Source organism: Cydia strobilella, chromosome 13 (genome assembly GCF_947568885.1).
Source record: "Cydia strobilella chromosome 13, ilCydStro3.1, whole genome shotgun sequence".
NCBI lineage: Eukaryota > Metazoa > Arthropoda > Insecta > Lepidoptera > Tortricidae > Cydia > Cydia strobilella.
In genome coordinates this window covers 14,822,605-15,110,962 of record NC_086053.1, presented here as the reverse complement: position 1 = coordinate 15,110,962, position 288,358 = coordinate 14,822,605, and the positions used below count along the sequence as shown (strand labels likewise).

General features: G+C 39.9%; 14 protein-coding genes, 4 non-coding genes and 1 pseudogene across 19 annotated transcripts in view; 11 read left to right on the top strand and 8 right to left on the bottom strand.

Moving 5' to 3' along the window:
* LOC134746396 (uncharacterized) overlaps nt 1-4,403 on the top strand; it is a 6,239-nt gene extending 1,836 nt beyond the window's left edge. Inside the window, exons 3-4 of the mRNA XM_063680764.1 lie at nt 2,955-3,172; nt 3,730-4,403. Coding sequence (XP_063536834.1) covers nt 2,955-3,172; nt 3,730-4,403 — 892 coding nt within the window. The remainder of the gene's footprint in view (nt 1-2,954; nt 3,173-3,729) is intronic.
* Nucleotides 4,404-8,379: 3,976 nt separating this feature from the next.
* On the bottom strand, nt 8,380-13,328 carry LOC134746930 (uncharacterized; annotated as a pseudogene).
* A 2,422-nt stretch (nt 13,329-15,750) lies between these two features.
* Nucleotides 15,751-24,323, bottom strand: LOC134746929 (uncharacterized). The gene is made up of 4 exons (XM_063681501.1): nt 24,206-24,323; nt 21,081-21,273; nt 18,621-18,838; nt 15,751-16,424 (listed from the first exon to the last, which is right to left on the bottom strand). Exons 1-4 carry the CDS (start codon nt 24,321-24,323, stop codon nt 15,751-15,753), a joined length of 1,203 nt encoding a protein of 400 aa, XP_063537571.1.
* A 267-nt stretch (nt 24,324-24,590) lies between these two features.
* Trnad-auc (transfer RNA aspartic acid (anticodon AUC)) lies at nt 24,591-24,663 on the top strand. The gene has a single exon. It is a non-coding gene; the product is annotated as a tRNA-Asp (tRNA).
* A 225-nt stretch (nt 24,664-24,888) lies between these two features.
* Trnad-auc (transfer RNA aspartic acid (anticodon AUC)) lies at nt 24,889-24,961 on the top strand. Its single transcript has one exon. It is a non-coding gene; the product is annotated as a tRNA-Asp (tRNA).
* A 9,321-nt stretch (nt 24,962-34,282) lies between these two features.
* LOC134746928 (uncharacterized) lies at nt 34,283-41,230 on the bottom strand. The gene is made up of 5 exons (XM_063681500.1): nt 40,854-41,230; nt 39,113-39,240; nt 37,425-37,617; nt 35,364-35,581; nt 34,283-34,956 (listed from the first exon to the last, which is right to left on the bottom strand). Exons 1-5 carry the CDS (start codon nt 41,228-41,230, stop codon nt 34,283-34,285), a joined length of 1,590 nt encoding a protein of 529 aa, XP_063537570.1.
* Nucleotides 41,231-46,202: 4,972 nt separating this feature from the next.
* On the bottom strand, nt 46,203-53,045 carry LOC134746395 (uncharacterized). The gene is made up of 4 exons (XM_063680763.1): nt 52,928-53,045; nt 49,214-49,406; nt 47,303-47,520; nt 46,203-46,876 (listed from the first exon to the last, which is right to left on the bottom strand). The coding sequence occupies exons 1-4, from the start codon at nt 53,043-53,045 to the stop codon at nt 46,203-46,205; spliced, it is 1,203 nt and encodes a 400-aa protein (XP_063536833.1).
* Nucleotides 53,046-63,071: 10,026 nt separating this feature from the next.
* LOC134746835 (uncharacterized) lies at nt 63,072-69,249 on the top strand. Its single transcript, XM_063681403.1, has 4 exons — nt 63,072-63,205; nt 66,163-66,358; nt 67,465-67,682; nt 68,556-69,249. The coding sequence occupies exons 1-4, from the start codon at nt 63,091-63,093 to the stop codon at nt 69,242-69,244; spliced, it is 1,218 nt and encodes a 405-aa protein (XP_063537473.1). The 5' UTR covers nt 63,072-63,090; the 3' UTR covers nt 69,245-69,249.
* Nucleotides 69,250-74,578: 5,329 nt separating this feature from the next.
* LOC134746927 (fatty acid synthase-like) lies at nt 74,579-111,592 on the top strand. Its single transcript, XM_063681499.1, has 36 exons — nt 74,579-74,710; nt 76,575-76,767; nt 78,597-78,714; nt 79,685-79,888; nt 80,814-80,930; nt 82,142-82,305; nt 83,723-83,865; nt 85,212-85,412; nt 86,620-86,806; nt 88,241-88,403; nt 89,161-89,330; nt 89,882-90,033; nt 91,145-91,328; nt 92,044-92,192; nt 93,084-93,265; nt 93,753-93,872; nt 94,689-94,798; nt 95,124-95,314; nt 95,756-95,913; nt 96,274-96,549; nt 97,174-97,291; nt 97,734-97,898; nt 98,642-98,748; nt 99,767-99,917; nt 100,263-100,434; nt 100,804-100,913; nt 103,692-103,836; nt 104,579-104,747; nt 105,541-105,643; nt 107,521-107,674; nt 108,448-108,598; nt 108,746-108,893; nt 109,463-109,639; nt 110,216-110,318; nt 110,485-110,687; nt 111,206-111,592. Exons 1-36 carry the CDS (start codon nt 74,579-74,581, stop codon nt 111,590-111,592), a joined length of 5,877 nt encoding a protein of 1,958 aa, XP_063537569.1.
* Nucleotides 111,593-112,208: 616 nt separating this feature from the next.
* On the top strand, nt 112,209-114,023 carry LOC134746394 (uncharacterized). The gene is made up of 2 exons (XM_063680762.1): nt 112,209-112,643; nt 113,210-114,023. The coding sequence occupies exons 1-2, from the start codon at nt 112,299-112,301 to the stop codon at nt 113,618-113,620; spliced, it is 756 nt and encodes a 251-aa protein (XP_063536832.1). The 5' UTR covers nt 112,209-112,298; the 3' UTR covers nt 113,621-114,023.
* A 1,401-nt stretch (nt 114,024-115,424) lies between these two features.
* LOC134746753 (uncharacterized) lies at nt 115,425-118,198 on the top strand. Its single transcript, XM_063681280.1, has 2 exons — nt 115,425-115,863; nt 116,703-118,198. Exons 1-2 carry the CDS (start codon nt 115,510-115,512, stop codon nt 117,090-117,092), a joined length of 744 nt encoding a protein of 247 aa, XP_063537350.1. The 5' UTR covers nt 115,425-115,509; the 3' UTR covers nt 117,093-118,198.
* A 6,267-nt stretch (nt 118,199-124,465) lies between these two features.
* On the bottom strand, nt 124,466-146,445 carry LOC134746854 (macoilin). Its single transcript, XM_063681420.1, has 14 exons — nt 146,197-146,445; nt 144,966-145,107; nt 143,202-143,328; nt 139,260-139,423; nt 136,707-136,817; nt 135,356-135,538; nt 134,447-134,534; nt 133,631-133,747; nt 133,006-133,178; nt 131,882-132,054; nt 129,580-129,696; nt 128,545-128,680; nt 127,225-127,462; nt 124,466-125,929 (listed from the first exon to the last, which is right to left on the bottom strand). The coding sequence occupies exons 1-14, from the start codon at nt 146,274-146,276 to the stop codon at nt 125,748-125,750; spliced, it is 2,031 nt and encodes a 676-aa protein (XP_063537490.1). The 5' UTR covers nt 146,277-146,445; the 3' UTR covers nt 124,466-125,747.
* Nucleotides 142,447-142,519, top strand: Trnat-agu (transfer RNA threonine (anticodon AGU)). The gene has a single exon. It is a non-coding gene; the product is annotated as a tRNA-Thr (tRNA).
* A 764-nt stretch (nt 146,446-147,209) lies between the features above and the next one.
* Nucleotides 147,210-153,473, top strand: LOC134746752 (recQ-mediated genome instability protein 1-like). The gene is made up of 7 exons (XM_063681279.1): nt 147,210-147,377; nt 147,459-147,655; nt 148,695-148,791; nt 149,651-149,763; nt 150,667-150,807; nt 151,613-152,322; nt 152,951-153,473. Exons 1-7 carry the CDS (start codon nt 147,295-147,297, stop codon nt 153,092-153,094), a joined length of 1,485 nt encoding a protein of 494 aa, XP_063537349.1. The 5' UTR covers nt 147,210-147,294; the 3' UTR covers nt 153,095-153,473.
* Nucleotides 153,474-159,366: 5,893 nt separating this feature from the next.
* Nucleotides 159,367-172,326, bottom strand: LOC134746778 (ubiquitin carboxyl-terminal hydrolase 16/45). 2 transcript variants are annotated; one of them, XM_063681314.1, is made up of 7 exons: nt 172,186-172,326; nt 171,165-172,012; nt 166,421-166,544; nt 164,924-165,074; nt 163,975-164,122; nt 162,766-162,870; nt 159,368-161,356 (listed from the first exon to the last, which is right to left on the bottom strand). In XM_063681314.1, the coding sequence occupies exons 2-7, from the start codon at nt 171,991-171,993 to the stop codon at nt 159,795-159,797; spliced, it is 2,919 nt and encodes a 972-aa protein (XP_063537384.1). In that variant the 5' UTR covers nt 171,994-172,012; nt 172,186-172,326; the 3' UTR covers nt 159,368-159,794. The 2 variants fall into 2 exon arrangements, with proteins under 2 accessions (XP_063537385.1, XP_063537384.1); XM_063681315.1 differs by lacking the exon at nt 162,766-162,870 and having other exon boundaries at nt 159,367-161,356.
* A 442-nt stretch (nt 172,327-172,768) lies between these two features.
* Nucleotides 172,769-233,854, top strand: LOC134746844 (Golgi-specific brefeldin A-resistance guanine nucleotide exchange factor 1). Its single transcript, XM_063681412.1, has 31 exons — nt 172,769-173,299; nt 177,029-177,147; nt 177,695-177,803; nt 179,057-179,218; nt 180,518-180,623; nt 181,969-182,165; nt 182,777-182,942; nt 183,203-183,371; nt 183,917-184,356; nt 184,728-184,893; nt 185,754-185,904; nt 186,928-187,121; nt 188,734-188,942; nt 189,843-189,993; nt 195,689-195,926; nt 196,480-196,628; nt 196,958-197,084; nt 198,083-198,207; nt 203,633-203,760; nt 207,601-207,823; nt 214,685-214,829; nt 219,105-219,211; nt 219,670-219,868; nt 220,344-220,465; nt 221,407-221,488; nt 222,356-222,441; nt 225,029-225,193; nt 228,412-228,579; nt 229,965-230,064; nt 230,979-231,235; nt 232,311-233,854. The coding sequence occupies exons 1-31, from the start codon at nt 172,999-173,001 to the stop codon at nt 232,902-232,904; spliced, it is 5,655 nt and encodes a 1,884-aa protein (XP_063537482.1). The 5' UTR covers nt 172,769-172,998; the 3' UTR covers nt 232,905-233,854.
* Nucleotides 174,800-176,535, bottom strand: LOC134746751 (tRNA (adenine(58)-N(1))-methyltransferase non-catalytic subunit TRM6). The gene is made up of 2 exons (XM_063681278.1): nt 175,187-176,535; nt 174,800-174,888 (listed from the first exon to the last, which is right to left on the bottom strand). The coding sequence occupies exons 1-2, from the start codon at nt 176,441-176,443 to the stop codon at nt 174,808-174,810; spliced, it is 1,338 nt and encodes a 445-aa protein (XP_063537348.1). The 5' UTR covers nt 176,444-176,535; the 3' UTR covers nt 174,800-174,807.
* On the top strand, nt 179,847-179,978 carry LOC134746963 (U11 spliceosomal RNA). The gene has a single exon (XR_010128276.1). It is a non-coding gene; the product is annotated as a U11 spliceosomal RNA (small nuclear RNA).
* Nucleotides 233,855-236,522: 2,668 nt separating the features above from the next.
* Nucleotides 236,523-271,752, bottom strand: LOC134746797 (frizzled-10-like). The gene is made up of 2 exons (XM_063681344.1): nt 271,280-271,752; nt 236,523-237,999 (listed from the first exon to the last, which is right to left on the bottom strand). Exons 1-2 carry the CDS (start codon nt 271,448-271,450, stop codon nt 236,632-236,634), a joined length of 1,539 nt encoding a protein of 512 aa, XP_063537414.1. The 5' UTR covers nt 271,451-271,752; the 3' UTR covers nt 236,523-236,631.
* Between the last annotated feature and the right edge of the window lie 16,606 nt (nt 271,753-288,358).

Genomic DNA, 288,358 nt, shown 5'->3' with positions numbered 1-288,358 from the left:
TCAAAAAAAAAGTTATGCTATGCTAATACAATGAATTAGGTTGGCTTACCGGTTCTGCTGGGATGCCTCTTGCTGGCAGAGGCCACTGCTGCTGGTGGTGGCTCCTTGCTGATTCTTTTTTAATATTGGGGAACACGTTTAATAAGGATTTTTTACTGAATATTATAATTTTATATATATGATCGTGCTGTTTTTACGAAATTCTAATGACACTAAAGACTTTTGGCATTAATTGTGTTTTGACTACCTAAGTTTTGACACCATTTTTGTGTCACCGGCCAGTAGCCGCGCTACTTCACATGATTTAGCATAGCAAGCAATTTTTAATAATAATTAAACACATTGTTTGCATCCATGGATGTAAGTAAACCTACATCTATGTTTGCATCATTGTAAGCTTGTTACTGTCGTTTGACTTTGAAAATATATAAGTGAGGTATCGTCTGCAAACAATACTATATTATCCTGTCATAGTCATAGTCATAGTTTTTTATTTGCTAGAATTATGGTACATTGTAGATTGTGGACATAAATTGGTAGTTCAACATAATTCACCACTATAGGCATGCAAAACTTTACACTATACATAGGTACATCTAGAACATTTTAATACACATAGCACATAGAAGTGTCATCTTAAGACCTATTTAAATAAGTTAAAATAGGTATTTACATTTTTTTAATGATCATATTGACATAAAACTGTAAATAAAATAAAACATGTCAAGCTTAAAGCAATTAAAATTAAAACAATTAAATATAAAATAGTAGAAAATAGTAACATACAATTATAAATAAAACCAGTAGGCAAAATACTAGAATAAAAGATGTCATATCTTTTCATCATTTATGTAGATAAGGAACAAGAAAAGCCCCAATATTGATCCTTGTAGTACGCGCGCCCATAGAGACCAATGACCCCAGTGATCGCTGTTCATTCACAACCACAACGACCGTTTTAGTTGGGGAGCCGGCGATGCTAAATGTGTACTTACTCAAGCTTCGTAGACCTATTGGAATCGAAAGTTTAGATGAAAGAAAAAAAAAAAGATTATATAAAGTTTTTTTTTCCAGTGAGCAGGAAAGCGTCTACAGATTTTTGTACAGATGTTTGATTTTTGTTACAAGTTTAATTGATTTATTACTTCTGGAAAAAACAATGGGTGCCATATGGCACCGCTAGCTGAACCAGTTATCGCCTGAATTATTTTATATTCGCAGACTTGGATAATTTTTTAGGGTTCCGTACAAAAAGGGTAAAAACGGGACCCTATTACTAAGATTCCGCTGTCTGTCTGTCTGTCTGTCTGTCCGTCTGTCACCAGGCCGTATCTCATGTTTTATCTCGTGATAGCTAGAGTTGAAATTTTCACAGATGATGTATTGAATTGAATTGAATACATTTATTTCAGATTTACATCCATATTTTGTTAGTATAACTTAAGAACTAATGTTAAATTTGTACATAATACTACAACTATATATACATAACCTATTTCCTAAATTTACGAAAACCTATAACTTGGCGAATCCAATGCGCCGGTATAGGATTCTCAATCCTCTCTATAATGACCTCCATAATGCTGTTGGTACTGCCCCTAAGCCTGCCCATCATCGAGACGATTTTCTTTCTCATAATCGCGTGAAAATCGTCTGTATGGGCCTCGGCGAACATGAGCGATGCACTGCATCATGTGGGCAGCCCCAACAACATTCTGAGTGCATTATTATATTGCACGCGCAGGGCATTAAAGGCCTTTTTCGTATACTTTACCCACAGGCTGCTCGTGTAAAAAGATTGATTGGCAGCTTTGAAAAGCACAATTTTAACCTCTCTTGAGCATCGAGCAAACCTGCGGACGAGATGTTAGACCTTACAGCCAATGCCCTGCGCTCCCGCTCTATATCTAGGTCATCATCAAGGTCTTGCGTTATAATATGACCTAGATATTTCACTTTATCCACAACAGAAAGTGTGGTTCCATGCAGTACAAGCGGGGGTACCAAGCTTGGCGTGTAACTTCCAGCCTTAAACATTAGCACCTGACTTTTCTTTGAGTTTTTCTGTTGCCGTTATAACAACAAATAGGAACTGAAAACAGAATAAAATAAATATTTAAGTGGGGCTCCCATACAACAAACGTGTTTTTTTTGCCGTTTTTTGCGTAATGGTACGGAACCCTTTGTGCGCGAGTCCGTTTCGCACTTGGCCGGTTTTTTAACAGTAATTGTACTTGAGATATTTAAATAACCCTATAATATTCTAAAAATAAAAACTAAGAAATAAGGGAAAATAAAACATAGTATATGTAACACATCTCATCTCATAAGACTGCGCCTAGCGGTGCCTATGGCATCGGCAACTTTTCTCATGCCATAATGTAATAAACTGAATATAAATAACCGTACCGTACCGTACCGGACCGTACCGTACCGTACCATAAAAATAAATGTAATAAAAGTATGAATTTTATGGCCTTCACTAAATTAAAAAGCTACATTGTTTCACTCCCTGGAGTGAGGAAAGTAGCACTTTCCTCACTCCAGGGAGTGACGAAAGTAGGCTTGTTCGAGCTGCTGAGGTGAAAACAAAATTAAAGTCCACGTGTATCATCGGATTAACCATACATACCAAATCGTAATAAAATATATTTCAGTAATATTTTAAATAAAAACGATTTTTGATTCAAAACTAAAAAAAACTTTTGTTAAGCCTCATTTTTTGGGTACCTGTGCCAGTAGCAACAATCCAAGTTGTTTAAAACATGTGGTTAAAGTAATATCTGGTACCCTTGAGCATCTAATCAAACCCAAATCTCTTTAATTTTCCGATTATTGTAACCTTAGATAGCGAAAAACTAAGCACAGGTAGGTATAGCGGTGCCGTGGTCATAATGGGTTAAGTAAGATGTGTGAAGCGCTTTAATAGTGAATATCAATGTTTTTTTTTTCAGAAATAAACTAAAAAGAATAATAGACGCGTATATTCTCTGCGACTCTAAAGTCGAACCCTACAGCAGGATGTCCAGAAACATCGAAGTGACCTTGAAGTCAGTCAAAAAAAGGGCATTATATTTTTGTATCTTCGTCCTGAGCCAAGTTGTAGTTTACCTTCTGGTTCGACCCCTGGTTATTGACAGAAATTGTATGAAAGATTATCAACTTTTATGGGGTATGTATCCTGTTTTGTAGTAATCACTACATAGTATAAAACAAAGTCGCTTCCTGCTGTCTGTCTGTCCCTATGTATGCTTAGATCTTTAAAACGTCGCAACGGATTTTGATGTGGTTTTTTATAGATAGAGTGATTCAAGAGAAAGGTTTATATGTAGGTATAATGTGTAAAGGTTTTGTGTAAATTATTTGAATTACCTGTGCGAAGCCCGGGCGGGTCGCTAGTAAAATATAATATAGAAATCGTCTAAGCTAAAAGCTGTAACAGGCGGACGTAACGGACCGCTCTGAGGCCTGTTCGCCAGAGTAAAAGGTGGTCCGCCGTAGGCACGTCCGTAAGTGCGAAAGAGAAAGAAATATTTTGACCGGACCAAGGTCGCAGTCACCGGACCGACGCCCTTCTTTTACAGCTTTAAGTTTGCATAGACTTGGAAGAACAAATTGTGGGGAACCTCTGTCGCAGGACCCTTCAGTGTAGATGCACACTTGACGTAGACGGTATATTACTAGTGGTATATAGGTAGTATTAAGTAATAGTTTTCTTTATTCTTCTAGGTCTTGATCCAATGGTCGAAACACCTAACTTCGAAATTTCAGTTTTTGTCATAACGATGACCTCGCTGGTAACTGTATTTGCATCCGTCAACATTATAGCCCTTCTCATAGTCATCGCCGGCTACTCCGAAGCCCACATGTTAGCCCTCAGCGAGGAGCTGCTGTATCTATGGGAAGACGCCGTAATCGACTATCAGATGCAGCCCTCAAAAGAGGAATCAAATCACATTATCTCAATCGACGAGTTTGTAAAACGACGTTTAGAAAACATAATTACATCTCACGTGCAAAGTATACAAATGTTCCAGCTGGTTGAAGACCTGTTTAGAACTGGAATGGCTATTCAATACATATTGCTTTCAATATCTCTCGTAGCTTGTCTGATGGGAGGCTTACAGAACACATATGCGCAAATCCCTTTTTTTTTAATGCTGGTAGGTATGGACTGTTTCACCGGTCAGAATCTGATGAACGCAAGCTGCACTTTCGAAGCTGCTGTTTATCTTTGCAAATGGGAAAAGTTTGACAGGAATAACATGAAATCTGTGCTGTTGATGCTGCGAAGCGCGCAGACAACTATGAAGTTGTCAGCGGGGGGAGTGATTTTCTTGAACTACGCGAGTTTCACTTACATTATCAAGAGTATATACTCTATGTATACCGCGTTTCAGTGAAGGGATTCAGAGACAGGGGAGACAAAACAATTGGCAATGCTTTTAGCGTTTGTTCTATTTATCATAGTAGTTTTTTTTTGTTCTAAGGTAAATTCTTAGGTTACTAACCTAACCTTAACAATTTTTTAAACCACAATCGAAAATGTAGACGAGTAAAACGAATAACGGAAATGACGACTCGACACCTACCCGCTCATATGACCCTAGTATAGAAACTACATGTCCAGGACCGGTCCTACCGTGTGAGACAACAGAGAGGAAAGAAGGACGCGGGGGACGGCTCCGCGCCAGAGCCTATACAACCACCAACACGATCGCGCGGGCGCATCCTTCGAAATATAAGTTCAGCATGTAAATTTCCAAATAAACTGTTATATTTAATCAAGAATCTGCAGTTTTCATCATCAACACTACCCAATTTGAAAACATTTGTTGTTTTGTTTGTTTGTTTGTGTGTTGTTTGTGTTTGTTGTTGGTTGTTTGTCATTTGTGGATTTGTTGTTTGTTGTTGATTTGTGTTGTTTGTGTGTGTTGTTTGTGGTTTGTTTGTGTTTTGTCTGTTTGTGTTTATCCGGCCAACGGTATTTCCAGTAGCGTAACTTTTGGGGGGGGGGGGGGGTGCAGAGGGGGCAAGTGCCCCGGGACGTTAAAATGGGAAAAAGGCTTGCCAAAGGCAGCAGGGAAACTTTTGTCGTCGTATTTACTACCACTGTGAAATGCTGATGTTAATCTGGCCCACAAGCCGATCTTTTAGGTACTATTTTTGCCTCGAACTCGCCCTTAAAAGGCGACGGTAGCGCCTGTTCAGCGTTGGAGGTGATAATGGCGTCCAAATGAAAGCAGAGAATTACAAATACTGGGTTTAATGTTGACAGAAGGCTGGCTGGAAAAGTGATCGAATCTACATACACGTAGGCGCTTATATAGTAACGTACAGCGCCACACTACGAAATTACGGATTGGTTACGAACTTACATAACATACTGACATTACTGACATACCTAACCAAGCTTAGAGAGTACAGTCGCCATCAGATATATCGGAGCGGCCGAGGTGTTCACAATATCTGAACACGCACTCTAACGCCTTGACAATAGAGGCGTGTTCAGATATTTGTGAGCACCTTGGCCGCTCCGATATATCTGATGGCGACTGTACTTATGCTAACATAAGAGTTTCGGTAGATGTCACCTTAATGAGGTTAATTACATAATATATCATTTGATATCATGGAACTGTGGTGCCACCTACCGACGATTGAGAGACTTAATCTATCTAGATAAGGTAAGTAGGTATTTGTATAGCCTAATACCTACTTATTGTACCTTCTTAAGATAGATCTTAACATTTTGCCACGCCTTGAAATAGTTAATGTTTAATGAGAATTATGAGTAACATTAGGTATTTCAAAGAATAGGCTTTATCAAAGATAGATATAACTCCGTAATAGATGGATACAGTCTAAGGAAAAAACGTGCCTAGAAAAATCACAAAAATTTGATTCTCGATCAGATGGCGCCACTAGCTTTGGCCTACTCTCGTATAGAGTGCGTTGACGGTTTCCTTTGTTATTTATAATTTTAACGCATATCAGTGAAAGAACATGGGTCAAAATCATATAAAAATAAAAAATGCAAATTAAAAAATCATTTATCCATATTTAAATACATTTTAACGTATTTTTATAAATCTTCATTTTTAGTTTCAAAGTATGTCGATAAATGGCAGTGAATTTACAGTGGTTACAAAATTTACTATGACAGTACCGCTCTATCTTATATCCTCTTCGGCTTTATTTACCTATTAGTAAGGATGGGCAGAGTTCTTTGTTATGAGTTATAGTTAGGCTAATTACTTATATTTAAATTAGAGCTGTGCCCATTCTTATAAATGAAACGACAGTAGGAAATGTTTATTTTATTTTATTGTTAGCCGCTTGGGCCGTGCGTGCTCCTCCACTTCGTGCATTCCTGCAGCGTTCCGATGTAGTCACGTGACCAGCGACGCCAGAAGTCCTGGGTGATTTGTTGCAAAAGTTGATAGTGAGTTAATCGGTTTTTCGGTACATGGTTATAATGCCTGCTGGCGCGCCCGACCGCGCGCACCAACTTACTAGCTAGAGCGCCGTTGGTTTCCGCAATCGATATTTTAAACAAGATCTCTACTGAAATAGATTTATTTAACTGTTCTCTTACTGAGTTCACGGAGGTCACTTACAAACACTTAAGAATTTAAAATAAGTAGATATTATTGTTAAGGATTTTTATTATTGTTGCTAATTATGTTAATTCTTGCTAGATTTGTATATTTGTACTTATTATTGAAGTTATTATGGAATTGCTATTAAATTAATTTTGTGTGTTTATAATGTTTATTAAATGTTTAATGTTATTTGATGTGACTAGTATGTAAGCGCTTTGGTATAACGCTGTAATGCTTATATATGCTAAATAAATGAAATGAAAAAAAAACTTCGTCAGGAAGTGAATTTGGTGATTTTCCAATTAAAAAGTGAGCAGGCGTGAGGACAGTATAGTCAGGATTTAAACTAGGTAAGGGACACAAGACACAATGGCCTAGAATTTACCATAGATTCTAATTCTACCTGATATAGGATTGATACAAATTACTCGTAAGTAAACAAAGATAACCCTAACACTCTTTTTAAATGATATTTGGTAAGTTTTATACTAGATTCTCATAGGGACCCCATATGAGGTATATAGTGTATAGAGACGGAACGAGTAGCAGTTGCTGGCTGCGCGTGCTCCTGCCGGGGGCGTGGTGCTGCGCGCGAGTCGAGTACGATCCAAGGTTGTGCCTGACGTGTATGGCAGCCTCAAAAATAAATACGCAGGGCAAAGAAAGTATTCTTAACTCCCTAAACAAATATGAAAATCCGTTCAGTAGTCTTTGAGTTTGAGTGTATACACAAACAGACAGACGCGGGGGGGGGGGGGGGGGCTTTGTTTTGTAAGGTAGGTTTGATTATAGGAGTAAACGACAGTGGGAAGTCATAATCATAGGTGTCTAGAATAATGCTGTCACTGTATTGGTATCGCTTGGTTAGAAGATTTTTTTGTACCTTAATAGCTCTATTAAACCCAGTCGTCCACTATCGTCTTAAAATCTGTTCGAAATACCTTTCAGCAATGATAAAAGCTTTATAGCTAATAAGGCCTTGCATTTCATAGTGTTTGAGATATGCCTAAAATTTAATCCGTCATAACGATGCGTACGATAGTAGATGCATTACCTAGGCACGGGACACTTGCTACCGCAGTTATGACTGCGGGATTGGCCAATTTTTCTTTGTTTTAAAATGAATGACGCCCTACATCCCATGACTGGAGCAAAAAAAACATAGTTTTAATTTGTTATTAGTTATTAATAATATTTCATTGAAACCAATTGCAGTATTTTTCATTAAATACATTGAAAACATAAAGGACGAATAGGACAACTTTTAACGCATACAGTGCCAGTGGCCAAATATATCGTAACACTTTTGTTATCATATATAAATTTAAGCATTCCACGGGCTATCCCGTACAATCAATTTTTAAATCTCCACATGATAAAATTGTGGATTTTTATTTTTATTTTCTTATTGTCTATCTATATTTATATATTTTATTTAAAAAATAATTTTCTTGTTTTTTCGATTATGTACAAAACAGAGCTGTTTCTAAGAATTTTGTTAATTTGACTAAAAACACTCACCAGTCCAAATCTGCCTTGTCCCCTGGACCCCTATATCCCTTATATATATACATTCATTAAACAATGCAGTTTAAATTTTTTTTCTTTATATAGTTATGGCATATATCTCACGAAATTTCACAATATTTCCCTTAAAATTGCCCTCTGGACAACTTATTTCACAGAATCGGAACTTTCTGGTGACCCCGTTTTACGGTACGGCCGCAGTGATGACTTGGTGAGTGATCAGCAGAGATCATGTATTGATATGAAATTAAAGAACACTCGCGCTATTTGGTGTGCGCTTAATACAAGCATAATCTACTATAATAAATGCTAATTGTTACGTCTCCCCTGTCTCTGAATCCCTTGACTGAAACGCAGCATACATAGAGTAGATACCCTTGACAATGTAAGTGAAACTCGCGTAGGTCAAGAAAGCCACTCCCCTCGCTGACAACTTTATATTTTTCTGCGCGATTCGCAGCATCAACAGCACAGATTTCATGTTATTCCTGTCAAACTTTTCCCATTTGCAACGATAAACAGCAGCTTCGAAAGTGCAGCTTGCGTCCAACAGATTCTGACCGGTGAAACAGTTCATGCCTGCCAGCATTAAAACAAAAGGGATATGCGCATATGTGTTCTGTAAGCCTGCCATCAGAAATGCTACGAGAGATATTGAAATCAATATGAATTGAATAGCAATTCCATTTCTAAACACGTGGTCAACCAGCTGGAACATTTGTATACTTTGCGCGTGATATTTAATTATGTTTTCTAAACGTCGTTTTACAAACTCGTCGATTGAGATAATGTGATTTGATTCCTTTTTTGAGGGCTGCATCTGATAGTCTATTTCGGCGTCTTCCCATAGATACAGCAGCTCCTCGCTGAGGGCTAACATGTGGGCTTCGGAGTAGCCGGCGATGACTATGAGAAGGACTATAATGCTGACGGGTGCAAATACAGTTACCGGCGCGGTCATCGTTATGACAAAAACTGAAATTTCGAAGTTAGGTGTTTCGACCATTGGATCAAGACCTAGAAGAATAAAAACAAAACCATTACTTATTAATATTAATACCACTAGTAATATACCGTCTACGTCAAGTGTGCATCTGCACCGAAGGGGCTTGCGACAAAAGTTCCAGCGCTGCTATATGTATATAAACGTTAAATTCCTATGAAAATATGGTGTTTATAGTGGCACTGGCACCACAATTTGTCGCTTCCAACTTTATGCAAACTTATAGCTGCAACAGACGGGCGTACCGGACCGCGACCTTGGTCCGGTCAAAATATATCTTTCTCTTATTCGCACTTATAACTACGACCTAAACGGACGTACCTGCGGCGGACCACCTTCCACTCTGGCGAACAGGCCTCAGCCCGTACCAAGGTCGCGGTCCGGTACGCCCGCCTGTTGCAGCTTTCAGCTTAGACTATCTCTATATTATATTTAATTACTACAAAACAAAACAGTGAACATACCCCACAGAAGTTGATAATCTTTCATAGAATTTCTGTCAATAACCAGGGGTCGAACCAGAAGGTAAACTACAACTTGGCTCACGACGAAGATACAAAAATATAATGCCCTTTTTTTGACTGACTTCAAGGTCACTTCGATGTTTCTGGACATCCTGCTGTAGGGTTCGACGTTAGAGTCGCAGAGAATATACGCGTCTATAATTCTTTTTAGTTTATTTCTGAAAAAGAAATTGAGATTCACTAAAGCGCATCACACATCTTACTTAATTCAGAATCAAATCCTAGGTATAACCGCGTTTATTAAGTATCTGACTGCACTAACTAGGAACAATTTTTATAGTATCGTAGTTAGGATGCCAGTTACTACGACTGAATTAAGAGCCCATCAACGTGCTCACTAGCGCCACTGCTAAATAATTGTAAATTCAAAAAAGGGGGCAGTACTGTACTGTATTTTGTATTTATGTACCTTTGAATACCTACATTATAGTAGTTTTTACGTTGCTGGATTTGTCGATCTATGACCTCAAAACAAAAATGGCCGTTTTAACTTTGGATGCATAAATTGATGAAACCAGTAACGTAAAAACTATTATATTATTTGATTTAATAAAGGCTTTTATATCAATTAATGTCGAAAAAAACTAATGACCTCTGAAAAGTCTGTCTAATCTGTCCATGCTGTCAAATCCTTACTAAAATTGTAGCGCCTGACTTAGTACTTATATTTAACAATATTATTGACTGCGGCGAGTTTCCATCTAATGAAACATAGTAAAATAACTTTTTTATTTAAATCGGGTAACAACTCTGGCGCTACTAACTTAAGACCCATATTCTGTGCTGCTAACTTAAGACCTACATTCAGATTTGTTTTTGAAAAAAAAAATCTTTTTCACAATGAGTACGATATTTTAACGCAGTACACGTGTTATCGTCATAATTTCATAGAATTTTGACGTTTAAGATAACACTTGCACTGCATATGCTATCAATGTCACTGCAGGCTTTTCTTGGTCTAACTCTAAAGTCTAAGCAGATTGTGGATTTGGTAATTTTAATCCAAATTAATGCTATACCTAATTGTGCTATTTCTGAATCTGACAACTGCTTGTAAGCATTTCCTTAATCTGACGGTTACAATGTGAAAATCGGGCGTCGAACTTGTGGTCGTCAGAATAAAGAATTGCGTACAAATTAGTATAATATTAAATTAAACCCTTAACTTGAACCAAATCGACTAAATCCACAATCTACTTTACGATATTTTAACCCTCCACCAACCGCCCCAAAAAAACATCTGTAGACGCTTTCCTGCTCGCTGGAAAAAAAAACTTTATATAATCTTTTTTTCTTCTTTTCCTCTAAACTTTCGATTCCAATAGGTCTACGACGCTTGAGTAACTAGTGTAACTACACATTTAGCATCGCCGGCTCCCCAACTAAAAGGGTCGATCTGAATGGACAGCGATCACCGGGGTCGTTGGTCTCTATGGGTGTACCACAGGGATCAATATTGGGGCTTTTCCTATTCCTTATCTACATAATTAAATGACTTGCCATTTCTTGGAAAGATATAAGTACCATGATAATACAGTATTGTTTGCAGACGAAAACTAACTTTTTTTCAAAGTTAAAAGACAGCAACAAGCTTACAATGATGTAAACAATGTGTTTAATTACTTGCTATGCTAAACTTGCTTGCTATGCTAAATTATGTGATGTACCTGGCGCAGCTACTGTTACGCAAAACTCTGCGTAGGGGGCACCACTACCACAATCTGAGGGTCTACCTCGTAACAAGAACATTGAACTTTTGTTATCTAACATCTCTGTCACTCTTGCATATTCGAGCCGTAAAGAGGCAGATAGATTTCGGATTCGCGTTTCCCGGTTGGTCCTCTGTAAACAAACCGCCTTGATGCATCAATGTGATATTTTATTATCTCTGAAAACTTGTCAAAAACCTGCTAAAGGTACAGTATGTATAAGTTACTCTATGGTCACATGGTTTACTAAAAAGGCTAGAGCTGCACTCTGGTGGCAGAACATTGCAGTAATATTCCCTACTCGTATACTTACTTATTCCAATACATGTACAAAAAGTTGGTGACGGACATCGTAGTGGTAACCAGTTGAGAGAATGATATGGTTTTCTTCAACAGTTCTTCTTCTACGTCCCGAAAGAAGATAAACCAGATAACAGATATCATGAAAGCGTAGAAGTAGCAGGATAGAGATACCAGTGTCAATACGTAGAAGATAAATGATATTTCTGGAAAAGAAAAGTAAATAATTATAACTGACTAGCATCTGCCCACGACTTCCCCGACTCGCAGACGCGTGTATTGATGATGATCATTAATGAAAACTAACCTATGTCCTTTCCTCAAACTATCTACATATTAACTTAACAAATTTCATCTGAATCGATTCAGCGTTTTAAGCGTGAAGAGGTAACAGACAGTTACTTTCGCATTTATAATATTATTATGTAGTATATTAGACCGCGGGCCAGGCGCAAAGTTCGTTGGTCATCGCATCGCGGGAGATAACTCGTAAAGTGGTTAAGGGCGATGTGTAATGAACCCTCGTGGGCGTCAGCACCCGCTCCGTTGGTGGGTTGAGGAATGGCGACGTTAAATAAATTTTGTCCTCGCATACCGATTGAAACTGTTATTTGTTAGTTTTCGTTTTATATTCTTGAAAACAATATAAAACGAAAGTTAGACAATCGGCCAGCATCAGCACCATGCTGAAGTGAACATTCCCTTGTTCACTTAGCACACTTGTATATACTACTTTCGTATTCTTACATTAACAGTAGATTTTTATGTTGATTACGACGTTTAAAGGAAACTAATATTAACACTCATCAATAAGTAGTCATGAATTATCTACCACAGATAAAACTAAGTAAATAAATTCTTTTTGTAGCTTGTTAAAGATGCTAGCTTGATGAAAAACTTGGAGGTGTCGCTGACTTGAATGTACTTAAAAAAAATTTTTTTTAGGTTTTTTTTTTGTACAGCAATAGGTATATCAGCAATTGACGACATATACTTGTATTTACTATATGCACCATATACTTGACACACGTCAAAATCGGCAAGCTAGAACAAAAAATATATAAGAAAGATCATATTTCGTTTTTTACAAGAACATTACCCCAACGCACCCTAATCCTTAAATGGAACGTTTTTTAGGGTCCTGTTTTTAGCCTTTTGGTACGGAACCCTAAAAAATGTTCCATTTACGGATTAGGGTGCGTTGGGGTAAGATTAAACGGGTTTTTCATGAGGGGTAAGACAAAAAATCGTGCTGAAGCATTACGGGCGACTTTTCATCAACCCGCATGAAAAACCCGTTCAATCTTACCCCAACGCACCCTATAGAATTTAATAAAATATATTTTGTGGAAATGTATTTTGAAGCTTTAAGTATTTGAAATACTAATTAGGTACATGTTAGTGAAGTATTTGAAATACCAAATACAAAATACTTTTCCAAGTAGTATTTGAAATATAAATACAAAATACGTATTTGTATTTCAAATACTGACCAACATACTTCATACATACTACAGTATATGAATGACTCATAATACTAACGTTTGGTATTCCGGCTGTCGATGTCCAGCGTCAGTATACGCAGCAGCGTGGATACATTCCCTAAAAGCGTCGGAAAGTCATGGCGGTCCAACCCAAACTGCCGCAGCTCTTCCAACATTGCAAACTTGCTGTAGTAAATATGTATTAAATAAATAAATATTTGGGGACAGTTTTATACGGACCGAGCTAGCCCCAAATAAAGAAGGCTTGTAGGTATTGTGGGTACTAGGCGACTATACACATACATAGGTAGAGTTAGACAAAGCTAAGTGGCAGCGATTTTGATAGTCCAGAGCACGTTACACCTGAACGAAGATATATATTTTAATTAATATTGAATTACTAAAAAGTAGAAGTTTTTGGACTAAGTATACATACTGTTAGAAGTATTAGAACAAGTAAAATTATTTACAGAAAATACTTTAATTTGTTTTTATTTTAAGTAGAAACTACTATATAAATTATAAACTGAAATAAATGTCATATACTAAGAAAAAATTACCAAGGCCTCCAGTGCCCCAGGCTGGAATCGAACCAGCGTCCTCTGCTGTCGCGGCAGGTGCCTGTGCCATTCGGCACTGGAGGCCTTGGTCATTTTTTCTTAGTATATGACATTTATTTCAGTTTATAAGTATACATAGATAGGTTGTTTTACGGTAGCGAATTTAAACGTCTTACAATCCGAAAAAGGCCACTGTAATTTAAAGTTGAATGATTCTGAAAATCAGCAGAAGCATCAGCTATTAGCGCGTTGTGTCATAGTCTAAAGCTGATGCCCATGGAATATTGCCCATACACCCTGAGCGCGTGCATTTTGTGAACATGTAAAGATGATAATTTACGAGTGACGAGTAAAGGTTTTTCTTATACACAAACGGCTTAGACTTACTTTAAAAACATGTTAAGTATAATTCAGGTTATTTAATCCGGTATACATTAATTTAAAGAGATCAAAAGGGAACAAGCTGACATGGAGTCCGAACGCGGAACTTCCCTGAACTGAAAACTAATAATTACGAATTGGGTATTCATGTTTAATTAATAATTAATAAGGCTAAGCTTCAGCGGAAAGACGCCGTTTAATTTTACATTAAAGTTAATTCTTAAAGGCATGTTTTTAATTGATTATCAAACGACTAGTCCGTGGTGCACACGACAAAAAAGTGCGATTTACGGCAAATAATGATGTTGGAATTTCCTTTTGCACAGTTGACTCACAGATGAATTTTTGATGCAAAATTTTGCTAAGTGGTCAACTTTGTTATCATTTTCGTGTAACTTAAGGATGTTAAATTCATTTCTGATATTAATTTTATATGGTTTCATATAAATATATTGGAAAATTCAAATAAAGATTATTTGCCAGGTATTAACTTTTTTTTAATAATAATAATTTTTTCTTATTTTAATATACACACTAAAAATAAAAATTTCGTTAAAATTCGTTATAAAAAGTATAGACATGGCATATTTATTTTAAAAATGTGCACAAGTCTTTATAAGCGGGAGTACGCCACATACCGGTCTTTCTTTTCTGCACCAACGACGTGGAGCTAGTAAAGGTTATAAGGAAGCATCTTGTCCAAACTGTACATTTTAGATTTCTGTGCATTTTTATTATTAATTATTGTGATTAGTAGTACTAAGGATCATAACATAATAACATAATAGTGAAAATTAAAATAAATAAATCGATTTGTTCTTATTATTTTTATTTAAATTCTGGCCATCGCTAAAACTACTATGATAAACAGAACAAACGCTTAAGAGTCCCTGGCAAGCGCGGCCGAATTGTACCTTCCAATACAAACGCAGTTCCGCTCTCATTTTAAAACTACGTGTTGGATTGTAATGAAACTTCTCACTTCTCCCACTCATCTCGCGCGCACGGTGAACAAGGCAGGTGCAGCGGCTGAAAGTGCTGCTAGGTTCAAGCATAGCAAGTACGCGAACCTTGAACAGGTGTATGATTTTGTCCCGGTTGCCGTCGAGACGGCTGGACCTTGGTGTGCCGAGGCCAAAGCCTTTATTAAGGATATAGGGCGACGCTTAAGAGAAAGGGGCGGCGACCCTCGCTCTGGTTCTTTCCTCGTCCAAAAGATATCCCTGGCCATTCAGCGAGGTAATGCCGCCAGTATTTTTGGCACATTTGGTCCGGGGGATAATCAGAGTGGGGGGTAATATTGTATTTGTTATAATTTAGTTTTACTTTTTTGCATGAAACTTTGCACATACAATGACATGAGGAATATCTAGGTCTGTAAATAGTTTAAATAGCTCCAGTTTATAATACAAACGAAATAGAGCAATAACAAGTTTTGTGTGAAAAACTTAATTCGCTGTGTTTTTTTAACTATGGTATCTGAAGCTATATAAACTAATTTCAGACATATACCTTATTCTATTGTAAGTACAAAATTTCAGAGCAATCTAGCTAGTCGTTTTAAAATGAGAGCGGAACTACGTTTGTATGGAGAACCGAGCTTACCGGTGCCCCTTAAAACATTGCCAATAGTTACGTCTCCCCTGTCTGAATCCCTTTACTGAAACGCAGTATACATAGAGTAGATACTCCTGACAATGTAAGTGAAACTCGCGAAGGTCAAGAAAGCCACACCCCCCGCTGACAACTTTATGTTTTTCTGAGCGATTCGCAGCATAAACAGCACAGATTTCATGTTATTCCTGTCAAACTTTTCCCATTTGCAACGATAAACAGCAGCTTCGAAAGTGCAGCTTGCGTCCATCAGATTCTGACCCGTGAAACAGTTCATGCCTACCAGCATTAAAATAAAAGGGATTTGCACATATGTGTTCTGTAAGCCTGCCATCAGACAAGCTACGATGGATATTGAAAATAATATGAATTGAATAGCAATTCCATTTCTAAACACGTCATCAACCAGCTGGAACATTTGTATACTTTGTACGTGAGATTTAATTATGTTTTCTAAACGTCGTTTTACAAACTCGTCGATTGAGATAATGTGATTTGATTCCTTCTTTGAGGGCTGCATCTGATAGTCGATTACTGCGTCTTCCCATAGATACAGCAGCTCCTCGCTGAGGGCTAACATGTGAGCTTCGGAGTAGCCGGCGATGACTATGAGAAGGACTATAATGTTGACGGGTGTAAATACAATTATCGGCACGGTCATCGTTATGACAAAAACTGAAATTTCGAAGTTAGGTGTTTCGACCATTGGATCAAGACCTAGAAGAATAAAAACAAAAACATTACTTAATACTAATACCACTAGTAATATACCGTCTACGTCAAGTGTGCATCTGCACCGAAGGGGCTTGCGACAGAGGTTCCAGCGCTTCTATATGTATATTAATTAATTAATTAAATCATTTATTCTCATGTAACTGTGACACATACATTTTGTTAGTAAAAAACAGTTTCAAAAGGGTTAGTACCTAAGCCTAATAACAATTATACCTATACCTAAACCTACACACTTAACCTACACGTTACCACTGTATGGAGCCCATTGGGGAATGTAGCCCCGCACAGTGTAGCATTAGCGGACAATCAGGCTTATCCGCTATCATTCTTAAGATGATGTTGGGATTGTCCCGCACCCGGCGCACCAGGGATGCGGCGCGTCTGCGCAAGGTCGTCTGAAAACAATCAACGCGCGCCTCCGCAAACATTCCTGATGCGCTACAGAAGCGAGGCAGTCCCACAATCACCCGGAACGCGTTAAATTATATTGGACACGGAGAGCCTCATGGGCCTATGGGGGCTGCGAATACCGAACCCAAAGGCTGCATGTATACAGGGAAGTACAGAACGCTCTAAAGAGATCTTTACCCCCCGGAGCAGCCCGCAAACCTTCGAGCTATCATATTCGCCCGCACCGACAGGGCCCTCCAATCCCGTTCAATATCCATATCGTCCTTGAGGTCGGCCGCAACAACATGACCTAGATATTTAAATTGGTTTACTCGGCCCATCCGACTACCATTGAGATAGATTGCGGGAAACTCCGAAGACCTGTTGCGGCCGCACTCAAAGACTACACACTGGCTCTTCTTCTCATTATATTTGAGCCCGTGACACATCGCATAATCCTCACATACCTCCAGCAACCTACGCATGCCAGAGACCGAGGCGCTCAGAAGCACCATGTCGTCTGCGTAACTGATGTTATTTACACAGACTCCGTCTATATGGCATCCGACATGGATGCTGCTGAGCTCCTCGATGAGTTCGTTCACATACAGGTTGAAGAGCGTTGGTGAGCTCAAACCCCCCTGCCTCACCCCACACTCCAACCTGTACTCGTCCGACAACGCATTTACCCATCTAACGCAGTTGACCTGGTTTCCATACTAGTACCTAAATATACGTACCGTTTCCGGTGGTATACTGGTTTTCCTTAATTTTTCCCATAGTATGTCATAGGAAACCAGGTCAAATGCCCTAGAAAGGTCCAGGAAACATGCAATCACCGGGGTCTTACTCTTGGTATAATACTTGACAGTATGCTTCAGACACAGTATTGCAGATTCTGTAGACAAGCGCGGTCGAAAGCAAAATTGGTTGTCATGCAGTTTTATATGCTCACTTAGCTGCGAATTAAGCACACTGTCAAATATTTTGGCTATAATCGTCGCCAGCGATATCGGTCGGTAATTATTTTTGTCAGCCAGGTCCCCAGTTTTGTTTTTAACTACAGGAACGACGATAGTACGCAACATATCATTAGGCAGATATGAATGTCTCACGCACAGTGTAAAAAACATTTCCAATACCCTAGATATGTGAGGACCAGCGTTTTGAAAGTGCTCGATACTGAGCCCGTCATGACCCGGGGATTTGCCTCTGGACATTGATTTAATGACTCTATCAATATCCTTGGCCGTAAACCCTGAGCCTGGTTTTTCATTGGCGGTCTCAGTCACAAGCCCCTCCATCAGCGATGGACCTAAGGGAGATTTTAAAAATAAATAATCTTTAAACAGGTTCGCGATACTTTTGGGCTCACTGACGCCATCAACACTAACCGGGTGACCAGCCATAGGCTTCCTTTTGCCTGTGGACCTCCAGAAACCACGGAAATCCTTTTTAGAGTGATGAGAGGTGATTTTGTCCAGTTTAATTTGGTTTTGATGATTTTGACACCATTTTAACTTAGTTTATTTTATATAAACGTTATATTCCTATGAAAATATGGTGTTATAGCGGCGCCACAATTTGTCACTTCCAAGTATGCAAACTTAAAGTTGTAACAGACGGGCGTACCGGATCGAGACCTTCGTCCGGTCAAAATATCCCTTTCTCTTTCGCAGTTATAGCTGCGTCCGGACCAAGGTCGCGGTCCGGTACGCCCGGCTGTTACAGCTTTTAGCTTAGACGATCTCTATATTACATTTTATTACTACAAAATAGTAAACATACCCCACAAAATTTGATAATCTTTCATAGAACTTCTGTCAACAACCAAGGGTCGAACCGTAAGGTAAACTACAACTTGGCTCATGATGAAGATACAAAAAATTAATGCCCTTTTTTTGACTGACTTCAAGGTCACTTCGATGTTTCTGGACATCCTGCTGTAGGGCTCGACGTTAGAGTCGCAGAGAATATACGCGTCTATAATTAATCTTAGTTTATTTCTGAAAAAAAAAACATCGAGATTCACTAAAGCGCTTCACACATCTTACTTAATTCAGAATCAAATAAATATAACCGCATTTATTAAGTGTCTGACTGCACTAATTAGGAACAATTTTTAGTGTCCTAGCTAGAATGCCAGTTAGGAGGATTGAATTAAGTACCTCAGTAGGCCGAGCACATGATTGGCGCGACAGTATCTCGCCGCGAGATAGACTACCCGTCGTCTACTAACTGTATGAATTAAAGGGGAACAGGTAGTCTATGTCGCGGCGAGATACTCTTGCGCCAATCATGTGCTAGCCCGGCTGATGTAAATAAAGCTTTTAAATCAATTACCTACTGTCAAAAAAACTAATGACCTCTGAAAAGTCTCTGTCCTTGCTGTCAAATCTTAAGTAAAATTGTACCCTGACTTGGTAGTTATATTTTACAATAGTGTTGACTGCGGCGAGTTTTCTAATCTAATGAAACATAGTAAAATAACTGCTTAATTTAAATCGGGTAGCAGCTCGGGCCCCATCGATATCTATCCTATATTAGTAATAGTAAATTTGCTATAAGTACGATATTTTAACGTCAATAATTTAATGCATATGAAGCAAATTGGTTTTACACGGGGTCGCTCGACAACCAGTGCTAGTATTGAACTAATTAAGCATATTTCCGATGCCTGGGATTAGTTACGGGATGGTTTAGGTATCTTCTGTGTTTTTTCTAATGCCTTCGACTGCGTTTATCATGAAACATGAATCAGAAAACTACACTATTTTAGAGTTAGAGGCTCGGCACTGAATTTACTTAAGTCCTACTTACATAGTAGAATATAAATGGTCGATGTAAATGAACACCGATCACCGGGGTCATTGGTCTCAATGGGCATACCACAGTGATCAATTATATTGGGGTTTTTCCAAGTTCCTTATCTACATAAATGACTTGCCATTCCATAGAAAGATATACCATGACATAGTATTGTTTACAGACGACGGTTCCCTATTGTGTTGCAGAAAGGTTTTTGACATATTTTTGTATTGCATAATGTTACTTGGCAGAAATATCGTTTGGCAGTTCTCATACTGCTTCTCGCTTAATATTACTTTGCAGAATTTACTTTTGCATAATATTATTTGGCAGAAAACCCTAACCTGGGTTAGGTTAGAAAATTCTGCCAAATTAATGTTATGCGAAATGACTTTTATGGCAAGTATATATTTATGTGAAAGTATCATTCGACTAAAAGTTTTCTGCGATACGTGTTATGCGAAGTGTATTTCTGACAAATAATATTCTGCCAGATGAGGGGAACCCACAGACTCCCCCTCACTTATTTTCAAAGTCAAACAACAGCAACAAACTTACAATGATGATTGTAAACAATGTGTTTAACTAGTATTCAAACTTGCTTGCTATACTATAACTTGCTATAACTCATGTGAAGTAGCGCGGCTACTGGCCGATGACACAAAAAAGGTGTCAAAAGACAATAAATGCCAAAAGTCTTTAGTGTCATTAGAATCTCGTAAAAAAACAGCACGATCGACTTTCGAATGATCCACGGAACACGGCGGATCGTGCTCCAAACATTTTTAATTATTTTTTGCATTCTGCTGTTTAATGTATAATTTTGATAGGACATTATGTAGTTAATGGCAAGCGCAATGGGTGCAGTTAATGAAGAATTCTTCTGGAAATGCGAATAACTAATTCTTTGGACATCATTCGGCGGTTCGTTGCTTCGGCCGCCAATCATGCTTTGTACTGCTGCTCCAGCTATCCTACAGTGCATCGTGAAGGCCTCGGCGGATGACGGAATATCGACGTCTTACTGGTATACTTATATATCTAATACACGACGTTGGCAAAGTGCCCTGATAGCAGAGAAGCCACTGTTACGAATAAATAAAAAACAGCACGATCATATAAATAAAATTATAATATTCAGAAAAACTTCTTATTAAAAGTGTTCCCCAATATTAAAAAAGAAACAGCAAGGAACCACCACCACCACCAGCAAGAGGACACCCAGCAGAACCGGTAAGCTAACCTAATTCATTTGTGTTAGCATAGCATAACTTATTTTCTCATACAGTCCACACCCCGGCTTTATGCCACACAATGCTATTTCTAAAGTAGGTAGTAAATTGGTTCAATGTTACTAATTTATTTTTGAATGAGAAAAATACTAAATGCATTAAGTTTGTCATTGTGAAGGATGAGGAATAATTCTCTGTCAATACTTACTTATTCCAATACATGTGAAAAAAGTTGGTGACGGACACCGTACTCGTAACCATTTGAGCGAATGCTATGGTTTTCTTCAACTGTTCTTCTTCTACGTCCCGAAAGAAGATATACCAGATGACAGATATTATGAAAGCGTAGAAGTTGCAGGATAGAGATACCAGTGTCAATACGTAGAAGATAATTGATATTCCTGGAAAAGAAAAGTAAATAATTATAACTCACTAGCATCTGCTCACGACTTCCCCGGCTCGCACACGCGTGTATTGATGATATATTGATATATATATTGATATATTGATATATATTGACATATATTGATATATATTGATATATATATATATATATATATATATATATATATATATATATATTGATATATTGATGATGATCATTAATAATCATTAATAAAAACTATGTCCTTCCCTGGGCCTCAAACTATCTCCATATTTACTTACCAAATTTCATCTGAATCGGTTCAGCGGTTTAAGCGTGAAGAGGTAACAAACAGACAATTACTTTCGCATTTATAATATTATATGTAGTATATTAGACTGCGGGCCAGGCGCAAAGTTCGTTGGTCATCGCATCCCGGGCGATAACTCGTAAAGTGATTAAGGGCGATGTGTAATGAACCCTCGTGGGCGTCAGCAACCGCTCCGTTGGTGGGTTGAGGCAGCCGCCCCGAACACGTTAAATAAATTTAATCCTCGCATCCCGATTAAAAAACTTTGTTATTTGTTAGTTTTCGTTTTATATTCTACTTTATTTTATGTAATTAATCGAATATTAATTTGTGTATTTTCCAATATTTTCTAGGTATATTCTGCTGGTGCTCTTGGTATATATATATTCTTTAATATACTTATGTATTCTGTCTCTAGATTTTGACCCTGTAAAGTTGTCCAAATACTTTCATGAGAAACAATATCGAATGCTTTTTGGTAATCGATGAACGCAATATATAATGGTCGTCGAAATTCTTGGTATTTCTCAATGATTTCTTCTAAGGTGTGTATGTGATCTATGGTCGAGAAACCCTTTCTGAAGCCGGCTTGTTCAATAGATTGTTTCTTTTCTAGTGTCTCTTAATTTTTGATTAATGATTGTAGAGAAGAGTTTGTATGTTGCTGCTGGTAGTAGACTTATGGGTCTGTAATTGCTGATTTCTTTGGTCTCCTTTTTTATATAGTAAAATAATATCAGATTCTGATCATTGTGACGGTGTTTCATATGTCTCTAGTATTTTGTTAAACAGACTTAGTAGTGGTGCCGCTAAAATATCTTGGGCTGACTTTATAGCCTCATTTGTAACATTGTCAGCTCTTGGACTTTTATTCTGATTTCAATTTGTGAATAGCATCTATAATTATTTAATAGTTTATTAGCGCTACATTTGGTTTGGTCTATTTTTTTATGACATTATTGTGGCTCGGGAATTCTATTTCTTGCACTTTGTTTGCGGCGCAAGCATATGAAGTTCGGTAGAAGTCTGTTGCAATATTAATATCTCGCTGCAGTCATATTTTGTCTCCTTTTGAGCCTTTAAACCCTTAATATATGTATTTTTTTATCTTAGTTCTTTGTACCTTTTTTTAAGCTTCCTTTCAGTTCTTAATGCTTTTCTATTGTTGTAGTTCTATGTTTCTGATAGTCCAATTTAATGTACTTACTTGTTAGTTTATATAATGCTTTTAGCTCCTTTTTCATTGCCCGAGTTTTGTTAGTAGTTTTTTGTAGTTTTTGTTTTATTTTCATCAGGTTTCTTGTGTGGTTAGTAGTCGGATAATTTGCTTTGGAATCGCTTTGTAGACTGGTTTGGATTGAGTGTATTAGTTTGTCATGTAAAGATTGCACCGTGTCTTTTTGTTTACTCTCTAGTCCCTACTAGTTATGTTTTTCCAAGTTTTTTTTATAAACTAGTCATTCTTCTTCGTAAGTGTAATGAAAACAATTTCATTGGCTGGATATAATTAATTGTATCTCGGCTGGAGCGAAGCAGCACAAGCTGGTATGTTATGGAAGTCCTAATATCGATACAAATCCTAATAGCATTCAAGGACGCTTAGTTCTTTTCCTTTATCATTAAAAATCTGAAATTCTTATACCACCATTGTACAGGTTGATTCATGAGACGTGAGCAGGACTATTCCCGCACACTCAGTAACTGTTGATTGATCGATCACCGTCGTATTTAGTTGAAACATACTACTTTTTCCGTTTTTTTTTTTAACTTTTTGGTGAGGATAAATTTCATTCTCTACAATCATGGTTACCCTACATACCTAATTAATAAACATAAAACCTCTTTAACCGTTATGACAGTATTTTAGTTATACGAGTTTTCAGAAGTAACCAGACTGATGAAAGTTATGAAGTGATGACACTCAATTTGACACAGAGTATCGTCGTATGTCATAAATAAATTATAAAAATTTTTTTCAACACTACTAAAAATTAACGTTAGTCTTACTAATAGATACTGATACGAAACAGTTGCTTGTAATTTACGAAATGCGCAGTCTTGATCCCGCTCACGTCTTCTGAATCACTCTGTACAAGTCATATGTTAAAATCAGCAGAGACGATACATTGTCATCATTCTTGTTATAAATTCTACTGTAACGTTGTAATCGTAGGGTAATTTTAACTAAAAAAAATTTTTCCAGTCCCCGGTGTAAGTAGCAGGATTCTGGGTAGCCATAATCGCATTGTATATTCCCGCATTCACTATATTTATAAAAAACGTTCCATTTTAGGATTATAGAATTCTAAATACATGCGAGTGAAGTATTTAAAATACCAAATACAAAATACTTTTCCAAGTAATATTTGAAATACAAATACAAAATACGTATTAGATTAGCGAGGGCGCGGCGTGTCACGCGAGTCACGCCGCGCCCTCGACCAGTGAAGAAGTGTCGTGTCTCCGTGAAGACGGTCCTCGTAAATTGGACCGAAACATGTCGAGCTATTCGAATTAATAATACGTGAGTGATCCAGTTTAAAATAATCTAATATGTTTGAGTCTCACGGGAGTTTTATAGACAAAATACGTATTTTTATTTCATATACATGTAATTGAAATACTGCCCAACCCTGGCCATAATACTCATAATACTAACGTTTGGTATTCCGGCTGTCGATGTTCAGCGTCAGCATACGCAGCAGCGTGGATACATTATCCAAAAGCGTCGGAAAGTCATGGCGGTCCAACCCGAACTGCCGCAGCTCTTCCAACATTGCAAACTTGCTGTAGTAAATATGTATTAAATAAATAAATATTTGGGGACAGTTTTACACGGACCGAGCTAGCCCCAAATAAAGAAAGCTTGTAGGTATTGTGGGTACTAGGCGACTATATACATATATACATTAATTTAGAACTGGTGAATTTCCAGTATGACTTGGAACTCCGGTGGCCGTTTAAGAAGTGTAACACTCTTACGGTAGATGTCGCTAGGGTCCCCTGGACCCATATAGTGGGAAGATTTGCTGACTGTGGATGAGGTCTTGGTGGCTCAGTTGGCAGAGCGCTGGAGTATCGATCCAGAGGCCGTGAGTTCAAGTCTCACCCAAGGCAGTAATTTTTCCACTTTTAAATTTATTCTAAGCTTAATAGCATCGATCGCAGACGTTTCTGCTTGTTAAAAATTAATTTAGAATGGGTAGCACATCGTAACTGGTGAATTTCCAATATGACTTGGAACTCCGGTGGCCGTTTAAGAAGTGTAACACTCTTACGGTAGATGTCGCTAGGGTCCCCTGGACCCATATAGTGGGAAGATTTGCTGCTGACTATGGATGAGTCTTGGTGGCTCAGTTGGCAGAGCGCTGGAGTATCGATCCAGAGGCCGTGAGTTCAAGTCTCACCCAAGGCAGTAATTTTTCCACTTTTAAATTTATTCTAAGCTTAATAGCATCGATCGCAGACGTTTCTGCTTGTTAAAAATTAATTTGTATACATATACATGTATCTATTTAGGTATTTAGGTAGAGTTAGACAAAGCTAAGTTGGCAGGATTTTGATAGCCCGGACCATGTTACACCTGAACGAAGATATATTTTAGTTAATATTGATATTGAACTATTAAAAATTTTAAACGTCTTACAATCTGAAACTCAGTCTTTGTCTCATAGTCTAAAGCCGATGCCCATGGAATATATTTTGCGGACAAGTAAAGATGATGATTGATGACGAGTGAAGGTTTTTGCTATGACGCGTGTTTAAGGGAATTAGCAACTATCCAGTCTGTTATTTCTTATACAAACGGCTTAGACTTACTTTAAAAACAATATGTTAAGTATAATCCAGGTTATTTATCCCGGTATACATTAATTTAAAGAGGTCAAAAAGAAACAAGCTCACATGGAGTCCGAACGCGGAACTTCCTTGAACTGAAGACTAATACTTACGAATTGGGTCTTGATGTTTAATTAATAATTAATAAGCCTGGCTAAGCTTTAGCGGAAATAAGCCACACGTTTTAAATTAACGTTAATTCTAAAAGGCATGTTTTAATTAATCATCAAACGACGTTATGATCCTCTAAATAGGCGAGGTTGCTTATTAAATTTAATGACGTTTAATTATGTATTTCTACAAAAAATCCTTATCGTCATATCTTGTTGCATTAAAACACGTTTGATTAAGTTATAGGTATGTAATAAGGTAATCACAACAAAGGAATCTAGATTTCTTACAATTATTTGTCGCATCCCTTTGATCAACATCTTCAGACACAGATAAATTGCGAAATGTTTATAATTTTTTTGCGTACTTTAGTTGATCTCATTGATATCGTGATAGTTATTTAAAAAAGATCATGAATAACAAGTTATCTGTATTTCTGTATCTTTCATTTTGCCGAATGTATTAAGGTATTTCAAACGTCCCCACATAGTGTTTCAATTGAAACACCTATGGGGTCAATTGAACCACACTTCCACATTCTTTTTAATTTTCTATCATTACGTAACCATGGGCGATAGGCTTTACAAACACATTTTATGTAAAAACTAAAGAAATTACCTTTAATAATACAGGCACCATTCCCTGCTAATTGTTAAAATAAATTAGTTACTGGCGGTAAAAACGTAGTGTTTCAAACGGCCCCCGGGACTACCCTACTCGTACGTATTATCGGATGTCAGCTTTAACCTTGCGCATGGCTTGAAAATGTTATGTTTGTGTTGAGACCTAAGGTCTGTTTTTTTTATTCTTTAGACTAAAATGACGTTTCATGTGTAAGACATGACATTTCTTAGTACCATAAAAACATAACATTTTATATATTCGCGATTCATGTCAATATCCCTATTGTAGAGTTTACTGTTACGCACTAATATCTTTTGAAAAAGTGTATTTATCAAAAACATACTAAGCACTCTAAGTAGTTAATCTTTATTTTCATAATTATGTACCTATTTAACTTGCGCGTGGCGGCAATACATGTTGCATATTATCGATAACGTAATATCGACAAAATGACACCACTCGGTCATAACGCCCAACATTCCTAACATTCCTCAACCGTGCACGGAATTTGCGCGCGGGCAGTACGTCCCAGGTAGCAAAATGACGTCAAATGACGTCAAATGACGTCATTTTGCTACCTGGGGTTATAGTTTAGTTCGCAACTAGTTATCTTTTGCAGTTCGATTTGAGAAACCAATTGTCATTTCACGCTTCAATTATTGTGACGTTTTGGGATATCCATTGAATGTCTAAGTAATCTCTTAAGCAAATGTTAAAGAGATCGTTCAAGAGGACATTCGGAATCGCAGAAAATGTCAATTAAATTTAACATGACTTTCTTAAATATCTCGTTATCGCTTCTGTTTCATATCTAGTGGATACCTAGTTGATTCTAGATCATTGATCGAATTTAGACCTGTACCGCTGGCTATATTTTGACCCCTAGGTTATAAAAATATTAAAGTCAATTCTGTTTTCGCTTATGAATACTTTGTTAAGATGTAAATCTTACATTTTGTTTTGTGTCATATATATAATTTGCTTTTCTAGTAATTTGTTATTTTGTGGTAATTATTTTTTATTTTGAATTATCTTGGAGAAAAAAATATTCGAGAGAAAACATGTAACTGTGTTGCATTTAGGATAGTGTTTTTAGTGTGAAAACATAGTTTGTGTCAATTACGTCCACTGCAATCTGATACTATGTCATAATATTCTAAATGACACAAAAAAAAATTAGAGTTAAAAAAAATTACTTAGGTCGAATTTAATCGTTTAAATAGGTCCATTAAATGATTTTGTGTCTTATTAAGGCATAGCTTCATAAAATATTTGATGATTTTGTTGTAACAGGCTGTCACCGTTACAAAAGAATATTAAAGATATTAGAGTTTACATCTTATTAATTTGAAATGCGGGATAAATAAGATGTATGAATTTGTGTCACTTGCATCCACTGCATAAACAAATATTACAAAAATATTATTTGCGTTCAAACGAAGCTAGCGGGCGGTCTGAATGGGCAACGGAGGCCGTGCAGGGTGGGGCCGCGGCGTGACCTTGCCGTACGCAACGCATGTTTACTTCGCCTGTGCGCCAAATTAACGCAACTTATTCAAAGAAGTTACGCAAACAACACAACAACAAGCAACAAGCAAGCAAAGAATGCGTCGAATTATCTTTTACCTATTTAAATCTCATAGATATTGTACAATGTCACCATTATGCAAAAGAACTGTAAGTACATGTTTGATTTGCGAGCGAGCTGGCAACATTGCGCAGGGAAATCTTAAAAATATCGCGTTTACGTGAACGCCACATACATTTGTGACAGTGATAGGGAAAAGGTACCACTAAAGTAAAATTTGGTTATAAATACCGAGACTTTCTTTCATTCTTTGATAAAAAAAATTGCTATTTATGCAACAAGTGCGGAAATCATCTTTACGCACGTGTATCATACAATGTTTTACTATGCATTGTGCGAGTAAATAAAAAAACATGTCATGGCAAATAAGTTTAATTATTAAAAAGGAGTGTTTTAAATAGACACGAGTTGCGAATTACCTATTCGCACGTGTATCGTACGTTTTACAGTACATATGGCCCTTTAAACTTTCGACATATGCACGGTAAGTGCTCTTTTCCGCACTAGTGCGAGAAAGTAGCACCATATGTACTGTAAAAAAAATTTGAAAACAAAAAGCACTAGTGCGGAAAAGCAGTACTTTCCGCACGACATGGCTCCGTAGGAAACGCACTTTTCGAGCACATGCATTGTAAAAAAATATATAGGACTGTATCTCCTAAACCATGCGTCGTAGCGCAAAAATAATAAAATTTTCGTTCCCCTTTATGTAACCCAAAAGTAATACATGAAAAATACAATGAAAAAAAAAAAGAAACAAAATCTTTATAGGGCTGTATTAGCTGTATCTCCTATATCGTGCATCGTAGCGCAAAAATAATCAAATTTTCGCTTCCCTTTAAGAAGCCCCTAATTAAGATTTAAAAACGCAAAAAAGAAAAAAAAAGAGGAAAAAATCTTTATAGGGCTGCATCTCCTAAACCGTGCATCGTAACACAAAAATAATCAAATTTTCGTTCCCCTTAAGAAATCCTTAATTAAAACTTTAAAAAAAACCAGGAAAAAAAGTTTATAGAGCTATTATTGCTATATATATAGATATAATATCTCCTAAACCGTGCTTGGTGGCGCAAAAATAATAAAAATTTCGTTCCCCTTTATGAAGCCCCAAAGTAATATACTAAAAACACAATGAAAAAAAAGAAACAAAATAACAAAAAAACTTTATAGGGCTGTATCTCCTACACCGTGCATCGTAGCGCAAAAATAATTAAAAAAAATCCCTTTAAGAAACCCCTAATTAAGATTGAAAAACGCAAAAAAGAAAGTGGAAAAAAAATCATTTTAGGGCTGTATCTCCTAAACCGTGCGTCGTAGCGCAAAAATAATAAAATTTTCGTTCCCCTTTACGGAACCCCAAAGTAATATACAAAAAACACAATGAAAAAAAAAACAACAAAAAAAATCTTTATAGGGCTGCATCTCCTAAACCGTGCATCGTAGCGCAAAAATAATCAATTTTTCGTTCCCCTTTAAGGATCCCTTAATTAATACTTAAAAAAAAAACAAAAAAAAACAGGAAAAAATCTTTATAGAGCTATATCTCCTAAACCGTGCGTGGTAGCGCAAAAAGAACAAAATTTTCGTTCCCCTTTACGGAACCCCAAAATAATATACAAAAAACACAATAAAAAAAAAAAACAACAAAAAAAATCTTTATAGGGCTGCATCTCCTAAACCGTGCATCGTAGCACAAAAATAATCAAATTTTCGTTCCCCTTTAAGAAACCCTTAATTAAAACTTTAAAAAAAACCAGGAAAAAAAACTTTATAGAGCTATTATAGCTATATATAATATATATATAGATATAATATCTCCTAAACCGTGCGTGGTGGCGCAAAAATAATAAAATTTCGTTCCCCTTTATGCAACCCATAATTTATATTTAAAAAAAAAACGCAAAATTTAAAAAAAAAAACTTTATAGGGCTGTATCTCTTAAACCATGCGTCGTAGCGCAAAAATAATTTAAAAAAAACCCCTTTAAGAAACCCGTAATTAATACTTAAAAAAAAAAACAAAAAAAACCAGGAAAAAAAACTTTATAGAGCTGTATCTCCTAAACCGTGCGTGGTACCGCAAAAACAATAAAATTTTCGTTCCCCTTTATGCAACCCATAATTTATATTTAAAAAAAAACGCAAAATTTAAAAAAAAAATCTTTATAGGGCTGTATCTCCTAAACCATGCATCGTAGCACAAAAATAATCAAATTTTCGTTCCCCTTTATGAAGCCCCTAAATAATATACAAAAACACAAGAAAAAGAAAGAAAAAAATAATAACAAAAAAACTTTATAGGGCTGTATCTCCTAAACCGTGCATCGTAGCGCAAAAATAATCAATATCCGTTCCCCTTTAAGAAGCCCCTAATTAAGATTTAAAAACGCAAAAAAGAAAATGAGAAAAAAATCATTTTAGGGCTGTATCTCCTAAACCGTGCGTCGTAGCGCAAAAATAATAAAATTTTCGTTCCCTTTTATGAAACCCCAAAGTAATAACAAAAAACGCAATGATAAAAAAAAAGAAAAAAAAAACAACAAAAAAAACTTTAGGGATGTATCTCCTAAACCGTGCATGGTAGCGAAAAATAATCAAATTTTCGTTCCCCTTAAGAAGCCCTTAATTAAGATTTAGAAACGTAAAAAAGAAAAAGAAAAAAATCTATATAGGGCTGTATCTCCTAAACCGTGCGTCGTAGCGCAAAAATAATCAACTTTTCGGTCCCCTTTATGTAACCATTAATTTATACAAAAAAAAACGCAAAAAAAAAAGAGTTTTTTTATAGGGCTTGATCTCCTAAACCATGCGTCGTAGCGCAAAAATAATTAAATTTTCGTTCCCCTTTATGAAACCCCAAAGTAATATACAAAAAACACAATGTAAAAAAGAAAAAAACAATAAAAAAAACTTTATAGGGCTGTATCTCCTAAACCGTGCGTCGTAGCGCAAAAATAATCAAATTTTCTTTCCTCTTTATTCAACCCTTAATTTATATTTAAAAAAAAACGCTTTCACTAAACTGCTGTAACTCGGAAACTTAGAATCCACAAAGGGGACTTTACTAAATTATGACACATATTAAAGCCTGACCAGTAATATATGATCATTGTCAAGAGGGCGCTGTTCATTCTCATGTATAGGGTGACAGTTCAGTATAGTATGAAAAAATATTGTATTTAATGAACATCATCATCAATGTAATTAATGTTGCTTGCCACGCTTAAACATAACAAAAATCACAATAAATTGCGTCTTAAAATAAACTTAAAAAGTCTACTAAAAATCGAAACAAAAGTAATTTTTAAGTCGCTGTTGTGACATTCTCAATCAAAAGGTAGGTACCACTTTGTCGTTTACCATAAAGACGAAATTTGATTATATCTTTATACAAATAACCTGTCAGAGAAAGTGGTACCTTTTCATTAGGAACGTCACAAATGTTGGTCAGTATGAGGAGTGCAGCCTACAGTTTATTTTTAATTATATTTATATACCTACTACGGTAAGATTGATAAGGCAATGTAATTATGCCTCCGAATGAAATAAATACACTGTATCGCAAAACTAAGTGGCGAGACAGCTCATAATGCCATCTCTTGGTTGGTCTTAACAAGGGTAAAGGAGATAGTATTAAGATCTCAGTCGCCAGCTGATATTGCGGCAAGTATAATAAGCACCCCACCCGCGTAGGTACCCTTCCCCGCGCACGCCCTTCTTGTTCAATTGAGTTTTATTTTGCCAGATAGTAAAAAAACCGTGGATCAAAATGACCCAAATTATGAATGATGTCTCAATGTGGTATTATAATATTGTAGACGTAAACTTAATAACATGAATTTTTTTTTGTGGCAGATACAGGGTGTTAATTAGAAAAAAATTTTTTTTAAATAAAAGCGGTGGATGAATTTGACACAGATTTGTTTGAATAACATATAACAATGTTCTGTAAAGTACAACACTTCACTTACCGACTCTAATATTTTTTTAGGCGTTTTAGGATCAATATTAGGTATTTATTAAATGCCATTATACCCGTGGATGAAAATGACACAAAATGCGTGTGTACGTCGGAAGCCACTTTGCCTTTACAGGGAAACAAAGAATTTCGTCTCGAATATTTTTTTTACAGAATGCTGATTGAAAAAAGAAATACCTAAATTTCTACCTAAGCAAATACCTAGGATGACACAAAATATTATTTTTAGGTTTAGTATATGGTCTGGAAACTATATATAAAAAATAAGCAACATTAATATTCTTATAACCTCAGAAGTTATTGGTACAGGTCTAATTGGCTCGCGGCGCGATTCGAGAAATGAATTAGAGATTCACTAGATATGAAATAGTAAAGATATGTGACGTCCCACGGGTAAAGGTACCTTATGGAGATTGGCACTTACGCTATTATTAACACCGCTCCAATTAATATTAGATGGCGCTTACGTCGCATAGCGCTGAAATAATTTTCGACTTGCGACGCTATGCGACGTAAGCGCCAGCCGCCCTAAGGTACCTTTTGCCTTGGAATATTTGGAATGTCACATATCTTTATTAATTCATATCATAGGGAATCTCTAATTCATTTCCCAAATCGCGCCGACAGTTCGAATCTATGTGGATAAATAAGTATACTGTAATACACTTATGTTACCGTGAAATGATGTGCCTCGATATATTTTGCCACTTTAGCCACTTTGCCCGTCACTGTCTTATTTTCTTTGGTCCTGCAATGTCAGTTTACATTTTGTACTAACTTGAGAAAGAGCCCTTGAGGTCTACTTCAAATCAAAAATCAAAATAAAATATTTTATTGCATGGTTATAGGTTTACAAAGGTCTTAGGTAATAACAGGTTCATGTTCGCCATGTCCTGCCTTACGAAGGCGTACAATATTTAGCTATGTCTTATAACTAATTATAAATAAAATCTTTTATTGATATCTCTAGTTAAAATATTTGTTAACCTTTAATATAGATTTTAGTTTTTTTTATTCTTTGATAATAATAATATTTATTACTCAAACACAAAAACATAAATTTGAAATTAAGCATTCCTTATGTCCAGTTTGAATAACTAACTTACATACAATCTACTTCCAATATACAGCATATTACTACTCACTTTTAATCACAAAATTGTATTGAATACTTGCAGAATTAATACCTTGAAATCACCCAAATTTATCCCAAAAGCACTAACTATGGTTTAAAACTAACTTAAATATCTTGGTTCTAGATAGATAGATAGGTAGATAGATAAACCATTTATTCGTTTGCCACAATACACACATATTAAAAACAAAAGAAACAGAAGAGATACAAAAAAGCAACATTAAGATAAAAAACAGAACTTAAAAAAAATAAAACAAAAGGATTCTGGCTCAGTTATACACTCCGCTCTTTCGAGCGAAGCACTGGTAATTCTGAATTAACCCAGGTCACTAACAGACTATCAATGTAGAAATTATAATGTTATAATAGTTATGAGGTAATGAATAATTGGCCTATTGCCATTATAATGTCTGAATAGAATAGATGTGTCGTAGGGATGTAAAGGTGTGGTGAGTGTTGGTGCGTATGTGTAGTATTAACAAATACAGCAGTAGTGAACGTTCTACCATATAATGAGATATTCATGCTTAAACAGACTACATCCGGTAATCTGCAACCAACTACCCGTACTGAATTCCTAAGTTTTGTTTATTTAAAAGGTGTTTTTTGAAATGAAACTTGAATGATTTTTTTTGTTTTAAGGCATCTTAATGGTGGGGGGATATTATTTCAACACTTAGTTGCAAGATACCGGAAGCAGCCAGTAAAAGCGACAGTTTTGTGCGGGTGTGTTTCTAAAAGGCAACGCCTGGTGGATCTGGTACCGTGTCTTTTGTGAAGGGAGGAAATGTGTGTTTTGAGTGCAGATATTCAGGTTTTTTTTATCATTCATCAAACAAAAGACTTGAAAGGTGTAGATGTCTGCGAGACGACATATTGAGTATATTTAAATGTGGCTCTAGTGTGGTTCTAGTGTGACTACTATTTGAATGTCGCAGTTCTAAGATAAAATAGTTTCATAAATGGGAGAAAAAAACTCAGACAACACCACAGAAGATTGGTACTTACCGAATAGTCTACTATCTATACATAATAAGGTATGGACCATAGTTGTAGCACCTAGACTGACTAGACTATAGTTGGGTGGTTTTACGGTATTTCAATTTAGACATTTTGAGTTCTGGTGCCGGAATGTTCTCGAAGCAGAATGTGATGTATCAACAGCACATTCCTAATTTAATAGCTAATACAGGCTGTTAGCTACCCTAACAGTATTTATACGTCATAATGACGTCGCTGACGTCACTTTGCTACCTGGGTAAGGCCGCTATACATACATATTTACACGAACCCACAATGGTTCCATAATATTTAAATGTTTTTAGGGTTCCGTACCCAAAGGGTAAAAACGGGACCCTATTACTAAGACTCCGCTGTCCGTCTGTCCGTCTGTTCGTAAGTCTGTCCGTCTGTCTGCCTGTCACCTTCGGGCGCGAGTCCGACTCGCACTTGGCCGGTATTTTTCACTTAAACGCAGTATACATAGAGTAGATACTTTTGACAATGTAAGTGAAACTCGCGTAGGTCAAGAAAACCACTCCCCTCGCTGACAACTTCATATTTTTCTGCGCGATTCGCAGGATCAACAGCACAGATTTCATGTTATTCCTGTCAAACTTTTCCCATTTGCAACGATAGACAGCAGCTTCGAAAGTGCAGCTTGCGTCCATCAGATTCTGACCGGTGAAACAGTTCATGCCTATAATCATTAAAATAAAAGGGATTTGCGCATATGTGTTCTGTAAGCCTGCCATCAGACAAGATACGAGAGCTATTGAAAATAATATGAATTGAATAGCAATTCCATTTCTAAACACGTCTTCAACCAGCTGGAACATATGGATACTTTGCGCGTGAGATTTAATTATGTTTTCTAAACGTCGTTTTACAAACTCGTCGATGGAGATAATGTGATTTGATTCCTTTATTGGGGGCTGCATCTGATAGTCGATTACGGCGTCTTCCCATAGACACAGCAGCTCCTCGCTGAGGGCTAACATGTGGGCTTCGGAGTAGCCGGCGATGACTATGAGAAGGACTATAGTGTTGATGGGTACAAATACAATTACCGGCACGGTCATCGTTATGACAAAAACTGAAATTTCGAAGTTAGGTGTTTCGACCATTGGATCAAGACCTAGAAGAATAAAAACAAAATCATTACTTATTAATATTAATACCACTAGTAATATACCGTGTACGTCAAGTGTGCATCTGCACCGAAGGGGCTTGCGACAGAGGTTCCAGCGCTGCTATACTTAAACGTTTAATTCCTATGAAAATATGGTGTTATAGTGGCGCCACAATTTGTCACTTGCAAGTTTATGCAAACTTAAAGCTGTAACAGACGGGCGTACCGGATAGCGACCTTCGTCCGGTCAAAATATCTCTTTCTCTTTCGCACTTATAGCTGCGTTCTTAACGGACGTACCTACGGCGGACCACCTTCCACTCTGGCGAACAGGCCTAAGACCGGACAAAGGTCGCAGTCCGGTACGTTCGCCTGTTTAACTTTTAGCTTAGAAGATCTCTATGTGAACATACCCCATAAAAGTTGATAATCCTTCATAGAACTTCTCTCAACAACCAGGGGTCGAACCATAAGGTAAACTACAGCTTCGCTCACGACGAAGATCCAAAAAAAGAATGCCCTTTTTTTGACTGACTTTAAGGTCACTTTCATGTTTCTGGACATCCTGCTGTTGGGTTCTACTTTAGAGTCGCAGAGAATATACGCGTCTATAATTCTTTTTAGTTTATTTCTGGAAAAAAATATATTTTTAGATTCACTAAAGCGCTTCATACATCTACTTAATTCAGAATCAAATCTACCTAGGATAACCGCGTTTATTAAGTGTTTGACTACACTAACTACAACGTTTTTAGTATCGTCGTTGGGATGCCAGTTAGGACGACTGAATTAAGTACCGTAAACCGGTACTTTGATCAATTTTAGAGTTTGGACAGCATCTTTTGACGATTCTTATACGCAAAAATATGAACTTAAAACATAAATCGTTTTTTTCTCTTCTTTCAGCCTGCCAAATGAAAAAAATTTGACTTTGAGACTGCCAGATCAAAGATATTTAGAATGGGGTTACTTTGAAACCACTAATTTTTTTACTGACAATCTAATGTAAACCCGCTAAAAAGCCCCTAAAGAATAAAAAAAATCGGATGTGTTTTTTAAGTTATATATCTTTTTAAGGCGTACTTTGATACCATACTACATGCCACAAATTAATTACTTTAAGCGCTGTTTACTATAAATAGCGTAGGAAATTTACTTATCATCGCACTTATCAACTGATTTTTGAATTGCAAGCTTTTCCGTTTCAGTAAATGTGGTCTGTGCACCCGGCACGTATATAAGAATAAGAATAAGTAAATTTATTTAAAAGAAAAAACCTTAATAACATTAGATATTATCCTGTGGCCCCACACTAGGCTATGCCTGTCACGTGGTAGCCAGATTCGCAATGCGGATGCGCATGAAGGGCAACATATCAAATATAGTTTGTCAAAGGACTGTCACATTTCAAACATAGACAGAGAGAATCATACTATCTTTGTCTTACACTAGTACTAGCACCCAAAAGAAAAGGATGAGTATAGTTTTTTTTTGTTCTTATTTACTTATTTACTGCCAATTTAGTTTGACCAACTATACCCGGGTATTTGATATGTTGCCCTTTATACTTATTGTATAATGTTCTATAAGAAATCGTGTCTTGCGATGCGGCACGAATAGATTTTGTGCCGGCATGTCCCGCTACACTGTCTGCTATTTAATCATCTAAATCTAATAATAGTAATAGATGATTTTACTTTATGCTCTAGAACATAATAAACAACTTTATGTTGTCTACGCACGACTTAAATTTGAACTTTACGAGCATGAGAAGTGAAAAATTATAATATTCAGTAAAAAAATCTTTATTAAAAGTTACAGCAAGGAACCACTACCATCAGAGGCCTCTGCCAGCAAGAGGACATGCACCCAACGGAACCGGTAAGCCAACCTAATTCATTTGTGTTAGCATAGCATAACTTATTTTACAGTACATATGGTGCTACTTTCTCGCACTAGTGCGTAAAAGAGCACTTTTCGTGCATATGTCGAAAGTTTAAAGGGCCATATTATGTACTGTAAAACGTTGTACGATACACGTGCGAATAGGTAATTCGCAACTCGTGTCGAAATAACTATTCTCATACAGTCGACTCCCCGGCTTTACGCCACACAATGTTATTATACTTATTTACGATACAAGTGCGGAAAAGAGGAAATTCGAAACGAGTGGCGATAAATTAAAACACGACCGCAGGGAGTGTTTTAAATCGACACGAGTTGCGAATTACCTATTCGCACGTGTATCGTACAACGTTTTACAGTACATATGGCCCTTTAAACTTTCGACATATGCACGAAAAGTGCTATTTGACGCACTAGTGCGAGAAAGTAGCACCATGTGTACTGTAAAATTTATAAAGTAGGTAGTAAATTGGTTCAATGTTAATAATTTATTGTTAAATGAGAAAAATACTAAATGTATTAAGTTTGTCATTGTGAAGGATGACAAATAATTCTCTGTCAATACTTACTTATTCCAATACATGTACAAAAAGATGGCGAGGGACACCGTACTGATAACCAGTTGACAGAATGCTATGCTTTTCTTCAACAATTGTTCTTCTACATCCCGAAAGAAGATAAACCGTATAATAGATATTATTAAAGCGTAGAAGTAGCAGGATAGAGATACCAGCATCAACACGTAGAAGATAAATGATATTCCTGGAAAAGAAAAGTAAATAATTACAACTGACTAGCATCTGCCCACGACTTCCCCGACTCACAGACGCGTGTATTGATGATGATCATTAATGAAAACTACCCTATGTCCTTCCCCGGACCTCAAACCATCTCCAAATTTACTTACCAAATTTTATCTAATTCGGTTCAGCGGTTTTTTTTTTATGTGATAGCAAACGAGCAGACGAGCCGCCTGATGGGAAGCAGTCATCGTCGCCCATGGACGTAAGCAACATCACAGGAGCCACTTAAGCATTGCCGACCCGGTTTAAGCGTGAAGAGGTAACAGACAGACAGAGTTACTTTTGCATTTATAATATTATTTGTAGTATATTAGACCGCGGGCCAGGCGCAAAGTTCGTTGGTCATCGCATCCCGGGCGATAACTCGTAAAGTGGTTAAGGGCGATGTGTAATGAACCCTCGTGGGTGTCAGCAGCCTCTCCGTTGGTGGGTTGAGGAATGACAGCCATGCTAGCTTTGGTGAAAAACTTGGAGGTGTCGCTGACGTGAAAGTACTTACTTAAAAAAATTGAAAAAAAAAATAGTTTTTTTTTACAGCACTATATCCTAGTTAAAGTTAATATCTTCACCTAAATATTAGTTCAAATGATATGTTCTGTTACTATTTATAAAACCTTAATAGTTAGTAGCGGGGTCTTCTGTCACAAGTATTTACAATACTTACAAGGAGATTCCAAGCATATCTAAATTGTGAATTGTGGAATGTTGTAACCAAATAAACAATTTTTTCATTTTCATCCTATAATTGATCTTTATGTTAGGTTACCACCGGGTTGATGATGAAAACTAATACTTGTACCAATATTTTAACTTTATTCGTTCGCTACCAACATAATAACAACCAATTTACAATAAATATTCCAAAACGTCTACACTGTAACTCGTCTGTACACGAACTGCCCCTTGTCACAGTGTACCCACCTTTTAATAACAATTCAAGATGGCGGGAACCAGTGACAAGTAAGGGTCAACTGATACTCTTTTTTAAGCTAAACGTAAAAGTAAAAATGATCAAACTATAAGCTATTAATAAATAATGATCCTTACAAACAGTGCTGCTAAAATTTACTTTACTATATCCACAATATACGTGACGCTCGTCAAAATCGGCTGGCTTTTTTTTTTGTTTATTTTTTGTACAAAAAAACCATAAAGTTTGGGGGGTTTAAATTTTGCACACTTGTTACTAATAGAAAGCCACATCATCAAAAAAATACAAGCCAAAACTCGCTGGGGGCATTCACTTAGCTTATCATGACATGGCCAAAAATATATCCCGGTCAATACTACCTATATAAGTCTAATGGCCAAAAAGTTAAAAAATTGTTAAAAATGAGGTTGTTTCACTTGAATGCGATGGTGAACGATCAACATTTAATGTGTATAGGTCTAAACCTAACCTAACACACACAGCACAGGGCACAGGGCAGGGGGTAGTCACTCATAATACTAACGTTTGGTATTCCGGCTGTCGATGTTCAGCGTCAACATACGCAGCAGCGTGGATACATTATCCAAAAGCGTCGGAAAGTCATGGCGGTCCAACCCAAACTGCCGCAGCTCTTCCAACATTGCAAACTTGCTGTAGTAAATATGTATTAAATAAACAAATATTTGGGGACAGTTTTACACGGACCGACGTAGCCCCAAATAAAGAAGGCTTGTATGTATTGTGGGTACTATACACATACATAGGTAGAGTTAGACAAAGCTAAGTTGGATAGCCCAGACCATGTTACACATGAACGAAGATATATTTTAGTTAATATTGACCTACTTAAACGTAGAAGCTTTTGGACTAAGTATGTACATGGGTCTCTATTGTTTCCCATAAAGTTTTAAGTCATAATGTTTGTCCACATTTTCGTTAGTCATAATTTGGTTTTTCTCAAAAACGCGTAACTTTTTAGGATTGCCATAAAACAAACCTAATCTAACCTAACCTCTCTATAGGATAACCTTATGAAAATCCTGAAAATTAACGATTTCAGAATTATGACTAATGATAATCTGACAATCAGTAGATACATTATGACTTTCAATAATTATGTCCAACTCGACGCGGCGAATGATGATTCCTATGACAGTTCATTTTTGTATGGAATAACTGTCAATGTCAAATGTTTTTGGACTTCTTTTGGTATTTTGACACATTTTTATATTTAGAAGTGTAACAATTAAGTAATAAAATGACGGTAAAAACCTCTTTCTTCAATTATTTTTTAAATAAAGTCTATCCAAAAGCGAATTGGCGGATAGGAATCATCATTCGCCGCGTCGATTATAAATTTGAATGATTTTGAAAATCAGCTAAAGCAGCTATTAGCGCGTTGTCTCATAGTAGTCATAGTCTAAAGCTGATGCCCATGGAATATATCCCGTACGCCCTGAGCGTGCATTTTGTGGACAAGTAAATATGATAATTTACGAGTGACGAGTAAAGGTTTCGGCTATGCCGCGTGTTTAGGGGTATTAGCAACTATCCAGTCTGTTATTTCTTATACAAACGGCTTAGACTTACTTTAAAAACAATATGTTAAGTATAATCCAGTTTATTTATCTCGGTATACATTAATTTAAAGAGACCAAAAGGAAACAAGCTCACATGCATGGAGTCCGACCGCGGAACTTTCTTGAACTGAAGACTAATACTTACGAATTGGGTATTCATATTTAATTAATAATTTAATAATTAATAAGCCTGGCTAAGCTTTAGCGGAAAGACGCCGCACGTTTAAAATTAAAGTTAATTCTAAAAGGCATGTTTTTAATTGATCATCAAACAACGTTATGATCCTCTGAATAGGCGAGGTTGCTTATTAAATTTAATGACGTTTAAAGTAGTCTTGTTTCAAATACAATTTTCATCACACTTGCTGGAAAAAGATCTTATTTCATGCAGGTGTACTGAAGGTCAAAGGGTTTCCGCGGGAGTTATGGATTTTTGATAATTAATTTATTGCGTCAACACACATTTATAAGTACAATACATAATAAAAAAAAATCAAAACTTAAAACTAATTATTACTAATTAAACCTAGACAAGCTAAAACTAAAACAATACTTCTGTCCCCCGCTTCCGGGAAACTCCCCAAAATGCTGGCGGCATTCCCCCTCTGAATCGCCAGGCCCAGCCTCTGCGCAAAGAAGGAGCCCGCCCTATGGTCGCCTGAGACGCCTACTAGTCGAACCTACCGACCTACCTCTTTAACAAACTTTTTAGTGTAGGTTGACCACGGACCCAACGTTTCCACTGCAAGCGCCGCAAAATCGTGTTCGTTCGTTAAGAACGCATATTTGCGGCGCTTCAGTGTCTGTGCCTGGTCCGTGGCCGTCCCCGGCTTCCGAGCAGACCCCTCCACGTGGGACGGGGCCAGCGTGTCGACGCAGGTAGCGTCCCACGCCAAGGGGCGACCCAGGCTCCATAGCACGAGAGTGCAGCCGTCAGGTCTCTTGCCGTCAGCCGCCGAGAGGCCCGACGGCTCCAATGTCGCGGGAAGACCGGCGGTGCTGAGGGCGCGGCGGATTAAATAATTCAGGGTAGAATGCCTGTAGAAACGACCAGCGCTCATCCTGCAGTGCAGGCAGTGGTTATGGATTTGTAAAAATTATAATTGTGTGGTTTTAGGAAACCACGATGCAAGTGAAACTTTTTTCAGATTGTAGGCATTTATTTGAAATTTTTCGAAAAATTATATATTTTAGTGAATATTATATAGAAAAGGTTTTAAAGAGTGAACAAAAACATAATAGTAAGTATTTTTATTGCTTTCAATTTGGTATACAAAGATAGTAACTAATTAGAGCAGGTGTAAGTACCAAGTAGGTTGAATCAACCGCTTGCAGCTTCTTGCTCGATATATGCATTTTTTTTGCAAATATTAGGTATCACATTAGGAGAATTTCAGGTAATATCGCCACGCCACGCTCTGTAGCTCCGTACACAGTTTGCTCCGGAAATTCTTTAAAATTAAGACATGATTAATGATGTTATGATTCGGGTCCATCTTATAGCTGAAGAATTTCAGGCATAGCTCTTATCTCTTGCATAAGTAGGTACCTCCATAGATGTGCTCTAGTTTCTCCCACGTGCCTTTAGCGGAATCAAATCGCACTATTTTCTGCAGAATGTTATCGGACATGGTTTTCGTGAACAAAATTAAAATTGCCTTGAGCACTACTAAAATTTTAAGCTTCCAGGTGTTTTAATATTGGGATGCTAATTTCCCTATTTGAATCATTCTCATGTTTAATGCTTGCTCCATTTTTATTTGGTTACACTTTAAATTAATAGATAAAAAAAGCTTATATATATTGTTTACGACATTTACTTTTGCGTGACAGTAAACAATAGTTGAGTTGCTAGGTTACAACTGCCAGTATGAATATTTGCTATTCATAGTAGAATCCAAGTAGAATCTAATGCCAGCACCACACTTCGCTGTATTTGGCAAATATTCGTGTTGCATCCCTTTTGTTTTGTATGTCAAAGGAAAGAGATGCAACATGAATATTTTCCAAATAAGGCGAAGTGTGGTGCCAGCATGAGTAGCGAATGTTCTTTAACCTTTTCGACGCCGTGTCAAACACAAAAGCTGTCACTGGGACGCCACGTCACCGAAGTGTCAAAACTGAAATTGAACTTTATGCACATGCACGTAGGTCTATGTTGCTCTGTGGACTTTGACCGATTAATCCGTCTTTGGCGTTGGACCTGCGGTGCCATAGACATAGTATAGTAGTTATAGACATGAAACCTAGCGACCAGGGGTAAGAGAAAGACATATTCATGTATTGACAGGTTAATGTATGGCAGCATAATCCTTTGTCTCTTTCACTTATAAATTTCGGTATTTTGCCATCGCCTCCTACCTATGCTGCCATAACCCGACCATGAAAAAAAACCCGGTCGGTGATAAGGACAAAGCATGGCACTATTTTCTGTTTCCTCTTATAGGAATCGCAATAAGACTATCTTTCTCTATCAAAGAGTGTCTTCTAGATAAACATTATGGAAGGTAGAGGTAATAAACATAAAGAATAATGACAAAAGACTGAACTTTAATTATATTTCTCTTTATGTATGTATTTTGACTGATTCTATATGAATTTGACAGAAGCCCTACGTATTTTTAAGGTTAATAAGGTCTAATGTCCTTCAAATTGTTTATGAAATTACAAGCAACTATCAGCCTTAATGAATTAAGTATGGGATCCGTGATGTTCGAAGACAAAAAGTCGTATGCTTATTTTAAATACTATGAACTCTAAGTACTAGGAATAAAGTAGAATTTACTAATGCTGTAACGCGACATGCTAGACAGCCCAAAAAATTTGAAGCGATAGAATAAATATCACTTTAAAAAAAGCTTTTATTTTCATTATGTCACTAATAGGGGATATTGCTGCAATGTTCTGCCACCAGAGTGCAGTACTAGCCTTTTTAGTAAACCATAGAGTAACTTATACATACTGTACCTCTACTGTACCTTTAACAGGTTTTTGACATGTTTTCAGAGATAATAAAATATGACAGATATGACATTGATGTTTCAAGGTTTCAAGGCGGTTTTGTTTATGGATGGTATAGAAAGGATGCCAATCTCTTACGGCAGAATTGTTGCAAAAGTGACCGCTTTCAGCTTTAAATAATAGTTCCTAATCTCTCCGGTGGCGCTAGTTAGGCTCTAGGACATGAGTATAACATGAACCATATAAGGCAACAAATAACCCGACCAAATTACGTAGGTTGTTTTTGGTAGTATTTCGGTGTATGGTGGCGCCGCCTAATTACTGTTTTTGATGGACACTTTTCATACATAGAGATTTGGCTCCTTTATATAGTCTCCATGGTTTTGTTTACCTACAGAGGACCTACCGGGAAACGCGAATCCGAAATTTCACTATCTGCCTCTTTATCGCTCGAATATGCAAGAGTGACAGGAGATGTTAGATAACGAAATTTCGATTTTCTTGTTTCGCGATAGACCCTCAGATTGTGGTAGTGGCGCCACCTACGCAGTTTCGCGTAATATTCCCTATTCATACGAAACAAGTATGTACCACCACTGGAGGGCTTCGTCACTTTTTCTTTAATATATGACATCTATTACAATTTTTAATTTATATATAGTAGTGTGACTACTTAAAAAAACACAAATCAAAATATTTAATAAAATAATTTGATTTGTTCCGAAACTTGTTCAAGTATGTATACCATTTCTTAATTTGTAAACGTAGATCAAGTGAGCGCTTTTGATGTGGATGTAATTGTATAGGGAGCGTGCATAAACTGTAGGGGGCAGCACAGGAGACGTCAGATTTTTGGCGCGAGGCGTAAATGTGTAGTTTATGCTTCCAAAGTAGCTCACAAGATGGCAGCACTTGCTTTGGCGTGAAGTGTCAATGTACATGTGATGTACATGTTTATGGTTCCGATTCAGGCCACAAGATGGCAGAACCTCCAACGCGCACGGTCCCTATTAGTTTAGTTTTCATTAAATTAATAATTAAATTATGATCATTAAACCAGTAAATTGCAAGATTTAATGCGTGTTTGAGTGTGTCATTACGTTTATCATTTGTACTCGCGTAAGTTACTAACGTGAGTAAAACTTACAAGTGTAAATCCGGCCTTAAATAGAAGGGAGATATATCGTCGGCAAATAATCTACACCCAAGGACACTTCCCTGTGTTATGGAACCAACTATGTTTCTTTTTGCCGAGTAAACAGATTCGTGTTCATTAGTGTTCTTATAGTGTTCAATTACTACTTTTTTGGTACGATGTGATGAGCTAGGTAAGACCGGAACCAATCATAAACGACGCCTCTAATTCCTAGTCCGTATATACATTTTATTTAAGAGGATGTCGTAGGAAACTCGGTCGTATGCTTTGCTTAGATCTAGGAGTAAGCCTTAAAAAAATACTACAAAATATACAGCAAACTACTGAAAAAAGTGTAAATTTGTCAAAAGTATATTTTGTGGATCGCTTTTTCCTAAAATCCGTACTGGCTATCGTCTAGTAACTGATAAGAATCAAATAATTTACAGATCCGATTACACATTACACAAAAACTTTCGATATCGCCGGCAAGAATGCTATTGGGCGGTAATTAGTAATATCTTCAGGCTCTCCACCTTTGTGAGTAGGTTTTATTAGTGCAGTTTTTACCTTATCAGGGAAGGTGCCCCGGTTAAACGATTGATTTATTAATGTTTATAAAAGTCGGGTCAGTTTTTCTGGCACTGTGAGGGTATAGGAGCTGATTGATTATACCCTCTGAAATATATTACTGTTATTAAGTATTTGAATGAGAGAAACTATATGTACAATTGCTTTCATGTGAAAGGGGGTCAACTACTTTTAGGGGTGTACCGGGTGTATGTAGAGAAAATGCGCATAGCGATTTTATTAAGTACTTTTATTATCGCAAATGTGATTTGGTATGGCGTGTTCCTAAGAAAATCTATAAGGCATTAGTTAAGTAAAGGTGAATTATTAGAACTTGAATATCACTGCGGAAATACAAATATGAAATGCAAACTATGCCTTCTATTGTTTAAAACATAATCAGTATTCGATGAAGTCTTTATACAATAACAGCTAACGCACATACCCTTCTGGGAAAAACAATATCTGTAATTTACCTATCCGTCGAACCAGGGAAAACCTTGATCCGACCCTTAACCTAAATTGTAATTTCTAGATACATCGTTGCTTATACGTTGCAGGTTGTCTAACAATAAATAAGTATAACAATTTACTCATAATTATAAAAAATTCTAAGACAGTGTATACAGGTCAATTAGGGCTAACTGTTTAACTTACACATGTTAGGTATAATTCACATGGCAAGAATAACACCGTATCAATAATTTCTATTGACAATTTTATTAATTCACATCCATTACCTACAGGAATTCGAATCATTGAGTCTATAAATGTGTTTAACCATATTTATCAGCAATAACGAGGGTCGAACTCATTATATATAGTTGCTTAACAATCTCGGCGCAGGATGTATGTTATTCAAAATAGGACATACAAGGATAAATGAGCCGACGAGGACATCTAAATAACTAGATTAATTCATTAATTAGTCTAGTTACTACATGGTTCTCTAGATTCGTCACAACAATGAATTCAGGTAATCGAGCAAGGTTTGAACTTGCTCAGGACAAAAGTTTGCCATTTCTTAAAAATACAACATGGGAAACTATTTTGACAAATCTCATGAAATAACGTTATATCTAACCCTAGGTTACTTAACTGGATTATATCGCCAATACGGGAACTACGGACTTTAGTACGTTTGTAACATTAGATAACACTTAGGCGATATTTAATCGCCTGGACTAATTTAATCAACCGCCTTCCTTCTCGAAGTTTAGAATCTAAATGTAAATCTTTCCATCCCCACGCGAATCACACTATTACACTCTTAACTTCTCTACTTAAGTAACCATAATTACTATGATAATAGGACAAACGCTTAAAGCATTGCCAATTGTTACGTCTCCCCCTGTCTCTGAATCCCTTTACTGAAACGCAGCATACATGGAGTAGATACCCTTGATAATGTAAGTAAAACTCGCGTAGGTCAAGAAAGCCACTCCCCTCGCTGACAACATCATATTTTTCTGCGCGCTTCGCAGCATCAACAGCACTGATTTCCTGTTACTACTGTCAAACTTTTCCCATTTGCAACGATAAACAGCAGCTTCGAAAGTGCAGCTTGCGTCCAACAGATTTTGACCCGTGATACAGTTCATGCCTACCAGCATTAAAATAAAAGGGATTTGCGCATATGTGTTATTTAAGCCTCCCAACAGACAAGCTACGAGAGATATAGAAAAGAATATGAATTGAATAGCAATTCCATTTCTAAACACGTAGTCAACCATCTGGAACATTTGTATACTTTGCGCGTGAGATTTAATTATGTTTTCTAAACGTCGTTTTACAAACTCGTCGATGGAGATAATGTTATTTAATTCCATTTTTGAGGGCTGCATCTGATAGTCGATTACTGCGTCTTCCCATAGATACAGCAGCTCCTCGCTGAGGGCTAACATGTGAGCTTCGGAGTAGCCGGCGATGACTATGAGAAGGATTATAATGTTGACGGGTGCAAATACAATTACCGGCACGGTCATCGTTATAACAAAAACTGAAATTTCGAAGTTAGGTGTTTCGACCATTGGATCAAGACCTAGAAGAATAAAAACAAAAACATTACTTAATACTAATACCACTAGTAATATACCGTCTACGTCAAGTGTGCATCTGCACCGAAGGGGCTTGCGACAGAGGTTCCAGCGCTGCTATACTTAAACGTTAAATTCCTAGGAAAATATGGTGTTATAGTGGCGCCACAGTTTGTCACTTCCTAGTTTATGCAAACTTAAATGTGTAACAGACGGGCGTACCGGATCGCGACCTTCGTCAGGTCAAAATATCTCTTTCTCGTTCGCACTTATAGCTGCGTCCTTAACGGACGTAGCTACGGCGGACCACCTTCCACACTGGTGAACAGGCCTCAGACCGGACCAAGGTCGCGGTCCGGTACGCCCGCCTGTTACAGCTTTAGCTTAGACGATCTCTGTTATATTTTATTACTACAAAACAGTGAACATACCCCACAAAATTGAATAATCTTTCATAGAACTTCTGTCAACAACTAGGGGTCGAATCGTAAGGTAAACTCCAATTTGGCTCACGACGAAGATAAAAAAAATTATTGCCCTTTTTTTGACTGACTTCAAGGTCACTTCGATATTTCTGGACATCCTGCTGTAGGGCTCAACGTTAGAGTCGCAGAGAATATACGCATCTACAATTCTTTTTAGTTTATTTCTGAAAAAAAAGGATGTTTTGATTCACTAAAGCGCTTCACACATCTTACTTAATCCAGAATCAAATCCTAGGTATAACCGCGTTATAAAGTGTCTGATTGCACTAACTAGGAACAATATTTTTAGTATCGTAGTTAGGATGCCAGTTAGGACGACTGATGAACTGAGGTGTATTTGAACATGTTTGTACCTGAGATGTAATAAAGGCGTTTAAATCAATTGACTCTGAAAAGCCTGTCCATGTTGTCAAATCCTTAGTAAAATTGTAGCGCCTGACTTGGTATGGTACTTGACTGCGGCGAGTTTCCTGATCTAATATGTATATGAAACATAATAAAATAACTCCTTAATTTAAATCGGGTCGGGTTGCAACTCAGGCCCTTCTAACTGTAGACCGATATTTTGCGCTACCTACATTCAGCATTTTTTTTTAAACATATGTGCTTTCTCAATTAGTACTATATTTTAACGTCAATAATTTAATGCATATTACCTAAGCAATTTGGTTTTACACGGGGTCGCTCGACAACCAGTGCTGGTGTTGAGCTAATTAAGCATATTTTCGATACCTGGGAGTTGTGACGGGGATGCTTTAGGTATCTTCTGTGATTTTTCTAATGCCTTCGACTGCGTTTATCATTAAACATTAATCAGAAAACTACACTATATTATGGAGTTAGAACTGAAGTCCTACTTACATGGTAGAATACAAATAGTCGATGTGAATGGACAGCGATCACCGGGGTCATTGGTCTCTATGGGTGTACCACAGGGATCAACCCTATAGTAGAGTAGCTAGAGAACTAACAGTAAGTAAGTAGGGCTTTATACACAAATTACACAATAACAGTAGGCATAAAATATTGCACAAAATCTATAAGCGGGTGGAACAATCCCTTTGCAGAAACTCGTTAGTACTATAGCATGCTAACTCAATGAGCATGTTTTTAAGCAGTTAGCATTGCATAATAACTTATTTTTTCATACAGTCCACTTCCCGGCTTTCCGCCACACAATGCTATATAGTGCAGCCACCGCGCGCACTGGCCGGTTGTAAAAAAAACAGGCCATTCGCCCCACCCGTCTTTTGTTTTTTCTCATAAATTTTCTGCTAGAATTTTGTTGCAAATACTACAACTGATTGTATTTATTTATTGTGACTCAATGCTTATGATTTGTGTTAACAGTATTAACGAGGGCTGCGTCTAATGCAGGTAAAATTTGTATAATTGTATAAATAGTGTTAAGTTTATGTTTAAATTAAACCTAATCCAAGTCTTATTTGTACGTCACTGGTTCTTGTAACTGATTGAGGCTTGGGTTAGGTTCCAACCCAACGCACGATTGTTGCAGCCCTTTCTTTTGGTTTAAAACTGAAGACGCATTATTGAAGCTTATTTTCTGGATATTCGCTCCTGAAGTTTTTATCTGCTTGCGCCTGGTGAGCCCGCGTAGCCCGCAGTAGTACTTACCCGCTGCCGGAATTCATCGTTCGACTCGAAAATTTGAATTCGAAAACGTTAAGGCCAGTGACGATATTTCATTGGTTTTGACTCGTGTACTGACAGAATTAGTTTAATTTAGTACATATTTTTACTATTATATTGTTTCACTATAAGAACCTAGTTTTCATTTTCTACCGCTCTAGTTAGCCAGCTACAGAGGATGTGGAATAACTCTCTGTCAATACTTACTTATTCAAATACATGTGCAAAAAGTTGGTGACGGACCCCGTACTGGTAACCATTTGAGCGAATGCTATGATTTTCTGCAACAGTTCTTCTTCTACGTCCCGAAAGAAGACATACCAGATAACAGATATTATGAACGCGTAGAAGTTGCAGGATAGAGATACCAGCATCAACAAGTAGAAGATAAATGATATTCCTGGAAAAGAAAAGTAAATAATTATAACTGACTAGCATCTGCCCACGACTTCCCCCACTCGCAGACGCGTGTATTGATGATGATCATTAATAAAAACTACCCTATGTCCTTCCCCGGGCCTCAAACTATCTCTATATTTATCTTATCTTATCTTATAGTTTCGGGGGCCCTTTCGGATACACTTCGACCCATAGGGATCTTTTGTGCAGTTACCCCCTAGAAAAGATCCGTCCGCTACTCAAGAGCCTTCCCCACCATCTCCATATGCCGGATGATGGACCTTATGGGTAGCTTTTTGAATTCCTTTGGTACCAGGTAGCCTGTTCCAAAGTCCTTCATTCTTTGTCTGGCGAGGGCGTGACATTCACACATAAGGTGTTCTATTGTCTCTTCCTCTTCGCCACACATACGACAATCGGTGTTGTCAGCGTGCCCCATCTTGGCCAGGATTCCCTTGACCCCGTAATGGCCAGTAAACACCCCCGTTATTATTTGGAGTTGCCGTTTGCTAAGTTTCCAAAGCTTTTTGCTCCAACCAGAGTCTACCCCTTGTATAAAGAGCTTTGAGTGCTTTAGACCCGTCAGACTGTCCCATTCTTCCTGGTGTTTGGTCTTAGTAAGGTCTTTGATAGCCGTTGTGATGGTTCCCTGTGAGAGCCCCACGAATGGTTCCGGACCTATAAGGTTGTTTGCAGATCCGGCTCTGGCAAGTTCATCTGCATTTTCATTGCCCATGAATCCCTCGTGCCCTGGGATCCACACCAGTTGCACTTTGTTTTGCCTTCCAAGCTTGTTCAGAGCTTGGATGCCATTGTATACCAGTCTAGAGTCCACTCTAGGCGCCTTAAGCGCTTTGAGTGCAGCTTGGCTGTCGCTGAGAATATAGATATTCTTTCCTTGGGTTTGCCTAACTATATTCTCATGTGCACAGGCAATTATAGCGTATGTCTCGGCTTGGAAGACAGTGGCGTAATTGCCCATGCTTATGCTACTACTAAAGTCATTTGCATAAATGCCTGCCCCAGTACCAGAATCTGTCTTGGACCCGTCTGTGTACCATATGATGTCATTTTCATCAGACATTGGTGCTTCAAGACCTTCGGTCCATTCAGCCCTTGTTGGAACTTTAACATTAAAATTCTTACGGAACACAAACTTGGGTTGCATCTTATCGCAGCCCATATTCGTAATCCTTTTCATGAAATTGTCACATTCCATGTTTGTGTGTTTAGTCTTTGGCTTGTTATCGCTCCAGAGGCCTGTCAAAGCCAGCCTGTGTAACGAGTTCCGCGCCTCAGATTGTATCACTAGGTGCAGCGGCGGGAGGTCTAGTAGTACCTCCATCGCCGCTGTTGGCGTCGTTCTAAACGCGCCAGTAATAGCCATGCACGCCGTTCTTTGTATTTTCGTAAGGGCGTCCCTGCATGTGCTCTTTAGTGTCCTTGGCCACCATGCCAGGCATCCGTACAGAATGATAGGTCTTACCATCATGGTATAGATCCATCTCAGTACCTTTGGGTTTAAACCCCACGTTTTGCCATATGCCGTTCTACACATTCCAAACACCCTCAGTGCCTTAGTTATGGTAGTTTCGACATGCTTTTTCCAGTTCAGTTCTTTATCTAGTGTTAAACCTAGATATTTCACTTCATCGGACATTTCCAGAACCCTTCCATAAAGCTTCAGCTGTTTCATGCCGTTAAGGGTCTTTTTCCTGGTAAACGGTACTACTACTGTTTTGCCAGGATTGATGGAGAGCTGATGATGGTTGCACCACCTCTCCACTTGCTTCAGTGCTGTATTCATGATTTCCGATACCGTTCCCGGGAATTTCCCGTTTACAAGAATCACTAAATCATCTGCATACCCTACCGTGTATATTGGGCCTTTGTTTAGTTCTTCCAGCAGTGAGTTCACTACCAGGCTCCAGAGAGTCGGTGAAAGAATCCCCCCCTGTGGGCAACCCTTCGTGGCCGTGGCTAATATTTCATCTCCCATGAGGGTGGACTTTATTAGTCGGCTATTTAGCATAGTACCAATCCATCTACAGATTGTCGGTTCTATGCCATGTTTAGATGCTGCAGTGCTGATTGCCTGATACGTGGTGCGGTCAAATGCCCCCTCCACGTCTAGAAAAGTGGCTAGGCATAGTTCCTTGTTCTCTATCGCCTGCTCTGCTTTGGTTGTCACCAGGTGCAGTGCCGTTTCAGTTGATTTACCCATTGCAATTGGTGCAGTGGATGTCTCTTAAGAGGACCATCCCTTATATCTCTATATTTACTTACCAAATTTCATTTGAATCGGTTCAGCGGTTTAATCATGAAGAGGTAACAAACAGACAGAGTTACTTTCGCATTTATGTAATATATTAGACGGCGAGCCAGGCGCAAAGTTCGTTGGTTATCGCATCCCGGGCGATAATTCGTAAAGTGGCCCCTCGTAGCCCTCGTGGGCGTCGTCAGTTGCTCGGTTGGGAAATTGAGGAATGGCGACGTTAAATAAATTTAGTCCTCGCATCCCGATTGAAACTATCCTATACAAAGAATTATATCCAGCCAATGAAAATTGTATCTCGGCTGGAGCGGAGCACAAGCTGGTACACATGTTATGAAAATAACGTCCTAATATCAATCTAAAACCTAATAGCGTTCAAGGACGCTTAGTTCTTTTCCCTTATCATAAAAAAACTGGAATTCTAATACCACTATTATATAGATGTCATATGTTAGAATCAGCAAAGACGATACATTGTCATCATTCTTGTTATAAATTCTACTGTAACGTTGAAATGAAATGAAATGAAATGAAATATATTTATTTGCATTAAGTGTGGTAACATTCATGGTCATAATATGTAAAATTAGATCACACACTTAGCTAATAATAAGCATGCAAAAACTTTTTTTTTTATGCCTTAACTATACAGACTAACAACTATAGGTATTTAAAATATTTACAAACATGCCATGATTTAAAAATTAAGTTAATACAACATTATATTACAAATTTCAAACATATTGTTCATGATAAATGCTAAATAAATAAATAAGGACAACACATTTTATTCATCGTTATAAGATTCTATAAATTCATTCATTGTATAAAAACATTTTTCTTTCAACCATTTAAATAGATGCCGCCTAAAATGGGTTATCGATGGTTGTTGTCTTATTTCGAGAGGTAAATTGTTAAATATTTTTATTGACATAGAGTGACAATTTTTCCGTTGTAATCGTAAGGTAATTTATAAACAACTATAGTTTTTTTTTTTTTAGTTCCGGATGGAGCAGGATTCTGGTAGCCATACCATTGTATATTCCCTCATCCACTATATTTATTAAAAACGTTTCATTTTAGGATTATAGAATTTAATAAAATATATTTTTTGGAAATGTATTTTGAAGCTTTAAGTATTTGAAATACTAAATGTGTGAAGTATTTGAAATACAAATACGAGATACGTATTTGTATTTCAAATACATGTAATTGAAATACTGTCCAACCCTGGTAATAATACTAACGTTTGGTATTCCGGCTGTCGATGTTCAGCGTCAACATACGCAGCAGCGTGGATACATTCCCCAAAAGCGTCGGAAAGTCATGGCGGTCCAACCCGAACTGCCGCAGCTCTTCCAACATTACAAGCTTGCTGTAGTAAATATTAAATAAATATTTAGGGACAGTTTTACACAGACCGACCTAGCCCCAAATAAAGAAAGCTTGTAGGTATTGTGGGTATTAGGCGACGATACACATACATAGGTAGAGTTAAACAAAGCTAAGTTGGCAGGAATTTTGGTAGCCCAGACCACGTTACACCTGAACGAAGATATATTTTAGTTAATATTAAACTACTTAAACGTAGAGGCTTTTGGACTAAGTATACATATAGCACAATCGGATTAAGTCTAACCTCGAAATCCTTCCAAAAATATGAAATTTGGTATGTATGTTAATTAAAGGTCTCTTTTTCATGTCCACACTATTTGACAATTGGGGACCTCGAGGAATCGCAGCCATCTTGGAAAATGTGTACCATCCTGGAGAAATTTGCGTTTTACTCTAAATATACGTTAAACTCCAATTTAGAATTTTTTGAGCTCGGCTGTATTTCTGCACAAGAGACACAAGCAATCCTCAAAACTATCAAGTCGAAAGCCGTCGGTGACGATAACCTCAGTGTAGATATGCTCATGCTCGCGGCGGATTTCATCTCTCCTATCATTTCCAACATTATAAATTTTTCCCTATCCACGGGCACGTTTCCGGCTTCCTGGAAGTGTGCCCATGTCACCCCTCTACCGAAAACCTCCATTCCTGCTTCTTTCTCCCAATATCGTCCTATTTCCATTCTTCCTGTAGTATCAAAAATTATTGAACATTATGTTAATCGCCGTCTCCTATCCTATCTTAATAGAAATTTGTTATTTAACTCATTCCAATCTGGATTCCGCCCCGGGCACAGCACAGTCACCGCTTTAGTTAAAGTCACCGACGACATCCGGTTTAATATAGAGTGCAAAATGCTAACTGTCCTTGTTCTTCTCGACTTCAGTAGTGCCTTTAACACAGTGGACTTTGACATCCTTCTGGGCACACTCAGCAGTCTTAACATATCCCAAACCACTTTATCCTGGTTTCGTAGCTACCTTACTGGCAGACGCCAGCGTGTCAGAGTCGACGACAAGCTGTCCGACTGGTGTGAGCTTTCCGCTGGCGTCCCGCAAGGAGGAGTACTTTCGCCACTTCTTTTTTCTATTTTCATTAATGGTATCACGAAAGCACTTACGTCATCATACCATCTTTACGCGGACGACCTACAGATTTATGCAGCGGCTAATATAGATGATCTTGCTTCAATGATTACTCAAATCAATTCTGATTTAGAGTCCATACGGGATTGGGCGTGCAAATTCGGTTTGAAGATTAATGCCCAGAAGTCGCAGGCAATTGTCATTGGTGGCCCTTACTATGTAGCTAAGCTCTCAGACATGGTGATACCTGACATTTTTTTTGATGGGACTAAAATCCCCTTTTCCTCTACTGTCCGAAATTTGGGTGTCATCATGGACCAGACGCTTTCCTGGGAACCCCACGTGGCTGAGGTGAGTAAAAAAATTTTTGGTTCCCTACACTCTCTTCGACGACTTCAGAATTTCCTCCCTCTTCGTACCAAACTGACTCTTGCCCGCTCTCTCTTGCTCCCTCTACTAGACTATGGTGACATTGCGTTCTTGGATCTTAATGAGGAATTGCTGAATAAACTTGAGCGCTTACAAAATGTCTGTATCAGGTATGTGTATGGCCTCCGTAAATACGACCACATTTCTAATTTTCGTAAGCAGCTCGGGTGGTTACCGATCCGCCAGCGCAGGGATGTGCATGTTCTGTCGTTGCTTTTCAACATACTCTTCAACCCCTGTTCCCCATCTTACCTAACCGAGAGATTTAAGGGCTGGCTGATCTGGCTGAAGGAAGTGATCACCGCTTACGTTCTAGTGCTAATCTTACGCTTGCTATCCCTTCGAATAAGTCTCGAACGTACGCAAATTCATTCACAGTGCGCGCGGTGAAGTTGTGGAACGAGTTGCCCCTGTCGCTCAAACGGTCCCGGTCTGTAGCATCACTCAAAGTTAATCTGAAAAAGCTTTGGCTTTCCCACGAACTGTGATTTGGTTGAGTGCTAATATATATATATATTATTTATATATTATATATATATATATATATTTATTTAATATTTATTTAGTACTATATATTTATGTATGCTAGTACATATTTATTTTATTGCATAATGCAATTGATGTATTTTAGTTATTCGTAGACGTTAATATTGTAGTTTTCCTTCTTAAATATTATTGTACGTTCTGTAAGTTTGTCTATCTATCTAATTCGAATTTTCCACTCATTTACTCTAAGGTTAGCTGGAAGAAATCCCTTATAGGGATAAGCTCGCCTTTGTACCTAAATTTATATGAATTTCATGTTATCAATTTTTGTTTTGTACAATAAAGTGATTTACTACTACTACTACTACTATACGTTCTCTATGAAAATATGGTGTAAGAAATATGGCTCAGAATTCAAAAGGTAATACTTATCATCTCCTACTAAAATTTTATTTTAAGACGGGTCAGAGAAAAATACTTGTATAATTTTTTTACCAATTTTTGGAACACAAATACATTATCTATTTATAATTGTGTGGAAACTTGTAAGCTTCTGAGCCCTATATCTAGAAAAAGGCTTCGTTTTTGGGACATTGTGGTGTATACTACCTTTTTAGTGTGAAATTTAATAAGCTTTCGTTTTGCCATACACAGTATTCACATTAAACCCAGATATTCCGAGAAAAAAAGAAAAAAAGCCATACTTTTCAAGATGGCGTTTTATCCCCGTGGTCCCCGAAGCTCCAATTTTATGACACAGGGATCCCTGAAATTGTATGTAAGACCTAAAATCTGTTTTTGCAGTTACATTTTTAAGTCATAAATTTATTTTTCCTCGATTTATTCTAGTAAGTTTGTATTGCATAGCACTCGTGTACCAATTATGGATCTACTGATGTCTATTTCATTGAAATCCACTCAATAGTTTAGGCGCTAGAAGTAAAAATATGATTTAATATTCGGCATCTTCTCAAGGCGGCTGTACTGATTTTTCTTTAATAAAACAAGTGTAAACAGGTTGTGAAGGGCAAGAGGAATCTACGGATACGTCATTTAAAAAAATCCGTCCAGTATCCTGAGCTACAGGGTGTACTGATTATCAGTATTTATACCCATAACTCTACTTTCTGTTTAAGTCGCAGTCGAGTAAAATGTTGATATTGGGGTATAACGTGTACAAATGTATAGACAAAAGTGGAATTCCTATTCCTACAAGTTTCCTATTAAGAGAATATCCCCTGAAAGGGTATAAGCGCTAAATCTGGATTCAGCTATTATTTTCTATAATAAGATGTATTTTTTCCGCAAAGATATCTAGAACTTTTTTGTGTAGAATTTAATAAGCTTTAATGTTGACTTACACCATATTTTCATAGAGAACGTATATTTAGAGTAAAACGCAAATTTCTCCAGGATGGTACACATTTTCCAAGATGGCTGCGATTCCTCGAGGTCCTCAAATGTCAAATAGTGTGGATATGAAAAAGAGACCTTTAATTAACATACATACCAAATTTCATATCTTTGGAAGGATTTCGAGGTTAGACTTAATCCGATTGTGCTAATAGATGGGTGGTTTTACGGTAGCAAATTTAAACGTCTTACAATCCGAAAAAGGCCACTGTAATTTAAAGTTTAATGATTTTAAAAATCAGTAAGAGCATTAACTATTAGCGAGTTGTCTCGTAGTCTAAAGCTGATACCAATGGAATTTAAAGAGATCAAAAGGAAACAAGCTCACATGGAGTCCGAACGCGGAACTTCCTTGAACTGAAGACTAATACTTACGAATTGGATGTTCATGTTTAATTAATAATTAATAAGCCTGGCTAAGCTTCAGCCCCACGTTCCAAGTTCAACGCCGCACATTTAAAATGAAAGTTAATTCTAAAAGGCATGTTTTTAATTGTTCATCAAACGACGTTATGATCCTCTGAATAGGCGAGGTTGCTTATTAAATGTAATGACGTATAAAGTAGTCTAATTTGTAATAAAAATTTCATAACACTAGCTCGAAAAAGATCTAATTTCATGCAGGTGTACTGAAGGACAAAGGCCTAACTATATTGTTGTGGATTTGTGAAAAAAAAGCTTTTATTTTAATTATGTCACTAATTCATACGGACCAAATATGTATACCGTATACCATTTCCTTCCTATAGTTTGTCAAAGGACTGGCTCCCAAGTACTACCACCAAAGAAAAAAGGATGAGTATAATAAAGCCAAAGATAGATATAACTCCGTAATAGATGGTCGTGAACAGTCTAAGGAAAAAACGTGCCTCGAAAATCACGAAAATTTGATTCTCGATCTGATGGCGCCACTACCTTTGGCCTACTCTCGTATAGAGGGCGTTGACGGTTTCGTTTGTTATTTAACAATTTTAACGCATATCAGTGAAAGAACATGGGTCAAAATCATAAAAATAATTATTGCAAATAAAAAAAATCATTTATCCATATTTAAATACATTTTATCGTATTTTTATAAATTCTCATTTTTAGTTTTAAAGTGTGTCGATAGATGGCAGTGAATTTACTGTGGTTACAAAATTTACTATGACAGTACCGCTCTATACAATAGTATATAATAGATATATAATAGTATATAATATACAATAGGATAATATAATAATATCCTCTTTGGTAAAGCCAAAACGTAAGCGCAAAACTGTAGAAATTTTACAGGTGTTAGTGAAATATCAAAAACTTCAAATTTTCTCTTAAATTTATTTATTATTTATTATTATTCGGAGATCCAACAGCTGTTAACATGTCTATAGGTTTTATAAATGTCTCATGATTGTTGCCGTTACCATATGTTTTTTATCTATTTATTTAGTGAAGCACAAAGCGCCATTCCGCAGTTGGACACACAATTTCACGGGCGACCGAGCGCCGGAGATGGCCACTTACCGAACCATTGTGCGCTGCTAATAGGGTTAAAAATTTAAATGGGGCAAAGAAACCCGCGGTTGGCTACCACTGCTCCCGGCTCTCTTGATGTACGATTGCGGTTCTTTCAGCTATCAATTAAATAACCCTTAAACACCCCTATAATGGAACAGGCACCAGAAATGGGATAGTATAGACACATCCTGTAAAATAAGTATTTTTCATTTCTCATGCTTTGAAAGAGGGTCATTGTTGTTCTAAAAGGTGTGCAGAAAATGATATGTGTCTGCACTAGACCATTTTACGTTCGAAGTACGATTTGTTTATTTTTTTACGATAAGCAATTGAAATTTGAGTTTAAATGGTATACAATTTCCATTATGTTTTTTGACTCCCCATTCCATAAATAACGATACTTTTGCCTGATTTGTTAATTGAAAGTACCCTCAAGAAATACTATAAAAATTTATATATATAATTTCCTCGTATTCGAAATGAAAAGTAGAGTGTTTAACTCGGGTGAAAGGCATCATTTCTGCCTCGGACTATTGGCGCTCTTACTGCGTTCGAGCGCCAAAATACTTCGGCACGAATGAGTGCCTTTCATCCCTTGGTAAACAATTTACTATATCATCAGTTTTTAAACACTGGCAACATTGTACCATAAACAAGAGCCATAGAGCTGCTTAAGTTTGATGTTTCATTGATTTTTCTTTGTTTTAAAATTAATGGCGCCATACATCCCATGACTGGAGCAAAAACCATAGTTTTTTAGGGTTCCGTAGTAAACTAGGAACCCTTATAGTTTCGCCATGTCCGTCTGTCTGTCTGTCCGTCAGAGGCTTTGCTCCGTGATCGTTAGTGCTAGAAAGCTGCAATTTGGCATGGATAGTCGTACAATAAAATCAAAAAAAAAAACTTACAGGTACCGCCCCTACACGTTAAGTGGGGGTGTAATTTGTTTGTTTTCGCTTCAACCCTACAGTGTGGGGTATTGTTGGATAGGTCTTTCAAAACGAATAGGTGTCTTCAACAAACATTTTTTGATAAAGTGAATATTATCGGAAATAATCGCTAAGAAAAAAAAAATGTTTCCCCCTCTAACTTTTGAACCATGGGTCCAAAATTATTAAAAAAATCGTAGATATAGAGCTTAGGCAAGACATGAAATGAAAATTATAGCAAACATGATCAGTTTAGCCGTTTTTGAGTTATCGCAAAAGTCTCCCCTTCATAGTAAAAAGACGTACAGCACAGCCAGTTACAGTACGTTACGAGTATTACGACATTAAGTGGGTTTTTAAAGTTATTTGGCATTATTCATGTAAATAAAGTCAAATGTAAGATAATAATTGCTTATATTGTTATTTAATTTCTTTAAAACAGTTTCATTGGCTGAAATGAGTATATATTGAGTAATGCCGTTGACTATTGGCAGTTTTCTGAGAACGAAAATTAAAAAGCAAGAGGAACTCCCGCTGATTTTCATACTTTAATTAACAAATAATTTTAAAATTACGATTCCAGAGGCTTAGTTTACAATTTATTATAGGTTTAACTAACATAGGATTAAGGGAATGTACACTAACACTATGGACCTGGGGCCCGTTTCCCAAAAGCTTGTAACTTGTAATACAAGCGGATGTTACTTAATCTTTTTTTTTACGTGCAGATACGTCTCCATGTTAAAAATAAAAAAATCTTCTCTAATGTTAGAAATTCGGATGTTACTTTTTGACAACTTTTGTTAGAAAGGAACTTCCACTTGTATTACAAGTTACAAGAAACGGACCCCTGGTTTGAAATAAAATATTGATTGATTGATTAATAATCTTCAAAATAACAGCTGAAAGAGGACATGCAAAATACCTACTTAATTTACTTTTTTCGATTTGGTAAATAAACCCATAATAAACGGCTGCAAATTATTTATTCACTGGTGTAATTTCATAATTACTGTCGCGGCAGCAGGCGCTACAGAACTGTTACATAATGAAGTAGTTACGGAATAGTGTACACATTTTTTGTCGTAAATAATAAATGATAATTACCGGCTATGTATTTTGATTGCCAATCGTAGGCGAGTCGAACGCTCAAAAAAACTAGTAATTAAAAACAGGCCTAGTGCGAGTCGGACTCGCCCACCAAGGGTTCCGTACAAAATTTAACTTTTTTTTATTTATTATTTTATTTTGAGGTTTCAGATTTTTCCCTGTAGTTGTTGTGTAAGACGATGTTACTTGCCAAATTTCATTGTTCTAGGTCAACGGAGAGTACCCTGTAAATTTTAATTCCCTTGAGCGAAATATACGTTTTTTGCGACATAAACGGCCTTTTTTTACATTCTTCATTCAACTTATAAGTTTGATTTTTCACAGCTTTAAGGAGCTGTAGACCTGAGTATATGGTTATAAGTTATAATTTCAACTTTCAACTCGATACCTTCACGCGTTCTCGAGATAAAGAATCTTGACAGACAGACGGACGGACGGACAACAGTGATCCTATAAATTTGAATAGGCAATTAAAAAAAAAAATGTTTGTTTGCTGCCGTAGGTGTTCAATGGGCAGTTTAAAATAAATACCAGATTTATGAGCAATAAAATAATTGCTTACAAGCTATGGGAATATTTTGACGTAGGAATGGGGTAGGTAATCAGGTATAATATGTCATAAGCGTCAATTATTTACTTTTGCAATAAATGTCTCACTCCTAGTTCCATTCCAATTTGGTATTTTATTCCCCGCTCTTTATTAGCTAATAAAAAAATGGGAAAAGTTCCCATATTCATAACTGGGGCCCATTTCTCGAACGGTATTAGTCTAGTATTATTAGTGTGTTGCCATAGTAACCCATACAACTTGACACTACGTGGACTAATATTATTAGTCTAATACCGTTTGAGAAATGGGCCCCAGGTCAACTAACCCATTTAGCGCTACAATCTCGACACTTGTCATTTTGCCTCTGCGAATCATTTTCGATACAAACCGAGAAACCCATATTATCGGCTAATACGATGTAGTGCTACGAGCGTAGCTTAGCGGTGACTGTGTTAATTAATACCGTCATTGTCATTATAACCTAGTCGTAATTCGTATTCGTATTCGTATTATTCTTATTTCGTAAGCTACGAAATGAGAATAATTCGTCAGGTGACAACCAAAACAAAAACTCGTAATGGGGTTGGCCGGTCGAAATATTTAGCAGATGGCGCCAGCATAGCTTGCCCTGGATGCCAGCCCTTTACGTCAAATCTCATAGAAAAAGGGGCAAGCTATGATGGCGCCATCTCTGCAAACCTTTGATAGTTGCCAACCCCATTAAACAAAAATCAATCTTGGTATATTATGGCTTTGTAATTGAATGAATGAATGAATGAATGAATGATTGTTTATTTGCAATGAATGAATGAAATTATTTAATCCAGAAGATATTTCCATATGGGGTTAAAACATTTAAAATTATCGCAATGATCGTTTATTGTGGTAGTATTAATTAATAGTATAATAGTGTGTTTTGGTTGTCACCTGACGATTTCTTGATTCGTAACTAGTTACGAAACAATTGTAAACTTTAGACCAATTTCACTAACCAGCTACATACCTACATGAAAACGGATACCAATGTAGTATATCCAAAATTTCATTTTATTCAAAATCTTTTTTTGCTGTTGTTGTCTGTACATGTTCGTACTTGTGTTGTGATCGTCACGAATAAATATATTTTATCCTATCTTTTATCTAAAATTCCGCTTTCAGCTCTCATCTCGTCCACGTCCTTTGGTCATCGCGACAATCAAATGGGTATAAATGCACAATCACGGCTGCAAACCGAGACACATCGTTAAACGACATCGATCTAATTGGCCTGCCCGTCTCATTGCAGTTCAGTGCAAGCGTCCAAGTCAATTCGCTTGGTAAATCTAGCCATTTACTTCTTGCCCAATGTTCTTAATAAATAACTCTTTCGCTATAAATCCGCTACCAAAAGGTCTGGAAGATATCACTATTAGGTGATATAATCGCCCATTGTGCTAACTATAGGTACTTTTAAGATATATTAATAGGCAACGGAACAATACAGAATGATTTTTTTTCGCGATTTCGGAGTTAGCCCTATACTAAAAGTTGTTAAGTATGACCCATATTCAGTATTCATCCCTCAGAGTATGGTCAGATAGTGGTCAGATATAACAAAATCGCCCTGTGTAATTGAGGTGTGCAATAAATATACGTATTATTATTATTGGTGTTATATTTAAAAACACTGATTTAAACTTTCACGATTTTTACTCATTATTATTTACAACGACGGGACTTAATCGCGTAAAATAAGTATTAGATTTACCTCCGACGTTTCGAGGACGGCGGGGTTGTCGGAGGTAAATTTAATACTTATTTTACGCGATTAAGTCCCGTCGTTGTTATATTTATTTTATAGAAATCCCTAGACCGGAAAAGCGATTATATTAAGAACATTGCCTTAATAAGGCTACAATAATTAGGCATAAAAATGCCAAATGTTGCCAAATCAATGTTGGCGGACGTAGTTTAGCGAAAAGGATCCATCCTTTAAAATTTGTCATTTAAATTAATGACTTCTTTTCCACAGAATGTTAAAATTCAATTGAAAGTTTTTTTGTGGATTTTCTTTAAATTACGTCTCTTTAAAACTACAATGAAATTGCGATTGCAGCAGCGTTACTGCTGTAGCGTTGCAGCAGCAGGACACCGGTGATGTCACTATCAATTTCCTTATAAATTGCGTTTGGAACGTTAGTCACTTATTTTGTCAAGGAGATTCACAGTGCCTTCGCGCGTTCTACGCTACAACAACTCTGCTACTCGTACAGTCGTATCCCTTATATATTGACATAAGGTCAATGTGGAGAAGACCGTCATAGGACAAGAACTCTCGTTCTCGTAGCTACGTAGTTCGCTCAGACGCAGTCAGAAAAAAGTTTCAGTCCTTCTGCTCTACCGACTCTTCTGGAAATGGAGTTTGGTGTACAAACTCAGAGTTAGAAGCAACGAAAGAGCTTGTAAACGGTAAGAACCTGATAGACGGTCTTACCCGCATTGATCTTATTTGTTATGTCGACAGAGGCTCCGACAGCATGATGGAGACGTTAGATAAGTTCGGCCTCGCGCACTGCGACCTGCCGACCATGATGTGGAACGTCGCTGTGATGCTGCGAGTCGTGGCGGTGAAGATCGAGAGCAGCGCCAAATGTAAGATTGATTACAGTATATCACAACAGAGGCATTTGCCTTGTTGTGGGACGCGTTGGACAAGTTTGGCCTCGAGTACTGCGATCTACCGACCATGATGTGGAATGTCGCGGTGATGCTGCGAGTGATGGCGGTGAAGATTGAGGGCGGCGCCAAATGTAAGATTACAGTATATCACCTACGCCTATGCCTTGTTGTGGGACGCGTTGGATAAGTTCAGCCTTGCGCACAGCGGCGTGCTGACCATGATGTGGAATGTCGCTGTGACGCTGCGAGTGCTGGCGGTGAAGATCGAGGGCAGCGCCAAATGCAAGATTACAGTATTTCACAACAGCGGCCTATGTGTTGTTGTGGGACGCGTTGGATAAGTTCGGCCTCGCGCACTGCGGCGTGCCGACCATGATGTGGAATCGACATTCCCGGGCGGCGCCAAACGTATAAGCGCCCCCAACTTAAGTACTCATATCGCCATACTAGCTCTATTGAAAATGTAACATGCATGCAGAATGCATCGATAATCGGGAGTGATCTAAGGAATTATTCGGATTAATCCCCATCGCTTTACTCATCAGCATTTCCAATTTCACCATTTAGATGATTAACAGTCCTCAACTGTGCGTTTCTCCAGAATCATCCTGACTTACACAGCTTACCTAAACTGTGGAATTAACTGTCGCCCGCGGTAGGTATTTCCGGACCGATACGACTAATATTGTGCAGACGCACAGGTGCTTCAGTTTGAAGCTAGGCGGCGCACAGAACTCGACGCTAAGCGCTACTAGCTAAAGACCACCTGTGGTCATACTTTATGTCGGAGGGATTCTGACTTGCAGCGAGTGTGGTCGCACATTTGCTGCGAAAATTCGCTATTTCAGTCACCTGAGAGTGCACCAGCGACGCTCTCAGCGGTAGAATGCAGTCGCTGTGGCCGAAATCGGCTAGGAGATGATGATGATGACAATCAGGCGATTCGTCTGCTCGTTTGCCTATACCTACCGAGTACCGATATCATAAAAAAACCGGCCAAGTGCAAGTCGGACTCGCGTTCCAAGGGTTCCGTATTTTACACAATGTAAACAATGTATTTTTATGTGAAACGTGAGTGTGAATTGTCTTTAAAAAACCCGTAGGGGTCGGATCAAAAACTAAGTAATTAAGTCCGACTCACGCTTGACTGCAATTTCTAATAGATTTTCCTGTAATCTATAGGTAAAGAAATATTTTGTTAATTTTTTTTCAAAATTTTATACCCAGTAGTTTCGGAGATAAAGGGGGAATGGTCTTTTTTTGCCTATTTTCTTGAATAACTTCTAAATTATTTATCCTAAAATTGTGAAAAAAATATATTTGAGATTCTTACAATGAGCTCTTTCATTTGATATATAACAAGATATAGTTTGAAAAACATTATTTTTTAATTTTCTCATTTACCCCCCAAAAGTGGCCCCCATGTTTAAAATTCATTTGTTTGCGTTACATGTCCGTCTTTGGGTCATAAACTTACATATGTATACCAAATTTCAACTTAATTAAACTAATATTATATTAGAACTAATAAAAAACTACCACACTAATCGTTTCACAGCAGTTAAGGTCGATAACACATATAGTAACTTAATTCCCACAGAAAGAGGCACCGCACAGGGGTCGATTTTCTCAACAACCGAATACCTACTGTACGTAAATGACATGTGCAATATATTTCCTGACGGCTCTGTGTACCAATTCGCAGATGACACTTGCCTCTTGGCCGCCCATTCAGATATAAAATTAGCAGAAAAAATCCTACAAAACAACTTCAACCTATTATGTGCCTGGGCCCACGACGTAGGATTAGTTATTAACTACGACAAAACAAAAGTTATGTATATCCACTCCGCTTACAAAAAATGCCAAATAAAACCTAGGATCATAGCACACAAACACCAGTGCCTACACCGCGTTACAGCGAGCACATGTGATTGCGAACCCCTGGAGCAAGTAGACAAACATACATACCTTGGCCCAAAAATAGATAATACATTTAACTGGGGCCCTCACATTAATTATGTATGTAATAAACTGAGATCCATATTGTCCAATTTATCCCTTTTAAAATATAAAATACCTTTTAGTACCCGTAGAATGCTATACCTGTCACTAGCCGAATCGATAATTAGTTACAGCTTAAGTAGTTACGGCAGAACTTATAAAACTTACCTGGATAATGTATACAAACTACAACTAAGCCTGATAAAAACAATTGTACCTAACTCGATAAGGAAAATGTATAGAAATGACGAATCGAAGCTATTTGAGTACTGTAAAATAATTAATGTCTATGATAAGTTTAAAATGATGCTAGTATGTGATGAAATCGCTAACTTACCTAACCTTAAAAATAGATCTAGGTCACAAAAACTAAGAAATATCAATATACCAAAGTATGTATTACCGCCTTACAAGAATACCTATGGGAAAAGAACCTGGCAATTTCTGTTACCCGATACTCTAAATTCATGGCCTAATGATGTTAACCAAAATATACTTAATAACACACATAAGACTAAAATAATTTTAAAAAACATGTTGTTATCAAGTACAGGTGCGCGCCCGAGTTGTTTATCAACATCTCGGGCAAACTACTCGTAAATGCTGATTGCTTAACTTACCAGTATTTCCTTAATATTAAATTTAGATTTTAGATAGATACCTAACCGGAATGTAAACGAGCGACAATGGCGGCAGATAAACCGTACGCGGTTTTCGTTCGCTGTTTCCAATATTTGTACATAGTATTTTAAGATTGTTTTTGGATAAATAAAAAAAAAAATTGGTCTAGTAGTTTCGGAGAAAATAGGCTGTGACAGACGGACACAGACAGACGGACAGACAGACAGACAGACGCACGAGTGATCCTATAAGGGTTCTATTTTTTCCTTGTGAGGTACGGAACCCTAAAAATGTATTTTTTCTAGCAATCCCGATCTTCTTCTATATTCTGGCGACGGTATTCATAGTGTTATACTTCTTCAACTATTACGCGTCCATGCTCGTCTTCATGTTCGTGGGCTGCCGGGAGACGGGCGACATCCTGGCCGGCATCATGGTGCTGTCCGTCAGCATGAACAGCTTGATTGGCATCAACAAGCTGATGTGCATGTACATACATCAGTAAGTACTAGTAGTACTGGAAACTGTAAAGCCCAATGATAAAATAGACAATAAGTAGTTATTTGTGCAACAAGAGAGGAAAGTTGGTTTTTCTTGCGAGTGTTTATTTTGAGTCCCGAGAAAGCGAAAGATTCTAAGGTAGAATCTTGAGCGTAGCGAGGGACTCAAAAACACGAGATGTAAAATAACTTTGCTCTCGTGTTGCACACATAATTTTTCACCTCAGTAGTGAGAACATATTAAAGGTTAAAATGTATTTCGAATTACACAGAATAAACAGAAAAAAAAGTATTATAATATGTACGATACGATAAGATACGATACGATACGATACGATACGATACGAGACGAGACGAGACGAAACGAGACGAGACCGTACCGTACCGTACCGTACCGTACCATAAAAAAAATGTAATAAAAGTATGATGAATGCCTTCACTAAATTAAAAAGCTACATTGTTTCACTCCCTGGAGTGAGGAAAGTCGCACTTTCCTCACTCCAGGGAGTGACGAAAGTAGGCTTGTTCGAGCTGCTGAGGTGAAAAAAGCATAGCAAACATTGTTTTTATTAATATCTCGATTTCTAGACATGGTTAATTGCTGTATTAAGTACATTTTTTTATAAACCTACAGCCTTAATACGGATATGAACCAAGGCCGGACCTTAATCCTCTCAACAGCATAGATCAACCAATTTTAGAACGAGCTAGTACTACTTTGCACAAATCGATGGAGAATATAATATAACACAACACTAATAAAAGTTGCTTCTCAAACCCGAATGGTTAAAAATATAAATATGATTCAATCAAGGAAAATAGTGTAGAATCAAACTTCAAACTGTTTCGATTTAACTCCGTTTTATTGTTTTTACTAATTAAATTAATGTATCTTGTTAACAATCACAAATCGTATTCCCTCCAGAAAACATATCTGACAGTTCTCCCTAATAAAAACTAAGAATAGTCATAAACACAACAACCAGAGATTATAAAGCCGGGTGCATGCTACATGGTATAAGGCCACATACAGGATATCCACTACAATCACTACTGTGATGCTTACAATAGATATAGGATTCCTTATTCCAACCCAAAACTTTTCAGGGACAAAGTGCAATCATTAGTGACTGACTACATAGCCTATGACCGCATGCCCCTTTGGCCAGGCACCACTGCCCTAATGGCCGACCTCATGAGGAGTGTTAGGAAGAGAATGATATTGTTCTGGACTGTCACGATGGGCAACGTTTTCATCTTTAATTTGCAGCCACTTGTGAAGTTGTCGAGCCTTAATAATTTGTATGACAAACATGTGGTGTACGGTAAGAAATCATCAACAAAATTATCTGTCACTCTTATCATCCTCACTGCCAGTACCGTTATTATTTCCAGCAGGTATCAATGTCATCATCGTGGTAGGCAAAAGTTACATTAGATATACTTATCTGTTATATTTACATTCTTTATCACAGAAAATATGAATACCTATACACATAGGTATTGTATCATTTACGTGTCCTTTATTACCCTTATTAAAGATGAATGCAACTAAATGAAAGTCTTAAGCTAATGTTAGGTGTTTCTGTGTCGAAGATCACAAACTTCACTCATATTTGTTATTTGTCATCAAATAATTTCTATCAAAATATCAGCTTTTCTTCTGGGGCTATATATATGGTCTACCACGTGATTTATCAGTAGAAGGTGGCCAAGTTTTGGGATTAAATTAGTGTTAGGTATTTAACAGTATATAAATCAGCTTCATGTAGCTAAACATTCAACCAGGTAGCGTAAAAAGTAATTATGGTTAGCTAGACCATTATTAGTATTAATTACTTCTTAGCAAACCTACCTACCTACCTACCCCCTAACCCTACCTACCCTACCCCTACCTACCTACTACCTATTAAGAATGGGAGACGATCGGGCTGCCAAAAGGGCGTACTTGGGAAGACCGACTGGTGGCCGCCCGGTAGGTCGGCCCAGATACCGCTGGGGAGACAGTGTAGAGGCGGATCTGCGCCAGCTTCAAGCCGATAATTGGCAGGAAACGGCGCAGGATCGGGAAAAGTGGAGTGCTCTCGTTTCGGAGGCCAAGACCCTCTTTGGGTCGTTGAGCCATGTTAGTTAGTTACTTCTTACCAACCTCAGTTAAACGGTAGACCTTCGAGTACAAAATCTGTTCTTGTTTACAGGTTTGAAATTTATCCTGGGCATAACAAACTACCCGATCACTATAGTCATCATAGTTATCTCTACTTTCTTCATCGGCTACATAACCTCAAGCATCGGCGGTCTCCTCATCGTAACCACTGGTTATAGTGAAGTAAGATTGCTGGCTCTCAGCCAAGAGATGCGAAATCTCTGGAGCGATGCGCATAAACACTACAGTGAGAATTTTGAAGGGGATAGTGAAGATAAAAAAGCAGCAAAATTGAATAATTATGTTAAATATCGTTTGCAAGTCATAGTTAAAAGCCACGCGACTAATATTGATCTTATAAAGAAGCTTGAAGTTATTTTCCGTAATGCGATTGCAGTAGAATTTATTTTGCTTACGGCAGGCCTTAGTATCGATCTCCTAGCAGGTTTAGAAGTCACTTATTTAATCGTACCTTTTTCAATGATGCAAGTCGGTATGGACTGCTATTTGGGGCAAAAGTTGATGGATGCTTGCAAATGTTTCGAGGACGCTATCTATGATAGTAAGTGGGAGAATTTCGATGTTAAAAATAGAAAGACGGTGATGTTGATGGTGAGGATGTCACAGAGAACGCTCTCGTTATCGGCTGGTGGTGTGGCCACGCTCAGTTTCGAGTGTTTAATGGTCATATATAAAACTGTGTATTCCGCTTATACAGCTTTACGATCAACGATGGAGTAAATGAAAAGTAAAAGTAGAAGTTAACGAAATTAAATAGAAAAAATATAGTTATAGTTATAGGTTAGTAATGTTATTTCATATAAGTATTTATTTTTGTTAAAACGAAAAAAGCCACTGTTAAGTCAAATAGAAAATAAACGCTTAGATTTAAATATCAGTTTTTTGTTCAATATATTTTTAAGTATAGTTGCCTACATACACATTATGAGCTAGGATTGAGCAAATAAAAAAAGTTTTACAAATTTATTTTACTTTTTAAAAGTGGAAAAATTCCTGCCTTGGGTGAGACTTGAACTCACGACCTCTGGGTCGATACTCCAGCGCCCTGCCAACTGAGCCACCAAGGTCTCATTCATAAACAGCGAATCTTTCCACCATATGAGTCTGGGGACCCTAGCGACATCTACCGGAAGACCGTTAGACTCATTTTACTTGAAGGAAACATTATTTTATTTCTTTAAATAAACAGAGCTGCATTCACAGTTTTTTTTTTAATTCCGAACCGACTAAGAATTTAAAAAACTTGCTATTTTATTCCACTAGTCTAGTCGATACAGTTAGTGTTATGTTAAAATGTCTTCAATAAATATTAGGTCTTTCATTCGTCTGTCGTACAAAATACAAAATATCCATAAAATCGCATATTTAGTATTTTTAGAATTTTTATTCGGTTCGATTCCCGGACGAGGGAAGCGAATTTAAAAAAGTCTGTGAATGCAGATATTTCTTTCTAAAAATAAAACAGCTAACTTAAGGTTTTGAGGTACTTTCCCTCCAGGGCCCATAAATTTTTTCCACACTGTCTGTCTGTCTGTTAAGACCCTTTATCTCGGGAACGCGTGTAGGTATCGACTATATACCCGGGTCTACGGTCCCATAAAGCTATGAAACAATCAAACTTGTAAGTTAACTTAAAAAAAGATGCGGCCGTGTATGTCGCAAAAAACGTATATTCCGACACTCTCAAGGGAAAAAATAGGATACTTCCCGTTGACCTAGAACTATGTGGCAATTAATATCGTCTTACACTACAAGTACAGGGAAAGATCTCAAAACTATACATTTGTAAATAAAATAAGAAATAGCTTAAAATTGTACGGAACCCTGGTGGGCGAGTCCGGCTCGCACTTGTCCGGCTTTTTTAAATTTTGTAAAGTATACGTAAACTTATTCCAAATCGTAACACATTAGCACACAATAAACTCAGACAGAGAGCGTCAGGATATAGGGAGCTCCAAATTGATATGTGACAATTATTTTTATTTTATTTTATTTATTGACCCTTATTATAAGACCTACAACTAGGTAATAAATCAACATATATATCTTTTCCCCTCGCTAGCTCGGAAAGTTGTCTTTTATCCTTCAAAACAAGCGGGGAAAAACGCGTTTTATCCACTAGTGGGGAAAGTAATTTGACCTTGGACGGAGCGTGTTTAAGTAGCTTGACAGATAACAAAACGTAAAACGCTCATGATAATGGTTCGTTCGATATTAAATATCATTAAATAAATGGTTTGAGAATCTAATAAAAAATATCAAATTTAGCTTTATTTAATGATTTTAAGTCATAAACCTTAAAATTCCATAAGAAACGTTTGTTTTTTTATAATGATGTTAAATATGATTCTGAAAGCACAAGTTGAGTCGATGAAATTTCAAAACGCATCGTTGACATTTTATACGTCAGAAATGTCAACATTGTCAACAAGTCTTTTACTTAAAAACTTTTCTCACCGACTCGCGTAAAAATACACACCTTCCAGAGTTTTCTGTTATAATATCGTAGAAAAATGAGTGATTCCAGTGATGAAGATGATCTAACGCCTGTGGATGTTGCACTTTCCTCGCTATAGTGAGGGGAAAAGTTTTGTGTTACACACGGGTGCAAATGTATTTTACTTCTCGTGTGTTTAAACACTCGCGGGTAAAATACAACTTTGCACCCTTGTATAACAAATAACTATTTTAAGACTTTATTTCGGACATCAAACATCCATAAATGATTAGTTAGTTACAATAGTATACCATAGATTCCTAGTCCGTACATCCCTAGTGAAGCCATTTCAAGTGCGATGTCACGTCACACTCGTGTCATCATATTCGAACGGCCCTCGCAGTACTCAGTCAAATCATTTTGTGTACACCTCTCGTTTAAAAATTTGAAACTACACAAAGAAAAGGAAAGGAAAGATGGTTGTATGTGCAGTGAATGGGTGTAACGTGGGTGTAACGCATCATATAATAAAAACAAACCGCCTGATATTACATTTCACGCAGTGAAAGTATCGAGTTTAATGTGATATTTTTACGTAATTGTAAGTCGTGAAGACTTAGCCGAGAATTAGCCGTATGGGGACTATCTGTCTATGCGTAATTAGTCTAAATCGAGGTTTAGACCAGCAAAAACTTGCATGCAATTTTCATAACATTGCGGTATCTGATCAACCTTTTGAATACAGTTTACTTTAGTAGTCGGCAATGTAACTTAAATTGCATGCAAGTTCTTGCTAGTCTAAACCTCGCTTAACACATTCACTGCCCCCAACGCACATGTGCGTTCACCGTCATACAAGTTTGTTCCTAGGCCACGCCCCTGGCAGTGAATGCGTTAAGCTTATCACTATATTATAATATGCCAGATAAAAAGTGACAATTACTAATCAAAACAAGTTTACTTCATAAATATAGTGGCAGGTGATTGATAACCAAAGAGGAAAGTGTTCATTTGAAATTCTTTAAACTTCTTTGTTAATTAATATGTTAGGATAACCATGTGAAGCCTAAAAAACCTTGATTATTTTAAAAGCATGATACTTAATTGAGGGGCTTTGTTATTGAGGGGGAAGATGTGTGTAAAACATTGATTTTGTATTACTAATTTAAAGTCATCCTGTATATGAAATGAGTTAATTTATGTTAATATGTATTTAATTTCGTCAACATTAACAGACTTTTCGTTTTAACTATTTATAAGTGAGTATATGAATAAAGTATATTGGAATCTTTAATCTTGAGTTTCAAGTGCGGTAACTATTTATTAACCGTATAGGTAGCTGTTACCGTAAAACCCTATTTTAAGTGAAAACGCGTTTATCCTAGCAAAGACATAACTCCGTTTAAGATGAATACAGTCTAAGGCGAAAACGTGCCTCGGAAATCAAGAAAATTTGATTCTTGCACAGATTGCGCTACCACCAATACCAACCTTTGGCCTATTCTCGGCTAGATGGCGTTGACGATTTCTTTTGTTGTTTAACAATTTTAACACATATCAGTGAAAGAACATGGGTCAAAATCATATAAAAATAATAAATACAGATAAAAAAATCATTTATCCCTATATATATTCATTTTTTTATATTTTTAGTTTTAGTTTTAATCGTGTGTAATGGCAGTAAATTTACTGTGACTACAAAATTGACTATGACAATACCCCTCTATCCTATATATTCTCTTTGATCCTAGTTAACATATTTAGTTGTTTATTGTTTTCCCTAGTTAAAACTAGTTTTCCGTATCGCCTCAGTGAAAACGCGTTTTCAGTAGTTTAAACTAGTTTTCGCAAAGTGCCTTGGTAAAAATCAGTTTCCACTAATTAATCAAGATTAAATCCAGTTTAAACTAGTTTTGACTAGGGAAAACGCGATTTCACTAGTTAAAACTAGTTTTCACGGTATTGAACGATAAGTGTGACGACGTGCGAAGCAAGGAGGAACGATTTAGGTTGACTGAGACTAAACACACTAAACAGCGCGAAGCAACATAATAGCTATTTATGCATCAAGTGCGGAAATCATCTTTACGCACGTGTATCATACAATGTTTTACCATGCATTGTGCGAGTAAATAAATAACATATCATGGCAAATAAGTTTAATTATTAAAAAATTGAATACAAAAAGCACTAGTGCGGAAAAGTAGTACTTTCCGCATGATATGGCTCCGTAGGAAACGCACTTTTCGAGCACATGCATTGTAAAGTATTTTATTATGTTAACTATGAAAAAAATTTTTTGTTTTTTATGTTACGTACATCGTCTTGTAAATCCTAGTTTACACTGAAATAAAGTTGTTTAAAACTAGTTTTCCCCAAGGCACTGCGAAAGGACTGAAAAATTCCAGTTAAAACTTGTTTTTACCAAGGCCTTAGTTTCAAGTAGAACGCGTTTTCACTAAGGGGAAAACTAGTAGTATCTAGGGAATACGCGTTTTCACTAATAACAAGTTTTTACGGTAACATAGCTTTCTTTTAACCTTTCATTTGTAAACGTACCTAATATACATACCCTTACCTAATATAAATATAATTATGTATGTAAATCCAGAGGGCGGGAGTTCAAGCCTCATCCGAGGCAGTAATTTTTCCACTTTTAAATTTGTTGTAAGTTAAATACTTATATGAAGTTAGACATTTCGAGTCAGTATTTAAAAGTCCGTCTTTGACATTGGCCGTGTCTATTATTTACTCTAAGTAAGCCTAAATTTATTACAGTGTAAGTGAGTCGGGATTTAGGGTTCCGTAGTCACTAGGAATCATTATAGTTTCGCCATGTCCGTCGGTCTGTGTGTCCGAGGCTTTGCTCCGTGATCGTTAGTGCTAGAAAGCTGAAATTTGGCATGGATATATATATATAAATCAACCATTATTTTACTCTCCCATACAAAATGTATTTTTTTTGCTTTAACTCAATGGTGCGGGATATCTTATATAGGTCTTTCAAAATGCATGGGTCTCCAATAACCATTTTTTGATAAAGTTATTATTTTCGGAAATAATCGCTCCGAAAGAAAAAAATGTGTGTCGTGTCCCCCCCTCTAACTTTTGAACCATTGGTCCAAAGAATATGAAAAAAATCGTAAAACAGAAGCTTAATCAATACTTGCAATGAAAACTATAGCGAATATAATAGGTCCAGCCGTTTTTGAGTTATTGCAAAAAGTCTTCTCTTAGTAAAAAGACGTACAAAACGCTGCGAAAGTATACTCCCCTTTTCCTTCTAATGTACATGACGTAATGTACTTACTAATAGCCCCCGTTTAGCCTATTTTGACAGAATGGTAACTACGGAACCCTACACTGAGCATGGCCTGACATCCCGACATGCTCTTGACCAATTTTTTATAATAGCCTATATTGTGTCCTGCTGCTGGGCAAAGGCCTCCCCTCTCCCCTGTCTTTCGCCACTCGTCACGGCTTTGTGCATGCTCCCGCCAGTCGCTACAAAAATAATCCAGGTCGTCTCGCCATCTCCTTTTTGGCCTGCCTTTTTAATATATTATTTATTTCTATTAAAGACATTTTTTATTTGTATTTTTAGCAACCAAGCCACAATGGTGATGTCGCAACCGATCAATCTCAATGGAAGTTGCACGCCGGGCAAGAGCGTTGTCATCTCGGGCGTGTCCGGCTCCTTCCCGCGGGCGCGTCACGTCAAAGAATTATCAGACATCTTGTACAACAAGGTTAGTCATGTTTTAGATCCGAAAGTGCCCAGCCTCAGGCATCTCAGTCTCCTACCCACGCACGCATCACGGGAAAAGAGCTCGCAGAAATCCTGTGGACAAGGAAAGCTAAAGGTGCCATTTTGGATGTGACGTCAGCATGTAACGTCGCTATCGCTTAAAAGAGTTAGAAGCCGTGGAAAACAAGGAACTTGCGATTTTGTCGGTGAAATATTGCGTTTATGCAAGGGCCTGACACTTTGATAGAGAAAGATAGTCTTATTGCGGTTCCTATAAGAGGAAAGAGAAAATAGTGCCATGCTTTTTCCTTATCACCGACCGGGTGGCATCATAGGTAGGAGGCGATGGCGATATACCGAAATTTATAAGAGTGAAAGAGATAAAATCCTATGCTGCCCAAATTTTTTATGAATATTCTTTCTCTTACCCCCGGTCGCTCGGTGGCGCGTCTATAACTACTTATATTGTTGCCATACAATTTTTTTTTAAATAAAATATAAGGAATCGAATGGTACCATTATTTTTTTCCTATTTGGAAGAAAAAAAATTTTTTTAAACTGATCTTGTATTTATTTATTAAACCCATATATTTTTTAAGTTTCCAATTTATTGTGATAAATTGCTCATTTTCTATCTATTTAACTAGATTTAGTTATAAAATTCAACGTGCGGAAAATTGACAGAATCCATTTATTTAAAAAAACTGTACTGAACTGAGTCTGTGATTGTCTACGTACAGTCGCCATCAGATATATCGGAGCGGCCGAGGTGTACTCAAAAGTATCTGAACACGCACTCTAGCGCCTTGACAATAGAGGCGTGTTCAGATATTTGTGAGCACCTCGGCTGCCCCGATATATCTGATGGCGACTGTACACCGCGTACCCAATAAGGTCTTATAATATTTTCGGAGACCATTAAGTTTCTAATTATACAGTTAATTTATATTTTTAAGTATACGCTTTCACTTAGTTTCACTGAATTAGCATTATACTTGCCTGCATCAAAGGACTAAACCACAGATCATATAATACTAGTACAGACACCCAATCCCATACTAAAAAAGCGCACCGTCCTAAGTAGCATGTACTTGTAGGCTATTTTTTTAGTTATTTGTTATACAAGGGTACAAAGTTGTATTTTACCCGCGAGTGTGGAATTGAAACACGAGCAAGCGAAAGGATTCTATAGTTGAACCACGAGCGAAGCGAGTGGTTCTAAAAGAGAATCCTGAGCGTAGCGAGTGTTTTAACACACGAGAAGTAAAATACATTTGCACCCGTGTGTAACACAAAACTTTTCCCCTCACTATAGCGAGGAAAGTGCAACATCCACAGGCGTTAGATCATCTTCATCAACTGGAATCACTCATTTTTTTACGATATTATAACAAAAAACTCTCGAAATTCTGTACTTTTACGTGAGAAGTTTTAAAGCAAAATTTTTGTTGTCAATGTTGACATTTCTGACGTATGAAATGTCAATGATGCGTTTTGAAATTGCATCGACTTAACTTGTGCGTTCAGAATGATATTTAACATAATTATTAAAAAACAAACGTTTATTGTGGAATTTTAAGGTTTATGACTTAAGATCATTAAATAAAGCTAAATCTGGTATTTTTTATTAGATTTTCAAATCATTTATCTAATGATAATTAATATCGAACGAACCATTATTATGAGCGTTTTACGTTTTGTTATCTGTCAAGCTACTTAAACACGCTCCATCCAAGGTCAAATTACTTTCCCCACTAGTGGATTAAAAATGCGTTTTTCCCCGCTTGTTTTAAAGGATAAAAGACGGCTTTCCGAGCTAGTGAGGGGAAAAAACTATTACGAACTAAACATATTTCGTCTATTAGGAGAACCCGATCTCACACAACGAGCTCCGTTGGGACTACAACCACCCCGAAGTACCGCAGCACGTAGGTCTGATCCCAGACTTGGACAAGTTTGACGCCCAGTTCTTCAAGGTGTCGTACCGTCTCGGGGTCAACATGGACCCTATGTCGAGGACAATACTTGAACATACTTACCAGGCTATTTACGACGCAGGTATGATTGTAAAGGATGACTCACGCTAGAGGAGGGTCCAGGCCGAGGCTTGTACTTCAGTATATTAAGTGATGTTTTCTATAGAAAACTAAAGTGTCTTGGCCCGGATCCGGACCGTTGGGTCATCCTATATTGTATGAGAAATATTTATACTTATAGTTTGTCAAAGGACTGTCTTATTTCAAACATAGACAGCGAGAATCATACTATCTCTGTCTGTGTACTAGCACCCAAAAGAAAATGATCAGCTTCTCTCCCTATACCAAGCACAGGTACGCTCGTGCATGGAATACTGCTCCCACCTATGGGACGGTTCTGCCAAATATCAGCTGGCGGCCCTGGACTCAGTAGAGCGCCGGGCTCATAGACTCTTTGGCGATGATCCATCGGTCAAGTCAAGGATACAGAGCCTTGAGCATCGCCGTCGAGTCGCTTGCCTATCGGTGTTCTATCGGATACATTTCGGGGAGTGCGCACAGGAACTGCACGACCTGATCCCACCTTCCCCTTTCCATCATCGGACATCCAGGCGCGGGGAGCGTATGCACCCGTTCGTGGTCCACATTCCATTCGTTCGGACGAAACGTTTTGCCTCCTCCTTTTTGGTACGGACGGCTAAGGAATGGAATGCGCTCCCGCCATCTGTATTCCCTGATCAATATGACCTCGGTCTCTTTAAAACAAGAGTGAATAGGCTGTTACTGAACCGGTGAGCTCCATCTTAGGCCCTGTCTTCACTTTCCATCAGGTGTGACTAGGGCCAATCGCCGATCAGTTTATAATAAAAAAAAGTATAGTTATTTTTATTCTTATTTACTGACAATATGGTTTGATTATCTATACATACATATAAGTACGGACGCTAGAGAGAAACCCATGAGAAACCCAAAGGCATTCCTGAAGCAAAACTAAGTAAAAATAAAAACCGGCCAAGTGCGAGTCGGACTCGCATTCCAAGGGTTCCGTACATTACACAATTTAAATAATGTATTTTATGTGAAACGTGAGCGAAATGTCTTTAAAAAACCCGTAGGGGTCGGATCAAAAACTAAGTAATTAAATTCGACTCACGCTTGACTGCAATTTCTAATAGGTTTTCCTGTAATCTATAGGTAAAGATCTATTTTATGTATTTTTTTCAAAATTTTAGACCGTTTCGGAGATAAAGGGGGGAATGGTTATTTTTTGCCTATTTTCTTGAATAGCTTCTAAATTGTTTATTCTAAAATTATAAAAAAATAATATTTGAGATTCTCACAATGAGCTCTTTCATTTGATATATAACACGATATAGTTTGAAAAACTTTATTTTTTAATTTTCTCATTAACCCCCCTCAAAAAGTGGCCCCCATGTTTAAAATTCATTTGTTTACGTTACATGTCCGTCTTTGGATCACAAACTTACATATGTACCTATACCAAATTTCAACTTAATTGGTCCAGTAGTTTCGTAGAAAATATGCTGTGACAGACGGACAGACAGACAGACACACGAGTGATCCTATAAGGGTTCCGTTTTTTCCTTTTGAGGTACGGAACCCTAATAGTATGAATTTAGGTTGATAAAAAAACTCATTTTTATAAATGCTATTAAAAAAAGAATTTCCGAACAGACAAGGTCAAATGCGTAAGGTATTGTCCTAATGTAAAAAGGAAAACCTTTTCGCAGTTTTTCGTGTATTAAAACGTAATATTATCTCTTTGCGTGGTGGCCGCCATTTTCCACATTTCTGCCAAATGTACAAAATGGAGGCCGCCAGAGTAGTAATTTTTTTCACTGTCCCGCATCGGGAGTCACACAAAGGGATATCTTTTGTTTGATTTAACAGGTGTTAATCCTCAACAATTGTCTGGCAAAAAAATCGGCGTTTACATCGGTAGCTGTTTGTCTGAAACCGAGAAAATTGGACTGTACACCTACGGAAAAACTGGACTTGGTATTGTTGGGTAATATTATTTTATACTTATTCTCAGACAGTGTTTCTGAAATGGATACTTAGGTAAACTATAATAACTCTCGCTAGTCGGTCCGGGGCCAGGAAGAGGCGTCCGATACTTCGTTTTCTATAGAAAGCTTCACATGATCATCCATCATAGAAAACGAAGTTTCGGAAGCTTCGGCTTGGACCTGGACCGTTTTAGTGAGAGTAATTTTGTAAAGTAATCCTCTACTCTTTGCAGCATGTGTAAAATTACAACCCCCGTTCCATTCCATTGTTTTACTTATATTGTTCCGTGTATGGTAACAACCACACCCACTACCGCTCAAAAGTATTTAGGCAACCGCAATTTTCACCATACAATTGTATACAAAAATTATTTTCAAAATCATACTGTTCTATCGCAGGCAAATGATTCTCTTACATGTTGGATTGAATTTTTATTTAGGTAAAAGTATTTAGCCTCAAATTGTTGCCAAAGACATCCTTTAAAATTTCGAGTTTACTTAGTTCGTACAAAATTAAACGATTTTGTACTGGAAAACGATTTATGGATTTTTTACGCTTGCCATTTGGTAAATAGGCAATGTACACGAATATTCTGCACATCATTTTGAAGCTCGATATGTCTGTTAAATTAAAAAAGTAAACTGCACAAAAAACTGTTACCCGACTGCGACTTAGCGGTATAATTCTGAAAGCCGATTTTGTATACAATTATATGGAAAAAATTACGAGTGCCTAAATAGTTGTGAGCGGTAGTGTATGTATAATAATTATAATAATCACTTCTGCACACTCCACGAGCGTTTCAACGCCAAAAACAAAAAACTTATATTTGGAGCCGATACGGCTGTACAAGACTTAGCCCTTTTCTTCCGCTCAGCTGCTTTCGCACCCGGTAAGATGGAGACGGTATTATATTTTATATGATAAGACATTATTACACTGTTTTGTAAAAAAAATATATCGACCAGGTGCAACAAATCAATGTTCGCCAATCGGATCTCGTACTGGCTGAATATCAAAGGGCCGTCTCAAGCCATCGACGGCGGGTGCTGCAGCTCGGCCGTCGCGTTGGAGCAAGCCTGTCAAGCGATGGCCCACGGGGCCTGCGATGGGGCCATTGTTGGTGGATGCAACCTGTGCTTGCATCCGCAGACTTCTGTGCACTTTGGCAGGTAAAAAAAATTTGCTCTTATCATAGTAACTTATATGCAATATCAATAAACTTACCTAGGGTACTTGACTAATAGACAGTCAAATCAGTTTCTTTTTTCGAACTGTCAAACCGATTTTTTACTATGGAATTTATATGAAATACTAGCATGTGACGTCACGGTCAAGTTACGTTAGGCGTTGGGAGGACTTTGCAGTTAAGAGATCGGAATGGCGCAATAAGGTAAGAGAAGGTGTAGCTACTTTCGAAGAAGCTCGACTTAAACACCGACCAAAAGCGCCGTTAACGGAAGTCTAGACCTAAGCCGTCCTACGCATACACTTATAACGAACAAGGGAAGCTTTATACCTACAGTGCGACCGGATATTTAAGGGCGTTCCATCGGTTTGCCGCTGTCTCTGTCATATTTCGCAAGAAAGAACGGGAAAGATCATGCGCGCCAAGTGTCCATTTTGATCGAATTTTGTCGATTTTTATTTAATTTAAAAACTTTACCCTACAATATCGAAATTACTACGCCTATGAAATTACTATTTAAGTTAGGATTGTTTTTTCTTCTTTTTTTGTTTATAGTATCACATAATAAATAATCGAGTAAAGTTGGATTAAAATTCCGAGTTAGAGGTTACTTTGGGAATTAATTGTATCGAGCGAAGTGTCATAACTCGTGTATCGGAAGCTATGATATTAAAGATAATATAGTCAAGAACTACATATATTTTTTCCACGTCTACGAATATCAACGCCTCTTAGAAAAACATGATCATATAAGGAGATTTTTCGCCTTCTGGCTCAGGGAACCGCCTTAAGACAAAGTTTAGTTTTGCGAGCCATATACGTGCTCATCAGAGGAAATTGTAAAGGTCGCCGTTGTCGGACACGATATGGAGGACTATATACTGATTTTTGTTGTGTTTTTTTTACAGAAATATAAAATTATGCAAAGATGGTAAAACAAAATCGTACGACAAAGCAGCGGACGGGTGCGTCAAATCTGAAGCCATTAACGTTCTGTTTTTACAGAGAGCTGAAGACGCTTTAAGGTAAAATTATTATTTTTCAAACATTACGCATATCATTTTATTTTTAACGCTGATGCGTCGATGGACGCAGCTCCATGTCTCGCGCTTCACGTGGGTATAGTCTGCATCTTTTCAAATTACTTTTTCGTCTAAGACGGTAATCTGTTAAACAAAAGCCTTTGTTCCTTTTGGGTGTCCCGTTGTGTACCATTGAGTCTGAGCGCGTACTATGGCGCGTGCCATTGTCAGAGTACCGTCTTAGAGGAAAAAGTCATTTGAAAAGATGCAGACTATTTAGTCTGCATCTTCTGAAATGATTTTTACGTCTAACGGGCCAATTCTAACAATGATCTAGATATCAACTAGATATCCACTAATAGATATGAAACAGTAACGATAACGAGATATTTAAGAAAGTCATGTCAAATTTGACATTTCCGCGATTCCGAATGTCCTCTTGAGCGATGTCTTTAAGATTTTCTTAAGATATTACTTAGACGTCCAATGGATATCTAATGGATATCCCAAAACGTCACAATAATTGTAGCGTGAAATGACAATTGGTTTCTCGAATCGAACTGCAAAAGATAACTAGTTGAGAACTAAACTATAACGTATCTATTAGATCTCGTATTGTTTTCGTATCTAGTAATTATCACGTTGTTCGAATTGACCGGTAAGACCCTAATCTGTTAAACAAAAGCCATTGTTTCTTTTATGTGAGCGGTCGGCCATTGTGTTCCATTGTTAGACACAATGGCACGCGCCGTGGCACGTGCCCATAGGCAATGGCACACAATGGCCGACGTATCGTTTTCCGTTTCACGAACGAAACGACGTCGGTGCCGACGCTTGGCCACGATCGTAAGGCCCGACGCGACGGCAGGATAAGTGTTATAAGCGCTTAGCTAGGCGTCTTTGAAAGGAGTTCTGTTTCTGCATAGGATAGGTGTATTATTCTTTAATAACAGTTCTATAAAAAATAAAAAAATAAAAAAAGTTTATTTAACAAAAAATTATACATTGTTTTATTAACCTATGATCTCCACACTAGGCTAGGCCTGTCTTGTGGAGTCAGTTGAGACAATTCCAATTTTTAATTAACATCTTCCTACGCTGAAGTTTTGACATTGTGCTAATACTAGGTGATACATATAGCTTAAAGTATTATATAAAAATAAAAACTTAATCTATACAAGATAAATCACAATTTCTTCAATAACACATTCTAGAATTTACGCCGAAGTCGTATCCGCCAAGACAGCATATTCATCTCTGGACAATACTGGCACTTTCAAGCGGACACCCGATGAAATAACAAGATTTTTAAAGGAGTTTTATGATGGAGTAAAAGTATCGCCTCGGGATGTCGACTACGTCGAAGGTTTTGGTGCAGGTAAATGTGCCTAAATATATCTTTAATCTAGTTCCTACGCCAATTCTCGTAATTAGTTGCCAAGCGGACCCCAGGCTCCTATGAGCCGTGGCAAAAAGCCAGGATAACGCGAGGAAGAAGATGATGATATCTTTATAATTTAATAAATGTTTTAAATTATTAAATAAATAATATGATTGAAATATCATTTTAATCTCGGTGTACGTTCGAATTTTCCTGATAGTCTAATCCTACTTATCATACATGCGTTCATGTTTTAATGTCATGAACGCATCATTTGTAAATTAAATTGCTTCACGTCACATTGCAGTTTAAATACTTACACGTGGGCACATTTTTACATATTAACATTAATTAAAATTAAGCTTAGAATAAATATAAAAGTGGAAAAATACTGCCTTGGGTGAGACTTGAACTGACGGCCTCTGAATTAAAATTTATAATTATGTACCTATTTAATTCATGTTATGTAAAAATATGCCTAGCGAATTAATCGGTTTAGGTTTTGGTCGCGTGGTACGGTCGGTGCCCCAACTTAAGTAACCAAGTTGCCACAATTGTTGTTTGCGACAATTTCATTTTAGGTGCTTACATTTTAATTAGATTAGTTTTTTTAATGTAATTTAAATGTCTGTGTCTCACGAAAGTTTTGTTATTAAGAAGAAAAGAGAAACATGCATGCATGCTACGTTGGTCATTACACACGAGGCGATATTGTGCGCGCAAGCTAGCGATTGCGCAATAAGAAAGCCGATGTGTGTAATGACCAATACACACGCGTTTTATACGACATTTTTCAACACAGTTGAGAGGAAAAAAACTTTCATATTAATCAAATTTTAATTGTTAAAACAGTTAGTAAAAGTCTAAAATCTGCTGTCATACTGCGTGCCACCTCTCTCGCGGGCCCCGCCAGTCCGGGTTGTAAAATCTACTCGACAAATTTAAGAAGGCTCCGTTTCCATACATATTATTAGCAATCAGTTACCTTCTTAATAAGAGTCGGATTAACATTCATTACCTAACAAGTACTATAACATAATGAAAAAGCACGCGTGTAGGACTATGAGCCTAAAAGCGGTACAATAACTTGCATGTTACGAGCAAGTGTGTTGAAAAGTACATTACGATACAAATGCGAAAAGTAGGAAATTCGCAACGAATGGCGGCACCTACATTAAAATTTAAAATTAAAACACGACCGAAGGGAGTGTTTTAAATCGACACGAGTTGCGAATTAACTATTCGCACATGTATCGTACAACGTTTTACAGTACATATGGCCCTTTAAATTTTCGTCGTAGGCACTTAAGTGCTAATTGCCGCACTAGTGCAAATTATGTTTTGTTTTGTTTATTATTACCTACCAAAGTAAGCTTTTTCAACCCACTGATGTTAAACTGTTTATTACTTTTAGCTGACTTGGAAACCGACGAGGCAGAACTGGTGGCGATAGATAATGTATTTAGCCCGGGTCGCACCGAGCCCCTTTACGTCGGCAGCGTCATGTCAAACGTGGGCTATTGTGAGTCCGCGTCGGGTGTAGCGGCCATTACTAAGGTTAGAAACTAAGGGGTTATCAATTAATTACACCACACGTTTAGGGGGGGGGGAGTCAAGAAAATGTGACATGTTGTCACAAGGGGGAGGGGGGAGTCACAAACTTTGTGACGTCACATTAAGTTATTTAAATTATTTTATTCGCTGTATAGTTAAATAACAAGTTTTTGGAACGATAATCGTTTAATTTTCTTTCCTAATCTGTTTTGGGTTATGAAATTATTAATATTTCTTTTGTCAAAAATATTTTGATAAAATATTAATAATACTTATTTCGATTTGCCGATTTCATTGAAAAAATGTGACGTCACACCAGGGGGGAGGGGTTTGCCAAATGTGACCAAGTGTGACAAGAAGGGGGGAGGAGTTAAAAAACCTCGAAATTCGTGTGACGTAATTAATGGATGAACACATAGCTTTTTTCAAACTAAGCAAAGGTTGTAGTATGGAAAAGAAGTATATCTTAAAATTAAAAATCTTACAGGTACAAACTTTTATTTCATGCCGTGTTTACTGTGGGCAAGTGTGGGAAGAATCTTGGAAGCAAAATGTAGCCATCAGTACCCGATGTTTGATTGGTTTATGTAAATTCTAAATAAAAATGGCTGACATTTCCATTTTGGCATATACGAGTATACCTCTGTCTGAAAGCGTTATCCAATGAAATGGAGAAAAAAGACTGGTGAACAAAAGATTATGCATTAATCATCGGAACTCCATTATAAAAAATACTTTTTTCTACTACTTATTTGTAGATGCTATTAAATGACTGCCAGTGATATCGAAAAGAAATGCGGCACGCGGGGCCCCGGCGCATCATGGGATCCTAACAGGAGTGGTTTTAGGGATTTTCACACAATATTATACAACAGTTTTTTTTATTCTGACTTTTAGGTATATCTACAAACCAATATTTATTTTGATTTTATTTATAATTTTAGGTGTTTGGTGCTGTCATTAATTTGTAGAGTTAGTTCTATTTTGTGTTATTATTATAGTATCCCGTGCATTTGCCCTCGGAAAGCAACATTTGCGGAAGTGGAGCTGTTGATAAACATTATAAAATGGGTGGCCATCTAGTAGTTCTTTTTAGGGTTCCGTAGTCAATTAGAAACCCTTCTAGTTTCGCCATGCCAAAGCGCTGCGAAGGTACTCCTTTATGCTTATAATGTACATGATACTTACGTACTAATAGCCCCCGTTTAGGTTATTCTGACAGACTGGTAACTACAGAACCCTACACTGAGCATGGCCCGCCATGCTCTTGGCCGATTCTGTTAATAATTATTGTATTGGCCAGGGCATTTTTTCTTTTTATTTTCATAATTTTGAACACTATTTTGCAGGTTCTTCTAGGCTTCCACACTGGTGTTCTAGCAGGTAACCTCCACTACACGCAGCCGCGGGATGATGTAGAAGCGTTGCGTGCCGGCCGGCTTAAGATCCTGAGCGACCACAAGCCCGCAGGCCTCTACGTCGCCGTCAACGGTTTGTCGGTGACTGGCGTCAGCTCACACGTGCTTCTACGAGGATATTACTGCGCTAAGGTATAACCACTAAGCGAACAATACACACAAACAAGCGTGAGTAGGTAATGAGATCGCATCAATATCAAAACCATAACAGATTTTAAAATCTGAATATTTCTTTATTTCTTGGCTAAATTCTGTAATATAACATTTAGTACTTTCGCGTTTTGAACACATATTAAATCACACCTACACAAACAAATACACTTAAAACACACTTGTCGTCGGGTAGTCACACAAATCTCTGTTTTGAAATATTTTGCTGGGACGTCAGTTAGCCGCGACCACGACCAGTCGCAATCGTAAATAAAGGTAACAAAATGAATTCGCGATAGACCCGATTGTAAATGTGATTTGATATAAATTCTGTAACTTATCTAAAGGATTCAGTTTCACGACTTATATCTGGAGCTCAAAAACAATACAAAAGGTAATCACGGTCCATATCCCGGTCAATAAGGAGTTACAGAATTTAGCCAAGATAACAATCGTACATCGACATTATCGACAAACGCTAATCGAAAAGAAAAGACGTGTCGGGATGACAGATGCAAGTTGCAACAACACGTGATCATTGCCATACATTATTTCGATTGGCGTTTTCTATCGACGCGTCTCGCTTAGATAGGCCCCCAGGGTGCGTAGACAAGATGCCAGGTAGTTATCTCTCTCTATCACTCTTCCATATTCAACGACGACGACGACAACAACGAAGAAGAAGAAGAAGAAGACGTCGACGACACAACAACACAACACTCACTCGGATGACGCCTACACAGGCACGAAGCACACGCCAGCCTAAGCTGCCGGTCGCCTTCACTGCGGCCCCGAAACCTGGCCCCGCTCAAACGGTATCACCAGGCTAGGGGTTGCGGGGTTGGATAACGGCCGGTAGCGATAAAGCTGGCTTACACCGGATCGCACAGTCGTCCTCAAATCGACGACGGAAGACCGCCCCACGAAGATGGGGCGCGAAATGGATACAGTCTCCGCAACAGGGATGTTGAAGAGACCCCTCACACCCCCCCAAAGGGGTATCGAGAAGATACAACTAACTAACTCTTCCATATTTATGCGACAGGGACAGTCGCGTTTCGTTCGCCACGGAGCGTTAACGATTGGCATCTTGTCTACGCACCCGTGTGTCCACTAAGCAAACAGGAACCGTTTCGATTTATATAAAGAAATATCGTATATATATTTATTTATTTGTGTATATTTACAGGACCTGTCCAAATATCGGAGCTCTATTCCACGATTGGTTTTGATTTCGGCTCGTACGGATTCTGCTGTACAAAATATAATCAATGATTTGAAGTCACGGCCTATAGATGCTGAAGAGTTGGCGTTGATTCAGAATATACACTCATCGAAAATAAATGGCCATTTGGGCAAAGGATTTGCTGTCTTAGGTAAGTTATTTTTTTGGCATAGTAGTAGTAGTAGTAAATCACTTTTTTGTACAAAAAAATATGGTTAACATCAGTGGCGTAACTAGGGGGGGGGCTAGTTACGCCACTGATGTTAACCATATTTTTTACTCTGCCCCCCGGCAGAGGGGGCAAGTGCCCCGGGCGCCATCCAAGGGGGGGCGCCAAAATGGGCAAAAGGCAGCAGCAGGGAAACTTTCGTCAGCCATATCCTCTAGCTACGCCCCTGTTTAACATGCATTACATGCAATTGTGCATGTATAAACAGTATTAAAATATTATATGATCAAATTAGTATTCAAGGATTACAATTAAAGGGCTGGGCAAAAATTATCTATTTACGAATAACCGGGAAGATAACTAAATCATCTTATATTTGAAATAACTGAATAATCCGTCATTTGTTATTTTGAATTTATCTAGATCAGTTGTATTTTTATCTAGATAAATTAGTTGGGATTTTAAACAAGACAGTAGTACAGTCATGTAGAACTAGAAGTGGTCGGGCATGAAATTGCAATAATAATTTTCTGATTTTATAAGCAATGTACGTGTCATTCTATACATATAAATTTATTATTATAAGCTTACTTCAATACCTAACAAACGAGGTCAGTTATCTTCATCTAGATAATTTATCGAAATAAAAAAGTTGTTAACGCACTATTTGTGATTGAATTTATCTTCGAATAAATTTATTTTAAACGATTTTATTTGAAATAATTATCTAGATAAGAAATTATCTAAATAACGCCCAACTCTGGTCTCACTTGTATTCTTTCATAATTTTATATTGCAACCACGGTACAGTATAGATGTCAATTATAATATATACAATCTCTTTATAAATCTTATTATATATCTTTGTTTTCTTAATTTAAAATTGTGCGGGGTGGCCTTAAGTTGAGATAAATAAAATGTACCTAGCTACGGTTAAAAAGATTTTAAAAAGGCACCTCAACTTTCAATTGATCTTAAAATTCTTCGCTTGTTTTACTCTGGCCTCCACCAATGAACAGTTGCCAGTTACCACACGTCCAGATAAGAAGAGATGGATATACAAAAAACCGGACAAGTACGAGTCGGACTCGTAATCCGAGGGTTCCGAACAAATTTAACTTATTTTATATTTAATATTTACAAAATTGTAGTTTACATGTTTTTTTCTGTACTTGGAGTATAAGACGATATTACTTGCCAAATTTCGTAGTTCTAAGTCAACGGGAAGTACCCTTTAAATTTTGCTTCCGGAGAGTGTCGAAATATAGGTTTTTTCAGCATAAACGGCCGTATCTTTTTTAAGTTAACTTAGAAGACTTAGAAGGATGCTAGAATTGTATGTGGGCGGCTCGAGGTTAGGTAGCCTGCTTATCATCATTGTGTGCATAGACTTTCTAATAAATGATTGTTTTCCAGATACAGACAAAGAATCTAAAACTATGAGCTTGTGTGAACGAGCTGCATACTTCGACGGCGGCTCTCGACCGCTGTGGTTCGTGTACAGCGGTATGGGTTCGCAGTGGACCGGCATGGGCGCGCAGCTCATGCGTATACCTATCTTCGCTGCTGCAATTGAACGGTAGGCCTATTACGCAGCGTCTTTATTATCATCTAGCCTATTTCGGCCACAGCGACTGCGTTTTACCGCTGAGAGCGTCGCTGGTGCGCTCTCAGGTGACTGACATAGATAATTTTTGCAGCGAATGTGCGACCACACTCGCTGCAGGTCAACACCCCTTCGACATAATTGTATGGCCACAGGTGGTCTGGCCTTTAGCTCGTCGCGCTTAGCTCCGAGTTCTGTGCGCCGCCTAGCTTTTCAAACTGACGCAGCTGCGTCTGCACAATATGCCTCCAACGTGGACTGTCACTGGCTATAGGCACTCCCATGTCGTTGGCTCTATATGAGCGCCAGCGCAGCAGCGCAGCGTCTTACGTAAATAAACGAACAATTCGCGAACGCGAAGCGAAGCAGGCCCACGGCGTTCGCGTTCGCAACGAGATCGCCCACGTAGGACCACTTCTATAGGTATCAAAGGATTGATTCACCCCGCACCGCACCGCATCGCTTCACTTCGCGTTCGCGTGTTGTTCGCCTACGTAGTACGCTGCGTAAGTTTATAGATACAGAATTATAGACGAGGATATCAATTACGCGCGTTCATTTCACTCTGACTTTTCCGAACAATTAATGCGAGCCCACGAGCGAGACGTCCGCACAAAATAACAGCTAACTGATATGATTCAAATATCGGTTTAATGTCAGGTGCACCTGACCAAATATAACTCTTCTACACTAACTCTTTGCAACTACTAACTTGTATTATGTTGGACAGCTGTCAACGAGCACTGGAACCGAAAGGCATCGATATTGTACACATCATAACGTCGCCAGATGAATCGATCTACAATAACATTCTTCATTCATTCGTGGGTATTGCTGCCGTCCAAATTGGCCTGACTGATATTCTCTTGCAACTGGGATTGGTTCCGGATAAGATTATAGGTAATATTAGGAAACAAATTTAATAATTTTATGTAAATATTTATTTGGTGACCGAAGAGCTGGCGGCTTCCTCGCACAACGTATCAGCATTGCGATACAGCGAGGAAATGCCGCCAGCATCCTTGGTACAATGCCTCAAGGGCCTATTTTAGATTTAAGCTAGTTATTAATTTCGTTTACGTAGTACCACTGTATATATCTTGTATGCAAATAAAGAGGTTGATATTTATTTTAAGAAGAAAGTAAGTAGGTATACAGTTAGGTGCAAAACTGTCCGAATAAGTAGCATCTTAGTAAAATGTGGAGAAAATGATATCGATCAAAAGTATACGTACCTACATGATTAATACAAAATAGTACTCCTTGGAACTCCTTTTTTTAAACAAAATAGGTCATAAAATCCGCTGCCGTAGAGCCGGCACGTTCCTTGCTCAACGGCTTGATATAGCAAATCAAAATGAAACAATTGGCTCATGAAGGTTATATATTATGTTTACGTACCAGCCTTGTGGCCCTTGTAGGCCTCAGAGGATAAAATGACAACATTTCAGGCCACAGCGTGGGTGAGCTGGGATGCGCCTACGCAGATGGCTGCTTAACGGCCGAGGAGATGATTCTATCTGCTTACAGCCGAGGTCTCGTCTCCATCCAAACACCCTTCATACGGGGCGCTATGGCCGCCGTTGGTATCGGGTTTGAACAGGTAAGTACAGTCAAGTTCACGAAAACATCCTTACAAGCCAACGTACCAAGGACACTGACAATAACGTGGTGTATAATCGCAATCCGTCCCTGTCCTTATCTGGTTCGTGCATAATTTTAAATGGCACCTGAGCGCGGGCTAGTCTAACGCTAAAAAAACTAGTGTAAGCGCGCTCTCCGATAGCACGCCTCTGTTACGCATGTTGATGACACATTTTAGACTGGTTCTGTAGCGTTCGACTTGCCGGCACTCAGTAACCGCAAAGACCACACAGCTATGGAATATGTTTTCCCATTAGTTCATTTTAAACCTTATTGAAATCTTCATAGAGTGGTAATTCAATAACCGGTTAAAACGGCCCTGCCATTTTTTTATGCTAGTAAGTAGCACTTGCGTTTTCACTTAACAATAGACAAAGGATAAGCCGAAAGGGGACTGTTTGAAATCTAAACACTATTTGAACTTCGACCGTACCAGTACGCAGACGGCCTAAGAGATGATCTTGAGTACATACAGCCAAGGTCTCGTCTCGATACAGACTCCCATTTCAATCTAGGTCCCTCGAGAACCTTTAGAGCGAGTGGCGCCACGCATAATCATCCCATTGAAAACTTGCTCACCTATTAATAACTAGCTTTTGCCCCCGACTTCGTCTGCATGAAGTTAGTAATTTAAATAGCTTATTTTTTACCAATCTGCTTGTTATCGATTTCCCACACAAACTCCCACCCCCTTTTTACCCCCTTAGAGGATGATTTCGGGGATAAAAATACCCTACGTCCTTCCCCGGGACTCCAACTATCTCTAATACCAAATTTCAACTAAATCGGTTCAGCGGTTTAAGCGTGAAGAGGTAACAGACAGACAGACAGACACACGTATAGTATGGATATAAGCAATACAATACTCGTACAAGCACATTTTAACAATCTTTGATGACGTTAACAAACGGTCAGTTGCAACTTCGTCCGAAAACAAAACATGAGTTATGTATTTGATGCATGAGTTATGTATTTGTATATGTCAGAGTTTTCCATAAGTTTTCTATTTCAAATCCAACGTACCTTTAATACCTACTGTCAAATTAATTAAGGAATCTCTCACCCGTTAGGTCTCTACGATGTGCCCACCAGAGATCGAAGTGGCCTGCCACAACTCGCCAGATTCCTGCACGCTCTCCGGCCCCGCGGATGCTATGACCCAATTCGTCGCACAGTTGACCGCTGACGGAATTTTCGCGAAGGAGGTCCCTTGCTCTAACATCGCGTATCATTCTCGATACATCGCCGAAGCGGGTAACTATAGTGCATTTAACTCTAAGGCCTTGGTCTGACGAGATGACGAGGTCAACCTGCAATCAAGGCCTAATGAAGAATCTTATTTTTATGGGAAATAATTGTAGCCCAAAGTAACACCTTCCGACTATAATGGTGCCCACCGTACATAACAGCCGTAACAGGCATTGGAAGACCAGTTCGAAGTTTTGTTGAACTTACTAACATTATATGGATCAAAATGATGCGAAATAAATAATTGAAGTTGAAAGTTATTCATCAGCAATATTATTAACTAGCGACCCGCCCCGGCTTCGCACGGGTGCCATGCTGATGTATTATACATATAAACCTTCCTCAGGAATCACTCTATTAAAAAAACCGCAAAATCCGTTGCGTAGTTTTAAAGATCTAAGCATACATAGGTATAGACATCCATCCAGACAGCAGGAAGCGACTTTGTTGTATACTATGTATAATATGTGTTTGTTGTATACTAGCGAACCACCCTGGATTCACACGGGTAGTAAAGCGTAATCGAATCAGTTTTGGTGCGGCACCTAGGCTAGCCCGCTTGAATTTTTCGCGCGAAAGTTTACATTTACGATAACTTTGAGAAGTTAGGGCGTATAGATCTTGGCTCTACATGAGATCTTATAACTTTTTGACAGTGCGAACCTTATGGTCTTATCTTGGCAACATTTTACATGAAAATGTTTTTGGTTTAATATTACAGGACCAGGACTTCTAAAATACTTGAAAGAAGTAATCAAAACTCCGAGACTCCGCAGCGAGCGTTGGGTGTCAACCTCGGTACCGCAGGAGAGATGGGGCGAAGAGATGGCAAAGTATTCTTCGGCTGAGTACCATACTAACAATCTTCTGGTAAATACTATTTATAGTACGGGTACCCCTGCGATTACTGATTGGATGCCATTATGAATGTTAGATGACAAATTCAATGGAGTAGCCTAGTTATTTATTTATTTAATTTTTCTAAAACCTTTTAATTTTTCACTTAAAGTCCAGTTCGTAATCATTCTCTACGTTTACTGAAATTTTAGAGGATAGTTACGACCACTTTTCAAACCAAAAGTAGTCTTTATTTTCCTCCTTGCTTACGTAGCTGTAAACATAGGTACAGTCAAGTGTCAAAATATGGATGCACTCATCATACTCAAAAATATGTCCTATAGCTCTTATGTCAGCGAATTATAGAACTATGGGACATATTTTTGAGTAAGTTGTATGCACCCATATTTTTACACTTGACTGTACATAAAATTACGCAATAAAATTTAGTATAATTTTAATATTCAGAGAGGAGAGTGGGTAGGTACTACGTTTTTATTGGAGAAGCGGTTACGTGACTTCATCCCCTTTCGTCTTATACCTCGGCCAGACTATGCTCATCGCTCTGCTGCCCGCGCTGCCGCGATGTTGCCCGCTCCGGCCACACACTGCCCTACTCGCGCGATTAATCGCGACGCTCCATACTTCTATTGCCGGTCCTTTGACTCGCGCCAAAAAATCGACAAAATAGGGAGCGTTGGGCATGACGGGCGGGATGACGAGTAGCGCAGCCACACTACTACTTCCCTCGCTACTTCCCATGCCACTTGTCGAGTATGTGGCCGAGGTATTAAAATATCACTGTCGCATGGTCACTGCTCTAGTGCTACGTGATGTACTTACCTAGCTGGTCCATGTTTATAGGAAGAAATATTGATACCATACCCATGATACCCACAACTTAGAGGTCTTCGGTTGTTTCAGAACTCGGTGCTCTTCGAAGAGACATCGCAGCTGATCCCTCGCGACGCGGTGCTGGTGGAAGTGGCACCGCACGGGCTGCTGCAGGCCATTCTCAAGCGCGCCATGCCGAGCTGCACACACGTGCCCCTCACGCGGCGCAAGCATCCTGACAACGCGCGCATGCTACTCGAAGCAATAGGACAGTAAGTTGGAGAATGAAAAAAATCCGCTTTTGAAAAATCCTTACTTCTAAATTAAATTGATTTATACGACAATTTAATTACATATTCACAAAATATAGAGTCAACCCAAGAAAAGTGTGCAGAGATTTTGACAGCACACGCAGTGCAGATGTTATTTTAAACGTCAAAGTTCTATGAAATTATGACGTATTAATAACACTGGCACTGCGTGTTCTGTCAAAATCTCTGCAGACTTTTATTGGTCTAACTCTAGTATATATATTGTGTATTTGTATAGGACGGTAAACAAGATTTTATGAACAAGTGTTAAATTAAACCCAAAGCCGAAGGCGAGGTTTGTGAGGCAGCAAATAGTCCCTATTTTAATGTCCGAAATGGTCTTATTACCTTAACAATTTATAATGATCTCAGCAGAACTTTATTAATAAGGTAATAAGACCGTTTGGACATTTTCTCGTTTGATTGTGTGTATGGTTATATTTTTCAGGTTATTCATGGAAGGATATTATCCTGACATACGTCACTTGTATCCAAAAGTGGAGTTTCCCGTCTCCACGGGCACTCCTCACCTGTCTCCTTTAGTGGAATGGGTTCACCAGGAGAAATGGTAAGAAGACAACTGATTAAGAGGAGGCATAATAGGCTAATCAAATTAGATAAATAGGTAAATAAATATTAGAGATGTTAAAATGTGATTTACCTTACAAGTTCTTATTCTTAATAACGACCCACACAAATTGTATGATACAAAATCTTGCATGTCAGCATGTCGCGGGCGACTTCCAGCGCCGATCTTCCGATAGTTCCACCAGTGGCGTAGCTAGGCGTGGGCGAAGAGGGCCCTCGGCCACGGCCTCGCGCCCGAAGGGGACTCGCGCGAGGCCCCTTCGGGCACATTAAAAGAAAAGGGCCTCGCAGTGCAGATGCAACTTCGCCTAGTGCTAGATTAGTTCACGTTACGCCACTGAGTTCCACCGATACGAAGTTATTCGAGATAATTTTGGACCATATAGTTTAGGGAGCTTTTAGCTTTTGAACTATAATTAAGTGGTTATACGGTATTAATGTAAACTTTGTACTACTCAAGTGATAAATAAAGTAAAACTAATGGTAGTGAGTGAGTGAATAGTAAGTGAAGGGTACACGGAAAGAACGTGTCTAGTCACTTTAGTAACATTTTGAGTAATCGCGGTTTTATAATTTGGAACCATGTCAGAATGTATGGTAATTCCGAGACCAGGTCTTTATTAACTAAAAAATTTGTGTTACATATATTATACAGTGGTAGCAAAACACATAACTAATAGTTCATTAGGAGCTCTACGTTTTGAGATGAAAATCTCATTTTCCGAAAAAAGTGACTAGACATGTTCTTTCCATGTTCCTTCAAGTATAAGTACCTAATTCGCTTTTCAATTTTTAGGGATTTGGCGCAGTATGCCAGTGCAGTGAGGACGTCGGCAGCAACTTGCACTTTCAAGATAACCCTACATGATGACGAGTACGCTTATCTGCGCGGACATCGGGTAGGAGGTAAATATTACTTATTTTATAAGAAAACTAGCCTCCGTCCGCGACGCGACCGAGTAGAAGTTGTTTTCACTCCCACAGTGGTCGAATAAAAAAAACCTTTTCTTATTGAAGCTACAAGTTAGATTGTGCACTGTGCAGGTCTTTAAGGGCCACTTGGGCGTTCCAGGGTTAGCCAACTAACTCCGAGTTAACCGTTTAACCCTGTATAACTAAAGAATGGTTAAACGTATTTCAAGACTAATTCTTCATTAGCACACTTTAATGCATGAGCAAAAAAAGAAAAAAAATTCTCCAGATTGAATAAAAAAAACTGAACGTTTGACAGGAAAAACGGTATTCCCGTTCGCCGCTGCGCTAGTATGCGCATGGGATACACTGGCAATGGTGGCGGGCGTTCCTCGTCGAGTGACGTCCATCACATTCAACCAAGTGGAACTTTACTCGCAGCCTATACTGCACGACTCGCGACTGCTGCGTCTCACCGTCTCACTGCATCGTGGGACCGGCCGTTTTGAGGTGATCTTCCCTACTATACTAGTATAGTTATTCGCCCCAAACTGAGAACTAGCGGTTCGCCAAAACTATATTATAGTCTGCATCTTCAAATGACTTTTTCCTCTAAGACGGTAATCTGTTAAACAAAAGGCTTTGTTCCTTTTGTGTGTGCCGTAGCACGCGCTCAAACTCAATGATGCACAATGGGCGACCGCACACCCAAAAGGAACAAAGGCTTTTGTTTAACAGATTACCGTCTTAGAAAAAAAAGTCATTTGAAAAGATGCAGACTATTCTGCCGACTGCATTACTGCCGCAAATGTCAAAAATCCATTGACATTTGAGACAGTAATGTAGTCTGAAACACGCGAAACCCTTCGGCCAAAAGGCGCACTCGATGGTTATTATTTTTGTGATTTATTTTTCTAATAATCAGATAATACTCGTACATTTTTTTATTAGATTGACGACGGTATCACAAAAGTGGCTTCAGGTTATATCACGTTGAAGAAATCTGCTCCATCAAGCATTACTGATAGTGAAGAAGATTCAAAGGAAGACATTAAATTTGGAAAGAAGGAAATTTATCAAATTTTGAATGAGAAAGGTCACATGTACCGGTGAGTTCTTTAGTGTACCTAAACTTAGTATATTTTAAGTAATGCGACAAATACGAAAAGCAAGTTAGTATTTTTACGTACAATATTATATTACGTATTTACTTCGCGATTGGCGTTAGCAATTGCACCCCGGATTTATTTATTTATTTATTTAAGCCTTTGTTTTTCCTTAAATATTCCTTTTGTATTTTACTATATTGACGACCCCTGTCGGGTATAGGCCTCCATGTCTTTCCACCTTTCTCGGTCTTTTGCCTTGATTAGCCAATTTTCTCCAGCTGTAGCTATGATGTCCTTGGACCACCTTGTTATTTCCTTTTGCCATGGGCACCCCGGATTTACCTTTACGTTAATCCACAGGGACGAATTTCAAGGCATACGCGAAGCAAACGCATCCATCACGGACGGTCTCGTGACCTGGACGGGGCGTTGGGAATCATTTCTCGACACAATTCTCCAGTTTAACGCGCTTCAGGAGTACGCGCTCCAGGACTACGCGCTCAGCCACGACGCACGCGACGAGCGCGTACAGCCGTCCTTTATACGCGAGATCAGTATCAACACAGACCTCGCTAAAACAGTACAAGTGGACACTGATTTAAAGGTTACAATTAATAGGATACATGACTATACGAGGTAAATAAACAAGTATTATAGTAATTATAATCACAAAACTTTCGTGCGTGATTATAATACCATTGCATATAGACTCCTCCTAAACATAAGAATACTTATAAATTGTAATTGAATTATTTTTCTTTGTATCCGACGATCGCTATAGGACAAGTAATTGCTTAATTGTATTCTCTTACATTAACAACGAACATTGTATTGCGAAATAAATAAACTAAACTAAACTAAACTAAAACGGGTCACTTCATATTAAAAATGACCAAAAAACTTACTCGCATTAGTATCACTATATATTCTCATTTTCTATTGGTGTGTTCAAAGCGTACCTTTGAATGTGCGCGGCGCGTAATCGTGAACCTTATCGATGCACGCGTATTGGCACCGAATAAATGTGATGTTTTCAACTAAACGTACCACATTGTCGGTTGTCCATATGGTTGATTTCAAATTGAAGCTTTATGGAAATAGCGCCTTTTTGACAACCGACAATAAGTACCCTTATGTTTGAAAATTACACAAAGTATAGTAACGCGCCAGTTGACGTGTTTGTCTGTAAAAGGGTTAAATTTATCGTTTTTTCCGTAGGCAATCAAATTAAATAGTATTAATTAATTCTAATGCTTGCAGATGTGGCGCTGTTACGTTTAAAGGCATCAAGTTTAATCGCATTGCCAAATCGGGCCAACGTTCTCTTGTGTTCGATACAAAGTTAGAGCCGAGGTTACGAGTCGGAAGTGAATTAAATGTAAGTCTTTAAGTATATAAATAAAATTATCACAATATATGACTATCAATACACAATGTATAATTATAGCTTGACAAATTCGTACCTACGTGACACTCCCGCCGTGGTCCGCGGTTGACGGGGGACAGCGGGGACGAAAGACTGACGCCCCCGCTGCCCTACCTAAGCAAAGTTAATATTATACGATAGGTCCTCCTAGGCGATGATAAGTATACACGTAATTATTTATAGGGTACTTAAATATATATACATACATAGAAAACATCACTAATTTGGGAAAAAAATTTTCGTACTCATCACATAAAAGACAAATTCTCCTACCAGAATTAAAACCCAGGACAACTGGCGTACCTACTAGTTAATGTATTCTGAGCAGGTTCCGACACGCACTTGGCCGACTTCTATTAATGATTGTTATGTAAAATTACGATGTTACATTCAGGGTGCAGAAACTGTAAACGGAAAAGTGCTGGAAAATGGGAAAGCGCTGAAAAATGGAAACAATTCGGAGAATGGGAATTTCTTGGGACATGGAGACGTTGAAAATTTCCATTCTTTGCAATTTGTGGACGCTGCCGCGTTACAAGATGACAGCATCTCAGTAAAGGTTAGAAAGACCTAAGTATATCAATTTACTTTTTTTTATACTGCGTCAGTTGGGCTTTGCTCTAGATCTGGAATGACATCCGCTGTGCCGTGCCCTACCACACAAAGCGAGATAACATTCACAGTGCCCACATCTCTTTTGGACGTAGCTTAAGGACATACCTGGGTTCGGGTACTGAATAATGACACCCACAACGCACTAGAGCTCAAAAATGACTCCACGGTTATTGTACCGCGACCAATTTTGATTTTAGCAACTGCGGACGTGATATGTGTCAGATAAGAGTTAGTTAAGGTGGTTAAGGATGACTCACGCTAGACCGGGCCGTGCCCGGACCGAGGCGTCCGACACGTCATTTTTTATGACGGCTGATCGGTCATCACGTGGTGCTTTCCATTAGAAACCGAAGCGCCGGAAGCTCCGGCCCGGCCCCGGCACCCCGTGAGTCAGCCTTTATATGGACTGTTTTTCGAAGTCAAATATATGTATTGAGAGCTTCCTCTATAATCGTTATCCTAGTTCACAATCGTACTATGTAATAACGACAAAAAATTGTTCTAATTAGTACCATAGTGCACAGACAAAAAGTTGTTATTACAACCAAATTATCCGCGTTATTAGTACGACTGAATTAGGTTATCGATATGTGGCTTTCCATCAGAGAAGGGTCCTGAAACATGAAGCATAAGGACCCTTTTCTGACCCTTTTCTGATGGAAAACCACATGTTGCTTACTGATACAGGTGCACTTCGCTGGTCTGAACACTAGAGATCTTCAAACAAAAGGACTGCTTAAAGATAATACCAGTGAAGTTGGTTATGGAATGGATTTCAGTGGAATCGACAAAAAGTAAGTGCTCAAGATACCTAAAGGAAGCTCATTAATATAAAATATATATATATTGCGCGTTGTAATATATAGATCCTTCTGAAAGACGGCACACCGCTTGCGTGACGTGTCCGTGCACGGTTACAAATTTTAGCGCACACGCACGTTCGATGTTTGCCTCTCTTTCTAACAAATACAGTTGCACTTGAAGCTTTCTAAGACTCGACCCATATAAAATGTAACGTATGTATGTACGTATGTATTCAGCCTACAAATGTCTTACTGCTGGGCAAAGGATCTCATCTCATTGGGCTAAAGCACGGCTAAAGTCCCCACGCTGACCGAATGCGAATTGGGGACTTCACATACAACTTTTTTATTTCTTCGCGAATGTATGATTTCCTTACGATATTTTCTTCCACCAAAAAGCTAGTGACAAAAGTTTAGTATCAAATGGTATTACGTATATTGTTCCGAAACTCATTATTACGAGCCAGGATTTGAACCCACCAACCCCAAATTGAAAGTCGAACGTTGAATCCACTTCGGCACCACCATGCCTATATAAATCTAGCTTTTGCCCGGTCTGCGTGGACTTAGTAACCGCAGCTAAAGTAATAATAGCGCCTGGATAAAGTCTAATGGCAATCATTCAATTTGAGCATAATATATATGCTTAATTGCTTACACAAATTGTCAGGCACTTCATTAATTTTCTCAATTTCACCCCGCTTTTGACCCTCTCAAAGGATGATTTTCGGGATAAAAACAATCCTATGTCCTTCTTCGGGACTCAAACTATCTGTATGCCAAATTTCAACTAAATCGGTTCAGCGGTTTAACCGTGTAAGGTAACACACAGACAGACAGACACAGACTTTCTCATTTATAATATTACTAGCTTTTGCCCGCGACTTCGTCTGCGTGGAATTAGTAATTTGGGTACCTTAATTCTTAAACAAATCTGCTTTTTAATCCAGACAGACAGACAGACTTTCGCATTTATAATATTAGTATGGAAGTATGGATAACATTTCAGCGGGTCTCGAGTGATGGGCCTGCTTCCCGGCGGCGCGTCGCGCCCGTCAGTGCGCGTACGGCGGGAGCTCCTATGGCCGGTGCCGGCGCACTGGAGTCTCGAGGACGCCGCCACCGTGCCATTTGCCTACGCACACGCGCTCTACTGCCTCGTGAGTCTAGCTTTACCGCCTTTACCTAACAATATCAATATCTTTCAGTCGAAGTTGTAAACTGGTTTACATTGTCATTATTATTTTGAACTGGCGACCCGCCCCGGCTTCGCACGGGTGCAATGCTGTTGTATTATACATAATAAACCTTCCTCTTGAATCTCTCTATCTATTTAAAAAAAACCGCATCAATATCCGTTGCGTATTTTTAAAGATCTAAGCATACATAGGGACAGATAGACAGCAGGAAGCGACTTTGTTTTATACTACCTACCTATGTAGTGATGTGTCATAGCCACAATAGTTAACATTAACAGTGATATCCATTATCCACCATGTATATAGGCCATCAGAACGCCGCTGGCGCCGCAGTCGACGGTGCTGGTCGGGCGCGGCGGGGGCGCCACAGGGCTCGCCATCATAGCGCTGGCGCTGCACTGCAACTGCCGCTTGTTTGTCGTCGTCGGCGGTGTCGACAAAAAGCGGGTTTTGCTGAAAATATTCCCGAAACTTAACGGTTAGTTACAATACAAATCCTCTATATTACACCTCAAAATAAATTTACAAGGGTTCTTGTGAACGTTTTTTTTTCAGCCGTTGTAAAAAATACCTAATTTGTCTGTTTACGTACTTATTTATATAGGTCATAAATATACAAAAAATGCTTAAAAATATTTGTGGCGTTACCCACTATTAAACATTAACAGAATTTTTAAAATTAAATGGTAGCTCATTATTGGGGTCACCTCGATTTCTGTATGACCACTTTTACAAGCTTACTTATTTGCAAACCACTTTTCAATCACAATTGCTATCCGATTTGGCTATAACGTGTGTCAATTATCTCTGCAGTTAACTATTTACTAATATAATTATGTTATTTCAGCTGATGACATCATATGCTGCCGAAACGACAACTTTGTGGAGCGTGTGATGCCAGCTACCAATGGACGAGGTTGTGACTATGTCATATGTGGGAGAGGGGATTACAAGGATGTGAGTTAAGGGCATGTTTATGTTTACAATGTTTACATTAAGGTTACATTCGGATGGCGACTGGAGATGCGCGGCCACTTTTTTCAATAATCCATCAACTTTTTTGTTATTTTTACTCAAAATCACGAGGACTATCGATTTAAAAAGAAAAAAAATGTGTTCCCAAAAAATTTCAGTTTTGTAACGCATTTTGTATAGACCGTTACAAAACTGACACCCAAAATTTGTATGAAAAACTGGGGACACTTTTTTTCTTTGTCTTATTCAAAGTAACTTCTCAGTGTCTTTACTAGTTTTAAGGCCCGATTTACACATTGATTAGTGTTAAGTACCTACGCGATCATACATCTAAAGGACCTATCGCGAAACACGCATATTCAAGCGATAGAGACTATATAGAGGCATAAGTATAACGAAATTTCGATTTTCGTGTTTCGCGGTAGGCCCTCTGCTGCTTGTGTTTAGCAAATGTACCAAGTCGCACTTTACACTAATCAATGTGTGATTCGGGCCTATCTAATGCCACTCTTTTATGTCCTAAGTCCCAGAAGTTTTAGTTTTATTTTTCGATTTGGAACCGTGACTAATAAAAAAAACCGGACAAGTGCGAGTCGGACTCGCGCACCGAGGGTTCCGTACTTTTTAGTATTTGTTGTTATATCGGCAACAGAAATACATCATGTGTGAAAATTTAAACTGCCTAGCTATCACGGTCCATGAGATACAGCCATGACAGACGGACAGACGGACAGCGGAGTCTTAGTAATAGGGTCCCGTTTTTACCCTTTGGGTACGGAATCCTAAAAAATTGGAATTAAGGCCTCTATACGGACACGAAGATATATTATGATAAACATAATATGTGAATTTTGTTTAATTAACAGCCGAAGGTGTTTTGTAGAAATTTAATTTTACCTATTAATTATTCCATATTCTATTTTACTGTTTTTTGTCTTAGGCCTATTTAAACTGCTCTGCACAGCTCGGATGCACTCTGGACATTCATCGAGTGAATTTAAACGAAAACTACTCGTTCAAGATGTACGCCTTGACCCGTGAAAGATCTTACTTCTCCGTTGATTTTTCTGGTCTTTTTGAGCATAATGAGATAGAAACTTTCAAGGTTGGTAAACTCGAATCTCTAGACCTACTTTACTGAGTTCTAAAAAATAGAAAAGCATACACCCTCACGTCTGTCACTGCAATCCAAGAGTGACTGATTGATCACTATACATACAAACATTATCTACATAATTCGACCACAATCAACCATTCTATAGCCCAGTCCAGACGAGACAATTTTTCGCCAATCTGATTGAATTGTCCGATCAAATCAGGCCGTGCAGACAATTTGGCTCGCCGATTTCGACCGCTAAATATGACCAATTTTTACCGATAAAATGGTGGTGCGGACGCAAGAATACCAATTTGTGACGCTAGTATTTTCGTTCGGGGGCATTTTTTTAACTTTGAGGGCTCAAATATCACCATAATCTGAAATTTGGTGATTAAAATGGAGATTGACGCCAATTTCATTTATGATCAAATCAAATCGGTCGATTTGATGATCTCGTCTGAACTCCACTAACCGGTTGGTGATTAAATTGGAGATTGACGCCAATTTCGAGGCAACTTGTGACGTATTTTCTTTTGGGGGCATTTTTTTTACTTTGAGGGCTCAAATATCACCATAAATCTGATGGTGATTAAATTGGAGATTGGCGCCAATTTCATTTATGATCAAATCCAATCGGTCGAATTGATCATCCCGTCTGGACTCCACTTATAACGGGAGAGATAGAAAAAAGGTAATTTTTATCAAGAGGTTTATATTAAACTTGACGTTTTCGGCAGTAAGGCGGCAGCTTTACTGCAGCAGTATTGCAGCAGGACATTGCTGCCGATTCTGTTGCTGCTGCAAATGTGAAAATTGATATGGCCGCCCGGAGTTTTCACATTTGCATTACTGTAGCAGTAAAGCTGGTGCAGTCTAAATCCGAACAGTACATTAACTCTGCACAAACTTGTAATGACAAAGTGTTTCTACACAAGTCAACTACCTACGAAAATATGACGTTTATTGATTTATGGTGCCATTATAATATTTTCAGTTCGAATTCAATACAAAATTAGCTTAAACTGACCCTTACAGGCCAATTCGAACGTACACTGACATCAAACCGATATTAGAATGACATTGGAATCATATCAGTTAGCTGTCATTCGTGAGGGCGTCTCGCTCGCACTAATAATTGTGCGGATAAGTCTGAGCGAAATGAACGCGCGAATAACAAATATCGGTTTGATGAGTGCACGTTCGAATTGGCCTGTTAACTAACTACCTATCACTTAAACCTAGTTTGGACTATGCTAGTAATTTAGTCGAGTGGCGAGTATTTCGATAAATATAAAATGGAGCCACTCGAGTAATTCACTGACTAATCTACTCGACTACATTTTTGGTGTTCAGTCACGTAATACTCGCCAATCGACTAAATTACTAACGTAGCCCGAACTAGGCTTAAGTGGCGAGTCAGATCGTAATGCCATTTCTTTCACTCTTGGTTGGTCTTAATAAGGGTAAAGGAGATACCATTATGATCTCAGTCGCCAGTTGGTATTGCGGCAAGTATAACGTACTCCGAACTAGGCTTTGCACCTTGACGTCGCATTTGCCACAAATGATATTCGGCAGCGGTTAGCTTATTTACTTACTTACTTTACGACTTTAAACTTGAATGGTTTCTGCTTTACAGTACGGTTTATTTTCCAAAATAGAAAATCCAATACATGTTGGCGGAAGGCATCAGGGGCGGCTGGGTGCGTCCGCTGCCGCGCGTAACTTACGCCGCTCACGAGCCGGCGCGCGCGCTGCGTATGCTCGCGAGCGGCGCGCGAGGCCGCGTGCTCCTGCGCGTGCACGGTACGGTGTCTCCTTATTTGTGTCGTTTTTCGGTTTTTCGTACAAAGATACAAGCAATTTTCGTCCTTCTGGTAAGTGACAATGTGGTATCTTTTGATTGAAAACGTCACATTTTATGTTTTGTTTAAAGATCCGACGTGACAATTTTTCAAACAATCTGATATAATTGTCAATTTAATTGTGTGCGGACGCAAAAATGAAATTTGCTTGCCGATCCCACTTGATTCTATTGAAGATTGTGACCAATCAAATCACTGCCTAGTATCGTAAAGTCGGGTTAATTTAACCTAGCAAATGGTAACTTTGGCCTGCATGAAAACCAAAAACTAATAAATAATATAAAAACCTTAACCTTCTGCAACTGAGGTAGGTTTTAAGGGTTCCGTACTTCAAAAGGAAAAAAAACGGAACCCTTATAGGATCACCTTGTTGTCCGTCCGACCGCCGTCTATCGGGCACGTCCGTCCGTCCATCCGTCTCCCTGCCAAGACTCTTTATCTCGGGAACACGTGGAGGTATCGAGTTGAAATTAAAACCATACACTTACTCAGGTCTACAGTCCCTTGTAGCTGTGAAAAAAATCAAACTTCTAGATTAACGTAAAAAAACCGGCCAAGTGCGAGTCGAACTCTCGCACCGAAGGTTCCGTACTTTTTAGTATTTGTTGTTATAGCGGCAACAGTATTTACTGCCTATGTGCTAGGTGTGTATGTGTAATCTATTTTGCCCTAACGTGTACCAGACATCGAGGCGCAGCCTGAGGCCAGCCTGCGTTGCGGAGGATGTCAGCTACTGGTGTCCGACGATGAAGGCTTAGCCCTGCGCCTCGCCGGGCGCCTTCTGCGACGCGGTGCGCGCGCGCTCCACTTCCACCTGCCCCGCTACTCGTATCGCCTCAACCTTGCTATGCAGTATGTACAACGTGATTCACTAAAATTTTGTAAATCAATTTGCCAGTGAAATATAAACCTCTAGTGCTGGAAGTTAGTTATATTGCTTTGTGTAAAAATTGAACGTAACATAACAATTGCAACTATATTCTGATTGAAAATGAAAATATCATCAAACTCAATAAGTACTATAGGTAGGATCGTAAGCCTTACAAATGGGGGGATATTCCTGGGCTTTCTCGGCTCCGTTCGGCTCAGCATTGCTCCGAGCAATTATTAGGGTTGACACAATGCGACGTCCCTTTGCGTGCACGACCACAGATAAGATGACTTGAATTTTGACAACCCTAAATAGCCGAAAGGGATAGTGCCATACATAAGAAAGGGACAGCGTGATTCATCCCTGAATCGCTGTCAAACTTCGGTTTTGTAGTAAGTGTCCTTTCTGTACGGTAGTACTATTATATTATTATGTGGCCTTACGAGGTTATTAGGAGACAACTCGACCTCCGCTGTTGTGGGGTCTTATATCTGAACGGAAATAGGAACAGATTTTTATTATCGGCCATGCTTTATTTTTAGGCAAACACCGAGAAACAATAATTGATAATTTTTCGATAGAACGATATACATAAACTAACTGTGGTTTTTCCCTTATTTAGGTACATATACAATAACTGTACAGTTGAAATCTATACATGGTAATAAAGCAGTATATTATAATTTCCCATTTCTTTTATAATGTCCAAAAAAATCTAATCCCTAAGAGCGTTGCATCTGTATCAATGTTAATTTATATATTTATCGTCTACAGATGCTGGCGAAAGGCAGGCGTAAATGTTGTAACATCGTCAGAAGACCTGGCACAGAAGGAGTGTGCATCAAATCTGCTGAAACAAAGCTTAACCTTGGGTCCGGTAGAGGGCGTGTTTGTTGTGTTGACCAAACAGACTCACCGATCACAATGCATTTACAACTCCCTATTGGCTGTGTTGGACGCAAAAACTAGACAACATTGTCCATATTTGAAGTAAGTTATGTTATTTTGATTTTTATTTATACACGCAAAAGCTCTTTATTTTAAGATGTGCACTCGAACTGCCTCTTTAGGTGCTCTTTAGTATCCAACATATGTACAAAAAGCTATGCTAACTTATTTGAAATGGCACGGATACTGGCCGGCGACACAAAAAGTTAAACTAAAAAGTAAAACTGCCAAAAACATTAGCGTCACAAGATTCAGCACAATTTTTAGTTCTCAGTAAAAACATAGTGTATCCCAAAATTACGGAAGAAATAGTAAGAAACGCGCCACCAGCGGAAGCCTCTGCAAGCTGAGAACCCGCAGTAGCACCGGTGAGCCAAATTATTTCCTTTCAATTAGCATAGCAGTCAACTCCGGCTTTACGCCACATTTCTTGGTCCTTCGAACCGGATTTAAATTTTTCCAAATTTTGAACGTTAACTATCCCCATACTTTCAGTTCCGTCGTGTGTCATAAAATAAACTCGGCCCACCTGCACATTTTAATTACTAAAATGTTTTATTCTTCGTAATCGTAATCAATATAAGGAAAATGTTGGTGGACTGACAGTACTCACTATGTTTTTAGGTACTTTGCAGTGATTGGTGTTAATACATCTCTAGGAGAGGAATTCTGTGTCTCACGGGCAGGAGATGGATTACCAGCGACCATGCTTTCCGTATCGATGAACAAAAAGGTATATTCTACGTCCCGTCTACAAAAACGATCACACACACAGCACACACTTGACTAGGGTGTGAGCAATTCTAAGCTCAGCTCTCGAGTTGTGTATGTGTTCGTATCGCGTGTGAATTCGAGTGTTAGGAAATCATAGTTTTGCAGTGTTCGGCCTCAGTGGCCAGCGTCAAACGTACAGCGGTGCGTTCGGCGGGGCGTGCAGCGTGGCGTCGAGCTTCTGCGGAAATTGGGCAGCGTGCAATGAGGCCACTCGCATACGTTTACATTTGTTTCAAGTTCATGTTGTACATACAATAAAATAACAAATACAATTTCTCTAATATGAGCTAGAGGGCAGCAGAGCAGAGCTAGCAGGGAAGAAAAAACCCCTTTTTCGAATGGGTGATGTGGAAACGTAGGCATATTTCGACACTCACAGGGAATCAAAATTTATAGGGCTCTTCCCGTTGACCTAGAACTATAAAATTTGGCAAGTAAAATCGTCTTACACTACAAGTACAGGGAAAATTCTGAAAACTATAAATTTGTAAAAATTAAAAATAAGCACACACTGCTCGCCTTTAGTTGGTCAAAGGCGACTATAGCCTTTCAAAAAGATAACATAAAATAAATACACCAGATAATTTGGAACAGGTTAGACGTTAGCCTCGTAAGCTGAAGACGCGGGTTCGATTACCGACTCAACTGTATACTGCGCGCAGTTTGACATTAGATATCTATAGATGGCCAGATGATTGAAGTTTTTATCGGGTGGCATTAAATTTGATGCCGGCTGTACACACTCGTCGAGACACCCCGAGGAGACAGGCCGAGAACGAGTGTGCACATGCTGCTCCCTTCTCGTCTTGCTCTTATTCGTCTCGTCTCGCCGTTCTCCGATTGGGTCGGAGGCAAGACTCTTGGCGAGAGGCTCTCAACGAGTGTATACAGCCGTCATTACATGGACGCCGCACCGCATGCCCTGCCCTACTTGTCTCCCCGCTTAAGCGTCCACTCAGATTCCACAGTTAGCGGCTTGATGGCCGTTGAGGTATTTTGTATTGTATTTTACACTATCAAGATTTATTACAGGATCAAGTTGACATTACGGAGATATTGCCAGCGAGTTACGACGACATAGTTGATGCAACGGAGCAGGCTTTGCAGTCACAGAAGCCTGTTGTATTTGCTCGTTACTCTCCGGAGCGCCAAGACTCCCTGTTACAACAAATAGAAGAAATTGCTGGTGAGTAAAGACAGTCAATAGTTTTCTTTACAAGGTACCATTTTTGTTTAACTCCACGTGCTTATATTAATACCCGAGCAAGTGATAAATTCCAGAATTGTCTTAATTTTTTGTGTTCAAGACTAACTTTGCTAGTTTGCTACCGAGTAAAACAAATTTTTCACCACATCAACGAAAGAAGAATACTGACTGTAAAACATTACAAATGAAATCCAAATGAATGCTATTAAATATGTGTAGGTATTATTCAAAAATCCCTTTTAAAATCATCCCTTAACCCTTAAATGCTTGATTTTTTATTTTTGGTTGAAAAAAATGTTTTTATTTAGTTAGTTAAGCTTTTTTCTGATGAATTTGTGAGCTGTCCAATGCTTTGTATACATTTGGCAACAATATGCATTTAAGGGTTAAGAGTACTTAGGTACTCTTACATCACGTCACAAGCCAACATGAAGAAACAACTTAAAATTTGTATAAAATTACATACTTACTTTCAATAAAATTTAATAATCATTTATTTCAAAGAACAAAAATATATTCATAAAATGCCACTCTTGTTTTTTTTATTATATAGGAGGCAAAAGAGCAGACGAATCTCCTGATGATAAGCGATTACCATCGCCAATGGACGTCCGCAACACCAGAGGAGTTGTAAGTGCGTTGCCGGCCTTTAAGATGGGAGTACGCTCTTTTCTTGACGGGTTGAAGGTCGTCGTCAACTATAAAACTTAACTTAACTCGTGAAAAAACTTGACGCACAAAATATTTTTCAGGTATCATCATATCAGAGAATACAATCGACGGGCAAACATTGCTAGATTTGGGCTTAGCCGTTGATAAAGTGCGAGTGTTATGGTCATACTTAAAAGACAAGCTAAATATTACCATCTCTGAAGAAGACATATCATTGCTGACTGTCAGAAAGTAAGTGGCTAGGTTATTTCTATGATTTATCATTACATATTGCTTCCACGATTTGACCCACACATAACCAGTCCCTTAAAAAAATATAAATTATAAATGTAGTACGGAAAAGTGGCATGAACTGACGCCTAAACGTTTCTCTTTAAGGATACGAGAAATTGAGAGAAATTTCAAGGAATCAGATCTCGCATGTGTACAAGGCTTGAGTGTTTTCTTCCCGTTCGTTGATTCTGACGAGCTGTATGCCACGATAGACGACGTAATGATGCCTACCCTTACGCAGAGCAGCGATATGGTTCGTAGAGATTTGAATTTAATCTAAATAAGGCCCCATATTAGCAAAGTGTACCGTTTAACCTTTTAAACGCCATATAACTTGCCTCGTGCACTGGCCTCGAGCTTTCTTCTTTTTCTTCTTTTTCTAGGGGCTATGTAAGGCTCCAGAGCCTATGTATCACTGCGACCATCTCTGATCTATTGTGATCGCCACCTACTACAACTCTCGATCCAAACCTGCAACTTTAAACAGCTGCAGGATCTTTTTGGTATCGAGAGACTTTAACTCCTCCGGGCGCAATATATGTCCTCGAGCTTTAGATTATTGCATAAGTTATGTTAGGAGACGTGGAAGTTAAACTTTGCCTATTTCTTAAAGAGCTTGAGGCCGATTGACAAAATAATATTAATATGTATATAAATAATTCACTCGTAGATAAAAATGTACCACAACAGACTTTTAACGTTCTTTCTTCAGGAGCTTCAGGTTTACTTACTTTTACAGTAAATGCTTGATGGTTTGATCTAAGAAATCCCTGTTTAAAATTGTATATGTGAATATAAGTAATGTACCTACCTAATATTTAGCGAGACGACGAGTTCGATGCATCGGTAGCTTGTCTATACATAGTACCAGGACTACAAGGCCTTCACCAGCGGTACAGCACACTATGCGAGCGCCTACAACTAGCGGCCGTCGTGCTGCAGCCCGGACTCGACGGGCCTAATGAGTCTCTACAGGAAACCACGGCGAGATATGTCAAGGTATGTTATAACGTTAACAGACGGTACCAGACCACGATCTTGATCCGGTTAGCTTATCTCTTTCTCGTTGTTACTCATAGCAGTCATAGCTGCGTCCTTGAAAGACGTACTGCGAACCATCTTCTACTCGATCGAACAGGCCTCGAACCGTACCAAGCAGTTCGTGAGTTCGCGGTCCGGTACGCCCGTCTGTTAGTACTTTTAACCGGACACAAAGCCGGTAGTAATATTAGTTATTCTGTGACAAAGCAAAGGCCTTCGAAGATAGGCCGCCGTGTCGCCTAAAAAAATAACGTGGTTCTATATACCTACGGGACTTAGGATTGAAAGAAAAAAATGATATTTGAATATGCTGAGAAAAATGAACGTGCAGAAACGCATTAAAAGCCTGAATCATTAATCGTGTAGGTACGAAAAAAGTAGAGAAATCCCCGAACATATTGAAAAATTATTGGGAAGGGTATTGGGTAGTGCATCCATAATTCCACACAATCATTTTTGGAGCAAATATGATAAAAAAAATACCGTGCAAGCCACGTGACGGGCTATAAATAATATATATCACATTTCTTTCAGACATTCCTAAAGAAAAAAGCCGCCACAAATCAATTTTACTTGTTGGGTCACGAGATAGGGGTACTGTCAGCACTGGAGATGGCTGCCGCACTAGAAGATCTCGGTAAAACATTTTATTTCTTTAGTTGGATGCATGGTTTTACGGTACCTATCGTAATTATTTTATAGGTCAAGCCGTTTCTCTAAAAATCGAACAGAAGCCTAGAGTTGACTAGACGCTTACGCTCGCTAGTGTGATGTGAAGTCTCTCTAAATGTTTCTGATTCTAGGCATGACAGGCACAGTGTTCTGCCTGGGCGGCGGTCCAGACGAGTTCGTGGCCGAGCTGGAGCGGCAGCTGCGCGTAGCATGCAGCGACGACAAGGAGGCGACACTGCAGGAGGAAGTAGCGCGACATATGTGCGCGCTCATGGGCGTCGCGTCGCCGCAGCTCGACGACGCGTTGCGCGACGCGCAAACGTGGCCACTGAAGGTATACCTATACATAATGTAGTGTGGGGAAAACTAGTGATCTGCCCACGAAAATTAAACGAGAGAGCCGAACGTTTGTCTGTGGCCTTCAGATTAAAAAGTATAGAAACCTCTACATCAGCCCTTCTCAAAGCCTCTATTAGGGCTACGCGAGAATACTTATAATAATAAGAAAAAAAACAGCTCAGGTATATCTGGTAGTCCTCAGTGAAGAACGATTTTTTTCCCATCAAATATCGCTTCGCATCGAATTTCGCTTTCCAAAAGGGTTCCGTCACCAAAAAGTTTGAGAACTGCTGCTCTACATAGTAGGTAGTATAAATATAATGTTACACAATAACATTTAATACCTTGGAAGAGTACGCGTGCTAACATAATAAATTACGTTCAATTCATTTGTTTTAAGATACCTACCTAGATGTATTAAATTGCGTAGTACGCAAACTTATTAAACATACTTTTTTGAAGTATAACAGTGATATCATTCTTTGCTTACAAAAAATATTTTTCATTTACAAGGTGGAAGCAAGCGTGCGCGCGCTACGCGGGCGCGTAACTTACTCCATGCAGTATGCGCGATTGCTCATAGAGGCAGCATACGCGCGCGTGACTGTAGCGCTGCGACGCGCGCCGCCCGCGCCCCGCGCGCTGCGCTCGCGCGTGGTGCTGCTCCGCTCGCCCGGCGCCGGCGCCGGCGCGCCGTCCGCGCTGAGCCTGCAGCGCTACTCGAGGGAGCCTCTGGTTGTGCACGATCTGTGCGCGCCATTACCTCACGCGGCGGACGACCTCCGTGCCGCCGCCATTATCAACCGCTATCTTGACGAAGAAACGAAGCAATACTTCGTTAACAAAAATCTCTGTCACACGTATTTGCTAAATCGTGATTGTTTCTTTGAAGCGAACTAAGTATTCTTGTTAATTGTGTGTCTACGGATTCTTATTGTTCTCTTGTATGACAATAGAATTGTTTATTTGATATGTATAAATAAAATAAAATAAAATAAAAATCGTTTAATTCAGATCATAGATCTATAACGGTATTAGTATATAAATCTTAAAAACTATGTTATCTAGGTAGGTACTAAAGAAAGTACTTAATAACAAAACAACACAAGAACTAAGAACTAGGTTTTAAAAATCTAAAAGCTAGGTATAAGATATAGACGCGGCCACTACGAGACCAGGAGCGCAGGTTGCCATGCTCTCTCATGACGCCCAACATTCCTAACATTCTGACAGTAGGTCTCTCCACGGTCTCTCAGCAGATTGGTGATTAAGACTGATAGCTGATAGATAACGCAAGTCTGAAGGCCTCTACTCACCGTGCAACAAATCGCATGCGATTTTAGATATAGTTTGGCAAGCCATTTCCGTCAGTAGAAGAAGGCGCCAAATTAAAACAAATAGGCACGAAGGGTTCACTTCTTTTTCTACTGACAAAGTGGGTTTACCAGAGTATACATTGTAATCAAAAGCGGACTGATTATTGGGCGTGCAGCATTTGGCCAAATTTCACAACTGTCAAGTGTCTAAAAATATCAATATGTCCTATAGTCCTGTATAGTAAAATAACTTGTTTACTTATAATTTCCTACAATTTAAACAAGATAAAATGAGGTGGAGTGAAGCAATCACTCTAGAGTTCGTGAAAATATACATAAAACACGAATGCCTGTGGAACCCCGCGCACACTGGTTATAAATTAAAATATCAACGAGAAGAAGCTTACAGCAGTATTCAATCAGATTTTAAAGCGGCCACAGGTAAATCACTAAGTATTCCCGAGATAAAAATAAAGATAAAGAATTTAAGAACAACCTACTGTCAGCAAGTGCAGAAAATATTGCAGAAGTCGAGTCCAGATGCCATATACGAGCCGTCTTTAGTTTGGTTTCATGAGATGGATCAATGTTTGAAACACGTACCAACTAACAGACATTCTACGTCGTACATCAATGTAAGTACTGTTGTATTTTCTTGGTCATTTCATATCCATAATACTAAAAAACCTTAGCCTAGAGATTCAATGAAGTATAACACGGATATGGATACAATTTTCAATTTAAGCATGAGACCTCCTAGGGCTGATAGACATTAGACAGTTTAATTTTGAACTTCATACATATTGGCTATGTACATATAGTATCATTCCACGAAATACTCTACTCTTGTCCCGTAAAAACACGAATTATCTGAAGATTTGCAGATAAGCCAGTTTTTTTTAGATAAAATGTAGGTAATAAACGAAATAAAATGTGTTTTTACAGGAAAAGCTCATGAAATGTATAGGGGTATAGGGGATACTGAATCTATAATGTATAATCTTACTTGGCAATGCGGCTAGCCTGCTGGGCACACTGCCCATCGGCAGTGACTTGGGGGATATTTTTTATTTATATTTTATTTGTAGTTTACATTATTATTTGTCAGTTTATTTATAGTTTACTATTATGTGCTGTGTAATCTCAACCTGTTTCAATTAAATAATTTTTTGGACATCTGACTTTGTTTATTTATTTTCAGACCCATGAAACTCCAGAGGTTGACTCTTCCTGCCAATTGTGGGTGGACCAGGATCTACGGAATGAGAATACTGAAGATTCCAACCCGGACCCCCTCGTGGCCCATACTGATGACGAGTATGACTCCAACCAACTCGAAGACACAGAAAATATTAAAAAAGAAAGGCGCATATTACCATTACCACCCTTCAAGAAAATTAAAAAGAAAAAACTCAAGCATAGAGCTAACAATTACTATTCAGAGTCTATGGACATTACAAATCAGCTAAAAGAGGATGAATTTGATATTTATGGGAAATACATAGCATCACAATTGAGGAAGATGGATGAAAGAAATTCCTTGAAACTGAAACTGCAGATTCACAGTCTTGTCAGTGAGGCTAGGATGTCTGATTTATTAAGTAATAACTAATGGGGTTGGCAACTGTTAAAGGTTTGCAGAGATGGCGCCATCATAGCTTGCCCCTTTTTCTATGAGATTTGGCTTAAAGGGTTGGCATCCAGGGCATTAAAAAAACAAAAATTTTACTCAATTCTAGGGATTGACAGGGCAAGCTATGCTGGCGCCATCGGTCCATCCAATATAGTATGCAGCTATACAGTGCGCTCTAGCCTTTATAGATTTTAATCAATATGTGATTTCTAATCTACACAGGCTCAGAAAGTGTTAAAGATCATGAGCTCCTAAGTTTTTACTTTAGTATTAGTAGAAAGCTATTTTAGAAAATGTGCAATGAACAGATCTCTATTCCCTTTCATTAGGACTTATATTTAAAGTGTTATTTTTTTAAGCAGTGATAAAGTTATTTTTAGTATATTGTGGAGGACAAAAGTTAATTTTAATTTTAAATTTCTTCAAAGTATTTAGTGCCAAAACGAACAACAAAATTAGCTCCTGTAATATAGAGAAGAGGATGATGCTGAACACCATCAACAACAGTCGGGGAAAAATGAATGGACATTTGATATGGCACGATAACTCCTTTCAAACCATCATAGAAGGCAAGATAAAAGGAAAAAGAGGCAGGGACAGACCAGACGTAGCCTAAACGTTCATGAGTACCTAGACCAAATAACAGAAAAAGCTGATATGTTGTGTCATATCAAGAGGTCAAGAATATGGCATACGAGAGGGAGAAATGGAAAATACTCCACTCACAAGAGGACACCTCTTAAAATGATGAAGTTATTCCTGTAATTTGGAATGTTGAACCAAAGATTAAATTCATGATTTGTTTTATAATAATAATAAAACATGATTATTAGTATAATATCTCCTTGTTAATTTTTTATTTACAAATACAATATCAGCTAAATCAGCTCCCATCCCATTCCCATCTGGAGCCAATCTGAAAATGCAAATTGCAGTATTTTATTTGATCATTATCAGTCATCATGATGACTGATAATGTGAACCATGGTTCACATTGATGCAATATCAGAAAAATAAATGTCGCTTTGTAAAAGCTTCCTAAATGTACCAAATTTTATTAAAATATCCTTATAGTGTCCTTGTAGTCATATAGACAGACAGATACGTCGAAAGTATATGGATTCCGTTTTTGTAGTTTGTACCATTTTGGCTACGGAACCCTAAAAACACAAACCAAACCCCCTAAACGATATATATAGCTGGTCAAACAAATCTGTCAGTAGAAAAAGGCGGCAAATTGAAAAAAATGTAAGCGCGAAGCATAGATCAGCTAAACGCGTGCCCCGTGAGGGACAAAACATACGCAATGCGACAATATGATTGGTCGAGAAGATTTGTAGCCCACCATAAACCATACTAAATTTACGGTGGGGAATAAAAAAAAATGTGAGACTGTGACAAGGACAAACAGCGCTTTCTCTGCTATTCCTACTGAAAGATACATAAGACTATCCCGTTCGGTCATTTCCCCCCGCCCCTCATGACCGATCCAGTTATACTAGATTCATGGCGCGAAGAGATGTCGTCCCATAGAAGATTCAATTTTGGCACCTTTTTCTGCTGACAAGATTTGCTTGACCAACTACAGTAACGTGTATAGCCGGCATTCAATCATCATAAACAAAAGAAATCATTGTTTATGGTTGGACACGTTTAGGTTGAAGATATTTTTGTAGTTTTCTACGAATCCGACATAGCAATTTGGACTTTATAAATATATTAATTAAGTTGCATATTTTAAATAGAAAAATAACCCAATACATACAATCTTATCGTACTGTCATTGTCAAACAACAAATGCCGTGCTAGGGCGACGTTAGTTTATTTATTTAATAAACATTGAAAAACAACAAACAATATAAACAAACATGAGATGGAGCGAAAAAGAAACGTGTACTTTTGTCAAATTGTACCTGGAGAATGAAGCACTCTGGAATCCTAGAGTTCCCGAGTACAAATCCAAACCAGATAGGCACAAAGCTTATACTAAAATTATAGGTGAATTCCGAGCTGCTACGGGCATGCCTTTGACGGAACCTGAAGTGAGAACGAAGATTAAGAACTTAAGGTCCACCTACATCCAGGAGGTCAATAAAATACGTAAACGTTCTAGCCCGGACTCTGTTTTCAAGCCTTCGATTAAATGGTTCTATGCTTGGCATAAACGTTTTAGCAAGACGCTTAGAAGAGGTCTGGACGTTATGGACGATACGTTTTTTGATGTAAGTACCTACGCTGTTTCATCTTTAAACTATGTAATCCACATAATCTGGAAAGGATCTTTATGTTTCTTGCTGTGGGTTTTTAAGTGACAACAAATTTTCTTTTTGCATTAGCAATAACAGGCTAGAGATTGATTTTCTATGCCATTTCTTCTTCAATTGATAATTTTGCTCATTACAACAGCGAGCTCGCAGAAGCTCATTGAGCATGAATTTGTTCATTATTAATATCAGTAATAATTTGCTTTTAGTAAAGTGATAGCTGGACTTTACAAGCCACAATGGATTGCCGGGTGTTCACTAAAGATGAACTGATCAAATATGTGATTTAAAGTATCTGTGTGTTTGTCAAAATATTCAAAATGCTTACACATACATATATTGAAATAAGTTATTGATATGCCAGAATATTCCCATATAATATATATGTAATTTGTTTACTTTATATCTGGTAAGCAATATAAAACAGTAAATAGAAAGTCCATGCATAGTTCTCGATCAGCAACACAGGCTTCGTCAAGTGGACACAAAAGCAAATCAGCTACAGGCTTCGTCATCTACTTACAAATGATGTAATCCGCAACAGGCTTTGCTTTATCTTTATCTTAATTCTTGTGATATATACTTACCATATCTTATCCATCCACTTGACAATGATATCCAAAAATGTAATAAATAAATAAATAAAATTCTTTATTTAAGACCATCGGGGATCATTGGGTTAGTAATTACCTTAAATTTAAATAATCTTATCTAAGTGTTAGAACTATATACATAACTATCCTTAATAACTATACTATAACTAATGATTAAATGTGATTTTTTATTAATTTTTATAGCATGAAGAACAAATTGATGAATCATATCAAAAAATATGGGTTAGTCCAGACGAAGTCAATGATAACTCAAACTCGGACCCCTTCGAGTCCGAGCAAGATAACTTCCTTCTAGTCCTCAAACCTGAGCCCGAGGAAGACATAAAGCAAGAAGCGTCACAGAGCTCATACAAACTAAAGAAGAAAAAATTTAAACATCGCCACAGTACCGACAACTCGGACAGATCATATAGAAATAGCATAGACAATGAGGCCAAAGAGGATGAGTTTGATATTTATGGGAAATTCATAGCGTCACAGTTGAGGAAAATGAATTTGCAGAAAGCGCTACGATTGCAACTGGAGATTCAGAGTTTAGTGAGCGAGGCTAGGATTTCAGATATGGAACATTGAATTAAATAGAAATTTGTTTTTATTATTTATTTATTTTAAACTTTATTGCACATAAAAAGTGTACAACAGGCGGAATTAATGCCATTATCGGCATTCTCTACCAGTCAACCATAGGGGTAAACAGAAAAGCGGGTTTTTAGCATGTTCACTGCGGGAATGGAGTGTTAAGCTAACTATTTTTGTTATATTTCTATGCATAGTCTGTCTAAGATGACTCTGCACCGACTTTAACCTTTTCGCCGCCATTGACTTGATATAAAGTCAGTACATTTCGTGCCCTACACGCCAGAATACGGATTATCTACGTGCAATTTTTGACATGGTGGCGATGACGTGTCCGGGAAAAGGTTAATACAACAAAGTGTACATGTGTGATTAATTTGATTATAAACATCATTTTCTTAGAAATTTTACATTAATAATGATATTACAAATGCCATGCAGAGTTAACTTGATCCGACTCTCATTGTTTCCAAAGAAACGATAATAATAGGTTACATTGTTAGCAATAATCAGTCAATAAATAAAGAAGAAATGTTAACCCTTTATCATTTTGTCAATCAGTGATCTTTAGATAAAATAAAGGTGTATTTTTGTTTTTTGCAAACATGTAAAAAAATACTTCAATGTATGTCAATTCATATTGAATAATTTTTAATTTATCATATTGAATAATGGAGATAAAAAAATTACAAAATCTGACATTACATTTTGAGTTTCCTCTCCTTTCTCTTTCCTCAAAAGAGAGGTAGTTTTTGTAAAAGTAATTTCTGATAATTTTCACAAAAGGACCAGTGTTCAAGTACAAGAATAAAATAGAACTCAAGATAATGGGGTTGGCTTGGCTTGGCCTGTCGAAGTATTTGCAGATGGCGCCAGCAGCGTAGGGTTTCACCTGTCAATCCTAGGAATAGTTTTTTTTTATAGTCTGGATAATGGATGCTAGCCCTTTAAGCCAAATCTCATAAAACAAAACAAGAGACAGGTGCTGGCGCGTTCTACAACCTTTGACAGTTGCCAACTCCATTGATTTGTGTAAATTGTATACTTACTGATTTGTGTTGTGTTGTGAGGGGAAATAAATATAAGAGAAAGTCATGTAGCAAGTCTGATCTTTTATTGCTTTTACAGCCTCTGTTTATAATATAAACAAACATCGCTTACGTTTCACTAGTGAAAATTCAGATTTTCCAGAATGTACCAATTATAGTACCCTCCAATTCTCACATTTGCCCTAGAAATTTATGACAAAGTACACAGATGTCTGCTGCAGATTGGTTTCAGTACGAGAGTCCATGTCAATTATTATCTATACCTAACTAAATTAAGTACTTTAAATTACACAAATTACGTGTTCAGAAAAAAAAAACAAAGTATGGCCTTTACGGCTATGGTTTAAAAAAACTAACCATCTTAAAACTTAGGTTATAAATAACGTTAAAGGAGGATTTACACCAACTGATCTAGTACTACATTGGACAACTTATAGTATAGTGTAAACCGACGTTTAACAGAGACTAGAGAAGACCACAATCTTTATTTCAACAATCTCAAAAAAATACTAACAACATTTCATTTACAATCCGATTGAGTCCGATGTGCGTTTGTCGTAGGGTAGACCTGATGATTGGCACGTTCAACCCTGAAGTGGGGAAGTCTTGACAGTCTTGTCAAAACTGAATGACAATAAACTGTTAAAGCCTGACCAGGAATATATGATCACGCGCCATGTTGCGGAATTTCACTGAAACTAATTTTTTCATACTATACTGAACTGTCACTCTATACATGAGAATAACAGCGCTCTTGATAATGATCATATATTTCTGGTCAGGCTTTATATTGGGTGCCAATCAATGGGTGTTTTACCTTATTAATACAGTGATGCTAATTGATTGTGACTCGCTTGTTTTTGCTCTCCTGGCTAACAGTACCCAATAAGGGCCACCACACTAGCGTCGGCGTCTAGTCAGCGCTATGGAAAATGGCGTTGCTGTATAGTTGCGCCAACGTTGCGTCGAGCAGCAGCCATAGAGTGTGGAGACGCTAGTGTGGGGTGGTTCTAAAGGTGCACCCATACCGCAACTTTTGTGGCTACAGATAGTTTACCTAATGTAGCATTAACACTTGAAACTTTGTTCTACAAAAAGTGACTCCGTTATAGATGCACCCTAACAATACATGTTATATAAGAGACACTGCTTTACAATATGACATCCAAGCAATTGTGTTACTCTTCATTAAAGTCCATGATCACGATATCATTAAAAAAAACTTAAGATAAACCAAAACTATGATTTCATAACAGTGCATCAGAGAACACTTTCATAAAATCATAATTTAACTAACATTTCACAATGTTTCTCACAGAAATATATCGTATGTTTCCAAAACGAGCAAAAACAAGCAACCAAACGGGGTAATAAAAAAACATTGGCACTTATGAACAACATTTAAACTCACACTTCACTGAGTATCAAACCGTACACTTACACTAATGCCATCAAGTCAATGTGTGGAAGCGACACCAAAGTCACGTCGTCCAAAAAAAAGGAAGGAGCATATATGTAAGGACAAATACGAGATGATAGTCTTCCCAACAAAACATTTTATATATTATTTTATAGCCGGTCTTACCCAAATTTACTTCATTGGTTTAAATTTCGATATTATTGTAAGGTCTAAAAGTTATATCATAGCATAATGCGTTAAGGGTAGTGAGAATCGTTAATCATAAACGCGAATGGAAAATTTAAAAATGAATCGGAATGTCATATGTGAACGGAAAGTCACATTTCCATACATTTTTTGCTTTTCAATTGACGTTGACAATTAACATCAACACATTATCAAGTGCTTCTCAAAAACAATTGTATGGGCTTTACCCAAGTATTCGAAAAAAGAAGGCGGCAGCGAGAAGATTAACATTTTTACGCAAACTGTCACGATCTCTGGCTAAGTACAGGTCAAATTAGACCGTTAAAAAAAAACCACATTCCTTGCGGAAAGTTCAGTGTTCTGGGTATGTGTAACGGTAACCTTTATTTCACTAAACTTTGGTGTTGTTTCCACACATTTCAACCCCGCTTGAAACCTTAAACTATTACTACAACGACCAATGCTATCTTTCCGGAAAAAGGCGAAACTTAAATGCATCGTTTGTACATAAATTTGTGGAAGTATCAGGGAAGCATATGACGCAAGCGCGTTCAAACGATCATTACATTGAAATTCAACAATTTTTAAGTTGTCAACTCACTTTTAAAGAAAATTACGAATGTTGTAGCCGAATTAATACATTCGGCCCTTTTAATCGAAGTAAGTGCGAGATGAATGACTTAAAAGGCTTATATTGTAGGCCGCAGTTTAGTCATATGTGAGCCAAATCTTGCCTTACTGAAAGTATAATATATATAGGTCTCATACATTTGGTTATACATGTAAATTCACCCAAAGCTGGTATGAATACCTAATTAAGGTTGCACTATGACATTGATTGCCCTTATGATCCATCAAGTCCAGTTTTGGTGAGCCATATGGCTACCCTACTTACGAGTATGAAAATGCTTTCCGTAAGAGTGGGACGCATGTATCTACTAGAAAAAGAGAGACTCCAGCGTACAGTTTTGAGCGTCCGCGTCTAGTCAGCGCTTAGAAAATGGCGTTGCCGACGCTCGGGAGACGCTAGTGTGGGGGTCTCTCTATGGGGTGTACATTACTTTCCTAAATCTGGCTTGACAGTGAGTTGACATTTAACTTTCACGACACAGTTGTCAAACAATGTAAAATATTTGACAGAAAACATCAACAATTAGTTGTACCGTTTTTGAACACATAAGGATATTAGGTACATTTAGATGTGTGTAAATTAAAAAACGATTTCAACTTAAAACAAAATTACGTTAAGCGATGATTTTCTAATGAATTTTACAGATAATAGCTCTAACATTTTCTTCTAAAAATACTGAGAAATATGTGATTTTATGGTCTATAATGTCTATATCAGTAACTTTGCTCGCAGTGTAAAAATGCGTATACTAGGGCCTATTAGTTATTCTGTGCTAGGGCAATATTCCCTATTACAATGTAGCTTAGGGTCTTTTCACATTGTAGCATGCAGTATAGTCGTTAGCTTACAAGCTGGCCCCTAAGGGATAACTCTGTCTATCTATTGTAAGTGAAACCGCACGTGCCACTTCAAACAGAAAAATAATTTGCGATTTCTTGTGTGGTCCTCTACGGTTACTGCGTGCCGACGAGTCGCACGCTATAGAACCAGTCTAAATTATGTCATCGAGATGTGTAACAAAGGCGCGTTATCGGAGAGCGCACTTACACTGGTTTTTGAGCGTTGAACTAGCCCGCGCTCAGGTGCCAATTAGAATTATACCCCAATGACTGCCCCTTTTGTTAGGTAGTACGTGCGGTTTTACTTAGCAATAGCAAAGGATTAGCCGTTCGGGGCCAGCTTAAAATCGAACGACTATACCTAACTACTTGATTTTGAACAACTGGGACTCACTATCACTTGAGAAATAACTCTTTTGCCGTCCCATTTAGAAAATTAAATACATATTGCCGTCCCGTTCGTTAAACTTAAAAATATCTTTTATTTAGTTTACATCTATTTCTCGACTAGCTCCTTCAGCTATTTTTATGACAAGAAAGGACAAAGAATGGCTTTATATAATTCTTATTGTTTGTGTTATTTGGTGTCTAACTATACCTACATATGATATGAAATGTAATGACAATGTTAGAGCTGCCGTCTGCAAAAGTTATATGAAATTGCGGCGTGAACCGCATAACAAGGGTCAGTCGTGTCGTGGTATCCTACAACTAAAGTCGAATTCTAACATGATACGGATTATAAGGTGGAATAAATTCAACTGGTCATACGAATCTGCATCATAATAGTAGTTTATGTGACTGCTATATAATTAAAGGTATTAAAATACGAGTGTGAGTTTATGAAACGAACAGAAAGCGAGTTTCATAAAAACATCACACGAGTGTTTTAATGCCTAATTATGTACAGTTACGTACACTGCGAACTAGGTAGAATAATATTATTTGCGCCCTTCCCAGGTCAGAAGGTAGCATTTGGTTGCTTGGTAATACAGTGTTTCTGGCATAAGTGCAATTATAAACTACTACCTTTTGCCCGCGACTTCTTCTGCGTGGAGTTAGTAATTTGGGTAACTTATTTTTTATCCAATCTGCGTTTTATCGATTCCCCATACAAACTTCCACCCCCCTTTTCACCCCCTTAAAGGATGACTTCTGGGATAAAAACTACCCTATGTCCTTGCCCGGGACTCAAAACTATCTTTATACCAAATTTCAACTAAATTGGTTCAGCGGTTTAAGCGTGAAGAGGTAACAGACAGACAGACACACTTTCGCATTTATAATATTATAGTATAATATTATAGTATGGAAAAACATAATTATTATGGCAAGTTATAGCGTATGACCAATTGCGTTTCTACCCCTGATAACCCCAAACAACGTCACAATGTATTCACTATTCTAAACGTCAATAAAAACTACACAAGAAGGGAGACTCGAATCAGATCTCGTTTGTACAATTTATCACATACATTTAAAGAACACGCCCACTGCAGCAAATACTGTCTGTTAAATTATGCATTTAGAGATCAAAAGTATACCAATAGAGCAATACGGTTCTAAAATTAGATTTACGTCGCTCCGGGCGGCAAAGGTACCAAAGGCTTCTACAGACCTTACAATAAATGGCATGCGATTTTAGATAATTGCTGGCTGAGTTGGACGAATTCAATCGATCGACCGAATGCCGCAATTGCAAATCGCATGCGTTATCGGTGACGTGTGTAGAGGCCAATAAGCTGAGAACTGGTTATCGAAACGCATTTCTGTGTACCATAGATAATAAACTTTTTTTTTATCTTAGACCTGCGTTTCGATCACAAGACAGCTTTATGAATCCAAATATTTCATTGATGAAAAAATAAACGCTCTGTTATCGTATCGACATACACGGTTACAAAACTAACATACTTACTCGTATTTTTTTCAGTTAGATCCGGTTGTACCGATGTTTGTATGGACATTTTCAAACTGAATACGTAAATTACTAATAAATTAAGAAAAAATATCGAAAAGGTTAATTAAATAAGAGAACAAAAAAATGAGATCACAAAACGCCCATACAAAAACCAGCGATTTACAATGCCAGCGTAATGTTGAAAGCTTGGTATCTAGACATAAATAATTATGAAAGCGCTATTCTTTATGGCATAATTGGCATAACCTTGTCTTCATCCACACTATTTCATCCTTGTAAATGTAATTTTAACTCAATTCTAACCTTCAAATTTTTTGCCTACACGGATTCTCTTAAAATTTGGCATTGTCTTAAATAGCAAGACCAAAACAATGCTATATGTTGGATTATTTGCTATTTCAATGACAAATAATTGCAACAGGCTTAATTTCTTTCAAAATTAGATAATAATTAATAGTTTTAGTATGTGAATGATCGAAACTGACATTGAAACAACAGTTAAGTGCGTGTTGTAATGTATAGATACTTATGAGAGACGGCACATCGCTTGCGTGACGTGTGCGTGCACGGCACCAACATTTTAGCGCACGCGCGCGTCCACGCATAAGCATCCGGTGTGCTCTGGCCTTTATACCCTAAAGAATAGTTCTGCATACCAAGATACTTGTCTTACAATAGACCCTTTACAGAATGGATTTCTAGTCACGCTAGATGCAAACTATGTCTATCGAGAATAAAAATAGTTTGCGTTCAATAGCTATTTATGCAACAAGTGCGGAAATCATCTTTACGCACGTGTATCATACAATGTTTCACTATGTATTGTGCGAGTAAATAAAAAAACATATCATGGCAAATAAGTTTAATTATTAAAAAATTTGAAAAAAAGTGCTCTTTTCCGCACTAGTGCGAGAAAGTAGCGCCATATGTACTGTAAAAAAAAATTGAAAACAAAAAGCACTAGTGCGGAAAAGTAGTACTTTCCGCATGATATGGCTCCGTAGGAAACGCACTTTTCGAGCACATGCATTGTAAAAATAATTATAAATGTGTTCCTTTAAATGCCAGAAAAATGCTTGTTAAAATGGAGGTTTAAATATGACGAAATCAGTCTATTGTATTGGTGATTAAAGAAAGAATATGACGAACGCAAATATTTTTACCGTCAATAGTATGAAAGAGCTAACCAATGAACTTGGCAGGCGTATTTTGTGAGGAAAAAATATGATTATGATGTTAACCTTTGGGATCATCCATTAATTACGTAACACGTTTAGGGGGAGGAGGTGGTTCAGAAAATGTGACACGGGAGAGGGGGTCACAAATTTTGTGACGTCACTTTAACTTCACTTGTAGCCAAAAATTGTTTTGATTTTTTAGTATTCGCGGTACAAATAAATAGGCTAGTTTTTGAAAAGATAATATATCGTTTTTATTTGTAAAATTTTATTCCTAATCGGTTTCGTGTCATAATATTGCTATTTTTAAAAATATTTATCTTAAAATACTTCATTCGATTTGCTGATTTCGTTGAAAACAAAATTGCCAAATATGTGACGTCACACCAGGGGGGAGGGGGCTGCCAAATGTGACCAGGTGTGACAAGAAGGCGGGGAGGGGTCAAAAAATCACGAAATTCGTGTGATGTTATTTATGGATGACCCCATTTCGACGCCGTGTCAAACACAAAAGCTGTCACTCGGACTGCCCCTAAAACGCTAAGGTAATTTACCGACTTATGTTTAGCTCTTTATATCTTAATCAATGAGGTCCTTACTCTTAACAATAATTCTCCCTTCCACTATATGTAGGACATAAATTAGAAGCTTCAGATCCATTAATATTTGGACTTTTGGATTTCAGATGGATTTTTCTAATTTATACCCTTGACATTTGTGTAGTTTTGTAACTTGAAATTAGACCAAAAAATGTACCTAGTGACGTCATGTGTCATAGGGCAAAGGAAACAAAAAACTACGCACCTGCTATAGCATTCGTGTCCGCGAATGTGTTAACCGAAAGATTTTTACATAAAAGGATACCTGCCCTAGTATGGATGCAAAAAATGAACTTAAAACCATCAAATCAATGGGTCAAAATTCATAAGAGATTAATGGTTAATAATTTTTTTTGTTAAAAATTTCACTTGGTACAAGCTTTTATTGCTGACTGTACTTTTCTTACCACAGGCAACTAATTCATCGAGAGAATTTTGAAAACCCCAAACACAATTAGGTATTGTTGTTTTATCACAGAGTTCCTATGGCCACCTCCCGTCTCCATCATCAGATCAGCTCGATGGTACCATGATATTGCATTGTCACCCGACTTACATATGTATGCAAATTTTCAGCTTCATCGGAAAACCGGGAAGCAAGTCAAATTTAACTTGCAAGATTTGACCCGTACAAACATAGCTACATTGCAAGTTAAATAAAAGCTTTTAAAAACTAATAAATACACTAAGTTCAGATAATGTTTTGACAAATTAGAACGCCGGAGCGCGGAGAAATATCTCGAAAAAAAAAATGCGAAATGTTTGTCCAACTTCATACTGGGGAGAATTATTACCAAACCTTTCATCATTGAGTCCAGTCCAGTCCAGTTTAGGCATCCGAGCACAGCTGCTTGGGCGTGTACACGGACGCGTTGGGGTCGAGCGGGGAGCCGTCCGTGAGGCGCAGCTTGCTGACGCCGGCGCCCGCGGCCTGCACAAACTCGGTGGGCATCACGGCGAGCATTTGAGCTTTCAGTTCTTCGATTTCTTTTTCTTGGCGCGATATTAAGCCTGGAAGACAATTTTGTGATTAGCCGGGGTTGGGGTAGCCGCAAAATTGCACAGCCACTTAAATAAATTCAAATGTGTCCATACAATTTTGCAGATAGCTGTACTTCGGGGCTAAAATGCATTTTACATAGTTTTCACAGCCTTCTTTAGATTCTATTGCCGGATTTGCATGAACTTTAGGTGACAGCATAGAAGCAAAGTCTCGTTGCGCCACCACTGCTTTAATAGACAGTAGATCTAGATCTCATCCGAACGAGATAGTGATAAAAATGTCATGCTGGTGCTCTTGGACTTTTCAAGAGCATTTTATACAATACTACGCTTTTGTCCCATTTTGTCCAAACTGAGTTACGCTGATGCCGTCTTTGGGGGGTGTATGCTGGCGCGTACCTCAGTATTGCTTTTTGGAGTAATTCGCGATAAACTATCGCCTTATTTATTTGAAAAACTTAAGTTCTCGAAGGGTCATATATGTGGTGCTCTCAGATTTATCGGTACGCAACTCGTTTTTCGTAGCAGCTTCCGATATGCTGCAACGAAGTGTTGGAACAATTTACCGCCACCAATCAGAAATTTCAAATCCAATGTCAATGTTAAGTTTTCGACCTAAGGTCTATATATGGCATAAGGTATGATGGCAGTCTCCAACGCGGACAAATAATAAATATCTTTAGATTTAAAGAAATGTAAATGTAGCTAACATAGATTTTGTCGTAACTGTACAGCAATGTTGCGGTCTGCTATTTTTAGTTCATGATATTTTCTGAATTCTTTAGCTAATCAAATCTCAGAAAGCTCGATTTAATATAGGGGAAGTGTGCCAGAATGCTGCCTTGGTTTTCAGGCAGAATTCAATCTATATTCCCCATTGTAATATTTTAGACATTAATAATCAGCATGACATGATTGGCGCGACAGTATCTCGCGGCGAGATAAGACTACCCGTCTCTTTCTAACTATATTAATTAAAGAGGGACGGGCGAGCGCATACTCGTTTATTCATGTAAGTTCTGTAGCTAATGGAGTCCCGAAATTTTCAATCTTATTTCAACGATACACGCACTGATAGAACGCCAACGGAGTTGGTGTCATTTTCAGATATAATCACTACATACCCTCCTGTATATGCATGTGGCGCTTAGCATCGCAGAGCGGAGGCGTGAGCGGACGCGACAGAAGCATCACCCGGGGCCTGCAGTAGGTCAAGCTTGACCCTGGCCGCGCGCTATTTCAAGAAAGCTGACAAAGTCACTACCATTGTCAGATATGCCCAAGTTAGTATAATCGCTACATACCCTCCTGTATATGCATGTGTCGCTTAGCGTCGCCCAGCGCCTGCAACAGATCCAGCTTGACCCTCGTCTCGGCGCTGAGCGCGCGCTGCAAGTGCGTCGAGCGCTCGGACAGCGCGGCACAGGCGGCGGCGAGGCGCGCGCCGCCTTCAGGAGCGGAGGCGGGGGCGGGGGCGGGCGCGGACGCGGACGCGGACGCGGACGCGGGCGGCGCCGGCGAGCGGGACTCGAGGGCCCGGGCCTGGAAAACAAATTCCAATTCCAAATTATTTATTTGTTAAACATAGGTATGTACAACAGGTCTTAAATGTATAATATAGTATCAGTATGGTCGCCACACCACACAAATAGCTAGTCTTAATAAAATATACATAACACAACTAATTAAAAGTAAATGAAATTTCCCGAGTCAGACAAAAAAAATCTTGAATAGAATAGTATGCTTTACTTACTAGGAAATCATACAACATTTTTTTAAATTTCTTTAAATCATCAAAATAATAGGCTAGATGACAAATTTTCATTAATAGTACTAATCGATCAGGTGTGTTTTTAGGATCAAATGTCTAAATAAAATTGTATTAAAGCAATACAAAAGTCAGAAATGATAGTCAAAGTCCGACAGTCGTGCCTCACTCGCGAAACGCTCCTAACAAAACGATAAGTGAACGTACCGTCAGTCACTGAGAGCCCGTTTTGAATGTACGGTGTATAGACAAATAAAGAAAATTGCGTTTTTGTCGGTGGAATATTGCGTTTATATGTATAGTTGCTACACAATCTTTTTTTCGATAAAATGTAAGGAATCGAATGGTTACATCTTAATATTGTCTTCGGTTACCGCGATAGTTACTCATGAAATAAAACTATGAAAACGGATTATATCGCGTATATTGAATTTATAATACATCCCGACGTTTCGAACTCTTTACAGCGTTCGTGGTCAACGGGTGGTTACATCTTCTCAAATGATTTTTTCGCCAAAGACCCTAATCTGTTAAACAAAAGCTTATGTTCCTTTTGTGCGTGCGCGTTCCCATTGTTGGTGAGCGCATGCCACTCGCTGATACACAATGGTCACGCGCTCACCAACAATGGACACGCGTATTAAATATATTAATAACGGGTCACTCACGTATTTTAAGTCGAAAACGCTTTATTAATATGTTTAATATGTCTGTGTCTCACGGAAGTTTTGTTATTAAAATGGACACGCGCACGCACAAAAAGAACAAAGGCTTTGTTTAACAGATTAGAGTATTTGGCGAACAAATCATTTGATAAGATGCAGACTATACTGTTACTGTTAGACAGAGAGAGCACCTGGTCTGTGGCGTGTTGTCTCGCTCTCGCAAGCTCGCGGCGGAGCGCCGAGGCTTCAGCCTCTCCACAACGAACAGCCGCGCGGCACCACTCGTTGTCGCAGCCCGACTGATTGTTGTTGTTGCTTGTACTGTTGCTGCAATATAAACACGTATGTTGGCGAACTAATAATAAACATACAAGGTTTCATTGCTCCCCGCAGGGAGTATAACGACGAGTGAAACTCATAAAGTCATTCTGCGGCATATAATCACATACTTGTTTTGGTTTGAGTTAAAAAAAGTGGTCGCTGTCTTGATCATTTTGATTTTTGGCCCAATCGTGCTAAATATCACTAGGGATGAACCAAAAAGTTTCATCTGATTTGTCTAAACGATTCTCGAGTGAGACGTGAGCGCATCAGTGACATTTTTAGGTGGGTTCACACGGACCAGGTGGCATGCGTAAACGCATTTCCCCAACGTTAAAAAAAAAGGTGGGTTCACACTAAACGATCTATCTTGCCCGGAAATCCTGCTCTCCACGTTTCTCTATTAATCTTCTGGCGCTTTATTTCATGCATGGTGTAAAATAATTTATTTTAAATAGTCAAATACCCTATTCTGTACATGTGGTATGTGAGGTATAGTTACTAGAGATGCAACGGATAGTTGTTTGGCCGGATACCGGATGTTCGGCCTGACCATCGGCCGAATATTTGGTATCCGGCCGCCGAATATTCGGCTGGCGGAACTATACCTACATTTTTCCTACGGTTTTTCATGTGCGCATTGTGCAGGTTTTGACCTGTTCGCGCGGACTCATTTCTAGGTTCGAAATGAGTGCGCGTGCGAGCGGAATGTTTAATTTTTTTTTATAAGAAAAGAGTACGATTATTACCGTGAGTGTTTCTTAAATCCAATTTGTCCGAATTCAAGCAGTTATTATCCGGTATCCGGCCGGATAGTAAGTCACTATTAGGTATCCGGCCGAATATTAAAATAAGGGCCGGATACCGGATAGTAACCGAATATCCGGTGCATCTGTGATAGTTACTGTTGTGGTTGTCGCTTGGCCCGCTGCAGCTGGTGCTCGGCGGCGGTGCGCGCGCGCCGCTCCTCGCCGAGCCGTCGCTCGAGAGTTGCTCGCTCGTGCGTGCGCCACGTCGCTATTCTGAAACGAATGTCATTATCATCATTTCGGCCTAGAGATGGGCGAAATGTGTCAGTAAAAAGAAAAGAGTGATATATATCTTTCTCTCACTGGGATATATATCACTCTTTTATATCTTTATATCCGTATGCATCACTGCTCCCGCTCGCAACTGTATCGGCACTTGCTCACTTTACGTCATGTTATGACTGTTATGAGTGAGAGAGAGGACACTAGAATAGTTATTATACCGTGGCGAGATTGTTTCTTTCATTTTGTATATTGGATGTCTTGGATGATTGTATCATGATGGATATAGATCGATTCATTCACGAAGGCGCTTGCTTTGGTTCGTATTGTCATGCTCATGCTATTACTTTAGGTTTGACAAATCTGCGCGTCGTGAATTGCGCTATCTATAACCTTGACCTTGCATTTAAAAATATATTGACGTTATTGAATTTTAATATTTTTGCGTAATAAAATACCTTATTGCGGTTTGTTTACATTTTATTAAATACCTAAAGGAATACACTCAAGTCCCGTCGAAACGAACGAGGTCAAAGCAAAGCGAACGATTTGCAAAATTTTGGAAATCGCAAATACGTTTTGTGTAAATCCTTAAACTTACCAAAATATGACCTAAATTAGTTTGCATATGCATAGTTCAATTCTAACTTTGTAGGAACAAAACGCAGCTAGTGTATAATAACAACGAAAATAATCATGCTAGGTCCAAACAACTAAGCTTTAAAACTTTAAGCAATAGAACTGAATTTGACTCATCACATCATTGCAATTTACTTCGGTTGACCGACGGCGCGGCGTCGACGCGCGGCCGAGACAAAGAGACAATAGACATCGCTTATCTTATCTATCTATTCACTTTAGTAAATCCTTGCCGCGGGTGCGACGGTGCGAGTGTACGGATATATTGGGATATACTGATATATTCGGATTCGTAAAGACAAGAAGAGTGATTCATGAAAAGAGAAAGATATATATCCTTTATATCTATATCCCCTGAGCTACCCATCTCTATTTCGGCCGAAAGACGTCCACTGCTGGACAAAGACTCAAGGATCTCCACAAGGAACGGTCATTCGCTGCTCTCAACCAACGCACCCCGGTTTCATTACGCAAAAAACGAAAAAAAAACACGTTCGTTGTATGAGAGCCCCACTTAAATATTTATTTTATTCTGTTTTTAGTATTTGTTGTTATAGCGGCAATAGAAATATATCATCTGTGAAAATTTCAACTGCCTAGCTATCACGGTTCATGAGATACAGCCTGGTGACAGACAGACGGACAGTGGAGTCTTAGTAATAGGGTCCCGTTTTTACCTTTTGGACTAGATAGAATTTACAATACGTATGGTCAAAGATAGATATAACTCCATAATCTAAGGAAAAAACGTGCCTCGAAAATCAAGAAAATTTGATTCTCGTTCAGAGGGCGCTACTAGTTTTGGCCTACAGTCGTATAGATGGCGTTGACGGTTTCGTTTGTTATTTAACAATTTAAAGTATATCAGTGAAAGAACATGTGTCAAAATCATAAAAATAATTAATGCAAATAAAAAAAATCATTTATCCATATTTAAATACATTTTATCGTATTTTTATAAATCTTCATTTTTAGTTTTAAAGTGTGTTGACAGATGGCAGTGAATTTACTGGGGTTACAAAATTTACTATGACAGTACCGCTCTAGTATAAGTTACTCTATGGTATGGTACAAGATGATTTCAGTATTAGTATTCAGTCGAAGACACGACATGCAAAAAATACGATTTGATAATTTTAACATAAAATAAAAGTACAATATAGAAAGAATTATGTCAGGAATAAAAACAGTGGGTACATTTTTCAGTAAAAAAAAAATCATCCACTAATAAAAATTTGAATTTTGGGTACGGAACCACCCACTTGACGCCCATACACGCTTGTAGTGACAACTGCGGCGCCGCCCGCAAATTTATACTGTAAGAGTAAGGCCTGAGTGGACGCTCGAGTTGAGCGTGCAGCGGGGCGGGGCGTGCGGCGTGCATGTTAAACAAATGCAAACGTATAGGAGCGGCCTCAGTGCACGCTGCTCAAATCACTTGTGAGCCCGACGCCACGCTGCACGCCCCGACGAACGCTCCGCTTCGAGCGTCCACTCAGGCCTTACACTAAGATGGCCGTTAAATGGAAAAACTCACTTATGTTGCAACGCTTGATGCTGTTGCTTAAGCTGTGTATGTTCGGTGCGACGTTGCCGCTCCGCGGCGGCGGCGGCGGCCAGCGCGCGCCGCGCTTCCGCCTCGTTGTTGCGCGACGTTGCCAGCTCGGCTTTCAGTCGCTTTATCTCTTCGGCGTATTCGCGAGCTTCGCGCTGTGGAAATGGACGGACTTATGACGTTATTCATAGGCCAGGATTACACTTGTAAGTTTTACTTACGTAAGTAGGGACAAAGCTATTTGCTAGAATGAGATAACGATATTCATATCTCATTCTGTAGTATAGCTGTGTCCCTACTTACGTAAGTAAAACTTACAAGTGTAATCCTGGCCATAAATGTGTTACTGGCCTGAATTAGCTATGAATCGTTTGTCTTTATCTGTCATTTTGACTTTTACATTTTTAAAAAAGGGATAAAACATAATTTAACTAAAGTAAAATTTTATGAATTGAATTAGAATTTGCCGATGTACTTTAGAAAATAGAGCAGGGAAACGATAACAGTAAATAACTTTGTCACACAATATTTATATGATGTAATCAATAAGAAAAAAATATTACAAAGGTCGAGAAAATTGCCAGCAAATTTGTATGAATACCCATTGCCGGCTCGTTTCATTAACATGAAATTATGCAGCCTAATTATTATGAGTAGAAGAGAATAGCTGAACAGACGAAAGTAATTCGAAGACGCTTCGCTTATGCTTCGCGCTTGCTCGGCCAATAAGACTCACCAAAGATAGATATAACTCCGTAATAGATGGATACAGTCTAAGGAAAAAACGTGCCTCGAAAATCACGAAAATTTGATTCTCGATCAGATGGCGCCACTAGTTTTGGCCTACTCTCGTATAGAGGGCGTTGACGGTTTCATTTGTTATTTATACTTTTATCGCATATCAGTGAAAGAACATGGGTCAAAATCATAAAAATAATTAATGCAAATAAAAAAATCATTTATCCATATTTAAATACATTTTATCGTATTTTTATAAATCTTCATGTTTAGTTTTAAAGTGTGTCGACAGATGGCAGTGAATTTACTGGGGTTACAAAATTTACTATGACAGTACCGCTCTAGTATAAGTTACTCTATGGACTCACCAATTCGCGTTCTCGCTCTCTCTCCCTCTCGCGTTCCTTGTCCCGCTCTCTCGTCTCTCTCTCCCGCTCCTTTTCTAGTGCCTTCTCTTTCTCCTTGTTGCTATTGCACTCCTTGTTACTTCTCGTTTCTTTTGTACTTTCTACTTCTTTTTCTTTAACTATTTGTTCTTTTACTGTAACAAAGTTATCAGAATTAGTTTGTGGAAACACCGGACAAGTGCGAGTCGGACTCGCGCACGAAGGGTTCCGTACCATTACGCAAAAAAAACGGCAAAAATATCACGTTTGTTGTATGGGGATGGGCCACTTAAATATTTATTTTATTCTGTTTTTAGTATTTGTTGTTATACCGGCAACAGAAATAGATCATCTGTGAAAACTTCAACTGTCTAGCTATCACGGTTCATGGGATACAGCCTGGTGACAGACAGACAGACGGACAGAGGAGTCTTAGTAATAGGGTCCCGTTTTTACCCTTTGGGTACGGAACTCTAATAAAGGGAGTCTCTTAAAACCATTTTAGCGTAGCAGCAAGGGATCTGGTAGCTGACCTCAGTGCCCCGTTTAAAAATTTGCACTCTGTAGGTATATACAAGGTTTAAATATTGAGTGATAATCAACTTACTCTGTTCTGTACTCTTATGACTATCGCTGCTATCCTTATCCTTATTTCTACTCCTTTTCTTTTCTTCTTTTAATGTACTGGCCTCTTTCTTTTCACACTTCGACGGTTTTGTACCACCTGAAAAGAATTATATTGTGTACTAGTTGTAACAAAGTTCTTAAAATTCAAGGCTCAAAGTTACTAAAGTTATCGATACCCAGCACACAACATGTCCGGTTTTTCAACCGGCACTATAACCCGGTCATCGTAAGTGTAGTGTGGTGACAGATTGACAAACTCATTGTACAAAACGTTAAAGTTTAGTTTACACAGTATTAGTAAACATCGTGAAAGTTTAAATCAATGTAACGCCCGGAACCCGGTATATAACCCGGAAATCACCCTTTGACATGTGTCGTTCACGAGTGAGTGATTTAAATGAACTCACTCACTCTTCAACTCACTGATGATTTAACTCGCTCAGTAACTCATCTATCTCAGTGTTCCTTGCTCGCTCTTTCCCACTCATGATTCGAATGAGCCGGCCAAACGTGACGAGCCAGTGAGACGATGCGAATAGGTTTTTGAGCGGTTCGGAAGAATTCGGAGGGTGTCGGGTAAACATGGCGGGATAGTATCGCGTGATTCGCCATCTTTGTCGCACTTATGGCTGTGTGTAACTGATTGATTGACATCTCTCTCTACTCACTCGTGAACAATATAGTCTACAGATCCACTGAGCGAAATGAGTGATATATATCACCGCGAGCGAAAGATATGAATGAATCTTTTCAACTCAGTGAAGCGTTTTTGGAGAAAATAGCAAATAAGAAATACCTTTACTGTGGTCGTCGTCGATACCAGCTTGCCCGTTGCTGAGCGCGTGCGCGCGCCCGTTGGCCGTGGGCTTCTCTAGCTTATCTAACTGTACAAACAAAATACACAACATTAGTACACTTCAGATTGTATAATAATAGGTTTATTTTCATATTAGTAATGCATCGTCAGCTGGCTGGCTGGTCAGAGCAATGTCTTTTGTCTGCGCGACTATTTGATTTATTAAGAGACCCCGGCAAGCTCGGCCGTATTGCACCTTCCCATACGAACGTAGTTCCGCTCTCATTTTAAAACTACGTGTTGAATTGTAATGAAACTTTGCACATACAATGACATGAGGTATATCAAGGTCTGAAATTTGTTTATATAGCTCCAGTTTTAAACAAACGAAATAGAGCAAAAACAAGTTTTGTATGAAAAACTGAAATTTGCTGTATTTTTTTAACTGTGGTATCTGAAGCCTAGGTACATAAATTAATTACAGACATAGATATACCTTATCCTATTGTAAGTACAAAGTTTCAGAGTAATCTGGTTAGTCGTTTTAAAATGAGAGCGGAACTACGTTTGTACGGGGAACCGAGCTCGCCGGAGACCCTTAAGTAATTATTTCGGGGTAGGATCGCGAAAAAAGTTGTCCCATAGAAAAGAGATCGAAATAGATACCCGTAATGTTGTTATTCATTAACCCTTACCTTACTCCTTTTTCTATAACTACCATTGTACCTAGCTTTAAGTGTTTAGTGAGTAAGTTCTTTTTTGTAACTGAGGTGGCGCTGTTTGTAGAAGGTCTTTACAATAAATGTCTTTTCTTTCTTTCTTCTTTCTTTAATGTACGAACCCCCCATTTTTTTTTTACGATTTGACGTTGGTCTCATAATGAAAGTTTAGTTTCACAAGCCTTCCTACCTTGGCATGCAGCGCGGGGTCGGCGGTGCCGTTCGGCTGTCGCTTCTTGAGCGAGCCGTTGAGGTGCCGCGCGTCCGTCGCCGTCGACGGGGTGGGCGCCCCCGCCCCCGCCCCCGCACCCGCACCCGCCCCCGCCCCCGGCGCCGCACACTCCGCCGGCGCACCGTCTTTCGACGGCTGGTTCTAAGGAATGAAAATGAAAATGAATGAAAAATGAAAATGAAAGTTGCAGTCTAGTCATGTTTGTTCATAAGTATATGAGAAATAAAATGGAATAAAAATAGAAAAAGGGCTATTTTAACTTAATAAACCCATAGACTAGTTCGAATAAGTGTTGTACGTATGCAAATTCATTCACAGTGCGGGCGGTGAAGTTGTGGAACGAGTTGCCCTTGTCGCTCAAACAGTCCCGGTCTGTAGCATCACTCAAAGTTAATCCGAAAAAGCTTTGGCTTTCCCACGAAGTGTGATTTGGTTGAGTACTAATCTTTTTATTACTATGTTTTTTTTGCACTTGATAAATATATTTAATATTTATTTAGTACTATATATTTACGTATGCTAGTATTTATTTTATTGTATAATGCTATTGATGTATTTTAGTTATTCGTAGACGTTAATATTGTAGTTTTCCTTTTTAAATATTATTGTACATTCTGTAAGTTTGTCTATCTATCTAATTTGAATTTTCCACTCATTAACTCTAAGGTCAGTTGGAACAGATCCCTTATAGGGATAAGTTCGCCTTTGTACCTAAATTTATATGAATTTAATGTTAACATTTTTTTTTTTACAAAAAAGTGATTTAGAATAGAATAGAACATTTTTATTCAACATCACATGAAATGGCAGAGTTAACAGATAGCGTAGTACATTTTTTACAGATAAACCTTAAATTTAGACTTACAAAACTAAGAAATTGAGTTGCACATCAAAGAGAAATATTCATGCGTGTTAAATAGGAGCTTGCCTCAGCATAATGTTGCAGTGTATTTACTACAACGCTGGTTTTCAAGCAGACCCTTGATACACTATCCCTTACTCGCTGTTAGTCGAAAACTAAATGGCTTAGAATTATGTTAACATGTATGTATGAGTGTAAACTATGTTTTAGAAATTGGACAGAACAATTGCTGGTATAGTGTGTAAGCAGAATTTAATAGTTACATATGTATTAAAGGAAGTATATAAGCTTATGATAGATAGATATGAGTGCAAAAATACTTAATATAGATAAGAATAAATAAAGACATAAGGTGCATAGATATAATCATTTTAAATATGACGGCGTGGGTCTAGTACCAAGAGGTAGCGAGTTTTGTATTGCTACTACTACTACTACTAGTCTAACCTGCTCCAAAGCACTTTCAGGGAGCGCGTCCCTCATGAGCTGGAAGTAGAACTCATTCTCCTGCCGAACCTGCCGCTGCCTCCGCAGCCGCAGCCTTCGCTGTATGTGCGCCTAGAAAAGATATGTTACAATCCAATGTCAGTAACGATTCAATCTACCAACTAACAAACATAAACTGAAATAGATGTCATAGATTAAAGAAAAAGTGACGAAGCTCTCCAGTGGTGAAGGCCGGATTCGAACCGTCTTTAGCAATCCGGGCTAACGCCTTGAACCCCTAGGCCAATGCATGTACAACCAGCCTTAAAGTTTATAGTCTATGATGGTTCATTATTTTTAGTATGTGGGTATTTTTGCATTTTGTAGTTTTCCTCAGTCACCCGTTGACCACGAACGCTGTAAAGAGTTCAAAACGTCGGGATGTATTATAAATTCAATATACGCGATATAATCCGTTTTCATAGTTTTATTTCATGAGTAACTATCGCGGTAACCGAAGACAATATTAATAAATGTCTTAAACAAGTTTTACACAATAGTCCCGACTTTTATTATTATTTATTATATTGTAGAATACATTCTAAAAGCGACAATTGTGTAAAAGACTGAACTGTTTGGGGCATTTCAGAAAACAATCTGATCAGAATATGTTCAAGCATATTCAAGCCATTTAAACCAAATTTTTGTCGTGTACAGAACAGAAGGCATCAACTTTTTAAAAACTTCATTATTGCTGCTGTTTGACCGCTCCACTCTGTTTGTCAGCATGTTGTCAAGATCAGACCGGCTCACGGGCATAATCCAATAAGGATCACTTCCAAATTTGGCAAAATAACACAGCCAACCTTGACGCCCGCTCCGAGCGTGACGGCGGGGTAGCCCACGCAGTGCGCCGCGAGCGGCCGCGTCAGCTCCATGCTGACTGTCCGCTCCCGGAGCGACTCTACGTACACTAGTCATAGCCAACCTTGACGCCCGCTCCGAGCGTGACGGCGGGGTAGCCCACGCAGTGCGCCGCGAGCGGCCGCGTCAGCTCCATGCTGACTGTCCGCTCCCGGAGCGACTCTACGTACACTAGTCATAGCCAACCTTGACGCCCGCTCCGAGCGTGACGGCGGGGTAGCCCACGCAGTGCGCCGCGAGCGGCCGCGTCAGCTCCATGCTGACTGTCCGCTCCCGGAGCGACTCTACGTACACTAGTCATAGCCAACCTTGACGCCCGCTCCGAGCGTGACGGCGGGGTAGCCCACGCAGTGCGCCGCGAGCGGCCGCGTCAGCTCCATGCTGACTGTCCGCTCCCGGAGCGACTCTACGTACACTGGTCATAGCCAACCTTGACGCCCGCTCCGAGCGTGACGGCGGGGTAGCCCACGCAGTGCGCCGCGAGCGGCCGCGTCAGCTCCATGCTGACTGTCCGCTCCCGGAGCGACTCTACGTACACTAGTCATAGCCAACCTTGACGCCCGCTCCGAGCGTGACGGCGGGGTAGCCCACGCAGTGCGCCGCGAGCGGCCGCGTCAGCTCCATGCTGACTGTCCGCTCCCGGAGCGACTCTACGTACACTGGTCATAGCCAACCTTGACGCCCGCTCCGAGCGTGACGGCGGGGTAGCCCACGCAGTGCGCCGCGAGCGGCCGCGTCAGCTCCATGCTGACTGTCCGCTCCCGGAGCGACTCTACGTACACTAGTCATAGCCAACCTTGACGCCCGCTCCGAGCGTGACGGCGGGGTAGCCCACGCAGTGCGCCGCGAGCGGCCGCGTCAGCTCCATGCTGACTGTCCGCTCCCGGAGCGACTCTACGTACACTGGTCATAGCCAACCTTGACGCCCGCTCCGAGCGTGACGGCGGGGTAGCCCACGCAGTGCGCCGCGAGCGGCCGCGTCAGCTCCATGCTGACTGTCCGCTCCCGGAGCGACTCTACGTACACTAGTCATAGCCAACCTTGACGCTCGCCCCGAGCGTGACGGCGGGGTAGCCCACGCAGTGCGCCGCGAGCGGCTGCGTCAGCTCCATGCTGACTGTCCGCTCCCGGAGCGACTCTACGTACACTGGTCATAGCCAACCTTGACGCCCGCTCCGAGCGTGACGGCGGGGTAGCCCACGCAGTGCGCCGCGAGCGGCCGCGTCAGCTCCATGCTGACTGTCCGCTCCCGGAGCGACTCTACGTACACTAGTCATAGCCAACCTTGACGCTCGCCCCGAGCGTGACGGCGGGGTAGCCCACGCAGTGCGCCGCGAGCGGCCGCGTCAGCTCCATGCTGACTGTCCGCTCCCGGAGCGACTCTACGTACACTAGTCATAGCCAACCTTGACGCTCGCCCCGAGCGTGACGGCGGGGTAGCCCACGCAGTGCGCCGCGAGCGGCCGCGTCAGCTCCATGCTGACTGTCCGCTCCCGGAGCGACTCTACGTACACTAGTCATAGTCAACCTTGACGCCCGCTCCGAGCGTGACGGCGGGGTAGCCCACGCAGTGCGCCGCGAGCGGCCGCGTCAGTTCCATGCTGACTGTCCGCTCCCGGAGCGACTCTACGTACACTAGTCATAGCCAACCTTGACGCTCGCCCCGAGCGTGACGGCGGGGTAGCCCACGCAGTGCGCCGCGAGCGGCCGCGTCAGCTCCATGCTGACTGTCCGCTCCGACCGGAGCGCCCCTTCTACGTACACTAGGAAGCAGCACACCACTACTGTGGGCAGGCATATGCCTTTTTCTGCAACTGTAACAATAATAAGAGTTTAAGTTTGATTAAGGCCGTTCCATCGGTTTGCCGCTGTCACTGTCACATTTCGTAAGAAAGAACGGGAAAAATCATGCGCGCCAAGTGTCAATTTTGATCAAATTTTGTCGATTTTTATTTATTTTAAAAACGTTACCTTACAATATAGAAATTCGAAAGCTTTGAAATTACTATGAAAATGAAAATGAAAAATGAAAAATGATTTATTGGGGACACAACAGGTTTTAACTAGGATCGAAACAAGAACCTTCTTTTAAGTAAAAAGATACTTGTGCCAGAAGGCTCCGCTCTTCCATTAAGTACAAGGTTTACCAAAATTATCTTAAATTAAATTAAATTATCTTAAATCTTAAGCTTATACTTATTATAAGGTAAGATAGGTACATTAGGTACTTTAGATTAGAAACTAAGTTTAATTTAATACATATTATATTATATTACCATGAATTTCTATTTCTATTTAACATGCTTGTGCTTGTGCATGCGTGCGTGTGTGTGTGTGTGTGTGTGTGTGTGTGTGTGTGTCTACATGTGGTATCTATTTTAAACTTTTAAATTACATTATTGCAAAATGGATTCAATTTCTACGTATGTCAACTTTTTTAGATATTCAATAACGATTTTTTTACAGTCATATAGTTGCTGTGGGTAAATGTCAAGTTGCTCGTTAATGGTGTTATATAGTTTAGCAGATTGATAGTAGAACTGTCTTTTGGCAAATTTTGAGTTTGTTAGAGGCACTGGTGCAGCTTTGCGCTTTCTCCTGCGAGTTACACTACTAGTGTTGTACTTTATTGTTGTGTGTAGTTTTGTGACACATCCTAGAACATAGAGCTTTCTTACAGATAATAAACTAGATTCTTCACTATTTAAGGTAAGATTGTTTTTTCTTCTTTTTTTGTTTATAGTATCACATAAATAACCGAGTAAAGTTGGATTAAAAGTCAGAGTTAGAGGTTACTTTGGGAATTAATTGTATCGAGCGAAGTGTCATAATTCGTGTATCGGTAGCTATGATATTAAAGTTAATAACTACATATATTTTTTTCACGTCTATGAATATCAACGCCTCTTAGAAAAACATGATCATATAAGGAGATTTTTCGCCTTCTGGCTCAGGGAACCGCCTTAATAATTGTTGATTTTTGATCCATTGCTGCACCATTATCGTCTCATAATACAAGGTGGGGCCCTTCTCATAACGACCCGAACTTTAACCATAGGTTACACTAATTGGAATGAAAAAGTTAAAGCTTCGTCACACTGTAGCGTGGCGGTAGCGGGTCGTTAGCGCCCGCAGCAGTATGATGAAGCCTTTATACTTCTTATAAACAAAAAACGCTTGGATGTAGGTAGGTCCTAGATATTTCTAATTTTCTAAGGCCTGATTGCCTCCTACGCTGAAGTCGGTCGCTGACGTCGGTCGAGCGTACCGTCGGAAGAAAAATCTGCCGCTGACGTCAGCGTCGCTGTGCCCCCCGCACAGCGACGCCGACGTCCGCGGCAGATTTATCTGCCATAGAACATTGTGTTAGTACGTACGACGTCAGTGACCGACGTCAGCGACCGATGTCAGCGTAGGAGGAAATCAAACCTAAAAGTTAGTTGTCAATTTTTATAAAAATAGCTCGTTCTAGGGTAGAATGTATAAAAAGTTACTAAACGAAATTGAAATCTTGTTCCAGAAAGACCTAAATACCGATAATACGTAGTTGAAAAATACGTAGGTATTAGCTAATTTTTATTTATTTAATATTTCAGCCTATATACGTCCCACGGCTGGGCACAGGCCTCCTTCTCATGCACGAGAGAGATTGGGCTATAGTCCCCACACTAGCCCAATGCGGGTTGGGGACTTCACATACACCTTCTAATTTCTTCGCGGATGTATGCAGGTTTCCTCACGATGTTTTCCTTCACCGAAAAGCTAGTGGTATATATCAAAAGATATTCCGTACATAAGTTCCGAAAAACTCATTCGTACAAACGAGGATTTGAATCCGCGACCTCCGGATTGAAAGTCGGACGTTTCGTACCATAACGCAAAAAACGGCAGAAAAATCACGTTTGTTGTATGGGAGCCCCACTTAACTATTTATTTTATTCTGTTTTTAGTATTTGTTGGTATAGCTGCATCATCTGTGAAAATTTCAACTCAAACTAAAACTGAAAATTTCAAACAACAACAACGGACAGACAGACAGACAGACAGCGGAGTCTTAGTAATAGGGTCCCGTTTTTACCCTTTGGGTACGGAACCCTAAATAATTAAAATAGTTCTAGATCCCAAATGATAAGACTAGACAAAGAGTGATCAATATCAGATACAGTAAAAGCCTAAGTCATGTCCATTCCAAACAATAGCATTATTGTTTCCAATTCCCACGTGTTTACTCAAAAAACAAACACAATGCCAAGGATTTTCACATTTAACACGAAATCTAGAAATAGATACGTAAAAGCTGTAAATTTTATATGTAACTGCTCGTAAACAGTTTTGACTTATGATGTAATGGCACTGTTTTGCTTTAGTTGTCTGGACAAATAAGCTTGGCATATAAATTAGAGAATAATAAACTGAGATTTATGTTTGACTAGCGACCCGCCCCGGCTTCGCACGGTACACAAAACCTTAACAAATTATACACGTAAACCCTCAAAAATCACCCTATTGATAGGTGGTAATCGCATAAAAATCCGTTCAATAGTTTTCGGGTTTATCGCGAACATAGGACAGATAGAGGACTCACTCGGTCGGGGACTTTGTTTTTGTTTGTGTAGTGATGGCAAAAACTTAACCAAGTCACATTGTACAAATAAATTAAGTGGAAAATTTCACTGTCTTGGGTGGGACTTGAACCCACGACCACTGGATCACTAGTACAGTGCTCTACCATCTGAGCCTTCAAGACCGTACCCAACGCAACGAATTCTCATGGTAGATGTCGATAGAGCCTCCCTATGGCTAATATATGGTGGAAATATTCGCTGCATTGGGTACGGTCTTGGTGGCTCAGATGGTAGAGCACTGTACTAGTGATACAGTGGTCGTGGGTTCAAGTCCCACCCAAGACAGTGAATTTTTCCACTTTTAATTTATTTCTAAGCTTAATAGCATCGCTCGCAGACGCTTCTGCTTTGTTACAAAATTATTTCACATTTTACAAGTTGCATGCCTAAAACACTATACTTCCAGAGCTCCTGAGGATGACCAATTTTCAATTTCCTTCTACTCTGCACCATGGGCCCCTATAGCTATTAACTAAAAATTTAGAAAATATTACGAGTAGGTATATAATGCGTAAAAGTAAAATAAGTACTTTAGTGTAGCTGTGAATCAAATTCCATTCACCAATATAAAAATTGGAAGTAGTTTAGCAAAAAGAATCCATCCTCAAACATTTGGCATAAAAATTAAAAAAAATTACATATTTTTGTGGTTTGTATTCTTTTCCCTAAAATATGGCCTTCAAATAATATATAAAATATTTTTTTCATATAATAATTTTATTTTATTTTTTAAATTATTTGTTTTTTTTTTTGCTTTTATCTTTATTTATAATTAACATGTAACACTAACATAGCCTTTTAAGTTTGTACTACAACTAACATTTTTTTATGGACACAATGTCTGAAATAAACAATTTTTAATTTTAATTTTTTAATTTTAATTTAATATAGACTTTGAAATGATGTTATCTTTGGCAAATACAGCATTATACACTATCCACAATTAAAATATAAAAATAGCACTTACATGAATACCAGACATATTGCACCCACACATATGTGCTTGCCGCGAAGAATATATACTGCAGCGGTATGAAGAAGAAACATATCATGTCAGACGTGAGCGCAATGCAGATGAAGAATACTGAGAATGCCTGAAACAATGTATGTACATTTTGTTGTATATGTATGCAACTACCCATGCATGTGTGTGTGTGTGGCTGCGCCCACGACCCATCTCTTACGTCAATAAAGTAGTGTGCTATAAACCAACGCTCGTGTCACTCGTCTCCTCGGCCGTATATATATATATATCACATTTTAATCAGGGTTCGTAATTATCCAGATAATTATAGTCTTTGATAATTATTGCGATAATTATCCGATAAATATCAATAATCCGTTAAATATCGGATAATTATCCCAAATATGGATGGTGCTATATTTATTTTCTTTGAATTCTTTAGTAAACTTTAAAATCTCGTCTTAAGAATCCTCGTTAATTTTAGGTTATTATCAAATCGATAATTATCAGGCATAAAAATCACGATAATTATAGCGATAATTATCAAGATAACTATCATTGATAATTATCCTTTCGGACCCTGACTTTAATTGTTAACGTATTCTTCTCTTATTTATTTATTTTATCAAACAAGTTAAACAGTATGACAGTAAAATACCAAACCACTGCTAACTTACACGGAAAATACAAAAAGAATGAAACAATATACAATTGTACAACCCCTAACGGTTTTCCGAAAAATCCCTTGAGGTATATCCCTGTATTTGAGACGTGCCTCTCACGAGGTATCACGGCCCGCGTGCGTTTGCCTCGAACGAGGCGCGTCTGTACAGACCGACCTACTTCGTTTCCACCAGAGGCGTGCGAGAATGCGTAGCAAGGGATGTGTTTGATATGAACGAATAGAATCACTTCATTTGTTTTCCTCGCTCAGCGCGTAGTGATTCTATTGGTTCTTAACAATCCCTCGCAACACATCCTCGCACATATGTGGTGGAAACACAGCCTTATATGATCGCACCACATTAATTCATTACCAATCATCAAACCATTACAAACTAACATTGAAATAATTCGATAGTCTAGCTCTAGCTAGTCTATTTTAAATTGTTACCCATAAGTTTTAGAAGGTGGATAATAATATCTATGCTTTTCAGTTTAAAATGCCAGGCTGAATTCTTTTGGATATCAATTATCCCAGAATCGCAACATTGCATGATGTTTATATTTTATTATACACAGATGCAATTGCAGAGAGAGCTTAAAATAAGCTAAATTAACTGTTTTTTATACCACAGAAACTAAAGTCCAAGTTCAATTGCCCAGTCTACTACCAAAATCTGCTCAATCAAATAGTCATTTTTATAGTTTTTTTTATGGGAGAGGATCGTGCCGTGAAAAGAGCGTATTTGGGACAAACAAATGGGAGACGCCCGATTGGACGCCCTAGGTACCGCTGGAATGACGTAGTTGCTCAAGAACTACTCAACCTCGGACATGGCGACTGGAGAGACATTATCACAAGCCCGAGAGGCATGGCGTGATCTGGTGTCGGAGGCCAGGACTCACTTTGGGTAGTTGCATCTCCGTAGAAGTAGTATACAAAATCAGCTAGTAAATTGAGCAATGAAACTGTCATATTAGTATCTGTTATTTAGTTCAGACTTTTGATTTTAAGAGACCTAGATCAGATAGATTTCATCAAGGAACCCACAAGGAACCTAAGTATAACTTATAGTTTATATCTTGAAATAAACTTGCACTTACAAGTCCCTGGTACTTGAATGAGTCATAAACAGATCGGAGCATCATCCAGAACGGCCAGAGGAATTCGAATCTGAACTCCAGCATGTAATCTGCCAGCACAACTGTGGCCCACAGCATCACGAACTTCAGATACAGGAGCGAGCTGAAAACATAGGTGATTTTAGTTTATCTATGTCAATGAATATCCGCAGAGCACGGGTGGAACCTGGAAGCACCTGGAGTATTTATAAACAACAGTTCTTCATTGACTATGTTATTAAAGTCCCAAAGAGTTGGTTTGAGTATTAAATTAATACACCACTGTTCTGTTTCTTCATGTTATTAACCTATCATCAGCTTGGTAGGGGTTAAAAGCTTTAGGAACATGCACTGGTACAGGCAAGTGTTTCTGTTGTGTTTATTGATTTTGCAATGTAAAATTATGATATGTTACTACATAGAGAAAGAAAAAAAAATAACCGGCAAGTGCGAGTCGGACTCGTGCAAATTTCTGTCACGGTTTATGAGATACAGCCCGGTGAAAGACGGACAGACAGACAGATGGACGAACGGCGGAGTCTTAGTAATAGGGTCCCGTTTTTACCCTTTGGGTATGGAACCCTAAAAACGGAAATAAGAGTTGAGACACCATATTCAGACACAGCCAAAGCCTTGTGTAGAGGAGCTTTTAATAGATATAAGTAAATGGAGAATTTCGGGAGAGGCCTATAATTTAAAATGCTGAAATGAGGTTGATATCACCAAACACTCAGAAAGCACACCTGATAGCAAACAAATGTAAGGGCCTTCTAATGGTAACATAGTCTGTAGGGCATGCCACAGGTGCTAGATACCTGTTACGATTAATAACAGTTTAAGGAATAAATTAAATTGGCTCACCGTAACCATAGTGCATTCTACCTTACTACAAGAAACAACACTACATAACTACAGATGTAGTAAGAGCTGCAACAACATAAAACAAATGTGGGAAACACGCCGCACATTTGTGCAACCACTTTTGCCGGGTAGAAACCGACAAAAAAACACAAATAAAACTCATTTCTTTCGCTTTTTTGTTGAGTTGACGTTACCACGACCCAAAGACAGATGGTTCTCTCTACCCACACTAAATTTATATTTCATGCGTTCCTCACTTATTTCATCACTGAATATGAAGCTGCTTTAAAATTATTTCTACGAAAGACAGTCCTAAAGCCCTGAAAAACAGCTAGAATCCACATCCACTCACTTTCCGTACATTCCTTCGGTGATTTTTGTGCGCTTTAAAGGGCGCCGCAATTTGCCACTTTCGGCATTCCGCCTCTTCATATTTTTTCCTCCACTGTGTAAATCACTAATACAGGCTCCCGAGACACAACACTTATTTATACAGAATCATTTGAAACAACAATGTTCCTCAAAATAATGCCTTTTGTTGTCAATCTTTTGGCCTATCGAGAATTTACGAGGGAGATGGATGAAATATCGGATCGGCAAGCTCTTTCCTGCGTTCGCTCATAATTAATGTTGCCATGCTTTGTTATTGTTAAACATCTTAATAAACCGAAATAAATAAAAAAGCATCTGTAAATAATTTGTTTATTATTAAAAAAATAAGAATTATAAGTTTATCTACTTTATTTTTTCATTATTTCTTATAAGTTGTGAATTCAATTAGAAATTAAAATTATACTTGAAGTTTTTTCTCCTAGCAATACACTTTATAAATCTACCATAGACATAGTATAGTACTTATAGACATGAAACCGAGCGACCAGGGGTAAGAGAAAGACATATTCATGTATTGACAGGTTAATGTATGGCAGCATAATCCTTTTTCCCTTTCACTCTTATAAATTTCGGTATTTCGCCATCGCCTCCTACCTATGCTGCCATAACCCGACCATGAAAAAAAACCCGGTCGGTGATAAGGACAAATTAAAAAAATTAAAAAAATTAAAATTCATTTAATTCGAGTATCTGATGTGACTCATAAGTACATTATACAAACATTAAACAAAGCATGGCACTTTTTCTCTTTCCTCTTACAGGAATCGCAATAAGACAAATAAGACTAAGACTATCTTTCTCTATCAAAGAGTGTCAGGCCATTATACTACTCTTTGGTCAGGCCCTTGTAAATCTACCCAGTCAACAAAAAAGTTGATTTCATTAGGAACGTGTTAAAATTTGACTTAAACATACTGCTTTTTTTAACTGTGTAATGTCATTGTCAAATCTGACATATCATATGATATGAATTCGTAAATAGAGGGAGTGCACGAGATGAGAATATTAATGTATTTTTATATTTACAAATAAATAATATGTACATTTTTGTTTTAAAATGTCATCAAATAATTTAGTAAATTCCGTACGGAATTTCTTAGCATCTAATTTTATGCGTGTGGAAGATGAATGGTTGACCGGGTAAACTTTCCATAAAACCCAAACATATCATTGTTTATTATACTTTTAGTAAAAAAAAATTGATTAAAATGTTTATTACAGATGTGTTGAGTATTTGACTGAGGATGGCAGCAACAATTACAGCGAGTCGGATTTACAGAATCTGGCTAAAGAACAATGGCTCCTAAACGATCTAAATGAGATATGCCCGGGGTCTTTGCCTGCTAATTTGAAGAGTCAGCAGAAAACCGTGCTAAACGGGAGGTTCGCTTTGCAAATCAACGCAGCTGTGGATATAGGTAACATACCTTCTATCGGCCGTGTATTCAAAAAAAATGACAAACAGAACTACAATAGAAGTCCTTGAACCTTTTCCACTTCTGTATTTAGTGAAGTAGTATTTAATAACCATTGTTGACAGTTACCTGACTAGGTATTTGAAAACCTTATTGCAACAAGGTAAATCTACCCATGGTCAGTTAACACTAATTATTAAAGAAATTAAGTACCTAATCAACCTAATGCAAAGAAAGAAAATGTTTGTCTGTCTGTGTGTATGTGTGGGCATGGTGTAGTATGTAAGGCTACAGAGATTGTTGGCATGTAAGTGATTAGGTGACCTGCAGCAACATCTCAGTTTGACTGTAGACCTTTCAACCAGTTCTGAATTACGAATTTTGCTTCAAGGGAAGACTTTTTAGATATGTTGCAGGCCTTTACTACTGTATTGTAAACTAGCTTTTGCCCGTGACTTTGTCTGCATGGAGTTAGTAATTTGGGTAGCTTATTTTTTATCCAATCTGCTTTTTTTTTCGATTTCCCACACAAACTTTCACCCTCCCTTTTCACCCCCTTAAAGGATGACTTTTGGGATAAAAACTACCCTATGTCCTTCTCTGGAACTCAAACTATCTCTATACCAAATTTAAACTAAATACGTTCAGCGGTTCAAGCGTGAAGAGGTAACAGACAGACACACTTCCGCATTTATAATATTTGTATAGATATACGGATGCAGGGAGTTAGGAAAACGCCTCGCCAATGTGATTTTTGTGATGGGAGCAGGTATTTTAAAGATTCGATTACGGATAACAGCATTATATTCTTCCGAATTTATAGTTTTTTGATGCACGTGATTAAGAACCTCTGTGTCTTTTTAAAGGATGACCTTGGAAACCACCGGGGCTTCCCAAGCATGACCTTCACCTCTTTCTAGTGATAAAGTTGATTTGACATTAATTAGCAACCATATCCAGGTTTTATGAGAATTTTAAGTAACATTACCGCTGATGCTTCCTTATCAGTCCATTTTAAAAGAAAACATCTTTATGATTTCAGGCACACCAGCATATCAGCAGTATATGAAACTCCAGAAAGTTAACACAGAAAACCTGGAAGCCACTACAAAGTTTGAAGATAAAGTGCCAAACCATAGGTAAGTACTAACATAGAGTAACTTATACTAGAGCATTACTGTCATAGTAAATTTTGTAACCCCAGTAAATTCACTGCCATCTGTCGACACACTTTAAAACTAAAAATAAATATTTATAAAAATACGATAAAATGTATTTAAATATGGATAAATGATTTTTTTTTATTTGCATTAATTATTTTTATGATTTTGACCCATGTTCTTTCACTGATATGCGGTAAAATTGTTAAATAACAAACGAAACCGTCAACGCTATCTATATGACAGTAAGCCAAAGCTAGTAGCGCCCTCTGAACGAGAATCAAATTTTCTTGATTTTCGAGGCACGTTTTTTCCTTAGACTGTATCCATCTATTACGGAGTTATATCTATCTTTGGTACTAAGTAGGTTATAAATAAGTAGTCATGTATAACATTTTAAAACAAAAAAAAATATTTTATTTATTTTATTTGTTAGGAAAACTTACAGTTAGCACTAGCTAGTCAGCTAGAGTTGCAAGTTAGGGGTTTACATGTTTTAATAGGTTAATTTTTTTTTTCCTTTTTAGGGTTCTGTACCCAATGGGTATAAACGGTACCCTATTACTAAAACTCCTCTGTCCGTCTGTCTGTCTGTTACCAGGCTGTATAGCTCATGAATCGTCATAGCTAGACAGTTGAAATTTTCACAAATGATGTATTTCTGTTGCCGCTATAACAAATATTAAAAAGTACGGAACCCTCGGTGGGCGAGTCCGATTCGCACTTGTCCTGTTTTTTCGTTTTAATTAGACTAAAGTACAATTTATTTTATTTTACATGAAATACGCTTGTATTTTTGATTTTTCTGAAAATAAACATTTATGTGTTCCTGTTTCAGAATGATAAAGTTGTATCTCACTGATGGTGTACAAGAAATATCAGCCATAGAATACAGGCCAATGAGGAACCTCAGTTGTGATATCACACCAGGATGTAAAGCTCTCATTAAAGGTAAGTTCAAAAAATAGGTAGTCAAAGAAATAACGAACACAATGTACCTACTTGTAACCAAGCTTCACATTACCAGGCGTGACTCACTCCGCAATTTCGTCGCGCCGCTACAAGTACATGCGGCCGCCCCCAGTTCTGAGGTCTAGCCATAGTAATTGCCGCGCACCGCTACGGAACGGACGCCTGTTCGCGCTTGCGCCACCTAGCGGTCATAGCTGTCGTAATAGACGCGTTTTGTCACAGATTAATAAATAGTTACTACGGTTTTGTTAGAGAGTGAATCTTCTGTACTATTATTTATTCTGTGACATTACACAAAAACTGTTATTCGTTACAAATAGGTACTTTATTCTTCACTTTAGGCATTATTAAACTACCACTGATTCGTAAAGAAAAAAAACTTCAGCCCAAGACTACATACTGGCGCAAAAACAGTGCCATAATATTTGGAAACAATAAGGCTAATTCCGAAGGTCGGATACTTTCGCAAATCAGAAATCACCCATAAAATTATTTTCTGAATAAAGGCCTGTAAGTACCAGATATTCAATGATGATTCGGAAGGGTCTCTATTGTTTCCCATATAGTTTTAGGTCATAATGTATTGTTTGTCCATGTGTAAGTCATAATTTGGTTTTTCTCAGAAACTCGTAACTTTTCAGGATTGCCATAAAACAACCTAACAACCTATCTATAGGATAACCTGAGGAAAATCCTGAAAAGTTAACGGTTTCAGAATTATGACTAATGATAATATGACACTCGTTACATTATGGCTTTCAATAATTATGTCAAACAAAGGGACCCCGATTCGGGTTTTTGGGCAGACACTCACGGCGCGGCGGTATATTATGCGCCCGGCAATACACACCCCATTAAGAATGTGGATACCGGTATTTCCAGGTCCAATAGAATGCCGGCGCGGTGTGCTGTTGCTCACGGAGAGCTCGATAGAACTGCTCGGAGGTGAAGTGCAGGAGATCGCCGTCTCCAACTCCGTGGCTGGTTTGCTGTCCAGCAAACTTGGATTGCCAATGACTCAAGGTACAATATACAGGGTGGCTAAAAAATAAATGCATTCCCGTTGCCATGGAGGTTATGGGATTATACTGAGCAACGTTTACTATGGGCACAGAATAAGTAATAGTATTATCATACAGAACGGCCACGCACCGCCCCGCCCCGACTCGAATCACCTCGCCCCGCGACAGCAGATTGACGGCCGTTTGCCGGCCGCTCAGTACTATTTTTAAGCAACTTACTCACACTATGACGCATGCCGCGTGTACAGACGTGCCGTTCAGACATAGAAACGCAAGTGATTTTTGATGTATAGCGTGTCCGCCCTGCTATAGGATCAACCACGAAATCGCGAAATTTTTTTTTACCCTCCCATAGAAAATGGACCAGCAAAATTTTTTTCGCGATTTCGGGATTGGTCCCATAGTAAAAGGTGCTCAGTATAATCCCAAAACCTGCCTGGCAACGGGAATGCACTTATTTTTTAGCTTTTAAAAACACTGACAAAAAAGTCAATAATTATGATTGGGGTGATTTTTACACAGCAAGTGGGATGACATGGCGTGTGATGGTCATGATGTCAGTAGTCAGGCGTCCATATTTTTTCTAAACTACAATTTTCCGTTAGCACCCTCTTAAAATAACTAAATCAATTTAGCTTCAAATAGAAGAAAGAAAGAAGAAAGAAAATACATTTATTTGACGCCACAACATAGTACATAAAAAAAAAAGGATGCAGACAAAAAAACATTTGGACGCCAAAAAGGATCCCCACTCAGCAGTGCCGCGGCAAACCGTGGCAAATAGTGACCTTTATCCCGTTTTTCAGGCACCGCTGCAGATCTGAACACAGCGGTTCACCGCCACGCCGACGTGCCCCCGCCCCCGCCCCCTCCCCCGCCCCCTACCCCGCCCCACCCCGACATGCCGCCTCCAGCCCGCGACCAACGCTTCGACCAAACGTTCGACCCGCCCCGACCCGTAGCCATCGTCACCAGCGTCCAGCAAGCCAACTTTGCCGACGATGACATCGACATAGACCAACTAGCAGATATAGAAGCACAATTAACTAATAAACGATCACTACCTGACGATAGAAGCAAACCTGAGAAAAAATTAAAAATAGACCCTATCGACACTATAAATAGGGTCGAGGATTACCCAGACGACAACGATTTATTCGCCGAAGATGAGGACTATTTGAGAGAGTTAGAATCTAAATTTGATACGGATTCAGGTCCTGTCCAGATCTCGTCTGAACCATTTACGTATCTAAAACTGATAAACGAGATGAGAGAAATAGAGAAAGCCGGGAGAGTGTTCAGAGTGAAAGCACAGATAATGAAATTGTTGTCGAAATTGTCTGTGGGTAAAGAAGGGTGGAGTCTTAGGTGCACTATTGTCGATGGTACGGGGAGTTTAGAAGTGGACTTTACTAATAATGTTTTGTCTAAGTTGGTAGGGTATACGCCGCAGGAGATGAATCAGTTGAAGAAACAGATGGCGACGAATCCGCAGCTAAAAGAGAAAGCTGTCATGGTAAATTTTAGTTTTATCGCCCGTTTTGCTAAACCTTGTAGCTTCATCCGTACCATTAGTACCACATTTTGTACTGCTTGAACTACTTTTCCTGTTTTTAAAGTAAATGAAGTATGTTAACTCTTTTCCAGGCGTACGATTTATCGACGACATACGCGCTAATAAAAGTTCAACTTTAGCATTCCGATTTAAGGTTCAAATTAGATTGCACTTTCGGTAAATGTTCAAAGTTCAAAATGAATTATCAAACCTTATATAAATTTGGATTTTTGAGAAAAACCTTGTAGATTGGTACGGTCTAGAAAAGGGTTAAGGGGCTCCCAATGACCTTCGATCTGAATCCCTTAGTTTTGTAATGTTTTTTGTAGCTTATCATTTAAAGCGCAATAGTATCCCATATTTAAATGTAGTAAATGCAAATGCTGGAGTATCGACTCAAGACTTGTCAAAAATCAATGAAAACCGCGGGGAGCACTTAAAAAAAAATGTTAATACTTTTTTAACAGAGGCCGTGAGTTCAAGTCTCACCCAAGGCAGTAATTTTTCCACTTTTATTCTAAGCTTAATAGCATCGTTCGCAGACGTTTCTGCTTGTTAAAAATTAATGTTAATATTTATTTGTTCACAGGCTCTCCAAAAGGCCAAGGAAGCGCTTCAGGTGTTATACTGTATTATAGAGTTAACTATGCTGGAAGTGCCCAAAATAACGTGCCTTACACCATTCGATGGATCACACTTGGACTTGCTGAAGAAAAGGAAGACTAACTTATAGCATACAAGGGGTAGAAATAGAAATTACCGATCCTGACCGAATTTTAGTCATTGCGTTTTTTTTGTAGATGATTTTGTCGCTCTATTGTGTGACTGGCCGCCGCCAGTCACACAATAGAGCACTGGGACAAATGGGAATGGTTCATATAAACGCATCTATTCCCATCAGAGCCCGGCGGGGACAAATGGGAATACACCCACAACCGAAGTTTGAACCAACGATTTTTGACCACCTCACACATGAAAGCAAAATCGAGAAATGAATACGACCGACATACTTTTTTGAGAATGTACCTATTACTTCTTTCTTTACATAAATGGATAAAACTTTATTTAAATAGTATTTTGGGCAAAAAATACAACAAATTAGACTACCTCTATTTAAGTCTTCCTTTATTGTCAATTGTCAAATGAAACAACCTCGACGTTTTAAAATCATATTTTATTTTAATACACATATTAACGCAATAATATGTTTGGAGTTCAATATATAAAATTTATCAAATAATATATAAATCAACATAGACAACTAACTTCGCAGGAAACCTGGCAAATGCATACTTAAAATGGGCTAAGCTTACCCGGCTGCCCCAAAAAAAGAGGGTTATGTGTTACACGTAACATTCTAAATAATAAAGTGACTGTGGATGAAATATGTGTGGAGTCATTAACTTTCGTTTTGTCACTGTCAATATTTAAAAATAGTTAAAGCGCCATCTACATATATTTCAAAGAAACTTTAATTTACAACTAATTATCTAGTACGTTGTAGTAGTTTTTACTTTACAAAAGTCACTATATTACTTAAAAATGTACGATATAATATGGTAGAACAAAATTGTCTAGTTACATAATGTCGTGACATTACTTTAGATTCTAAAATAATGTCTTTATTTTAGATTCTAAAATGAAATTCTAGGATTATCCAATCGACTAGGTCTAGAACTTAACTATAATGTCAATCTGAAATTTTGCAGATTTAGAATAATTAGGGTATCCCTAGGTAGACCAATATTTGGAGGACTTCGTATAAATATCCTTTTTATACTACGTCGGTGGCAAACAAGCATACGGCCCGCCTGATGTTAAGCATTCTCCGTAACCTGTGTACGCCTGCAACTCCAGAGGAACACGACTGTATAGTACCGCGTTAGTGCATACTAAGATATATTTGAGCACCTTGTATAATACATCTGTTGGGTAGTACACTGCAAAATGGTGAAAACAGAATTATAGCAACCATCTTAAAGAATTCAAGCTTATTGGAATATTAATAGGTAAATCATAAAATAGTAAAACAATTCTCATGGAATCCTACTAAACCTAAACTATGGGGTTAATATAACTCCACGATTGGTAGTTTTTGGACTAAAACAGTATTCTTTTGAAATGCGAATTTATTTAACTCGGTAGTAAAATTGATTCGGACGGCACTTGCAATCCCCGCTATGCTCGGGTTTCGATTATCTGCCCTCGCCCTAAAATTAGCTTCCTTGTGACACGATTAGATTTAATAAAATGCATGATAATGATGAGAGCGTCAACAAAACAATCAAGTGATTAAGAAATATTATCAATTATCAAAAAAGTTCAAAAAAATCAAATTATTTTATGAAATATTTTGATTTGTGTTGGTCACTATTACTATAGTGTATGATATCTATTTCAGTTTATTATCAAAAAAGTTATCAATTGTAGAAGAAACGTAAAGCTTAAGAAAAAATCGTGACACCGAATTTAACAGCTATAATAGATAATAACTACTGTACTTGTTGATGTGTTCCGGGATGTTATACTTGACTTCCTTTTTAATAATATTGTCTTCGGTTACCGCGATAGTTACTCATGAAATAAAACTATGAAAACGGATTATATCGCGTATATTGAATTTATAATACATCCCGACGTTTCGAACCCTTTACAGCGTTCGTGGTCAACGGGTGACTGACGGGTCCTTTTTAATGTTAGGTATACTATCCTTGAACACCAAAGTGCGAAGCGCATGGTGGGGGTAAGTAAAGCGATCGCAGCGCATGCGGTGGTAAAAATGCGTCATTGGCTCGTTATTATCTCTCATTATCGCTCACCATTTTGAGCATGAGATGCCGGCCGTCGTCTCCGGACGCCCCGTGGCTCCGTAGAAGTAGCTCATTGGACATTTCATAGCGGATAGGCGGAGGTCCTTCAGGAGATCTGCCTTTGTCCGCCAGCCATTAAGTTTTGGTTGAAAGAAAAGTCTTATTGCCGAACTTGTGACAAATATCTCACTCGTGCTTGATTGAGTCCTTGGTGTGTGTGGTGTGAGCATGTGTACGGCGAGTAGAGACTTGACTTTTGTGCTGAACTACACCATGTTTTATGGCCACTGAAATGTCAAACGTTTGCCAACCAGAACAGTGGAGCGACACTCCTTTCGGGCATTCTCGGCTCCGTTCGGCTCAGCATTGCTCCGAGCAATTATTAGGGTTGACACAACTTGACGTCCTTTTGCGTACACGACCACAGATAAGATAATGACTTGAATAGGTTAGATGACAAATTTTTATTAATGGTATCAATCGATCAGGTTTATTTTTAGGATCAAATGTCTATATGGGACCCATTGCATTAAAGCAATACAAAAGTCAGAAATGATCGTCAAAGCCCGACAGTCGTACTTCACTCGCGAAACGCTTCTAACAAAACGATAAGTGAACGTGACGTCAAGTTCACTGAGAGCCCATTTTGAATGTATGGACAAAATAAGAAAATTGCGTTTTTGTCGGTGAAATATTGCGTTTATGTATATAGTTGCTGTACAATATTTTTTTGGATAAAACGTAAGGAATCGAATGGTAGCCTTACTTTTTTCCTTTTTGGAAGTTGAAAAATTACTTATTATGACAATCCAAAAAGCCGAAAGGGCTATCCCTTATGTCATACATTAGAAAGGGACAGCATGATTTGTCCCTGAATCGCTGTCAAACTTCGGTTTTGTAGGAAGTTTATTATGTGACCAGAGTTATCACATAAAAACCCGTACAGCGATGTTTACTTCGAGGCACCATTTTTTCTTAAGACTTTACACTTTTCTTCTACTATAATAACTCTTAGGTTTAGATTTACCGATACCGATGTTTTGTCAGCTTTAAATGAGAACAACTTATCAAATACATTAAAACTGGTCACTCATGTATTTAAAGTCGAAGTCTCCGTCGGTAGCCAACGCTTGCTCCCGCTGAAGCTCCTCGTTATGGAGCGAAACATGCCGATCAATTTTCGACTTAAAACGTTAGTGACTTTTTAATATATTTAATATGAGAACGACTTAGCAGTAAAATGTTATTCGACATCACATTACAATAAATAACTATGCTAATTTCATTACTACGAATGGCATTTACCGATATTGTACCAGATTTATACAGACTTGACACTTCAGTGGAAGACTATGCAGAATATAGGATGCACCCTATATACCTATACAGGGTGATTTAGGAGACGTGAACAGAAACAAAATTGTTAACTTGAAAAATCATGGTCACCATATCACTTTTGAAACATACAGTATCAGAGAAAGTTAATTATAGTATGGTGACATTGGTGACCAAATTTTATAAGGGTTATCCAACTATTACTGTTGTTATTTTGTCCCGTCAGCTAGGGGACAATATTAGCAAGGGGTCCCTTTGTTTGACATAATTATTGAAAGTCATAATGTAATGCTTGTCAGATTATCATTAGTCATAATTCTGAAGCCGTTTACTTGTCAGGATTTTCGTAAGGTTATCGTATAGATAGGTTAGGTTTGTTTTATGGCAATCCTGATGTAACGCGTTTCTGAGAAAAACCAAATTATGACTAACGAAAATGCGGACAAACAATACATTATGACTTAAAACTTTATGGGAAACAATAGGAGACCCTATTAGCAAAGATTGTTAGAAAAGTGGCTGCAACACATGCTCGGTAGATGACAAAATGGGAAGGGCTATGTTTAAATACCACAAAAATGCATCTTTAATTAACTTAAATGCCATAAAACCCAGGTTATAAAAGTGACCCAGGAGAACGTAACCATGGCAACGAGTAAAAAAGTTGATTAACCCTATGATGCTCTCCTGACCGATTTCGGCCACAGCGACTGTGTGCTCTGGAGTAGGCAATTTTTAATTCGCGTTATTAGCGTGTAGCTGATCCGCTCTCTGGTGCGCCCTTAGGTGGCTCACGTACCCTATCTTCTTGCTAAATACTTGAGCACATTTTGGGCACGTCAGCGCACCACCTACATAGTTGTAGCAAATCGAGGTTGGCGGCCGAGCCTTAAGCTCATCTCGTTTCCTGTCGAGCTCACTGCGATTTTACCAAGCTAGAACCTTTATATCAACACGGCTAAGTTACCCTTCTGGGTTGTTTTTATTCTGATCACGTCTGCCAAATCACCCTATAGTCTTTCGCTCCCGAGGTAACAGGGCCACAAAACAACAAATGACAAACATAAATACAGAAAAGAATAAATACGTTAAAAAATCGAATGTCTCGTAACATTTAAAACTTAGCGAGTACCGCTATGTAAAGTTCAAGAGTAAAATAACTTTTAAGAAGAAAGACGACTTAATATTACGTCTTATTCGTCACACGAGCCTGCCAAAATGCCGCTCCCATACAATCAAAGTTACGCTCTCATTTTAATACGTCATGCTTAAATTATATGAAACTTGGCAAGAACATTCAAGTAACATTTATATATAGCTGGTACCTACTTTTCTAAAATGGTTATACAAAAAAAACAGCGAGTAAGTCTTTTGTATGTAGGTAAAACTCCTGCCAATACATTGATTGAGTAAGATGCGTAAAATGTAAGACAATGAGGGCTAACGCGTATGAATTCGCCGCTAGGGGCGCTAGTGTAGATGGTGGTCTTTTCCATAGTTCGAAATGTCAAATGTCACTTGTCACTTCAATGACTGACAGCTGTTCTTTAGTCTTTTGGACCACCATCAACAGAGGCGCCAACTGGTGAGCAAAAAAACGATAGCCCTCATTTCGTGCTTCGAATTTGACAGGTAAAAGAGATGGCGCTATACAGCTCCATATATTATGCGGTAACATGCACTGATTGTCAAAAGTTGACGTTTGACAGCGCAGTACAGCGCCATCTGTTTAGGATGTCAAAATAAGGGGCACGTTTTTTTCTCAGAATTTACCTCTCTATTGCAATCAATTCTCTTTGCTCCTGCTTTAATTTCTTTATATTAAAATTACTAGCAACGAAAACTAATTACCAGACAGATATATGTTACTTTAATATTCATGTTCATAAGATATAGGATATAATATTGTTTTTCTTTATGTTATTCTCGAACTCCCCATCGGCACACAAACCTCCATAAGGTTTTGCCTACGATGGGTCTTGTAATGATCTAAAACACTGTAATTTGCTTCCTTATTCAATAAATTAAAAAAAAAAATGTAAATTTGAATTCAGAATGTCGTTTTAAAATGAGCGTAACATCTAATGTATCCTCGTAAGACCCACCAAAGTTTTTCAATTTTTATTTGAACCTTATTCTATAAGTAAATTGGAACGAATTTCGTTTGTTTTACAGCACAGTGAAACAAAAGAAATGCTACTCTATTTGTTTCATCAAAAGGTTCAAATTAGATTGCAATGAATATGTACATTAAGCCTCACGAGGGTATTGCAGCGGCTAGGGCCGTGTTACTTATGCGAGTAACTATATATATAGCAGTACATCAATGCACCAATCAGTACCATAATTCATTCTTATCAATTCCTTAGTTTACATCGACGTATATTAACATTATCATCTGCAATGACTAAGATTCGAAATGTACCGTCGGAAAGTTTCAAAAATTGCGAAATTTCCACATTGAAAAATTTCGGAAACTTATGTTTGTATGGGGATCGAAATTTACCGTTTTACAAAATGAAACTTTTCTTAACTTTCTGTAAAAATTTCCTGAAATTTCCGGGAACTTTTGAAACTTACCGCATCTAGCTATATGTAAAGAGTCGTATTAATAAAATGCACAGATACCACACAAGTTATAACCCATTCAGCGCTATGACTCTAGTGGTTTGCCTCTATGAAGTATTTTCAATACGGCAATGACCGTTTTAGCAATGAATGTGTTAAGAAGAGTAAGCAAATGTCCTAAAACCTTCGATTTCGAGGGCCTAAATGGGCCTACTGATTATCAGTCCGCCGGACAATATCAGCCTGTCAGTTAGAACAAAAATTTGAGTTCCGAACAACTGACAGGCCGATATCATCCGGCGGACTGGTAATCAGTGGGCCCCTTTTGAGATCAGGACAGTTGCCTCCTATACTGTCGAGATCTCTAAAATTTAATATTAATAATTTGAATAAGTGACATAATAATTAAATCTTTTATATGAGAAATTATATACATTAAGTTCAAACTAAAGAGCGGTCGAAACTGGACCTCAAAATCAAAGAGGAACGCAGCTTACTTTTCCTCTTAACTAGAGTGTGATATCAGTTAACGGTCTATTAATACGAGCATAAATGTGTACATAATTGAGGCGTAGAGCCGTAAAAAATACAAAATATAGCGTTTTGGGGCGAGTATTACTTGTCCCAAGGATACAATAAACAAATCAGAGTAACACGGATCACCATGGTAACCAACTAGGAAAAGGACAAGCTATATACAGCACGCTGGTTAAATTAGGCTTATAGGATCCTCTCGTAGAAGAGTAGATAGGCCTGCGCTCGTAATACTTTGTCCTCGCTGATTTCTGATACCATGCTATCAGAAACGTAGTACCATTTGCCAGGCGGAGAGTCAGGCATTGGTGCTCCTTCACCGGACTCGTATCCGGAGAGTTCGGACTCTGAATCAGCTTCTGGTGCTTCTTGGACTTCAGCGGCAGGAGGTGCTACATTAGCGCTTTTAGGTAGGAAGCCCCAACGAGGATGATCGCGTCGTAATGGCGCCCGAACCTTCACATATGCCACGTAATGCCCACCGTGCATGCCTCCGGAGTGCTCAACGACTCCATATAGAGAGTATAGAACTTGTTCTTGTGTCCGGTTGATACCGGGCTGCTTGCGAAGCTTGTCCATAGCGCAGAACGGTGCTAAGTCCAAGATGGCCGGGAAGTCTACATGCTTTGACATTTTCCTGAACATACAGCGAGGTCCGAGTTGGAAACGCTTCAAATGTAGAATGAGGATAGCGGGAGCACTGGCCACTAAGAAGCGTTTAGTAGCATTTGTGTAGACTGTTTTTCCTCCTTCCTGGCCTTCCCGCTTAGTACAAGTGTCGCATCCAACTTTGTTGTTCCCAGTGAGCAGTTCCAAAGCTGTGAACTGGCTGAGGCAGGAGGCGACGCTGCATTCGTCCTCGTCGCACACATGGCGGGTCGAATTGCGGGAGTAGGATAGGAAATCCATTAGGCCTTTGTCGTCAGCGCCTCCCAGCGTCGGCCGCGGTAACGGCGCGGGCAAAGCTGGGGCCGGAGGGACTATTAGACTCTTCTCTTCCATATCTAGTTTGAGCTTATCAAGTTTGTTCGTAACTTCGACATGGTTTGTCAGTTCTGTTTCTGCTGGTTTCGCATCAGGCGGGGACTCATAACTGCTGTCTCCGCTCTGTTCTAGCAACTGCCTTGAACCAGCTACACTGATCCCTCTAGATACAACTTTGTTGGTATACTCTGGAGCGAAAGCAATCCTGGATACAGGTCTCTCCGGTTCCATTCCCGGACTTGGTTCTGTCAGCTCCAAATTGATCTCGCTTGAGAGTGAACTGGGACTACCAAGTTCCTTATTATCAGTTGGAGAGTATACATGGTCAACCGTCTCTGTAGAGTTATGCTTAGTGGCTTCGGGGCTCGCTACTCCAGAGTCAGGATTGGATAGGTTCTCAAATGGTGCAAGAGGCTTGTATTCAAGAGGGACAGCCATTGTCGATGTGGATGAGTCAACATACTCTTTCCCGTTCTCTTCTGGAGTTTCCTTTTCGGCTAAATGCACCGGGCTGGTCCGGATGGAATCTGAGCTTATAACTTTCTCCGAATTATATCCGGACTCCATATTGAGGTAATGGGCAAAGTTGGCAGCGGTGTGGGCGATGGCCTGGGTTCCGACGGAGGTGCTGTGCGTGTCCGCTCGCCTCGGGGCATCTTCTAGGTTGTCTTCTACATCGGCGTCTGATTGTTCAGAAGAAGACTTGCCGTCTTCTTTTTTAGAGTTCGCGTCGGTAGTAGCTTCTTCCTTTGACGTGGAATTACCTGGAAGTAGAGAAGTTGGTGAGAAATGTTACCCTTTTAGCTTTATTTCTAAGCTGTGAATGATATAAGTAGGTAAATATGAATAATAAATCACCTTTTAGATAATAAATACATATGTGAAGCAGACATAAATAAGTACACGGCAGTATTACAATAAATGAAGAGAGTATGGTCGCCTCGATCCCTAGTGGGGCCAGCGGGTACGGGACCCGCATTGCACGGCTCCACATACGTCGTCGTGGGGGGATCAAGCGTTTCTGATCCCCTCCATTGCGCGGGTGTCCTGGCATCAAGCCGGGGGGCGCCATGGTGGAGTGAAGTGTACTCGATCCCATCATGGCGCTCTTGCAAACGGCAGAGGGAAACGCCGGAGTGGGTTTAGTGGGTAGGGCCAAGTTCTCCCTCCCCTCTCGACAGCTGAGAGGGGACAGGAGCGGCGAGTCCCACACCCCCCCCCCCCCCCCCTCAATGGTCTTCCCGCGCTCGGGGGGACGGTGCGTAAATGCATTTCCCACTCCGAAAAAAAAAAGTACTACAATAGATAGATAATTATTGTTTAACCTGATACTGTTAACCTTTGATAAATACAGACGCAGTGAAAATAAATAATGACAGTTATACACTACACTACAGAGAAGAGTTGGTTTACAGGACAGCATGTTGATGAGCCTATATTTGTACTGTCCGCGCGCCAATTCCGTGCATTCGGAAGTCGAGGAAGTGGGGGGGTGTGCGCCGCGTACGTACAAAATGACACCAGTCACCATCAATCACTCTGTCATGACGCCCAACATTCCTAACATTCCTCAGCCGTGCACGGAATTCGCGCGCGGACAGTAGATACAAATTAGGATACTAACAATAATGGGACATGTCCCAATGCCTGCTGCGACCGGTTCACGGGTGTAGTAGGGGTATTGTTACGCATGTGAACGGGTTCCCGCAGGCGTTCTACGTGACATTAAAGCTCTCCGTAGGGCCTCTACGTGTTAGATCTATATCCCCACGCAAGCCTATCAAAAGACCGGGATTTATAGGCCCGTGAAATCCAAAATGGGACATATTATTTCAAGTTGTAAACACAACTTCTTTTAATTGGTAAGTTATTATGTTATAGCTACTCACAAACCCTCTATTATAATGAGAAAAAAAGTGTCCCAAGATATTTATTACATTCAGTTCATTTTCAATAAACGTAAGACGGTACAGAATGGAAGGAACAATAAACGTATGGAAATTTTGGGACACCTCTTTCTCCTATTAGGATCGAATAAGCTCGCGATTCTAAGTAGAATAACATAAAAATATCCAAAAGTGGAGTTATAACTTTAAACAAGTGTGTTATACTTATAGCAGTTATAAGTATGAGAATCAGCAGTATGGTAAGCGTCGTAAGCCATGCTATGCACCTTTGTTCTTGCGCGCCGCTTTCCTCGCCGCGATACGCTCCTTTTTGAGCTGGTGCTTTGAGGGTTTATTCTCTTCCTGAGTGTTGTACTGATTGTACATCTCCTCTGAAAATATGGGGTTTAGTCAGTAACACACAAATGCGATTAGGGGCAAGCTGGTATGTTAGTACTCAATTAGCGTTGAAAAAATCGGGAAAATTTCAAAACGGCTCGTTTTTTTCAAGTTTCTTTCGAAAAAAAACAATGTATTTTTCAATATATTTAATTAGGAATTTAAACAGGTAGGTTAATGTGGTACGTCCCACAATAAAAAAGGAAAAATATATTAACATTTAGGTAGGTTAAGGTTGCATGTCTAATGTGTTTGTTTATGGCATTGACACTGTCGTAACTCATCAGTGGCATTGTGTGTGACGTATTTAATTTTTCTGAATGGAACTGGAAAAAAACCGAAAAAAAAAACGAAATTTTGTAAAATTCCCGAAATAAACATTTGATTTTTTCCGGAATTTTCATCCCTATACTCAATACACATAGGGAATGTCTATTTTTTATCAACTAGTTTGATTTTCTTGCAAACAACATCTAATTTCTGCACCTTAATATATATTTCTTTAAGAATTTGGGGCAATTTGTAGTAATACAGCTGTGATAATTCAAACTAAAAATCTAAAAATTTGGTCACAGCTATATCAGTTAATATTTCTCAAATAAAATCCACGCTTCACAAATTTAAGGTCACAAAAACATGGGTTCAAAAAAAAACCATCAGCCTGACCAGTATTTTACTGGAACTTATTAGAAAATATGTCTACGGATACGTTTAATTACTACATTCACTCATTTCACATTGCGTTGCTGAACTTGTCAGATTGTGATCGTATAAATGTTCTCATAATCGCAGAACATTTGACGCTCGGCAATAATTAGGAGAGACTTATCTTACGAGTATGTCTTTCCATCGTTCGTCGGGTAAGATCTACACATACCTTGAAAAGCCAGATACAGCAAGTAAAAGTAACTGCTGCGTTTAACTTTATCAAAGCAGAGGCGATCCATCGACCACGTTGCACTTCAAACATATGTTCTATAGTGAGTAAGACGGACATTTCCCATTGTTGAACCGTCTGGAGGCGTCGGCAGCCTCACATGGCGACCCTGCCCCGCTATGCCGAGCTCGCGTCACGTGTGCTGGTGGCGTTACCGTACCGTTGGGAGTCCTCCTGCGAGCGACCGCCGGCGGCTGCGGGCGACACGCGGCGACGGGCAGCGACAGGTCCAGGAAGTACTCCGCGCGGTCCGAGTGGTTGAAGCACTCCTGGCACTCCAGCGTCGACACGAGGAAGCCGCGGAACACCTGCGTCGCGTCGAAAATAAATTACCGTAAAAAAATATCAATACATAGTACATTGATTGATATGCACGTATCAGCTATTTTAAACTGCCTGTGCATTCGTATATAATATAATAGTATAAAACAAAATCGCTTTCCGCTGTCTGTCAGTCTGTCCCTATGTATGATTAGATTTTAATGCGGTTTTTTTAACAGATAGAGTGACTCAATAGGAAGGTTTATTGTATAATTTGTAAGGTTTTGTGTAAATTTGTTGAACTACCCGTGCGAAGCCGGGGCGGGTCGCTAGTAAATTATAAATACAGAATTGAGTGTGATAGATTTCAGAAAAAAAAAACTTAATTGTTCTTTAACAGGCCATAGAAAAAACAACGGAATGGTTGAAAACCTCTTTTCCTTAATCTCGGCAAATCGATGCGATGCGGCTAACGCGCTCTGCATACCGTGGATTCGCTGACGTTAATCTGACATGTAAATCGGACGTAACGACCTGCTGCAGTCGCCGTCAGATATCGGAGCGGCCAGTGATCAAAAATATCTGAACACGCATTTTAATGCCTTGACGAGGCGTGTTCAAATATTTGTGGGCGTTAGCCGCTCCAATATACCTGATGGTGGCTCGTAAAATTATTTTTTTACGTTTAGTAACGAAACTAAGAGTTTTTAACATCTAATAACCTGGCAATTCTTATTCGAGAAGTAGTACAAATAGTAATAGTTTTCTCGATTTCATTTCTTGTTCGACCTTTATTGTTCGAGTAAATTTTGTAGCAACCCGTAGAACAAATCAACATGTTCACTAACCTGTTCAGGCCTCAGCATGGTGTCAGAAGCCTGCTGGCCGTAGAACTTGACCTTCTGCTTGACCTCACCGTCCACCTTGGACGGGTCAACCTTGGAGTTCATGCCCAGGCTGTTGAGAATCACAGACTGGTAGCGCCTTAGGTCCTCCGATCTAGAAGTTAGTAGAACAATTGATTGAATAAGTCATTGGTATATTAGGATTTCTAATCCTTTGTGTGCCTTACGTCCCTAATGAGGGATACAAGGACACCATTATTCATTCATTCATCTTGTTAGTTCCTATGGTAAATTTACATACACGCTTGACAAGTCTCGACAAGCGTGTGGGGGGGGGGGTGGGGGTGGGTGTCTGGCTTGGCTTACGTGATCGAAACTATCGTGAGACATAGGTACTAACATTAAGCTAATTTTACGATTTCAGTCACAAGAAGACCTAGGCTCTCCGAAACATGTCGCGCGAGTGACTAAAAATACGTGAGTGAAACCGCGAAATTAGCTTAACACGTTCGCAAATGGTAAGTGACGTCATGTGTCATAGGCCAAAGGAAACAAAAGACTACGCGAATGCTATAGCATTCGTGTCCGCGAATGTGTTAAAGTGGCTTGCGTGAGTTTGAAAGCTTGTTGCCGATCCGGGCCAGTGTCGGTTTTTGAACACAGATCAAAGGAATACAATACAACCTGTCCAGAATACAATAACGCACTTGCAAGCGTCTAAATGGCATTCATGCGTTTATACAGGCTTGGAGCTTGTCGACGTTTGCCAAGTGTCGGCAAGCGTATAAATGTAGCATTACAAATGTGTCGCTTAACTTCAAACTCGGGTAAATCCCCCGACCCTGTCAGCAAATATCTACCCTAATCGAATTTAAACATGCAGCCAGCATGGAATCCTGTAATCCAGGGACGAAACTCCGGTGCGTGTTGTGACAGTGCAGTGGACATAGTGAGTTCGTGTTGTTAATCGCTACAAGTGTTGGGTGACCCAAACCCGCCATCGCGCCCGCCTACAACAACAGCGCAAGAGGGAGCTCAACCGGTTATACCATCGCGCGATGCTATCCGTCGTGACCGCTACTCACTCAGGCACTGTTAGTGCTTGAAAATGGAGACCTAGGCTCTCCGAAACATGTCGCGCGAGTGACTAAATACACGTGAGTGAAACCGCTAAGTTAGTTAAGTAAAATATCTACCCTATTACGTTTTCTTAATACCGTAATCGCATAATCTGACAGATGCATTTTTTTTTAATTTATTTAATCCATAAAAACGAGATTACAGAATAATAAAAACACTTATCTGCCAAACTGTAGAACAGTTTGTTAGCAGAAAACTAAATCTACTGTCCTCTATACTAGTATTATAAATATGAATACTTTTAAGTGCCTCTTAAACTACATACATATTATGCTAACCGCATACATATTATGCTATATTGAACCTTAACTTACCCGAGTTTGAAGTTAAGCGACTCAAATAATAATCTTTGTGACTTACCTGACAGCCTCTAGAAGATGCCTCAGCAGCTCATGTGCGTCATGCTGGTCGCCGCCTCCGAACTGAGGCAGTTTGTTCACCAGTGCTGAGAGCAGTTTGCGGGGGTTGTACACGCCACCTTCTCCTGAAAACAAAAAAATATATTTGATGAACGATAAAGAATATCTTCTGACCGTGACTTCGCCTGAGTGGAATGATGATTGATAAAAACTATCCTATGTCCTGTCCCAGGCTTCAAACTATCTTCATACCTTTCATCTAAATTGCTTCAGTTGTATAAGCGTGCGGAGGTAACCGAGTGAGAGTTACTTTCGCATTTATAATATTAGTAGGGATTGTATTGTAATATCAAACTTTTTTTAGTTTTCATAACCAGAATCATTAGCACTTTATATGCAGACAAAAAATGTCCTATATCTCAAATTATTCTATGGACTTATTTTTGTTTGTATGAACGTGACGCATCAGAAGATCAGAACTCAATTTTCTGAACAAAAAATGACCCACATTTTTTGCTAAATTGATACAGCTATTCTGATTTGTAGAAAAAGATAAGTTCAGAAAAACTGTTCTATCTGAAGATGTAAGTAATTCATGTTTTGCAATTTCTATGCAACTTGCAGATTGAAGTAGGTATCCAATACTAGACAATCACACTGTTCCGTTCAAAAAAATATATAGATTATTGTAAACACTGACCAAAACCATATATACATTCAGCAAAACTTTAGCATAGCTATATGTAGGGATGAAAATTCCGGAAAAAATCAAATGTTTTTTTTCGGGAATTTTTCAAAATTTCGTTCTGTTCGGTTTTTTTTTCCAGTTATATTCAGAAAAATTAAATACGTCACACACAATGCCACTGATGAGTGATGACAGTGTCAATGCCATAAACAAACACATTAGACATGCAACCTTAACCTACCTGTTTAAATTCCTAATTAAGTACATTGAAAAATACATTGTTTTTTTCGAGAGAACCTTGGAAAAACGAGCCGTTTTGAAATTTTCGCGTTATTTTCCCGGTTTTTTCAATGCATACATATAGCTAATGTATAAAAATGTATGCAGGTGTGCTAAGCTCCCTGACTATATCCTGAAGCTGCCTAGTACTATGTTTGTTATGTATCTTCGTTTACACAGCTTTTCCCCATCAGTGATAAACAAATTTTGTGAAACAGACTCACATCTGTTTTCAATTAACAAAGTTGACGTAGTGTTATTGTATTTACTATGAACAGATAAGGTGGTCAATTTAATCTTGATAACAAACAAAACATGCCATTGAAATAGATTAAACTGAAATGCATTTTTACAAACATACTCCGAAAAAATTAAATTACAAGTTCTAAATTAGGCACTCCATATGGTAGAATGTATTTTAGTACAGACAATTGAGTTCCGAACGGAAGCATCTAGCTCATACAAAAACCGGCCGAGTGCGAGTCGGACTCGCGCACCGAGGGTTTCGTACTTTTTAGTACTTGTTGTTATAGCGGCAACAGAAATACATCATCTGTGAAAATTTCAACTGACAGCGGAGTATTAGTAATAGGGTCCCGTTTTTACCCTTTGGGTACGGAACCCTAATAAATGGACCAGTCACGAGAACATGGAGCACATCATCCAGCGGTGCCCGCTCCGCGCATACTCGGATAGTCCGGATACTCCGGATGATCTACTAAGACTCGACGCCCGATGCTGTGCAGTGGTTGCAATGCTTGGATGTTGTCTTATAAAAATATTGTGTATAGTTTTGCATATTTGACTATATCGCCATAAGAATAAATAAATATGGTAATATTTAGATCTATTCAAAAATATAACCTATAGGGGTCTAAAACCAAGCATACATGCCACTGTAATTTCAGTGCTCTTATCAGTAATTTATGACTATGAGTATGCTTAAGCATAACAATTAGTAACATAAAAAGTTAGAGTGTGTTATTATCTGCTAAATAAGGCAATTATTTTATCATTAAGGTCAATGTAATGCCTATATGTATAGCATTATCACCTTCGAGTATTAATATCACTGCTATATGGGCTGTATGTTGTCAAGGCAGTCCTATGCCTTTCTTTGTAAAAGTAATTTATTTAAGCCTTTGTAGGGCACTAGCTTCTGCCTGCAATTGTCAGTGTGGAATGATGGTGATGATTGATTCCGGGGGACGGCACGGTGGAATGGTCTGCGACCGCGTGGCGTCCCCCAACAACGGTAGAGCGGGCAATGCCGCAGGGGATGTTAGTGGGTATTCTCTTAGAAGGAGTTAAGTTATGTTAATTAATTGTATAAACTCATTCGAGTCTGGGTTACCTACGAGACAGGCTAAGCGTAGTTTAGGAACCAGAGTAACCTGACTAGTATATTTCTATGCCAGGTACATTTTGTCAACTGTGTTTAATTAGGTTAATCTTAATGTAAATGTAAATATTTTAAATATTTTTGTGTACCTACAATATAATTTTTGAAGTTTGAAGTTACGGAAGGAGCGAGTCCCACATACCACCCCCCAATGGGCTTCCCTAACCCGGGGGTGAGATGCGTAAATGCATTTACCCCTGCGTCAAAACAAAAAATTGGTGATAATTAATAAAAACAGGACAAGTGCGAGTCGGACTCGCGCACGAAGGGTTCCGTACCATTACGCAAAAAACGGCAAAAAAATCACGTTTGTTGTATGGGAGCCCCAATTAGATAATTATATTATTCTGTTTTTAGCATTTGTTGTTATAGCGGCAACAGAAATACAACATCTGTGAAAAATTTCAACTTTCTAGCTATCACGGTTCATGAGATGAGACAGCCTGGTGAAAGACGGACAGCGAAGTCTTAGTAATAGGGTTTTTAACCTTTGGGTACGGAACCCTAAAAAGGAACATAGGATACAATGGGTGTTGCAATGAACTACTTTAACAACCAATTTTGAAATCTCCACAATTCAAGCCTCATTGCCATACAACAAACATGATTTTTTTTTGCCGTTTTTTGCGTAATGGTACTGCACTTCGTGCGCGAGTCCGACTCGCACTTGGCCGGTTTTTGTTGATTGCCAAATTTCTATTATTAAAAAGCTGAACTAAGCTGATTAAATATCGTCCAAACTAAAATTTACACATTTATAATATTAGTACACTTCCTGGCTTGATTCCAGAACAAAAGAGGTACCAAGACAGATACTCTTATCAATGAATATGTCTAATGACACATAGACATGTGCGTATATAAGACGTGTTTAAGACAAAGGAACTCAAACTGGGTCATTACTAAACTAATTATAATGAGTATCGTGTTACAAGCAGAGTTGCCATGAACTGTTGAATTAGAAATCATGTGTGTTATTAAACTTCAATTTAAAGTGAAGAATGTGATGTTAAAATACTGTATTTTAACATTGAATATTCTGTATGTTAGTTGTTTCTTGCATCTTCTCTACTTTGACTTTTTAGGGTTCCATACCCAAAGGGTAAAAACGGGACCCTATTACTAAGACTCCGCTGTTCGTCTGTCTGTCACCAGGCTGTATCTCATGAACTGTGATAGCTAGACAGTTGAAAATTTCACAGATGATGTATTTCTGTTGCCGCTATAACAACAAATACTAAAAACAGAATAATATAAATATTTAAATGGGGCTCCCATACAACAAACGTGATTTTTTTGCTGTTTTTTCCGTAATGGAACGGAACCCTTCGTGCGCGAGTCCAACTCGTACTTGGCCGGTTTATTATTTATATATACTACTAGCTTTTGCCCGTGACTTTGTCTGCATAGAGTCAGTAATTTGGGTAGCTTATTTTTTAACCAATCTGCTTTTTTATCGATTTCCCATACTCCACCCCCCTTTTCACCCTCTTATAGGATGATTTCTAGGATAAAAACTACCCTATGTCCTTCCCTGGGACTCAAACTATCTCTATAACAAATTTCAACTAAATCGGTTCAGCAGTTTAAGCGTGAAGAGGTAACAGACAGACACACTTTCCCATTTATAATATTAGTATGAATGTTGGTGGCAAACAAGCATACAGCTGGCCTGATGGTAAGATGTCACCATAGCCTATGGACGCTTGCAACTCCAGGGGTGTTACATGCGTGTTACAAATGCATTATTACTACCTCTACTTATTCTATGTATGATGGCATTGATGGCACTATGAATTAAGGTAAAGTATCAGTATTTATTTGGTGCTGTTTCTATTATCTGCCAATTTCAATGATCCATTATCAAAACAACACAGTTGCTTTGATAATGGATCTTGTTCTATAATACAAATTGTACTTATTTTTTTGTTCTATACAAAAAAGGGTAATACTGAAAAGAGCTAATAAAGCTGGTTAGTTTTTTTTATTAGTTTGTTGTCAAAATGAATCTGACAATAAAGCATTTAGTATGTTCTTAGTTTCTTGGGTTGAACCCAAGAATTCTATAAGAATAATCCAATACTTTGTTAAATTCTCATTAGTGCCTAGTCATTGGAGTGGTCTGATTTTCTTAGATCGAAGTCCTATTAGAATAGACATTCTTTGTTAAAGTAACCTCGTAAGGCCCAAAGCCCCTATTTTATAGAAGATTAGGGTGACTCGTTTGTTTTAGAAAACAATAAAACAAAAGAAATGAGACTTAATTCAATTATTTCAGTTAGTGTAAGGTTCAAATTAGATTGAAACAGAGTGTACATTGGATCTTACGAGGACATATATGATCCTTAAAGAATTATAATTAAAATAATTTCATACCTGATTGCACGTCTGACAAAGTCTCCGCCAATGTCCTAGTCAATGGTCCCCACTCGGACAACTGTCCTGTGATAGGGGGCAGCTCAATCTCCTTCTCCTCCCCATCCTGCTTCATGCTCATCTTCCCCCCCGGCAACGTGAACTGTTCCCCGGTCGCCGACATCTCTTGTAAGACTGGGAGCAGGTACGGCGTTTGCACTAAACACTGCATGACCGAGTTAAAGAAACAGGTATTTCCTAAGTTAGAGAGACCTCTCACTCGCTGTGAGGTAAAACCCATGGCTTTGTCTTTGCCTTTGAAAGTATAATCAGTTTTTATTATTGTCTCTGGCGGCGGCAGTTCTATTGGCGGCAAGGATTTCGTACTGCCACCAGATAGGGCCTGCTTTTTAAGATACTCAATACATTCATGTAACTTTTTCGAGCTAGTGGCTGTAACCTCATCATTGCAATTGTAACAGTAGATGGCCCATGTCGTGGTGTTGGCAGTTAGCGCGTGGGAGTCCGAGTGCGGGCGGTTGAAGTGGTTCAAAGCGTGCTGGTTGAGAGCGCGGCCGCAGAGCTGCGAGCCACATCTTAAGCACATCCACAGAGAAAGATCCTCCACAAAATCTGGGTCAGACACCTCCGTCTTCGTACTCTTTAAACACTCCGCGCACTCCTTCTCGAAGCCTCCGATCTTCAGTGCCTTCTTCAGCCGAGTCAGGTCGACGGCTTTCGCGACGTGAGGACATGCGGACTTGACATTTTCGTCGCACGACTCCGTCGATTCGTCCCCGTTCTCCCCTGGGTCGCCTTGTCTCTTTTTCCACTTAATCGTTTTTCCCATAACTAGGCCAGAAGACTGCCTGTAACACGTAACCAGATACGTTTATAGAATATCCGCATGGATACAAAAAGAGAAAAATGACAAATCTGTGTCGATAGCCATTGCACGCGTGACAACGCACTATCTTCCCGAAAGTTAATTTATAGCAGCACTGATGCCAAATGTATATTAATACAAACGTTCAACACTTACAGTTACATGTGAAGAAAGGTTTTTAGACTTAATGCGTCGAAACTCCAGTTAAGTTCCGATCTTTCTAAATTTTGTCAAAAGAAAAGTAAACCACGACCGTCAGACATCTTAACAATGTCACCAACATAATGCAATTATAAAAAAAGTTTAGTTAAGAGGAAGTTAATCTTATTGCTTGAAGTGCTCGCATTGGATTTTAGGCTATAATTTAAAACGATTTCTTAAAAAATTTTTAGATCAAAATTAGTATATCAAGAAAAATAAATCTAGATGAGTTGATTTTACTATCATAAATATAGTTGGTCAAGCAAATCTTGTCAGTAAATAAGCACAAAAAAAACTGTACTCATCCTTTTCTTTTGGGTGCTCGTACTAGTGTAAGACAAAGATAGTATGATTCTCTCTGTGTATGTTTGAAATGAGACAGTCCTTTGACAAACTATAATTAAAACTCATAGACAAAGAATAATCGTATTTTATCGATTAAACGACTATCGATTGGCTAAAAAACCTAGTATCTATGTTGCAAAACGTCATTCTTTGCCACGACCACGACCTCTAGCGGGCAGTAGTAGCACTAAATTTATGAAACGTCAACATGATCGTGATGGAATTTGTTAATCAAATTGAAATATTCCACTAAATTGTGTATTATAAATGTTAATAAGTGTTTGTTTAATCAAAAATTACACAAGTGAGTTGTATCAGTACAAGAAGTGCAGTGCAAATATGTAGTTAAGCTGACGATCCCGCGCAGCAACGTAGTTTTCTAAGTGTTGATAGTTCTCAGCTGTACTTGAAGTAAAAGGCAGAATGTCGCTCCCTGGAAATGGAATCTTCGTGGTGCAGGGGGAGATGGCGATGCTGGTCACGGCGATGCGGCGGAGCACTCGCTGGGGCTCGCATTCCTTCCCTAATGAGGAATACGACGTCCTTATGCGTACCTTTCAAGATCTCAAAACTATACTGAACCAAGTGGATGACCTGAGATTGCTGGACCCTCCGACGTATCTGGGCCCGTTTCTAGAAGTTATTAGAAGCAAAGAGACAACAGGCCCTGTGACTAGCCTTGCTCTGTCTGCTATAAACAAGTTTTTATCATATGGATTGATAGGTAAGGAAATTTACATTTTTTTTTTCTTTATACTGATATAATCCTCTGTAAAGCAGCTTATTCAGAAAGTCTTGAATACACTTTTTTTTTATTAGCCTACTTTGTTGTCCCACCGCTGGGCAAAGGCCTCCCCTTGTTTTCTGCTCGACCCCGTCTGTCCTATCGGCAATTTCCCACCATTTACCATTTGGGGTACAATGCGTCCAAGTCGTCCCGCCATCTCTTTTTTGATCTGCCTGAACCCCGCCTGCACCATCTACTGAATACTCTTATTGTATATTTTACATTTCAGCCATAAAAATAAATGTGAAATGATTTTTCTATACTCAGTGATCTTTCCTTCGCAATAACACTATAATGAATAAATGTATTGGTTTTTAGAAAGCAGAATAAATAAATTAAATAAATAAATAAAAATAGTTTATTTACCAAAAATAATACATATTGTTTTAATTATGGCCTCCACACTAGGCTAGGCTAGGCTGGGCCTGTCTTGTGGAGTCAGTTGAAACAATTCCAATTTTTAATTAACATCTTCCTACGCTGAAGTTTTGGCATTGTACTAAGACTACTAAGTAATACATATAGCTTACAGTATTAAATAAAAATAAAAGCTTAATCTATACAAGATAAATCACAATTTAGATTTAGTAAAGAAATTACATCAAGGCATATTATTACTATTTAATTGTAAACAGCAGGTGTGTGTGTGTGTGTGTTGTGTTTAACATGAATGGTATCAAGTTTATCTTCTTATCTTTACTGTGTACTTAAATTCGAGTGCTAGCTAGCTGTTTTGACTATTCTATTATGAAATGTGGCAAAACACCTTCCTTTTAACCTTTCATATGTGTGTGTATTTAATTCTCTAGTAAATTTTGTTTCTCATGCACAACAGTTATAAATAGTTTTAAACTAAGATTACATGTCCGGTCTATCAATTGTATAAAAGTATATTTAACAATAATGGCAATCGGAGAAATAAGAGCCTTTATCAGGCAATCTTAAAACTGCTCTATTTATACAATAACAGCTAAACCACAGCTAAACCCTATCTACTAGTAATCACCTAATCTAGCGTTCCTTATCTGAATCAGTGCATTTGAATAAAAAACTACAATTGACATTAAAATAACCATCAATTAGTTTAATGGCATGAAGTGGTGCAAAATAAGGTCTTGTATTGGAGGACCAGATTTTTTTTGAGTTACGGAGGCAGTGAAGTATCAATTTAGCTTAATAGGTTCTGATAGTAAAAGTATTTATTAATACACCTACATAATATGTGAAAGATTTATGTTTGTTCTTATTAAATCAAAAGTTTTCAAGGCAAAATAGTTGCGCTGGAAAAAGACATAGAATATTTTTTAAACCAGAATTCAACACGTAAAGGGATGCAATAGGGATTGCAAAATAGTATGAAAGTAGTGAGGGTTTAATTTCTATACAGACAAAGTTTTAGGAAGAGGCTAGTGTTAAATAAAACTAATAAATAGCCATATTTGACTTTATTTCAAAACATAGCCGGTCAACAGGAATCCACTGGCTCCATTCATCATCACCTCAGGGTGTGTCCGATCTGGCAGAACCTAAAAATAGAAATACATTTTTAACTAAAAATCTTTGAGACCTAGATATCAATAGTTCAGCTTAACTAACTCTGCAAGAAGTGACAGAGTGTACAGTTGAATTCATAATATGCATTGGATTAATTTATAAACTTGACTATACAATCAAATTGAATATGATTTAATTTGATTGAAAATATGATTTCACTAGTTAAATTTTTTACTAATTTTCAGTTTATAATCTCACATTAAAAATATTTACTTTCTTTATAGGAACTAGAAACTTGAATACTAAATCTTTAAATTAAATGATATATACCTGATAATTCCTCATCCAATTACAAGTTACTTTGAGTGCAGCAACATTGCTTCTTATCTTCAAATTCATGTACATCTTCTGCAAGGGCTCCGCCACTGTATAATAAATTGCAAATGGCCGCCCTGGCTTCACAAACTGCATCAGTTCATCAAATAAATTCTGTGGGTCCTCTTTACAAGCAATGACTAAAGAATCCACTTTGCCTTTTAGCAATTCAGCTGCAGTAATGTTTTCAAAATGCCATTTAGGTTTTTTAAACTCTTTGGGCTTGCCATCATTTTCTTTTGTTTTTGAATTATCAACTGCCTTTTCCTCTGTATCTGGTTTAGTTTCTGTATTCTCTTCTAAATTTTCTTCAAGCTTAGGTATTTTACTTTGAATTACAGGACTCTCAGCCTTCCTTTTCATGGTGTTATGGTCAGTTTTCTCATTTGTGTCATGTATGTCACAACCTTGGTAATACTGTCTTAATACAGAGTAAATATTAACAGAGACACATCTGCTTGATTGTTCCTCTTTGTAATTCATAGCTAGTAATGCTTGTTTCTGTGACATGTTGCCTGGATGCATATGTATTAGCTTTCCATCATTAGATTCGCCTATAGCACTCAATAATGCAGCAGCTAGCAAACCATTTGACCCGGAATCATATAAAAGATGGACTCCTTCCGATTGTATGTTGACAGCTGTAATAATTTGTGATAATGTATCAATCCGGATATTTTGTATTTTTCCTGGCTCCAATTTGTACATAATCTCTGAAATCATGCGCAGATTCGGCTTAAGGATTTGAACGTATTCAAAATACTTCTTCTCCTTTTTCCTTAAATATTTTTCTTGAGAAAACTCAGTTTTATTTGAAAAAGTGTTTGAATTTGATATTAAAGTTTCTACAATGTCTGATGCCTTTTTAGCGTCGTTTCTCAGCTCCTCAATTTCGGAATAAGATAGTTTTTGCGATTGTCCGTCATCAATAATGTTTCTGTTGTCCGTGCCTGATGTTTTGACGTCAATTTCGTCTTTTAAATCGCCAGCCTCTTCTGTTAACTGTACAGAGAATTCCTTAGTCCTTTTTCCACCTTTTGGGATAAGTTTAAACACAGAATGGAACCGGCAGCCTTCTATACCAGTTAGATTAACGCTGTCCCGTCCAATGTTGATACATGAGTCCGGTTTATTGAATTTGTGTAGCTTCCTATAATTTTGCTTCTGTATAACTATGTACTCCCCCACACGTATCGTGTTGTCTGGCGTCATTTTATTATTAAATTAACTAAAATTTTATAAAGTTAATACTTGCTATTAATACAATAAAAGTATATCGTGAACTAGTAGCACGTCACGTCACTCAATTAACATAACCTCAAAATCTAAACGTCACTGTGCCGCGCCGTTTGAGCTACGTTTTAAGACGTGTATATTGGAATTTACACAAATCGGTTAAATTAATTAATAAAGTTGGTCAAGCAAATCTTGTCAGTAGAAAAAGGCGCTAAATTCAAATTTTCTATAGGACGATATCCCTTCGCGCCTACATTTTTTTATTTTTGCCGCCTTTTTCTATTGACAAGATTTGCTTGACCAACTATATCTTTCAATTACTTCAAAATTATATTCTTGTATATATTGAATTATTAAAAAACTCGTTAATACATTGTAAGTAATATACGAGGTTGCTATAACTATCATCTATATCGGTGCAGATGGCGACACTGCTGCTTGTCTAAACGAATAGCGCAGTAGCGCCATCTGTACGCTAATAAAAATGTGCAGTTTTTGATTCCCTTTTGTATCTTTTTATTCTACACATTACACCACACCACATTACATTTTTAATTTCAGATCCGACGCATCCCAGTGTGCCAGCCACCGTGGAAGACATCGCTGACGCGGTTACACACGCACGGTTTGTCGGCACAGACCATTCGTCCGACGGTGTTGTGCTTATGAAAATATTACAGGTAACACTACAATAATCACCATCTTTTGATCGTTAGTCTTGATCTTGACTTCTTGATTCTTTTACTGGACAAAAGCCTCCCCCAATGACCTCCAAAACAAAACAAGTACAGGAGCCCCCTTTTTACTATCGTGAATGTGAAGTTTATGTTTTTAATTTGACGACCGGTCTGGCCTAGTGGGTAGTGACCCGGCCTGTGAAGCCAATGGTTCTAGGTTCGAATCCCGGTAAGGGCATTTATTTGTGTGATGAGCACAGATATTTGTTCATGAGTCATGGGTGTTTTCTATGTATTTAAGTATTTATATATTATATATATCGTTGTCTGAGTGTGAGTACCCATAACACAAGCCTCCTTGGGCTTACCGTGGGACTTAGTTAATCTGTGTAAGAATGTCCTATAATATTTATTTAATTAATTTTGGCCACAAGCCACAAGGCAGACCCGCCAACGCGCAATGACCTAACTTCTTACAATTTAAGCATTTTAAGCTTATTTTCTACCAGACTATGATAAGTCTACTAAAAACTGTAATTATGTTTTCCAGGTTTTGCGCACACTAATGCTGAGTCCGGAAGGCGCCATGCTGACAGATGACAGTGTATGCGAGATCATGCTGAGCTGTTTCCGCATCTGCTTCGAAACCAGACTCACAGGTAACAGACTGCTAGAAAGTACTAGTAGTCAATATATTATTACTGATATCCAGAATTAGGAAGATTAAAATGATAGTATGAGATTATAATTTTTTAAATAGGTATATTTGTGTAAAAATATGACTGAAAATATAATAATATGGTGGCACATAAATAAAGTGTCTTAGGTTGATATTCCACCTTCTCACTCTCTTAATAAGAAAAATGGGAGACGCAATACACATTGGACAAATAAATTGGATAGGTGGATTAGGTGGAATACCCTTATTCTGGATATGAGTAAAGAAATTTAACCTCTTGAGTGCTGGGTTTTTTTAGGGTTCCGTACCCAAAGGGTAAAAACGGGACCCTATTACTAAGACTCCGCTGTCCGTCTGTCTGTCTGTCACCAGGCTGAATCTCATGAACCGTGATAGCTAGACAGTTGAAATTTTCACAGATGATGTATTTCTGTTGCCGCTATAACAACAAATACTAAAAACAGAATAATATAAATATTTAAATAGGGCTCCCATACAACAAACGTGATTTTTTTTTCCTGTTTTTTTCCGTAATGGTACGGAACCCTTCGTGGGCGAGTCCGACTCGCACTTGGCCGGTTTTTTTATTTTTAATAGTTTCCTCGTACGCGGATCCTAGTTCGATACGAGGGCTTAATATGATATAAAATTAAAAACTAGATGTCGCTAGTAGTCGACACACTTCGACAACGCTATTAACGATTCCTAACAAACAATTAAACTGTTGGTTACTTGCAATTGCATGCAAAAAATACGCAAGTAAGTATTGTGAGGTGTGGCGTCCATTGAGACAAGTTGTTGGTTGGAAGTATAGTTTAATTAATGAAATATGAGCCTTAACCTACGGAATATCTATAGATACAGTATGAAGGTGTGTGTAACGTACGTAGCGCACACTACAGTATAACGGGTTAGCACTAATTTATTTTTTTATGGATGGTATAGAAAGGATGCCAATCTCTTATGGCAGACTTGTTGCAAAAGTGACCGCTTTCAGCTTTAAATAATAGTTCCTAATCTCTCCAGTGGCGCTAGTTAGGCTCTGGGACATGAGTATAACATGAACCATATAAGGCAACAAATAACCCGACCAAATTACGTAGGTTGATTTTGGTAGTATTTCGGTGTATGGTGGCGCCGCCTAATTACTGTTTTTTGATGGACACTTTTCATACATAGAGATTTGGCTCCTTTATATAGTCTCCATGATTTTTTGTTAATTTATGTTTGCAGAGCTCCTCCGCCGCAACGCGGAGCAATGTCTCCGCGACATGACGCAGCTCATCTTCATGCGGCTGCCGCAGTTCCCCGCCGAAGACAATGCCGCTTTTGCAGCTGCCGCACTCTCGCTAAATAAGAGAGACAAGCCTAAGAAGAAGATTACTTCGGCTAATAGTAAGTTTCTGACGAGCCGTTTGACTTCTTTTTCTTTTTTTATATGGCTATCCCCTTTTGTGGGTTTTGGCAGGAGGGATTTTGCCAATGACGACGATAAGAATGTTCGGTGAATAATTTTGATGTTTGAATTTTAATTTCCTGGCCGCTTAGCCAACGTGCCAATCGTTAACGCTCCGTAGCGTATCATAGTCGTCTCCCTCTATCATTCTTCCATATTAGTGCGACAATGACAGTTGCGTTTCGTTCGCTACGGAGCGTAAACGATTGCACGTTGGCTACGCACTCTGGAATCAACCTATCTGGAATATCCAACAAAAAACGCCACCACCATCGTATGAATTGACATGTATCCATTTGTGTAAGATTCATTCAAACGCTTTTTTAACGCGCGTTGTAAAAGCGTTCGTGCTTATGAGGCCTACCGCCATCTGTATTTTACAACTGGCAATCATTTTCCTTATTAAAACCTTGTTCACAATCCGATATTGAAAATCGAACAAGACCAACTTAACTTGAAACTAGTCCCAACATTTCCCGCTAGATGTCGCTATACCCACTGCTGCCTCACGCTATCGTTAGTTTCCCGTGGCTTCTATAAGAGTAATGTGACCCGGCCGCCATGTTTAAAAAGGGTGTTTGCCGCTTTGATGGCACGTCGGCCGGCGACGGTCGGCGGAGTATGGTTATCAAGACATACTCAACATGTAATTTTTTTAACGGTGAGGCAGTTGGCTACCCCATATGTACCGGCGCCTCCTCTGTTTATTATTTAAGTTTATTATAGACATGAGTATGAGTAGTTCGCGAATGACACTTGACGGATCCAAATGAAGTACTTCACTTGATGTCACTCGTTCATTCACTAGTTCAGTTCGGACTCATTTAGTTTAGTTCTTTACTTCAGTTCAGTTTAAAAACCTTTTCATTTACTGGCTCATTCGCTTAGAGAGCGACAAGGACGCTAATTTATTTGAGTGATTCATATTGAATGAATTCATCTATCAAATTCTTCATTCAACTCAATATATGAGTATATAAAATCTCTGCAGACATTTCTTGGTCTAACCTCATAAGGCCCACCGTCCTTCCCGTAGTACTAATTACTTCAATATGAATTACAATCATTTTCAATTAGAACAGAGTTGAAGTTTCAATCGGAAAAGAATTTTAATCACATTTTCTTCCCTGTTTCTTCTTGTACGGTACCTTAAGATGCTATTAGGCAATGAACAACCACTCTAATTCGCTTGACATTTTATCTATTCAGCTGTTATTTACCTACATTTTTTTTCTCAGGTACTAACTCACTGGAAAGGAAGTCTTCAATGACAGAACCTACTAGCCCGACTATTGACCCAGAAACGGACGCGGAAGCTAAAAAGGCTGACAGTCTGCGAAATAGGTACGTATTATTTATATATATATATTTTTTTTAATTTTTTTTTTCAAAAAAGTATAACACATTTTAAACTTATACAAGTTTCGCCAAACTTGCGTTTAACGGCGAAATGGTGCACTCATTTTCAATGTTAGTACCTTAATCTAAATTTAATGATTAACTTATATTACTAAGGTTAATACTTTTATATTACATTAACAAAGTGTAAGTTGTAGGTATATATGTTGTTGTTATTCTTTAAGAATTTATTTGTAGTTTTACATGTATGTAAAATGTATGATTTTGGTGCAATAAAGGATATTTATTTATATACAATATTTACCTATCTTATATATTTAGTCATGCGTTGTACCCAATAGCAACTTCTTAATTTTTGATTTAAAGATGTTTTTACTAGCACACTCGTCTTCTATTGATAAATTGTTCATTATTCGCGGTGTGATATACTTGCGTGAATTTGAATTTGTTGGATCTACCTTTTTTCAACCACGAAGGGCTCAGTGGTATAAGTGTTTCCTATCTGTGACGGCAAAGTCCTACAAAAATAAGGTAATATAGATTGTTTTAGCTATTTTGGATGGAAATCTTTTCATTCAATAGTATGTCTGGGTTTATTCGATTTTCTTTAAGCAATAAACTATCAAAGTGTCATGTCTTATTTTAATGATTTTTAAATATAAACAAACTGTAATGAGGAATTTCGATCACCTGTATCTTAATAGGTACTATTTTTTTTGTAAAATTCATGGTTAACTTTAACATAGGATAGCGTCAGGGGTTTTCATTCCCAATCTATTTCAGTCCGCGGCGCACTTCAAAATTTAAAATGTACAGTCTGGCAAAAAAGAGTAGAAATTAAAAAGTGGCAACACTGTAGTGTCGTCCCGTTTTTCTTAGATTGATTTGAAAGGGACGACAATACAGTTTTGCCACTTTTTAATTTCTACTCTTTTTTGCCAGACTGTAATCTCGGTGCCTATTAGAAATAGATTCGAAGTACATGGTGAGGATGATTGCCTCACGTCGCCCCACTTTACTTAGGAACCCCTGGCGTATATATTTCATTTTTGAAAACTTCATTAGGCGCGACTAGAGGGTAACACAGATTTTTTTCTGACGGAAGTAACGCCCAGTAGTGGCACTCGCACAATAGGACACACGTCAAAGTGCCAACATAGCGATAAAAGTCAAAGAAGTTTTACTTCAATCGCGCGTAAAGATTACACGCACACACTTTTTTTTGTAAAGTTTGTTTTGTAGACTTGTTTGCTGTACAAATATGAACTGACTTCTTGAACACCTCACTGTGCTTAATAGTCTAAAATACTGACCATTTTTTTTCTTACAGCCAAGACAAAAACCTAATAAACGAAGCGGAAATAACAATAGAGCCTGTGGAATCGATCAAGAGCCCTAAGAAACATACACGCCACTCCTCTATGGATCTGGCGACCACAGATAATTCGTCTATAGCCCAACTTGTGGAGAAGTGTGTCAATGCTGATGAGACAGAGACAGAGAGACCGGTGGAGGAACCTGCAGAAGGTAAGAGGAAGAAATAATAGTTATTTGTTTAGATTTCACACACACGCACACAAATCTGTAAGCCTAAGGGCTTCCGTTCATGCTTAGGAAACATTCACAATAGCATCAATAAATATAAAAATAAATTGACATGGCAACATTAAATCCCGGCAATCTGATATGTCAGACAAACTCCTAGCTTTTTTTTTCTATGATATCGGAGGTACGAGTAACAAACAATACTTGGGAGAATAATTTACATTCAATATTCTTAAAAAATAACAGACAAACCACATGCCATTATACACATTTAAAGATATATAACTTAGCCTACAAGATCCAGGAATAAATATATTTTTAATTAAGTACGTTCGGTAGTAACAGTTTAGGGTGGTATTCCGTCTGTCCAATATCTTTGTCCAATGTGTATTTACGTCTCACATTTTGCTTAGTGAAAGAGTGAGACGCAATGCACATTGAACCAAAAAATTGGACTGGTGGTATACAAACCTTAGACACTGATTGTAAAATAAAAAGGGTGGATGAAAGATCACTATCGATTCCCGATTTCCCACATATGTCAGTGTGAGATAGCTAGGGATGGGAATTTAATTTCCATATTTTTTCTACAGTCCTACCCCCAGAGTCAGACCCCGACGGCACAACTACTTCTAAACCAGCCGAAGAATCAGAAAAACTGGAAGAATACGTGAACCACCGAGGAATACGATTCACGCAGCAAGACGAGGCTCTAGACCTACAGCCTTATGGGCTAGCTTGCGTTCGAGAGGTTTTTAGGTACGTAATAGTAGTAGAAAAGAGTTATTAATTGTTGGCCCACTGTCCTACCAATAGTACAAATTAGGGATGCAACAAATACGAACACTAATATTCGTATTCGTTGAATATCAGCATTTTTAAGAATCGTTGCATCATTCATTATGAATTTAAAACATGAAGGTCGTTTTCTGGTTAACAAATTTATAAGCTTTGGTTTGAGAAGTTAAACTTTTATTTCTTATGTATGTTATCTACTGACACTCATTGATGTTCCCCAGGTTCATAATATCCCTATGCAACCCCCTGGACACCCAAAATACGTCCGGTATGGTTCACCTTGGGCTTAGTCTAGCTGGCACAGCTTTAGAGGTGGGCGCTGACCAGTTGGCTCGGTACCCTTCGCTTTTGTACTTGGTGAAGGATCCACTCTGTAGGAATCTGCTTAGTGTAAGTATGACTGATCATGACAATCCTATAAACTACTCCGATCGAAAGCCAAAATGATATTATTATGGAATTTGATTTTCCTCTAAAATGGTGCGACACCATGTTTTGTACTTTTTTTAGGGTTCCGTACCCAAAGGGTAAAAACGGGTCCTGTTACTAAGACTCCTCTGTCCGTCTGTCTGTCACCAGGCTGTATCTCATCAACCGTGATAGCTAGACGGTTGAAATTTTTACAGATGATGTATTTCTGTTGCCGCTATAAAAACAAATACTAAAAAGTACGAAACCCTCGGTGGGCGAGTCCGACTCGCACTTGTCCGATTTTTCTATATTTCAATTTTATTTAGTTCTCTTTCGAATTCCACTTTAGAGAGTTTGTTCAACAGCATGTTCTATTCTAAAAAAAAAACACAAAGCTCTAAATCTAATAACCGTCTTCGCCGCTACTCCGTGTGATTTTGTTTGTATTCTAATTAATGTTGAATTGTAATAAAATGTCTTAGAATATATTCTTAAATTAAAAACTCCCCTTTCTATTTTTACAGTTGCTGAGCACAGAACGGATATCTATATTCGCCTTGGACCTCCAAATAACCTTCCTACTCTTCGAGGCCCTTCGATTCCACCTCAAATTCCAAATGGAGGCCTTCTTCAAAAAAGTCATAGAAATTGTCTCAATGGACGTCTCTAAAGCGAACTACGAACTTAAAGAAATACAGCATCTGACCTTAGAAAGCTTAGCACAGATATTCAGAATACCAGGAATTTGTAACGAGTTATATTTAAACTATGACTGCGATATATACTGTATGAATGTGTTTGAAGAAATGACTAAATTATTATCAAAGAATGTTGTATCGGCAACGGCTTATAATATACATACGTTGTCTTTGGAGGCGCTGATGACTATAATAGAAGCTATTGAAATGAGTAATCCGAAGGAGAGTGAGACGGAAGTTGTGGTTGAAGAGGAGGAAAAAGAAAGGTATAGTTTTTTTAGTTTTGTGGACAAAAGTAATAAATAGAGACGAACAGTTAATGGTCAACTTTTTCGAGTCTTGAATTTAGAATCATTTATTTGTATTTATCTTTAAAAAATGCAGAATCCTAGCTCGTTTTATGAGAATTTCAGTAATGGCCCAGTGTACTATATAAAGGACATATTTTTTTTGAGATTGTACATGTATTATAAGAATTAGGACTTATAACCCAGTGTCCTAGATGAAGGACATAATTATAAATTCATTATGCAAATTTATTGTTTAAATTTATTTATAGCACCAAGATTCCTTGTGCAGTTGATTTAACTAATTACGGCTACAATTGTTACCAAATAAAATTTTATATATCTTACAGGAAATGCGGTCACGTTAGCTTAGAATTAGGCGGTATGGAGGACTCCGCGAGTGACGTAACTCATGACATAAGTCAGTATTTCGGCTGCGGTCGGACCGAGCGGCATAAGATAGTGTCAGATGTGCCTTCAGAAGCTGAGTTGGACAACATTAGGAATATGAAAAAGGTAACTGCAATTTTGTTCATGTAAAATTTTCTTGAAGTCCATATAAAATCTAAATTAATCCATATAATAACAAGTTTACACTGGTTTTTTAAATAGATCTAAATTCCATGTAAATAACTTTTATTAGAAATTGTCAAACTTTAAATGCAGGGTTCGATTCTACTCGCAAAACTGAGCTACTGTTATCATGTCACGAATCCCGAAATCGCTATATTTTTTTATCTCGTCCATAAAACATAGACATTTGATCAACCAAAATGTGTGAAACGGCCAATATTTTTTTTTTCGCGATTCCGGGGTTGGTACCATAATAAAAATAACTCAGTTTTGCGATAGCTCAGTTATATCTTAAACATATTTGGCTAATCAATCTTAAGGTTAGGTAAGTAAGGTCAACACATCTCAAGAATATGGATTGCATGTTAAAAACAAGTCAAATCAACTTCCATTTATCCTATATCATCTATACCATCTACAAAAACAAGGACTCATTTAGATATCAATTATTTTATCTTATCGGTGAAGTTCCCATTTTTAGGGTTCCGTACCCAAAGGGTAAAAACGGGGCCCTATTACTAAGACTCCGCTGTCCGCCCGTCTCTCTGTTTGTCTGTTCGTCTGTCACCAGCCTGTATCTCATGAACCATGATAGCTAGACAGTTGAAATTTTCACAGATGATGTATTTCTATTGCCGCTATAACAAAAAATACTAAAACAGAATAAAATAAATATTTAAGTGGGGCCCCCATACAACAAACGTGATTTTTTTGCGTAATGGTACGGAACCCTTCGTGCGCGAGTCCGACTCGCACTTGGCCGGTTTTTAAATATCTCGCCAATAATGTTTTTTTCTATCCAGTGGGTGACGCAAGGCACGGAACTCTTCAACCAGAAACCAGAGCGAGGCATCGAATATTTACAAGAACACGGAGTCCTGAAAACACCCCTGGAGCCTGAAGAAGTAGCGCTTTTCCTAAGAGAAAACCCGGATTTGGATAAGAAAATGATTGGTAAGGGAAAAAAATGTGCTGTAACTGAGTTTTCAAGCGCTTATACTTAACAATCCAGTCACCACTAAAGGGGCCTATCAGTCCGCCGGACGATATCGGCCTGTCAGTTGTTCGGAACTTTCAAATTTTTGTTCTAACTGACAGGCCGATATCGTCCGGCGGACTGATAGTTAGTGGGCCTTAACGTATGACACTGCTCAGTGCGTGACGACTTGTATCCACTGACATTTTTTTCGTACCTGATTAAGCTATATACATGCATGTCAAGTCTAAAGACCTTTTACAGTACATATGGTGCTACTTTCTCGCACTAGTGCGTAAAAGAGCACTTTTCGTGCATATGTCGAAAGTTTAAAGGGCCATATGTACTGTAAAACGTCGTTGTTTTATAAGACTGTTTGTTTCTTAATAAATAATAATAATAGATGAAGCTAGAACCGAATAAGTTGAATAACCTTTTTTTAAAATGTATATCTTTGACTTTATGTCATCTACTTGGCTTAGGCCCGTAGCTGGCATTAACTACCAGCTTATGCTGAGATATAAAAAATGAAAATAATAATAATAATAAAATATCGAAAAATGTATTTATATATGGATAAATGATTTTTTTTATTTGCAATACTTGCATTAATTATTTTTATATTATTTTGACCCATGTTCTTCCACTGATATGCGTTAAAATAGTTAAATAATAAAAAAACCGTTAACGCCATCTATACGAGAGTAGGCCAAAGGTAGTGGCGCCATCTGATCGAGAATAAAATCGTCTTGATTTTTCGAGGCACGTTTTTTCCTTAGCCTCTATCCATCTATTACAGAGTATCTTTGTCCATATATAATATATACATTGTTTGATATTTGTATACTCGTACATTTTTATTTTTATTTTTAATCGTGTGTTAATAGATGTCAGTAAATTTACTGTGACTACAAAATTTACGATGACAGTAACCCTCTATTCTATATATTCTCTTTGGTAGTGTGGCATAAAAAGCTTATTTTAACAATTTTATTCTAAAGGTGAATACATCTGCAAGCGTTCATCCCGCGACGAGGATGACGGCTACAGTGTCCTCGGAGCCTTCGCATGCAGCTTCGACTACTCCGGGCTCCGCATCGACCAGGCGCTCCGGCTGTACCTGGAGACCTTCCGTCTGCCGGGGGAGGCGCCGCTAATCTTTCTGGTTATGGAGCGCTTCGCTGAACGCTGGCATGTGAGTTGTTGACGCAATCGATCGCTAGATGGCGCTGTGCCGGTTGATGCGGTTTCTACATCGCGCTAACGGTGTGTCGTCGTGGAATCCTTAAGTAATTGGAGACCTTCCGTTTGCCGGGGGAACCTTAGGGTGGATTGCAATTGCACCAAACCGTCTGTCTGAGTCAACGGTAAAGCGTTCGCAAAATTTTATTGTATGTAGGCTTGTGCCTGCTCGGTCACTACAGAGAGCGCTCCGCTCTCGGTCAATCGGTCAAACGAACTAGTTCGGTCTTTTAGTTCCTTTAGTTCAGTTCGGTTGTTGAGAGCCGGGAATTGGATTTTTTCCAATATTTAGTAACTGAATACAATTTAACTTGTACAATACGATTTGTCGATATCAAACATTAAAACACCTTAACAATACAAAAAAAAAACAAATATCAGATTTATGAAAAATATTTGATTTTCCTTCGTATTTTACGGGCTTAGGAGTGTCACGTCGTTCATTCATCTCGTTCACACTCGTGCCAGGGACAGTGCCAACCGTTTCGTTCCATCCATTTACCGTTTCACTTCACTCAGTCAAGCGCTCTCTACTCCCACTGAACTAAAGGACCTAAAGACCGATTAAGAGCGTGTAAAAAGATTTAGTTCCTTTCGGTCCTTCACGGGATTTCATTCTTAACAGTTCTTAGTTCATGACCGACTCAAGCCTAATTGTATGGGAATTTTCAATTTTTCATAGTAAACAGTAAACCGCTGAGTGACGTTGATCAGTCTGTCAAGTGTAGTTGGTGGCTTGGTGCAACTGGCCCTTAGCAAAGATAGATATAACTCCGTAATAGATGGATACAGTCTTAGGAAAAAACGTGCCTCGAAAAGCACGAAAATTTGATTCTCGATAAGATGGCGCCACTAGTTTTGGCCTACTCTCGTATAGAGGGCGTTGACTGTTTCGTTTGTTATTTATTTATAATTTTAACGCATACCAGTGAAAGAACATGGTCCCAAATCATATAAAAATAATTAATGCAAATAAAAAATTCATTTTAACGTATTTTTATAAATCTTCATTTTTAGTTTTAAAGTATGTCGATAGATGGCAGTGAATTAACAGTGGTTACAAAATTTACTATGACAGTACCGCTCTATCTTATTATATCCTCATTATAATCCTCATTGGTCATATTAAATTTTGTAGCCACAGTAAATTTACTGCCATCTATCGACACACGATTAAAACTAAAAATAAAAATATCAAAAAATGTATTTATATATGGATAAATGATTTTTTTTATTTGCAATACTTGCATTAATTATTTTTATGATTTTTACCCATGTTCTTTCACTGATATGCGTTAAAATTGTTAAATAACAAACGAAACCGTCAACGCCATCTATACGACAGTAGGCCAAAGCTAGTAACGCCCTCTGAACGAGAATCAAATTTTCTTGATTTTCGAGGCACGTTTTTTCCTTAGACTGTATCCATCTATTACGGAGTTATATCTATCTTTGCCCTTAGTCATGGAGCGCTTCGCTGAACACTGGTTTTGTGCGTGTTGCAATTCGTCGGTAGATGGCGCTGTGCAAGCTGACCCGATTTCTACATCTCGTTTTCTCCCCAGACCACAAACGGCGAGCCATTCGCCAACACCGACGCAGCCTTCCGCCTAGCCTACGCCGTCATTATGCTCAACATGGACCAACACAACCATAACGCCAAGAAACTCAACGTACCCATGACCGTTGAGGATTTCGTCAAGAACCTAAGAGGCTGTAACGGTACTGGGGACTTCGACCAGTCTATGCTTGAAGCCATTTTTCATTCTATCAAGTAAGTTGTCTGACATGACATCTTTAGGTGATTTATTAATTTTTTATTTTTATTTTTATTTCATACATGGAAAACCAACAGCTATAAACATTTTTAAAGCTACAATAGAATTACAGAGCCAATTACAGGTTCTCACTTATAAAAATTAAATATACAAAAATCAAATATAACTAAAATTCAGTTCAACACACAAGTACCGACAGCACAAGCCAAGGTTAGTGTGTACTGCCAGCTGCAAAACCGCATAGACACAACAGGAATGGAATTCATTCAGAAAGTAACCATCCACTTCAACCGCTGACTGCACAAAACTTTAAAGATTAAACAAAAAAAATAAAAAAAAATAAATAAAAAAAAAAAACAAAAAGCAAATACACCTATAAAGGACAACTTTAGTAAGCCGAGCCCGAACCTGCGCTAGAAGTATCACCCATATAAAATGCAATTAATTTCTTTCTTATTACAGATATGCTATCATTGAATATATCGAAGTCTAAATTAAGCAAAACTTTATTTAAAGTCTTGCCTGCCCTGCACAAAAAACTGTTTTTTCTATATTTAATATATATATTATATTAATAAGTGTATAGAGGTAGACCAAGATAATTCTGCAACCATTTTGATAGCATACGCAGTTCAAGTGTTATTTTAAAAGTCAAACTTCTATAATATCTCTATCTTCCATAGTTTTGAAGAACACAACATGTTTTGGTGATGAGCTCTCGGCTTGGTCTCCTGGCCCTAGTTGCCTATGTTTTGGTCGCCGAGAGACCAAATCGCCGGCGACTAGTCGACAGTGCGTTACGGTTCTAACGATTGAATATTAGGCCCCCGGAGGGCCCAAAATTTCTGTCATTATGTGTACCTACGAAATAAGTGAAAATGTGGTATTTTAACCAGGAACGAAGAAATGGTGATGCCAGCGGAACGCGTCGGTCCCGTCCGCGACGCGTATCTCTGGCGCGTGCTACAGCGCCGCGGCAACACGCCCGCCGGCCGCTACCGCGCCGGACACACCGCGAGGCTGCTGCCCGTCGCCGCGCCTCCACAGGTGTGTCCCACAGACTACACAGACATACAGCGCCGCGGCAACACGCCCGCCGGCCGCTACCGCGCCGGACACACCGCGAGGCTGCTGCCCGTCGCCGCGCCTCCACAGGTGTGTCCCACAGACTACACAGACATACAGCGCCGCGGCAACACGCCCGCCGGCCGCTACCGCGCCGGACACACCGCGAGGCTGCTGCCCGTCGCCGCGCCTCCACAGGTGTGTCCCACAGACTACACAGACATACAGCGCCGCGGCAACACGCCCGCCGGCCGCTACCGCGCCGGACACACCGCGAGGCTGCTGCCCGTCGCCGCGCCTCCACAGGTGTGTCCCACAGACTACACAGACATACAGCGCCGCGGCAACACGCCCGCCGGCCGCTACCGCGCCGGACACACCGCGAGGCTGCTGCCCGTCGCCGCGCCTCCACAGGTGTGTCCCACAGACTACACAGACATACAGCGCCGCGGCAACACGCCCGCCGGCCGCTACCGCGCCGGACACACCGCGAGGCTGCTGCCCGTCGCCGCGCCTCCACAGGTGTGTCCCACAGACTACACAGACATACAGCGCCGCGGCAACACGCCCGCCGGCCGCTACCGCGCCGGACACACCGCGAGGCTGCTGCCCGTCGCCGCGCCTCCACAGGTGTGTCCCACAGACTACACAGACATACAGCGCCGCGGCAACACGCCCGCCGGCCGCTACCGCGCCGGACACACCGCGAGGCTGCTGCCCGTCGCCGCGCCTCCACAGGTGTGTCCCACAGACTACACAGACATACAGCGCCGCGGCAACACGCCCGCCGGCCGCTACCGCGCCGGACACACCGCGAGGCTGCTGCCCGTCGCCGCGCCTCCACAGGTGTGTCCCACAGACTACACAGACATACAGCGCCGCGGCAACACGCCCGCCGGCCGCTACCGCGCCGGACACACCGCGAGGCTGCTGCCCGTCGCCGCGCCTCCACAGGTGTGTCCCACAGACTACACAGACATACAGCGCCGCGGCAACACGCCCGCCGGCCGCTACCGCGCCGGACACACCGCGAGGCTGCTGCCCGTCGCCGCGCCTCCACAGGTGTGTCCCACAGACTACACAGACATACAGCGCCGCGGCAACACGCCCGCCGGCCGCTACCGCGCCGGACACACCGCGAGGCTGCTGCCCGTCGCCGCGCCTCCACAGGTGTGTCCCACAGACTACACAGACATACAGCGCCGCGGCAACACGCCCGCCGGCCGCTACCGCGCCGGACACACCGCGAGGCTGCTGCCCGTCGCCGCGCCTCCACAGGTGTGTCCCACAGACTACACAGACATACAGCGCCGCGGCAACACGCCCGCCGGCCGCTACCGCGCCGGACACACCGCGAGGCTGCTGCCCGTCGCCGCGCCTCCACAGGTGTGTCCCACAGACTACACAGACATACAGCGCCGCGGCAACACGCCCGCCGGCCGCTACCGCGCCGGACACACCGCGAGGCTGCTGCCCGTCGCCGCGCCTCCACAGGTGTGTCCCACAGACTACACAGACATACAGCGCCGCGGCAACACGCCCGCCGGCCGCTACCGCGCCGGACACACCGCGAGGCTGCTGCCCGTCGCCGCGCCTCCACAGGTGTGTCCCACAGACTACACAGACATACAGCGCCGCGGCAACACGCCCGCCGGCCGCTACCGCGCCGGACACACCGCGAGGCTGCTGCCCGTCGCCGCGCCTCCACAGGTGTGTCCCACAGACTACACAGACATACAGCGCCGCGGCAACACGCCCGCCGGCCGCTACCGCGCCGGACACACCGCGAGGCTGCTGCCCGTCGCCGCGCCTCCACAGGTGTGTCCCACAGACTACACAGACATACAGCGCCGCGGCAACACGCCCGCCGGCCGCTACCGCGCCGGACACACCGCGAGGCTGCTGCCCGTCGCCGCGCCTCCACAGGTGTGTCCCACAGACTACACAGACATACAGCGCCGCGGCAACACGCCCGCCGGCCGCTACCGCGCCGGACACACCGCGAGGCTGCTGCCCGTCGCCGCGCCTCCACAGGTGTGTCCCACAGACTACACAGACATACAGCGCCGCGGCAACACGCCCGCCGGCCGCTACCGCGCCGGACACACCGCGAGGCTGCTGCCCGTCGCCGCGCCTCCACAGGTGTGTCCCACAGACTACACAGACATACAGCGCCGCGGCAACACGCCCGCCGGCCGCTACCGCGCCGGACACACCGCGAGGCTGCTGCCCGTCGCCGCGCCTCCACAGGTGTGTCCCACAGACTACACAGACATACAGCGCCGCGGCAACACGCCCGCCGGCCGCTACCGCGCCGGACACACCGCGAGGCTGCTGCCCGTCGCCGCGCCTCCACAGGTGTGTCCCACAGACTACACAGACATACAGCGCCGCGGCAACACGCCCGCCGGCCGCTACCGCGCCGGACACACCGCGAGGCTGCTGCCCGTCGCCGCGCCTCCACAGGTGTGTCCCACAGACTACACAGACATACAGCGCCGCGGCAACACGCCCGCCGGCCGCTACCGCGCCGGACACACCGCGAGGCTGCTGCCCGTCGCCGCGCCTCCACAGGTGTGTCCCACAGACTACACAGACATACAGCGCCGCGGCAACACGCCCGCCGGCCGCTACCGCGCCGGACACACCGCGAGGCTGCTGCCCGTCGCCGCGCCTCCACAGGTGTGTCCCACAGACTACACAGACATACAGCGCCGCGGCAACACGCCCGCCGGCCGCTACCGCGCCGGACACACCGCGAGGCTGCTGCCCGTCGCCGCGCCTCCACAGGTGTGTCCCACAGACTACACAGACATACAGCGCCGCGGCAACACGCCCGCCGGCCGCTACCGCGCCGGACACACCGCGAGGCTGCTGCCCGTCGCCGCGCCTCCACAGGTGTGTCCCACAGACTACACAGACATACAGCGCCGCGGCAACACGCCCGCCGGCCGCTACCGCGCCGGACACACCGCGAGGCTGCTGCCCGTCGCCGCGCCTCCACAGGTGTGTCCCACAGACTACACAGACATACAGCGCCGCGGCAACACGCCCGCCGGCCGCTACCGCGCCGGACACACCGCGAGGCTGCTGCCCGTCGCCGCGCCTCCACAGGTGTGTCCCACAGACTACACAGACATACAGCGCCGCGGCAACACGCCCGCCGGCCGCTACCGCGCCGGACACACCGCGAGGCTGCTGCCCGTCGCCGCGCCTCCACAGGTGTGTCCCACAGACTACACAGACATACAGCGCCGCGGCAACACGCCCGCCGGCCGCTACCGCGCCGGACACACCGCGAGGCTGCTGCCCGTCGCCGCGCCTCCACAGGTGTGTCCCACAGACTACACAGACATACAGCGCCGCGGCAACACGCCCGCCGGCCGCTACCGCGCCGGACACACCGCGAGGCTGCTGCCCGTCGCCGCGCCTCCACAGGTGTGTCCCACAGACTACACAGACATACAGCGCCGCGGCAACACGCCCGCCGGCCGCTACCGCGCCGGACACACCGCGAGGCTGCTGCCCGTCGCCGCGCCTCCACAGGTGTGTCCCACAGACTACACAGACATACAGCGCCGCGGCAACACGCCCGCCGGCCGCTACCGCGCCGGACACACCGCGAGGCTGCTGCCCGTCGCCGCGCCTCCACAGGTGTGTCCCACAGACTACACAGACATACAGCGCCGCGGCAACACGCCCGCCGGCCGCTACCGCGCCGGACACACCGCGAGGCTGCTGCCCGTCGCCGCGCCTCCACAGGTGTGTCCCACAGACTACACAGACATACAGCGCCGCGGCAACACGCCCGCCGGCCGCTACCGCGCCGGACACACCGCGAGGCTGCTGCCCGTCGCCGCGCCTCCACAGGTGTGTCCCACAGACTACACAGACATACAGCGCCGCGGCAACACGCCCGCCGGCCGCTACCGCGCCGGACACACCGCGAGGCTGCTGCCCGTCGCCGCGCCTCCACAGGTGTGTCCCACAGACTACACAGACATACAGCGCCGCGGCAACACGCCCGCCGGCCGCTACCGCGCCGGACACACCGCGAGGCTGCTGCCCGTCGCCGCGCCTCCACAGGTGTGTCCCACAGACTACACAGACATACAGCGCCGCGGCAACACGCCCGCCGGCCGCTACCGCGCCGGACACACCGCGAGGCTGCTGCCCGTCGCCGCGCCTCCACAGGTGTGTCCCACAGACTACACAGACATACAGCGCCGCGGCAACACGCCCGCCGGCCGCTACCGCGCCGGACACACCGCGAGGCTGCTGCCCGTCGCCGCGCCTCCACAGGTGTGTCCCACAGACTACACAGACATACAGCGCCGCGGCAACACGCCCGCCGGCCGCTACCGCGCCGGACACACCGCGAGGCTGCTGCCCGTCGCCGCGCCTCCACAGGTGTGTCCCACAGACTACACAGACATACAGCGCCGCGGCAACACGCCCGCCGGCCGCTACCGCGCCGGACACACCGCGAGGCTGCTGCCCGTCGCCGCGCCTCCACAGGTGTGTCCCACAGACTACACAGACATACAGCGCCGCGGCAACACGCCCGCCGGCCGCTACCGCGCCGGACACACCGCGAGGCTGCTGCCCGTCGCCGCGCCTCCACAGGTGTGTCCCACAGACTACACAGACATACAGCGCCGCGGCAACACGCCCGCCGGCCGCTACCGCGCCGGACACACCGCGAGGCTGCTGCCCGTCGCCGCGCCTCCACAGGTGTGTCCCACAGACTACACAGACATACAGCGCCGCGGCAACACGCCCGCCGGCCGCTACCGCGCCGGACACACCGCGAGGCTGCTGCCCGTCGCCGCGCCTCCACAGGTGTGTCCCACAGACTACACAGACATACAGCGCCGCGGCAACACGCCCGCCGGCCGCTACCGCGCCGGACACACCGCGAGGCTGCTGCCCGTCGCCGCGCCTCCACAGGTGTGTCCCACAGACTACACAGACATACAGCGCCGCGGCAACACGCCCGCCGGCCGCTACCGCGCCGGACACACCGCGAGGCTGCTGCCCGTCGCCGCGCCTCCACAGGTGTGTCCCACAGACTACACAGACATACAGCGCCGCGGCAACACGCCCGCCGGCCGCTACCGCGCCGGACACACCGCGAGGCTGCTGCCCGTCGCCGCGCCTCCACAGGTGTGTCCCACAGACTACACAGACATACAGCGCCGCGGCAACACGCCCGCCGGCCGCTACCGCGCCGGACACACCGCGAGGCTGCTGCCCGTCGCCGCGCCTCCACAGGTGTGTCCCACAGACTACACAGACATACAGCGCCGCGGCAACACGCCCGCCGGCCGCTACCGCGCCGGACACACCGCGAGGCTGCTGCCCGTCGCCGCGCCTCCACAGGTGTGTCCCACAGACTACACAGACATACAGCGCCGCGGCAACACGCCCGCCGGCCGCTACCGCGCCGGACACACCGCGAGGCTGCTGCCTGCCTGCACAGACATTGTGTACAGATGGTAATGCCAGCGGAACGCGTCGGTCCCGTCCGCGACGCGTATCTCTGAACGAACACACAAATAAATGCCCAAGATTTCAAGATTCGAACCCGGGACTTCCTACTTCGTAGGCAGGGCCACTACTGACTAAACTAGGAGGCCGTGTTAAGGAAATGTTCTAACCGTGAAATTATTTTCAGATAACTGCGCTCTCAGCGGCCTTCGAGCGCTCATCGCCCCCATCCACCGACGACATCCTAAAAAACAACCTGCAGAACGCCGCCATACTAGCGCTGTGCGGCATCGAGCGCTGCGCGGCGCTGCTGTCGCGCCTGCCGCCGGGGCCGCCCACGCTGACGCTGGACACGTTGTTGCTGACGCTGTGCAAATTCACCGCGCTGCTGCCGCCGCAGCCGCAGATGCATCATCAGGCTATAGGTGACTACAACAGGGGAAAGTAGACACACACACGAGGAGGGAGCAAAAACTAGGGCCCACACACACACACAAACAGATAGACTCACTGCAAGGAGGGATAGAGCAAAACTAGTGTCTACACGAGAATATAACCATCCATGCCCGAGTGGCAGAGCCACCAGTTAATTAGAGAGAGGGAGACGGAGTCAATCGCAGGTGTTGATCATCAAGCTCAATCAATTTTCCGTATTTAATTGGAGCGATAGTTTTTTTTGCACTTTTACAGTGTCAATTTGAATATTCTTGCTGATAAAATTATAAAAAAAATTGTACATATGTCAACAGTCGGTAACATTGCCTAACTAAACTAGGGTACGGGTAGCCAATATTGTATATGCACACACAGTCGTCATCAGATATATCGGAGCGGCCGAGGTGCTCAAAAATATCCGAACACGCACTCTAGCGCCTTGACAATAGAGGCGTGTTCAGACTATTAAAGAAAACTTGACAAACTTGAAATTTTTTTTATGAACCAATTTAAAAAAAAATCTACTTATGTTTTTTTTTACAGGAGTAACACTAGGCCAATCAACCAAAGCCCAACTAGCGTTACGCCGCGCATGCGCCGTGGCCGCTCGCCACGCCGACTGCATCCGTGACGCGTGGCGACATCTGTTGGAGATCGTGCACACTTTGTATCTTGGCAGACTTTTACCTAAGGTAATTTACTTAGCTTCGTTAGCTGGATGAATCAACTTTTTCTTGTCACTCGTTGCCATGGTTACGTTCTCCTGGGTCACTTAAAACCCCGATTTTATGGTGATTAAAATAACCAAACATTTTTGTGGTAGATATAAGGCCTTTCCACTGAGCTACCGCTAATAAGCACGTTTGTGGATCGTTATACATCATTCCGTCTAACAAACTGTGCTAATATTGTCCCCTGGCTGACGGGACACATTAACAACAAAAAATAGTTGATTCATAGACTTCACGAACCCCATGGCTTCGCAAAAACTGAATAAATTTAATTGACCTTTTTGTTTCAGAGCCTAGTAGAAGCGGAGGACTACCTGTCATCCACTGGCACTGTATCGCTCATCCGTGACATCAACAGAGGCTCAGAAGCTGGATTACTCTCTAGTATATATTCCTACATAGCACTTGGAGAAACAGGTTGGTTGTGAAGTAGGTACATTATTGTCAAAAAAAAAATTACCACCGGTTTCAACCTGATCAATGTGCATTTTCCTTAAACTTCATATTATAAAAAGAATCCTATATCATGTTCTAAATTGAATATTTTGTCAAACATGCAATGAAATGTCGTCATTACAGACTTCAAAGTATCACGTTTCGGGCGGAGCAACTCGAGAGAACTGTAAAGGACTTTCATACAAAATTGAAGGCCTAGGCCGGAAAGTTTTTTTTTTTTTTAACTTTAATGTAAACATGGCGTCTGTGTTCATGAACAGGCTAAACAGCAGATATTTTTTTATTATCTTTATAGGGCTATCTCCTAAACCGTGCGTCGTAGCGCAAAAATAATCAAATTTTCGTTCCCCTTAATACTTCACGTACTGAATAACTTATCACATTAGGACATGAAACAATCATCATCATCATCTTAATATTTGTATTATTATTTCATTGCATGTTTGAGTAAATCACTATAAATACCTTGATGTGAAAAGGGGTTGCCGGCCTCATAACTATTCGACCTCACGACGTTCGGCCGTCTATTCTATTCGGCCGGCAACCCCTTACTTGGCGGACTCTTTAGTAATGTACTATTGTAATAGCATAGAGTGACTTATGCTAGAGCGGTACTGTCATAGTAAATTTTGTAACCCCAGTAAATTCACTGCCATCTGTCGACACACTTTAAAACTAAAAATGAAGATTTATAAAAATACGATAAAATGTATTTAAATATGGATAAATGATTTTTTTTATTTTCATTAATTATTTTTATGATTTTGACCCATGTTCTTTCACTGATATGCGTTAAAATTGTTAAATAACAAACGAAACCGTCAACGCCGTCTATACGACAGTAGGCCAAAGCTAGTAGCGCCCTCTGAACGAGAATCAAATTTTCTTGATTTTCGAGGCACGTTTTTTCCTTAGACTGTATCCATCTATTACGGAGTTATATCTATCTTTGATAATAGGTATGCGCGCCCCCACGGCACATGAGAAGACGCTAATAGATGCAGCAACGGAGTGTGTGGAGAAATGCAATCTTCCCGGCCTGCTCATAGCGGAGACCAAGTTCCTGCAGCTAGAAAGTTTGCAGGTAACCTTGAAAGCGTTTTTCTTGACCTACTTCAAGATTTCCAAGATTTTTGTATTTCGATTTTCGTGGTTCTCAATTCGTCGGGATTTTCATTTTAGGGTTCCGTACCTCGAAAGGAAAAAACGGAACCCTTATAGGATCACTTTGTTGTCCGTCCGTTCGTCTGTCTGTCAAGACCCTTTATCTTTACGCGTGGAGGTATCGAGTTGAAATTAAAACCATATACTTAGGTCTACAGCCCCTTGAGGCTGCGAAAAAATCAAACTCCTAAGTTTTTTTTTTATTATAAACTGATCGGCGATTGGCCCTACTCACACCTGATGGAAAGTGAAGACAGGGCCTAAGATGGAGCTCACCGGTTCAGTAACAGCCTATTCACTCTTGTTTTAAAGAGACCGAGTTAAGGTGGTTCGACTAGGTTACCCAAAGCTTAAACCCCGCTAGATGGCGTCACTTTCGCAAATTTTCAGGTTTTATTTTTTTGTGGAATAGTGTTGGTATCTGTATACTTAAAAGTATGTTTAGCGCACTCTTTACATAAATATTGAACTATTATAATAAACATTGAATACTTCATTAGTGCAAAAAACACTTTTAAAGTCGACAGAGTGTTTCTGTCATGCTATTTCCTACTATTACTCACACATGCAAACAGTGTTTCCGTGATGCTTGTAGTAGACAATTTCATGCAGTGTAAGTATGCTGCAATGGCGTTGCGGTATGTTCGTGGAAATACGTGCAAGAGGATTCGGGTTCGAGACTGGTACGACCACGGAGTAGGATGGAGATGGCAAGTGGGCGTTCCCGTCTATCCGACAGTTAGTAGCGACCGACTCACTTTATGCACAGACTATGCTCAGTTGTTGTGTAAACTTCATGCTCGAATGACATTCACGTCGTACGTACGCTCGTCTAACAAAAATTGATAATTAAATTTAAAATGCCGTATTGTGCAGTATTAAGCTGCAGAAATCACAGCGGTTTAAAAAATCTTTCACGTGGAGGTATTTCCTATCACCGGTGGTTATTTATTTAAATATAATCCGATAAATACGAAAAATCTGTTTCTATTGCATTATTTACGAATGTTCGTTAAGTAAATCTATATTTTATCAGTTAGAACTTAGAGTTCACAATCCTTTGTCACTATTCTTTACGTTTATCTGGAATATTCGCTATCCTAAATGTCAAATAACTTCGCTACTCAGATGCTGCGCAATGTCGATATTTATATCGATAAAGTTAAAGTTACGATATTTCAAGTTTGATGTTTGGTAGTTCGGTAATAAATTATTATTTTAGACACGTTTCTAATTATTATTTGGGATAATCAATGTCTTAGTAAATATGGCAGCTCTGGTCATCAAGCACTAAGTTAACCCTTAAATGCATGATTTTTTGTATAACTTTTTAATCAATTGAAATAGATGTGTCATGTTGTATAGATTGAGGGAAAAATAAAGAAAAAAATCATAGTATTAAATATTATGTATTAAATATATGATGCATATATACATCATTATGCATTTAAGGGTTAAGTCGGGGTCATTTCATGGCAACCTTTCAAACCTTCGTATTCCTTTACATACGTTTTTGTTTTTTACACCCATCATATTTTCATCTTTAATATAATTAGACTAGGTACTTAATGCACTTATGCGTACAATGCATGCAATGTGCCATGAATAAACGTTTTATATTTTCTATTTCTTTATTATTAATTATTGTAGGTTACCACAAGATGCCGATATTAAAAATAAATGGGTCAATGCTACTGGGCAAGAAAATTAGTTTCCGCAAAAATATAGCACCATTTGCTAGGAGCATTTCTTAGAGAAAGATTTCTGGGGATAAAATTGCCATACATCTCATCTAGCGTCCACACGCCTAAAACTTAGTTACTAATTTAGTAATTATTAGTGACATTCGGGCTCACTTAATTAATAAAAAGTGTTCCGTACCACGCAAACTAGCGTGAAATATTGGAATTTTGCCGCCCCCCTTCCTGATTTGATAGGTCACAATCTTACAATCAAATCAAGTGGGATCGATGAGCCAGTTTCATGTATGCTTTCACACCATACAATTAATTTGACAATTTAATCAGGTTGTCCCGTCTAGATTGGCCTTAAATGCTGCTACAAGTAAATATATTGTTAAAGACGAATACTTACCTATGTAAGTAATTGCAGATTTGTGATCACAAAATAACAGCAATACCGAGTTAATAGACCTTTAAAGAACTATGATTTTATCTGTTTGACTTTAAGATATATTTAATGTTCACATTAACAACCTAGTTGGTCAATTAATAAGAAACAAATTTCTAGTTAGATATTTGTTGTACTGTACTACATATTATTTTTCATACAATCACGATTATCACTACCTATATTATAATCATAAATAAAGTATCATCTAAATGTGTTAAAACATACGGTAATGAAATATCAATACCTAACTGAACACACAAATATCGATAAAACACTCCGATTACACTGTCCCCTCCCTATATCGTCGAATGGAAAGAAGTTCCAACGGTTAGCTACTCGCAGGCGTGTAGAGGTCTCGAAAACACCAGTGTAACGTGACCGTGAGATCCGTAACAAACCATGCGTAATTAGACCTTACTTATACTGGTTTTTTAGCCCTTTTCTCGCCTGTAATAAGTAAGTGATTTTAAAATTATATAAAATAACGCCATCTGGTGTTGAGTAGTTGTATTAGGTGAACGTTGAGCGAGCTTTTGTGAGATGAATGAGATAATGAAAGAGTCGTATGTCATATAGCTTTGACATTATAATTTAAACCGTCACTCATGTAGCCTACAGTTGATATTCGTTCGAGAAATGTCCACCGGTAATAACTTTTTGGTATGGAAAGTTGCTACGAATCAGAGCAATTTTGTAAGTGTGTGACGTATTTTAACGTGGCTATGATTGTGTGAGTTTAGCGACACTGGTTTTCATACTAAATAGGAGTCATTTCACATCCACTAGTTTATTAATTCGTGGGTACGACAGGGGTACTTTTTTTGTCCTTTTTGTGTTATCTTATGTTTCTTATACCTTTTATTCTTCGAATTCTTGTCCGATTCCGATATAACCGAAATATATTTCAGTGATATCGGAAACGGCTCTAACGATTTCGATAAAATTTGCTGTAAGGGGTTCGATCTAGCTAGGTCCTATCTCTGGGAAAACGAGCATTTTTGAGTTTTTACTTATGTTTTCTTTTTCTCCCAGATATTCAGTATTATTAATAAATTAGTTTATAACGTTTTATAAAAATATGTGACGTTTTGAACTAAAAGGTACCACATTGTCGGTTGTCGATTAGGTTGATTTCAATTTGAAGCTTTATGGAAATATGACAACAATAAGTAGGTACCCGTTTGGTTGAAAACGCCACATATATTGAAAACCTGACTTTCACAAATCTCACCTTTTTGGGTTCTTCCAACTCAGAAAGGATGGAGAATACTGACGATTCTTAGTAGCACTAGCCCAAGGAAGTCCAGGTTTGTAAGTGTTAGGTATCAGTTTTTTTTTAAAGGGCTAAATATAGTTCTACAAGTAAAGCAATCCCTTACTGCCCAGCCTCTATAGTATTTTTCAAACTGGAAGGGTACGATGATAGATTTCATCTCCATACAATTTATAACCTAATAATGCCAAATGTTGCAAAATTATATTGAATTGAGATCTATCATCGTACCCTTGCAGTTTGAAATAGTTATTTACGATACAAGTGCGGAAAAAAGAAAATTCGCAACTCGTGTCGATTAAAACACTTCCTTCGGTCGTGTTTCAATTTATCGCCACTCGTTGCCAATTTCCTACTTTTCGCACTTGTATCGTAATGTACTAATAATAAAGTAGTAATTGTAAAATAAAATTAAAACTTTTTTTATATTTTTTTTTTGGATTCAAGTAGGTACAGTGAGTAACAACATTGCATGGCCTTCTAATTATAACTATTATAGAAAACGGGATATTTATCATGTTTATTTATATTATTTATTTCTCGATATTTTGGCCGGTCTTGCAAGACCAGTCGTTGTGGAGATCCCTGGGGAGGCCTATGTCCAGCAGTGGATGTCTTGTTGGTGTAGATGGATTCACACAACAAATGAAATAACATTTTTTCATATTTGTTATCCGTAGTTGTCCCTGTACCTGAAAGAAAAATAATATCATGATAGCACAAAATCTCTAATGTTATAGGAAGAAAGATGATGCAACAATATGGATTCTAATAAAGTTATCATTTACTTACCTAGTAATAATTGTGTTTTTCATTCATAGACAAAATTCCATAATTTTCATCCCCAGGAAATGTTTTATTTTACTTTATTGCAGTGAGGATGTCCTGATTTTTTCTGGCTAATGAAGGAAAACATTTTATTTCCAAGAATGCCTCTTCATTTTGCACAATACCTAAAAAAAAACCTAGAGTTAGTGACACATTGACTATTCGGCAACCAAAACAGTAATAATTACATTATATAGGTATTGTTCACTGCTTATATCTACCATTACGGAAGAAGTGAGAATTATTTTCTAAAAAGATCGGCACGAGAAAATTACAATGTACAATGAAGGAATGAAACTGTACCTACCTTACGAAACTTCACCATCATGAATTCCGCTTCAATTGAGTCTGAATTTTTCTGGATTTTCGCGGACCAGAACACCGATGATTTTTGTAACTTGATTTAGACGTTGCTATCATTTTCAATTTATACAAACAAATTGACACAATAAACATGACCCTATGTGTCAGTGTCAACACTGTCAAATAAAAATGCACTAAACATGACGGCACTGCAAATCCTGCCAGGTCGGCCAGGCAACGTCGCCAACGTCATAGAGTGGCAACGCCGCACGCAACGTATTTGTACACGACATTTGTGACACACACATACGTAAAATTGATGAAAAAATTACGTTGATTTATGTATGATTTCTGTATGAAACAAAGTTTTTCTATTAATTTAGCGCAAACGAATATTCGAAAGTAGATAAATGAGCAAATATTTGTGTAGTAATAGTGTGTAGTGCCTTAATTAAAGCAGATTGAATTTTGTATGAAAATCGAACCACCTTAACTTAAATAAAAGATACGGCCGTTTATGCCGCAAAAGACGTATATTTCGACACTCTAGGGAATCAAAATTTATAAAGTACTTCCCGTTGATAACTATAAAATTTGGCAAATAATATCGTCTTGGAAAAATTTAGTTTTTTATGTATGTTCTCCGATGTCTCGAAGATAGGTAATAACAATTTACATTAACTCGTGCATTAGCTTCAGAAAACATCATTAGGTAGTTGACATGCTGATAAAGATCAGAAAATGATGGCGTAATATTTTGTTAAATGGTCTTTTTGTAGATTTTATTTGAACAATGACATGTTGACAGGAATTGATTCACGCCATGGTGACAGTGGGCGCTCCGCCGGATGCTGAGGCTCTGCAAGCAAACCCGCAGGCCGAAGATGTAGCCGTTTTCTTCTTGGAGTTATTAGGACACACACTTATACAGAATAGGTAAGTACTAACAATGGCAGTTTGTTAAATAAAAGCCATTATTTATTTTGTGCGAGCGCGTGGCCTTTGTGCCTGAGGCTCACACACAATGGCCACGCGCTCACACAAAAGAAATAATGGCTTTTGTTTAACAGAATGGCATTGTTAGTACAGGTAAGTGAACGAGCTCAGTAGAGAAGATTTTATCTATAACTACAGTCTGGCAAAAAAAAATAGAAATTAAAAAGTGGCAACACTGTATTGTCGTCCCGTTTTTCTTAGATCGATTTGAAAGGGACGACACTACAGTGTTGCCACTTTTTAATTTCTACTCTTTTTTGCCCGATTGTAGGTCAACTATCAAACATATAGGTATTATAGAAATATTAAAATGTAAATAGTACGTCTAAATGCATTATTAAGTTTACTGTGGAACTATGTCTATTTTTGTCTCAAAATATTTTTGGTTTTAAATTCTATTAGATTACAAAGAACATAAACTTTTAGGCTATGGTCTAACCCTCTTATTCATAAAACTTTACGGGCCTGATTTAGTTAATTTATGTTTTATCCCTTTCTTACAAATACATAAGTCAAAATGACAGATAAAGACAAACGATTCATAGCTAATTCAACGCGTTTATGAATAACGCCAAAAGACTTTAAGATTGCATATAGATAACTAAACAATAAATAAACAATTAGATAGATGAAATAAACAATTTCTACAATCAACTTCTGCAAGCTTACGTGCACTGTCAAGAGCGTCAAGGCCTACGACTTATATTGGGTGATTTCAACGCGCGCGTCGGACAGCGTCGTACAGGCGAAGAAAAAATACTAGGAAATTTTTGCTATGGAAAAAGAGACAAAAGAGGCCAAACTCTACTAAATTTTTGCCAGTAAAACAATTTAATCATTGCAAACGGCCTATTTAAAAAGAAAACCAAGAACCTCTGGACATGGCTATCTCCAAAAAATAAAAAAAGTCAAATAGATTACATACTAACTAATAATAAAAATAAAATCGCCAACATCGAGGTACTCAATAATATTCCGTTTTCCAGCGACCATCGCATGATAAGGAGTACGGTTTTGCTATCTAAAGCGACCAAGAGTAGAGCCAAGTTCAAAAACAAAACAACCAAGCTAAATTCACCAGAACAAACCGAACAATTCCTAGCTAACCTATATGAACAACTCGAAAACCTGAAAATATGGAACACCGAGGATATAGAGCTCTATTATAAGGCAATAAAAAACTCTATAACAGGAAGCTTGAAAAACATAGACGATAAAGCTCTGCATAAACATTATACGATCTCAGATGACATAAAACGCCTAATAGAAAGACGATATGAATTGACAAGTAAGGATAAAATTACAAAAGAAGAAAAGATAGAGCGCTGTTATCTGTACAAACAAAATGATTTTTTTTATTTGCATTAATTATTTTTATGATTTTGACCCATGTTCTTTCACTGATATGCGTTAAAATTGTTAAATAACAAACGAAACCGTCAACGCCATCTATACGACTGTAGGCCAAAACTAGTAGCGCCCTCTGAACGAGAATCAAATTTTCTTGATTTTCGAGGCACGTTTTTTCCTTAGACTGTATCCATCTATTACGGAGTTATATCTATCTTTGATATTACTAGTGTGTTGCCATGGTAACCCATACGATTTGACAGTTCGTGGACAAATATTATTAGTCATAATTAGTCTAATATCGTTCGAGAAATAGCCCCCGGTGGTATATGGATTATAGCGTCAATCGTGAAAGCCAAAGCGAAACAATGGATGGTTTTAATCCAAAAACATCCACTGGAGATCTTTGCTATATTTTGAGGTGATGAGGTAATGTGTCCTCTTTCAAAAAAGGAAAATGTATAAAGTATATTTACGTAATTGCAGCTGCGAGTCTTGGGACAGGTATGCAAATGATTATAAAATAAATAAATAAAAATAAAAATCATTTAATTCGGACGATAGTACAATCCATATTTTGTTAGTTACAATTATACTTAAATTACTATGTTAGTACCTAAACTAAGATGTTGGGAGGTCCAGTGCCTAATAAGTGCACTGTCCCATCTCCCTGCCACGACGGCCAGGAGACTGTGGCGGCTGTCGCGCACCCTTCGGAGCGTCGCGGCGCAGCGCTTGCGCAGCGTCGCGTGGAAACCATCCACATGCGCGTCGGCGAACATGCCCGACGCGCTGCAGAATCGCGGCAGCCGCAACAGTACCCTGAACGCGTCGTTGTACTGTACACGCATGGCATTCATAGGACGCTGCGTGTACCTCGTCCAGAGGCTGCAGGCGTACAGCGAAGTACAGTACGCTCGAAAAAGTGTTATTTTAACTTGCGCTGTACACCCGCTGAACCTACGGGCGATCATATTAGCCCTAATAGCTAATGCCCTACGTTCGCGTTCAATGTCCGCGTCGTCACGCAAATCGTCGGTGATCAAGTGCCCAAGATATTTGAATGAATATACCCTCCTCAGCTGCTCGCCATTCAAACGAATGGGTGGGACGTATGATGGGCACCTGCTCCCCGCCTTGAAAACCATGTACTCACTTTTCGCGACATTATATCGTAAGTTATGTTTTTGGGCATAAGACTCGCACTTCTCAATTAGTATTCTTATACCACCGACCGATGAGCTCAGCAGTACCATGTCATCGGCATAACTTATGTTATTAAAGCACACCCTATCTACATGACAACCGACATGAGTACTGCTGAGCTCACCGATCAGGGCATCCATATACAGATTGAACAGCTTGGGGGAGGTCAACCCCCCCTGCCTTACCCCGCACTCGAGTCCGTACTCGTCGGACATCACGTCACCCCAACGCACACTATTCCTCTGGCCAGAGTACCAACACCTAAATATGCGTGTGAGTTCTCGAGGAAATTGCACTTCGTCAAGTTTTTTCCATGTAAAAAAAAAAGTTATCTTTTTTTTAATAATGTCACTTGTTCAACTGTCATGTCGATTTGATCTAAACTTGTATTTTGCTAGATATATAAAATTCTAGATTATCTTATAGATCTTGATACTGTTCCACTTCGCAAACAGTTATAGGTTACATTCGAAAAGTCATTACATAAATTATTTACCATATTCTCGCGTAACGAATAACTTAAAATCCTTTTGACTCGGCAGGGTCGCCATGTGATGTGGGACGTTAATTAAGACAACCAATTGGGTTTTAGCGTTTATATAATACTAGGCTACGTAGGGGGCGTTCAAATACGACGTAACGCAATTGGGGGGAGGGTTAGAGGGGGGGGGTCTTGTAACACGTTACGATGCGTTACAGGGGCGGGAGGGGGGTTTGGAACAAGGCGTTACGTAACATATTTTTTAAATAAATATCATTATAATCACGCCTATTTCCCGGAGGGGTAGGCTGAGACCACGGATTTCCACTTGCTACGATCCTGACATACCTCTTTCGATTCCTTTACTTTCATGCTATAACATTCCTAATACACGGTCTCTCATTCTCTCTCCCTCTCTCTCTTCAATTTTATGATTATACTTTCCTAAACATAATTGTGACTTTTAGGTAAAAATGGTCACTGGTGTTACGTAACTTTTAGGTAGGGGGAGGGGGGGTACAGGAAAACGTTACGACGCGTTACACGGGGGGAGGGGGGTCAAAAATCTTCGAAAATTGCGATGGGTTAAGAGTGAGACCTATAAAACCATGGTTGCAATAAATAAATATGAAATATGTGTGCGTGGCTTGGCGCACACTACAGATCCTTATTTTTTTTTTATGGGAGAATAAAGGTTAAATTTTTGTCTAGTGTCCCGTAACACTGTAATATTGATCCCGCAGGGACCGCGCCCTCGAAGTATGGGGCTCGGCGTCCTCCCACTTCACCGTCGTGCTGGCGTGGGCGGCCCGCCGGCCGGCGCCCACGCCGCGCCGCGTGCTCACCACGCTGCTGCGCACCTGCGCGCGCCTCATGCGCTCCGAGCTGTGCTGCGCGCGCGCACTCCGGCACCTGCACACGCTGTTCCAGCTGCCGCATACCACCTTCACGACACACGCTACCGTGGTGAGTATATACTGATGCTATATGCTTGCAACTCTGGGCCACTCGCCGCGTGCTCACCACGCTGCTGCGCACCTGCGCGCGCCTCATGCGCTCCGAGCTGTGCTGCGCGCGCGCACTCCGGCACCTGCACACGCTGTTCCAGCTGCCGCATACCACCTTCACGACACACGCTACCGTGGTGAGTATATACTGATGCTATATGCTTGCAACTCTGGGCCACTCGCCGCGTGCTCACCACGCTGCTGCGCACCTGCGCGCGCCTCATGCGCTCCGAGCTGTGCTGCGCGCGCGCACTCCGGCACCTGCACACGCTGTTCCAGCTGCCGCATACCACCTTCACGACACACGCTACCGTGGTGAGTATATACTGATGCTATATGCTTGCAACTCTGGGCCACTCGCCGCGTGCTCACCACGCTGCTGCGCACCTGCGCGCGCCTCATGCGCTCCGAGCTGTGCTGCGCGCGCGCACTCCGGCACCTGCACACGCTGTTCCAGCTGCCGCATACCACCTTCACGACACACGCTACCGTGGTGAGTATATACTGATGCTATATGCTTGCAACTCTGGGCCACTCGCCGCGTGCTCACCACGCTGCTGCGCACCTGCGCGCGCCTCATGCGCTCCGAGCTGTGCTGCGCGCGCGCACTCCGGCACCTGCACACGCTGTTCCAGCTGCCGCATACCACCTTCACGACACACGCTACCGTGGTGAGTATATACTGATGCTATATGCTTGCAACTCTGGGCCACTCGCCGCGTGCTCACCACGCTGCTGCGCACCTGCGCGCGCCTCATGCGCTCCGAGCTGTGCTGCGCGCGCGCACTCCGGCACCTGCACACGCTGTTCCAGCTGCCGCATACCACCTTCACGACACACGCTACCGTGGTGAGTATATACTGATGCTATATGCTTGCAACTCTGGGCCACTCGCCGCGTGCTCACCACGCTGCTGCGCACCTGCGCGCGCCTCATGCGCTCCGAGCTGTGCTGCGCGCGCGCACTCCGGCACCTGCACACGCTGTTCCAGCTGCCGCATACCACCTTCACGACACACGCTACCGTGGTGAGTATATACTGATGCTATATGCTTGCAACTCTGGGCCACTCGCCGCGTGCTCACCACGCTGCTGCGCACCTGCGCGCGCCTCATGCGCTCCGAGCTGTGCTGCGCGCGCGCACTCCGGCACCTGCACACGCTGTTCCAGCTGCCGCATACCACCTTCACGACACACGCTACCGTGGTGAGTATATACTGATGCTATATGCTTGCAACTCTGGGCCACTCGCCGCGTGCTCACCACGCTGCTGCGCACCTGCGCGCGCCTCATGCGCTCCGAGCTGTGCTGCGCGCGCGCACTCCGGCACCTGCACACGCTGTTCCAGCTGCCGCATACCACCTTCACGACACACGCTACCGTGGTGAGTATATACTGATGCTATATGCTTGCAACTCTGGGCCACTCGCCGCGTGCTCACCACGCTGCTGCGCACCTGCGCGCGCCTCATGCGCTCCGAGCTGTGCTGCGCGCGCGCACTCCGGCACCTGCACACGCTGTTCCAGCTGCCGCATACCACCTTCACGACACACGCTACCGTGGTGAGTATATACTGATGCTATATGCTTGCAACTCTGGGCCACTCGCCGCGTGCTCACCACGCTGCTGCGCACCTGCGCGCGCCTCATGCGCTCCGAGCTGTGCTGCGCGCGCGCACTCCGGCACCTGCACACGCTGTTCCAGCTGCCGCATACCACCTTCACGACACACGCTACCGTGGTGAGTATATACTGATGCTATATGCTTGCAACTCTGGGCCACTCGCCGCGTGCTCACCACGCTGCTGCGCACCTGCGCGCGCCTCATGCGCTCCGAGCTGTGCTGCGCGCGCGCACTCCGGCACCTGCACACGCTGTTCCAGCTGCCGCATACCACCTTCACGACACACGCTACCGTGGTGAGTATATACTGATGCTATATGCTTGCAACTCTGGGCCACTCGCCGCGTGCTCACCACGCTGCTGCGCACCTGCGCGCGCCTCATGCGCTCCGAGCTGTGCTGCGCGCGCGCACTCCGGCACCTGCACACGCTGTTCCAGCTGCCGCATACCACCTTCACGACACACGCTACCGTGGTGAGTATATACTGATGCTATATGCTTGCAACTCTGGGCCACTCGCCGCGTGCTCACCACGCTGCTGCGCACCTGCGCGCGCCTCATGCGCTCCGAGCTGTGCTGCGCGCGCGCACTCCGGCACCTGCACACGCTGTTCCAGCTGCCGCATACCACCTTCACGACACACGCTACCGTGGTGAGTATATACTGATGCTATATGCTTGCAACTCTGGGCCACTCGCCGCGTGCTCACCACGCTGCTGCGCACCTGCGCGCGCCTCATGCGCTCCGAGCTGTGCTGCGCGCGCGCACTCCGGCACCTGCACACGCTGTTCCAGCTGCCGCATACCACCTTCACGACACACGCTACCGTGGTGAGTATATACTGATGCTATATGCTTGCAACTCTGGGCCACTCGCCGCGTGCTCACCACGCTGCTGCGCACCTGCGCGCGCCTCATGCGCTCCGAGCTGTGCTGCGCGCGCGCACTCCGGCACCTGCACACGCTGTTCCAGCTGCCGCATACCACCTTCACGACACACGCTACCGTGGTGAGTATATACTGATGCTATATGCTTGCAACTCTGGGCCACTCGCCGCGTGCTCACCACGCTGCTGCGCACCTGCGCGCGCCTCATGCGCTCCGAGCTGTGCTGCGCGCGCGCACTCCGGCACCTGCACACGCTGTTCCAGCTGCCGCATACCACCTTCACGACACACGCTACCGTGGTGAGTATATACTGATGCTATATGCTTGCAACTCTGGGCCACTCGCCGCGTGCTCACCACGCTGCTGCGCACCTGCGCGCGCCTCATGCGCTCCGAGCTGTGCTGCGCGCGCGCACTCCGGCACCTGCACACGCTGTTCCAGCTGCCGCATACCACCTTCACGACACACGCTACCGTGGTGAGTATATACTGATGCTATATGCTTGCAACTCTGGGCCACTCGCCGCGTGCTCACCACGCTGCTGCGCACCTGCGCGCGCCTCATGCGCTCCGAGCTGTGCTGCGCGCGCGCACTCCGGCACCTGCACACGCTGTTCCAGCTGCCGCATACCACCTTCACGACACACGCTACCGTGGTGAGTATATACTGATGCTATATGCTTGCAACTCTGGGCCACTCGCCGCGTGCTCACCACGCTGCTGCGCACCTGCGCGCGCCTCATGCGCTCCGAGCTGTGCTGCGCGCGCGCACTCCGGCACCTGCACACGCTGTTCCAGCTGCCGCATACCACCTTCACGACACACGCTACCGTGGTGAGTATATACTGATGCTATATGCTTGCAACTCTGGGCCACTCGCCGCGTGCTCACCACGCTGCTGCGCACCTGCGCGCGCCTCATGCGCTCCGAGCTGTGCTGCGCGCGCGCACTCCGGCACCTGCACACGCTGTTCCAGCTGCCGCATACCACCTTCACGACACACGCTACCGTGGTGAGTATATACTGATGCTATATGCTTGCAACTCTGGGCCACTCGCCGCGTGCTCACCACGCTGCTGCGCACCTGCGCGCGCCTCATGCGCTCCGAGCTGTGCTGCGCGCGCGCACTCCGGCACCTGCACACGCTGTTCCAGCTGCCGCATACCACCTTCACGACACACGCTACCGTGGTGAGTATATACTGATGCTATATGCTTGCAACTCTGGGCCACTCGCCGCGTGCTCACCACGCTGCTGCGCACCTGCGCGCGCCTCATGCGCTCCGAGCTGTGCTGCGCGCGCGCACTCCGGCACCTGCACACGCTGTTCCAGCTGCCGCATACCACCTTCACGACACACGCTACCGTGGTGAGTATATACTGATGCTATATGCTTGCAACTCTGGGCCACTCGCCGCGTGCTCACCACGCTGCTGCGCACCTGCGCGCGCCTCATGCGCTCCGAGCTGTGCTGCGCGCGCGCACTCCGGCACCTGCACACGCTGTTCCAGCTGCCGCATACCACCTTCACGACACACGCTACCGTGGTGAGTATATACTGATGCTATATGCTTGCAACTCTGGGCCACTCGCCGCGTGCTCACCACGCTGCTGCGCACCTGCGCGCGCCTCATGCGCTCCGAGCTGTGCTGCGCGCGCGCACTCCGGCACCTGCACACGCTGTTCCAGCTGCCGCATACCACCTTCACGACACACGCTACCGTGGTGAGTATATACTGATGCTATATGCTTGCAACTCTGGGCCACTCGCCGCGTGCTCACCACGCTGCTGCGCACCTGCGCGCGCCTCATGCGCTCCGAGCTGTGCTGCGCGCGCGCACTCCGGCACCTGCACACGCTGTTCCAGCTGCCGCATACCACCTTCACGACACACGCTACCGTGGTGAGTATATACTGATGCTATATGCTTGCAACTCTGGGCCACTCGCCGCGTGCTCACCACGCTGCTGCGCACCTGCGCGCGCCTCATGCGCTCCGAGCTGTGCTGCGCGCGCGCACTCCGGCACCTGCACACGCTGTTCCAGCTGCCGCATACCACCTTCACGACACACGCTACCGTGGTGAGTATATACTGATGCTATATGCTTGCAACTCTGGGCCACTCGCCGCGTGCTCACCACGCTGCTGCGCACCTGCGCGCGCCTCATGCGCTCCGAGCTGTGCTGCGCGCGCGCACTCCGGCACCTGCACACGCTGTTCCAGCTGCCGCATACCACCTTCACGACACACGCTACCGTGGTGAGTATATACTGATGCTATATGCTTGCAACTCTGGGCCACTCGCCGCGTGCTCACCACGCTGCTGCGCACCTGCGCGCGCCTCATGCGCTCCGAGCTGTGCTGCGCGCGCGCACTCCGGCACCTGCACACGCTGTTCCAGCTGCCGCATACCACCTTCACGACACACGCTACCGTGGTGAGTATATACTCAAACATACAAAGGTCGGCAACGCGCATGTAACATCTGCTTACCATCAGGCGGCCGCATGCTTGCTTGTGTGTGTGTGTGTGTGTGTGTGTGTGTGTGTGTGTGTGTGTGTGTGTGTGTGCGTGTGTGTGTGTGTGCATGTGTGTGTGCATATGTGTTTATATAATAACCGTAGTGATTTAAATATTTTGAAATATGTCTAACGATAGTTTAATTTTGATTGATATGAATATGTTTGAAAAAGTTGTTTTTTTATTTTTATTTTATTATTGTTGCAATATTTAAGATACGTGATATATTAGGTTTTCAGTTTCCTTGTAACTTAGGTTAATGAACCATTCTAAGTGTTTTCTTAAAATTATACGATTGCAGTGAATAAATCGAGATAATATTATTTATATTATTATACAAGTAGGCAGAATGGTAAACAAATTACCTTTTGGCGAAAAGAGACTTTGTGTTAGAGAGGACAACTACTTTATCTTTTCTTCTTTGTGTTGACGTAGGTGGTTTATAGGTTAGAGTCCTATGTAACTTTAAGGTCGTGTTCAAAATATATAATTTTCTTACGCTAAGCAGTTTACACTCGTTGTATAGTTCATCTGTTGGGTATCTATATGATTTAGAGAACATAACTTTAAGTAAACATCTTTGTCCCCTTTCGGTATCAATAAACTTAGATTTATTTGCTCCACCCCAAACTGGAATACAGTATGTCATGACAGATTGAGCTAACGTAATATATAGTTGTTTTAATAGATTTTTAGTGGTAATGTGCTTTAATATTTTAAAAATCCATATTAACTTTCTGATTCTATTATTAATGTACTCAATATGATTGTGCCATGATAGTCGCTGGTCGACAATTATCCCAAGGTGAAAGCAACCTTAGCAATTTTCTTACAATTGCAGTTTGATAAATCTATTTGACGACAATCATGTATTCTTAAACTTAAAGTAGGAGGTGGTTGTGTACTTTTGTATTTTGTGAAGCAAATATAGTTTGTCTTGGCCACATTAAGTGTGAGAAGGTTTAAATTTAGCCACAAAGAGATTTCTTGGAGTCCTTTTTCCGCCTGACTAAACACAGCTTCCCATGTACTGTCACTAAAAATAACAACAGTATCGTCCGCGTAGGAAAAAATCGCGCACCCATCTAGGATTAGATCAGTAAGGTCATTTATTTTTATAAATGCCATTGATTTTTATTTAACCTGTAATAAGTTCCATGTAGGAATTTTTATTAATTTTTGTATTCATAATTTATATAGTTTGAACACCGGAAAAAATAAAAATACTTTTGTAAACCTTCACATTATTCTATAAAAAAAATATTTAAAATGTTGAAAATTTTTGAGCAGTTCAAACGCTCATAATTTTTGTCGCGAATTCGACAGAGCGTGATGACGTCACACGTTGGACGGTCCAACTGACGTTTGCTACTTATGACACTTATGTGAACTAATCTGTCGAACGCGTGACGTCATGCGACTTTTCGCGCGTTTCCCTCACCTAGCTTTTCGCGGGCAAATTTTTGAATAATTTAATAACAGAAATGCATATGAAGGGTACACGGAAAGAACATGTCTAGTCACTTTAGTAACATTTTGAGTAATCGCGGTTTTAAAATCATGAAGTAAGATATGAAGTAAGTAAGGAATCATGTGTAAATGTATGGTAACTCCGTGACCAGGTCTTATTTAACAAAAAAGAATTTGTGTTACATATATTATTGGTAGCAAAAGATATTACTAATAGTTCATTAAGAGCTCTACATTTTGGAATAAAAATCTCATTTTCCGAAAAAAATGAAAAAATATTTCGTTCAAGTATAAACTTTATGAATGAGGCCAATATATTTGCAGATATCCTGCGGCCTGTACGAGCTGGTCAAAACGTCCGCCCAAAACGTCCACACTGCAGAAGAATGGGAGATTGTGTTCTCTCTCCTCTGTGCCGCCGGTGCTGGCGCTTGGCCCGCGCACATAGCCCCTTCTGCTAATAACACTGGTAAATATCATACTTAATTTATATATAATTTACGTATATATAGTTGATCAGTCCAAACTGTCATAAAAACAAAAAAAAACTATACTCATCCTTTTCTTTTGGGTGCTAGTACTAGTGTAAGACAAAGATAGTATGATTCTCTCTGTCTATGTTTGAAATGAAACATATGTTTGTTTGTGTTTGTTTATTTTTATGTTTATATATATATATATATATATATATATATATATATATATATATATTTTTTTTTTTTATTCATTAAATATATACAACAAACTTTTCACTATTTCTAATTATACATTTTAATTTAAGCCAGCATTTAAAGACATAGTGTGCAGTAACAGCCCAAAAAGACCGGGGCCTGTGCTAGGGCTAGTTACAATATATGTGACACAATTTTTAGAGAGCGATCGGATTTTGGATAAACAATTTTCTTATAATATAAAGTTTACTTAATTCAATTAAAAAAAGCTTAATTAAAATAAACATGCATTACTGGTATTTTTTATTTTTATGTACGTATTTAATATACGTATATTGGGTTTTTATAATTATGTAAGTAGCTATATATATTATTTGCTATCTAATATAGAATAGAATAGAATAGAGGATGCTTTATTCAAAAACGCTTAATTTAAAACTTAACTAATAACACTGACATAGATTGCTGGTTATAAAGCGTTCCTGAAATGGTCTCCACTCAGCTTCATGTTAAGAAACCTATAGGCCCCCGACGCTGGTCTTCCGTGGAAACCCTTCCGAGAGAGCGCAACAAATACAACTTAAATATAATTACAACAGCTATACGAATCAAATATAAAATAAATAAGTAAATATATAGGTATAATACTACAGCTATACAAATTAAATATAATTTTAGTTGAATTATTATAACTATTGATCCACATTAAAATATAAAAACTATTGACCAGTACAGTAGCAGTCATACTTCTTTTATTTGTACAATTAGATCCACTTAGAAGCCAGAAACACATAAGTACACAAAAAGAATTAGCACAGACTTAACAACGATTTTTCTGTACACTTAAAATGTATTTTTTGTAATTCACTTTGAACGAATTTACTGACAATGAGTTCCTAAGAGGAGGCGGTATATTATTCCAGCATTTCGTGGCAGTGTATTTAAAGCTGCCGCGAAATGCTGCGGTGCTGTGCCGTGGACAAAGCAAACGAGTAGCTCCCCTAATATGCCTTTGTGAAAAAGTTAATTTTTCGAATAGATATTGTGGCGTCATTGTCCTTACAATACCAAAAAGCAAACAGGCGAGATGCGTTGCACGTCGCGACTCCATATTCATTAACCCGCTATTATTTAGGTAAGGAGTAACATGGCTTCGAGGTGGAATGTAAAAACAAAAACGTGCACATGCATTTTGCACACGCTGTATTAGCTTTTTGGTTTTTGACAACAGACAGCCACCTATAACAGTATCGGCATAATTGAGTTTTGACAATATCAAAGATTCACACAGAGATATTCTGACTTCAGTACTCAAATACCTACGCACATTATATAATATTTTGAGTCTATAAAAACATACTCGAGAGGTCTCTACTACATGGTTGTGAAATCTGAGGTTACCGTCCATCAGGACACCCAAGTTCCTTACTTCTGCTACCTGCTCAATACATTGACCGCCGACTTCAATCGTGGGGTTGAAGTTTAAAATCTTGCGCCTCTGTTTCTCAGTACCCAATATTAGAAATTTGGACTTTTGTGGGTTTAAAACTAGGCTATTTTTGTTGGACCACTGGGTTATGCGATCTAAATCATCATTAATTTTATTTATTGCACATGACATTTCATTTGGTTTACAAGATAAGTACAACTGTATATCGTCAGCATACATGTGATAAGCACAGTTCTGAATACTTTTCACAATATCCGCGCTGTACAAAATATACAGAATCGGACCCAAAATCGAACCCTGGGGCACGCCACGGGAGACAAGAGAGGCATCAGAAAGCTGACAGTTACCTTTTTCATCAACTAATTGTACCCTTTGCCGGCGACCACTCAAATAGCTAGAGAACCACTTCAAAGACGAACTATGAAATCCATAATAGGCGAGCTTAGAAAGAAGTAAATTATGATCTATAGTATCAAAAGCACGGGAGAAGTCAAGCAATACCATAATTGATCCGTTTCCTGCATCAATATCTGTCAAAATGTCATCAATGACGTCTAGCAAGGCAGTTGACGTACTACGCCCAGCCCTAAAACCGGATTGCTTTGATGGCAGGATACCGTTAGCTTCAAGAAATTCAGTCACTTGTTGGCTTACCACTTTCTCGATAACTTTCGATAAGAAGGGCAGAATGCTGATAGGTCGGAGATCTCTGTATTCAACAGGATTACTGATTTTAGGGATAGGTTTGATAAGAGCCTCCTTCCAGGCTTCAGGAAACAGTCCTGATTGAATTGATTGATTTATAATAGCAGTGATCACCCTTAAAGTTCGTGGAAGCGTTAAAACAAGCATATCCCGCGTGATACCGTCAGACCCCTGAGAATTAGACGAGAAATTCAAAATAATTTTAGCGACTGTATTTTCATCGACTGGTTTCAAATTGAAAGTAGCGGAGTTAAAACGATTATGTTCAAAAAACGTGAGGTCAGATATTGTAACACTTGTTTTAGGAGTATTAAGAAAATGTTTATTAATTAAGTTAGGATCATTGAGGTGACAAGGTAGGCTAGAGTGTTTATTTTTAAAGTCAACTATACTGTGTTTGACGTTTTTCCATAGTTTACGAGAGTTTTTATAGTGTGCATTAACATTGCAGTTGAAATATGCTTGTTTCTCAGTAAACATTGCTTGGTTAACAATACTTTTCAAATTCTTGTAATACAGCTTATGTGAATCAAGTCCACTTTTCCGACTTCTATCATATGCTTCATCTCTTAGTTTTATCATGTCTTTGACTGTTGAAGTCACCCAAGGATAGCTTTTATTTTTTATATAGGTCTTTTTAACAGGAGCATACAAATCAAATATATGTTTGAGGCAGGTATTAAAACATTCCAGAGACTCATTGACATTTCCACACAGAAACCGTTCCCAAACAGTTGACTCAACGTGCGCATTAAAATCGTTGATAGGGAGGTATTTAATACACATACATACATATATATTATATGGAAAAATAGAGAAATATGACACAGAGTTACGTAGCAATCCATTCACTGAGGAAATATTTTTGTGTAGAAGTCTTTAAATTCAGTAAAAGAAAAACTTAGGAGAAACACTTTAGTTTTCTTATTTAGCATACTTATGTAACTTTGATTATTTTGAGTAGACACGCTTGAATAGCTAGGTTGTATTATGTCCTGTAGGTCACCTGGTAATTTGTCAAAAAGCCTAGTTCCAACATATGAGTAGTGTTTCCTAGCTGCAGCACTGTTCGTAATCGGTATCTTATATTTGCTTCTGGTGTTTCGAAGGTTTGCCGGGTTAACATTTAATACCATGTCATCTATATGTCTACTAATATATATTATTACTTGCCAGATGTATAGTTGCCTTGGTGCTAACACTTTACTTAACCTATAAATTGCTTCAGTAGAAAAACGCCTTGGTTTTCTTTTAATAATTTTTAGGATCAGTTTCTGTGCAATCTCAATGTTTGCTATATTTTTTGCGGTACAGGCACCCCACGCTATGATTCCATACAATAGTATAGTCTGGGTTAAGGCAAAATACACAGTTTCAAGTGTTCTCTGGTCAATTATATTTCGAAGTTCTAGAAATATATACGCGGTTTGTCTAATTTTATTAGCAATATGTTTGCAATGTAGATCCCATTTTAAATTCTCATCGATTTCAACACCTAGGTATTTTGTTGAGTGTACCTGTTCTATTGTAGTGCATTTACAGGCAATGTCGGGAGTAGGACGACATTTATGAATTTTCAAGCTGATGTTTTGCTTAGGTTGTCCTGTCTTAGTTAGCGAGAAACAAATGTAGTTGGTTTTTGATTTTCTTTGTTGTTTTTATACTTTTGTATGTTATAGTTTCTCACGAATATATGCGATGATTTCTGATTTCTGAAACAGTCCTTTGACAAACTTTTAGGATAGTTTTTGCTCGTAATATTTCTTTCTTGCTGTGCATGCTTGCTTTGGATGGCATTCTTATGCAATACCTACCACTCATGTACTCTTTGTAACTATGTTGAATGTTGTCTGTTTAGTGTGCCTTTTAAATAAAATAAAAATAAAACTATAGTAAACTAACATAAATTCTTTTGCAGCTTCGAGTCGATCTGAAGGCTCCGAGGAAGAGGGAGAGAGACGGCCTACATCGGCCTCGTCTGACAGCGAATTGTCTCAATCGCCACGCGCTCACGGATGGATATTGGTGAATATTTTTGTCCATTTATAGTACACCCCCTTTAGCATAAAAAAAAGCTTTATGACTAAAGCTAAGTATGGTTCATTTTACTCGTATTGTTTTCTTTTATAATTAAACTAGCTTTTGCCCGCGACTTCGACTGCGTGGACTTAATAACCGCAGCTAGAGTAAGAATAGCGCCTGGATAAAGTGTAATAGCAATCATGCAATTTGAGCATATGCTTAATTTCTTATGGACACAAATTATCAGGCACTTTATTAATTATTTAAATTCCACCCCGCTTTCGACCCTCTTAAGGGATGATTTTCGGGATAAAAACTATCCTATGTCTTTCTCCGGGACTCAAACTATCTCTATGCCAAATTTCAACTAAATAGGTTCAGCGGTTTAAACGTGAAGAGGTAACACACAGACAGACTTTCGCATTTATAATATTAGTATGGATTATCTTATGTTTTGACAGGTGAAAAACGAAACTACCACCCCCGACACAGACTTCGACACAGAGCAGCTAACATTCCTCCCGTACAAGCGCGCCGCGCTGGCGCGTTGTTGCGAGGCGCTCGCCCTCGTGGTGCGCGACGTGGCGCATGTGACACCCCACAACTGCCGCGCCGCCGTGCGCGCTGTCAGGATATTCGCGCACGCCACTTTAACTAGAGGTAAATGTGGCACATACAACTGGCGCATTGAGTACCACCAAAGGGTTTTCGGATTGACGCCATGGCCATTAGTAAAAAAAAAGTAAAGTTGTAGTAAGTAAAGTTGGTTAAATGCGTCAAAAATTAACATTGTACAGTCGCCATCAGATATATTGGAGCGGCCGAGGGCCTCAAAAATATCTGAACACGCACCTAGCGCCATGACAATAGAGGCGTGTTCAGATATTTGTGAGCACCTCGGGCGCTCCGATATATCTGATGGCGACTTTACATACATTTCTTTTTTTTTTTTTTATTGTTATTCTTATGACTATGTTGTGTCCAATAAAGAGCTTACCACTACTACTACATTAGACAATTAAGTTACCACAAAACATAATAGTATGGCGCCGTAAGAGGCCATTTAGAAGTATAATTAACTAAAATTAACTAAAGACCAGAATATAATTAACTAAAATGATATTTTTGTTATTAGCTAAAAAGCAGAAGGCCCGCGAAGGCCTAAAGCGACCTAGCTCCGCGCGCCGAGGAAGTTACGAACATAGCAGCGAAGAAGAGGACGACACACAGGACCAATACCACATGGTCAGTTTGCAGGTATGCATTATTCGCTTTAGACAGACGGTATTCACTAAAAAAATCGACGAAAACCACCAGCTGCAAATATAAGTGTGTCATTTAGCGCATACTTAGGGTTTTACGAAGACAGTGGCGATGAAAATGACACTCAGGACCACCATATGATCAATCTGCAGGTAAACATTATAAAAATAAAAATATAATATTTATAAAAATATTGGCTTTTGCCCGCGACTTCGTCTGCGTGGAGTTAGTCTGCTTTTTATCGATTCCTCATACAAACGTCTACCCCCCCTTTTCACCCCCTTTAAGTATGACTTCTGGGATAAAAACTACACTATGTCCTTCCCCGGGACTAAAACTATCTCTATACCAAATTTCGACTAAATTGGTTCAGCGGTTTAAGCGTGAAGAGGTAACAGACAGACAGACACACTTTCGCATTTATAATTTTAGTATGGATTGGTAACGTAGAAACTTCCTTTTGCCGTTGTTGGTGTTTATTGACAGACTACCAGCTGTAAACATAAGTTTACCATCAAAAAAAATGCTTCTAAGCGACGAGCAACAATCCCTCAACTGATGACCTCTCTCTATAATTTGCAAATTATTCCACAATATACAGGTTGAAATTTTTACTACCGTTCATACTCTACGTAGTGATTTTATAGGTCACACTGAACAACTTTTATTATGGGACCAATGCTGAAATCGCAAAAAAAATTTTTGGCTGTCCCATAGAAACCAGCGGCATCACATCAGCCGTAATGTATGAAACAGCAAAATTTCTTTTCGCGATTTCGGCATTGGTCCCATAATAAAAGTCCAGTATGACCTATAAAATCACTGCGTAGAGTAATTCAACTCGAACGTTGCTTATTTTTTATTCTTTCACAGAAACAGTATTTGTTTACTAATGTTGCTATTTGAATGTGCAGTAACCTGTGATGCTGTTTCAGCTTTTAGACCTAATGCACACGCTACACAGTCGTACAGCGCAAATATTCAAGTGGTGGCGAGACGAGGCCGACCAGGAGCAAGGTAACGTAGGATTTACAACCCTAATTCTTAGTTACAGTCTACATTTGAAAAAACCTCCAATAACACTAAGAATTGAAATAAACTGAAATAAAGACACTCTTCTTCTACCTAGCGTTATCCCGGCCTTTGCCAGGGTCCGCTTTCCTACTTGCCTTTCTCCACTTTGCTCGATCCTGGGCGTCCTCTCGCGTAAGCCCGTTTGCGCTCATATCCGCTTTTACGACATCGAGCCGTCAATATGCCGTCAATAACGTTACAAATTTTATTGTCTATGTCTTAAATCTTGTGCATTGTGTATTCTACTTACTTACTTCCGATGGCGCTACAACCCTCCTCTACTATCTTCCTCCAGTTGTCGCGATCCTTGGCAACCTTTCCCCAGTTGGTATATTTCCTCATTTTCCTAAAATCTTCTTCCACGCAGTCCACCCATCTTTTCTTAGGCTTACCACTAGGTCTTTTCTGGTGTGGCGTCCACCTTGTCATAATTTTTGGAGCTCTCGAATCGGGCATTCTTTCGAGGTGACCCGCCCATCTCAGCCGCTGGGATTTGCAGAAACTAACAATGTTCTCCCGTTTGATCAGAGTGTACAGGCTTTGGAGCCTATGTTAAAATGACATTGATAAGTGCGTGTGGTAAATTTTGCGCGTCTATATCAGTAGGCGCTCACAGTGCTTGGAACATTTTTAAATGTCATCGTTCACTTCTAATTCGATCTCTGTACAAGCCACACCTTTTTTTTTATTAAAGTAATTTGCATGTATTTGGGCATTTGATTTACACCATCATGTCCTCTAAAGATATGACATGTGGTGGCCCATGAGGGGACGACGGCTTTGTGTATTCTATTAAAAACTATTTTTTAGGTGCTGAGGAATACGACCTATGGGAAGTGGCGTGGAAGCCTTTGTTGCAAGGCATAGCCGAATTTTGTACAGACAGAAGGAAACAAGTAAGTTTACATGGCTTACATTAAAAATCGTGGAAACCATTTGGATTAAACAACTGAGTGAATTGCAAAAAAAGTGTACTTTCCAGAATCAGAAATGTCCTCAACATTAAAATATCTGTAAAAACCATATTACTTGGCTATCGGCATGGTATTTGCGGATTCCTGAATTAGACGCCACTTTTTTTTATTTATTTTTTTATTTAGGAAACAAACAGTCACATACAGATAAGTTTAATGAATGAATGAATGAAATTATTTAATCCAGAAAATATTTCCATATGAGTTTAAAACATTTAAAACAAATTACATAATAATATATGATTAAATTAAATTAAGATTAAGACGTACACAAACACAAAAAAATAATTATAACTTCAAATAAGGACCTGCGTCTCGGGTAACTCCGACCCCGATTCAGGCTTGTGGTAGACCCCTCCAGCGCTCGTGCAGCGGACTGGCGTCCCACTCTCTGACCGCTGACAGCAGCGTGTTGGAGGAGACGTAGATCGCCTTTCTCTTTCTGGCGGTGGCGCTCCTCGCGCGCAGCAGCGCGGCCCGGCCCGGCGCGCGCCCCTCCGCGAACATGGCGCTCGCGCTGCACCAGGGCGTTTAATTAGACCTATAGTCCCATTAAATATAACATACTAATATTGAAAACAAATAGAACTTGTTCGGCACTGCCTATAAATAGGAAGAAACTTTACACGCGGTGAAACATATTGCGGCGTCGATTATGGCTTCCTTTGTGTCTTTGTGTGACATAACACAAAAAAAATCACATACATTTTCTTCATTTTTAGGGTTTCGTAGCCAAATGGCAAAAACGGAACCCTTATAGATTCGTCATGTCTCTGTCTGTCTGTCTGTCTGTCCGTCCGTATGTCACAGCCACTTTTCTCTGAAACTATAAGAACTATACTCAAATAATAAATCAAAGAAAAAAAAAGAACGTAATAACACCGGTATTTTTTGTATGAAGAAAAAACCGGTTCCGAGCCATGTTAAGAAATACATTTTCGAATGTACCCGAGTATTATAAAGAGAAATTCGAAAATAGAAAATAAAAAAATAAAATAATATCCGACGTAAAAATAGTTGTAGGTATATTCTTAACTTGCTTGAGAATAAAGTTATTAAGTGTGGTTTCGATTCGGTACTTTAGTGCGTCCCACTCTCTCATTGAGCAAAATGTGAGACACAATACACATTGGACAAAGAAATTGGACAGGTCCTCCATCCTTAAGTATCCGGACCTAATCGGAATATTTTGAATTTTTTTGCTACATTTTATGCCTCCTCTACACTATCGGCGATGATCGTTGATAGTATCATCGGCAAGATCATCGTGCAAACATCCTCATAAACGCCTGTACAACGCAACCACCCGCCGGCGATTCCCTTTGATGTGTGCCCAAAAACCGACAACTCACGGGTCGCAGGCGATGATAGACGATGACTGGCGAGCACTGCCTAGTATGCCCTCTACACTATCGTGCCCGACAGTCATAGAGTAGAGGAGCTTTTAAAAACAGTTTTTCATCACACTTGCTCGAAAAAGATCTTATTTCATGCAGGTGTACTGAAGGACAAAGGCCTATATTGTTCCCGCAGGAGTAATAGATTCTGAAAAAAAAAGCTATAACTTTTTTATTGTCATTGTATTATGTCACTATTGTCACTAATTCATACGAACCAAGTAGGTATAAATAATGAGTTTTACTTTATAAATAATGACGTTTGTAAATAATATTTTTTTGTTTATGCTTTAAAATATTTTTCAACACACTTGCTCAAAACGACGTTTTTATTCCACCGATTTTTGGCTCATAATCCCAGATATTAAACACGCTAGCTCTTTCAGTGTATTATTCCAATCGTGCTTTTTCATTATATTATCCGACTGAGTTAAGAAGCTAACTGATTGCTAATAATATGCATGGAAAGGGAGCCTTCTTTAATTGGTCGGACTGGCGGGCACGGGCGCGCCCGACCGCCTGCGCAGTGCGCGGCCCGGCCGGCCCGCCCGCCGCGCCGCCCGCGGCCGGGGAGAGCGAGGGCCGGCCGGCAGTACGAGTATGACAGATGAAACACACAATACTAACTGTTTTAACTATTACAATTTGATTAATATGAAAGTTTCTTTTTTTTCTCGCAAGTGTGTTGAAAAACGTCGTATGAAACGCGTGTGCATTGGTCATTACACACATCGGCTTTCTTATTGCGCAGCGCTTACAGCTCGCGCGCACAATATCGCCTCGTGTGTATTGACCAACTTAGCACACTTGTATCATAATGTACTATAATTTATTAATTTAATAGCCGTTTCATATATTTTTACACAATTTTCAATTGTGGCTGAATGCCGATGGGTCTGTGTCTTCGATGCCTAAACGGCCAAAAAATTTCAAAATGGCGGACGAATGTTTGAGATGTCGCCGTATTTAATGATTTCGCTTAAAATTTAGTTTTTTCTTCGCAAGTGTGATGAAAAACATTGTGTGTAACTCCGAGGGTAAGTATATTGTTACTCGAGTGAGTGTTATATTTGACTTACCCCCCACGTTGCACAATGTTGTATTTGTGTCAGGTGGCGAACAGCGCTATAGCGTACCTCCAGCGAGCGCTGCTAGCGCCCGGCCTGCACGCGCTGGGCGGCGCGCGCTGGGAGGCGTGCTTCGCCGCGGTGCTGTTCCCGCTGCTGGCCGCGGTGGCGCCCCAGCACGCCAGCCGCGCCAACACTATACTGTGCAAGGTACGGGACATGTTGTTCCAGTCCGTGGTGTACTATCTAGAGGTATAGCGTACCTCCAGCGAGCGCTGCTAGCGCCCGGCCTGCACGCGCTGGGCGGCGCGCGCTGGGAGGCGTGCTTCGCCGCGGTGCTGTTCCCGCTGCTGGCCGCGGTGGCGCCCCAGCACGCCAGCCGCGCCAACACTATACTGTGCAAGGTACGGGACATGTTGTTCCAGTCCGTGGTGTACTATCTAGAGGTATAGCGTACCTCCAGCGAGCGCTGCTAGCGCCCGGCCTGCACGCGCTGGGCGGCGCGCGCTGGGAGGCGTGCTTCGCCGCGGTGCTGTTCCCGCTGCTGGCCGCGGTGGCGCCCCAGCACGCCAGCCGCGCCAACACTATACTGTGCAAGGTACGGGACATGTTGTTCCAGTCCGTGGTGTACTATCTAGAGGTATAGCGTACCTCCAGCGAGCGCTGCTAGCGCCCGGCCTGCACGCGCTGGGCGGCGCGCGCTGGGAGGCGTGCTTCGCCGCGGTGCTGTTCCCGCTGCTGGCCGCGGTGGCGCCCCAGCACGCCAGCCGCGCCAACACTATACTGTGCAAGGTACGGGACATGTTGTTCCAGTCCGTGGTGTACTATCTAGAGGTATAGCGTACCTCCAGCGAGCGCTGCTAGCGCCCGGCCTGCACGCGCTGGGCGGCGCGCGCTGGGAGGCGTGCTTCGCCGCGGTGCTGTTCCCGCTGCTGGCCGCGGTGGCGCCCCAGCACGCCAGCCGCGCCAACACTATACTGTGCAAGGTACGGGACATGTTGTTCCAGTCCGTGGTGTACTATCTAGAGGTATAGCGTACCTCCAGCGAGCGCTGCTAGCGCCCGGCCTGCACGCGCTGGGCGGCGCGCGCTGGGAGGCGTGCTTCGCCGCGGTGCTGTTCCCGCTGCTGGCCGCGGTGGCGCCCCAGCACGCCAGCCGCGCCAACACTATACTGTGCAAGGTACGGGACATGTTGTTCCAGTCCGTGGTGTACTATCTAGAGGTATAGCGTACCTCCAGCGAGCGCTGCTAGCGCCCGGCCTGCACGCGCTGGGCGGCGCGCGCTGGGAGGCGTGCTTCGCCGCGGTGCTGTTCCCGCTGCTGGCCGCGGTGGCGCCCCAGCACGCCAGCCGCGCCAACACTATACTGTGCAAGGTACGGGACATGTTGTTCCAGTCCGTGGTGTACTATCTAGAGGTATAGCGTACCTCCAGCGAGCGCTGCTAGCGCCCGGCCTGCACGCGCTGGGCGGCGCGCGCTGGGAGGCGTGCTTCGCCGCGGTGCTGTTCCCGCTGCTGGCCGCGGTGGCGCCCCAGCACGCCAGCCGCGCCAACACTATACTGTGCAAGGTACGGGACATGTTGTTCCAGTCCGTGGTGTACTATCTAGAGGTATAGCGTACCTCCAGCGAGCGCTGCTAGCGCCCGGCCTGCACGCGCTGGGCGGCGCGCGCTGGGAGGCGTGCTTCGCCGCGGTGCTGTTCCCGCTGCTGGCCGCGGTGGCGCCCCAGCACGCCAGCCGCGCCAACACTATACTGTGCAAGGTACGGGACATGTTGTTCCAGTCCGTGGTGTACTATCTAGAGGTGTAGCGTACCTCCAGCGAGCGCTGCTAGCGCCCGGCCTGCACGCGCTGGGCGGCGCGCGCTGGGAGGCGTGCTTCGCCGCGGTGCTGTTCCCGCTGCTGGCCGCGGTGGCGCCCCAGCACGCCAGCCGCGCCAACACTATACTGTGCAAGGTACGGGACATGTTGTTCCAGTCCGTGGTGTACTATCTAGAGGTATAGCGTACCTCCAGCGAGCGCTGCTAGCGCCCGGCCTGCACGCGCTGGGCGGCGCGCGCTGGGAGGCGTGCTTCGCCGCGGTGCTGTTCCCGCTGCTGGCCGCGGTGGCGCCCCAGCACGCCAGCCGCGCCAACACTATACTGTGCAAGGTACGGGACATGTTGTTCCAGTCCGTGGTGTACTATCTAGAGGTATAGCGTACCTCCAGCGAGCGCTGCTAGCGCCCGGCCTGCACGCGCTGGGCGGCGCGCGCTGGGAGGCGTGCTTCGCCGCGGTGCTGTTCCCGCTGCTGGCCGCGGTGGCGCCCCAGCACGCCAGCCGCGCCAACACTATACTGTGCAAGGTACGGGACATGTTGTTCCAGTCCGTGGTGTACTATCTAGAGGTATAGCGTACCTCCAGCGAGCGCTGCTAGCGCCCGGCCTGCACGCGCTGGGCGGCGCGCGCTGGGAGGCGTGCTTCGCCGCGGTGCTGTTCCCGCTGCTGGCCGCGGTGGCGCCCCAGCACGCCAGCCGCGCCAACACTATACTGTGCAAGGTACGGGACATGTTGTTCCAGTCCGTGGTGTACTATCTAGAGGTATAGCGTACCTCCAGCGAGCGCTGCTAGCGCCCGGCCTGCACGCGCTGGGCGGCGCGCGCTGGGAGGCGTGCTTCGCCGCGGTGCTGTTCCCGCTGCTGGCCGCGGTGGCGCCCCAGCACGCCAGCCGCGCCAACACTATACTGTGCAAGGTACGGGACATGTTGTTCCAGTCCGTGGTGTACTATCTAGAGGTGTAGCGTACCTCCAGCGAGCGCTGCTAGCGCCCGGCCTGCACGCGCTGGGCGGCGCGGGCTGGGAGTCCGTAGTGTACATTCATATAAAAAGGTTTGCCAAATATCACGCTAGATGGCGCTGTACTGAGAACGACGATTCCTACATCGCGCTAACGAAATTTTTATTGCGATTGTATATAAGAATTGGGGAACTTTTGCTTATAATTATTAAAACATAAAATAGTTATTTTTGACTCGTTCTTAGAAATTCCAGTAAGAATAAAAAAAAGGGGTATTACAGTATAATCTAGGGTAAACTGTTTTTCATGTAAAAAAACTAAAAATACGGTAATAGCGCTGGAATTGTCCGGCCAACTGTTTTAAAAAAATCATAATCGTAAAAGGTATGCTTGAGCGAAACGTAACATAAGATGCGGCCGTCCATGATAAACAATTACGTGTTTACGTATCTTTGCACCGACCCAATTCATTTCTAAGTTAATTTTCCGAAGGATGTTCATGGGCGCTCGACGTAACGCTACACGCTCCGCTGAATACCGTAACCCTAAGGGTTTAAAAGTACATACATATTTCCAAATTATTTATTTTAAATTATATGAAAATTTTTAAATGAGAACTTTTAATTTTAATTTATTCTCTTTTATATTTCAGGTGTTCCTGCACCACCTCTCCGCCTTATCACCACGACCAACATTCGGCGCGCTCTGGCTCCGCATAGTGTCCGTACAGCGGACCCTAATATCGACCCCCTTGGACCCCCTCACCGAAGCGGCGCTCGAGTCCCTCAAAAACATGATACTGGTCATGCACTCAGTGCGGGTGAGACAGATAGTGCAGTTATCCCGCTTTGCCATCTTTTATTGACATATTATGTGATGCTCATGTTACTTTATGGCAAATAAATTAAACTGAAACCGAAACATAGTGTACGTACAGCGAGCGCTTTCAGTGTAGAATGAACACCCTTAGCCATTTTCTCTTTCTGAATCTAAACTAAGTTATAATCTAATAGAGCGTTTCTTTTTTTTACCATTTTTTTATGTGACCTTTTTTGGCACTTTTGTGCTATTTCTAGTCAGGATCACGAGCCCTTTTCATCCTTATAGGAGAAAAAAAAGTGTCCCAAAATTTCCATACATTTTTCACTTGCCTTTTTGTTACCGCCAGTCAAAGTATATGGAAATGATAACACAATAGGAAAAAAACTTGGAACATTTTCTTATCCCATTAGGATCTAAATAGCTCATGATTCTGAGTAGAAATAACACAAAAGTTGCCAAAAAATTGATATAAAAAAATTGCAAAAAAATAAAGAAACGCTCAAGAAACAGCCTACCGCGATAATTAACATTTGAAATATCTTTATCACACTCTTTTCCTTATTTGAAAGAGAGAGATGCAAATAGATGAATGAACGAACGTAGTATTCCACGGTAGGCCCTTTGTTTTGACTGTAGAAAAAGGCGTATAATTCAAAACTTACCAAAGTTACCTTCCAGACTATATTTCTGAACGGGACCTAGAAATATTTATCACTAGCGACCCGCCCCGGCTTCGCACGGGTAGTTCAACAAATTTACACAAAACCTTTACAAATTATACATATAAACCTTCCTCTTGAATCACTCTATCTATTAAAAAACCGCATCAAAATCCGTTGCGTAGTTTTAAAGCTCTAAGCATACATAGACGGACAGATAGTGGAAAACGACTTTTCATTTCTCATGCTCTGAAAGAGGGTCATTGTTGTTCTAAAAGGTGCGCAGAAAATGATACGTGTCTGCACTAGAGCATTTTACGTTCGAAGTACGACTTTTTTAATTTTTTTACGATACGCAATTGAAATTTGAGTTTAAATGGATTTGTAATAAATTTTTCATTTTGATATTTGACTCTCCATTCCATAAATAACGATACTTTTGTCTGAATTGTTAATTGAAAGTACCCTCAAGAAATACTATAAAAATGTATACTTAGTCATGTTTTAAAAAAAATACATGCATTTTACTTTCCTCGTATTCGAAATGAAAAGTAGAGTGTTTAACTCGGGTGAAAGGCATCATTTCTGCCTCGGACTATTGGCGCTCTCACTGCATTCGAGCGCCAAAATACCTCGGCAGAAATGAGTGCCTTTCGTCCCTTGGTTAACAATCTACTATTGTTTTATACTATGTAGTGATTAAAGTTCATTTTTATTTGCACAGATATTTACAACCACGGACGGCTACAACGACCTGTGGTACATCACGTGGGAGAAAATAGGAGAATTCCTGCCTAACCTGAAAGACGAGCTTTTCCCGGAAGGTATATATCATTAATCATCAGAAAAAGACTGACCGACGACCGGTCTGGCCTAGTGGGTAGTGAAGCCGATGGTCCTGGGCTCGAATCCCGGTAAGGGCATTTATTTTGTGTGATAAGCTCAGATATTTGTTCCTGAGTCATGGGTGTTTTCTATGTATTTAAATAATTATATATTATATATATCGTTGTCTGAGTACCTATAACACAAGCCTCCTTGGGCTTACCGTGGGACAGTCAAATCTGTGTAAGAATGTCCTATAATATTTATATATTGGAACGCGAGTCCGACTCGCAATTTGCCGGTTTTTTGACAACAATACGGTTGCCAAAAATTTACTTACCAAACTTTGGGGATTTTTTCTAGGGACTTCAGCAGCGATCGTGATTTTTTTACTTTCACTCGAAAATAATCACGAACATAGGTTTTTAACGCACTTTAAAAATTTGTAACAATTTATGCACAGAACTAAAAATATGAAAAATGCGCAATTTTATTTTTGAGCGAGCACAGCAATTACTTTTTATTTTTTTTAAACTTACAACAAATTAAATTTCATAAACATGATATCCGCGGGCCCGAGCACGCACATCCATCTCGCTTACGCTCAGTGAGTGTGAAGGGGACCACTGACTATCAGTCCGCCGGACGATATCGGCCTGTCAGTTAGAACAAAAATTTGACACTTCCAAACAACTGACAGGCCGATATCGTCCGGCGGACTGATAGTCAGTGGGCTCCTTGAGATAATAAAACGAACCTACGGGGCCTTAACTCGACTGTTTTGTGTCGTTTAAACTGCAAAAATTATAAATACAATAATTATAAAGCACGCAGGGCACGTGGGTTTGTATAGAGACTATCGATCGGAAAAACTAGCTACGCAATACTTACTCGCCATTTTTTTTTCTTACAGCAAAAGACACCAAACCTACACAACTTCCTCCCTCCTCTCCCACCATCCCCCAAAACCCGCTCCAAACCCCATCCCCGACTCAATCGCCAACGCTCCAGTCTTCATCACCCACTCTCCAGTCTTCGGCATTGAACGGGGCTCCACAACTGGTCGCGCCGGTACCGGTGATGCCAGTCAGTGGCATGGTACCTATAAGGAACCCGCTGTATGATCAGACTGGTCTCAGCGCTTCGGTGTTATTACAGCCTTTGAATGAGGTAAGTTAATTTGAAACACAATAACAAAGCCTATATACAAACCTATACTATATATCTTTAGGTATTTAAATAAAAGTAAACAAAATCTACCCTCAAATGGCTCCTTAAGCCAGCTGAGGGTAGTTGAAAACATATATTACATGATCAAATAATGTAGGTTAAATAAAGTCAGGTCGTTCAGTGACAGATCCAAGGGGTTTTGTATTTGGTTGGTTAACCAATAAATGTTATAACTACCCGAAAATGTACAAATTATTTGTTTACTTTTATTTAAATACCTAAAGATACAGAGTATAGTTTAATAGTTCTTTAAAAAAACCGACCAAGTGCGAGTCGGACTCGCGCACCGAGGGTTCCGTACTTTTTAGTATTTGTTGTTATAGCGGCAACAGAATAACATCATCTGTGAAAATTTCAACTGTCTAGCTATCACGGTTCATGAGATACAGCCTGGTGACAGACAGACAGACTGACTGCGGAGTCTTAGTAATAGGGTCCCGTTTTTACCCTTTGGATACGGAACCCTAAAAAGAAGAACTGTGACCTTGAAAGTAGGCGAGTAAAGGGATACTGTAATATATGGAAAAGCCATCACCCCAAACCCTACCAATCGTCAACGTTTCAGTTTTCGTCACCTTCGGTCACCACAACTGGCTGCGCTGGTACCAAATAAGAAACTTGTATTATCTCGTCCTTTCTGCTTAGTGTCGGTTAAAAATATGTTCTACGTAGACCACAAAACGAATTATAGGGTTACTGTATTTAAAATAAATTATTTCACACCATGCATGAAATAAAGCACCAGATAATTATTAGAAAAACATAGATAGCAGTTATTTTCAAAAACAATTTATATTTAATCAATTGGATTGAAGTATAAAAAGTGGGCGAGTTGACCGTGACGTCATGTTTCATATAAATGCCATATTAGCAAATCGTTTTGACAGTTCTAGAAAAGAAACCGATTTAACTAGTAGGACTATTGTCACCTCACTTATTAAAATCGACTCAGTAGCTTTGTCGTTACTTAGCTTGTAATGCATACTTTTTTTAAATAAACTTTCTTCTTCTCCAGATGGTCTCCACACCGATAGGAATATCCCTTCAGTCACAAATACCAACTCTCTACCGCGCCCCCGAGCAAATACCACAACCACAAGCGGTACCACAACAGGTACCAGTTCAGCAAGTACTCCATTCGGTACCATTAACACAAGTTTTGTCACACCCGATACCACCGGTACCACTGCCTCAACCACCACCCCAACCGGTACCGGTACCACAACAAGTACCCTCCAATCCGGTACCACCTCAAGTACAAACTCCAAATGACCCAAAACCATCCATAATCGACTTAAACTACGACATAATCGAAGTATCCAAATTAAAACAGAGCGAACTATTCGCCGAATACATGACCAACCCTTACAACGACACCACAATATCCCCTAAAGAGGCAACTATATACGACCCTGAGGATCCAAAACCGCTCTTAGACAAGAAATCACTAAGCGCAAATGCGACCCCTATGCATGTAAAGAATAAAGCTCAATTTGGCTCAACAGACAATGTGACAGAGAGTTTTAATTTCACGAGTTACTTCGGTTCTGTGAATGAGTTGGTAACGCCGGGGTCCGAGGTGTTTGACAGTTTGACTGGAGACGGATAGCTCGAGGACTTTGGGACTTGGTTGTAAATAGCTCAGAGCTCAGTTTATGCCATTTTCGATTTAGTATGTTCGGTTTATGGTCTATTTTTGTTTGGCGATTTAAATTATGTTTTGACTAGTCTGTATTACAATTGTTTTGTGCAATAACTTCTTGGAAAATAACTTGACAAGTATAACAATGGATTCACATTTTGTGTAAATTATCTATTTATTATTGATTTGTATTCATGTTTGGAACCTAGATTAACAATGCACTAAAGTCATAATTTATAATGACTTAAAAACATGTTTTTTAAAAATAATAATAAAAAAATACGAGAGCTCTGTTATTAGTTAATGACTAAACTCGAGGCATGACTTTTGTAAACCGTAATCATGATGTAAATAAAATGGAATCCGAATTTTGTTATTTATGTAATAAAGTTAGTTTTGGTTGCTGTTGACTTGTTTCTGTAAAATATTATTTAATTTGGATGAAACTGCTAAGTGTGGTTTAATATTCGACCTCACCTAATGGTAATAAAGTCTTTATTTGTTGATGAGTTTACAAAAGTTGTGCTTCCTAGCAATATCTAATCGTTATTAGAATAGTTGGGTACTTGTGACTCCGGCCTAGCATAAATCTATGTATTTACATTTCTTTATAATATTTACATTCCAAGTACTGTTTTTATTTTGTTTTATTATTTATTTAAAGCTATTAGAACTAGAAAAATACCTAAAACGATAGCCGTAACGTCATTGTATATGTATAGTCAAGTGTTTTTGTGAAAAATTAATTGTATCAACTTAAGCGGCAATGTTTTAAGGTGCATTTCCATACTTGGGCTGATTTATATTTTGTTGGAGTTTTTTCCCGTCACATATATGTGCCGTTTTCAACCAAAAGGGGAACTTATTGTCGGTTTTAATATGATTATTTTCAAGCTTTAATTTGAAATCAACCTTATCGACAACCGACAATGTGGTACCTTTTAGTTGAGAACGTCACATACTTCCAATTTGGTCAGTTTGAAGTTCCTCACTGGGTGGAATAAATTCAAAATCCCAAAATGGACAAGAAATATGTGTGTAATTTTCTGCAGAGTTCCTAAAATACCATACGTATTGGGTAACATTGCGCTTATAGATAGGTATTGTACAGAATAGGGAACCTCTATTATATCCACCAAATAGGGAATATTATGCAAAACTCTGCGTAGAGGGCGCTACTAAATGCATCACTGTCATATTAAACATAAAAACTGTTTTATAGTATTCTAAGTCTACTATGTCAATGGTTTAAGGTTTGTGTTAGTGCTGCCTCTGGCGGCAGAACATATTACTCCCTATTGTCTTGAATTTTGACGAAAAACAATACAACACAATAAAATCGGCCCATTTTACGGTAGATAACAGTCGCATGTAGTATAGAGATCTGAGATACAGAATTACGTTACCAATACCATGTTATGAAGTTATTTGTGTCGTTTTCAAGCAAAAGGTACCACATTGTAGCTTGCCATAAGGACGCTCTGACAGGTTTTTTCGTCCTTATAGTAAGCGACAATGTGGTACCTTTTAATTGAAAACGTCACATTTTATATATTTTCCATACAAACCAGTAACATCAGCTAATAGCGACATCTGCCGTCGAACGTGGAATGCACCTTTATGTTAACATCAAACAGCCGAAGGGGAGCGTCTTACTAAAGACAAAGCAATTTGAACCTTTCAGTACAGTAGTTACATTTTATATTTAAATGGCAGCGCTAACGCGCCGTGTGCTCAATACCATTGTAATATGGAATAACTACTGTATATAAGGTTCAAATTCCTTTCATCATCATCATCATCATCATCATGTCAGCCGATAGACGTCCACTGCTGGACATAGGCCTCCCCCAAGGCTCGCCACTCCGACCGATCCTGTGCCGCTCGCAACCACCGAATTCCCGCGACCTTCACCAGGTCGTCGCTCCATCTCGTTGGAGGCCTACCGGCAGTTCGTCTAATTCCTTTAGTTCTAGTAAAATGCGCCCCAACTCGTCATTTGATGTAAATAGTACGGTCGAATGATTTAAATTCCCTACCATTTCGTAGTTTTCGTACCTTGTCATAGTGACAATCAATATGAAAGTCGCTAGGAAACTCATACTATTGTCACTATGACAAGGTACGAAATGGTACTGAAATTAAATTTCTTGACCGTACAGTTGATTGGATAGCTCACTTAGCGCCACTTGCAACATCCCACTAACCCGGGGTTAACCGGTTAAACCGTTACCAGTGTCAAATTGTACTGTTAACCATAGTAACGCCAGGTTTAACCGGTTAACCCCGGGTTAGTGGGATGGTGCAAGTGGCCCTTATACAACTATTAGTCAACGTATATAGGATTTCTAGTATTAATGTTTTACCGTTTTCAGTACCAGGGTCTTTTCAGGATGTAAATTGTAATTAATCGTTTCGTTTTGTATAGAGAGCTATATATACCTATCGATGTAATATATGTTTAACAATTTATTAATAAAAGTGTTTAACAATTTTATTCTGTTGTATTTTTGATAGATAACTCCCATCTTAAAGTCCTCTGGTGTTGCGGGTGTCTATGGGCGATGGTAATCGCTTACCATCAGGCGTTTCGTCTGCTCAGTTGCATCCTTTATCATAAAAACCGGCCAAGTGCGAGTCGGACTCGCGTTCCAAGGGTTCCGTACATTACACAATTTATAACAATGTATTTTTTTATGTGAAACGTGAGTTTTTAAAAACCCATAGGGTGGGATAAAAAACTAGTAATTAAGTCCGACTCACGCTTGACTGCACATTTCTAATAGGTTTTCCTGTCATCTATAGGTTTTTCAAAATTTTAGACCCAGTAGTTTCAGAGATAAAGGGGGGGGGGAATGGTCGTTTTTTTAGATATTTCCTAAAATAACTTCTAAACTATTTATTTAAAAATTACAAAAAATATACATTTGAGATTCTCAAAATGAGCTCTTTTATTTGATATGTAACACGATATAGTTTGAAAAACTTTATTTTTTATATTTCCCATTTACCCCCCAAAACTGGCCCCCATGTTGAAAATTCATTTGTTTACGGTATATGTCCGTCTTTGGGTTACAAACTTACATATGTGTACCAAATTTCAACTTAATTGGTCCAGTAGTTTTGGAGAAAATGGGCTGTGACAGACGGACAGACAGACAGACGCACGAGTGATAATATAAGGGTTCCGTTTATTCCTTTTGATGTACGGAACCCTAAAAAGTTAACCCTATTGAATCATGGAAATAGTCATACTAAAGATTGATTGTGTAGTCTAAGGCTAAAAGAGATGGCGCTGTACGGCTCCGTGAGTTATAAGGTAACTGTGACAAAAGTTGACGTTGACGTAGTACAGCGCCATAGCGCCATCTGTTTTGGATGTCAAACTAGGGGTTGCACGTATTTTTCTTAGACTACTTCTCTATAACGATCAATAATTCTTTGCTCGTACTATACTTATAAGTTATAAGGATATTTGCACCAAGAAAAGATCCCATGCGTAAATTTTTAGGTTTCGTCAGTCAAATGTGAAATCTTTGGTGCATGTCATCCTATGTTCCTCAGAAAGGGGAATAAAACATAACATTTGTATCAAAAATCAACAGTATAATATATATTTACATTATTTACAGTTTTACAATCGAGAGCGCCTTCACAGAAGGCATATAGGCACTTAACAGTCTTTCGCACACATTCACACCCTGGACACGTGTAACGGTCTCTTGTAGTACGGGTGATGAGTTCTAAGAAGGGGTGGGGAGTAGCTGGGGGCTTTACGAGGGGGGCAAAGCGCTTTCCTCCAGACAACTACTGATTTCTTTGACCACGCCCACGCGCCTGCCGCTATGCCGCAAGCGAGCCAAAGGCAGACGGCAAGGCCGTTAGATCCGACTGTTTCCTCTTGGTTCCCGGACTCGAGAGCCGCTAGCAAGGCTAGCCCGGATTGCGTTTCTCTTAAACGAGATTCGTAGACTCTCACTGTTGTACCAGCAGCAGCTAAGATTAAATACAGAATTCCGCAGGCGGCCGCTCGAGCAGCGAGCCTTCCGACGCGCTTTGCGCCTCGTGAGTCTAAAGCTCTTCGCACTCTCATAATGCCTGGACACGCGCCAAAAGCGAGCGCGATAGATGTCACAAGCAACGCGCCTCTAGGCACCCCGATCAAAGCGGCAGCGGCCGCGTCTGATACTACACACGTCCCTGTCAGCTCGTCTGCCGTTACTCTTCTCAAAGCCAAAGCTGCCGCTGTCCACGCGCCGGCCCATCCCCATGAAACTGCGTGGAGATACGCTGCGGCCCTCTCTAGAGCTTCTGTCGACCATTCGCTGGCAGCAGTTAGGTACCATGCGACGCAAGCGTTCGCGAACCAAGCATCAGCGGCGAGCGTGAAGTAGTAAGTTATAGAGAAGAACGCTACGCATGTAGTTGATGATAGACCGTCGACGGCAAGTGTAGTTCCGGAGCATGATACTATCTTAGCTCCCAGCCAGCCGCGCACTACGTACGCTAAGGCTATAATGGCGTGGCACGCCGCCATCCAAACTACCGGTCTCTCCGGGTAGCGGTATCTCGACGGCTCCGCGCAGAACGTCAGCAGCGCGAAAGAGGTTGATAATAATGAAAACCAAGCGAGAGTAGTCATCAGAATTTCAGCTGTTCGCTTGTCGCTTTGAGTGTACTGGGCTGGCTGTCCGCACGCCGGCCAGCACTCTCCTGTGGGCGCTCTAGTGTGGGCCGGCGGGCAGCCGTGTTCGCGTAAATCTTGTTCGTGGAAAGGCCATCTTGGGGGTGGCGGCGGTTCTGGCTCAGATTCGCTGGCGTTAGGCGGCCGCATACAGAGTCTCCTGTCCGCTCTGAGCGGGAAAGCAGTGCAGTCTAGGTTTAAGTTCGTGAGGGTTTTGAGTTGTTCTTTGCAGTCGCCGGCGACGGTCTCGCAGAGCGCGCGGCAGGCGCTGACGGAGCCGGAGACCTCCTTGGTGCAGAGCGGGACAAAGGCCGAGCACAGCAGAAAGCGCGCGTGCGGCGAGCAGCCGCTCGAGAGGATGCCGGCGAATGCGGTCATCTGAAACAAGGAGATATCCATATTTAGAACTTGTACAAAAAGGGTTAAACTACAGTAGACTAACCACTATTAAATTACGCCCTCAAATATTAGGTTGAGTCACCCCCAGTGTTTAAAATAATGCTAATTGCGGATAAAAAACCTTCACCACAACTTCACGCCGCAATTCAAATCTTTTTTGCCACAAAAGACAAATGATCAGTCAATTTTTTATCACATCAAGCTACCAATACTGTAGGTATATACTTATCACAATCGTAGAAAAGTACCTACGTTTAGCTTTAATTCCATTATGTAAGGCAATTTATTCTGTAGCCTCCCTTCTAACCACACTAATCAAATCACTAACAGGAAACCTTTGGCTAACTCGTTCATTAGTTCCCAGGACGATTCCGCAAAAACAACAAAGGCAAGGTCGCGTTTTTGCAGATGTCACAATGAAAGGACTCGAACTGACGAGTTTGCTTTTTGTAAAGGGTCGGAGTGACTTGTGTGACGGGTTTAGAGCGGTGAAATTTGAGGGCTTTTCATTTGGGGTTCAAGTCTTTGTGCTTAATTATGGCGAACGAAGTATTTCTAATAGAGTTATAATTTCCTAATTGCCTACCTAATTGGTTTAAGGTGGGCTAACATGTGTTTTTTCCAGATAATGATGTCATATGAGTCGCTTAACTTCACTCGGATAAATCCAACTGTCAGATTTTGCGATTTTGGTATTAAGAAAAGGTAATAGGGTAGCGTATTTCCTAAGAGGGTCGAATGGATTTATCTGAGTTTGTCGTTAAGCGACGCATATATGAACGTCTGAAAGATGGGCACAGGCTCCATAGGTAATTAGCTTAGAAGAACATCATTACCTAATACCTAAGTGATTTATGTTTGCACTTTTTACATAAGTTTTTATTGACGCATTAACTACTTACATCGGCTTTATGTCAGTGTGTTACACAACAAATTTGGGCATGTAAAAACATCAATGCCAGTAAAAAATGGGCAAGAGGTATAAGTATACAGATTTACTTTTCCTTTTAAAATTGAAGGGCAGTAAGGCTTATTTTAAGAAACAAGTTTATCCTAAACAAAAACACACATTGCATGCCTCGAACGGCTTCAGGATTTTAACGGTTCGCCAGGCATTGTTAATAGTGGGCAAAAAGCCACGGAACCACCGCCCTTGGGCCGCTAGCAATTAGAGATGCTTCTGTGGGAATGCACGCTTCGCTGGATCAGATATTTGGGTTAGGCAGGCATGCAACAAATGTATTTGGGCTTAGAGTTTGAAAGATGTGAACGTTCATGTCGTTTATTTCAGTTTAAAATCTTATCTTGTACAGGTAGATCGACTATCGGTTACCGGCTGGTTAAGTGTAAAAGACTATTTCAGAATAAATTTAAAATTAAGCGCGAAAATCGCAACGTGTAGAGTATCTAAATACATATCTTTTATTTGAGATAACTGATAACTTGATAAGAACTTTACTACTTTAAGAAACTGGAGACATAGCTACCTAGCGTGTAATACGAGAAATATAGAATAAAACTAAAACACCATTAAAAAAACAAGTTAACGTAAGCCGTTTGATGTACGGCAGTCATTCATATTCTGATTAAAGAGATCATTGGAGATATGTACTGGGCAAAGAATAGATATAGAGCCAAATTCATTCATAACATCTCCAAAAAAAACCCCATTCAGTTATAAAACTTCCTACTTCCAAAATTGCGATAAAATCTACAAATATCTTTATCCACACGGAAGCTCCGATAGAATACAATCTTACTTACATATTAAATATCCGATTCAACGTAGCTCCTTAAAAAAGTATCAAATCCCGTCTAATATTACATCAACCTTTTAGTCTTATTCTAAACTATCTTTTCTTATACTTTTGAAGAAGTTTTCAGATAATCCGGCGTACCTGCCCGCGTGTAATTCCATTCGATTAGTTGGGTAAGCGAGTTCTAGGCTCAGCCAGTATAATTGGGTCCTTGAGTAATTTGCTGGTTCTTAAGGATAGCTAACGGTGTAGCAGCGGAGCTCTAAGCACATCACATTGCTGTAAAATTGTACGTCGAAAAAAATGCTATAGAAGCTTAAGGCCGTTCCATTGGTTTGCCGCTGTCACTGTCACATTTCGCAAGAAAGAACGGGAAAGATCATGCGCGCCAAGTGCCAATTTTGATCGAATTTTGTTGACTTTTATTTATTTTAAAAACGTTACCTTACAATATCGAAATTCGAAATCTATGAAATTACTATTTAATTTAAGATTGTTTTTTCTTCTTTTTTTGTTTATATTACATAATAAATAACCGAGTAAAGTTGGATTAAAAGTCCGAGTAAGAGGTTACTTTGGGAATGAATTGTATCGAGCGAAGTGTCATAATTCGTGTATCTGAAGCTATGATATTAAAGATAACATAGTCAAGAACTACATATATTTTTTCCACGTCTACGAATATCAACGCCTCTTAGAAAAACATGATCATATAAGGAGATTTTTCGCCTTCTGGCTCAGGGAACCGCCTTAAACTTTGACAACATTGAAGTTCGGTTTGTTTGGCTACCTATTTCCGGCACTATCCAAATCGTAACGGCGATAGAGACGGGATAAGACTCGCCTTTATTTGGTAAGAGATTGGAATAACACAACACCGCTTCTCATCCTATTACCGCGGCTCGCCGGTTTAGTTTTTACAAACACGGGACAAAGGCGGGCAAACAAACTGTTTGCGAGCCGAAGAGCCTTCCAATGTCGACGTCGGTCGCTAACATGCCTCGGTTAAGGAGCAGCTCTACCTTTACCTAGTTATGTGTAAAAGTAACTTATAATTATACGTTCATTTTCAGGTTTTGCTTTCAAAATGGGAGAGGAGCGTGAAGAGTTATAATGTTTGTTATCATTATAGTAGAAAAATCAAGTGAGGTAGAGGTATTATTACAAAGAAACTACCAAAGCTAAATTACAGATTGAATGACGTTCTTTACCACAGACCAGACCACAATAAATATATTTATTTATTTAATCTTTATTGCACAAAAGAAAAAACCTTACAGTACAAAAGGCGGACTTAATGCCATAAGGCATTCTCTACCAGTCAACCTTAAGGCTATATGCTTAGGGTATTAATATCTTGATTAATTTAAATAGCTCCATTGACTAAATATTTCTAGGTTTAATTTATAGGTAACAATTAAAGGTAGTTGCGTCAGTAAACAGTGCGTTTTAATTACTTAGGTATTTACGTAGCATTTTATGAAACACAAGCCCATTGTAAAGTACCGCTGAAGACAGTTAAGCTGTAATCGGGCACATGAAATAACAAACACGCGGTATTTTATAACACATGCATTCTTGGAATGGGACCTCGGCGCGAAATACCTAACGATTAAATTTACAACGTTTGGATCATTCTCACGTAGTTTAATGTAGGTATCTAAAATATACACCTCTCTACCTAACACTAGTTTTTTTAGAAATAGCTGTGATATGGGCTTCGCTTCGAAATAATTATGGCTCAATTTGAGATGTCGTTTTAATCCCAATCTAAATGAAAAAAACCGGCCAAGTGCGAGTCGGACTCGCGCACCGAGGGTTCCGTACTTTTTAGTATTTGTTGTTATAGCGGCAACAGAAATACATCATCTGTGAAAATTTCAACTGTCTAGCTATCACGGTTCATGAGATACAGCCTGGTGACAGACAGACAGACGGACAGCGGAGTCTTAGTAATAGGGTCCCGTTTTTACCCTTTGGGTACGGAACCCTAAAAAGGCATTTCTGATTCTCAGTGACTAATGGAATATTAGACCACCATGAAACTGTGTGGGCAATGTTACCTTAGAAATGAAATCGTAAGGAATCTCTTACCATTTGTTAATTCGACATGGTTCCACGGCGACATAGCTCCATGCTAATGTACGCGTGCGTGTTGACAGCTCATTTCATCTGTCTACCCCTTAACAAACGTCAGATCAAACATTCGCCCAAGTACTTTCGGATGTTTTCGATCGCGCTCAAGGGTCTATTGATACAGCAACTTCATACCTTTAGTCGAAAATAAACCTTGTTTCTTTAAACAGTCAGTCTATTTTAGCTTTGTATTAAGTGTGATCTTCTTAAAGTTTGTTTACATTATCTAATCCATCCATTGAGGTTTAGAACCGTATTTATTTGCTTGAATAAACATCTACATATGAGTGCCGAATCGTTGAAATGACGGGGCCAAAGAACTTTTAATAACTGGCTACCATTTTTGTGTTCAATACAAAAAGTTATTATTTATTTCCGAGAACATTTCTGATATGTTCAGTTAACCGTATCGGCATTTAAAACATTTATTAATTGATGTGTTGTGCTCTGTAACTCAAGTAATCTTGTTAGGTCCAAAATTAATTGGCCCTTAGCCTTACTCTATATTTTATGACGAGCTTTTTAGCAGTTTTGTTTAACAAGACTGATGTTTTTTTAGTTTACACAGTTTTAACAAGTTCGCAGACATTTTAGGTATTAGGTAGGTAACTATTCAATTTTTTAGATAGATTATCATGTATATATGAAATGAATGGCGATCTGTCTACTTTTAGATATTTAAACATCTAAAGCTTAAATAACCCTTAAACCATTTGACATTATTTTCTAATCATTTGTTTTCGAACCGTAATTCTTATTGTCGAGATGCGTTTTTGTTTTAAGTATGATGGCAAGTATGTTGCCGCTATGTGCGGGTCAAACATGTAGAACTGCTAAGCTTCCCTCCTCGTAGCGAATTGTTCTCGTGTTTTTGTCATCGAAACAAATCGTCACTCGTGCCTCCTATTGGAAGGAGTTTTAAAACAGGTGGACAGCCAACCGGCATCCATTTTGGTCCAACATCAAAGTTATTCAGTTTCAACACTCAAAAGTAAAACAGACATTAAGTTAAAGTCACGTATAAACATTCATCAATCTGGCGCAGCAACAAAGCACAAAGCAACGTGTGACAAAAAAATAATTACCGGAGCGGCCGAAAATAGCCGAGTGCGCCGGCGACGCTTTGATGTGCGCCCACGTAGGGCTGTCAACTAATACGTTTTGAAGAAATATTATAGGTAATATGTGTATGATTATAGGGATGGATGCCTTTTTGGCAGACAATCCAAATTAAGTGTCTTGATGCTTATTTGAGACCAGCACGGAGAGGATGTCTGTGCTTAGTATCGTCTCAACTAGATACGATACTAAGCGATTATTGACTCCCAAGTACGATACTTTAGCTTCACTCTCGCATTTACGGACGGATGATAGAAGTACGACCTCGGACCTGAATCTGAAGCCCGTTAAGTACTAAACACAACACAGCGTGTGTTATATTGTAACAAACACAAAAATTCCACTCGAACTATAAACATGTACCATCAGTTGTTAATGAACTACGTCTAGTTACAATTATCACAGTAGTATGTTTTCTACAAACTAACACTAAAAACTCTATTTATCAATTTAATTTGAATTTCCAGAAAAGCTTGGCAAAGATCGCTGATTTCCACTTGACACTACACTTTCGTAATTATCGGTTTTCTTGACTTGGACTAATAGGTACGTTATCTAGGATCTCCAAGTTGATTAAAGAAAATGCAAAGTTTTCGGTATTAATCATAATCGCATTAACAGTGCCAACCCTAACCGCCTTTGATGTTAAGGACAGTTGGTAACGGCGCAACCGATGCGCCGGAGTCGGACCGTGCGAGAATACTTTAATATCTCACATGCATGTCGTATCGCCTGTAGCGTGTCGCGAGTCGTGTCGACACGGCTTTATTGCCTTTCAGGTATTTTAGATGTTATGAAATTTATGCCGTGAACAGTTGAGGCCAGTTAAAATTGGTTAATTTTTAATCACCTTGTAAGGAAGATCAGATTTTTTAGTTGTTAGGGATTTGACAAATGTGACCAAGTGTGACAAGGAGGGAGAAATTCGTGTGACGTAATTAATGAATGAGGAATAAAAGTAGCTAATTCTATCTTATATTTTTACTTGGTCACAGCCAGGGTTGGGAACCGGTATTTTTTTAAAACCCCGAAATAGCCCAATATTTTGAATTTTTTTATGCTCATTACGTAGTACTGAATCATGTATTTAGGAAACAATTTTGCATTATTAAAACGTCCCATTAAAAATGAAATTATAAACAAAAGAACGAAAAAGAACGTAATAATACCGGTATTTTTGTATGGAGCAAATACCGGTTTCCGACCCCTGGTCACAGCTACGTAATTCATCCCCGAGTGAAAAAACTAGAGTAGAGAAAGTAATATAGAAATTATTAATCGCTCCAATTAAACCTCTTATCACAATTAATTAGAAATATATAGCGGCACTAATAGTGACGTTTTTAACCAAAAGGTACCACATTGTCGCTTGACGATAAGGTTGATTTCTAATTGAAGCTATATGGAAATAGCGCCTTACTGACAAGCGACAATAAGTACCCTTTTGGTTGAAAATGGCACAATTTATAGAGCGCACGTTTTTGCGTAAAAAGTATATTTCGTGTTCGTGGAAACAATAAAACGTTTCACACAACACAACGGACAATATTGTTTATAAAGATCTCATGTGACAGCGCTAACCTACGTTACCTACGTATCGTATTGCGGATGGTATTATAAAAATATTGCCATCCATTACAGTAGGTATGATAGTGAGGTGTTGTATTGCTTGAAAACTCAAGGTAAGACCAAATCTTAAACATCTATAGGCAATATTTGACTTTGAATAAGCTACATGATAAAAATGACAGGACTTTTGTATTACTACTATTAGTTATTCTGTGTCAACATCTCAAGTCATATCACGGAACTGATTATAATTACACAACCAAACAACTGGCACCACTTAATTTCCATCAAAGAAACAGCATTTTAGTAGCATTTATCCATGTGTCATAGACAAAAGATTAATCACACCAGCTTCAAAGGCAACCGCTTCATTTTCAAGGCATTTATTCGTTAACTTTGTAACATGTTTAAATCTATTTACACTTACTTTTAAATGTTTCGCATACTGCCTGTTCTATTTATTTATAGTGCACTTACAGCGAGTATGGTACTCGTCATACTGGCTTAATGAATAAGGAATTTAATCAGCTAGACATACAGTTCAAAATAGAATGTGTGTAGATGGAATTGAGCCCACGTGTTAAACGACACGGCACTTCAAACGCACCGATATAGCGGATCAAAGTGACTGTGGGTTAATAATTAACGTTTGAGGATAAAAAAAGAACTATGATGTACGTGTGGGGCAGTCTTTATTAAATTTGGCTCTTAGTTGTAAAAAAATAAGAAATTATGGTACTAACTAAGTCTTAAATTAAGCCTCTTTAAAAATTATCAGATACTAGGTACTTATCAGTTCTTCAATTAGATTTTTTTTCATTCTGCTACATAAAAAGAATTGAATAACGCCTGCAATATAATTTTTAGTTTAAAAGACTGGACAGGAATTAACGTTACTATTAGGTTGGGTAAAAAAATACACTTTTATGTCTTCGTTACGAGATAAGAGGATGAAACAGACCGACAAACAGATGGGTGGAAGTGAGTGACCTTTTAAGGTTTCCTTTATTTCCCTTTTTCAGAATCAAACTACTAAAAAAATATTTCTAAGACCATGGTGCTGGAGGAAGATGCCTTGGACTGATTTTCGCACAAATGTGACGTTTTCAACCAAAAGGTACCACATTGTCGCTTGTCGATAAGGTTGATTTCAAATCAAAGCTATATGGAAATAGTGCCTTATTGACAACCGACAATAAGTACCCTTTTAGATGAAAATGGCACAAATAGGTCGATCTTACGCGAACTCAACATCAAAACCAGACTCTCAACCATCTGTCTACGCAGGATACTGGAGTTTTTCGGTCACATAGCCAGGAAAGAGAGTCATAATCTTCAACAACTCATAGCTTTACTGGCAAGGTTGATGGCAAACGACCTAGAGGCCGTAGCCCAACAATTACTAATTCATAAAAATATATTTTCAGGCCAAAACTCTGAAAAATGACCTCACATTTATTTCGGCCTTGTACTCTTTTAGCTCTGCGGTAAACAAATCTAGCCACATTCTGTATACACTCGCGTATCGTTTACAAACAGCGTATACTGTATATTGTATACGGGAAGTCTTCATTGGAGCGGGAGCCCTTTGATGTATAAATTGAACTAGGGTTGTCAAAAATATAAATTTGTATGGAGTTTTTAAACTAGGTACCTAAATGGCGTCGAAACAGATGTATTTGTGTTTATGTTTAATGGAATATGTACTCGTAGGTCTCGTAGTTACAAAACGTAAGACATTTTTTCAAAACAATGGGTTTGCGTTGTCTTTCAATGTAATTTTTGTTTGGCATAAATTTTACATTATAAAAACCATTATAAGCTTTATTATTTTGTCGGTCGGTTTTAGTCATAGTCCCATACAATTTGTTAAGGTAAAGATAATATATTTAGGTAAATAACATATTACTACAATATCGCTTTCTAAAGATACGCACGTATCAGATACAAATCTGCAGATTGTTATCAGATGGTAGCCTATCTATGTGTGTTATAAAAACTACTAATACCACTTATACTAGCGTGCGTAAGCGAGCGATTATCAAGATATTATACTCGTACTATCTATCTCAGTAGATTTACGGCGGAACCGGTATTTTTTAAAAACCCCGAAATAGCCCAATATTTTGAATTTTTTTATGCTCATTACGTAGGACTGAATCATGTATTTAGGAAACTATTTTGCATTATTAAAACGTCCCATTAAAAATGAAATTATAAACACATGAACGAAAAAGAACGTAATAATACCGGTATTTTTGTATGGAGCAAATACCGGTTTCCGACCCCTGCATAGGACTGCTCACATCAGGACTTAACACAGCATATATATTTAGTGTTTTCTCATACCATCGTCACAGATTGTAAAAAATACAAAAAGTGGTTTTGTTGGATTACGACCCAGAAATCACCCTGTATATGACTTTAAAAAAAACATGACACCTTGATAAGTAAAACAGAAAATGTAGCATGCGTAACAATACTTAAAATACCTAATATTGCCTATATCTAATTCAGCAGAGCTTTACATACATAATAGAATCAGCTTTACAGTTGTATAGGTCAATACATATTATGCAGACTTCAAAAGACATGACTGAGACAATCTAGCTTAAGAAAACAACCTTGATATGTAGATAAAATAGTAAATACTTATCCGATTCACCAGAGCTTTACCTATATACAGGATGGCTTAATTACAACCGCAACCATTTAACTAAAACAAAACGTATCATGTATATTCAAAATCCTTTAGCTTTGACACACAAGGCCACCCTGTAAAGCCACAGCCACAGCTGTATAATGAAATACATACGTAGCCATTAAAAGACAAGACTAGCGACAATCAAGCTCCATAAGATAGCCGTCTTGATAGCCATCGGCGAGCATCTGCCTATTAGCAGCCCTGTTCAAAGGCGCCGCTAATGAAAACAGCCCGAGTTACCCGAGTACCGATCACGTGAGCGCGGGTGGGTTTAATTTGCGAAAAATCGGTGTAGTGACCTACAGATAAATATTATTACAGATTTGTAAGTCGTGGTAAGTTTCCAAAAACTTGGAATTCGAACATTTCATAAGAAACAAAGGAAGTTTTCATTTTAGTCCCCGATATTTCGCAAAGGTAACTTTCCGAAATAAGCCTTTTATTATACTGCGTCCATTGCTGATTTGCAGTTGTTGGATTGTTCTGATCTTCAGAAAATTGGACTAATCCGCAGACTCGATGTATACTCGGGAAAGGTAATTTTACCGAAGCTTAGCCTTTCAGTCTAGTCTTAGCTTTTAACTTGCTAGTAGTGCTTTTTAGCCCTCCACCAACCCCCCGAAATAAAATAAAAATCTGTAGACGCGTTCCTGCTCGCTGGAAAAGAAAACTTTATATAACCTTTTTGTCTTCCTATCACCTAATCTTCCGATTCCAGTAGGTATCTACGACGCTCGTGTAACTACACATTTAGCATCGCCAGCTCCCCAGCTATAACACAGATAGTAAAAAGTGTGCACAGCCGCCATCAGATATATCGGAGCGTCGAAGGTGCTCAAAAATATCTGAAATTCCGAACAATAGTGAACATGATGTTTTCATAAAATAAAACCTACACGAATCGAGCCATTTTCAACTAAACTTCCCAATCTACCAAATATACTTCAAATGTGTCATTTTCAACCAAAAGTACCACATTGTCGCTTGTCAATAAGGTTGATATCAAACTGAAGCTATATGGAAATAGCGCCTTATTGACAACCGACAATAAGTACCCTTTTGATTGGGAATGGCACAAATAGTTCAAATACGTTTAAAATAACCACTCATGGTTATTTTAAACGTAGTTAATACGAGCATATTTACTTAACTCTTGCGAAGTCTGTCAATATGTGAGGACTATCAAACAAGTTAAGGTCGGCAAACAGTCATGTTCACGCAATTTCGTGTGTTGACATAGCTTAAGCAAATTTGCCTTTGAATATTAGATACGGCAAGTGTGTGAAGAATACAAAGTAATATAATATGTTTGTTTGTCACGTTGTTTAAGTAGACGAGAGACAAACGTGCAGTTTTATGTCTAACTATTCGTACACCTATGAGCACGACAAAAGGAAGGGGCCCTATTCGAGATGCACAACTGTCAGTTTCGGCTTCAACATCAGTTCAACAGTGGAATGAATCATTTGTTCATCAACTGTGGAAAGTATCATTTGGTACAACCAAAACTCATTCATTGAAAAAATTATTCAACAAAAATCAACTTTGTTTTCTTACTACTATACGGTTTAAAATGGCTCTGAACTCGTCGTGGTTCGGTTTGGTTTCGTTGTCACCTAACTGTGTATTGCTAATGTCAAATTTACCTATTCGACAACACACGATTTCTTCCATTCAACTGAAGTTCAACACGAAACGTCACTTAACGCATGTCAAATACCGCTCCTGTTCTACGGAAATTTCAATACATACTTAAGAGGATATACCCGCTGAGCGCCTTCTTAGATTCGAGAATTTTATGTAAATATCTCCGTCGCGCTGACGGGGACGGCTCCTAAGGCTTGATCTTCTCCTACGCTGACATCGGTCGCTGACGTCGGTCGAGCGTACGAATTAACACAACGTTCTATGGGCCCCCGCAAAACGACGCTGACGTCCGCGGCAGATTTTTCTTCCGACGGTACGCTCGACCGACGTCAGCGACCGACTTCAGCGTAGGAGGAAATCAGGCCTAAAGTTAGGTTAGTGCGATAGGACAACTGCAGCTTAGGCGAAAAATCCTGAGTAAAAATCTCAGAAATCGAGGTTTCGTTCTCGACATTTTCCACCTCCAAAACTTAACCAATCGTAACGAAATTTTGGGAACGGAATGAGAAAGAGATTATCTGTGTCTCACCGTTTTGATTTTTGCGTTTATTGTTATCGATTTTGTATGCTAGGCGTCTATTTACGGCGCATTTATTTGGCCGTTTTTAGCTCTGATGCACGCTGTGTCAGACAAATGTGCACGCAATCATATTAAATGTATGAAACCGATATGCGTCACCACACAACACAACACGACACGACAGACAATTGTGAACCAGGCTTTAGACACATCGTTACTAATTACTATTCTATTGTTGTAAAGACGGTCGGTCGCGAACCTTGACGACCCAACCCAATGTTTGATGGTACAAGGCCAATATTTAATAAAGAACCTAAATCCGACTGCAGCATATCGCCAGATCGCCATCGCCACACATCCATTTAACTGTCATCCAGTTCCGACCAGAATAAATGAAGATAAAAAAACTATTCGCTTTATACACTGCCCACGTGAGTTACATTCAGATCTTTAATGTTGGTATAATATTATTGAAATCTGAATAAGCTTCTTCGGGCGGACATTGTTGACAGAACAATTCGAGGATTTGAGAAATATTTTTGTTTACATTCTTCGCGAGCACCTTATGGTTAACGAGTTAATGGAGTATGAAAAAGCCACAAATATTCAATCAAACTAAAAAAAAGCACATTTGGCACCCTGAGGGCCTTGCCAAAATGATAATCACCAATTATGGAAAGAGTCACGTGACGTTTCATAACATCTGTATACATTTATTCTATTCGCCCCCGGTAGTGAATTAATAGTACATACTACTATATATGTAAACTAGAAAAGCGGCAATTGTACCTATATACATCAAAACAGCGGCAGTTTCCCAACTCCTGACTCTAGGCTCGCTTTCTGGCTGGCTGACCTGATTCACCTAGTTTTTTAAACTAAAATCTAGGTACTTATAGTTTTGCCCATTTTAAAGAAATGCTGAGTCGTCAAAATGTAGTTAAACTTGAAGTAAACTTATGCCTCTAAAGGCAATGGCGCGAGTAATTGACAACTGAACGAGGCGGCTGTCCCGCGTCAGGTATAAACAGTTTTTAATGGTTATTTATGTGCGCACGCGGCGAATTAATAGCAATTATTCTTTAAAGGACATAAGTGAGTGTAATCAGAAGACACATGTGACTTTTTGAACGGAAAATTCCGTTTAAATGCGTACGTGCGTCTGCGAGGCGGCGCGTTTGTTGAAGGCTGCATTCATATGGAAACGTTGTATGAGCTATTAAACTTAGTACGCCTGTAGTTTATAGTACTAAGGCAATGTTGTAGTTACAATGAGTAGCCCGGTTTCATGGAAAATTATCGTAATTTTTTCTATATAAGGATTCTCTTAATTCGCCGCGTTAACAGCAAACTAAACCCTCATCATCCATGTCAAAACCTCATATCTGAAGGGCATAACCACCATAGACTTACTCCATCGCATCATGGATTGGATAGACTGCTCTATGTTATATTGATTTCCATTCTATCAATCAGATTTCCTTCCTCACTATCAAATCATGAATTCAACTTTGGTTTGAAAGATAAAACGGAAATGTTTCGACGTAAAATCACACTTCTGTCAAAACGCATTTTAAAAGCATATCCACTCATTTTGGTAAGCTGTTAATGTAGTCAGCGTCCTGTTTAATTAGCATTAATTCGGTGCGCACACTTAACATTCCTTGGCTGAGGCTTATCAGGGCCGATAAGGAGGCGCCGGGCCTTCCGCCCGGTCCCACGAGTGGCCTTTTTTACTGAAGAGCTGTAATTAATAACTGAACCGATAAATTCGTATGTTTCGTAGTAAATATTGGGGCTCCTTTCAGTAAGATAAATGCAACTAATATAGCGACTATTCTTCTTCCTCGCGTTATCCCGGCATTTTGCCACGGCTCCTGGGAGCCTGGGGTCCGCTTGACAACTAATCCTAAGAATTGACGTAGGCACTAGTTTTTACGAATTTCCAACCCAGAGGGTGAACTAGGCCTTGTTAGGATCAGTCCGGTTTCCTCACGATGTTTTCCTTCACCGAAAAGCGACTGGTAAATATCAAATGATATTTCGTACATGAGTTCCGAAAAACTCATTGGTACGAGCCGGGGTTTGAACCCGCGACCTCCGGATTGAAAGTCGCACGCTCTTACCGCTAGGCTTAATATAGCGACTATTGAGTATGTCTTTTTAAGCAACGTGAATTACAAGAGCTCCCGTCATCTAGTGATCAAAGCCTGCATGAGATACTTTGAAATAAAACGTATCTTATAGGTCGTCCAGACAAATTTTATTCGAGAAATTCGAAATAGGCGCATATTTGCATTTATCCCGATCTTAATAGAGTCAGTCTAACATAATAAGGTCCATTTAAGTTACCTATATATGTACCAACTTAGCATTGGCAAGCGGCCGAGTGTCGAATGGTAAACATATTAAACAATATTAGACGAACTCTAAGCTAACTTTATGTGTAAGTGTAAGTGTGTAAGTGTATAAACAAAATATATATTGTTTAGAATAATTTGATTTGTGTTTCATATTTCCTCTCGCTTTCTACAATCCTGCAAGGTCCATTTAAGTTACCTATATATGTACCAACTTAGCATTGGCAAGCGGCCGAGTGTCGAATGGGAAACATATTAAACAATATTAGACGAATTCTAAGCTAACTTTATGTGTAAGTGTAAGCGTGTAACTGTATATATGTGTAAGTGTATAAACAAAATATATATTGTTTAGAATAATTTGATTTGTGTTTCATATTTCCTCTCGCTTTCTACAATCCTGCACTTACACGTTTCTGTTTGACCCAATGGTTGACTGGTAGAGAATGCCTTAAGGCATTAAGTCCGCCTTTGTACAATTTTATATCGTGCAATAAAGTTTAAATAAAAAAATAAAAAATAACTAAAATAAAATTATAATAATATTTAAATTAAGTATAATGTGTTCTCTGTAAATGAACAGTTATCGACCCATAAAATAACGGAGAGAGTTACCTAAAAACTTGCGGCATCATTTCTGAAACTCATGGACCTCATGGTAGTAAAGTAAAACAGCATGTAAAGTGGCACCACTTGCAATTAACGTAGCAGATGAATCCTAAAGGCATTTTGTAGGATTGGCAACGAGGCTAATGGCATTTACGAACCTTTTGCGCACTGACGTAAGAAATATACTATTCGTCTAAGTAACTGCTACAACCACGAGAAATGCCGGGCCATCATGAAACCATGTAAAGATGATGATGAAGGGAATATTTTACCATTTAGTTATTTGAAATGGTTCCTTAGGAGATATCATTACGGGACATTTTCTTCTATGGCTGTGACTTTTCTTCGCATTTAACTCAATCCCCGTTAAGGTGACTGTCCAATTGTAACTGCTGCTGCACTGCAGTTGCGACGTTACGCGGTGCCGCACTACTGTAGCAGCACGACTGCGGCTGTTGCGGCGTGCAGTCGCGACAGCGTTCGTTGATGGCTTGTCAATGTCAAGTCATATAATGTCATACGTACAAATAAAATACTAATTTACTTTTGTATTTTTTACGTGAAGAAGCGAGTGACGATAATGCTACATGCTACATGAAAAAGAAGACCAGTTTGCCTTTCTACAATAGTCAGAGTCCGACGAAGGCAGCTACGCAATATTAATAAAAAATCTGATATTTAATGGTGATCCTTTATTCAGATAATATTGCCGATTAAATGAAAAGCAATTCAACATTGAATGAGACTTAATAATTGACGAAATACAATCAAATTACTCAAATAAAATTAATGCAGAGGAAAAATTATTCTTAACATTAAGGTAAGTTCACAATGTGAAATTTTCTTCCCCATCCTCTTGCCTAAATGCGTGACCACCGCACACAGCAATCCGACAGAAACGGGACTCATGGAGTTCGTGATATATACGGGGGGAGTGCGCACTTGATCCACCTGCATCACGTATAGGTACTCGGCCGTCAGAAACGTGCGGCTGGATTTAGAAGTCTGTAATAAACGTCCCCTCAAAACCATGCCAGGTAGGCTCTTTTAGCAGGCCTTTTATTGATTTCTGCAAAGTGATTCGTGGGTTCTGGAGATGACGATGCGACACGTAAGAATAAAATTATCCAATGGTGGGCAGGCAGTCGTTCGGTGTTAGCAAAATATTACAGATTTATCTTTCTAAGTATCCATATTAAGCCAATTTTACTTTCCTTAGGTACCAAACAGTGAAGTATGATGAATAAAATAATTTGTAATTTACACTTCATATTGTCCAGTTGCAGGTGTGAATGGGCGACGGCACTCTATGATATGACCGCACCATCCATATAAAACTTGACGGGCGAGACAAGAAATCCTTTATGAAGAAAGATATTTCCCTCGCCTTGGCCGATAGAAAGAACTTTTAATAAATTAATTTGAATAATAAATGGTTTCCTCGTGTTGGTGTGAAGAATTACGTGTTGCACTGTAACACAGTTTGTTTAACCCTCATGCCTTGAGACCTCCGCAACTGTCAATATTCTAAATTTTAAACCATTCGCTTCTCTCGTGGTTCAATTTTGTATCGTTTCGTATGTTTGGATATCAATATGTTACCAATATATGATATCAATGTGTATGAGGTATTAAATAACATCTTTGCCCCTTGTAATAAAAATAAATGATTGCTTCTTTTATTTAGATCAGGAATGGCTTTGCAATGACAAAATGAGAAATTGTCACCATAAACGACATTATATAATATGATATATTACAATACAATTACAGTTGCCAGGAATATTCGGCAACTATTCGGTATTTGGCCACTTTGCCGGATATTCGGTATTCTATTTGCCTCTCTATCGCTCGTGCCCTGTCGAGCTTATAGCTATCCTCGCAAAACTACGAAAAAATAAAAGAACAGTTTATTTAATGAATCTATAAATAATATCGTCGTATTATTTGAATCCCTAAATCAATAATCTCAAAATACGCTAAATTTGTGAAAGCTGATTCCACAAATCTGCCTTAAGTTATATACCTTAGTTTTATTGGATGTATATAATGTACAAATTTCTAGAGAAGGCGGAGAATGTAAAGTTATAGCAAGAATAGTGCCTGGGCGTGGGCATAGATTTAATAATAAACTATACAATTATTTTCTGGATCAACAAGAGTAGAACCTAAATCAACTTCAACTGAATGCTACTAAACAAAGCCCTCAATGTCAACCTTACGTGCAGAACATGTTGAACATATAATGTATACACTTTTTTGGGAAACAGGTTTTTCGTAAATTAATAAAAAAGTAAAAAATAAGACGTTTTATTTTTCACAACTCTTTATTAACTTTAGTTTTGTCCGCCATGATCGTGATATCAGCAGCTTGAGCCTTGAACTGCAACTTGTAGGTACCTGGAAATTAGAAATTATCTTTTCAGTTTCATGTTGTATTTTGAATATAACTATGTATTTTTGTATGTATATGATTTATTGCTTGCAAGTTACATATATGTATGTCTGTTTGTTGAATTTAACTTCAAATCAGTAAAACGGAGCTAGTAGCGGACAAGCTGTGTTAAACGGTTTGTCTTTAGATATTCTGGCCACATCATCACAGAAAATAAATAGGTAATAGTGACCCGACCACCAAAATGGACTTTTAAATATTCGTAGTAAAATAATATTAATTTTATACTTATATCGACGTGATCCTCACAGCAATATTGTGTGTAACACTTGAAGTATTCCATTCCACATTTAATTCACGACAACACCGTCTTTCACGTAGGTCTTCGCGGACTATAATTTTTGTAAATCATTCCCACAAGTGGAAACAAGGTTTTTGATATATTAAGCAATCAAAATCTACTGTTTAGGTATTAAAAATTATAAATCAAATCGTAAGAAACTAGCGGTTTAACTGAATTTTTTTATTATGACAATTGATGACAATGACATCTTTGACAATTACGTGAGTGACGGATTTATTTATTATGGTTCGATAACTTTTACTATACGATGACATTATTATATTCAGCCTCGCGAGAAGGTCAAAGGTTTGTTGAAATATCTTCAATCCTCGATTATTATATCGCAGCAAATGTCGGAAACTGTTTAAAAACCTAATATCTCGAAATGGTTTTCGAAATAGAACATTAAAAAAAAATTAACAATCCTAATTAGAGATTGGATTTTGCAAGTAGTGAGTGAGAAGTGCGACTGTGTGCACGTTTTCCCCCGCAAAAAATGGCAGAACGATTTGTACGGTAAGATATCGCTTGGGCTCCTCCCTTCCGACGTGTCGGAAGCCGGTGTTGCTCGAAGGGTTTGCCAGACTATAGTTAACTTCCGAATTTGACACTCTCTTTTTCGGACCTATCATTCTAGTTTCCTAACTGGCTCTGTGATACTCGTATGGCTCAATATAGATTAGCAAAAAAGTTTACAGTAGTACTACAGTCGCCATCAGATATGTCGGAGCGACCGAGGTGCTAAATATATCTGAACATGCACTCTAGCGCCTTGACAATAAAGGCGTGTTCAGATTAGGGCTCCCGGTATCCGTGTTACACGCCGATACGAATACCCGTGTTCTTAAGACCGGCGGTACTAAGAACCCGGTTTACACGGAACCGCCGGGATTCGAAAACGTTTCGAAGGAACGTTCCCAAGAAACGTATCTCAGACACGTATCTCCGTTTACACGGGTACTTAAGACCGTTCCGAACGGGTTCAAATACTCCGAACCAGTTTGAGCCAATGTACAATGGTAACAAGGTCCACTATTATTATGTTGACTTCAGATGAATTCGTTTGTCGTACGATTTTTAAAGTGAAGCTTTTATTCTATCGCCCCAATTTATTAAGTTAAGATTAAAACCGCGATTTTAATACCGTAAATCGAATTAATTTCCGATTTTTTTTAGTTAAATGCCTACAATCCGAAAAAAGTTTCACTTGCATCGTGGTTTCATAAAACCGCACAATTACTTTTTTTTTATTGTTTTTAACCGTATTGATAAAACATAGGTACTGAGCCATCTTCCTAATCTTCCTATGTTTAATAGTAGGTATACATAATTTTTATTTTAAACTATTTATATCATTTAATAAAACCGATTGCTTCTAAGCTAATTACAAAAATTTGACATCGATCATAGTTTTTTTTTATAATTACATAATGGTATAGTATTTTCGTTAATAATAGGTGTGCAGACAGAATACTATATTAATTAAAAATAACAGTTTTATTATTTCGTGGTTACTTTTATCTCGGAACTATTACTGCTTTGCGAAAACAACAAACCTGCCAACGGCGCAAAAAAGTTATTAGTAGGTACACAAATGCGGGATTATCGAGTAATTTTACCCAAGAACCATAAAAACCCATACTACCTTGGATAACTTGCGATAATATTGCTAATTACATTAAGATAGATCTTTAAATTGGTAATCATTCATAATTCACTTTGGTCACTTTCGCACTAGCGTTCAGGTAATAAACTTAAATGCGCACGTTGCCGACCCGCGGTGGTCCATCCATCCATTGTTTTCCAATATCCTTTTGTTTGTCATCGTCGAAAACATGTAGGTTCCCAAACTATTATCACAAGTGTCACCGCCAATTACAAGCTTTATGTCGTTGTAATAAGGTCAAAACATCTGCACAAGAAAATGTTTTCAATTGTTTTGTAGCTGCACCGCACTAAAAAGCGTTTTACTGTGGTAAGAGGTACCTAAAGTAAAAACAATTAGAATTTATTGAGAAGGTGCAATTTTATCAAGTTGATTTAAAGTGTTTATTAATAACTATAGCGACCCGCCCCGGCTTCGCATGGAGAGTCAAGCATAATAAAATACATTCTGTAACAAGTATTCACTTCGGAAGCCTAATAATACTAAGAGTTCAATGTCCATTTATCTGTCACCACTCACTAGGCTGTATCTCATGAACCGTGATAGCTAGACAGTTGAAATTTTTACAGATGTATTTGCACGGAGCCTTCGGTGGGCGTGTCCGACTCGCACTTGTCTGGTTTTTTTTAGAAGTTAATAATGGGTTAATTATTCTTAAAATATAGACAGACAGCCATGGCGCACTTTTTTGTAGACCAATGAAAAAGAGACAAGTCCACCATACATTGATATCAAATAGATTGGGCAGCGTTTTCGATTAAGCCAGCGTGATTTTTTCTAACTTCATTAGCAAACATCGTCATATTTCTACCAATTTAAACAAAACCTTAACAAAATATACACATAAACATTCCCAAAGAAAAACTTCATTCATAGGTGAGGTCTGGTTATCGCGAACGTACAGACAGACATACGGATCCGGCGGGGGACTTTGTTTTATAAGGTTTACCTACATTATATGACAAGAAATACAATTTCATATCATGTTCTTAAATTAAACTTAAAATAAAGAAGCAAGTTAAAATTGTATTTTTTTATAAATACTTACTTAATGCCAATTTCGAACATTAGTTTGACTTCCTGCCTACATACTGAACTCGATGGTTCTAATATTTTTTTAAATAGGTACTAGCAGGTTTTTATATTATATTGCTAACCCGCAACGTAAAAAAAAGTAGCTATTTAAAGTGCTATATAAAATACTATACTTTCATAAGAAGCGTGAATACTCTTAATACCTATTGCAAGCAAAAACTACATGCTGAAGAAAGGAGTTTCTAAACCGTTTATTGAATTTCGACTCTATGACCCACGGAACAAGGTTAAATATGACAGAAACTCGTCATGAATCTTTTGTCTATTCATTTGTAGCTGGCGTTCGTTCCTTCGCTACTATCGTCAAGGACGTGTCCGGAGCCACGGATAAATAAGATACGTATCTTCGAATACCCGTTTATCCGTGTACACGGGTCTTAACTACACGTTTCTTAATTAAACGTGTGGAACGGGCCAGAAAACCGTTTACGTATTATTCGGAAACGGGTATTCGAAACGTGTAAACGAAACACGGATTCGACCGCGAGCCCTAGTTCAGATATCTGTGAGCTCCTTGGCCGCCCCGATATATCTGCGATATATGGCGACGGTACCATCGGGGTTGTTTATCCGTGGGTGTAATAACTCCTTAGAACGTAGTGGTTATATCCTCTTTGCTTAAAACTACTAATATCTGTGATCAAAGACAATTCAGTGCAGGTGACAGATTTGACGTGCGGTCTGCAGCCGCAGTTGCAATAATACACCAAATACGCAAAAATGGCCATGCTACGTGCAGTCGGTCTCGTCATTCATTTTACTATGGAAATTGACAATAACACCGACGTGTCGGAGCAGTAGTGCAGCTGCGGTCGGGAAAACGTTAAAATCGCCATATTACGTGCAGTCGATATCGTCATTCATTTTACTATGGAAATTGACAATAACACCGACGCGTTTGGGCCGCCGCAGTAGTGTCGGAGCAGCAGTGCCGCTGCGGTTGGAAACGGACAGTCACCTTTAGTCTCGTATGTTCAACATTTATAAGTATCCCAGGTTTTTAACCAGATAAACTATTAAAATTTCATACAAACCAGCATCGATCGGTAGCGTAGGAAACAACGCACCAAAAGTATCTGCCACCCTCTAATACATTTCAAAACAGAAATATATCTCGGCAGTTCACGTTCGCATTAAAAATAATCTACAACAGTTTAATTGTATAGGTAATATATGTAGTACATTTCGATGCTAGTGCGGAAAGTATGTCAAAGAATGACTTTTCCGCACAACAACAAGTAAGAAATTCGAAACTTTTATATTATTAATTCTGTGACATCATTGACATTGCCATTATGAAGAGGTGTTTTTTTAGCTGGGTGTTATTATTGTTAACTTTCATTGAAGTGGGTTCAATTACAAGAGTGGAAACATTGTACTAGTATTACCCAAATATCGTTAATTACGATTATTTGTGTATCGTACATTTATAAAAACAATATCGAATGTTGCAGCACAGAAAGAAAAAACGCCTCTTCTTTGACAGGCGTTCCGTTCCATTTAGACAACTTATCATCAGAGAATGGTAAGTAGATATATTTGACGCACAGTCTGTTACGCTACTTTTGATGCTGACGGTACTTCTGTTTAAAGATGGAATACCTACCTACTGTATATAAATGTATTATGCTACACATATGTATTCCTCTTTCGCCGCTTGCGCAACACCAGCTGCGTCATTTCCCTCAACTGATTTACGCCAACACCGATTGCTGGCGAACAACCCACATTTTTCAAAACAAAACAACCTATTACATACAACTTCTAGTTTAAACCGTATACCTATCAGTTTAAGATCGAATTTAGTATGCGTGTTTTGTGAAGTTACGGCGTTTTAGTGCGTGCGCGCGCGCGTTTACGATTGCGTTTATAGATCACTAATCAAGAGTCTGGGCGGCGAATTGGGCAGTTTAATTGTCAATCGGACGTTTGTATGTCTGAAATGTTCCTACTGGCGAATGGAGATATCCATCAATGTAGAAGAAATGCAGAACAGGTTAAATTTCTAGTTTACTCCATTTTAAATAGATACTTAATAAGGGACGCACTCAGGTTTAGATTTCAATCTAGGAACGTAGGAACCTATTAGTTACATAATACCTACGTGGGAGCATTAAACATCTCTAAGAAATCTCTTCCAACTAACATCTTTGAGAATACATATTAAGTTGAAGTATGTACTAGAGAAAAACTACGCTTTTCATTCTTGTCATCAACTTATACAACATCAATCAAACTCGTCGAACGATGAAGGTCATTGTATCTATTTAGTCAATGATATTGGTATGCCGCTAACCGCTATATCACTAATATCATAGCACTATACGATTTCTTTGTACACATATCTAATTACAGCCAGATAGTCTTACGAAACCTTTCAAAGCGTTTCCGTGCGCAGGTATTAATGCCCCTCGATTATTATAATAAATTAAATGCGCTACAATCAGTCCCACTTCCCTTTGCCGCGCCGCTGCGTCCAATCGCATCATTACACCAACATAACTGTATACATTTCAAAGGAAACCCGCCTCTACTACCAAGAGGTTAATACTCTTTAAACTGCAAGATAATCTTGGCTTTTAACTCCGAGTCCCATCATTCTACAAAGATAAACTTGCGTAAAACAATCGAAAAACAACTTTAAGCCGTTCACGCTGAAGCTGTTTCCGATGAAGTAATAACTTGGTTGTGCGCTTCTATCAGAGATCGGTCACGAGAGTCCGATTATTATCAATTAGGTTCGCTCTCTGCCGCGACCGGTTCGGGAGATCTACAAAAGATAGGGCTGGATATTACCAACATAATGGCAACAACGATTTGTCACGGTGAAGTTTTTGTGATGACTGACAACCCTGCGGGGCCGTATCCAATCCACGAAGTCTCAATGACAGCCTGGGATGGAATATATATATTTTGTGTCAGGTTGTGTCACCAGCAAGTTTTGTTTCAGAGCTTTTATGTGGAATTATGTTTTTCGAATAGCATCTTCAGGATAGGTGTTTGCTATCACAGGCATCTGCCGACGGTCGATTTTGCGAGATTGCCATAAAACGCCTATAAAAAGGTAGGAATATCTGCTACAATATTAGAGGATGAAAGTAGGTCTGAGGATTATATGGAAAGACCGGGATCCGATTAAACTTGCACCGACTTAAACAGAACACAACAAAATTTTCATAGAAAGTTGACATATGATGACTTTACCACACTTTGTCATTGGCAAATGCCATGCAAAGTTACCTTGGTCCAACTCCTCAATGGCAGAAAACTTAACAAATCAGTATCAAAAATGTCAATATTCGCCTCAATGTCAAATAGAATAGCAGATACTATCTGCGGCTGAATGCACGCCTCGAACCGTTAGCCGCGAACATCAAGAGCCCGTAACATCTCTAATGTCTGTTCTTTAGCACTCAGTACGTCTAAGTTGGAACTAGTTTCACTGTAGCCGTATATGGAGTTCGCCGGCGGCCGCGAAATTTTGAGAAACCACGATAAATGGACGTTAACCTGGCAAACGGAACTTTAAATGTGTAGTGTTTGTCACATGTCTGTGAAGAAACCTGTAGTTTCTAAAAACTTGAATAATAAGCATCTTTAACTAAAGAATGTCTGATTGCTAGAGATGTTCCATTTTGGTTCATATTTCCCATTACTCTCACGTAAACCACACTCATACATTTTATGATAATTGTAAAGACTATAATTTGGCGAATGACGGAAGTACTAGAACATAGTTTCTACGTTCTCAAATCGCAGGCAAAGATTGAAAATATACCCTCCCCTTCACGTTGCATTAGACATTTTTTTTATTTTATTTTTTTATTTATTTACCTCAACTATTTTTTTAGGGTTGCGTACCTCAAAAGGAAAAACGGAACCCTTATAGGATCACTGTCGTCGTCTGTCTGTCACAGCCTATTTACTCCGAAACTACTGGACCAATTAAGTTTAAATTTGGTACACATATGTAAGTTTGTGACCCAAAGATGGACATGTAACGTAAACAAATTAATTTTAAACACGGGGGCCACTTTTGGGGGGGTAAATGAGAAAAATTAAAAATAAAGTTTGTCAAACTATATCGTGTTACATATCAAATGAAAGAGCTCATTGTGAGAATCCCAAATATATATTTTTTTAAATTTTAAGATAAATAGTTTAGGGGTTATTCAAGAAAATAGGCAAAAAATGACCATTCCCCCCCTTTATCTCCGAAACTGCGGGGTCAAAAATTTTGAAAAAAATACACAAAATAGATCTTTACTTATAGATCACCGGAAAACCTATTAGAAATGTACAGTCAAGCGTGAGTCGGACTTAATTACTTAGTTTTTGATCCGACCTTTTTAAAAGACATTTCACATAAAAAATACATTGTTTAAATTGTGTAATGTACGGAACCCTTGGAACGCGAGTCCGACTCGCACTTGGCCGGTTTTTACAGGTTACTAAGCCTAATACAACAGTGTAACTATTCTAACAATCTTGTTTATTCCTTAAATATGTGACGTTTTCAACCAAAAGGTACCACATTGTCGGTTGTCGATAAGGTTGATTTGTAGTTGAAGCTATATGGAAATAGCGCCTTACTGACAAGCGACAATAAGTACCCTTTTGGTTAAAAATGGCACATATATATATCGTTATTCGTTACGCCTATAACATATTTAATGTCTCAAGAAGTTATAGAAAATTGCAAAGCAAATCTCGTCATGCCAAGTGTCATGCCAGGTTATACAACGTACAACTCTGTTTCAAAACTATAATATGTTATGTTATAGAAAATTTAAAAGTGCAGTTCGTCATGTTAACTTAAATTCAAATGTTTCCTGGCTTGAAGTTTAGGTGGGTGAGACTACGAAGTACGAACTATGAAGTATTAAACCTGTACGTAATCTTCATAAAAATTTAGTTATTTTTAATGCCTCTTAATCTCATAACGGTTACAGCATAACTCGGGTTTTCTTAATTCCACATTTGGGCTATAAAATGATTTACCGCCGTGCGTGTCGGATCGGGAATCGAACCCGTCTAATTGGGCTGCATTCCTCACCTCCCACCCTTCACACGTTGAAGCTTAACTTGTTCAACTTTCACAATTAAATTGGAACTTAGTAATTAAAGAGATATGGTCCAAAGTCGTAAAGTGTCAATGAGTGAGATGTGTTAGTTTGGAGTTAGATTGTTGTACAAAGGTATTCCAATCCCTTAGCGCGGGTAAGTAGAAGATACAGGGGTACCCGATCTCTTGACTGGTAAATCCATAATTCCATAGATCACACTACAAGATGGACAATTATACGTAAAAAAACTCGCTGTCACCACGTTAGCGCTCTCAAAAGCTCACTTAAACTGCGTCCTCGAAATGAAAATGAAAGCTATAAACAAAAAAAGTGTTTTTCTACTCGTCGACTGTAATGGTTGAATTAAGATTTGGTATACCGAACTATAACTGCGTAGGTACTTTTCATGAAATCAAGTCAGATATAATGAAGCTTTTCAATTTCGTACCTACCTTGGGCAACGTAGCTTAGCAACATTGCAAAAAACCGCTTTTATGCATGCGACTTTTCGTAAATTGTTTAAGTTGGCCAACTAATTTGAAGATATATCGATACAATATGAATATTCTTGTTCTTAAATACTCGACATTTATCATCAAGATAATAATTTTTAATGGATCTAGTTACATTTAAGCGTGAGGCGAAAGCTCTGTAATCTATAGGAATAGGGAATAACAGGCCAGAATTCTTAGGACGGGATGACCATGCCATTTCGTTTATAATAAAGGTAGAACGGGGAATGAGGCCAGTGGAGATGATAGATTTGCCGTAAAATACTGACAAGGATCAAGTAATGGTGTCTGAATAAATAAATGTATATTTTATTCATGTCTGTTCGTTGACCGGTAGCGGTACCTACCTTCATTATAAACTGGGCATTTTCCGCAAATCGACAATCATTGTGCCTATTTTGCGTGAAAATCAAGGATGAGGTACGCTCTACTCAGGGCCGGATCTAGGGTAGAGCGAGTGGAGCATTCAATATACTATGAGTGGAGCGGCCGCTCTAGGCGCCGGATGGCAAGGGGGGCGCCAAAATGGCAAATGAAAAAAAAAAAAAAAAGTTTTAAAAGACGCGAGTGTGACGCGGGCCCAAAATCGGGTTCAAAAAGGGTTCGTTTTGCTTTTGGGTAAAACGAAGGGCGCCAAAACCCGATTTCGCTCTACCCTGATCAAGGACTCGGGCCGGCACTGGTCTACTCTACCCAGCTCCTCGAAACTTAGCAAGGTTTTCAGGTTGCTAACTGCCTCATTTATTTTCGAAACAAATTGTATTTACGTCCACTTACGCGTACCTACCTGATACCATGATATCTATCAACATTTGTTTTGTCTCATTAAAGCTGTCTCCAAAACTTCATTAATGATTATCATTATTATTAACACGCCAATATTTGCATGTTACCTGGACTTGTCTAAAGCATTTGACCTGGTGGTATACGACTTGCTGTGGGACAAGCTGACCAAAACAACGGTGTCACCGGAGTGCGTGTCCCTCCTGAAGTTCTGGTACGCCAATCAGGTCAACCAAGTGAGATGGGCAGGTGAATGGTCTGACCAGTACAAATTAGAATGTGGCGTGAGGCAGGGTGGACTAACTTCTCCGATCCTGTTCAATCTGTATATTAATGAGTTGATTGGGGAGTTGAGCAGCATGCATGTCGGATGCCATATAGACGGTGTTTGTGTAAACAACATAAGTTATGCTGATGACATGGTGCTGCTCGGCCCCTCGATCAATTCCATTAGAAAACTGGTTTGTAGATGTGAGACCTATGCTGCTCGGCATGGTCTTAGGTATAACGCAAATAAAAGTGAGATGATGGTTTTTAAAGCTCGCAAATTCAACCCTCAAAGTATACCTACGATCATGCTGAGTAGTGTGCCTCTCAAAATAGTTAGCAAGTTTAAATATCTGGGTCACATAGTAACAGAGGAGTTGGATGATGACCTAGATATAGAAAGAGAAAGAAGAGCCTTAGCAATCAGAGGCAACATGCTCATCCGTAGATTTGCAAAATGTTCAAGGGAAGTTAAGCTCACACTCTTTAAAGCATATTGTACATCTTTTTATACATGCAGTCTATGGGTGAAGCATACGAAGCGTGTTTATAACGCGCTTCGTGTTCAGTTTAATAATATCTTCAGGATGTTGCTAAAGCTGCCTCGCCGCTGTAGTGCGTCAGGCATGTTTGCAGAGGCGCACACGGATGGCTTCCATGCCATCAGACGCAAGAGGGTAGCCTCTTTGCTGAGACGAGTGAGAGGCAGCAGTAACAGCATCCTGAGGATGGTAGCTGGACGCCTCGACTGCCCTATATCAAAGCACTGGGCTAATATCGTAATAGGCAATACAAATTAATAAAGTAAGTAAGTAAGTAGGTATTTGTTTGTTTTTGTTTTTATGGCTAGCTCTTAATTATGTAAATGTTGTAAATGTTATAATTAGACTAACACTTAGTTTATAGGTTCCCTAGTTTAAGTATCACTAACAAAATATGGATTTTTTGAAAGTCTGAATTAAATAATTTTTATTTTTTTATTTTTATTTTTTTTAATGAACTCAATGACATCATAAAAACAAAAACCGATCACCAAATTTCATCCCGCAATCGATTGAAACAAAACACAATTAATATTCGCTCGATTAGCCGATTCACAATTAAAAATGCAAATGACAACTAAGTACCAAAACGTATTATACTCCATTCATATCAATGCAATTTAAATCTTAATACGGTTCATTTAAGTCTAAATTACTGCAAGTTACATGTCATTAGGAAATGCGAACCACTTTAAAGGAACACATTGATCAAGCGAAAATGGTATTTATGTGTAGGTATTAAGATGTTATCTGGTAGATGTAGATAAGTTGGCCGGTAGATCGCGATCGCATCGATGCATCGGGTCGATGTACGCGCATGGCAATAAAACAAAATTTGTCACAGTAGACAGATTTTAGATGATTACAATTGTACTTCCAGTAACAATAAATAAAGCCTTACAGAAAAAAATTAAACTACAATTAACTAAACTAAAACTACTATAAAACTAAAAATCTAAATCTAAAATGGGCCCCCATTCCAGTTGGCCGTTGGCTAGGCAGAAACGGCTTTGAGCAGAGAAAAATGACGGTGTGGCGTATCTGAGGTTTAGGTATTTTTTTATCGATAGTCTAAAAGTCAAAAAGGTTTCATACCACTACGAAACTGATCCATTAAAAATTACAGAAAATATGAAACAACTACAACTACGTGGGAGTTAAACAGGCCTATTATTGCATTAATATTGTTTAATGTTTGTTTTAAAACTTTTAAATGACTTCAGGGCAACTTATTAATTGTGTAAATATTAATTTAACAAATCGCACTATAACTTATTTTATAGTTAAGCTACTGTGGAATAGCAAAAGTTAAAAAAGGCTAAATAAATGTCTAAATGTAAGACTTACACACACAAGTTAAAAATCAGCGATGTAATGTAACTTAAAATTACCACGTATTTTTGCACACGCATACTGTTCGCGAAACGGCCACTGCGACCGCACAAGCGCAGGCGCATCGTGCGGTAATCGCACAGCTTTGATGTTGCCGGCTTCCCTCTCCCCGCTACCCTCCCCCACTTTATGGCATCTAATTGTGGCAGTTAACGGCGCAATTACAATGCAATTAGAGAACTTTTCGCATACTGCGGCGTCCGTATGATACATACCTATAAGTACGTACATAGTGAAAACTTGTATTGTTTCTTTGTTTAATTGGCGCTCGTAATTAATCGAAAAAAGCTCTTGTCAAGGCTGATGTATGAACTGTTTAAAGTACTTTCAAGGCAGCTGGTACTGTCGCGAGCGAAAGTGTTGTTTTGATATAAATATTTAAATTATATTAAAATTTATATAATAAGAGGAGAATCTTTTCAAAAAGGCTTATTTTTGTAAGGTTTTCATAGAGAAATAAGCCCTTTTAAAAAGAAACTCCTCATATCGTAAGCAAAATCTTGTGGTACACACCGCACCGCCACACACCTTGACATTTTGCCCTCAAGATCATATGATACACCAAAATGATGTCTAATGAGTACCATTAGCCCTACAATTTAGGCGTCACTTGTCATAAAGAAGAAAGAAGCTTTTTCATGCCTCGATACCTGCCGACCGCATCCTATGGCATTTAGATTATTAAAGTTTAAAAGTCGGCTTGAAAGATGGCGCTTGCGCCGCAGGCGCGGCCGGCGGAACTCACAAATTGCCCCTCCTAATTACCCCAGGTAGGCGGTCGCACAAAGTCGAACGTTTTTTATTCCAAGTGCTAAGTTATTCAAAGATGTGGCTATAAATTTATATCGACGTTTCATCGTAAATCTAGAATTATGAGTTTTTGAGCAATAAAATTATGGCAGAAGAAAACAATCAAAGAATGGACGATTGTATTGTATTAATTTGAAGGCTTTTATTTGAAGTGACGCATCAGTTAATCGAAAAAAAAATAAGATCCACAGAAGAACTTACGCGTATCGAATTGACAACGCCATGACAATTTCATTTAGTTCACCAACATCGTTTAACAATACAACGCGCAGGCCCTCGGAACAAATCAACATTTCCGTGATGAAAATTACCGTAAAGCTGCTGCAACCCAACAATAGGACAAGATTACCCTCCACGATGACTTCGAGCATGACTTAACAAAGCTAAAAACTTTCATCCGAAACACCGGGCCCTATTATGGCCGCTGTATAATCCCCATACCTGCGCTAATGATAGGGTGCTTCAAAGAATACGGACTTCTCAATAACACCTCAGATGTACCCGGGCCCTCAAAAACCGGCCAATTTTGACACAATGCTCAAAGACGCCGACAATTGGGGATATGGGTTATCAAATCTTATCTCGTTGCGCTGAAGTTTATTATTTTATGCCCAAGTTTACGACGGGCGTGATAAGTCTAGAATACTTTTTTTTAAATTTAATAAAGGTTAAGGATAATTACTGCAACGGCGGGGAATGAGGTGAAATTCAAGGTGTTGCCGAGGAATTCTTAACACTTGATGCAATCGCCTTAGGAAACGGAGAGATAGGCCGCTTTTTTGACCGGTTTTTATAACTAAATAACTCACATTCTGGCACTTTAGCGCTGGGTTATTCTCAAACAGCCGAGTTCTGTTAGCCAATTGGTAGAGTGGTGCTAATGGCGCTCAGGTGTGGGTGTCCTGACACTTGCCACCACCACTAAGAGGAGCTAAAAGCCGGCCTTTGTTGGCCTTTCATCGTATTTGCTCGGGATTTAGATCATATATCTCGCAATATCCGGAAAGTTAAGTCAGTTTTGTAGACCGTAAATATTTAAGTACCTACTTACACTAAGTATCCTTAATAAGTACCTACTTAAACATCAGAGTTCCCGAAAATCATTGAACCCATTAAGTTATTCTGAACAGTAAAGTTAAATTTATAGCCTGAGTAATAAAACCAAATTAAACCAGTGTAATCGTTGAAAGACTAAAAGCTATAAAAAAGGGAATGTACTTTTAAATGTCAAGTAAAAGAGCGGTGTCCACGCGAGACTTTAATTAAGAAATACCCTTAAGCGATACAGAAAATTTATCTGTCCATGAATTGGGTTCGATTGCCCAATCTAGAGGTGAACGCCCGCGCAGTGACGATGCAGCAAAATCAGATGAAACTTTTCGTGAATGGACCATCCCACTAGAACAAATGGACCCGATGCTACGCCCGATAAGGCCCGTTTGGAGAACTCTGTACCACTTTTATTCTTCTCTAATTCTTCAACATTGAACCCAAGGCAGATTGTAGTGCAGTCTGCTTTGAACTAACAAGATCAAGATACATTTTTACTGCTCTAAGTCGTGTTTGAAGATGAAAATATGATTTAAAAACGTGAGTCAGATTAAGTTTTACTGTAAAAATATGACCCCGTTGTCCAAAAGTTGACGGAGACTATACTATCACAATAATCATCATACCAGATGGCGATAACAAATAACTTTATTAAGTAATTAGAAACGTATAAACAAACGTCACTGTGGAACGAATCGATGTTTACACTTGTACAGCGAAATTCATATAAGTGAAGTAATCGGAGATCGTAAAAGCGATGCCGACGATAGAGCGGCATTAACCGATACACATCGGCACTTAAGGCAAGATAGCCGCGATTCGATAAGGGATATAAATATAAATAAATGCCTGCTCCGCGTTATTGGGCTGTAAAGATACCGCTATCGCGATAGTTGTATCAAAGCGTCCGCGTGTTTATTGATTTAATGCAGCTCAGAATAATCCAAATGAATTTGCAACATGAGCGTTTTAATGGATTTTGCTTGTTACAGAAGCCATTAATCAGACTGAAAGCGGGCGTAAGTCAAGTGCTGATCATGTTTTGATCTATTTCTTCACTAATCGGTGCTTTTAACAGTATATTTGTGCAAATATTTAATCTTAATAAGCAAGTAAGTAATACTACTTGTGAGTGAAAAGGTTACCAACGTCTTTCATGTAATTTGTAAGCTCTGCGAAAGAACTTCGGCCAGGCCATTTATGCAAAATCGATTCCATTCATTCCAGATAAGAACATCCAAGGATTTATTAATCAATAGATACTAAAACAAAATATAAACATACTTAAAATGTTGTTCTGCTCAGCTCTACTATTTTCTCGATATTGAATTCATTTCCCACGAAATGTTGCTTATTGGCATTAGGTATCTCGATCTTGTCGCTTAGCAAATATGAGCTGTACAAAAAGGCCTCGATCGGCGCGTTTGATGTGAGATACCTTATCAGCTATCACACACGTCGCCGTGCCTCTGTCACGTCACGTGTGCGTTTTTTTAAAGTCACTTTATTGGCCTTTTAAGGTTACTCTCAAGAGTTAGGTAAACAAAACGAGTTGATTCTAATCTCCATTTCAAACGGGCAAGCTTTCGTTTGTTCTTTTTATAAAACAGGCACATTTTCCTTAAATTTTCAACTGTAATAAAAAGAAATGCATTTATTTATATTGCAAACAATAGAAAATAACTTAACAACAGATTTACAATGACTTTTAATTGTATTGGCAACAGGATTTAATCATGAAAACTGCTAAAATCTAATAAGCCCTAATTTTTTTTTTGTGACGACAGGTGACCTACATCACTCTAACACAAAACAAGAACGAAACAGAAGCCAAAGTCAACAGACTCCCCCCGCTTACGCTATCTCTATACTCGTGCTAATAAAAATATCTAATCATTGTTTAGTTTTGGTAAACATCACTGTACGGTATTTTGGTTTGTAATGCTACCTACACAGATAGTCATGTTTTTGTTTTCAGCTCATTGTTTTACAGAGTTTTATAAAAACAAAATGAGTACCTATAACTACCTAGGATCTACTAGAAATAGACTAGCTAGGTACTAGGAGGACCGTGAAAGAAAAAAAGCCACTTTACTGAAATAATCACAAGTTCTTGTTTGATAAGTACCTAGACTACCATGAAAAAAAAACCTTTCATCGGATAACCAGTAAAGTATAACAATTGTACACTATTTTTTTTGCTTCATCCCCCTGCAACTTTTATAATTTGTTCACAAGGGATTCATTACATACAGACCATAAAATCCATTCTATAATCAACTATAAATCAAATCCCCCTGGTTGTAAAAAGGGCAATAGTAACATAATACGCTTTCCCCTAAACTTTTAATATCGATTGTCACGTTACCCCTTCTTATTAAAACGAGTATGTTTTGTGACGAAGCCTATGTGCAGTGTGACCAGTATGAGAAAGAATTGTAATCATCATTAAAATGATGTAGGTGCCTGTACCTACTTCACCTAAAAGTTTGACATATAGTTACTAGTTACTACTTGTGCGCTTGATTGTACCTGACGAAACGTCAGTTGTTGACATTTTTCATCACACATTTTAATTAAAATTAAGCATGTTATTTATTGCCATACCACTTTATTGTGTTTACTAGAACTTACTTATAAATAAGTACTACCTATTATATAGCATTGCCTTGAATGTTTGTGTACAATTCTCAAATTTATGTGAAAAAAACACAAAACACATGTTTTCTATAGGCATGTTCAGACATTTACAACTTTATGGTCACTGCCTACCTATAATATGCTTTTCACACTAACATATATTATATTTAAAAATATGTATTACGATTATTTTAAAAGTTGCACCATAAATTATCAAAATTTTTTCAAAAGAACATGATTTCGGTTACTTATTTTAAAGATTGATGTAGATCCTTACCGCTTCCTCTGCTTCTTTCTGATCCCGATGACCCATGAGGTTGGGCATGGCTGTCCAGTTGTATCCCAGATCCTGACACAGCGGCAGTTTAATCCTCTCGCACCTCCCACCTTCCTCCTCCTGTCCCGCCACCAGAGCGGCCAAAAACAACACGCTAACAATCCGAGACATGTTCAACACAGTTAAATATCACAACACAACAACAATTGTCATGTTAAAACAGTTTAAAACTTTGTTTATATTCAAACTTCACTCGTAAACATTTTCTTTTATTTTATTACGCATAGACACAAGCGCGCTCCACAACGGCTTGCACCGGACTGATTTGAAATTCGTAATTCGAACTCGGCGCCGCGGCGTTCAATCAAAGGCAAAGGAACGAAACCGGTCTGCCGCTACGTTCAGAAACATGCATATGTTCCGATAAAAGGCCTGTCTGAAGTGAACGTGAACGCATGAACAGGGCATTAAGAAAAGAAAGAAAAAAACTAATTCGTGTACGGCTCACTGCAATCGGTGGTAGTAATTTACGCTCTCTCTTTCACTCTAAGGGCTTTGAGTAGAATGGAAGGATAATATGGAATTAAGTGTATCTGCCCATGGGCTTCAATTTTATTTTATGAAATTGCTGCAATAAAAGTGTGGTAATTGAGAGGTTTAAAGGCTTTATTATATGAATTTTGCTGAATTATAGTATCATCGTGAGCTAGACGTTTACGCTTAATATTTATTTCTGTCAGTAGATTTGATAATAGTTCATACGCAATACGCATTTCAGTACTTGATATAGTTGACATATTTTAATTGTACCTATGTCACATGTTAATGTGTTTAGTTTAGCTTCAAGAACATTTCAAGACGCTACTTTTATCTTTCAGTTCGACATCCCAAGTAGAATACACAATTAGGGCCCTCCATTACATCACTCCAATAACACCTTTAATACAACTCTACTTCCATCCCATTGTACACCTTAGTAGGATTTCTTAAGATCAAAAATTGCCTGCCGCAGTTTCATATCTTTCAAACTTATCAGCGCCAATATAGGAAGAGCTTTCAGTGCAATGGTGTATGTTTGATATTGAAAGGCGTCGGCGGGTCGGGTTAGAGTGGGAGGGTGGTATGAATAGGGCGTTGTGCGAGCGGGACGGGCACAAAGGCGCCGCTGCGCGCGCGCCGGACGCCGCCGGAATGCCTAATTAAGGGCGCATGCGTGGTGGGGTGAAGGGTGGGGAGCAGTGCGCGCGGAAAGCGGGGAAATTATCGGTCCTTCTGTCCTTCATAATCATTGAAGGTCATGGATGGCTGTGTAAAAGTATCGCTATTTATGGAATGGGTAAAAAAAATAAAAAAATCGTACTTGGAAAGTAAAATGCTCTAGTGCAGAAACGTATCACTTTCTGCACACTTTTAGAACAATAATGACCCTCTTTCAGAGCATAAGAAATGAAAATGTACTTACCTACTTCTTCGCCATTTTAAAAAATTTCCAGCTACAGAATACAGAATCGACAAGAACATTACGATACAAGTGCGAAAAATAGGAAATTCGAAACGAGTGGCGAATTACCTATTCGCACACCACACGTATCGAACAACGTTTTACAGTGCATATGGCACTGAATTTTCGACATACCTAGTTACGTAATGTGCTAATTATCGCACTAGTGCGATAAAGTAGCACCATATGTACTGTAAAATCTATTTGATCATCGGACCTCCTCACAAAATTTCACGAGAATCGGTTGAGAATCCTGTAGCCTGTAAAGGAGAACATCCGGAGTCCGGACATAAAAAGCATTTTTGGCCAAGCTGAAACGACCATCGCTAACACTCCGGCAATGATCTAAGTAAAAGTATATGAAGGTTTTGGGAAGAAGGTACGAATATATTTTACAAATATGAATATAGCAACAAACATCCTCAATTCCTCATTCTTCAACTCAACTGGCCTAACTCCTAAATGACCACAGCAAAACAATAAGTGCTTTGACTAAGTGTTCCGGTCACAAAGCTCAACGTCAACTTACCACTCTGGTCATTCTGGCCTTATCGGCTAAGCGGAAACCACTTTCCTTTAACCTCATTATTCTCATGATAATTGCATCCCTTCTATGAATTTAGTTCAATGAATACAGTGCAATATGCGTTGCATATTTGTATCAAAATTTTAGGAATAGATAAGCATGATTAGTGAATGTTTATGTTTTGGCTCTGATAAATTTAGAGTATTCAAATTTGATGTCTGAAGGGTAATATTCTCTTCGGTTACACAGACTCTTAGGTTACAGAACCCGACGTTTCGAACCCTTTACAGCGTTCGTGGTCAACGGGTCTACGGGTACGGGTCGGGTCTGAAAGGGTCTGAAATCTGTCTGTATATATGTCTGTGTCTTTGTCAAAGTTCTTGATAACTTGGGTAACAGTGGCGATTCCATTGGAAGTTGCGATGGCATTCAGTAATGCGGTCGGGTTCATCATTTAAATTAACAAAGACAATTCAAAGCAGCAGTTACTATGTATTATTATGTTTGTTTGAGAGTTCTACCGTCTCCCGCTAAGGACCTTAATACCAAACGTCCCCGATAATCGCATGCATTTTGCAATACACTGCGGTTTTTGATCGATAGATTAATTCTTTGTCCTACTTAGCCGGCAATCATCTAAAATCGCATGCTATTTGTTGCAACTTCTGTTACTAGCCTTAAAACGCTCGCACTGGGCCCCGACCCCTCTTCGGAATCGTAATTAAAACGTCAGATATGGCGGCGCGCGCGCAAAGCGATCGACACATGCAAATACACGTTCAACATGCTATTGTGTCCGTCTGTGCGTCTGTTGTTTTGTTAAGCAAGGTTAACTATAATATAACAATAATTCAGTCTATACATATATATACGTCTCACCGGTCGGCACAGGGGGCCTACCGCGAAAACCGAAATTCGCAAATTGCGGGGATTTTTCTCTTTTACTCCAAATAGTCTCCAATGAAGGCGTAATTAGAGTGATAGAGAAAGATGCCCGTAATTTGTGAACTTCGATTTTCGCGGTTATAGCCCAGGCCTCCTCTCATTCGCGAGAAGGCTTGGGATATAGTCCCCACGCTGGCCCAATACGGGTTGGGGACTACACATACACCTTTGAACTTCTTCGCCAATGTGTATTAGGTACACGCAGGTTTCATTACGATGTTTTCCTTCACCGAAATGATATACTCAAAGCCGAAATGCTAGTGGCACAGGGCGGAGACCCGAGACGCTATACATCAAAAATCACTTGCGTTTCTATGCCTGAACGGCACGTCTGTACACGCGGCATGCGTCATAGTGTGAGTAAGTTGCTTAAAAATAGTACTGAGCGGCCGGCAAACGGCCGTCAATCTGCTGTCGCGGGGCGAGGTAATTCGTTCGACTAATTCGAGTCGGGGCGGGGCCGTGCGTGGCCGTTCTGTATGATAATACCATTACTTATTCTGTGCTAGTGGTAGGTAAATATAGAGGATCGTCCGTCTATTAAACTTTTCCCTTAATAGCCAAACCATATATATTTATTCCCAACAGTTTTTGATTTCATTCGCATTTATAATACCTGTATGAACACATACTACAAAGTCACAGGCGCAACATAGTGCACAATAAATTGGCACTACATATTTTACAATATAAACCCGTCCACTAAACTAAACACGGAACTTTAAACTTAAACACCAACTCGTAAAGTTCACTATAGAACGCAGATCTTCTTCGCATAACGCTTTTTGGTTGCAGTTGGTATTTTATGAAGGAAGTGCTATTGAAACAATAGAACAGTCATTTTGGCGTGTCCAGATATGGACATGGAATGTATGGGAAGAATAATAATGGGCGGCTCGGCTTTAGATCTTTGTGCTATTCCGATTGCTGCAGCTGGTGCCATAAGAGGTCTAGACTAGAATGTACAAGATTGCCTGTGAAATATCAATAGTGTGACAAAAATCGGAATGATTTCAAATGTAATGTAACAGCAAAAGACCTGACGGGCTGACACTTATCCCATGGGAAAAGGGTAAGTGTCTACTTTGGGACGCGACATGTGTCAGCACGTATGCTGCCTCGCACATTGGTCGGACGGTCCGGACGGCAGGAGCGGCGGCTGAGTGGGCGGCACTTAGGAAGCGCGACAAGTACTCGGCGCTGCTGACTAAATATATTTTTGTCCCTTTAGCAGTGGAGACGTCTGGGTGTTGGTGTGCCGAGGCCAAAATTTTCTTGGGCGAATTGGGGCAGCGTTTGAGGGAGAGAGGTCATGACCCTCGTTCCGGGTCATTCCTGATGCAGAGGCTGTCTGTCGCGGTCCAGCGTGGCAACGCGGCGAGCGTGATGGGCACCTTTGCGTCTGGACGGGCGCGGGACGAGTGGTTTGACTAGGTTCTAGGTGTGTCTTTTTTTAGTTTAGTTTTAATTTAGTTTAGTTTATAGTTAATTTTAGGGTAATTTATTATTATGTACGATGTCGATGTATTGTTGTGACTTGGTTTTAGTTTAGTTTACTTTTTAGTTAATTTTAATGTAAATTGATATAAATTGTACTGTATTTCTGTTAAAAGTTAATTGTTCTATTCAAAATTGTTTCAAATGTTTCCCAAAATATAATAGGCAAATGTAATTGAAAATATTGAATTCTGAAATAGTTAAGGGACTACCCGAGGTTTTCATCGATTTTTGACAAGTTTTGAATCGTATCTTCTACTTTTGCACTACAGATAGAATTATAAGACAAACGGCTATCGGTTCTTCAATCTTTTATCTTCATTTTTGTCTACCGGATTTTGAAAGAAATGAATACTTATTTTTTTATGATATTTTTAAACATTGTCTAAAAATATACTTTTTTCGTATCTCGAATGCTGTAAAAGATCTTACATACCTATACGAAATCTACATATGTATTTAGGCTCGTCTTTGACGTCTCTAAAACTGGTATAAGGTTTTAATTTTAAACTAATTAACACAAAAGTTATGTCCAGAAAACCAGTTTTTTGGCCTAAAATTGAAGCTGATGCCAAATATCTCTAAGACAATGAACTTTAAAGTAAATATGGGATACTATATTGCTTAAAGCCGTTGCTGTTATGCTGTTAAATTGTTAATATGATAAGCTGCAAAAAACATTAGAAAACTAAGGGATTCAGATCGAAGGTCATTGGGGCATGGGATCCCCTTAATATGCGGTTGCGCAAATTATTTGCTTTCATAACATATAAATCACATATTTCCATTTTGACAAATGAATGATTGACTTATATAATTACCCATTAATCATTATTTATTTTAAATTATTAATTACAACTTATTGATTATTTTTATTTTAAATATAGTGACATTTCTAATAATATTGCATGCGCTAGGTAACCAAAATCATTGTACGTCGCAAGACATATTACACAGAACAAATTGTTTATAACACCTGTATTCATTACCTGTAATGCACAATTGATGAATAAATGATTCTAAATGATTCCAAGACGTAACTCATATAACCACCCACCGTATCTCCAAAATGCAGCGTTTTGTATTTTTCAGTTCACTAATCTTACGTCTTGTACATTTAAGCGGCCGCTATGAAGCTCAAAAGTGATCACGTTGTTTTATTTGTAGTGTGCCTCTTTCACACACATGAAATGCTTCCCTTTTGCATACTTCAATAGGCTTTAGGTTCATTTGCAGATTGTAGATCAGAATCGAGACAACAGTCACGTGCTATACTATTCCATAGCATAATGCACGCTGGTCTGCTGGTCGAGGATGCATTGTCATGTCACTAATTAATCCGCCACACACACTCACGAAACTAAAACACTCCCCCGCGTCTCCCTCGCACTTGGTAGATCGAAAAACTGCCGCTTGACATCCTGTATAAGACTTCAACGCGCAGTGTCTTCAACAACCTAAAATTATAAATAGATAAGTAAGAGTAGTATGATTTGTTCTTGTTTTATATCATTAAAACATTTGTATAAAATGTTTTATTGTATGTAAATATTTTTGATAATATATGGTTCCCATTCCCACCTTGTTCCCACTCTATTTATGTATGTTGGTATATATGATATTTATTTTGAGTAATATCAACAAGCTTTGTAAAAGTTGTAAAAGTATAAGGAACTCTTCAATTAAACGACAAGATCGAGCAATGACTGAATGTTTATTTTAGACGCAGGTAGACCTTACAAAAAGCCAATGCGCTGCATACCCACATACATAATATGACATCTTCCCTTTTTCAAAAACAAAAAAAAGAGAAAAAAATTATTCTAGTCTCATGCACATGCATTTTTTTTTTGCATTTTAGATTTCGTATCAATATATTAACGACTTCTGAAATAAATTTAATTATTTTACAGTGTCTGTCAATAATAATAATATTAGTAATTGTACAATTTTAGTATTATTTAAAATATATAATCAGAATAAGGGCATGTTAGGTTACAAACTTATCTTTTATTTTATTCTTTCAAATGGAAAGACAGACACCTATTTTGCGACACAATACAATAAATCTCAATCAATTTCCTCATCATTCATTCATGTCTGCATTAATGACACAAAAAATATGTCACTATTTAGTATTCAAAATATACAATAATGAACTACTCTCTATAATTATTTTATGTTATCATTATCTACAGAAAAACTATGTTGCAAATTTAACATTATTAAGGATTCGTTTTTGTTTTTACGTAACAGGTCATTTGAAACTCGACTAAATTGGTAATCAAAAAGGTTTACATTGCTGTGACATCCATATTGACATGTGTACTTACTAAATCATCAATAGGTATATACATATAGAATAGAATTGCAGTTTTTGTTTACTATATGGTAATTAAGCTTTAGCTATAGACTAATTTCATGTTACGACCAATAAGTCATTCACATTCATGCATAATTTGTTTTGTGTAATAATAACATAGTATATTATATTTTGATTATTTTTGTACATAGAAGTTGTTTGGGATGCGTTTCCCGTCCTCCGTGGAGCATTGACATGTGTTGTTAGATCCAGTTACCCCATCTATCTGGAGCCCTCACTATCCTGCCGGAACGAGTAACAATATTATTACCATAATGGTTGATACCGTGTTGTTTGCAGAGCGCGGGGTGGTGTCTACAGCGCTTGATAACGGGGCCGGCATTACGTCATCTAAATCAAAGAATAAGTCCATATCAGGCGAGTCATTTCTGTGCGGCGAGTCGCTTATAATATGCCTACGATTTCTTATTATTTCGTTACCGTTTACTAACTTAATTTTATAACTGCGTGGGCCTAAAACTTTAGATATGGTTCCAGATGACCAACCTTTTTTATTTGGATCCAATAAAACTTTAACTTTATCCGCTACTGATAAAATAGGTAAGTTTTTCGCGTTACGATCGTAATAATTTTTCTGTATGTGCTTTTTATAAAGTAACTTATCTTTTACGTGATATTGAATTTTTGGTTTTAAGAGCTTTGGACACATGGGAATTATACTTCTCATTTTTCTACTTTGGAGTAGTTGAGCTGGCGATGCTAAGTCATTGGATAAAGGCGTATTTAAATATTCTAGAAGGCCTAGCCTGTAATCAGTGCGATGTTCACTTGTTTTAATTATAATATTTTTTACAGTTTGAACTGTCCGTTCTATCTGGCCGTTAGACTGTGCATATCTCGGAGACGACATTTTATGAGTGAATTGCCATTCATCAGCAAACTTTTTGAAACTCAAGGACGTGAACTGTGGTCCTCCATCTGACATCACTACGCTAGGTATCCCTTGGCGACAAAAAATATCCTTAAGGGATGATATAACATAATCAGACGTTGTTGACAACAACTTAGTAATTTCTATAAACTTGCTGTGATAGTCGACTAACAATAAATAGTCAACCCCTTGTATCTGAAACAAGTCCACGCCTATTTTCACCCACGGTTCATCTGGAATTTCATGTGGAATCAATTCTTCCTTTTGATTATGTCTTCTATGCGACAAACAAATATTACAATTATTAATTAAATTATCTATCTCATTAGTGATGCATGGCCAAAACATGATTTCTCTCGCTCGTAATTTACATTTTTCCTTGCCCATGTGCCCTATATGTAGTTTTGTTAACATATCCTTTCTTAGGGACCTGGGTATAACTATCCTATCCCCTTTCCAAACTAACCCTTGTGCCACAGTTAACTCATCCCTATACGTCCAATAAGGCCTTAGTACGTCTACTAAATCTTTTCTATCATCCGGCCACCCTTTTAAAATACATTTTCTTAACTGCACAAGTTCGTCGTCAGTGTCAGTTTGTTTTTGTAACGCGACAAACTGGTGGTCGGTGAAGTGGCGGTCGGCGACCACGGCCAGCGCTCGCTCCACAGCGCACACCTCGTCGTGCAGCGCCTCGCGGCCGGCATGCTCGACGCCCGCGCTCGGCTCGTATGCGCGCGACAGCGTGTCTGCTATATACAGATGTTTACCCGGCTTATATACCAATTTGAATGTATAACGCTGCAACCTTAATAACATTCTTTGTAGGCGAGATGGCGAGTCTACTATAGGCTTTTTAATTATACTAATTAATGGTTTGTGATCGGTTTCGATCGTAATATCCGATCTTCCATATATGTACGGATAAAATCGCTCACATGCAAACAAACAAGCATACAACTCCTTTTCAATTTGAGCGTATCGTTGCTCCGTTTTGGTTAACGATTTGGAAGCATAGCATACGGGTAGGTTATGTTGCATGAGACAACAGCCAAGACCGCTTTTACTCGCATCTACTGAAATAGTTATTGGCTGATTCATGCTATAATACTGTAACACTGGTCTTTTCATCAAGCATTCTTTAAGATCATTAAAGCATTTACTCTGAGAGTCATCCCAATGCCATTCAACTTCCTTTTTCAATAACTCTCTTAATGGTTGAGTCTTATCTGATAAGTTGGGTATAAACGTCCCTACGTACGTAATAAGCCCTAAAAATCTTTCAATATCTTTCCTATTTACGGGTGTAGGCATATTTTTTATTGCTGTTATGTGCGAGTCATCCGGACTCAGACCGTCCTTTGTTATGCGATGTCCTAAGTACTTTATCTCTTCCAAGCCAAACCGACATTTATTTCTATTAAGCTTAAGGTTCACTTTCACGCACCTCTCCAACACATTTTTCAACCGCTGGTCATGCTCCTCCTTAGTGCGGCCGTACACCAATAAATCATCTATGTACATACATACCCCTTCAATATCATCAAAATTTTCATATATCTTTTTGTGAAACACTTCGGACGCAGAACAGATTCCATATGGCATTCTTAAAAATTTGTATCTTCCAAACGGCGTATTAAATGTACAATACCTACTAGTATCATCTAGCCGCACCTGCCAGAAACCTGAGCTCGCGTCAAGGGTACTAAAGTACCGTGCCCCTGACAAATTGGACACAATTTCATCGATGGTTGGAAGCCGAAAGTGTTCCCGTTTTATGGCATTATTTAGCTCCTTAGGATCCAAACAAATTCGCAAATCTCCGTTTGATTTTTTAACTACCGTTATACTACTAACCCAGTCCGAAGGTCCCTCAACTTTAGCAATTATATCCTGAGCCTCCATCTCTAACAACTTATTTTTGACCGCATCCTTTATCGCAAATGGTAATTTTCTCGGTGCATGAATTACCGGTACCGCATCTGATTTTAATTGAATTTTATACTCGCCAGGAAGACAACCTATCCCATTAAAAACATCACTGAATTCCTTTATAAAATCTGGAACATTATCATTGGACTGCTCCACAGACATAACTCGCCTAACCAAATTTAACTCTTTACACGCATACCGTCCTAGTATCGGCGCGGAATCTAAATCAACAATTTTAAACTCTAATACATATAAATCATTTTTGTATCTGACCCGTAAGAAAATCTTTCCTATGACGTTAATACCAGCACCCGAGTATTCAGTAAGTCTTGTATTTGTTTCTAACAAATCCTTACTCGAAATACCTGATTTTATCAAATAACTTTTGGGGAGTATGTTAACCTCTGCCCCCGTATCTAATTTAAAACTCACAGGTACATTATTTATTTTTAATTCCGTGTTCCACTCCTCACAACAGTCACAACATTTATTTTTAATATTATTTACCTGGTCCTCAGACTCTTCCACCATGTACACCCTGCACATCCTGGCAAAGTGATTCGGTCTGGAACATTTCATGCAGCTCCTGCCATACGCCGGACAGTCGTATTTTTTGTGAACGCCGCCGCACTGGCCGCACCGTCCTCCGCGATGCGCGTACGGCGCGCGGTGCTGAGCGCCGGCCGGGCCCGCAGCGCCCGACGCGCCAGCGCGCCCCGCGCCAGGCACCCATCCGCGCCCGCGCCATCCTCGTCCGGAACTCATACTACGACTCGATTTTGCCTCGACTTTCGCACCTGACCGATTCAACTCGAACACTTCTTTGTTAGCTACCGCACACACTTCGCTACCTTTTAACTCGCTAGTGCACTCTCGTTTAATGTCCTCCGAATACATTTTCGACACGATAGCAGCCCGACATATTTCTAATGCTTTGTTTAGCGTTAGGTCGTCCTCGCGTAGCAACCGCTCCCTAATCGCTGCACTCACGATTCCGCATACGAGTCTATCTTTTATTAATCCGTCGTTTAAGTCACCAAACTCGCATGATTGGGCCAATTTTCTCAATTCAAAGACGTACTGGTCTATGGACTCATGTTCACCTTGTTGACGAGTGAAAAACCGATGACGCTCGACCGTTACATTTTTTTTCGCTTTAAAATGATTGTCGACTTGACCTATTAAGGCCGCTAATGTTGTACTTTTCGTCTTACTTTGTTCTATTATCTCACGGCATTGTTCCCCTACGACGTGTAAAAATATGTTCATTTGTATTTCTTCCGTTTTCTTATTAAGTTCGCATGCCTTAACGTATATTTGAAAACCATTCTTCCACTTCTCCCAAGATTCACACAAACTGCCAAACGCCATATTGGTTACATTTTCCTCAAACTTAAACGGCAACGGGGGAGTGAGAACCGATTCCATCTTGGGTTATTTTTCCGAATTTTCTTACTATCTTAACTTCTTTGTCTTCCGCCTTCTATATAATGCACTTTTTAACACTTTTTATCCCTTTAACCGGCTGCGCCATGTAAAAGTATAAGGAACTCTTCAATTAAACGACAAGATCGAGCAATGACTGAATGTTTATTTTAGACGCAGGTAGACCTTACAAAAAGCCAATGCGCTGCATACCCACATACATAATATGACAAAAGTAATTAATGTTGTATTGTACAGCAGGAAATCCTGTCCCAAATAAGGATTTCCTGTAGTAGATGCAGTTTTGTAACCTAGGTGGATATTATGTTCTTGTATACTACGAATAGGTAGGTAAGCTTTTTAAACACTAGCACAGAATAAGTAATAGTATTATCATACAGAACGGCCACGCACCGCCCTCCCCGACTCGAATTACCTCGCCCTGCGACAGCAGATTGACGGCCGTTTGCCGGCCGCTCAGTACTATTTTTAAGCAACTTACTCACACTATGACGCATGCCGCGTGTACAGACGTGCCGTTCAGACATAGAAACGCAAGTGATTTTTGATGTATAGCGTGTCCGCCCTGTGACACTAGTCGTATCAAAACTGTTTTTAGGGGCCGTAGCCAAAATGGCAAAAACGGAACCCTTCTAGTTATGTAATTACTGTATGTCCGTCCGTCCATCCGTCTAAGGGCCACTTGCACCATTCCACTAACCCGGGCTTAACCGGTTAAGCCTGGAGTTACCATGGTTACCAGTACAATTTGACACTGGGTTAACGGTTTATTCCGCTTAACCCCGGGTTAGTGGGATGGTGCAAGAGGCCCTAAGTGTCGGATTGAGTAGTTAGTATAAGTATTTTCCAAAAATCATTTTGCAGCAGTTTGGCAGATTTTTAAAAAATTATACCTACTCGGCGAAGGCCAAATTTTGTAATCCTTTTAGTAATTGTAAATTCAATGTTCCCATTGTAAACAAGTACAATTCGCAAAACATATTAACTATAATCCTACCCAACTAATGCTACATTAATGGCGCCCAACAAAAACAATCCTGTTATTTGCGAGCTATTTCCACCACCATTAAACTAAAAACCAAAAAGCTAATTGCGCCGGCGGCTGAAGACAAGGAGAGGGGAAGGGGGGATAATTAAATGAATTTGCCAGGAGACAAAAACGAATCAGTCACTGGGAGCTTGGAGTAACCATGTAATGTTTGGACTGCGGACAAGCCAAGTCGCGCAGCGCAACCAATTTTAAGGCAGGGATACACACACACAGGGACAAATGTCCCACGACATGTGTCAACGATTTATGTCAAGCGAAGTCTGCGAAGTCGAGCGATTTCGCCTGACATACATCGCACGCCTCATGGCACACACTGTCGACATTTCTAGACATTTCCAATTTCACATCAAATTGGAAATTGTTTGTTTTTTTTAATACTACGTCGGTGGCAAACAAGCATACGGCCCGCCTGATGTTAAGCAGTCTCCGTAGCCTATGTACGCCTGCAACTCCAGAGGAGTTACATGCGCGTTGCCGACCCTAACACTCCTCTCCCTCGTTGAGCTCTGGCAACCTTACTCACCGGCAGGAACACAACACAATGAGTAGTGTTTAGTGTTATTTGGCTGCGGTTTTCTGTAAGGTGGAGGTACTTCCCCAGTTGGGCTCTGCTCTAGATCTGGAATGACATCCGCTGTCCTGTGCCCTACCACACAAAGCGAGAGGTCATTTACAGTGCCCATGCCTCTCTTTTGGACGTAGTTTAAGGACATACCCGGGTCCGGGTTGTTGCTAGTCATGTCGAACAAAGTCCGCCAAAGTCGCGCGCGCCATTTCACCCGACGTGACGACGGCATTTTGCCGCCTAGTTTATCCTTGGTTTAAAAAAAACGAACTGACAATAGTGTGCCATTTGAAAACGAATTTTAAGTCTCGCTGCCGCGCCGGGCACTTATGATCGATTTTAGTATGCAAAATAAACGCGCGGCGTTTAATGTGTAAAATAAGTTTTCAAGCATGAAATCTGGGGCCTACAGCGAACATCGAAAATTCACAAATATTCGAGCGATTGAGGTACAAAAAGGCACGAAACGACCGAAAGAAAGAAGCGTTTCGCGCAATTCTAAAAATGGCTTTTATAGTTTTTGCAATTTCGTATGAACGTCGTCGTCTCGTATCTATTTATTAATATTCTTTGTACTTATAATATAAAATGTGTAGAATTGTAGATGTAGGTCAAGCGATGATCCTACTGTAGGATTCCTACAAGTTTCGTTGTAAATAGTCACCCTACTCGCTATAATTTGAACGGAATGCCGACGCGGGCGCACGCAAAAACTATGACGTGCGCAGCTGAAGAGACTTTATACTGCGTATTAACCGACCGTTGGTAGACTTTCTCACGTTCTAATAAGGATGACTATTTAGAGGTCAGAGGCAAAAGCAAAATCGAAATTTCGTTATCTCCCTCTCTATCGCTCTTGCATGTTCGTGCGATAGAGATGACGAAGTTTTTGATTTTAGATGTTCGCGGCTCTTAGTTAAATGTGTAATTCCTTCATGCATATGGACGGGTAACTGAGGCCCTATAGCGACAAACGAAATTAAAAATTTCGGTGTTTGCCTCGCCCTCTCTATCGCCGATTCGCCCTTGCATATTCGAGCGATATATGCGGGTAGAATGTCTCGTGTCCGAGTGAAACCGGAATTTTTGCCGAAACCAAAAGCTCTTTCGAAACATTATTTTTATGCCGAAACCGAAACTGAAACTTCGTCGGATACTACCTAAAATAAAATACAAGTTTCAGCGCGGCCGAAAGGTTCGTCAGTTTATTAAGCAACACTTATGCTACTGTAACCCTTACCAAAGCTTGCTTACTGTATTAGCTATAGTAAAAAGTGCTTCTAAACTAAAGGCCTCTCCACACTCATGCGCGAATCACGGCGTGAAGCCGCGAACGCGAGTCTGTAGTCTAGTTTGCTAATCAGCGAAATCGACTCCACACTCGCGTTCGCGGCTTCGCGCCGCGTAGTCCGGGGCGTATTTACCCTAGGGCCAAGGGGGCCATGGCCCGGGGCGGCAGCCTGCGGGGGGCGACGCAGGCCGCCGCTGGCTTTCAGTTTCGGGTGCCTCAGTAGCGCCCCAATATTTTTTTTGTAGTGTTACTTTAATTTAATTTAAAGTAAGTAACTATATTAGTTGCCGATTTCCAGTATAGTCACATTACAATTTTTACAGCGCGTTTGTGCCCCTTTGCCTTCTACCTCGGATTGTCCCCACCCACGACGACGACGACGAGTTCTCATGATGTCGCCCTGTGACGTCGCTCTTCACATTGCCCTAAGGTCGCGGGCTCCCGTTAATGCTTTTTAACGCTGCATGCTTGACGTCGGCATAAACGCCATGAGCGACGTCTAGACGCCGGCCATTGCGTCAGCAGCCGGTATACTTCCTACGGTAAATAAAGGCATCGTGTACGCAGTCCGTACCTCTGTGGCGCACGGCGTCCAGACGCTGACGCCAACGTCAACCGGAAACCGTACAATAATTATTGAGTACCTATAGAATTTAGAGGCGGCCTTAGGGAGGTGGCAAACGTGTCAGTCGAAGCCCAGCATAAAAAACAAAGCACGTTTATTTAGTGGGTACAAAATTTCCCATCATTCATTATTTTAGTGGTTAATTACTCAGCAAAACATTGATCAATATACGCAATGATAAAACTTATAGTAACTAGATAATGAATAAAATGTAGAGCTGTAGAGCTAAATAACAAACAGACGGAGTCCGCAAGCAGGGTATTATTGAGCTAAAGACAGGGAACTTGCCGAAGGGAGTGCACCACGTAAGGCCGAGATGCTGCAGAGCCGCTATTATAGGTACGACCCAATTTACAACGTTATTACTAGTGGCTCTGTGCTGTAGACCTCGCGGTAAGCTTAGAAAATGTAAAAGTGAAATATACTTAGTTCGTTGAGTCACAGTTATCACAGTGAACTCTAAATGGTCTTGGTTTCGCATTTAAAAAAAAATCCTAAAACTGAATCGACAAAAAAATCTATTTAATCAGAATCTGGTCACAAAATTTCACGACAATCGGTTAAGACTTGCGACCTGTAGAAGAGAATATCCGGACATATCAAAGCAAAATCTCAGAGTTAAAACGGAGACCTTCGGGGACGCTTCAGTCATAAAAAATATGGCGGACTAAAAGGTCAGGTTGCGAGCCCTGAAAAGCTTAAATAATAATAATAAATAAATAATAAATAAAAGAATTTTATTTCGGACATAAATCCATAGTTGTTAGTTACATATTACATTAACTTATAAAATAGTGTTAGAAGAGTTAAAAGTCGCGACTTCCAGAAAACCCGAAGCATTCCAGCATTTCCAGCAAGTCGCGCCTTCGCTTTAATTGGAGCGAACGCCAAAGGTCGAGCAGCAGGAGAGCCGAGATCACATTTGTTTCAAGCTCCAAGCCAATGCCAAGCTCTCGCCTCCTCCAGCTTGGTCTTCGACCTTGCATGGAAGCTCTTTATGCGGAGCTAGGCCTTTGGTGTCACTTTAACTTGGTCATTGTTCCCAGGGCCGGATTTAGAGGTGTGGAGGCCCCGGGGCAACAAAGGAGGGCCCCTGCCCCAAATTATTTTTCCTATCCTTTCCTAAGTCTCTATTGTGGAGGCCCCTCTTTTGTGGAGGCCCAAGGCAGTTGTCCCGGTTGCCCTCCCCTAAATCCGGCCCTGATTGTTCCAATCTCAAACATTGATTTTTCCCACCTCGACCTTTGGCTTTGCGCGGAAGAGCGCCGCAATTGGACGATCCGGGACTTTAGCACTATGCAGAGCTCGTCTTGGCCATAGGTTTTTGTCCCAGCTCAGCTCCACTGAAGCTCGCCCTTTAAGTCTCTTGGGCCCGCAGAAAACATATTCGTAGCCTACAGCCTCACAGGGCAGCACACCGCAATCGGACGCTCCGGGCCTCTGGCCTTATGCAGCAATTGGCTATATGTTCAATTCCAAGCTCTGCAGAAAGGCACTGAGAAAAAATTATACTTGTGTTTACTTCATGGGTCATGGGGGGGGGGGGGGGGCGGCAGAGACCCAATGGCCCGGGGCGCCAAATATTTAAATACGCCCCTGCGCGTAGTCTGGAGCGAGCTTAACAGTTTAAGAGATATTTCCCATTTCCAAAATTATCCTAATTTGTTTTTTCTAACCCAGTTTCTAATATCTTTTTTGCTCATCAAAGAACGTGCTGCAGACGTCACATCAAGATATACGGGGGCAAATACTATGACTTTATAATATGACTTTTTGCTTTAATCGTTTATATCGTAGTTTTCGCCGATTAAACTAATTGTGCTTATTATAATAATTGCTGTTGTCAACGGGCCGCTGGGAAATTGCCCCGTTTTTACTTTAATTAAGAGCTTGTTGTTGGTATTTGATGAGTTATTTTGAGGGTTCCTGGCCGACAGATAATGAAGGAAGATACCTTCTTAAGTATCTAAAAAACTAACTAAAAATTTGCCAAAATTCAAAATTGGCCAAAACTATGCTTACCTAATTAACGATTCCCAAATTCTACCTATACTTATACTATTTTTTAGCCTACTATGGTGTCCCACTGCTGGGCCAAGTCCTCCCCTCGTTTTCTCCACTCGACCCTGTCATCGGCACCATTTGGGGTAGAATGCGTCCTTCAAGTCATCCCGCCATCTCCTTTTCGGTCTGCCTGAACCCCGGCCAGCGCCGTCTATGGTGTTCCGTGGGTCCCACTCAGTTACCATTTTGGCGGCAGAATGATGATGATGAAATAAGCTAATTTACGAATTGTCGGTTAACAGTGTGAGCGATCGATGGTAAAAAATGTCATTTAAAAACAAAGTTGTTATTGTTGCGTCGCAGGCACTGTCTATATTTCACAATAAAATGTCAAACCATATATGACCAAGCAATCACTCAATAATTGAATTACTACAATTAT

What these genes read in the sequence shown, in the direction of transcription:
- LOC134746753 (XM_063681280.1), top strand. Translation starts at nt 115,510, where the DNA reads ATGAGATGGAGCGAAAAAGAAACGTGTACTTTTGTCAAATTGTACCTG. An exon ending in TGGACGATACGTTTTTTGAT is followed by an intron (nt 115,864 to 116,702) that starts GTAAGTACCTAC and finishes TAATTTTTATAG; the next exon opens with CATGAAGAACAAATTGATGA.
- LOC134746778 (XM_063681314.1), bottom strand. Translation starts at nt 171,993, where the DNA reads ATGGGAAAAACGATTAAGTGGAAAAAGAGACAAGGCGACCCAGGGGAG. An exon ending in TTTGTCAGACGTGCAATCAG is followed by an intron (nt 166,545 to 171,164) that starts GTATGAAATTAT and finishes TTTTGTTTTCAG; the next exon opens with GAGAAGGTGGCGTGTACAAC. An exon ending in CCATGCTGAGGCCTGAACAG is followed by an intron (nt 164,123 to 164,923) that starts GTTAGTGAACAT and finishes GACGCGACGCAG; the next exon opens with GTGTTCCGCGGCTTCCTCGT.
- LOC134746797 (XM_063681344.1), bottom strand. Translation starts at nt 271,450, where the DNA reads ATGTCTCGGATTGTTAGCGTGTTGTTTTTGGCCGCTCTGGTGGCGGGA. An exon ending in AGAAAGAAGCAGAGGAAGCG is followed by an intron (nt 238,000 to 271,279) that starts GTAAGGATCTAC and finishes TCCTTGTTTCAG; the next exon opens with ATGACCGCATTCGCCGGCAT.
- LOC134746752 (XM_063681279.1), top strand. Translation starts at nt 147,295, where the DNA reads ATGTCATCAAATAATTTAGTAAATTCCGTACGGAATTTCTTAGCATCT. An exon ending in CAACGCAGCTGTGGATATAG is followed by an intron (nt 147,656 to 148,694) that starts GTAACATACCTT and finishes TTATGATTTCAG; the next exon opens with GCACACCAGCATATCAGCAG. An exon ending in GATAAAGTGCCAAACCATAG is followed by an intron (nt 148,792 to 149,650) that starts GTAAGTACTAAC and finishes TTCCTGTTTCAG; the next exon opens with AATGATAAAGTTGTATCTCA.
- LOC134746835 (XM_063681403.1), top strand. Translation starts at nt 63,091, where the DNA reads ATGATGGAGACGTTAGATAAGTTCGGCCTCGCGCACTGCGACCTGCCG. An exon ending in GATCGAGAGCAGCGCCAAAT is followed by an intron (nt 63,206 to 66,162) that starts GTAAGATTGATT and finishes TATTTTTTCTAG; the next exon opens with CAATCCCGATCTTCTTCTAT. An exon ending in ATGTGCATGTACATACATCA is followed by an intron (nt 66,359 to 67,464) that starts GTAAGTACTAGT and finishes AAAACTTTTCAG; the next exon opens with GGACAAAGTGCAATCATTAG.
- LOC134746854 (XM_063681420.1), bottom strand. Translation starts at nt 146,276, where the DNA reads ATGAAGAGGCGGAATGCCGAAAGTGGCAAATTGCGGCGCCCTTTAAAG. An exon ending in GCAATATGTCTGGTATTCAT is followed by an intron (nt 139,424 to 143,201) that starts GTAAGTGCTATT and finishes TTATTGTTACAG; the next exon opens with TTGCAGAAAAAGGCATATGC. An exon ending in CATCAAGCGTTGCAACATAA is followed by an intron (nt 129,697 to 131,881) that starts GTGAGTTTTTCC and finishes CATTCGTTTCAG; the next exon opens with AATAGCGACGTGGCGCACGC.
- LOC134746751 (XM_063681278.1), bottom strand. Translation starts at nt 176,443, where the DNA reads ATGACGCCAGACAACACGATACGTGTGGGGGAGTACATAGTTATACAG. An exon ending in ATTGGATGAGGAATTATCAG is followed by an intron (nt 174,889 to 175,186) that starts GTATATATCATT and finishes TTCTATTTTTAG; the next exon opens with GTTCTGCCAGATCGGACACA.
- LOC134746928 (XM_063681500.1), bottom strand. Translation starts at nt 41,230, where the DNA reads ATGAGCGCTGGTCGTTTCTACAGGCATTCTACCCTGAATTATTTAATC. An exon ending in TTTGTTAAAGAGGTAGGTCG is followed by an intron (nt 39,241 to 40,853) that starts GTAGGTTCGACT and finishes TATTTACTACAG; the next exon opens with CAAGTTTGCAATGTTGGAAG. An exon ending in TTGTACATGTATTGGAATAA is followed by an intron (nt 35,582 to 37,424) that starts GTAAGTATTGAC and finishes ATTTTTTTCCAG; the next exon opens with AAATAAACTAAAAAGAATTA.
- LOC134746929 (XM_063681501.1), bottom strand. Translation starts at nt 24,323, where the DNA reads ATGTTGGAAGAGCTGCGGCAGTTCGGGTTGGACCGCCATGACTTTCCG. An exon ending in CGACAGCCGGAATACCAAAC is followed by an intron (nt 21,274 to 24,205) that starts GTTAGTATTATG and finishes TTTCTTTTCCAG; the next exon opens with GAATATCAATTATCTTCTAC. An exon ending in AGATTATCAAATTTTGTGGG is followed by an intron (nt 16,425 to 18,620) that starts GTATGTTTACTA and finishes TTATTCTTCTAG; the next exon opens with GTCTTGATCCAATGGTCGAA.
- LOC134746844 (XM_063681412.1), top strand. Translation starts at nt 172,999, where the DNA reads ATGTCGCTCCCTGGAAATGGAATCTTCGTGGTGCAGGGGGAGATGGCG. An exon ending in TGCTTATGAAAATATTACAG is followed by an intron (nt 177,148 to 177,694) that starts GTAACACTACAA and finishes TATGTTTTCCAG; the next exon opens with GTTTTGCGCACACTAATGCT. An exon ending in GCTGACAGTCTGCGAAATAG is followed by an intron (nt 180,624 to 181,968) that starts GTACGTATTATT and finishes TTTTTCTTACAG; the next exon opens with CCAAGACAAAAACCTAATAA.
- LOC134746927 (XM_063681499.1), top strand. Translation starts at nt 74,579, where the DNA reads ATGGTGATGTCGCAACCGATCAATCTCAATGGAAGTTGCACGCCGGGC. An exon ending in GGTTCCGGATAAGATTATAG is followed by an intron (nt 89,331 to 89,881) that starts GTAATATTAGGA and finishes ACAACATTTCAG; the next exon opens with GCCACAGCGTGGGTGAGCTG. An exon ending in TTACGCAGAGCAGCGATATG is followed by an intron (nt 108,894 to 109,462) that starts GTTCGTAGAGAT and finishes CCTAATATTTAG; the next exon opens with CGAGACGACGAGTTCGATGC.
- LOC134746394 (XM_063680762.1), top strand. Translation starts at nt 112,299, where the DNA reads ATGAGGTGGAGTGAAGCAATCACTCTAGAGTTCGTGAAAATATACATA. An exon ending in ATTCTACGTCGTACATCAAT is followed by an intron (nt 112,644 to 113,209) that starts GTAAGTACTGTT and finishes ATTTATTTTCAG; the next exon opens with ACCCATGAAACTCCAGAGGT.
- LOC134746395 (XM_063680763.1), bottom strand. Translation starts at nt 53,045, where the DNA reads ATGTTGGAAGAGCTGCGGCAGTTCGGGTTGGACCGCCATGACTTTCCG. An exon ending in TTGCACATGTATTTGAATAA is followed by an intron (nt 47,521 to 49,213) that starts GTAAGTATTGAC and finishes CTTTTTTTTCAG; the next exon opens with AAATAAACTAAAAAGAATTG. An exon ending in AGATTATTCAATTTTGTGGG is followed by an intron (nt 46,877 to 47,302) that starts GTATGTTCACTG and finishes TTATTCTTCTAG; the next exon opens with GTCTTGATCCAATGGTCGAA.